We start from the raw sequence: 288358 nt of genomic DNA, 5'->3' as shown, positions 1-288358 counted from the left end.
CCCAGCACATTGGTGGGTCCTGATACCCACTGAGTTAATTGAACCATTTCTAGTTTCCTGCTAAGAGATCGGTCCTCATTACTGAGGTTATCATCAAAATGTAGGTTGCGATCACCAAGTATTATCAACCTATTGAGACGTAGAGCAAGCTGGGAAATATCGTCTGCTACACTCAAAATAAATGTGGCTTCCGGTAAGGGGGGGGGGGGATAAATGAGTTAGCCAGTTACAATGCAATTACCTGATAGTGTTTAGGAGAAAAGCGCTGCCTCACAATCCTCTACATTAACCTCATTATGGGAGCACTTCACAGTTAGTTTGTAAATTATCGCAATACCTCCTCCCCTCTTAAGTGTGCGATTCCGTCTCATCAAACCATAACTGTTCAGGAATGCATCTAAGATATCATGAGACAATGACTCCCTGAGCACGTTTCTGTCAGAAAGAGAGTGTAAGTTGGTTCTTAGTAAGTATAGCACATATTTCATGTTTGTGTTTGGCCAGTGACCAGCAGTTAATGAGTAGGCACTAAGCTCTATGGTCAGAAACTGATGGCGTCATGTAACGGGTTGGGTTTAAACCATAATTTGCTATATTTTAAAAAGGTAGTGTCTACCTTAAACTTATTAGGACAGTCCTCTGGGGCTTCTTGTGTTAGTTGTCTGGGTTCTCGGGCCATATAGCGAATAATGTGAGGTTTAAAATGGGCAGGGGTTCTGGCCCCTGACCCTAGCCGGACATGGACAGGTGCGGACAGGCTTGCCTTCAGCACTACTTCGGCACTCCAGCGGTGCATCTTGAAAGGTAGGGCACGGACTCGGGAACGCCGCCCCCCCCCATACATGGGAGGCGGGGTGCACCACACTCAGTAGTACCGGAGCGCCCCTGGCCTCCCCTGGGGTCCCCGGATAATTTGCGGCCAGTGTGAACCGGAAGCACTTAGTAGTGCTTCCGGTTCATGCACTCAGGCAACATCAGGAAACCGGTCAGGATCCGTTTGGCCTCTCCTGTTTTCCCAAGGTATATAGAGGGTGGGCAATTGGAGAGGAAGGCCTCTCTTCTTGCCACTCCCCATCCTGGATCTCTTTACACAACAGGTCCGGGCCTCCAGTGGAGGCACAAACTATTCTTTTTCCCCGTCCACCATCCCCTAAGGCAGACATTTTGGGTGGTTTATATGTCTGTTCTTTTGCATTTCAGGAAGAGTAATGTGTATTTGATAGAATTACTGTGAGTGTTGAAATAAAGTGTTTTAAAATAATTTTGTGACTTGTCAGGAGTACTGTCTATTTGATACAACTGTCCTGCATGGGGATAGAGGTTGGCCTTATTAATATTTTGAGGGAATTGCACAGTAATACTTCAGCGCAAGTTGGGTATAACACTGAGGGTGGCTGCACTGATTCCTTCCAATGCAAAAGTGGGGTACGCCAAGGCTGCATCCTGGCACCTTTTTTATTTTCCCTTTATATTAACAACCTAGAACAGCACCTCTTACAGTTGGGATCTGACTGTCCACGAGTAGGGTCGCGTCATCTTCCCGTGTTACTCTAAGCAGATGACACGGTCCTCCTCGGACGCACACCAAAGAGTTTACAGATTTTAATTGATGGTTTCGTTTCTTTTATGGGCTCATTAGACCTTTCTGTCAATTTGGGTAAATCCTATGTTTTATGTGCCGGAAAAAAACCCTCCAAGAAATGTACCTTCATGATAGGGAGTCACAAGATGGAGAAGGTTAAATCATTCTCATATCTGGGCTTACTATTTGATGAGTCACTAAAATGTAATGCCCTGATAGAGGATCGTTGCCGTAAGATGAATGTGGCTAATGGGGCAATAGCTGGTTATGGCCGAAGGTTGGGGAGGTGGTGCCCCGAACAGGTAATGATCCTGTATAACTCAATGTGTTGCTCTAAAGTCACTTACGGGGCAGAGGTGTGGGGCTTTGTAAATATTTGCCAACTGCAGCGGGAGGAGAATAAACATCTGCGCTCTGTCCTGAAAGCCGCACACAATCTACCAGCCGCAATAGCACACAGGGAGCTAGGGATCCCCTACCTTGAAGATTCGATAAAAGTTAGGCCAATTTTAGAAAAAAAAATGTATTGAATGTATATTTGCACTTTTATGGTGATTTTTAATCATCGAATAAAGATTACAAATTGATTGAAAAAAAAATTGATTGATACAACTGTCATTAGTTTTGAAATAAAGTGTTTCCTTAAATAATTTTGTGAATTTTCAGGGTTACTGGCTATTTGAAGAAATCGTCGTAGTATCAAACTTAAAGTTTTGTTCTTCTTATGTAATCTGTTTTCGATGCTATATTTTGTCGTATTTTATGTGTTCCCTTGGTCAGGTGGTAAGGTCATGATTGGTGAGCATAGTTTTCGGTCCTTAGCGGGCATAACCATGGTCAAAATGAGGATGCCTCAGGGGGAGACAGATGGTCTCTCATGCAACTCCAGGGGCAGTTACAGCCGATGTGTTGGAAGGGTGCCGGGGTAGGGAGATCTCGCTTTCAGTAGACTGGTTGGCCATCCTGCCCGTGCATGCGCTCAAGGGCGCAAAGACGCCTAACTGCTGCGGCCCCCTATTATGGAGTTGAATCTTTAAGGGCGTAGGGGGGGCCCTGTGGAGGTATCCATCCGGTAAGCTGGACCCCCTGCGCAAGGTCACTCCGGTAATCTTTAAGGGCGTATGGGGGACCCAGTGGAGGTATCCATCCGGTAAGCTGGACCCCCTGCACAAGGTCAGTACAGTTGGAGTTTGGGACCTAGCTTGAACTTGACCTTGACCTAGGGCCGCCAGTCATTGACCTTGCTGTAGGCTCTAACAGGGATAGGCAAAAAGAGAATATCTTAATCGCTTAGTTTATGATAGAAACCTATATGTACTAGAAGCATGTTAGGGTTTGCCAATTGAAAACTTGTACCTATCAATGTATTGGACTTTCTGCGTATATTGTACACAGTGTAAATAAGAATACAATTTTAATTTTTTGTTTATTTATGTAATAAATATGGCTGGGGTTTACTACCCCAAATCCAAAGGAATGTGGTGCTTAACTTGTTTGCCTTGTGTGTAAAAGGGGGTGTTAGCCCCTTGGGAGCCGGGAGGGTGCCCTCCCCCCCGGGCTGCGGGAGTAGAGGAGGGGACGTTAGGCAAGTACCAGGCCATATACACATCGTTCATCAAGAAATAGCCTGCCTCAAAAGAGTTGTGGCACTTCAGCAACCTATCTGACACAAACAGGGTGGGAAACAAAACAATAACCGGGGCTCAGCAACTCCTGAAACGTCAGGAGAGCTTCCTCTTCTGCCAGGCGATACTGGTAAAGTATTAAAAGCTCAAATAAGAACAGTAATTTGACAAAAAAGAAATACATATATTAAAACAGAGGGGAGCCAGGCACCTTCCTGCACAGAAGTGCTACAAGGAAAGGAAATGTACAATGAGACACTCCAGAGAGATTGATAAACCACTCCAAAAGAAGTGGATGCAATGTGCAGAATTTAGTGAGAGTGAACTCCAACAGGAGATCAGGTCCGACACGTCCGTGCATCGGCCATCAAGAAATAGCCTGCCTCAAAAGGGTTGTGGCAGTTCACAGCCTATCTGGCACAAACAGGGCGAGCAACAAAACACTAACCATGGCTCAGCACCCCTCGCACATCAGAAGAGCTTCCTATTCTGCCCGGTGATACTGGTAAATGTAAAAGCTCAAATAAGAACAGAAACTTAAGCGTGACAAAGAAACACATAAAAGTATTAAAACAGAGCAGAGCCAGGAATCTCCTTGCACAGAAGTGCTACAAGGAAATGAAATGTGCGATAAATCACTGCAGACAGAGTGCCTAACCACTACAAATTAGTGGATGCAATGTGCAGAATTTAGTGAGACTCAACTCCTACCGGAGATCAGGTCCATCACATCCGCTCAGCTGCCATCAACAAATAGCCTGCCTCAAAAGGCACGTGGCAGTTCAGCAGCCTATGCGGCTCAATCAGGTGGGGCAAAGAAACACTAACAGGGGCCCAGCAACCCTTCATCCATCAGAAATGCTTCCTCTTCTCCCAAGCGATACTATTAAAATATTAAAAGAAAAAGGAGGAATAGTAACTTAAGCATGACAAAGAAACACATACAAATATTAAAACAGAGGGGAGCCAGGCAACTTCCTCCACAAAAGTGCTACACTGAAACAAAATGTGTGAATAAACACTCCAGACAGTGATAATCCACTCCAAAAGGAGTGAATGCAATGTGCAGAATTTAGTGAGAGTGAACTCCTACCGAAGTTCAGGTCCGTGCATCGGCCATCAAGAAATAGTCTAGCACAAATCAGGTGACTATAAGGCTCACCCTTCAGTTATAAAACAGGTCATTCGCCATTGTAATGGTTACACCAAACAGCCAATTGAATGGATAGAAAATATATACTCCTCTGGACTCCTCCAGCATTTGAGTGACAAAGTCACAAAGCAATAGATTAAAAAGCAGATTTAAAAAAGGCCAGTGAGTAAGATGGACTGGCCCACAGTCCACTCTATGTATATTGTAAACCATCAGGCTTTCAGAGAGGTGCACTATTAGGACAGACCTAAACAAAGACATCCCTTGGGTTGGTACTCCTGCTACACCCAAAGTCAAGTATTTTTACACCTATTTACATTGATTCAATTATTGTCTTATAGCCATTAATTGCAGATGTGTCATGGCAGTCTCTTTGAAAGATGTTGAATCAGAAATTGAATATACATGATTATGTACTCTACCTCTATTGACAATTCATCACTGCAGCCCTACCTCTCATCCCATTTAATTCATGTGGGATAAAGGAACAGGTTTTTTTATTTCCATAAGGAAAATATTTAATTCTGTAATTCATTTGTTGCGGATGAGTTTCCACCATTTTTAAAATAGCAGTAAATTATTAATGTTGTGCGACCTCATTCCTACATAGCATTTCAACTTGGTGTTAGAAAGTGGACGCCTTCAACATGCCCTTTCAAATACTGAATCATGAAACCCAAATTGTGTTTCGGTAACAAGTTACAGAATCGCAATATGGATTTTGCACATCCCAAAAAGCATATTTGCTGTAACAAACAGCAAGATTCTGCAAATCGGGCCATTTGTGACCACAAAAATGCCACGTATTTCTATCCCTAAAAGTGGTCCAATAACATTCATGCTTTTTTCAAAATAATGTTGTCCTGTTGCCAAAGAGTGTGACCATTACAGAGAAGACATTAATGAATGCAGATTTCTAGAGGCTTCAAAAGTGCGCTAGGTAGTTAGAAGCATGAATGTGCTCTCTGATTACTTTCAACACAATATGTGCCAGATCTTCATCAACATCAAGGTCTGCCATAGATGGAGGCACAACAAGTAGCCTGCATTTCTGCACTGACATCTTGCTGGAGCGAGCTTAATCCTATCTGGGTATAACATAAATAACGATACTAGTTTTTCTCTTGCATTGAAAAAGCGGTTGGATCTTCTGATGCATTACCAAATTGGTGAAGTTGAATCTGCTAACCCATTGGAAGGCATGACAACTATGCAAAGAGTGGTACTCACAAATATTGCCACTAACATAACTACTACTCTGGCATGCACATTCAATGATGCAAATGTTTTCTCTGTTCTTACCACAGACTTTGCTTGTAGGTTGTGCTGCCTGTGTACTTTTTAGCCAACACTTACATATTAATGCATTACACCCTCGTAAATTCTTATTGAAGTGATCATCCTGTACTGAGGGAGCTTCTCCAGATCTTCCTCATTGTAGAATTACGCTATAACTCATCTAGTCTAGATTCTTCTTTGGTTTCATTATTTTTTTTTGCTCTTTCATGATTATTCACTGGAATCTTCAGTGTACTATTTTCGTTTTTGTTTCCATTATGGACCATTGTCCTGAGTCATATTACTGTTCCCCTGTTGTCTTTCTTGGGTGATGCTACCACTTTGAAAAACACAAACCTTTTATCATAAGGTCGTCATGGATTTTTGGATTGGATGCTCATGACGTAGACACTGAAAACGTCCATTTTCTGCTTTCTTATCTTTTACTGTTCATCTGATCCCGATAATGCAAATTCAAGAGGGTGCAGAACCGAATGCTGAAGAAGCTATAGATCACCAAAACTTAAAAACTTAACACCAGTGGGATGACCAAGTGGGTCCTCTTCATCTAAGAACTGAGCAGCAAAGCAGAGCTGGTGGCCTGGGCCCTGTTTATTTAGTAACTGCACCCCAAATTTGCACTTGAGAGGCATTTAGGGATGTATCTCAGGATTATTTGTCCCAGTCACCTCCAAAGAAAGACACAATAGTTTGGGCCTTAGGAAGGGGAATAGTGTATCCTTGAGCAGAAATACTGCCAGGAATACCATTGTGGATTTATCTGAGTTTCAAGGGCAGGGACTAATGAATTATTCCTAAGTAATGACTAATACAGATCACAGGATCCAGAGCGCAAACATCCATAAGGCTAAGAAAACGTGATGACACATGCAGCCTGCCAACAGTGGTAGACTTCTTCAGCCAGGAATGTGAAAAGTGGTCTAATGCATTGCATCCACATGCTTTCTAAAGTGTGCATATAGTTCAACTCTTTCCCTTGAAGGTATGAGTAATAAACTTCACTGTCCAGAAAAACCTTATAAATGTTCCTTTTACCCACAAATTCTTTCATCTCAGACAATTCAATATCATGTTTTACAGCAGTTGAGCCCACCCCACATTCCATAAATAATAACATTAAGGAAATAGATTTTTCAGTAGTCACCAGAACCAAAATCTTCTATGTCAGTCTACCATCCACGTAAGTGATCAAACAAGACTAAGCCGCCCACCCCAAAATTATGGATTTCCCTACAATGTAGTAAAGGAGATGTGTTGGCAAGCAATAACATAGAACTGCTATCTTTAGGGAAGAGGCAAATAGATAGCAGACAGGAGTGAGCTACTGAGGTTGCCATGATTCAGCTCTATTGGTAATTTGGTAGGGCTGGTGCCATCCTGCTTTATGACCGGATGACTCTTCAGCAGCCCTTGTTTATTGTTGGAAAAAATATTCACCTTTTTGGCAATAGGTGAGTCTGCTTTTTATTTACAGACCTTCAAAGGTTTGAGGGCCTAATTATAAGTTTGGCGGTGTGGGAGTGGACCATCAACCACCGCCCATTCCCACAATACCAAATCTCACCGCTGGGAACCTGCCAGATTATGAGTCATTTCATGGTCTGGCTGGCAGGTGGCATGAGGGTCCCGCAGCGGTGCAGTACAGAGGCTCATATGTGAGCCTTAGAACCTCACTGCCGTGGGACCACCATTGCACTTTCCTGCATGGTATGGACTGTGTAGTCCATACCGTACAGGAACAAGGGTGCGTGCTTTCACACAGGGGGGGCACAACATGTGCCCCCCTGCATGCATAGGAGCAAGAGGAGGCCCTCTAGGGAGACCTTTGTTTTCCTCACCGGCAGAGGTTGCAACCGCCATGAGACTGCTGGAATTGAGGAAACTCGTGATACGATTGGATTCACCACAGTGGTACCGCCAAGCATATTGCGGCCTCAAGACTCCTGTGCTAACACCAGGGATCGTAAATACTTGGAGGTTGCAGCATTCAAATGGAGGTCTGACCGCCGTACTCACAATACGGTGGTCGAACCCCTGGTATGGCTGTCCCGGCCACCTCCACACCTCCATCTCAAGTTTGGCAGTCCTATGGACCACCAAACTTGTAATTAGGCCTTACGTTTCTGGCAGGAGATACTATACAACTGCTACAGTTTCAAATACCCAACACTATGTTAATGACTGTCAAAATAAGGTCGGATAATACAGCTTGTTAAGACCAATACAGATCTATACACTTGTAACATGTCATAAGTTCAAACCCATCTCGTTATTTCATCATGTCTAAGTCTATAACAAGAGCAGTAAAATCTTCTCTTCAAGAGACGCTAAGAAAAACCCCGAATGAAATACTATTCTCTGTGTAGGTAAAAACCTGTTGTAACTGTTTGCCCCTAAAGAGATGTCATGTATGAAGACTTTCAAGTGGGACTTTCATCAGCATGTGCCAGAGAAGGGGATGTGTTGTGTGTGTGATGCCACTTTGCATTGATTTTTATTAAAAGAGGCTGATTAGCTGCTACATATTAAACTATCTACCTTGCTTTGCCAAAGTCATCGTCCCCTCCAGACTTCAGGCCACCCACTTTCTTTGACCACATCAGAAATAAGCTATAATGTTGTGTACTACCCACAAACACCGAGGTATGTAGTCATACACATTAGTTGGCTAATAAAATACAAAATGTATTTTGGTGGCCGGACTAAGCTCTATGTACATCAGCAGCAGGCCCCACATATACATGCTGAATGATGTAGCACCATTTCACTGTAACTCTATAGCTTTCATTCATAATACTGCTATCCCTTTACCTAATACCTCTGTCACGTTTGTTATCTGTCAAAATGTAAGCAATATCATGTATTTATTATCATACAGCTAAACAAACTATGCCAATGAGGCCTGAGTGATAGTGTTTTATAGTGGTACCTCTGGATTGTATGATGTGTTAGCTGTTTGCTTGAGACATGACTCAGTTCTGAGGGTTTGAGAAATTCCCATAATTAATGTCAGCTTTATTACATAAAATTCCTAAACAATTATAGAAAATTAGGCAGAATACCTTTTTTTTCTCTGTCTAACTGCCTGGCTCTTTTGTCAACCCCCCAGATAAGTTAGAGGCAGGCAATGGACCACAAGAGGCTGAGCATATTCAGAATTTGATTTTCAGAGGAGGTGACTGTGCTATGTAACCCCTTCCCTGCTAGGCCTTTTCCCCTCCTGTGCGAAGGCTTTTTTTGGCGTTTTGGGGTAGTGCGCGCTTAGACCCTTGTAACTTTTTGACCACATAAGGTATCCACGCCAAATTTGCGTCCTTTTTTTCCAACATCATGTGGATTCTAAAGGCGCCCAGGGTTTGTGGATTCCCTTGGAGGGGTCCCAGTAATTAACCAAAATATAGTGATATTTTTGTTTTTTTCAGAAAAATGGGAAAAACGGGCTGCAAATGAAAGCCTCTGGGTTTTTCCCTGAAAATGTTATCAAAAAGGGTTTGTGGGGCTGAAATTTCCATTTTCTCAGCTTTTAGGGAATGACAGTCTTTTGTCAGAGAACCAACATTTTTCACACAGTTTTGGCATTTTTCTGGGACATGGCCTATTTTTGCTATTTTTAGAGTTTTCCATCTCCTTCCAGTTAATGGTAGAAATGAGTTTGAAAGCAATGATGGATCCTGTAAAGCTGTACATTTTCAAAAAGTAGACAAAATTCTGAATTCAGAAAGGGGTCATTTGTCTAAATCCATGAAGGTTTCTTTATAGAAACTAACAGTTAAATATGGAATAATTGAAAATTTGTTGAAAAAAACAGCCTTTTGTCTCAACGTTTTCACCTATAACTTTTTCTAATTTTGACAGCTCTTGGAAAGCAATATACCGCTACATCCGTTAGACCTTCCTGGCTGTGGGGATATATAGGACTTGTAGTTTCACCAAGAACCCAACGAGCCCAGATCCAAAAACTGAGCAGCAACTTGCAATGGTATTTTTTCATTTACTGGGTATAGAGCACTTTGTCTTGGAAAATGTATACATGGAAAAATCTGTAAGAAAGACACCTATGTATTTCTGAATTGGGTACAAATTATAGAGTTCAGAAACAGTATATAATTGCACATTTTCAAAATTGGGAATACTCATACTAGCATGAGAATTATTGGTCATTTTTCAAAAAGATTTTTTTTTTTACACAATGTCTTTCATTGAAAGGGAGAAATGCATGAAAGCTCAATTGGTAATAACAGTCTATTTACAAATCTGAATTACCCCAAGTCTCCCGATAAAAACGATACCTCACTTGTGTGGGTCGGCCTTGTGCCTGCGACAGGAAACGTCGCAAAATGCAACGTGGTCACACCTAAATTTTGCAGTTACAAATTGACCCTTTTTTGGCAAAGTGCCTACCTGTAGTTTTTGCACCCTAGCTCTGCCGGCACCTAGGGAAAACTAGCACACTTATACATTTTTGAAAAGTAGACACCCAGGGGAATTCAGGATGGGGGGACTCGACAGCCTACCACCAGGTTTTGTTACCCAGAATCCCTTGCAAAGCTAAGAATTTGACAAAAAAAACACATTTTCCTCACATTTCTGTGGTGGAAAGTTCTGGAATCTGCGTGGATCAACAAATTTCTGCCAACCCAGCATTCCCCCAGGTCTCCCAAAAAAAATGGTACCTCACTTGCGTGTGTAGGTATAGTGGCTGCAACACGAAACAGCGCAAAACGCAACGTGGTCGCACCTTAATTTCCCAGTGAAATCTTGCGCTCTTTGGACAAAGAGACTACCTTTTGTTTTTTAGCCCTAGCTCTGCCAGCAACTAGGTAAACCTAGCAAACCTATACATTTTTGAAAAGTAGACACCCAGGGAAATTTAGGGTGGGGTGACTCGACTGCCTACCACCAGGTTATGTTACCCAGAATTCCTTGCAAAGATAAGAATTTGACAAAAAAAACAAATTTTCCTCACATTTCTGTGGTGGAAAGTTCTGGAATCTGCGTGGATCAACAAATTTCCAGCCACCCAGCGTTCCCCCAGGTCTCCCGAAAAAAATGGTACCTCACTTGCGTGGGTAGGCATAAAGGCTGCGACACGAAACAGCGCAAAACGCAACGTGGTCGCACCTCAATTTCCCAGTGAAATCTTGCGCTTTTTGGACAAAGAGACTACCTTTTGTTTTTGTGCCCAAGCTCTGTCAGCACCTAGGGAAACCTAGCAAACCTATACATTTTTTAAAAGTAGACACCCAGGGGAATTCAGGATGGGGTGACTCGACTGCCTACCACCAGGTTTTGTTACCCAGAATCCCTTGCAAATCTAACGATTTGTAAAAAAAAAACACATTTTCCTCACATTTCTGTGGTGGAAAGTTCTGGAATCTGCGTGGATCAACAAATTTCCACCCACCCAGCGTTCCCCCAGGTCTCCCGAAAAAAATGGTACCTCACTTGCATGGGTAGGCATAGTGGCTGCGACATGAAACAGCGCAAAACGCAACATGGTCACACCTCAATTTCCCAGTGAAATCTTGCACTTTTTGGACAAAAAGACTACCTTTTGTTTTTGCGCCCTAGCTCTGCCAGCACCTAGGGAAACCTAGCAAACCTATACATTTTTGATAACTAGACACCCAGGAGAATTAAGGATGGGGTGACTCGTCTGCCTACCCCCAGGTTTTGTTACCCAGAATCCCTTGCAAAGCTAAGATTTTTACAAACAAAAAACATTTTCCTCACATTTCTGTGGATGAAAGTTCTGGAATCTGCGTGCATCAACAAATTTCCACCCACTCAGCGTTCCCCTAGGTCTCCCGAAAAAAATGGTACCTCACTTGCGTGGGTAGGCATAGTGGCTGCGACATGAAACAGCGCAAAACGCAACATGGTCGCACCTCAATTTCCCAGTGAAATCTTGCACTTTTTGGACAAAAAGACTACCTTTTGTTTTTGCGCCCTAGCTCTGCAAGCACCTAGGGAAACCTAGCAAACCTATACATTTTTGAAATCTAGACACCCAGGGGAATTAAGGATGGGGTGACTCTTCTGCCTACCCCCATTTTTTGTTACCCAGAATCCCTTGCAAAGCTAAGATTTTGACAAAAAAAACACATTTTCCTCATATTTCTGTGGTGGAAAGTTCTGGAATCTGCGTGGATGAACAAATTTCCACCCACCCAGTGTTCCCCCAGGTCTCCCGAACAAAATGGTACCTCACTTGCGTGGGTAGGCATAGTGGCTGCGACATGAAACAGCGCAAAACGCAACATGGTCGCACCTCAATTTCCCAGTGAAATCTTGCACTTTTGGACAAAAAGACTACCTTTTGTTTTTGCGCCCTAGCTCTGCCAGCACCTAGGGAAACCTAGCAAACCTATACATTTTTTTAAAGTAGACACCCAGGGGAATTTAGGATGGGGTGACTCGTCTGCCTACCCCCAGGTTTTGTTACCCAGAATCCCTTGCAAAGCTAAGATTTTGACAAAAAAAACACATTTTCCTCACATTTCTGTGGTGGAAAGTTCTGGAATCTGCATGGATCAACAAATTTCCACCCTCCCAGCGTTCCCCCAGGTCTCCAAAAAAAATGGTACCTCACTTGCGTGGGTAGGCATAGTGGCTGCGACATGAAACAGCGCAAAACGCAACATGGTCGCACCTCAATTTCCCAGTGAAATCTTGCACTTTTGGACAAAAAGACTACCTTTTGTTTTTGCGCCCTAGCTCTGCCAGCACCTAGGGAAACCTAGCAAACCTATACATTTTTTAAAAGTAGACACCCAGGGGAATTTAGGATGGGGTGACTCGTCTGCCTACCCCCAGGTTTTGTTACCCAGAATCCCTTGCAAATCTAAGATTTTGACAAAAAAAACACATTTTCCTCACATTTCTGTGGTGGAAAGTTCTTGAATCTGCATGGATCAACAAATTTCCACCCTCCCTGCGTTCCCCCAGGTCTCCAAAAAAAAATGGTACCTCACTTGCGTGGGTAGGCATAGTGGCTGCGACATGAAACAGCGCAAAACGCAACATGGTTGCACCTAAATTTCCCAGTGAAATCTTGCACTTTTTGGACAAAAAGACTACCTTTTGTTTTTGCGCCCTAGCTCTGCCAGCACCTAGGTAAACCTAGCAAACCTATACATTTTTGAAAACTAGACACCCAGGGAAATTCAGGATGGGGTGAATCGTCTGCCTACTCCCAGGTTTTGTTACCCAGAATCCCTTGCAAAGCTAAGATATTGACAAATAAAACACATTTTCCTCACATTTCTGTGGTGGAAAGTTCTGGAATCTGCGTGGATCAACAAATTTCCACCCACCCAGCGTTCCCCCAGGTCTCCCGAAAAAAATTGTACCTCACTTGCGTGGGTAGGCAAAGTGGCTGTGACTTGAAACAGCGCAAAAAGCAACATGGTCGCACCTCAATTTCCCAGTGAAATCTTGCACTTTTTGGACAAAAAGACTACCTTTTGTTTTTGCACCCTAGCTCTGCCAGCACCTAGGGAAACCTAGCAAACCTATACATTTTTTAAACCTAGACACCCAGGGGAATTCAGGATGGGGTGACTCGTCTGCCTACCCCCAGGTTTTGTTACCCAGAATCCCTTGCAAAGCTAAGGTTTTGACAAAAAAACACATTTTTCTCACATTTCTGTGGTGGAAAGTTCTGGAATCTGCGTGGATCAACGAATTTCCACCCACCCAGCGTTCCCCCAGGTCTCCCGAAAAAAATGGTACCTCACTTGCGTGGATAGGCATAGTGGCTGCAACAGGAAACGGTTCAAATCGTACTGTGGTGAATTTACAATACCCTATTGCAAAACAACCTTTATTTTTGGGGGGGGGCACCTGAGTTTTTGGCCCGCGGCTCGGTCGCCATCCTTGGAAACTACCAAACCCAAACAGTTCTGAAAACTAGACACCCGGGGGAGTCCAAGGAGGTATGGCATGCGTGGGTCCTCCAATGTTTTCCTACCCAGAACTCCTTGCAAACCTTAAAATTAGGTAAAAATATCACTTGTCCAAACTTTTTTGCGTGGGATCTCCATGCCCGCAAATATGTCCTACCACCCAGCGTTCCCCTTGTTCTCCCGAGTAAAATGATACCTCACTTGTGTGGGTGCCCCAAAGCAGAACAGGCCAAAAATGAATTTTGAAAAAAGTAGTATTTAAGTTTTACAAATTAAGCCCCCCTACCTTAGTCACAGGCCTTTGGCCCACCCACACAAGTGAGGTATCATTTTACTCGGGAGAACAAGGGGAACGCTGGGTGGTAGGACATTTGTGCCGGCAGCGAGATCCCACCCAGAAATGTATGGAAAAGTGGGTTTTTTAACCTAAATTTAGGGTTTGCAGGGATTTCTGGGTAGGAAAACATTGGGGGACCCACGCATGCCATACCTCCCTGGACTCCCCCAGGTGTCTAGTTTTCAGAACTGTTTGGGTTTGGTAGTTTCCAAAGATGCCCCCCAAGCCCCGGGCCAAAAGCTCAGGTGACCCCCTCAAAAAATAAGATTGTTTTGCTAAAGGTAATTTTTTGGTCTCCACAGTACGAATTGGGCCTTTTCCTGTAGCAGCCACTATGCCTACCCACGCAAGTGAGGTACCGTTTTTATCGGGAGACCTGGGGGAACGCTGGGTGGGAGGTAATTTGTGTGATCCCAGTGATGCCACGCTTTCCCACACAAAAAAGTGTGAAAAAACTGATTTTTTTCAGCTAAAATTGAGGTTTGCAAGGGATTCTGGGTAAAGGAACGTTGGAGGATTCATACAAGCCATACCTCCTTGGAAGCCCCCGGGTGTCTACTTTTCAGAAATGTGTGGGTTTGGTAGGTTTCCCTAGATGGCCGTCTAGCACGGGGCCAAAAACTCAGGTAACCCCTCTTGCAAAAGCTGGTGGACTTGACATTGTCACCATTGTCAAATCCACCAGCTTTTGCAAGAGGGGTTACCTGGGTTTTTGGCCCCGTGCTAGACGGACATCTAGGGAAACCTACCAAACCCACACATTTCTGAAAAGTAGACACCCGGGGGCTTCCAAGGAGGTATGGCTTGCGTGGATCCTCCAACGTTCCTTTACCCAGAATCCCTTGCAAACCTCAATTTTAGCAGAAAAAAATCAGTTTTTTCACACTTTTTTGTGTGGGAAAGCGTGGCATCACTGGGCTCACACAAATTACCTCCCACACAGCCTTCCCCCAGGTCTCCTGATAAAAACGGTACCTCACTTGCGTGGGTAGGCATAGTGGCTGCAACAGGAAAAGGTCCAAATTGTACGGCGGTGAATTTAAAATACCCTGAAGCAAAATAACCTTAATTTTTTGGGGGGGGCACCTAAGTTTTTGGCCCGGGGCTCGGTGGTATTCTTTGGAAAGTACCAAAAACGAACAGTTCTGAAAACTAGACACCCGGGGGAGTCCAGGGAGGTATGGCATGCGTGGGTCCCCCAATGTTTTCCTACCCAGAACTCCTTGCAAACCTTAAAATTAGGCAAAAATATCACTTTTCCAAACTTTTTTGCGTGGGATCTCCGTGCCGGCAAAAATGTCCTACCACCCAGCGTTCCCCTTGTTCTCCCGAGTAAATGGATACCTCACTTGTGTGGGTGCCCCAAAGCAGAACAGGCCAAAAATGAATTTTGAAAAAAGTAGTATTTAAGTTTTACAAATTAAGCCCCCCTACCTTAGTCACAGGCCTTTGGCCCACCCACACAAGTGAGGTATCATTTTACTCGGGAGAACAAGGGGAACGCTGGGTGGTAGGACATTTGTGCCGGCAGCGAGATCCCACCCAAAAATGTATGAAAAAGTGGGTTTTTTAACCTAAATTTAGGGTTTGCAGGGATTTTTGGGTAGGAAAACATTGGGGGACCCACGCATGCCATACCTCCCTGGACTCCCCCGGGTGTCTAGTTTTCGGAACTGTTTGGGTTTGGTAGTTTCCAAAGATGCCCGCCAAGCCCGGGCCAAAAGCTCAGGTAACCCCCTCAAAAAATAAGATTGTTTTGCTAAAGGTAATTTTTTGGTCTCCACAGTACGAATTGGGCTTTTCCTGTAGCAGCCACTATGCCTACCCACGCAAGTGAGGTACCATTTTTATCGGGAGACCTGGGGGAACGCTGGGACGGAAGTAATTTGGGTAAGCCCAGTGATGCCACGCTTTCCCACACAAAAAAGGGTGAAAAAACTGATTTTTTTTCAGCTAAAATTGAGGTTTGCAAGGGATTCTGGGTAAAGGAACGTTGGAGGATTCACGCAAGCCATACCTCCTTGGAAGCCCCCGGGTGTCTACTTTTCAGAAATGTGTGGGTTTGGTAGGTTTCCCTAGATGTCCGTCTAGCACGGGGCCAAAAACCCAGGTAACCCCTCTTGCAAAAGCTGGTGGATTTGACAATGGTGACAATGTCAAGTCCACCAGCTTTTGCAAGAGGGATTACCTGGGTTTTTGGCCCCGTGCTAGACGGCCATCTAGGGAAACCTACCAAACCCACACATTTCTGAAAAGTAGACACCCGGGGGCTTTCAAGGAGGTATGGCTTGCGTGGATCCTCCAACGTTCCTTTACCCAGAATCCCTTGCAAACCTCAATTTTAGCAGAAAAAAATCAGTTTTTTCACACTTTTTTGTGTGGGAAAGCGTGGCATCACTGGGCTCACACAAATTACCTCCCACCCAGCGTTTCCCCAGGTCTCCTGATAAAAACGGTACCTCACTTGCGTGGGTAGGCATAGTGGCTGCAACAGGAAAAGGTCCAAATCCTACGGTGGCGAATTTAAAATACCCTGAAGCAAAATAACCTTGATTTTTTGGGGGGGGCACCTGAGTTTTTGGCCCGGGGCTCGGTGGTATTTTTTGAAAAGTACCAAACCCGAACAGTTCTGAAAACTAGACACCCGGGGGAGTCCAGGGAGGTATGGCATGCGTGGGTCCCCCAATGTTTTCCTACCCAGAACTCCTTGCAAACCTTAAAATTAGGTAAAAATATCACTTTTCCAAACTTTTTTGCGTGGGATCTCCGTGCCGGCAAAAATGTCCTACCACCCAGCATTCCCCTTGTTCTCCTGAGTAAAAGGATACCTCACTTGTGTGGATGCCCCAAAGCAGAACAGGCCAAAAATGAATTTTGAAAAAAGTAGTATTTAAGTTTTACAAATTAAGCCCCCCTACCTTAGTCACAGGCCTTTGGCCCACCCACACAAGTGAGGTATCATTTTACTCGGGAGAACAAGGGGAACGCTGGGTGGTAGGAAATATGTGCCGGCAGCGAGATCCCACCCAAAAAAATAAGGAAAAGAGGTTTTTTTAACCAAAATTTAAGGTTTGCAGGGGTTTCTGGGTAGGAAAACATTGGGGGACCCACGCATGCCATACCTCCCTGGACTCCCCCGGGTGTCTAGTTCTCAGAACTGTTTGGGTTTGGCAGTTTCCAAAGATGCCCGCCAAGCCCCGGGCCAAAAACTCATGGGAACCCCCTTGCAAAACCAAATTGTTTTAAATGAATTAAGTTTTCAGTTGGAGAACGTGCGATTCAGGGGACAATATCGCATGAAAATTGTGACAGACAATTTCAAGTTTGCAAGAGATTGTGGACAAAAAACAACAATAGAATTCACCAGAAAGACATGACCATATACTACCATGAATTACCAATAATATCTAAATTTAGAAAGTTATTTATAGCTATAATATACACCATAACTGAGTTACTCAAAAGACAAAGAATCAAGCACGGCTATCTATTCCTCAAAGACACACACATACAGGATGGATTTGGCACGAGGGCGAGTGATGGTTCAGTACATAACATTTTATTAACATGATATTTCAAAAAAATGAAATGCCCTGTTAATAAATAAATGCATAAAAACCGAACCAGTGACTCGCAACTCGTGAGCTGTAAAGCCACGACAAGGCACCAACCGTTTTACAGGCCATTCACGCACCTTTCATACCTGATACAAACCAGATCACTGACACCATCTGGAAGAAAAGCAACACATTACAACAATCATAATAAGGGACAAGGTACACCCTACTGCAGAAAGAGAATTTTTTTTTTACTGCACAGCCATCTAATCCGCAAGCACACACACATACTGGTTGGATTTGGCACGAGGGTGAGTGATGATTTAGTACATACAATTGTATTCGCAAGTAATTTCACAAAAATGAAATACACTGCGTATAATTGAAAGTATGATTAACTGAACACCTGACTCACAGCTTGTGGGCTGTAAAGCCACGTCAAGGCACCAACCTCTTTACAGGCCATTCATACACCTTTCGTACGTGTGACACATTCCAAACATTCACACCGCCAGCCGCGGACCCATCACATTTCAACACTCACACCAGCAAACAGCGCCATTCAAGGGCCCATCACTTTCTCACGCCCACATTTCTGACACTGCAACTACACAAAATGATGGACTGCGTGGAGTGTCACTCAACTAGCAGTATGTGTAGTGACCAACAGAAAGTAACTACTCACACACCGCCAGCCGAGCGCCAGTCCACCCACACCACCATCCAAGCACCAGACCATGCACACCGCCAGCCAAACACCACTCAGCGCACACTGACAGCCAAGCACAACTCCGTGCACAGACAGCCAAGTACCACTCCACACACACCACCAGCCAAGCGCCACTCCACACACACCGCCAGCCAAGCACCACTCCGTGCACAGACAGCTAAGCACCGCTCCACGCATACCATCCAGCCAAGTACAACTCCACACACACCGCCAGCCAAACACCACTCCACACACACCACCAGCCAAACACCACTCCATGCACAGACAGCCAAGTACAACTTCACACACACCGCCAGCCAAGCACCACTCCACACACACCACCAGCCAAACACCACTCCATGCACAGACAGCCAAGTACCACTCCACGAACACCACCAGCCAAGCTCCACTCCACACACACCGCCAGCCAAGCACCACTCCGTGCACAGACAGCCAAGTACCACTCCACGCACACCACCAGCCAAGCACAACTCCACACACAGCGCCAGCCAAGCACCAGCCGGCACACACCACAAACACATTTAGAATTCTGTTTTTTGAAAATAACACTAAACAAATGGAAATACCTACAAATCAGCTAACACAAATTCTTAAAAGAAAAACTTTGCACTAATGCCAATCCTTGAAACAAACTAAAAGTTTTTAACAGAATGCAGACCAGGTAATTCACTTTACAGCTCATTAAAACTCCCAAAACTTCTTTTGCGTGTGGTACGATTTAAAACAAGCTGACAGACACAATGCAGGCTTGGAAGGACAGTCAGGACAGTATATACGAGACTTCTTCCGCACGCCTCTTCGCCAACAGACTCTGCATCTTCGAGTCGGAAAGTCTCTTGCGGTAGTGGAAGGAATAGATTCAGGAAAGTGGCGATCTTTCAATCTAGCCACTTCCTCCACCACTCCAAATCTAGGAACACTTGCCTGCTCCACAAGTACAAGGCTGCCTATTATAGACTCCTGAAACTTAACAAAAGGCATCTTCTTCTCAGGACAAGACTTCTGGTACACAACGAAAGCATTAAAGGATGCCAAGTGGAACAGATGGATAGCCAACTTCTTGTACCAAACGTAAGCCTTTTGAAGAGCAGCATAAGTTTCCAACCTCTGATCTACTCTGTCAACACCACCCATGCACTTATTGTAAGCTAAAATGCACACAGGTTTGCGCACTTCAGCACCCTGACCCCAAACAGGCACAGGTTCTGTACTTTCATCGTGGATAGTAGTCAGCATGTACACATCTCTCTTGTCTGAAAACTTCACAGCTAGAAGCTCCCCACATCGCAATGCCGTAGACTGTCCCCGCACGAGCCTTTTGCAAACAAGTTCCTTTGGGAAACCTTTACGGTTACTGCGCATTGTGCCACAAGCAACAGTGCCCACTTTGGCCAACTCCTTGAACAACCGCACACCAGTGTAGAAATTATCTACATATAAATGATGGCCTTTGTTAAATAATCCTCTACCTAGTTCCCACACAATTTTCTCAGTCACTCCAAAAGTAGAGGGACAACCAGCAGGGTTAATGCTGGACTCCTTACAGGTGTACACCCTGAAATTGTAGACATATCCAGTCTCACTGTCACACAGCATATACAGTTTGATTCCATAGCGTGCCCTCTTACTAGGAATGTATTGCCTAAAAACCAAGCGGCCCTTGAACAACAGCAAAGACTCATCCACTGCAATTTCTTTACCAGGGACAAATATCTCAGAAAAATGATCAACAAAGTGATCAAGGACAGGCCGAATTTTAAACAAACGGTCACAATCAGGGTGATCGCGTGACAACGCTAAACTATTATCAACAAAATGCATCCTCCGAAGAAGAAGCATATACCGATCACGACTTATGACTGCTGGAAATATAGCTGTTGCCATCAAGGGACTAGTGGACCAATATGAAGTCATTGATGGCTTCCTTAGCAAGCCCATCAAAAAAGTTAATCCCAAAAACTTCTTCATCTCTTCAACATTTGTGGGAGTCCAGCGGATTGCTCTAGAATAGGGCTTAAGGCTGGCACTGTTGGCCCTCAAAAATTGTTCTGCATACAAATTGGTTTGCTCAACAATCTCTTGCAAAAACACATCGTCAAAAAAACAACTGAAAAAAATGTATTGGCAGAAAATTCTCAGTATTCACTCTACACCCAGGAACACCAGTGAACTCTGGCAATGCCGGCTGCACCAAGCCAGGGGGAACCCAGAGGCCATCCCTATCAACGGGGGGAGCAGCCACCCCAGCCTGCAGCCCAGAAGCCTCTTGCTGCTGTTCACCAACGGGAAGCCTAACAGCCACAGATACTTCTTGCTGCACAACACCAACAGAAGACATAGCATCCCCAGAGGGCTCTTCCTGCACTACACCAACGGGAAGCCCAGCAGCCTGAGATGCTTCTTGCTGCACTACACCACCGGGAAACCAAGCAGGCCCAGATGCCTCTTGCCGCTCTACACCAATGGGAAGCCTAACAGCCCCAGATGCCTCTTGCGGCACTACACCAGTAGGAAGACGAAAAGCACCGGATGCCTCTTTGCGCACCACAGCAATGTGAAGCCTTTTGGGCGCAGGCTCCAGCCCACATGCCTCTTGCCGACGTAAAAAGAAAGGAAACCTTGCGGCACTAGGCAGCAGCACAGATGCCTCTTGGCCCACTACCGGCACATCAATGTCCTCCTCTACCATAGGCCCTTCATCAGCACTAGAAGAAGATTCATCATCCGATGATGATGATTCCATGCGAAGAGAAAACTCACTGCCTGAATCTTCTGCCGCCACCTGGGAGTCCGAATCGGACTCAGTCTCTGAACCATGGTCAGAGGAAGACTCAAAAAGCAAACCAAGAACCTGCTGAGCAGTAATCTTGCGACTAGCCATTATCCTTACAAAGCAAGAAGACTGCACATACAAGTGAACAACAACCTACACTGTGCAAAGTAAGAAGTAAACAAGGTAAGGCTTTCACAAAAAGATAAATACAATCCAAAACAATTTCACTCTTACCAAATATAGCTACAGTCACCAGCACCTACTCTGTTGAGACACAGCAAAAAGAAATTATATCCCACTAGAAAGAAAAAAAGAAATGACAGATTAGAAAACAAAGTGCACATCAAACACTAATGCTGAAAAAAAAAAACACAGAGCCACACAAACTGCTAGAAGTACAACCTTTTTCAAAAAGACAAACATCAAGGGAAAGTAGTAAAAAATACATTCACTTACCAAGAACAAGCAACTACACAAGCTGCAAACAGACACGCAACCTACAACAATCCAAACAGCAAAAGCCTGGAACAAGACAAAAATAGAGAAGAAAAAAAATTACTACCACATTTCACAAACAATATAACAATTAAAAAAACAACACACAAATTTGCCCCCCAAATTTACATTCGCCCAGATGGGCCATCAAATAGGGCTTAGACCAATTGGGATTAGATGAGGTTTAACATCAAGACACTGGTTAATTTTTTGAATTTTTTTTACTGCCTGACCCCTTTGGCGCCAGTCAGTCTTTTGCTCCTACCAGTACCCCCATCACACACAAGGGCAGTAAGGACATTCATGCACCTTTTGTACGTGTGACACATACAAAACATTCACACCGCCAGCCGCCAGCGCCATTCAAGGGCCCATCACTTTCACACGCCCACATATCTGACACAGCAACTACAGAAAATGATGGACTGCGTAGAGTGTCACTCAACTAGCAGTGTGTGTAGTAACCAACAGAAAGTAACTACTCACACACCGCCAGCCGAGTGCCAGTCCACCCACACCACCATCCAAGCACCAGACCATGCACACCGCCAGTCAAACACCACTCAGCGCACACCGACAGCCAAGTACCACTCCACGCACACCATCCAGCCAAGCACCACTCCACACACACCGCCAGCCAAGCACCACTCCGTGCACAGACAGCCAAGTACCACTCCACGCACACCACCAGCCAAGCGCCACTCCACGCACACCGCCAGCCAAGCACCACTCCGTGCACAGACAGCAAAGTAGCACTCCATGCACACCACCAGCCAAGCGCCACTCCACACACACCGCCAGCCAAGCAGCACTCCGTGCGCAGACAGCAAATGACCACTCCACACACAGCACCAGCCAAGCGCCACTCCACACACACCGCCAGCCAAGCACCACTCCGTACATAGATAGCCAAGTACCCCTCCACGCACACCGCCAGCCAAACACCATTCAGCGCACACCGACAGCCAAGTACCACTCCACACACACCGCCAGCCAAGCACCCTCCACGCACACCTCAAGCCAAGCACCACTCACCACCAGCCAAGCACTGCTCCACGCACACCATCCAGCCAAGTACCACTCCACACACACCGCCAGCCAAACACCACTCCACACACACCACCAGCCAAACACCACTCTGTGCACAGACAACCAAGTACCACTCCACGCACACCACCAGCCAAGCGCCACTCCACACACACCACCAGCCAAGCAGCACTCCGTGCACAGACAGCAAAGTACCACTCCACGAACACCACCAGCCAAGCGCCACTCCACACACACCGCCAGCCAAGCACCACTCCGTGCACAGACAGCAAAGTAGCACTCCACGCACACCACCAGCCAAGCGCCACTCCACAAACACTACCAGCCAAGCACCACTCCGTGCACAGACAGCCAAGTACCACTCCACACACACCACCAGCCAAGCGCCACTCCACACACACCGCAAGCCAAGCACAACTCCGTGCATAGATAGCCAAGTACCCCTCCACGCACACCGCCAGCCAAACACCACTCAGCGCACACCAACAGCCAAGTACCACTCCACACACACCGCCAGCCAAGCACCACTCCACGCACACCGCAAGCCAAGCGCCACTCACCGCCAGCCAAGCACCGCTCCACGCACACCATCCAGCCAAGTACCACTCCACACACACTGCCAGCCACACACCACTCCACACACACCACCAGACAAACACCACTCCGTGCACAAACAACCAAGTACCACTGCACGCACACCATCCAGCCAAGCGCCACTCCACACACCGCCAACCAAACACCACTCCATGCACACTGCAAGCCAAGCGCCACTCCACACACACCGCCAGCCATGCGCCACTCCACACACACCGCCAGCCAAGCACCACTCTGTGCACAGACAGCCAAGTACCACTCCACGCACACCACCAGCCAAGCGCCACTCCACACACTGCCAGCCAAGGCAGTAAGGACAAAAAAAGACCAACCGGCACCAAGGGAGGAGGACAGTAAAAAACAACCAAAATTAAAACCAACATTGGAACAAAACCCAAATCCTAGGGCCTAGTGGGCCAAAAAACAGGAGGCAAAACGTAAAATAAAACGGGCCGATTTGCCCCAAGGGCAGGCAGAAATTCAAAAACATAATTACTTGCCAACACGAAGCGACCCTTGCCCAAGGGGTCGCTTCCTAAAAACTAAATTTAAATTCCCTGGTGCTAGTGGGCATTTTCTGCCCCCCCCTTGGGGCAAAACGGCAAATAAACGGGCCAATTTGCCCCCAGGGTGGACAGAAAAACAAAAACACAATCATGGCCACCTGGAAGCGACCCTTACCCAAGGGGTCGCTTCCCAAAACAAACACATTGCCCCAACAAAAATCCCTGGTGCTAGTGGGAAATTTCTGCCCACCCTGGGGGCAAAACGGCCAAAAAACGGTCCGATTTGCCCCCAGGGGGGGCAGAAAAACAAAAAGTTAATTGGGAGGCCACCTGGAAGTGACCCTTGCCCAAGGGGTCACTTCCTAAAAGCTAAAAACAAAATCCCTGGTGCTAGTGGGCATTTTCTGTCCCCCCTGGGGGCAAAACGGCAAAAATAAACGGGCCGATTTGCCCCCAGGGGGGACAGAAAAACGTAAACAAAAAAAATGGCCGCCATATTGCCAGCAAAAAACAACCCTGGTGCTAGTGGGGAATTTCGGCCGAAAAAATGGGCCGATTTGCCCCCAGGGGGGGCAGAAAAACGAAAACATTATCAGAGCCTGCCTGGAAGCGACCCTTGCCTAAGGGGTCGCTTTCTATAAACTAAAATTACATCCCTGGTGCTAGTGGGGGCATTTCCGCCGCACAATCGCGACGCTGTGCGGGATCTTGAGGCACAAATGCCCTGCAAAGAGACATCAGGGGAGAGGAAAATCTCTTTCCTCTCCCCTGATGCCTCTTCGCTGCCCCAAACCCCCGCCAGCCACGAGAAACCTACCTGCTTGTCCGGCGCTCAGGAAGCAAATGGCTTCCCGAGCGCTGGGAATCCCTGATGATGTCAACGCGCGCTGTGCGCGCTGACGTCATCAGGGATTCCCATGGGGGGGGGGGGCGGGGGTGGCAGCGGAAACTCTTCTGCTGCCGCCCACAGCAAAACAACCAGGATCGGAGACCCTCGGGGGGAGCGCCAGTGCTTCCCCCGAGGGTGGGGCTGATGACGAGCTGGCCTTGTCATCAGCGCACGACCGGTGTGCCCCATGACGAGCCCAGCTCGTCATTAGCCCCGAAGGAGTTAAAAAAAAAAACACGTTTTTTAACAACGCCATCTCTCATTTATGTTGGCAGCAGACGGCAGGCTTGGCAAAGGTACATTCCGAAGGGATCACTGACAGAATATCGGAAACAAAAACATTGTGTAGCAAAAATATTGTGCCAAAATATCGAGGACCAAAATATTGAGAAGGTAAATGCAAACAGGTAAGTATAGATTTACAATTCTTAATGCCACACCTAGGTACCTTGAAGATATATATGTCATCAAGGTAAATATATGTGGAGTTATAGATTGTAAAACTTTACTTACCTATGGATACGTACCTTCATGATATTTTTGCACTTAATATTCGTGATACAATATTTTGTATCTCAATATTTTTGTTTCCGATATCTGGTCTAAACACAACCTGAAAACCCAGCTTGAGGACAGGAGTGCTGCCATGATTGTGGCCCACTGGGCACTCTATCTCATCTGTTATGGGACTGCCCTAAACTCACCCCTTATTGGACACAGTTGCTCGACCATATTGACACTCATTTTAATACACAATACCCCACTTTCCTACTGATATTATTCTGGGACTACGCAATGCCCTCACATGAGTCTCAAAGAGGCAGGAAGATTGGTCTTGCGCTGCGTACAGCTTTGCAAAAGATGTTATCGCAGTGCGCCCTCCTTACGACATGATTGATGCGTCATATTTACTGTATGATGCATCATGTCGCAAGGAGTTACAGATACGTCAGTATTTCTGACGTATCTGTATGGTGCAAAAGTGACGCATTGCTTGAGTGTGTCACAAAAGTGACGCAACTCCAGCAATGTGTCCTTTCACATGGGGCAAGCGTAAGATTTTGACGCATTTGAGTCCTAGAAGTGGCGCAGTAAAATCTGGTAGATGCAGGGGCCACAAACCCTGCATCTTTCTCTCCAATCCTTATATCATATAGCTCTGGGAAGCTCCTTGACCTGAGGCCCACACTCGTGGGACCCAGCCTCCCCTCAGTCCTCTTGCCCCGGCTGCGTTTTTTTCTTTTTGGGACTGCCACATAATGAAACCCCTTCAATAAAACATAAGATGTACCTTCTAAACTGTAGATCCATAGTAAAGCACTCTTTAGAAATCAATCTTCTCATTCAGGACCATGACCCGGACATTATTTTTCTGACTGAAACCTGGCTCACCAATGACTCCGAACCCGATCTGGTTCAGACCATCCCTCCTCGGTACCAGATAACTCGCCTCAACCGTAAAACCGGGAAGGGAGGGAGTCTAGCCATTATTGAACCCTATTTCGAACTGTGAAAGCGTCTCATTTGTTATAGAATTTTCCCCCACTAATACGTTCTCGGGAGTCCTCCTATATCGTCCTCCCAGACCCCTGGGTGACTTTACTTCTAATCTTCCGTCAACATTAGCTTGCCTAGCAACCACGCCAGCTAACTTCACCCTTTTGGGTGATCTTAATATCCATTTTGACGACCCCACCAACTCTACTGCTCATCACTTGCTGGCCAGTCTAGCTGCCCTACAGTTGACCCAGTTAGTAACTAATCCAACTCATTTAAAAGGCCACCTCCTCGATCCTATCTTTAGTAATTGCCCGGAACTGGTTGTCCATACTCCCTCTCCAATCCCATGGTCGGACCACTATTTGATTCCCTTTACTTGGACGGTCTCCAAATCTGTTCCGTCCTCACAAGCTCATTGCCCTAAGCGTAGGAATTGGCACAAATTGCCGTTGGAGGACTGGCGGTCGATTCTGATGAATACCAGACCTCCTGACAATTCAGATCCGACCTTAGCTAATGAGGATTTCAACTGTTGAATCTCCAACTCTTTAGACTTGGTACTCCCCCTAAGGGGTATGGATCCCAAGCGGAGTTCCAAGGCGGCCCCTGGTACACCCCCGCACTACGAGAATTAAAAACTAAGTGCAAAGGACTTGAAAGGAAATGGAGACTAGACTTCTCCCTTGTCAATTAAAACAACTACAGACTTATGCTCAGAGCATACAAAAAGGAGATCAAAACGGCCTAATCGATTTTTTTCGCAGAAAAAATCAATACAGCGGCTTCTAAACCAAAAGAAATCTACAGGATTGCAAAAACCCTGCTGAAGTGCCCAGAACAGCCCCTAGACCCGAGCAATGCACAAGCCTGCTGTAACGATTAAACAGAGTTTTTCTCGAACAAAATTCAAATCATTTATTCTGCCTTCCGGCCCCCTCCCCTCACCGTCCGGTCTCCAACTACCCTGACCTCTGACATCTACCCTGAGGTCACTCTACAAGCCTTCCCGCCGCTCAACCCCATTCTAATAAACTCCATAATATCTCAGGTCAAATCAGGCTCTCCTAATGACCCAGCTCCCCCACGTTCTTTTAATCTGGTCAACGACACCATTCTCCCCACAGTGCTTAACCTATTGAATTCCTCCCTAGGCTCAGGCGTTGTTCCACCACCCTGGAAACGCACGATGGTTGGAGCCCTCTTAAAAAAACCTAATCTCGACCAGTCCGAGTTAAAAAACTATAGGCCCATTTCTCTGCTTCCCTGGATGAGCAAAGTACTGGAAAAATTCGCCAATACCATTCTGGTAGATTTCATCAAATCTAACCATCTACTCGATGCCTCCCAAACCGGCTTTCATCCCAGGCATGGAACAGAAATGGCGCTGCTGGCAGTGACGGAGGAGGCACGAAAGATCTTGGACCACGGAGGATCAGCGGCTATAATCCTCCTGGACCTCAGTGCCGCTTTCAACACTGTCAACCACAGCACACTTCTTTCACGGCTTACTAACATCGGGATCTCGGGCACGGCCATCTCTTGGCTTGAATCGTTTCTCACAGACCGTTCCTTTCAGGTGTTTGAGGGTTCCTCCATCTCCTCAAGCAAATCTCTTCCTTGCGGCGTCCCCCAGGGCTCATCCTTGAGCCCAACATTGTTTAATGTCTATATGGGGCCACTAGCTGAGGTGGTCTGTCCATTCAGTATTAAAATCATCACATACGTGGACGACACCCAGCTGGTGGTCTCCCCCAACCAACTTGACACAAATCCTGACAACCTTAGGACCTGCTTGGAAGAAGTTTCAAACTGGATGACCCAATCATACCTGAAATTGAACGGCGATAAAACCGAGCTAATGTTTTTAGGCAATCCTTCCCCATTGGCTCTCAAATCTCTCTGGCCCCCCTCTTTGGGCGCGCCCCCTTTACCCAAGGAAAAAATCAAGAGCCTTGGTATTTGGCTCGACAAAACCCTCAGCTTCAATGCACAAGCCACCAAACTTTCAGCAACCTGCTTCTGCCTTCTCAGGCTAATTCGGAAGATTCTTCCCTTGCTACCCTCTGAAGCAAGGAAAATAATGGTTCAAGGCCTAATCCTATCTAGATTGGACTTCGGAAACGCCCTGTACCTAGGTGCCCCTCAACTCACTCTTAACATTCTCCAGGTGGTGCAGAATGCTGCGGCCCGGACTCTTCTCCAAATTCCCCGGCGTCGCCCAATAAAGGCCGGTCTGAGGTCCTTACGAGTAGGTTTTCTACTTGAGCTGCAGCTTTCTTAACGCGACTGGCTGCTTTGAGAAATCTTGCCGGGAGGCATTCTAGCACCCAAAAATTGCACCAGGGGATGTAAATTCTCTTTCATGCTCACCACGTTAGCATTCTTGAGCCATGTGTGAGAATTAACTGTGCCACATTCGGGTTGGCGGAGTTTTGCCGGTATTCCGCATTTGAGGGGAACATGGAATGGGCAAAACACTGCGATCTCCGCAGGCAGAGTGGATTTTTTTTGCCCACCCTTAGAAATTATGTCTGGTTGAAGACCATAACTCGGTTCGGTTCAAAAACTTTATTCGATTCAGAAAGAATCATAAAAGTAACACATTTTACAAAACATGATTTACAAATGTTTTTAAAAAAAAAGCAATCTAAAATTACACATTGAGCAGATAAAGACATTAATTAATATATTCACAAATAGTTTAACATGGCGGAACATACAGACAATAGGACCCATACCGATCACTTTAAGTCAACAGGCATTATTTCATAGGGTATTTATACTAGAATGACCATCAAAAAAGCAAAAATGTAGAAAACACGACATCCCACAAGAGCGAACAGGTCTGAGGCCAAATTAACCATATCGTTTCCTAATCAGGAGAGACACTCGTATAAAATTTAACATGGCGCAACACACTCCAGAAGATGACAACGATAACAAATAGTCATAGCCTAGTAGATACATGGTTGCTTCCCCTTCAATATGGGCTTAATAAACCTAGTTCTCGGATCCTTATATAAGGAACAAAAAAGGACAACATGCATACTACTTTGACTAACTTTGTTATTACAAGGACAAGGGGGCAGCCTCTCACACCAACCCCCTTGTTTAGGAAAGGCAAAAAGAAAATGCTGAATATTTAGCCTAAACCTTGTGAGATAAAACCGCCATTGCACATGAGTTGTGAAAGTTAAATAAAACTGGTGGTGTAGTTTAACCATACATCCAGATGGCCTAACCAGGGAGTGTTCATGTGAGGATTTCCAGTAACTTGTTTTGATAACAGTTTTAATGTCTCCCTGGATTTTTTTCAGGGTTATCATAGACATCACCCAAGCCTATTTTATGAAGCATTTCATTAACATATGATATCCAAGGGATCTGCTTCCCATTTTCCTGATTTAAACAGTCCTGAAGAATATCTCTAGGGAGCTGAAGATCCTCAGATAACCATATTTTGCCCCATAATAATAAAGGTGAAAGACGGATGGTATCACTCACATAACTCAATCCTATTTCGTCATGAGCAAATTTATTTGATGCTCCTGATGGAATTGCTAGTACACGCTTTATGAATTTGTTCTCCATGACTTGTATCGAGGCAGGGCTTTCGATCCCCCAGACCCCTGCCCCATAGGTGGCCACAGAGAGACATTTAGATCTGTACAAGGTTTTTAGATGTGTGACAGGTTTTTGACCTAACTTACCACAGAAGCGGAATAGCCCTTCTATGGAGCGACTAGCGCTCTGGACTCGAGTCTTCATTAATGGGGCCCAACTCAATTTATTATTAAAAAGGTTTCCCAAATAGTTAAAATTTTCTACCTTTTCAATGGTAAAATTATTTACCATGAACTATCTAGATTTGGTCCCCTTTGGGCCACAGACCATAGCAAAAGATTTTGTGAAGTTTACCTTAAGGTCCAGGTCCAACATAAAGGTATTAAAAGCATCAAGACAGATCTGCATGCTATTTCCTGTGAGGGTCATAAGTACCGTGTCATCGGCGTAAGAAAGCATAGGTATGCTCTTGCCATTAACCTTCGGGAAGTCACAACAATGGTCCAACAGATATTTTTCTAAGCCATTTGTATACACAAGGAACAAAAAAGGGGCTAATATACAACCTTGTCGTACACCCTCAGTTGAGGGGATAGATTTTGTCTTTTCCCCCCCGGCCCGAACCTTATGGCTACAGTTGTCGCTTCATGCAGTCTACGGAGCAATGTGACCAAAGATTCCTCAAAGCCCATATCACCCATCATTTGCCAGAGCTTGCTTCTACACACAGTGTCGAATGCACTCGAAAGGTCCATGAAGGCAAGGTGGATGGAAGAATTCCTTGCCTTCATGTACTTGCATATAATTAGTGCCAAATTCAGACACTGTTTGACCGTCCCTTTTCCTTTTCTGAACCCGTATTGGGAATTCACAATGAGGCCCACCGAATCTGCCCATGTTTCCAGTCTAGCTAAAATGATCCTACCCAACAGTTTACATGATGCATCAATTAATGATATAGGGCGATAGCATCGGGGGTCAGATCTGTCGCCCTTTTTAAAAATCGGCACCACCACTGCCTCCTTCCATGATGCCGGGATACGGCCAATAACAACTGACCTAAACACATTTAGCAGTAAAGGTGCCCATACCTTGGAATTGTGCCTAAAGAAATCCAAAGGTACTGCATCAGGGCCAGGGGCTTTTAATAATATGCCTTTCCTCAAGGCATCCTCCACCTCTTGCAAGACCATAACCCATAAAGATCTGAAAGCCCTTAACAAAATTAAATCCAGTCCTTGCCAACCATAACTGCACTACTAAGAAAATTGCTTTCACACACACAAGTATAAACAGCCTTAAGCATCAGGAGGTGTAGTATAGCAGATCTCCCTTGTTAAAATTTTAAATATTTTCAAAGAGGTATACACATCTTCACCTGACCAGGTACAACGTGAACAAAACAATACAAAATGGGCAATTGTCTGGATTGATGTTTTATTGCCCTCACAGGGGCCTAGATAATCATAAGAAGAGCAGCCCTTTGAAAAGCTGATTAATTGTACAAAGAGATTCAGTCTAACCTTGTCTATAGCTGCCGATGATGAGCGTTAGTTACCCATGTGAAATATGGTTCAGTTGTAGGTATAGTTTTGATCAAGCAAAGGACACGGACGGCAGTTTACTGTAATTCATTACTTTCCTTTAAAGCAGAAACACAAATGGAGAAAACATTTTTAATCCACTCATTTCTGCTTTAGTTATCCTTTCAGTGTACAAATATAAATTCGGATGGATCAAAGTAGTAAGCTCGGACTTTAAATATATGAGACATGAGAGTGCTCTTACAGAAAATCCCCAATAATCACTCTGTTCAAGATTGGCTCACTCCTGTACCATACAGATATCCACTGTAACAGTGGTCTTAGTGTGACGGTATCCAAAATATACCCAAAACCAATTCCTCATGGATAGCACAGGTTTAGGTACTTTGCAGAACAGCCAGTAAGCGTCTGGCAAAAATGTTTTACTCAACCTGGATGACACTACAATCCTGGAACCCCTAAATGTCACTACCATAACATGTGGCAGACAGACATTTGGCTTTAAAGACTTGGAGAAGGGCTTTAATTGGCTTCCTGCCAACCGTACACCAAATTCCCTGACTCCCCCACCAAGAGCGACCGAGCACTAGTCTTTTTGAAGTGAACAGACCACCCCATGTGTCCCTGTCATCCAACAAAATATCCAGATAGTTAAAAATATGAACGTGTTTAATGCTGATTTTTTTGTTTTTAAAAGCCTTATGTTTAGTGGGTTAAAACCATTGCATATGATGTTGTGTGATTTATAGAGAGACTAAAATCTGCAAAGGTGTCAAGTAACAGTTGCATCCCTATGGCTGTCCTCAACATTAGAACAGGGTTGCCACCATAAAGCAGAACTGGTAACGAACGGGGACCATCATGTTTTCTGTTCAACAAAACTACCTCTAAGTGGTTTATAAAAATGGTGAATAAGAATGGGGTCAGGAAACACCCTTGCCTTTCATTTCCGTTATGGAAAAACATCTTGTACAAGAACCATCTTGCCTAAACCTCACAGATGCAGACATGTCCCTATGAATGTCTCCCAGGAAAACATCAATGCTAGATCTACCCCCATTGACAACATCATTAACCCAAGCTTTGTACGGTTCATCCAATCAAATGCTGAGGTAAGGTCCATAAAACTTAGGATAGGGTGCATATTTTAGCCATGGAGTACTTCTGAGTTATCAGGTGCAGGTTCAGGCACTGGACGATGGTACATAAGCCAGTTCTGAATCCACACTGTAGGTCAAAAATGATGTTGTTCTCCTTGGCCTACATGGATAGCCTTTCCAAGTTCACCTGACCCAATACCTTGATAGTTGTATCACTCAAGGAGATGGGCCTTTAACATCTTGGATCGGCTCTGTTGCCCTTTTTGAAAAAGGGCACAATGTTGGATTGAGCCCATGAACTAGGGTGAGGGATTTATTCCTAAGCAGATCTGACAGAGCTCCATCAGGATCTAGGGCCTTATTTCCAACTAATCTCAAAATAGTGCCTGCAATGTGTTCAGTAGAAAAAGGGAGTTTTGAATTTTACGACTGTTACACCATGGTGGGTTAAATTAAATTATCTCTCCTTGCCTCAAGGGCGGAAATATGTGAAAAATGATCAGACCATTTATCCCCATCTATCACTGAGGTCTAAACTGGCACATTCTCAGCTACCAGATGTTGATTGTTAAGAACCCTTCCAAAGGTGGCACCATCATGAAGGATGCTGGCACTCAGTAACTGATCCCAAGCATCGTCCTTAAGAGACTCTTTTCTTTCCTTAATAGCCTTTTTATAAACACAACTTAAAAGTATCACATCTCTTCTATCCCTTGGAGAACATTTGAGGACCTCCATTAGATCACATCGGGCCTCGGAACATGCCTGATCAAACCAATGTTCTACCCTGGTAACAATATGGCCTCTACTAGTTTCAGAATGAGCACTGCTAGGAAATACAGAAAAAGCAATAATACCAGTGAATTGTGGTCACTCCTATTAAACCATACAACCTTTAAATAGGATAGAGGTGAATAAATGAATATGTAATCCACTAGTGTTTCACAGCCCCTACTAACATACGTCGGATCCACCAAAGAACTTCGTATAACTAGATTGAAAGATTGAACTAAAACATTTTGCGTATTCCCCATGAATGGTGTACTCAAAATAAAGAATTGAGGGTTCCTCCCCCAAGTAGAAAGCTGGCCAGTTGGGTCCGCGAGAGGCTTGCTAGACTTTTGTGGGAGAGCTAATTTAAAAAGAGAGTGTTCTAAATAGTCCAGAGACATTTATTTCCATTCGGCCAATTAGCTCCTGTGGGAGTTAGACTCCTGCGGGAGCAAGTTCTCTGTGTGGCTGCCAGCAACATGAGAAAAATTGTACTGGCAGCTATTAATGGACGCTGGGACTTAGTCCCCGGTTCTGAAGTAAATATAAAGAAATAATATAAGGAGGCAGGCTAAGGATACACTTCTCCCTAGGCCCAAATGCACCAGAAGCACTCTCGCACCATGGGGGGCAACATTTTAAAGAAGCATCTTCAATTTTCCCATGATCGTAAAAGAAAAATGGCAGCGGGTGCTGTGTTTTTCAATTTTAGACTCTGGGGAGGTTGGTCCACATTACATAATGGAAGAGGGGTTCATGGCTCCCTCCTGAACCATTATAGGCCCTACAGAGCTGACCCTCTGGGCCAAACTGCCAAAGAATTTGAAGGGGCTGCATCGGCCCCTCCCTGAGCCATCAAAGGCTCCATGGACCACATCCCCCGGTGCGGATATATTTAATGCGGGGGAAGTGCCACAGTCTGCCCCTCCTGAGCCATTGAATGCCCCAGGGAATCCATCCCCAGGGCTGCTAAATGTTTTAAACAGGAGGAGGCCATGCAGTCCTCTTCCCTTAGCCTTGTAAGGCCCTGAGGACCCAATGCCCCAGAGCCAGCTCACATATTGTTTCCTGGGGAGACGATCCCTGTGACACAGCAGTTTCCCTGCCTGCACTGTCATGGGAAACTTGTGTTCATTCCCATCTGGCTGGAGCATTTTGAATCTCTTGCCATGCGGAAGCAAACTCAAAGTCTGCTCCCAGCAGGGCAGGAGCTTTTAAAATGCTTCCCACAACTGGGGGCTGACTTAACATCTGTGTCCTTGCCCACACTGATGTTTCCAGGGAAACACATCAAGAGATTACTCTTACCTGGAGGGAGCAGCATAAGTAGATGCTCCCTGCGGGCATGTATGGTAGATGTCCTGGGTGGGCACCAGGGCACCCACCTTTAATTATTTTGGGCCCCAGAAAACGGGCTCCCGAGGGATAGAAACAGCTTGGTGAGGGGGCCAGGTGCTCTCCCACCCTTTTTAAAAATACACGGTCTTGTGGGATGTAGTCTCCAGGGTCTTTTTGAGGCTCAGGGATGGGGACCACACTGCTCCTTTCCATTATTTGTATAATGGCTCTTGGGAGGAGTCCTGAGGCCTCCTTCCCTATTCATAAAAAAGACCCTCGGGATAGGGTCTCCAGAGTGCAAAGAGGCTCAGGGAGGGAGCACCTGCCCTCCCTCCCCTCTACAATACATATCGGTCCGCAAGGATGTGATCCCCAGGGTCTAAAGAGGCCCACGGAGGGGGGCCATGCAGCTCCCCTCCACTTTAAAATATATATGGCGCTGTGGGATAAAATATCCATGGCCACAATAGGCTCGGGGAGAGGGGGTCATGTGGCTCCCCTCCCCTTTTAATATTCTATTGCCACCAAGTTACGAATGTCCGAACCCAACGATGTTGAAAGAGTGGACCAAAAGCAATATGAAAGCATTGACTCGTTTGGTTCAGATTCTTGTCAAATGTGCTCAAATCGATCATGACACACTAGAAATAGAAATACAATTGCTCAATCATGAACTGGGCACACTGGAACAACATAAGGAATTAATTTCCATGTATAGTGAGTATATGAGCCAGGGTGTAAAGAAACAGGAAGATATCATTGAAGCTCACAAAGCACACACGTTTAAATATGAGGAGTCTGATTACAAGCTGGAACATGTCTTTACATTTGCCAGAAGATTTCATGCAATGAAAACACAAAGAACAATCATGCCAAACAAGATGATCATTTGGGGGGAACTGTATCAGCTACAGAGTCGAGCTCAGCAGTGGAAAGTAAAACAGATTCTGAAGTTGGAAGGAATCCAAGAGATCAATTGAGTGGATAGCTGAAACTGTGTTTGTTTGAGGAACTGGATTTTTTTATGCAGGGATCACTGCCAGACATTGCAGGACAGAGACTCAAAATTAAAAACATACAAAAGAAGGGGCAAGCATAGAAAACGCCGCAGGAGACATGCCGCGGAAGCAGGCACACAAAAAGAATTGGTCAAAGAAATGAAGGTCAGCAATACTGGAGACATCAGCAGTAATAATACAGTCATCAACTTATCTGATGTGGAATTAAGCCAGCTGAATTACAATTGTTCTCTTTGGACCTATCATACTGCCCTGAAAGCACTTTCAACTATGCTGAAACTAGAGTTGATATTTTCAGATACATCTGTAAGTTGAAATTGACTAAAATCCACTTATTGAGACTTAAGAAAAGATAGACTAGTCAACAGGAACTGAGCACTGATGACAGACCCTGATGACAGACCCTACAAATCGTTGACTTGTATTTAATGCGTGACCTTACAGAATTGCAGGATGAAAGTCTTGGAGATGGGCAAGCTATGACTTCTCAACAAGTCATCAGAGACCTATCTTTGAATGTCTCTAAAACTGCGTAAACTCTGTTTAAGCCATGTTCTGCCTTCATTCTATCTATGCCTTGTTGATATATTTAACAACAAGATAGTGGAGGACATTAAAAATAAAAAAACTCAACTTACCCATAGAAAATATAATGATCATCATGTGAAATACCAAGAATTTACAGAATCATAATCCTATTGTCATACGGAATTTGGACTAAGGACTAAGGTGGTATCATAGTCCTATGGCCATTAAGTGATTATTTACAGGAGGCGTATAAGCAATTGAATGATGGTGACTGTAATGGCAAAAGTAGCCTTGACATTGCCAAATCCATTGATTTACAGTATAGTAGGCAATTAACAGCATGGAGAGACAAAGGGCTACTCAGTTATGGGGAGTGGCAATTCTTTAAGAACAACTTTCCCAAAATGCCTAACCTTTATCTATTACTGAAGGTGCACATGAATAAAACTCAGCCTCCAGAGAGACCTATTATTCCTGCACATGAGAGCACATTTGAGAACACATTACGCTATATCAAATTATATCTCCAGGGCTTTGTTTGGAATTTAGCATCATTTGTTCTAGATACTGGGGACTTTCTTAAACAGATATATGAGATTCCTTGGTATCCAGACTATTTGGTAATGACTCTTGATGTTACATAATTATATACTAGCATTAATCATCCCAATGGCCTACATGCTGTTGAACAATTTCTAATAGGTCAACCGTCGAACAAGTTTGAACACAGCCTCGTGTTGCTTTATTTGACTAAATGATATCTGGAGAATAACTTTGTTCATGTTAATTGAGAGATTTTCCACCAGAGTCGTGGGATGGTGAGGAGCACCTGCTTTGTCCCCAGTTATGCATGTCTTCACATAGGCTGTTGGGAGGTGTAGGTGCTCATCGCCAATCATAACGAACTGTGAAATGAACATGTGGAATCTTGGCAACAGTATGTTGATGATTTATTTGTGATGTTGTGAGGGTCATTGGAGGCAGCAGAATAATTTGTTGATTGCAATAACCATAATTCCATCGATTTGCATTTTGTAGCATATATTAGCAAAACACATGTAGAGCTTCTTGATTTACAACTATTTATTAAGCATAAAAAGAATGAGACATGCTTGCATAGGAAGGCAACTGCTGGAAACTCTACGCTAAATGCAAGTAGTTTCCCCCCTACACATCTTAAGACCAATATCCTTTATGTGTAGATGCTCCATTTGAGGAGAAATTGCAGCTGACCTGAGGATGTAGCAATAGGCCTGGTGGAAGCAATCGCCAGATTTGTGCAAAGAGGATATCAAAAGTCTATAATTGAGAAAGCCATAAAAAAGTAAACCAGAAAAGTAGGGAGAAGCTCCTATTTTATAGACTTCCCAACACTCAATATTCCACCATAAGATTGATCCTCAGGTTTAGTAAGCTGGAGAGGAAACTAAGGGCTGTTGTGAAGAGACTCTGGTTGCTGATCCAGGGAGATTCTGTATTAAGACCTACTCTTCTTAAGTCACCATCTATTACATTCAGAAAGGCTGGCTCCCTCTATGTGGGATGCCTTAGTCAAGAATAGAAGAGGATAGGTAGAAAGAAAGAAATGCCTGCAACAAAGGAATAGTTTTTATAAGTGCTGCTCATGCAGGGTTTGAACATTTGATAAAAACATCAGCGAATATACTACAACTTTTTGTGAGAGACCTCAAAAAGTCAATAGCATATTCAGTGGTGAAACAGAATATGATGTATATATGTTAGAGTGTGACTGCAAATTGAAATATGTAGGCAGCACAAAGTTGCAGGTCATAAAAAGGTTTTTCAGTACTTACGAGCCATTACCAATATGGACCAATCGTACCCAGGCCCTCGCCATTTTTCCCAATGTCATATCAGCAATCCCAACTGTATAAAATATGTTGTCATTGATTCAATTCCTAAATTGATTTGGGCTGGCAACTGAAAGAAATTGCTAAGGTGATAGGAAATCAGGTATATCTTGAATCTAGATTCCACATCACCCAACGGTTTGAATCGAAAAATGATTTTCCCACTTTTTAATGAATTTTTCCTGATAGATTCTGATTTTCATATGAAAGGATTCCTGTCTTAGGTAAACAACTGAGCTGCTTTCTATTCCTTATAGTGTCTGTATAGCTTTTTCAGTAGAGGTGTGTGTGTGGGTTAGGTTTTCAGGCTTATGGTTAGGATCAGTTAAAATCATATTCAATATTATTTTAGCCAATTTTGAATTTTAACCCTTTTTCTGCCATTTGAAGATTTGGGTTTCGATCATGTGGTTGATACACTCTATATACATTCCACTATGTTATTGTGTGGGTTGCAGGTTTACAATCTGTGTCTAGACCATGTGCAATATTTATTTGGGTAAATATGTCCAAAGTATTAAAGATAGGTTTTTTGTCCAGGTTAGCGATATGTGACCGCAATTATGAATATTCAAAGGATTTATCCAGTGATTTATATGGTTCTAATATTGATTGTTGAAATGTATGAATAACCAAGTGCTTTGTTTTATTTTATTTTTTCTTTACCTAAATGTATCAGCACTAGTAAATATTACAATTTCTATATAAGAGCCCGTATTATGGCCGGTTTACGACCATAACACAAACTCTCATAGAGCACAGTGGGAATCCAATCAAATAGTGTTCGGTCACTTCATAATCAGGAGGTCGGAACCGCTGACCTCAGGTCGGTCGGTCCAGAGTCCGAGACGGTGGCAGTCTGAGACAACTCCAACTGACATCATATTCGGCCCCATAGTGTTGAAATTTTGGCATTAGTTGTTTTATTAAAAAAAATGTTTTTATTTGATCACATTGCCTGATTTTCACATACTTTTTTAATGATATTTTTCATCATGTTATGTTTTGCAAAGTATCAGTCTTCAATGTCTCCACATCATGTGCCTTGTTTACGCTCTCTGGAAAGTGGTCAGCAGGGTGTTAATCCTTTCATGGCCGATGTTCAATGGTGTAAACATACTCTTGTAATCAGAGTTCCCACCGTTTAATGCAAGGAGACATCTTGGCTTTTGAATTGCCAAAGATAGTCAATGAATCTTGATGATCAGTTACCAGAGTAAAAGGCTTTCAATACAGGAATATATGGAAATATTCACAAGCCCATACTACAGCCAAACTTTATTTCTTGGGTTGAACGTAAGCATGTTCTGTTTGGGACAAACTTCTACTGGCATATGCCACAATATGCCTTTGAGAATGAGGGTGTCCACTGTTATATGCCAGAATAGTGCCTAACCCAATGGGGCTAGTGTCAACAACAACCTTGGTATGAAGCTTTGGATTGAAATAGGTAATTTAAGTAGAAGTTTCAATTGCTTGTTTGATTTTCTTGAAACTTTTTTCACATCAGTGTGACCATTTGACTAAAACATTTTTGTTTGTTAACTCTTGTAAGGGAGCAATTATGGTCGCCAATATTTATATGTATCTTGAACAGTAACTGGCTGTGCAAAGAAATTAACGATTCATAGAAACATCTTGTGGGGATCAGCATTTCACAGCTCTTGTACTTCACCAGGATCGGGTGTCATACCGCATCAAAAAAGATATAGCCAAATAATTTTACCTTGGTCTTGTGGAACTCATACTTGCCTGCATTCAAACTCAGTGAGTGACATACTTGGGTGAGAGCCTTATCATGCTCCTTTTGTGTAGCTCCAAAAATCAAAATGTCGTTGTTATAGTTGATTGCATTCACAACCAGCAGTATGCCACATCGAATGACATCTTGGGAAAAGTTCTGCAGCTGACGAGACACCAAAATGGAGTCTTTTATATCGAAACAGACTGACGTGTAGAAAAGGTTGTAATATATATATGCAATCTTCTTCGAGTTTCAACTGATGATAACCTTTGTTTAAATCAAGGTGAGTGAATACTGTTGTACCATTTCAGTGTTCTATCATGTCAGCAGTACGTGGACTTGGATGTCGTTCTTATTCAGTTGCCTTCTATTCTCTGCATATATCAACACATACGTGTACAGCTCCTTCAGCGATGTTTTTGGGCACCACAATTATGGGAGAAACCCATGGCGTCAGACCAAATGAACGCTCAATAATGTCTTGTTTAAGTAATGATTCAAGTTCTTTTGTCAACAGCTTCTTGTAAATAAAAAGCAACTCACCTATGTCAGGATGGGTATCGTCCTTAATGTGTAACTTTACTTTCATAGTCTTTAGTTTTACCAAACCATGAAACAATGAAGGAAATTCACTTACTATTTTGCAGTGAGCATTCAGGTTGAAGTTCAGAGATGTCAGTCCCATATCAGGAGTGGTACTGAAACTGAGCAGAAAGGCACTTGCAGCTGTACCTTGAAGCACGCGGGTGGGTGCTTGCACCTTCGTGTTCTTGTGTTTCAAACTCGCTACAAATGAACCATGACTTTTTATGGGCATCGATGCAGCCCAAGTGTAAACATTGGTGTTTGATGGCATAAATCGAGGCAATAGAGACAATTCATGGTATTTATCTTCAGGAATTATGTTTATTGATGCACCACTGTCAAGGATGAATGTATTGAGCAGTCATTTATTTTTAACGTAATTTTAGGACAATGTTTGTATGAGATTGGTGCTTTGGCATGTCGACTTTTCTTTCACTGACATTTTTCCTCACATGCAGCCAGTCTGACAATCTCATGTTTCTCTGAGATTAACAGGTGTTTAGACAAAATATCAAGTTGCAACAATCGATCAACAAGACTATAGGGTTTAAAATATCGTGATATGGAAATATCGATGTCAAGACTAGATATATAAAGAATATCGATTTGAAGGTAAGTAATTTCGATTTTTGAAATATAGAAGTCATTAATATTGTTTGCAAAAATATAGTTGTTTAACATATTGTTTTTTAATTAGTGTTATGTATTTTAGTATTTATTTTAAATATCTGTGATTTGATTTTTTTTGTATAAGTGTTGTTTATGTTTTTTAATATATGTTACATTTGTTGTAGTTATTACATTTATTTTAATTACATTTTGTGTTTTGTAATTCTGTACCGGGTTGAGGGTATATAGGGAAATAGGGAGGGAAGTAATTTATTATAATAAATTAATGATTAATTTGTATTTATTAATATTTATTTAATTGAGTTTTACTTGTGTTAATTGGGCTTTAAATTTTTTGGGGTAGATTTTATGTGTGGGTTGTGGGGTTTAAAGGGGTAAATGGTGGGAAGTAATATTTGGTGGGTTAATTAATAATTAGTTGTTAATTCATATTAATTAATTGATAATTTATTATATTAATTGTGTAATTTTTTAGGCGCGGGTTGTGGGGTTATAGGGGTAGAGGGTGGGCAGTAATTTGTTTTTAATTATTAATTAGTTGTTAATCAATATTAGGCAATTGATTCATAATCAATTATGTGAATTGTCTTTTTTATAGGCTTAATGGGTGGGAAGTAATTTCTATTTAATTAATTTAAGATTAGTTGATAATTAATATTAATTAATTAATTGAAAATTATGTCAATTGTTTTAGCTGGACGCTTTAGGGTTTATAGTGTTAAAGGGTGGGGAGTAGATATATTTTAATTACGTCATGATTAGTTGTTGAATACTATTAGTTATTTAATTGAAAATTAATTTTAGTTCTGTGATTATTTTTTTTAAGTTTAATTTTAGATGTGGGTTGTGGGGATATAGGGGTAACGGGTGGGAAGGTAATTAAGTTTAATGATTATAATGTGGTTTCTAATTAATAACATTTGTTTTATTGATAGTTAATTATGTTAATTGTGCAAATACATATATATGTTTCAGATTTTACATGTGGGTTGTGGGTTGGGTAGGGGTGTGGGATGGGAAGTAAATTAATTGTAAGCAATTAATATTGTTTTTAATTAATATGAATTATTTAGAATTAGGTATGTTAGTTGTGTAACAATTTTTTTGTTAAATGTGATGTGTGTTGTGTGCTTTGTGACGATTTATTGTGAGAATTATATTAACTATAGTTAAATATTATGTTTTTATTTAATGAAAATTTGTTTTTATTGAATATTTATATTAATCATGTCATTGATTTTTTAGGTGCAGGTTGTGAGTTGTGTGGTGTTATAGGGTGGGAACTCACCAAACCAAACTAAATGCTCATAGATCATTTCCAAGTAAAAATATTTATTTGTATGAAAAAAAAATGTATATTTCTATTTATAATAATATTTGTAGGTATTTGAGATATGTATTTAAGTTTGTGATATGTTTTTCTTTTTAATTAATAATAAATATATTATTCAATTTTCAATATATTTAGATATATTTTTCTAGCTTTGTTTTCAAATTAATGTTGTTTTGTTGAAGATATTTTGTTTGCTTTTAATGTTGAACAGACTGAAGTGGGATTAGTAAATTTTACCCCTCCGCCATACAACATTTTCCCTACTATTGTACTGAGTGGAGTAGGAACAGTACATTTTACCTCTACACTTTTTAACACTTTCCCTACTGTTACACTTATTGGAGTGGGAATAGTAAATGTTACACCACCGCAATCCAACACGTTCCCTACTGTTGTACTGACTGGAGTGGGAATGGTAAATGTTACCCCTCTGCTATCCAACACTTTGCCTTCTGTTAAACTCATTGGGGTGGGAATAGTAAATGTTACTCCTTCATAATCCAACACTTTCATTACTGGTAGTAATTGGAGTGGAAATAGTACATTTATCCCTTCCCACTCAAACTTTTGCTACTATTGTATTAACTAACTAAGGAATTTTGATTTGATTTGTTGTACTGGCTGGAATAGGTACAGTAAATATTACTACGCTATTACTACTGTTACATTTATTGGAGAGAGATTAGTAAACATTTTTTATTATTTATGCGTTATTTGACGTCGGAGTAGTAATATTTGTATATATTAATTTGAATAGTTTGCGTAGTTTGGTATAAATTGTAGCGGGGAACGTGTATGTATTACATTTTATATTTTATAATTTATTTTATGCTGTTATAATTTATATTATTATGTTTCTGGTTATTTTGATTCATATATTTTGTGCAAAATAACTTTTGCTACATTTAAAATATTAAGTTGTTTATTTTTTATTTAATTATAACAGTTTGTTTTTTAAAGATTTTATGTTCATGATACATGTATATATGTATTTGTTTTTATAATATTTTTAAATTATAATGTATATTAAAATTATCAGTGTAATAACATTTTTGTAAGTAGATATATGTAAATATATTTAATTATTATATGTGGGTTTAACTTTTTGTAATTAAGTTTATTTGTTAAGATAAATATATTAAATATGTTTACATTTTTCAAAATTAAAGTTACTATTCAATATATTAGTTATATTTTTATATATATATATTTAAAAATCAGTATTTTATACAACTATAATAATGACATCAATATTTGTTTTCAATAGTTTTGTACTTACCATTATACGTGTAGTATGTTGATATTTTTGGCACAATGTTTTGGTATGGGGAAATTTTGAGAGTTAGTGCACCATGTAAGCAACTTTCTTCCTCACTTTCACTGGATACTGAGGCTGACAAACTTTTTGATGATGATTAAAATGACAATCAACAGTGTCAGTTTGCCTCAATTGATGTCATGGCTTGGTCTTGTGGGGTTGGGTCAAAGTTTTCCTCCGAAGTGTTTTGGTGGCCATTTTGTCTTCTTACTGTGATGCACTAGCTCTTTCCTTTGCTATAAAAACCATCAGAAATATTGCTCTTTCCTGCAGACATTACATATCTTTCAAATAGATGGACTTTTACCTTGGTAGAGAAACAAAAATCTACATCTAAAACATGACTGATTCACTTTGCACACCTCTGGCTCCATGTCGGTGGCTTGTCTCCGAGCATGTTCCTTAGCTCTCGCAGCCATCTACACTCACTCCAGACTAAGGGGCTGATTCGGATGCAGTTTGGAAGGCCTCCTGACAGCATTTGCTCCGTTCCAATCTGATCTGCAACAAGCATATCTTAACAAATAAAAAAGGTTTCGGACTGACCTATTATGATGCGAGTTAGGCCTTATGAATATCCTAATCAAAACCCGAGCTGTACAGAGCAGGCTTTTACGTCTCTACAGGCTGCGTTTCTGAACGATCGATTACAATGCTGGATTTGGAAAGCCTTTCCGAATTTTGCCATCAGACTCGAATCCCAGTCGGAGTCAGAATTTGGGGACCCGTAGCTGACCCCCCTGCACCCGGAGCCTTCCCAAATTGGCCTATGGGGGGTACCCATTGTTCCCACCTTACCAGCCGTGCACAGTGTGGCAGGTACCAGGGGCTACCTGCCCTGGGGTGCCCAATTTTCCACAGCCAACCCTTTCTTCAATGGGAGCCTATGCAATTGGTCGAACATAGGCTCCCATTGAAGTCAATGGGAGTCCAACCCACTCGTATCTAGAAGCATCTTCTCAATCCTATAATCTAAAAACTTACTCATATTGAGAACAGGTTAGTCAACCTGAAAACTATTCTTTCAACTCTTCGCAATCATTACTAGTAAATCCAGGGAGGACTAAAGAGGTCAATGCAGTTTGCCATCAGCCACGGTGTAGTGGCCCCGATAAGGGTATACTTGATAAGGGTCCATTAAACTCCATCTCAGGTGTCTCTGTTTGGCCCAAGAGAGGCCCTAGTAATAAGGAAACGGGAAGTGTAGTGCCCTTGATTTTTACCTTTAGTGGTGGCGCTTCACAAGGACATGCTCTACCCTCACAGGGACCATCCAGCAACAATTCAAGTAACAACACAAGCAGGGAAAATCCCACACAATCTGGGAGTGGTCCGCCCCCAAACCTGATAAGAAGAAAGTCCTCCGCTTGTGAGGTCACCCTGGACCCAGTGACAAATGTACATCTACCTTCAGAAGCAACGTCCTACACTGTGGTATTGGCAAACATTTCTACACTGCCAGCTAGTACTAGTGAGCATTGGTCTACCCTATGGAATAAATCTCTCCATTTCCTTAGTGCTAGGGCTGGGATCAATATAAATCTTTTATACTCAGAATAGAAGATAGCACGCAGAATTGGTTGAGTGGGTCAATCTAGGAAGCAACTTAAAGGGGATAGCATTGTCATATCATTTAGGTCCCCGGATTCTGTTCATTTAATCCTGGAAAGGGCTGATAACAGGCCAGTTAGATGGGATGAGACAGCCATTTTACCCCTCGGGCACTTTTACCCTTCCCTTTCAAATGACCTATCGACTAACTCATGGCATATCTCTAGGACAACGGCAAGACCACAGCACTCATCCTCCTAGACCTCTCTGCCGCCTTCGACACCGTCTGCCACCGCACACTACGCGCATGCCTCCACGCCGCTGGGATCAAGACAAGGCTCTGGAATGGACCACCTCCTTCCTCTCCGGCAGAACCCAGAGGGTCTGCCTCCCCATTCTGATCCGAAGCCTCAGAGAACATCTGCGGCGTTCCCCAGGGATCCTCCCTCAGCCCGACACTGTTTAACATTTACATGGCCCCGCTCGCACACGTCGCCCGACAGCATGACCTCAACATAATCTCCTACACCGACGACACTCAACTAATACTCTCCCTCACCAAGGACTCCATCACCGCGAAAGCCAACCTCCACAAAGGAATGAAGACCGTCGCAGAGTGGATGAAGATCAGCCGTCTGAAGCTGAACTTGGACAAGACGAAGGTCCTCATCCTCGGCTCCAACCCTTCAGCCTGGGTCGATTCCTGGTAGCCGATGGCACTGGGGGCAGCCCGACACCCACTGACCATGCATACAAATTGGGAATCATCCCCGACTCAACGCTCTCAATGACCAAGCAAGTCAACACCGTCTCCTCCTCCTGCTTCAACATCCTCCACATGCACCGCAAGATCGACAGATGGATCCCGACAGATACAAGAAAGACAGTCACCCAGGCCCTCATCAGCAGCAGACTCGACTACGGAAACGCCCTCTACACGGGAGCCCCTACCAAGCTCATCAAACGACTACAACGCATCCAAAACGCTTCGGCATGACTGATCCTCGATGTACCACGCCACGGCCACATCACCCCCTACCTGAGAAACCTGCACTGGCTCCCCGTCAACAAGAGGATATCCTTCAAGCTCCTCATCCACGCACTTTCCTTCTACATCCCCAACCACCAGCTATGCTCCGCCGACCTCTCACTCGCCACCATCCTGTGCATCTGAAAAACAACTACCGGCAGGAGATCCTTCTCCCACCTCACCCCCAAGGCATGGAAATCCCTCCCACTGAGCCTACGACAGAGCCAAGACCTGCTGACTTTCAGGAGGATACTCAATACCTGGCTGTTCGACCAGTAGCAGCCCTGCACCCCCCACGCCTTGAGACCCTCACGGGTAGGTAGTGCGCTTTATAAATTACTGATTGATTGATTGACTGCAGATAGATTGGACTCCTTCATCTATGATGCAGGCCTATTTTTTGGAATGACTATGGTTTTGGGACAAGAAGGGGATTGCTGGACATGTTCAGGTATGTGCATTAACCCGTTCAGCGCGGCGCGAATTTTCGCGCTGTGCTGAACGTTCTGAAAAACGGGTGTGGTCATGACGGAACGGTTCCGTCATGAGCACAGCTCAACCGACGCTCATGACGGAACCGCTCCGTCATGAGCACCGAAGGGGTTAATGGGCCAGTTGTGTTTACTTTACATTACATCTACAAAGACGTTGACTCGTTGCAGACACCTTGTGAATGACACGTGTGTTTAGGTTGTTCACATCTTTACTTTTACAGTGGGATACATACACTTTCTCTCCCTATGTGGGTACCTTTTTGTGCCTGGCTACTGGTCCTAGTGCATGTATTTAGCAGTCACATTGGTGTGGCTGCCTACACACTCACATTCTGTTAACTTAGCCAGAAAGTTGTGTGAATTGAGTGATTGAGCTGCTTCTTTTCATCTCATTCTCTACACGTGAATGGCTGTGAGTAGCAAAATTGAATGACTGTTTAACTTTGTGGCTACACAGATCCATGTACTTTGTACATTGACTCCGTGGCCAAATGATTTCACAAACTCAGCTTTCTGCAATTTTGTGACAATGAACTATGAAAATCTGATGTTTGAGTGCCTTTTCTCTATTTGAGAAACTTACACCCCTCCTCACTCCCAGCCCCACCAGGCGACCAGGAAAAGTGTTCCAAGTCCCATCAGGGTCAGTCCTACATACACCTTCCTGTCCATTGCTAACAGGCCAACAGGACATAAGCTCACATCACATGCCAGAATGTCACAGCCAGCAGTCTGGCGGTAGGAGCTGGTGTCTGACTTTGAGACAACTTCTCTCAATGTATTGTGCACCACACCCCAATCTCTTCCATTTTATAGTTGAATGTCCACTCACTGTCAGGTAATCACAGGTCTTGGTGGTCTTGTATGGCTATTTCTGCGGATGGGTGTTTACAATGGCTAGACATCCCATCAAGCCCTGTACTATGCACAGTATTTCCTGCATGCAAATACAGCACCCCTGGAACTATGCTTTCATGTGATTGAGTGGATATGTACTGACGAAGCTGGCTGACACTGGCGCCTGGTGTTTTGAGCACAAGTCACTGTTGGTATTTGTGGAAAAGTCAGACACCAGTGCCCAGTGTCATGTATCCTGCTAGTGAATTCAAATACACTGTGTGTACGCTTAGTTCCTTTTGGTCTGTTTTTGATGGTAGTGAAGGTGTATGTTGGACAGTGCCTGATATGAGTTGTATGCTTTTGAAATACTCCTCCTCCCACAGCCCAGCTAAGTCCGCTGAGACTATGGCTAACTGGCAGTGTGCGTAAGTGTGCTGGCAAGGTTGCTGACACTGGTGCATGGTATTAAACCTGAATCCAAATCACAACAAAGCCTTGTGCCCAAAACACCATGCACCAGTGGGTGTTGTAGTGTTTACCATTTTTCCGACTCACACCAGGCTCTCCTTCCGATTCTTTCCACCCAGAGAAAACTGGCAGAATGCTTTCAAGAGAGTGATTGGGAATGGATTATCAGTTTCAGTTTATAAACTTTATTTCGATTTAAAAATAAATCACAAAAGTCATCTCGAAACATACATAAAAGCTAGGTTAGAATATACATCAATTCCATAGAACCACACACATGATTGTAACAAGGACATTATAAAACATGTTAAGACAATAAATAGTATAAAAGGGGTCTAAAACACTCAATGTATAAAAGCCTGGTATTATAAAGAGCATCAGTTCTAAACAGAAAGATCCATAAAAACTATTTGAGTATGCACAAAACAGGGTGATAGTTTTAATCAATTCCTCCCTTCTTTCCAACGGATCACCCAAACCCAGCCCTGAAACTTAGCTATAGAAATCACAGAGGGACCATCTACTGCTGTTTTAAGTATTCTAAATGCCTCATGTGTAGCCTTGTACCCAGTCGCAAGAAAATCAGTTTCAGCCAACATCGCCTTGGAATTCTATAGGCTGGACAAGCAAAAAATATGTGGGCCACAGAGTCTGGTCTCTCTGGCCAAAACGGACATCTAGGGGTAGATTCCGATTCGGGGAAAAAAACGTCCGTACGATTTGTATCCGGAGCCCTCTCCGTACGAATCGTACCCGTCCGCCCGAGTCGCGAAGCCCGATCCGTATTCCGTGAATCCGTCCGAATCGTCGCGATCCGTACGTATTGCAAGGCTGAAACCGTGAACCGTACGACTCGTACACATGCCATCCGACCCGACGAGTACGATCTGGACCGGGGTATGAGGACGTGATTCGTATGGTCCATGTCAGGTAAGGGCGAGTCGTACAGAAAAGCACACAAACACATACACACTGTACGGTCTGTACCCCCCATGATCGCAGGGGTACGCACGTACCCCTGCGCTCATGGGGTGTACAAGCCATACCCCCATTGTACGATCGGTGTACGAGCCGTACCCCCATTGTACAATCGGTGTACGAGCCGTACCCCCATTGTACGATCGGTGTACGAGCCGTACCCCCATTGTATGATGGGTGTACGAGCCGTACCCCCATTGTACAATGGGGGTACGGCTCGTACACCCATCGTACATGGGGTACGGTTCATACACCCATCGTACAATGGGGGTACAGCTCGTACACCGATCGTACAATGGGGGTACGGCTCGTACACCCCATGATCGCAGGGGTACGGTGCGTACCCCTGCGATCATGGGCGGTACGCACCGTACCCGGGGGGCCGTTCCGTACCTGTTTCGGCGCGAACTCTGCTTTTACGGCTGTTTTCAGCTCCCGTAGAAAAAGGGTTGTACGGTGCGTACCCGACACGTATCGTACTTGCTGGGTCATAAAAACCAGCCGCGAACTGTACAGATGTCGCATACAGCGGGTTCCGAGGGAGAATCGTACGGAGATTAGAGTTGTACGGTATCTTGTACGACTCGTACGGAGTACAGCTCCTGGTACAAATCGTACTTCGTCATACGTACGGGGGACGTTGCAGGGTACGATTCGTATGGGAAAAACGCTCCGACTGGCTATTCGGAGCGGTTTTTCCCAAATCGGAATCGACCCCCTAGTGTTAAACACATCAAAATTGGACCATTTTGAAGTGAAGATCTTCGTCACTAGGGTCCCCATTTGAAATTGGTGGAATAATTTTCTATCACGTGTGGATGTGATTATGTCCCAGTATAATTCTAATAGTGGTTCGTATTTAGTTTCAATAATGTACCAGACAGGGAGGAAGTACCGACTGCCGAAAACCTTTTTTTAACACACCTAGACCACGCTAGCTTGTTGTTTACATCCAGCTCTCTAACTTCCAATACAGCCTGGGTATAGTTGTCAAGCTCTGGAGTCACCCAGATTTGTCTCCAATATGCAATTTGTCTATACCTTGCTATGTCCCTAATGGAATGACATCCCAAATCCAAGAACAGGGGGATCAGTGGAGTGGATTGAGGGAGGCCTATCAGGGATCTTAGAAATGTATTTTGGGCCATCACTAGAGAGTCTAGGTTAAGATGGCCCCACAACACAGCACCATAGAGGATGGAGGCACCTATTTTGGTATTGTATATCTATATTACTGGTGAAATAGGTTTAGTATGGGAACATCTGTGTTCTTTTAACAAAGCACGCGACAATTGGGCGTGTCTTACTGTGAGACAGTCTATTTGGGGCTTCCAGGTCAGCTTCTTATCGATGGTTACCCCCAAATATGAAAAATTGGATGTTTGCTCTAAGACAACTTCCCTCATACTGACCCTACCGACAACCTTGTTTGAGTTCTGGAAGACCATGAACTTGGTTTTGTCAACATTGACAACCAGCTCATGGTCTATACAGAACTCCTCAAACTTTAAGAGGGCACGTTGAAGGCCCTGTCTTGATTTGGATAAGATCAGGGTGTCGTCAGCAAACATCAGTAGAGGGATCTTTGAACCTGCTAAGCTGGGGGCATCAGTGGGATAGTTATCGAAATATTTAAAGACACCATTGATATGTATTGAGAACAGGGTAGGTGCGAGAACGCACCCCTGTCTTACCCCCTTTTCCACCAAAAACGTTTTGGTTGTATTACCTGCCGTGTCCCATCTAACTTGGGCATAATTGTCTGTGTGTAATTTAATAATATAATCGAAAATGTCCAATGGCATACCCAACTTAAAAAAACAAAGCCAGAGCTTGGAACGCGGGACTAGGTCGAAGGCGGACCTTAAGTCCACAAATGCGGCGTAGATAGTGCCTGTAGCGATTTCGGTGTGTACGAACTGGCGTCAGGCACACAGCCGCACTACATCTCCCAGAAACCCCTGGGCTCAGGCGGTCCGGAGATCAGTGGCGGCTGGGCTACATAAGCACCTCCCAGGAAGGGGAGGGTGCTTGTCAATCCTTCCTGTTTCTCGGAACAAGCCTGGTGCAAGAGGGTGTTCCGCCGGGGCTGAACGTCGTGGGAGAGCCGCGGACGCTTGCCTGCCCGCATTGGAGGACGCCGCTGAGGGTCGCGGACGCTTGCCTGCCCGCATCGGAGGACGCCGCTGAGGGTCGCTGACGCTTGCCTGCCCGCATCGGAGGACGTCGTGGGAGAGCCGCGGACGCTTGCCTGCCCGCATTGGAGGATGCCACTGAGGGTCGCGGACGCTTGCCTGCCCGCTGGATTGAGGTAGGGGTATCGCGCAGCTGTGCTAGCGAGACTTTGGTAGCGTGTGTAATACAAACAGTGTATGACCCCCACAGTATATTTTCAAACTAGGGAACAGTAGTGAAGTCAACTACGAGAACCCTCCCGCAGTATTTTCTTTCATTTAACTGAGGCTGAGACTACTAATTCGTAACAGTGCCATATCTGAGGAAGAACTGTGATTCAACAGTTCGTGGGTAAATCGGATCTTAGAGACACGGTCACTTGTGCAGAAATAACGGGACCTCGAGTAAGTGCACTTTGGATTGTTACTGTATCTTGAAACATCGATACCTCACTGTGTGTGGTAAACAAACTCTTCTTTATTTTTCTCAATAGCTGTTCTGGGTACGGAGGCCGTTCATCTGAGACCAGACCTAGAGGGGTGTCCCGACCAGACTTATATTGTTTATCCCCTTCCCTTTTCCCCAGAGTGCGTTCTTTCCTAGTGGTGTGCCTCACTGTGGGGAAGTTGGCGCTTACGGGAACTGGGAGGTCTCTCTTCAAGCAGTGGTCCCTGCAGGCCAGACAAGTTAAGGTTAGTGGCTAGTATGTCTATATGTGGCTACGACCTTTCTGACTAAACCTGACAGTGCCTTTCCCCACGGTAACTATACGCCAAAGAATAAGAATGAACCTTAGGACTTGCTCAACTGTGCTAACACATTGGCGAAACCCTGCTTGTAAGTCAGAGAGGATATGACATTCGTCCATCCAGGCCTGCATTCTTCCTAAAATTACCCTGGCCGATACTTTTTGAATGCAGTCAATCAGGCTTATTGGCCTGTAATTACCTGGTTGGGAGCGATCGCCCTTTTTAAAAATTGGATGAATGACAGCGCCCAACCAGGTGCTGGGAATCACAGCTCCCCTGTCGATAGCATTTATGAGTATTTGAATATCAGTTGACCAAGATTCAAGATTTTGCAAAAAAAGATCAGCTGGAATACAGTCGAGTCCAGGAGCCCTACCCCTGGGGACCTGGAGGAGAGCTGCTTCCACTTCTTTTATTGTAATATGGATTATCAAGATGTGTGACACTTGTGCTTGGTGTCTGATTTTTGCACACATGCCAACAGAGACCTATGGTCCAGACACCAATCCACATTGTCAAACTTTTTGTCAGTACATTGCCACTCACTATCAAGTAGCAGAGTTTCTGGTAGGCTAGTTGGGCTGGGTGGGAATAGTGTGTGTAGGACAAGGCCTGATGTGAGTTGTAGCCATCGCAAATACACCTCCTCCCACCCAGACAAGCTGACTCCTCTGTGCCTATATTTATATCATAGTGCTGTTAAGTGTACTGGCAAGGTGGCTGGTACTGGTGCATGGTGTTGAACTTGAATACAACTCCCATCAGCGACCTGTGCTCCAAACACCGCGAAGCAGTGTCATATATCTTGCTAGTCTACTTCGCCCTCACTGTACAGTGTGACTTAGACCAAGAGGAGTTACCTAGTCTGGATGGGAGGACCCTTTGCAATGTCTACATGGTGTGTAAGGCCCGGTCCCACGTACACCTTCCCACCCAACTCAAGGAGCCCAGCATGTACTATACTTACCTCACTGTGGTGCAAACTGTCCCTCCCAGATACCTTTACACTGGTGGCTGTTGTTTGACTTGCCTGCAAAACCCATCAAGGTATTTCTGCTCCAGACACCATGCAGCAGTGCCTGCCAATGGCAGCACATTTTCCACTGTCAGGTAAGCAGAGTCCCAGGTAAGCTATTTGGCCTAAGTAGGAAGATATGTGTAGGCCAGTGCCTGATGGTAGATGTATTCAAGGCAAACGCTCCTACTCTCAACCAGCACAACCAGCTCATCTGTGGCAATGGCTACCAAACAGTGAAATGAATGGAAGTGTACTAACAAGAAGGCTCACACAGTTGCCTGATGTTTTATGCACACGTCCTTGATGGGAGTTGGTTTCAAGATCAACACCATACAGCAGTGTCAGCTACCTTCCCAGAATACTTCCTCTCACTGCAAGGTAAGCATAGGGCCAGATGAGTTGGCATGGCTGGGTGTGAGGATAAGTATTTGCAATGGCACATCAGACATTGTCCAACACACACCTTCCGAGACAGCATGAAAAGCCTACCTGTAACTCAGCTTCCCTGACAGTGAGTGTGAATGTCCATGCAAATTGACTGACACTGATGACAGGTGCTTAATTGGGCACAACTTCCAGCAGGCCGTTATTATCCAGACACAAGTCCACAGTGTCAGCCATCTTTTCAGTAATTTCCACTCACTATCATTTAAGCATGGTTCATGGTGGTCTGTTTGTGCTGCTTGGGAGGAGGAGTATTTGCCCTGACTCCATCTCTAACCTGTCTCTGTCCTCCACACACCTTCCTACCCATCCTAAATATCTTACCGGTCACTCTACTTTCCTGGCAGTGAGTGTCCATGATTTCTGACACTGGTGACTGGCGTCTGATTTGTCATAAACTCACCAACAGTGCCTTGAGCACAAAACATCATTGCGCATGGCAAATCATCTTGCCAGTACATTCTCAGTGAATGTCAGGGAAGTTAGATTCTATTTGGGCTAGTTGGTCTATGTGTCAGGATGAGTCTTTGCACCGACTTCAACTTCCATCATGCCCTGGGCTAAACACACCTTCCCAGCCAGCACAGGCAGCGACCTGGGGCTATGCTATCCCAGAAGGTGAATGGAAATGTACTATCAAGATGTCTGATGCTGGTGCAAGTTGTTTGGACCACATATCCTTGGTGTGAGTTTGTGAGAAGTATGTACATGGTTATAGTTTAGTGGATTTTCAATTTACTTTCATGTATTTTTGTTATCAATCAGGCATACACATCACATGCTCTTCAAATATAAATGATTTTATATGTTTATACAGTCATTTGTTTAACTTTATCCTATACAGTGATGTCTGTAGGGGTGTAATTAATAACTTTATTTGAATGTGGATTGTGTACTCACCAGACTCTGGTGCTCCGGGTATTCCATAGACACCCTCCAGCAGAAGGATTTCACGCACCTTCTCCTCCCAAGAGGTGAAGTGGACAGGTTGTGCAGGAGGGCCACTGCCAGTCTGCTGGCTTTGTGCAACTTCCCTGGCCATCAGCCTCTTGACCCTCCTTCGCACATCATAGTACCAGCTCCTGATATCATCCATTATGAGCAGGGAAGGGGCTTGAACATTTACCTTGTTAACTTTCCTCTCCCACACCCTATTTCTCTGGGACAGGGGGGTCTGTTGGACTTAGTTCCCAAATAACTGCGGCTCCACTCTGACAATCTCATCTGCAAGCACTTCCAACTCCTTATCTGTAAAACATGGCTGCTTCCTTTTGGCCATGGTGATGGTGAATATGAAGGTGAGGGGGAGTGTGGAGGTGAGTGTGAATATGAATATGTGCGTCTCTGTGTGGTTTTTTATGAAATACAATCCGTGCAAGTTGTGTGAGTGTGTGAGGCAGGGAGGCTGCGAGCACGGAATGTGTGGTGGAGGCTCCTTGGACCTATTAGCAGTTGTGGCAAAGGAGCATGGTCATGGTGTTGGCCCTTTATATAGGTAGATTTGTGGGTGTGGTTTATTTATTTATTTTGGGAGTCAACAATGGTTGTTAAGACTGTGTTTGACTTCCCCCTTGACATTTGATACACAGACCGACACGGTTCCGAAACCGAGTCTCATGCAAAGTCATCTGCTTGTGTGTTAATACGAGTCGGATTCATGACCAGCATGCTATTCTTGAGTGTTTCCAAATGAGTTGGTTACATTGGTGCTCTTTCCGGATGCTTCGTTCGGTATGATAGCATTCCGAACGACTCGGTTGGAGTTTAACATGAGATGCATTGTACTCTGTCACTCGGAGGGCTCGCGGTTGAGTCGTTCTGAAAGCATTGCGGATCCGAATCGGTGGGAATGCTTTCTGAACTACATCGGAATCAAGCCCCATGACTGACATTGCCACCTAGCTATAGTGTCCCTTTAACCTTAGTTTTCTTCAGTTAATTTCTAAGGATTTTTTATGATAAGTTCAAGTATTTTTTCTATACCTACTATAACGTAATGGTAACCTTTATTTTTTTGTGAGTATATATATTTCAAATTTCTATTTATTTTATATTTTGCATTGTATTTTATACAGTTTTTTTCATGCATATGGTTTCCCGTTTTTATATTTTTAATGTGTTTGTGTTGTATTAATTACCATAATTCTATATTTTGATGTTATTCCTCTTTACTTTCATTGTACTATGAGACCAAGTATAGCCAGTACCTCAATTGTTGGCCTGGGTTGCAAACCTTTTTTAGACATTCTTCATTGCATTTATGATTTTTGTCTTAAAATAAAAATCTTCATTGAAAATATTTAATTTTGAGCAAGGCATTACCTCTTGGTTTAGAAATACGTTTAGAAAAGAAGCATAAATGCCATGATTTTTATATCACAGAATTTCTAAAGAATGCCTATGCCTTGAAAGCAGACCTTAATTTGTAAAGCAACATTAAGTGCCGTGCCTAAAGCTCTGCTCACATGCCCACAGCCAGTGCTTTTGAATATCTGAGTGCTGAATCCGTATTGAATCCCCCTCATGCCTCTTTAATCCACTTCCTGAAACACCATGCTGCTCGATCGCTCTCTTGCAGGTTCCTCTGTTTCCTCTATGTGACACTTTTTTGTCTTTCACTTCCTCCTTCTTTCCGCTGTTGTTTTGCCCTTGCTTGGTCCTAGTCAATGACTTATGAGGAAAAATAAAGTCTGTACTCAAAAATAAGTGCAGGTGGGCCCCATCAGCAACTACTGGCTTAAATTGAGCACAGCTTGTTAGTAAGTACTAGCAACAAGGCCCAATCATTACAATATAAGTTTTAAAATGTTTTTCTAAAATGTACAACTGAGAGGATACTCAGACTGTCATTTATTGACTTCACAACTGACGAGTATTTCCTTAAAGTATATTACCTGATTTTGTTTAATGTAATTGTTCGAAGTGTGTATTATAGCCATTTGGTTTACATAATATATAGTTACATTTAATCTTTCATTTGAACTAGTGGCACAAACCATCCCTTCACAGACCATTTTTGCCCTCCTGTGAAACCCTTTCGTAGCCCATGCATTTTTAGGAATCCTAAGTTAATATTGGGCTGTACAATCCACTCTTTGACAATTTTGTTTCATATTTTATTTCTGTGTCACCTTCCCTGAATAGCACTTGAGGCAGGCTTGCTTGATTTGCTGACTAATTGCAATTTAGCTTTGGACATCATAGGCCAGGTAGCAGCAGAGGTGCAAGTGATGGAAGTTGCTAGGGTCAGTGTTAGGAGAGGATGGCATTAGTCATGGAAGTAACATCTTTGGCACCTGCACATCTTTTTTTGAAACACTACGTACTGATTGAGGTTACTTAATGGTGTAATACTGCAATATCCATTTTAATGGCATATCTATGTTATGTTGGTAGCATGGGATATCCTCTGTACAAAGTGCTCTGTTGAGCAGTCTGATGGGACAGGAAACACATTGAAAAGAACACAGGAGTAAATGTATTTCAGTCAAAGCACTGAGAATGTGAAAAGGAAATCAACTGGCCCTTTCAAAGTAGGAAAGAGCAGTGGAGATGTCCATGCATATCCACTTCTGTACCAAAGTCCAGTAATTTTCAGCTATGATGTTATTCGGCATTGCAAGAACTGTTTAGTGATGGGCAATCATTGAATTATTCACTGACTAAAGTCATAGGCGGCCTTTACAGATATACTAAAAAACACATGTTCAAGAAAAACACATTGCACAAGGGCATTTTACATTTCCAGTTCAATACTTCATGTATTGCTGTCCACACCAAATGAAAGATACTTTCAATACACAAAACCAGAGTACATTATGCCTCAATACTGAAAATATATAGGAGTAAAACACAATTTCCGACACATTTGACAGTAATCATCGTACATATTAAAAGTCCCAAAACAATGTTAAAACCTCATCTCAAGCTATCAGTATCATAATTGCTGAATAACATTTATTGAGATTTTAGAAAATATACATTTATATTCTGGAAATATTGGCAAGAAGACGAAATATACAATATGATATTTACATAGAAATAGCAGCAAACATTCAAAATAGCAGAAGTACATTATATTTATTTACATACACTTACATACTGTAACACTGGAGAAGAAATCACTGTGCTTTACCCATTTGCCCAGATCAGAGCATGTCAGGTTATTACATAAACAGAAAAGTCTGCCACTGGCTGAAGATACTCTCTTTTATATTGAATTTTAATTAGTTGTTGGTAATAATTGCTATCATGTGTAAAAGTATTTGATGGTATCGGACCAGTAACCAGATACCCAGGTTAACCATGGCCCTCTTTATCTGCAGAAGCGCGTCTCTTTCTATGCTCCTACACGATCTTTGCGCTCCTTGTCTCTATTCTTGGCCCATGTCCTTCATTTTAGGCGTCAGGGGATAGGGGGTTAGCTCCTTCTCTGTCAAAGCAGCAGCTGCCTGGAATGCTGTTCCTCTGGTCCTGCGTACCATCCAGGATCCAGGTATATTTAAGAAAAAACTGAAGACCAATTTGTTAATTCCTCTGCCTTACCCTATGATTTCGCGCCGGGACACTCAAGAGTAGCCGAGTGCGTAATACATTCATATATTAATAAATAATAATAAGAATACAACGTTCATATAAAGTGTTGACTTTATCTGTGAATAGGCCAGTTATTGGAAATTCATGGACATGCATAGTTTATGCACATGATTCATGATGCGAAAATATGCCAAACCGTGAACCATTACAGCTTGCTTTGTTTCATTCTTTTGGCTGAGTTAACCAATTCAATTCACAAAAATTCTGACATTTACACTATAGCATTCACTAACATGAATTAGAACATTGGAATGTTTGGAGCTCCATTGAAAACAAGGGAATGCTCCAGGCTTCTAATGACCGGTAGATGCCCAGAGCGCTAACATTCTAATGTTGTTGTTCACAGCTGTTGCTGTGAACAAAAGCCTCACACAGCCGGGGGGGTTTCAATTCCCTTGGGCTCTGTGAGGCCTTTGTTTGATTTGTTAGAACATTCAGTCCACTATTGGTGGAATGTTCAAATAGCCTTATAGCCCTCCAGAGCTGGGCTATACTGGCATTAAAGTGCTGCTCCCTTGTTAAAGGCCGACGCTGGAGCAGGCTAGGAGGGGCTATAAGGCTATATTAGAACATTGGAATGTTGAGAGCTCCATTGAAGACAATCCATCAGAAGTTGCCTATATGAACTTGCACCGACCCGCTGCTCTCAACAATTCAATGTCCTTATATACAGCCTCTACCTTTCTCATTCCCCTGCCTCTGAAATATATATTAGGCAGAGGGAAGAGAAAGGCAGAGGCTGTGCAGGAGGACGCACACAGCCTTCACCATTCCCCCCTCTTGTAGTGCAGTGTCACTAGAGCTTCAGAAGAAGGGAGGTTTGAATGCTGCTCAGCTCCTGGTTCTCCCTGACTTGTCTGAACTACAAAAAGCAGCTCAGGCAAGTCGGGGAGAACCAGTAGCTGACTTCAGCCCTCTTTCGCTGTGAATGTTCAACAGCTAACAGCTGTGGCCCTGCATGTGTGACTTTAGAGCCAAGGAGGATTTCAACCCCCTCCATCCTCCTAGAAAGCTACTACAGCTCATTCAGCACTATGCAGCGCGTCAGTCTTAGAGCTGCAATGGGCCTACTGCCTTAAAAACGCAAGAAGAAAATGCAGGTGATGTTCAGAGCAACCACTCAAACTGTAGACTTACAACTTGTCTGACCATGAAAGAAAAAAAAGCATTTTAACTTTTGTTTTATGTTTTTCACTCCAGAGCAGATTGTTGCTCAAAAACATAATTGCTCAGAGTTTCTTTTGAAATAATAAGGCTAGAATGTTTTCCTGATTACCATACTGCGCAAATACTAAAGTACAGAACACGTCTTCTTTTCTTCTAATTAGCTGGCAGCACAACTGACAAAAGGTGGTGGTGAGGGAATATTTTCAGAAGTAAAGTTAAAAGAATATTTTGAGTTGGATGGTACAATTCATTGTTAGGTTGATGAGTTGTATGCAGGTAGCTTGTAAAAGAAACTGTTATTGAAAGTAGGGGTGGGCAAATGTTATATTGGGCAAACTAAGTTTGTATGCATTTAAAATGTTGTAGATAACAGAAGGTTCAAATTTCGTACCACTTGAAAAAGATTTTTTGGGCATTTTTTTTCGCAAGAGAATTCTTCTACTTCGTCACAGATTTTTTTCTTGCCAAACCTTGTTTTACTAATTATATTCTTTCAAAATGTAAACCGGACAACTTTAAAAACATGTTATATTTTTTGAAGATTGCAAAGCTTTGAAAAAATCTCAAGCCCTTTACCTAGTAAAAATATGGTAATTCTAATTACCCTTTAAAATGAACAAAAAACCGTACATGTTAAATAACAATACACAAACTTATACTGTTTGTAAAGCACAGGAAGAAATGTCGCCTCTTCTCTTACAGAACCAAATTGGTTGAGGTGCCAACAACTAACTAATCTTAACATCAGAGTACACATAGCTTGATATCAGTTTGTATTCACATGTGTATTACACATTGATGACTTTACAGTTAGATAATTCTTGCATTCCTAGTCTCAGCGTGTCACCATATCACGGGCCAAATTTAGAGTTTGGTGGGTGGTTTTCTGCATCATGCGTGTGAAGGATATCCCATGCAAGTAAGAGAAGTAAGGCCAGGTGTGGGGGGGGGGGAGAAATTTGACAGACGACGATGAGGGAAAATTAATTATTTAGTTTTCCCTCGTGATCGTCTTTCTAATCCCACCCAACCCGGCCCCACTGCTCTTACCTGCACAGGCTGTGGCTGAATGCAATAGGTTATAATGTGGTTGAGGACAGGATATCGGTCATGAATGTGATGAAGTATTCCATCCAACAAACTAAACCAGGTCCAGTGTCCCAACATGTAACTTAAACATTGTTGCCACACGGTGTAAAGTTTCAAATTCATAGTAATTGTTTAGTGTCACAGTGGGAGGTCACAGTTCCTAAATGGCTGAAATGGGTATCAACAGATGTCTAAGTGGATATGGTGTATCAAAAACACATCACTATATGTATAATGCAAGTAGCAACACTTGTTGCTTCCTTATTTGCTTAAGTATCCATGAGATAGATTAAAAAAAACACATACTTGGCATTTAAAAACACAGCTATACTTTCAAGGCTATAACATTTTAGGCTAATGGACTGATTTTCACAGTTCACAGAACAGAAATGTACAAAATATTTTTATGTAATCATGTTTAAAATGATCCCAATAAACCAGGTTTTTACTCTGCTCAGTCCTCTATCTTGGAAAATGCAGAGGTCCTGAATGTCTCCATGCAGTTCACCAGAATCAGTGCACCAGTTAGTTCTCGCCACTGCCGGGTTATGGGATTTTTCATTTTGTCCAATGCAGAATGCAGGTCTTGTAATACATCTCTGTAACTTTCTCCATAATGAGCTCCCCAGTTGTACAAGAAATCGTATGCAGGCTTCCACATCATCTGGCCAAAAATACATACAGAAAATAATTTAATTAAAAATGTTTACCCCAAAGTATGCCTTTTTTTTTCATTATCTTATGTGAACTGTTCAACATGTAGACACTGTGATGGTGATGATATCCTTTGAGACCACCACACATTAAAGCAGCAAAGGTGAAAGCACATTTCATCTTCAAGTAGAAAACATGGGTAGAAAATAATGTAGAATACATGAATTTGTGGTTGGATGTAATTGCAAACATGATAGGTAAACAAGGGTATTAAAGAAAATAGATAAACAGTAAATGTAAATACTATATTCTCACAATACTGGTTTAAAAATTAATATGTATTTACATGGTGAGAGTGGAGCAAGAGAGAAGTCAATAAGTGAGAAAATGTACTACTTTTAATTTAGAATTCAGGATGACCTGCAAACAGATAGCAAGCTACTGTTGGCATTGCAATGCCTCTTAGGTGGATCATTGACAAGGGTATTTAGATATAGGGAGGATCCTGCTTGGACATTGAGGGAGGACCGTTCCTATTGCAGCAGGATCAAGACTGATTTGCATATGTCCAGACTGAGTTGGCATGCTGTGCAAAATAACTAGGGACTGGGATGCTGCTCTCTGTGATCACCAGTTGCTGAGATTAATTCAGGCATTTAACCCATCACATTTGTGTTTACTTTACTACTTCTGTTAGAAGTGTCATTGATGGTTTGGTATAGTACTGGGCTTAGTCTGATGTGATGAATGCTGTGGGCTCAGGACCAGACTGTGAAACCATAATCACCCCTGGCAAAACCGTTCAAACCATCCCAGCTCCCATCGTCCCTTCACTCTAGCTCCCTTTCTTTCCATCATACTGTCTGTCGGTTTTCTTCTCTTCACTCTCTCTTCCTCCTCTATGATCTCCCTCTACTCTTACTCATTATCTCTCCTAAAGGCCTCACTGTGCCTCCTGCAATTAGTCTGAGAGAGCTAGAGAAATAAAAACAGAAGTACCAACAGTGGCACTTGGCCTACAAATACTGACCCCCAATGGCTCCAGCCCCCCTTCTTTCTGAGACAGCCCTGTGTGTGAAATGGTGAGGGACTTCAGTATCACAAGGTTATGTGGAGTTCTGTTTTTCCTCCATTTTCTGTCCTGGACATAGATGTACTATTTGTTGTTGGTGAGGTTTGTGAGTACCAAGGTGCTTACATGTTTTGCATTTTAGTTGAAGTTTGGATGCTCAAAATGGTTTTCCAGAAATGCATTGAAGTCATTTAGAAACATTTTGATATCAGACGTCATGGAGGCAGGGCAAGGGCAAGAAATTAGTTTGAACCTTAGGTTGTGTATGGAGATTTTTTTTGACGAGACTGAAGGTTTTGTGTATAGTTAAAGAACCTTTTGGTCAATGCAGTACACAAACCCTCAAATTCCAAAAGTGCATTCATGAACCTAATTACAAAAGAAAATCAAAAAGAGAGAAAAAAAAACTGTCAAATAAGGCCATTCTAGAATCAATAACTAGACTACAGATGGTACAATGTCTTGAGTAATCTGACAGGAGAATATTCCTTTTGTTAATCTGACAGGAGAATCTTCCATTTGTAAGCTTGTTATTGGATTATGTGTCTTGTTACAAAAGATACATTAGGCCTATCCACCCAAATATTTCTAGCATAGTTTTAATAGTATTTATTTATATTCACAATGATTTCTAGAAGTACTGGAAAGCTGTGCCACTGTGAATGGCATCAAGTAGCAAGCTCCATGTTCTCAATGAGGAAATGGACAAACTCGGATCACACACTCTCCCTCTTGAGATGTGGAATGACTAACAACTTAATCATATCTCCCTCTCCATTTAATGTCTACATGGAGCTGCATGATGTCACCATAGAGCAACATTCAGAGTGGCCTCAAACTCTACTTATCACAATCTTGAAAAGCCTTCAGGAAATACTAGGAATCTAACAGAGCTTAATTTTACTGAACGTGGCTAGTGCAAAGCTGAAAACCTCATTCTCAACTCTAAACAAAAAAATCGAATCCACACAATCAAAAAATGTATAGAATCACTTTCAAGCCAAAACATGTCACAGACAGAGGTTAGCTTCAACACATTGTTGGGTTTCATCATTGTTCAGAACATGAAAATACTACCACGGTGATTGATGGTGACAAAAACGACATCATTACAACTACTTCAGATTCTCCAGCATACTGAAACTCTTTCAGATTTTTCAGACATAAACTTTCACGTCAAGAGGAAGGCAACACTATCCTTGCTGCCTTCCCAAATCCACTCTAGTGCATCTAAAAATTATTCTCCAAGCAGCAGCCTATCTCATGAAAGGCACAAATTAATCCAAGAACATCAAGCCTACAAAGCCCTCCACAACCAAGGACCAGCATACATAAACCACCAAATGAACTTCCACCAGCCCCCCAGAAATCTATGCTCCACTCACATTGCCCTCGCACAGACACCGCACATCCACTGATGCCACACCGGAGGACGATCTTTCTCCCACCTCGCTGGGACTATAGACCTGGCTCTTTGACTGAGACCCACAGCCAAGCCCCTGGATACCCTCATGGGTGATAATCCACTCTGTATAAGAACAGTTTGATTAATTGATGTTCATTCAAGGTCACCTCTACTGGCTTAACCCCAAAGTCAAAATAAACTTAAAAATTGCCTAAATCAAGTCATGTACATATCTACTTCAGGACTGCCCAGCTATTTGATTAATAAACCTTGACCAGCAGGAGGAGTAGCAAAGGACATATATAGTAAATCTTGGTCCCAACCTGAAATCCCAATATTTATCAAACTGAAAAATGTGATCCTAACAAACACCACAATTCTGGCTCATTCTCCAGGGTAAACTCAGAATCAAACAAACCTGTTATATTTTCCGAAGATTCTAAAAAGACAACTCTTACATTTATTTCAAATGACGTATGTATTTATGTGTGTACATACAAATGTGTATAGGTTTGTGGTATTTCGATAGTGTGAACCTTGTCAAAATGCAAAAGCGTTTGCACAAGGTTAAAATATCCATAAAGCCAATGAATAATAGGAGAGGTAGTCATTTTGTGGATGGGTAATATATTGTCAGGTAAGATTCTTAAAAGAGGTGTGTATTCAACGCTTTCCTAATTGGAGCAGTGTTGCGGAGGTCCAGTCAGACACAGGGGATGCTGTTCCAGGTCCTGGTTGCATAGATGAAAAATGGCAGGTGCCTTTAATTGTTACATTTCTTAGTTTGCAGCCTGTAGGCATCCTATTTGGGGTTGTGCTGAGAACTACCTGAAATGAATAGTTTGTCTGAAAGATAAATGAGTTGCTGGTCATGATTGCTTTGTAAATGATACAGCTCATTCTGAAAATAGTACAGGCTGGTAAGGGGAACCAATGGAGTACCACTGGGACGGGGTGATATGATCATATTTCTTCAACACCTGGATGGGATGTGCTCTGATGTGTAGGATCCCCATGAGGGGTTTCAATGTGGAGCCTATCCAGATGTGAGAGTATGAGGCTTGTACAACAGATCTGAAGTTGCTTTCTGTAAGAAACTGTTTCAGTTTCTTTAAATGAGAGAACAGGTATCAGGTTGTCTTTGGTTTTAGGCAATGTGTCAATCAATGACATTTATAGAGCGCACTACATACCCGTAGGGTCTCAAGGCGCTGGGGGAGGGGGGGTGCCGCTACTGCTCGAACAGCCAGGTCTTCAGCTTCTTCCTGAAGGAGAGATGGTCTTGGGTCAGGCGCAGGTCGGCCGGGAGGGAGTTCCAGGTCTTGGCGGCCAGGTAGGAGAAGGACCTTCCTCCTGTAGTCGCTCTTCGGATGCGGGGGACGGCGGCGAGGGCGTGGTTGGCTGATCGGAGGTGGCGTTTGGGAGCGTAGAAGTTGACTCGGCTGTTGAGGTAGCTTGGGCCTTGGTCGTGTAGGGCTTTGTGTGCGTGGGTGAGGAGGCGGAAGGTGATTCTTTTGTTGACGGGGAGCCAGTGAAGGTCTCTCAGATGTCCGGAGATGTGGCTGGTTCGCGGGATGTCGAGGATGAGTCTGGCTGAGGCGTTCTGGATCCGCTGGAGTCTCTTCTGGAGCTTGGCGGTGGTACCGGCGTAGAGGGCGTTGCCGTAGTCCAGTCGGCTAGTGACGAGGGCCTGGGTGACGGTCTTCCTGGTCTCGGTGGGGATCCACCAGAAGATCTTCCGTAGCATGCGTAGGATGTTGAAGCACGACGAGGAGACGGCGTTGACTTGCCTGGTCATGGAGAGGGAGAGTCCAGGATGAAGCCCAGGTTGCGTGCATGGTCTGTCGGTTTGGGTGCGGTGCCCAGGGCGGGGGGCCACCAGGAGTCGTCCCAGGCGGAGGGTGAAGAGCCCAGGATGAGGACCTCCGTCTTGTCCGAGTTCAGTTTCAGGCGGCTGGTCGTCATCCACTCGGCTACCTCTTTCATCCCTTCGTGCAGGTTGGCTCTGGCGGCGGCGGGGTCGTTGGTCAGGGAGAGGATCAGCTGGGTGTCGTCGGCGTAGGAGATTATGCTGAGGTTGTGTTGGCGTGCGATGGCCGCGAGGGGCCTCATGTAGACGTTGAAGAGGGTGGGGCTCAGTGAGGATCCTTGGGGGACGCCGCAGATGACTTCGGTGGCCTCTGATTTGTACGGTGGTAGGCGGACTCTCTGTGTTCTTCCGTCGAGGAAGGAGATGATCCATTCCAGTGCCTTGTCCTGGATTCCGACGTTGCTGAGGCGCTGTACTAGGGTGCGGTGGCAGACAGTGTCGAATGCCGCGGAGAGGTCTAGGAGGATGAGGGCCACTGTTTCTCCATTGTCCATCAGGGCTCGGATGTCATCGGTGGCGGCTATGAGGGCGGTCTCGGTGCTGTGATTGGCTCGGAAGCCGGACTGTGAGGGGTCGAGGGATCCATTCGTCTCGAGGAAGGCGGCCAGCTGTTTGTTGACGGTCTTCTCGATGACTTTGGCTGAAAACGGTAGGAGCGAGATTGGGCGGTAATTCTTGAGTTCGGTGGGGTCCGCTGTGGGTTTCTTGAGTAGAGCGCTGAGTTCGGCGTGCTTCCAGCTCTCAGGGAAGGTGGCGGTGTCGAAGGATGTGTTGATGATGTCTCGCAGGTGGGGTGCGATGACAGCGTCGGCCTTGTTGAAGACGTGGTGAGGGCAGGGGTCGGTCGGTGATCCGGAGTGGATGGAGTTCATCGTGCGGATGGTGTCTTCGGTGCTGATCGGGGTCCAGGCGTGGAGGGTGGTGGTGGGGGGTGGTTGTTCGGTCTTGGTGTACGTTGGTTGGTTGTTGAAGCTGTTGTGTATGTCCGCAATCTTGTTGTGCCTAATGAAGGCTAGGTTGGTGTCAAGGGTGAACAGTGGTGGCTCGCAGTGGGAGTGCTGCAGGGCGGTGGGGCACAGGGTGGGGAGGTAGTGGAGTCGCACATATGACGTCCACGAGTAAAGTAAGTAAATAAATAAATAAACCTATTTACCTTGCGCCCGCTGCATCGCCAACTCGGCGATGCATCAAGCGCAAAGTAAATAGTTTTATTTACGTACTTTACTCGTGCACGTCGTATGTCCGACTCAACTACCCCTCCACACTGTCCCTCCCCCACCCCACTGCCCCGCAACACTCCCACTGCAAGCCGCCACTGAGGGTGAAGTGATTTGGCATCCAGCGAAAGTTGGGGGTTCAAGCAGTCAAGGTTTATGACACTGAGCCAAATTTCTACTGTTTCCAGGGTAATGTGCAGTCTGGTAATGACTCGCTGCCAGTAAACAAAAGGCAGTCATTTGGCTCAAGGATTGCAGTATAATGCTTCCGAAGGCGATGCCATTTATTTAAGAGAGCCCATGCAGGAAATGAATTAACACTAGGTCTCAAATCCACAGCAAACCGCAGCAATAAATAGGCAATCTGGAATTCCAACTGTCTGTGATTGTCAAAAAAGCAGAACTGGTTTGAGAGAACAATTGTTTTTTTCTCTACACTTTCTGACTCATTTAAGATTGTTTAATCATAAGGGCCTCCAAATATATGGCAATCAGGGTTTAAGTGGGCAAGTTTACTCTGGGTCTCAAACCCGGTGGTAACTAAAAAAGGGTATTTAAACTGGTCCCTATCTGACCTTATATTCATGCCTTTCACTTTACTTGCAAAATCAAAAATGAACAAAGAAGGTCATTGATTAGTCAAGGATTTAGTTCATATTGATAATTCACACATTTTCCTGAATCTTTCTTTCCCAAAGAATGTTAGCTATTTCCAGGATGTTGTATGTCTGTATTTTATCGTGCTGTGCATTTATTTCACTTCTTTATAGCAGGCCATGCTTGATAGTTCTTAAGTGGGGGTTGAAGGCAATACGAGTTTCTCACAGTGCCTGCCAGTGTGTCAAAAAGGTGTTGAGAATACATGGTCATCCAATCCCCGACATACCTGCAGAGGGCACAGAGCAATGGGCATGTAATCCAGTTACAATTGTGATTCTGTGCAAATGTCTGCGAAGAAGGTACACAATTGTTGAAACACTGATGAGGCAAAAGCAAAAGATGTATTTTTCACTGGAAATGCACCATGCACACTCAGTGCTTAATTTGAGTCAGTGGTTCCCAGTGGAGCCCAAAGGCATGTATTTTTCTTTATAAGGTATTGACAGCGAGCAAGAGAGAAAGGGAAAGGACGAAGAGAAATATGGAAATTCGAGCACAAAGGGAGAAAGCAGTGATAGATAAAAATGAGATAAAGTGGGAGAAGAGTGGTAGTGGATTAAAGAGACCTGAGGTTAATTCAACACTACACCAAAGACAATGCTAATTTTCAATTTCCTAAATATTTGCAAAAACTGCACTTTTGTAAAAATCCTGTGATCTTCAGAAAAGGGCCTGCAAAAGTTTGTGTAAAAAATGTCCTTGAGGTTGACCCTCATCTCCAGGTCAACATCGCATCAAAAGGGCCACTCTTCTTTAGGGCTTGAGTATCAACACCATATCTGGCCTTTTTTTTGTCCAGAGCAAACACAAGGAGATGATGGACGGAGCACTGAAACTTTTCAGACACTCACTCTCAGTCATTATTAGATCTGGGTTGAATCCATCATAGTTCTTTAGTTCACCTCACCGTCCCAGTTCAGACGCAGCGATATAAAGATCAGTCTTGACCCTGTTCCACATTGAAACAGTCCAGCCCGAACTGCCAAGCCATCATCGTTCTGAACTGGGGTGGCAAAGTGAGCTAAAGAATGATGATGGATTCAACCCAGATCCAATAGGACTGGGGGTGAGTATCTGAAAAGTTTCAGTGCTCCGTCCATTATCCCCATTGTGTTTGCTTTATTTGCCCTATGTTGGCAGTGTATACCAAGACATGGGTCCCTTGCTCACATGCCACTGGATTCAAGCTAGCCTGGCTGATTAGGAGTGTTACCCCGAAACCGGTCTCAGGATGCTTGTTTCTGGTCCATTAAAGACCTGGCTTGACAATCGAGTTGAACTGATACCATGAGGAACAGGGTCAAGACTGATTTGCATCTGGCTGGGTCTGAACTAGGGGGGAAAAGTGAGTTGAAGAACGATGATGGATTCAACCCAGATCTAATAGTGACTGCGGGTGAGTGTCTGAAAAGCTTCACTGCTCCCTCCATCATCCCATTGTGTTTTCTTTTCCTGTCCAGACCGTTACGTGAATCAAGCAGTACACTGAGGAGATCACTTAGGAGGTGTGCTTTTTGGAAAAGAAAATGCTGACAGGTCCTGCAGTCAATGTTTCTTGCAACGGAAGCATATCGCGATATGGAGTTTGGAAAAAACACAATCATTCGAGTAGTAAACCTTAAGTACCGCGGGGCAGCCATGAGTGCTGTCTGGTAACTATTAACTGCCTTTTATTACTGCGTTTTGTAGAGGCATCATAGCTGCCCTATAATTAGGACTCTTGATGGGAAAATACGTCCTACAAAATCTTGAACACTGAACTCCAACCTATCTCTAACAGACAATTTCAGTCCCGCCAATGTCCAGCACATCTTTGATGGTGGCTTTTTCATATCAAGGCTGTACCATCACCTCCCCTAGCGGATAACACATAAGTATTGTAGGATCAAAATGAAAGACCTTGCTGCGTCATCTTCCTCTGCACTTGTCGACGTTTCATGAATATCCCTTTATCTATCAAACAGCACCTTTGACTTTTGCTACTTTTAAATGTCAGTTGTTTGTGCCGTCTTGAATTACTGTTTTATAAGCCCACAGGTTCAGGTTTTCAAAAGGAATTGAAAAAAATATAAAGATAAGTGATGCTTCATTTTGATCTACATTAATCTAATATAATCTCACTTCCTTCAATATTATCTATGTTGAAGTTTATATGATGTCACTTCCGATCCTCCCCTGTAAATTTGCTCAAATCTTAAAAACACAGGTCTGCAACTCTAAATTTGTGATTTAAAATGAGCATACTTCGGGGTTAGGGTGTCTACATGGAAATCTTGACCCCACGCCTCAACACTTGGGGCCTAATTAGGACTTTGGTGGTACAGCGCTGGGTCTGCCTCAACCCGCACTGCTAAAGCCACGGTCAGACCCCCCGCCAGATTGGGAATTTCCTCGTGTCTGGTGGGCTTTTTTGCGGTTCCCATGGGGGTGCCTTTAAGATTGGGTAACACAATGGGAACACCCAAAACAGTTTGTGCACGGCAAGTCCATGCCATGCACCAACTGGTGTGAATGCACACAGGGGTGCACAGCATGCATCCACAGGGTTGTTATGTAGAAGGAACCGTCACGAAAACGCTGGCGGAAAGGAAACTTCTAATATGCTTGGCAGGACCCTCGTGGTCTTACCAAGCATAATGATGCCTCTACACTGGTGGTTCCCTGGAGGCTGTGGCGGGGTTGTGGCGGTCCGACCCTGACTCATAATAGGGCGGTAGTAGACCACCACTGATGTGCCCCCAAGAGCCTTGTGGTCCATGGATAGCCAGGTCCGCAATCTGCCCCTAGGTGCCTTTACAAATGCCCAACAGAAGCAAATATCACAGCCCCTCTGCTTGAACAATGGCATTCCTAACCTTGACTTTACAGCCTGCTACCATTTCTTGGCCACCACAAAAATACTGCAAAATGTGCCACCCAAAGCTGCAAAATCCTGGGGGGTCTTACAACGCAGCCTTGGTATTCAGCAAGCCAATTTTTAATGTCACCGCTGGAGCAGAGCTTTTGGTATTGCCACTCATTCTTTTACAAATTAAACAATGTCTACAACCCAGCATGATGAGGCTATGTCAGTGGCAGAAATGCCATGAATAAATAACAAATAATATAACTTACAATACCTAATACAATATTTTGCCTCATCTTGCAAGGAGAATTATCACAAAAAAACAGCTAGCAATTTCTTTGATTTGTCATCCGGAAGTTGGGATTTTGGAGAAAGTGAAAACACGGAGCAGTGCTTCACAAATTCTAATGTATTTCTTTTATATTTATTTGGTTTTAGTGCCTTTTTTAAGATCTAGCACCAAACCAAAAGAAATATTTGAAATTACTTGGGTTTCAATGTTTAGAACTAATGTGATTTATCATCATTCCTTTTTGGAGCAAAAGTCTCATTAAGGGACATTTTAGAAGTTTGTATTTACCCAAGTATAGAGATGGAACTCGGGTATAGTGGAAAATCATGTTAAAATAATATCTCGAGACATTTTCAGCCACCTGATCCTTGGACTTGTTAACAGTGTGCACTTGTAGAATTTAGTACAAACTTTTATTTTACCTTTGGGAGAGAACAGAAAAAAGAAAGATGAAAGTTTCATAAATGTCTAGAGTTCCAGGCCTGGTATTAACTGTTTCAAGAAACTTTTTCTATTTGAAAATATATGTGAGGAGTAACTACAGAAGAGATATAAGAATAGCAGTATTGTATTAACTGTTCCAAGAAACAAGCCACAAGAAGCTATGGATCAGTACTGAAATACTTAAAACCCAAAGCATCGACAAACGTCATCCAAGCAGAAATTCAACATATAGCTTTGGAATATTTTTGTTCAATATTTTTGCTAGTGCTACTTGCTGTTTCAGCATGAAAGAATAGACATGTCCATCTTAACACTATGGGCCAGATTTCGATGTTTGGAGGAAAGCCATCCGACAGATTGTCGGAGGCTATCTGACCGACATCAAGGGTTTCCCTCCAACTGCCGGATTACGATGACGGTGGTTGGAGGGAAACCTGCAGGGGATCCTGCTCCTCTTCAGATGGGCTCATAGAGCCTGTCGGAGGAGGAGTGGAATCGCAATCCCATGAATGACGGTGGAGCCAGCCTCAGCTCTGCCGCCGGGATTACAATGTCACTTTCCTAAAGCCTTTCAATGTTGGCCTTTCCGACATGGAAAGGCTGTCAGAAAGAGACTTTGGGAGCCCCCTAGCAGGCCCTCCATCAGCCCTGGCCCTCCGCTATGGTGCCTGGGGGACACCTATAGAGCCTACCTAAACATCCCTGCACCATCATGCCTGCCACACAGTGTAGGGATGTTTGAAAACATCAATTTTTCAATGACAGCTTGTGCTGCAGGCCTTTTCAGCCTACTGCAAAAGCTGCCGTTGTGGACTGGATGTTTTTGACTGCTCTAAGGGGGGTCACTTCCTAGTTCGGTGGTCCACCCGACATCATATTAAGGCCCTATATATATTTATAGAACCAGTGTATTTTGTTTAATGTACACTGTCTATAAACACACAATAAAACTCGGACAAAATGAACTGATAATCAACATTCCTGTAGTGGAAATACTGCAGCAAAGGTGGCAAAAACAGTTCAAAACTCACCTGCAAATTAACTTCACCATTTTTACCGTGGTGTGGGGTCTCGTAGGCTTCAATTTGCTGCCTTGTGAGCCTGGCTACCTTCTCGGCCAACTCCCTCCAGCGCACACCCAGCTGCACAGCTGTAGTCAGGAGTACAGTATCCTGAGTGAGACGCGCCACTAGTCCTTGGCAGTCCATCTTCAGCAGCCCCTGAAACAGATAATGAGCAAAGACTGTAAAAAGGGAAGACACTAAGAGTACGGCAAAAGATAGTGTTAGCAGGAGTTGATGGCTACATTTAGAACACTTGAAGGAAAGATATTTGAGTGTACAATGGAACAGTGGCCGCAAAGTAAATAAAGTCTAGGACAAATTTCTGGAACTCGGTATTTTAATTTAAAGTGCCCTTATAATTTCTAATAATACAGTGGCTTAAGTCCTGTCCTCTTTTTCCCCCCTTTATATGATCGTTGACACCACGGCAGGAAAAATGTAATGCAGAAAGAGGCACTGGTTTGACTTGGTAACTTCAAGAGAAGTGTTTTCGGCGTTTGGAAGGAGGAGCTCACAAAAAGCTGTCAAGGGTCAAAGCAGCATATTTATGTGACTGGATGGATGAAAAAATACACAAGAATCATGCAGTAAAGGGCTTTCTCAATGAGTGGTGTGTGGTGGCTGATGATCAACGCACTCACACAAATCCTCTATCTCAATGCACACATTCCATTGCTACCATCCTTCTATTCTTCAAGCTCTTCTAACAACCCATGAGCAAACACAGCTGTTCTCGCTTTCTATTCACTCAACCCGAGGCTGATACACATATGATTGTTTCCCGTCTGAATGAGTTGTTGGCAGCATGGTCACATTCCTTTGAGGGCTGAAAAGAGCAGATTCCAGTCGCACCTGTTCCAGCACACCTGGACACTGTATTTTGTGAGGTTTTACCAACTACATGCTATTCACCATTAAAGTTAGTGGTACAGATTTTACTCCGTTTTTTTTTTCCTGGGTCACAACAATACAATATGACAATGAAAAACTTAAGTCGTGTAAATGTTAAATAAAAATGAAGAATGTTTTCGAGAAGCAATTCACTTGACTATTCAGCTGATTCTTTGGAGCTCAGCTGTCTTAAGAAATTGATACTGAATGGATACTGAGCAGAGACAGCTTGTACATAGCACTAACCTAGGTCACCACCCAGGAAGAAACGTTAAGTGGGGCTCCAAATCCAAAGAAAAAAATACAATTGACTATAAATGTGGAGGGATTGACTGCATGGTTCTACGACAGTGGACGTTACTGGCAACTTCTTTAGGGCCACCCCTGGTCCAGGCAGAAATCCAGTTCCATTTTTCATGTGAAGGTGAAGATGGCTGTTGTTGGAACTCTAGGAGATGCTATTCAATAACCAGTGTTAGTGGACATAAGCAACAGTAAGCTTGTCAGAAATGTTTAAAGCATGACACATAATATCCTTATTCCAAAAGATGAGACTGGCCAAGTTATAATCTGTTGACTGTGGTTTTGGAAAAGTGACTAGGTCTTTTATAGAACAGTATCTAAGATTCCCATACCCTTATTTAGAGTGTGGCAGATGTGCAATCTGCTGTATTACAAGTGCATTATAACCTATGGGACTTACCATTCGACGGGCGGGATATCGGTCAAGTTTAGAAAGAGCATTTCATTTGCCTTATTCAAAATGAGATCCTTAATCAGCTAGGACACATGGTTTACAATGCCATAGGATGCAGGAGGCTTAAAGAGAGTTGAAGTAGCCTGTTAATGGACCACCACGTAGGGACATGTTTGGTTGCCTAGTTCCTTTCCTTCAGCATGTACAGATGCTGACTCTCAGTCAGAAAACAGACTGCTAAACTTGCCAGTTTGATTCTCTTTCTTGGTATTGCTGGAGAATTCATTTTTTGACATGGTGTTGTACTTGATTAATATGGAGCATGCTGTGTATGCCTGTAAATTTCAAGCATACACTGCATATGCTAACTCTTCGAAAATACCACTTTTGGAAAAAATGACAAAATACAGGCTACCATTTTATATAAACTGTCTAATTTAGTAGCCCTGAGAAAAGGCCCACAAATGTGTATCTAGTGATATTTTAAATTTAATGTAGGAACATTTCACAAGACTATAACTAAGAACTCTGAATTATCGCAAAAGCTTCCGCATGATGCCCTCCTTACAGTCCTTTTGAAGTACTTTCAAACTGGAGAAGATGGACAAAATGATGAAGTTATGGGTATTGCAGACCCATATGCAGAAACTCAACAGCAATAAGTACTATGAAATCCTTCCTCTGCACCGCTCTGAGTGCATGAATCTGTTTAATAATACAGATGCACAGCACAGTTACTATCTTCTTCGTTGCCCTATTAAGCGTTTTTGGCTGCACATGTGGTTAACAACATCTGTAAATTACCTACTTGGAGCCATGGACAGAGCAATAGATGAGGGCACATAAGGGTGGGTAATTAAAAGCGGAGTAAACCCTAATTTAATAGTGATCTGCAATAGACAGCTTCTGATCGGTTGAGGGAGGAGGGCAGAGTATCTCCTGGACATAACTCGAGAATTTGAGAGTCAAACAAGTTATAAAAACATAACATTGGCAAATAGACACTGCTCAAAATTCAAGACTGGGATGTTCTTGAGGTACAATTGACTGGCCTAAGAGTGAAAGAAAGCAAATTAGGTATCATACATACTACAAGAAAAATGATGACACCCACAGTGTCCTGTGCTATTATAGTGCCAGAGGCACTCGCATGTATTGGGACCACATGATGACCTTTGACTACCATTATTTTAATTGACTTTTGGTGTTTTACTTTACCCTAGCCTGAATGTACGACATTATTTTTCCTGCATGTTTACTTTTCCTTGAAGATTTTTTTCGGATAACCTTGTAGTTGTAGAGTGAGTGCTATCGCAGAGAAGAACAGCTTTGCCATGAACAGAGCGTGTGGGATGTGCATTATAAAGCATGAGAGAGAGAGAGGTGTGGGTTGTACTTCTTGGTCTCTGAGTACAGGGTTATAAGCAGTGGTGCTCAAATGTGCATTATGTTGTACATTGGGAGATGAATTGTGTAGTGTTATAGGCAGTGGTGCACAAATGTGCACTGTGTTGTATATAGGGAAGTTTTATGAATTTCTTACTATTGGCTTTGACATGCCCTCATGCAATCTTGAATTCAGACTGTCTAGCTCAAGCTTTGCACACAGGTATGCCCCCAGATTACTCAAGTTGTTTAGGCTATTCACGTTCAAGTTTGTTTTTGGAGATTGTTTTCTGTACTGTTGGAGAATTTCGTAAGCTTCTTTTACATAAGGGACTGGAACATATGGGAGAACAGAAGGATACGTGAACTATTTTGCCTTTGGAATGCTTGCATGGAGAGTGGCCAACTCCAGCAAGTTTCCTTGGCGCAGAGGACGTCCTCCCAGATACCTCTAGTGCTCTGAGATTATAAAACTTGGGTTTGTTGACTTGGAAACCGGGATTTTGAATCTGAATGGGGGCGGACGCATCTACTTCAGCAGAACCCGGCTTGCTAAGTCTCTTAACCCCGACTGTGCTGGGCTAAGATGCAGTGTTTGCAGCTGGTGAGGTGTTTTCTTTGAGTATTGGCATTGTGATGTGTGAGTGTGTCTAGGTACACATTCAAGTGTCCAGTGGTTATAATCATCTGAGGTATTTTCATTGTGAGGTGTGAGTGCATATCTGTGCATATTCAAGTTTTCAGTGGTTATAATCATTTGATGTATTTAGTATATATATATTTTTCTGATTTCTTGCAGTGGACGTCCATATTAGTATCTGCTTGTATTTTATTTCATGTACTTTATTCCATGCATTTAACAGTTGCATTTGCCTGTGTTACTATTGCTTGCACATACATACATACATGTGTGTGTATATATATATATATATATATATATATAGTCTCCATAAAACAAGGTTGCCCATGTAAGAACGCCAAACACATATGGAAGTTTCCACCTTTTATTGGTGTGGGCTGCAGCGAAAGCTTGCTCCCTCCTTCAGTTACAATCAGCACCAAACGCGTTTCGGGCAGCACTCTGCCCTTGATCACTGGCTATGCACAAAAGTCCTGATAGCCAAGAAACATTTAAGTACTCTTAGACCCGCCCCAGTGGGCATAGTGCTGCATTGAATCATGGTCAAAGTTGTTCCATTTATCCTTCGCCACAGTGGGTGCTGTCAAGTCTTTGTATTTCGGCATATTGAAAAAGTCTTTGACTGACAATCTTTGATCCCACATCATTGGACTTCCATGTCCTCGCTGCCACTGAGCCTCCAGGTGCAACAGGTCCACTCATATGCGGAGGGGCGTTCTCGCGACGAGGTGCGTCGCACAAATTCCATCAAACAAGGTTGGCCATGTAAGAACCAATCCCAGGGCGTCAGGGCATATCAGTGACTCTAACAATGGGGCAGTCAAAATATCCAGCTCCCAATCCTTCCCTTATACAATTTATAAGGAGGTGAAGCACTGTACTACGCCTATAATAAAAAAGCAAACCTGTTCTCGCCGACAGTTACACAGAACAACAAGAATTGTGACCCAAAAGAGTGGGTCGCAAACATCCACACACTCGTGTTGGATAGAGCTCTAACTAGAAAAAATGTGAGAGAAACAAGTGACTCCTCACGGAAACACCACCAACGGGGTAACTGGTATGTAATTTCCAGACAAGCCCCTGTCTCATCATCGGTAGTCACTTGCTTCTCAAAGAAAATAAGAAGAAAGGAAAGGTGTGTCCAAGACAAACAACAAAAATTGTGGCACACAGTGGAAAGCAGAAGTCTCTGCTAGTGACAAACACAAACATAAATAAGTGCCTAAAAACACAGCACACAGTTCCCTTAACCAATTTTATTTATAGGGACGTGATTATGCTGTTCATATTAAAAAGGCTGGTAGCTAGTCATGCATACCATTACCTAATGCCAGTGCCGACATGTTTCACTGCTATACCAACTTAAGCAGTTTCATCAGGGCGGCACTCATATGCTGCCACTCCACTTTTGGACACTAGTTCTGTGTACACCAGAGTCAGCCAAGTTAGGCATACCAGCCGCTCCAGTATCATAAAAGGTTACCAGGGTACTCCAATAGTGAGTTTGTCCCTTACACTCAATCTTTAAGTCTTCGTACACCCATCGGGGATTCACTTCTTCTCCGCCGTGTCCCCATTGTTAGAGTCACTGATATGCCCTGACGCCCTGGGATTGGGTCTATTGTTGCATTACAAGTTTTGAGTGGAGGGCGACCCTTTCCTTATTTCCCTCTTGGCTCCTAGTGAGTGTTTGGCCATGTAAGAACGCCAAACACATATGGAAGTTTTCACCTTTATTTGGTGTGGGCTGCAGCAAAAGTGTGCTCCCTCCTTCAGTTAAAATCAGAGCCAAACGCGTTTTGGGCAGCACTCTGCCCTTGATCACTGGCTATGCAAAAAAAGTCCCAACAGCCAAGAAACATTTAAGTACTCTTAGACCCACCCCAGTGGGCGTAGTGCTGCATTGCATCATGGTCAAAGCAGTTCCATTTATTCTTCACCACAGTGGGTGCTGTCAAGTCTTTGTATTTCGCCCGAGGCCCACCAACCGACCCCACCAACACCGAAACAGCTGACCACGACTTCAGACACTGGATCGATGACTACGCCAACACTCTCACCCCGATTAAGATAACCTCTAACAGACGCTCCGACAAAAGGGCCATCTGGTTCACCCCCGACCTCCAGGCATCCAAGCAGACTTGCTGAAGACTTGAGAAGAAGTGGCGCCACAAACAGACACCCAAAAACCATGCAGCCCTCAAGAACGCCAGCCACAGGCACCACCAACTTATTCGAACTGCCAAAAGGACCTCCTTCAAGGATTGCATCAAAAACAAAGTGCACAACAGCAAAGAGCTCTTCAACATCGTGGAGGAATTCGCCCCCAGCTCCGACATCCCACCGTCGCCAGACCTCTGTGACTCCCTAGCTACCTTCTTTCACTGCAAGATCGCAGACATCCACGACAGCTTCAACATCCAGACCCCCCCCCCCGACAGCCGCTGACACCTCACACTCACCGCCCCCCCCAGCCACACTGGCCTCCTGCTCTCCTGGAACCATGTCAACGACGACAATACCATCAAAATCATGAAAACCATCCACTCCGGCTCACCATCCGACCCCTGCCCTCACCACATCTTCAACAAAGCGAGCTCCATCATCGCACCAAACTCCGGAAGATCATCAACAGCTCCTTCAAAACCGCCACCTTCCTGGAAAGCTGGAAACGCGCTGAGATCAATGCCCTACTCAAAAAAGCCAAGACGGACTCAAAGGACCTGAAGAACTTCCGGCCCATCTCCCTGCTACCATTCCCGTCGAAAGTCATCAAGAAGATTGTCAACAGGCAACTGACCCGTTTCCTTGAGGACAACAAAACCCTGGACTCATATCAATCCAGATTCCACAGCAACCACAGCACCTAAATCGCCCTCATTGCCACCGAAATACATCAGGACTCTGCTGAACAGCAGCGAAACCGCAGCTCTCTTCCTCCTTGACCTCTCGGCTGCCTTCAACACCATCTGCCACCACACACCATGCACACGCCTCCATGACGCAGGGATCCGCAACAAGGCCCTGGACTGGATCATCTCCTTCCTCACTGGCAGAACCCAGAGAGTCCGCCTCCCTCCATTCCGATCCGAAGCCACCAAGATCACCTGCGGCGTACCCCAAGGAACATCCCGCAGATCAAACCTTTTTAATGTCTACATGGCACCGCTCGCCAACATCGTCCGATCGCACAACCTCAACATGAACTCTCACGCCGACGACACCCAGCTGATCCTCTCCCTCACCAAATCAAACTCTACAAAGGAATGAAGGACATCGCCGAATGGATGAAGAACATTCGCCTGAAGCTGAACTCTGACAAGACTGAGGTCCTCATCCTTGGCTCCACCCCCTCTGCCTGGGATGACTCCTGGTGGCCGGCCACGCTGGGAGAAGCACCCACTCCCACCGACCATGCACGCAACCTGGGTTCGTCCTGGACTCATCACTATCAATGACCCAGCAAGTCAACGCCGTCTCCTCCTCCTGCTTCAACACCCTCCGCATGCTTCACAAGATTTACAGATGGATCCCCATCGGAACCCGAAAGACAGTCACCCAGGCCCTCGTCAGCATCAGGCTGCACTACGGCAATGCCTGCTACGCGGGAATCACAACCAAAATTCCAGAAAAGACTACAATGCATACAGAAAGCCTCTGCACGCCTCGTCCTCGACATCGCCCGCAGAGCCACATCACTGCCCACCTGAGAGACCTGCACTGGCTCCCGGCAACAAAAGGATCACCTTCAAGCTCCTTACCCATGACCAGAAAGCTCTCCAGAACGTCGGACCAACATACCTCAACAAATGACTCACCTGCTGCATCCTGAACGGCCAGCTTTGCTCTGCCAACCTTGCCCTTACCACCATCCCACGCATCAACCAAACGACCACCGGCGGCAGATCATTCTCCCACCTCGCAGCCAAGACATGGAACACCCTCCCCATTCACTTGCGACATACCCGACCTGCTGACCTTCAGAAGACTCCTCAAAGACCTGGCTGTTCGAGCAGTAGCAGCACCCCCGCCTTAGCGCCTTGAGACCCTCACGGGTGAGTAGTGCGTTCTGCAAATGTTTGATTAATTGATTGATTGCTCAATGTCTTTAAGTATCAAGTGCTCGAGTTCCAACGAGAACAGACCCACTCTGTTTGTCTCGCTGCCTGTTATTTCATGAGTAATTAAATTTTTTAGCTTTTATTATCATAACAAGTTATATAAACATTTGCAAGGAAAAGAAATTTTACAAATAAAATTAGCACACTGTGAAGCCTTCGTGCTATTCATAATTGTTTTAAATATTTTCGACATTTTAAAAAATTTTGACATTTTCAGAACACTTAATTATAGCGCTGCTCATGTTGTACGTGACAAGTGCCATTGAGGTTCACACGGTATAGTTACCCGGGTGTTGCAAAGTTTCAACATTAATTGTGCCAATTGTAATGCCAAGTTTCTTTTGGAAAAGTGTCATATGGCTTAAGTTGTTAGTAAACAATAACGCAACAGTAACTCAGTTTTTAATCAGTGCCTATATCAGATAAGTAATGCAAACCTTTCAATTTAAATACCATTTTGGGCAAGTGCCCAAATAAAAACCATTATTCAAATAACACATGAAATATGCCAGCAATACAAGGGGTTCTTCCACATTATGCTTGGATACTAGCTCAAAATGGAATTTTGTTAGTATTGCAGCACAATTACTTCTCTCTGCTACGAGTTTTTAATGTATTAGCTATTGCATAATTATAGGCATGAATGAAATTCTTCATCATGGTTGAGCCCATGGGGCGTCTTACTATCGAGTAGAAGGATATACCTTGTCTCAAGTTCACGTAGCGCCCGAACTCTATCACCCCCTCTTTTGTTTGGTGCAATAGCATCAATTACAAAATAGGTGATTTGCATGGAATCCTTCTGGTGTGTAATTTCATAATGTCAGGCTACCAGATATGATCTATCTGCATTCGTTATAGCCTGCATGTGTTGCAGGATCCTTGTACGCACTTGGAGCGTAGTGCTCCCTCCCTGCATATTGCAGGTGCATGTTAAAACATACACTGCAAATTTAGTCTTGCAACTATATGCACCTCCAATCTTCATCTCCCTTCTACAGAAGGGGGTAGAGTATGTTGTTGGGTTTCTGCCTATACTACACGCTCTGCATTTGCTGCACCTTTTGAAAAAAGGAGGAGGTCTTAGCCAGCCAAGGTCACTGTTGTTCTCTGGGCTTGATTCAACAACCGCATCTCTCTCTCTTTCACTGATTCAATGGTTGTTTCACTATAGACTCTGTCCTGAGACCTTTTGCTCATTCCTAGTTGGCATTTAGTTAACTCCTTGCAGTTCCTCTTGGCTCATAGCATTTCACCGTAAGGGATACTTTGCTTTGTGTGGGTGGGGTGAAAACTAGAAGCGTGCAGAGTTGTGTTCCCTGCTGTTGACCTTCTAAACAGTCTGGTTTCCAGTATACCTGCCTCTACAAATACCTTAATATCAGGAATGCTACTTCGTGTGTACTCAATCCGTGTATGAATTTCAGGTTTAAATTGTTACAGTTTAGACTATTAATAAACATTTCTGCGGATTCAATGGTCCCGTTCCAGATTACAAATAAATCGTCTATAAACCTGGTCCACAGTATGATATTATTTTCCCAAACATGTACAAATTCTTTTCGGAGCACTTTCTCCTCCCACCAGCCTACGTGCAAACACGCATAGCTGGGGGCAAAACAAGTGCCCATTGCAGTTCCTCTCTTCTGTTGGTACAAAGTTCCGTCAAATAGAAAGAAATTATCCTCCAAGCATCTCTTGGCCATGCTTAGCAACATCTGTGTATGCCTACATATGCTCACTAGTCTGTCGCTCGGGTAGAATTCAATGGCTCGCAAACCATCTTGCATAGAGGGTAGCAATGTCTAGTGCATTTAGAACATAATCCTGCTCCATTGGTATATCATATATCATCTTAAGGAAGTCACTGCTGTCTCTCACTTATGATGGAAGTTTCACAACATAGGGTTTAAGAAAAGAATCTATGTATTTTGAACAATTCTCCATCATGCTTCTATTGGCCGAGATCATTGGACGACCAGGTAGGCAGGATACGTTTTAATGCACTTTTGGGATCAGGTATAACACAGGAGTTCTTGGATTGTCACCCCGCAAAAATGTATATTCATCATGAGGGAGTAAATTATCTCCCAAACCATTGATCCAAGTCCATATTGAAGTCCACATGCGATTTCATCATAGTTTCCTGCCTGCATTTTCTATTACAATCTTTCTGATTAAGTTGATTGAGGGCTTCCTGCAGGTACATTTTCATGGGCCGAGCACCATGTAACCACCTTTGTCTGGATTACGTACTACCACTTGCTTATTCTTTCTCAGCTTGTCCTCTAGATCATGATACTTTCATTCTCTGGCAGAGCATTTCATTCCTTTCAAGTTAGTTTCCTTGTGGATTGCCTTCAGACCATCAACAATTAGTTCATGAAAAGTATCAATATTATCCTTGATAGTGGTTGGAGTTGCTCTTGATCGTGGTTTAAATGATGTAACTAATATACCCTCTGCTTGCAGGTTTTGTTCAGTAATGATGTCCTCTACGGATAACGTCACAACCTGAGTTTCATTCTCTAGTTCAAGTTCCATCATAGTTTGAAGGACTAATAAGTTGGCGATAGTGGTACCGGTGGTGGTGCCGCTGGTGGTGGCTAATTGTGAAGATAATTGTTCTCTGGTGTTTTCTAGTAAATTCTTGGAGACATGTATTTTTTAAAATTGTAGTTTTCTTATGTACTTGAATGTGTCAATTTGTGCTTGTGGGTAATTTAGAACGTGTTCTGGACAAAACATTAAGCCTAGCAATAAGAGGTCTTAATCTGCTTTGGTTAGCATCAATTCTGTAAGATTAATGATCGATTTTTCATGATCTTCACTGCTGTCATTTATTTGAGTTTCTATGTTCATTCTGAATTGTAACATCTGTTCTTGTTTTGTTTTCTGGTCTCTTTTGCGTCATCTTCTCCAACGTTTCCTCCTCTGGTGGGCTTTGGATTCCTTGGATTTCGGGGTCTTAGTGTTGCTCTGCGGTCTAGGCGTAAAAAATCCAACTCGTCGGAGATGGTGATTTTCCTTTTTGCCACTGCAGAGATTCCTTGTCCTGTTCCTCCGCTTACATCCTCGATACTTGTTTCGATTTCTGAACTCAATTCAGTTTCAGAGTCACTCACCATACTTGGCCCACTGGTTTTAATTTCCTGCCGTTACCTCTGTTGTCTGATTCGTTCAAAATGCTTCACAAATGTAAAAATTTGACCTGACTCGTAGTCGATCTTATCGCATGTGAACTTTGTTACTTTCCTTCATTTGATTATATCTTCCTGTTTTTTGAGTCCCCCAGAGTGACCAGCGCTGGGTGGCGCCAACGTGTTTGTTTTTCACGCCAGGAGGCGCTTGCTTAAGTGTGTGCTTGTGCTCACGCAGCGTGGGACGCACGTGCACATATCCAGGCATGCCCGGACCGCAATGGCAGGCGGCCCATCTGCACCCGCCAGAGGCCGGAAGAGGCTGGGCTGGGCTGCCTTATTTACGCCCCTGCATCTGACAGCAATATGGGTAAGCTCAAACAACCCTGTACCCAGGATCTAAGGAAAGCAAAGGAAAAAGTCCAGAGAAACTGATCTTTTATTATTTCATACTTGACCTCTGCTGTTGGGGTGTAAACCCAAGAGATTCAAAACACAGAGGAACAGTTGGAAAGAAGAACTGAGACTCAGGGACAGTGTATTTCCCTCACTAGACCAACACCCACACAGTTTGTACCCCCAGACAACCCCGTAGTTAGCTGTGGTATACAGGAAGTTAAACACGAGGGTCTTTGTTGTTTGTGATTGATGTGTGGGGAAGAGGAAGGAGGCTTGATGGCTCCCTCGCAGAAGAAATTGTTCATCCCCCTCCCACCGCCAAACAACAAAATGAAAAAGAGAGCCACTAAATCTATCACAGCAAAAACTGGTACCGTTGCAGGCCCTGATAAAGCTGTGGAACATAGTCTGGATCCTCTCATTTGTTCCTCTATAAAACAAGCTTTGGAGGACATAAGGAACACTTTTTTGGATCAAGCTCTTCTTTCTGCTTTTAAAGATATCTCTGACCTTGGTAAATCATTGATAAATGGGGTAATGGGGAAATGGGGAAGTTAGAGCGCCTAGAGAGCCAAATCCTGTATACAAATAGCAACAATAGGCTGAACAAGAGTTGTGACACAGGGGCCTCACCATTTCAGAAAGCCACTAAAAAGGGATGGGCGGTCCCTCACAGGCTAGCCAGAGTATAGTAGCTGGAGCATCTTCTACTCGGAATATGGGGGGCAGTGTTGTAGGTAAGCAATGTGATTTTATCCCAGTTGTACACAAACATCCCAGGGACCTGGGTAAGTTATCTGAGAATAGGAGGGACTACACAAGACAAACTAGTTGTAGACTCAACTTGCCCCCAGAGGCCACACCCCTAGTTGCAGTGCTCACAGGAGTACCGCCACTTAAAGAGAATGGAGTGGAATCAACTGAGGATCTCTTATGCAAGACTAGGTTTTGGTGTAAACAACAATCAAATAATGGGGTGCAGACTTCATCCCATATAATAATGGCTAGACGAGTTGGATGGGTAGGCCAGAGGGCTAAAGAAGTGGAAGGTGACTGTATTGTCAGCAATTTTAATCAAGCAGGTATAGCGGGAAAGTTTTTTCAGGGAGGCTTTAATGCGAGTCCAGGGGGGATAAGGGCACTACCATTGGGCTTCTTCTATCCGCCTTTAGGGGGTAGTCCATTTCCCGTACAAGTTTGTGGAGGAATTCCTCATTAATGAAAATGAAGGAAGGTGAACCACTACGGTTAAACCCCAGGGTGGTTCAGGTCCCTGGGGAGGAGGTTATGGAGAGCGGTTTAATGTGTTCTAATAGGTTTCTTCCACTAAGTCAATTAGATGTAAATGATGGACTGAAGTCCCCCTAATTAGTGAGCAGGGAAGGGCGAGAAGGGACACACGGCCGATGGAGGATGTGAATCCGACCTGTAAGATTTTAAGTTGGAATATAGCAGGCCTTAGAACGAAAAGCACAGATCATAGATGGCTCGATTTTCTTAAAATCCATGACATAGTGGGTTTACAAGAGACGTGAGTTAGAGAAGATAATTTCTGGCTGGATAGATACAAGTCATACTTTGAGCCAGCACCGCCCTCATCCTCGACATCGCCCGCACAGCCACATCACTGCCCACCTGAGAGACCTGCACTGGCTCCCGGCAACAAAAGGATCACCTTCAAGCTCCTTACCCATGGCCAGAAAGCACTCCAGAACGTCGGACCAACATACCTCAACAAATGACTCACCTGCTACACCCTGAACGGCCAGCTTCGCTCTGCCAACCTTGCCCTTACCACCATCCCACACATCCACCAAACGACCACCGGCGGCAGATCATTCTCCCACCTCGCAGCCAAGACATGGAACACCCTCCCCATTCACTTGCGACATACCCGACCTGCTGACCTTCAGAAGACTCCTCAAGACCTGGCTGTTCGAGCAGTAGCAGCACCCCCGCCTTAGCGCCTTGAGACCCTCAAAGGTGAGTAGTGCGCTCTGCAAAAGTTTGATTGATTGATTGATTGCTCAATGTCTTTAAGTATCAAGTGCTCGAGTTCCAACGAGAACAGACCCACTCTGTTTATCTCGCTGCCTGTTATTTCATGAGTAATTACATTTTTTAGCTTTTATTATCATAACAAGTTATATAAACATTTGCAAGGAAAATAAATTTTACAACTAAAATTAGCACACTGTGAAGCCTTCGTGCTATTCATAATTGTTTTAAATATTTTAGACATTTTAAAAAATGTTGACATTTTCAGAACACTTAATTATAGCGCTGCTCATGTTGTACGTGACAAGTGCCATTGAGGTTCACACGGTATAGTTACCCTAGTGTTGCAAAGTTTCAACATTAATTGTGCCAATTGTAATGCCAAGTTTCTTTTGGAAAAGTGTCATATGGCTGAAGTTGTTCCTAAACAATAACGCAACAGTAACTCCGTTTTTAATCAGTGCCTATATCAGATAAGTAATGCAAACCTTTCAATTTAAATACCATTTTGGGCAAGTGTCCAAATAAAAACCATTATTCAAATAAAACATGAAATATGCCAGCAATACAAGGGGTTCTTCCACATTATGCTTGGATACTAGCTCAAAATGGAATTTTGTTAGTATTGCAGCACAATTACTTCTCTCTGCTACGAGTTTTTAATGTATTAGCTATTGCATAATTATAGGCATGAATGAAATTCTTCATCATGGTTGAGCCCATGGGGCGTCTTACTATCGAGTAGAAGGATATACCTTGTCTCAAGTTCACGTAGCGCCCTAACTCTATCAACCCCTCTTTTGTTTGGTGCAATAGCATCAATTACAAAAAAGGTGATTTGCATGGAATCCTTCTGGTGTGTAATTTCATAATGTCAGGCTACCAGATATGATCTATCTGCATTCGTTATAGCCTGCATGTGTTGCAGGATCCCTGTACGCACTTGGAGCGTAGTGCTCCCTCCCTGCATATTGCAGGTGCATGTTAAAACATACACTGCAAATTTAGTCTTGCAACTATATGCACCTCCAATCTTCATCTCCATTCTACAGAAGGGGGTAGAGTATGTTGTTGGGTTTCTGCCTATACTACACGCTCTGCATTTGCTGCACCTTTTGAAAAAAGGAGGAGGTCTTAGCCAGCCAAGGTCACTGTTGTTCTCTGGGCTTGATCCAACAACCGCATCTCTCTCTCTTTCACTGATTCAATGGTTGTTTCACTATAGACTCTATCCTGAGACCTTTTACTCATTCCTAGTTGGCATTTAGTTAACTCCTTACAGTTCCTCTTGGCTCATAGCATTTCACCTTAAGGGATACTTTGCATTGTGTGGGTGGGGTGAAAACTAGAAGCGTGCAGAGTTGTGTTCCCTGCTGTTGACCTTCTAAACAGTCTGATTTCCAGTTTACCTGCCTCTATAAATACCTTAATATCAGGAATGCTACTTGGTGTGTACTCAATCCGTGTATGAATTTCAGGTTTAAATTGTTACAGTTTAGACTATTAATAAACATTTCTGCGGATTCAATGGTCCCGTTCCAGATTACAAATAAATCGTCTATAAACCTGGTCCACAGTATGATATTATTTTCCCAAACATGTACAAATTCTTTTCGGAGCACTTCCTCCTCCCACCAGCCTACGTGTAAACACGCATAGCTGGGGGCAAAACAAGTGCCCATCGCAGTTCCTCTCTTCTGTTGGTACAAAGTTCCATCAAATAGAAAAAAATTATCCTCCAAGCATCTCTTGGCCATGCTAAGCAACATCTGTGTATGCCTACATATGCTCACTGGTCTGTCGCTCAGGTAGAATTCCATGGCTCGCAAACCATCTTGCATAGAGGGTAGCAATGTCTAGTGCATTTAGAACATAATCCTGCTCCATTGGTATATCATATATCATCTTAAGGAAGTCACTGCTGTCTCTCACTTATGATGGAAGTTTCACAACATAGGGTTTAAGAAAAGAATCTATGTATTTTGAACAATTCTCCATCATGCTTCTATTGGCCGAGATCATTGGACAACCAGGTAGGCAGGATACGTTTTAATGCACTTTTGGGATCAGGTATAACACAGGAGTTCTTGGATTGTCACCCCGCAAAAATGTATATTCATCATGAGAGAGTAAATTATCTCCCAAACCATTGATCCAAGTCCATATTGAAGTCCACATGCGATTTCATCATAGTTTCCTGCCTGCATTTTCAATTACAATCTTTCTGATTAAGTTGATTGAGGGCTTCCTGCAAGTACATTTTCATGGGCCGAGCACCATGTAACCACCTTTGTCTGGATTACGTACTACCACTTGCTTATTCTTTCTCAGCTTGTCCTCTAGATCATGATACTTTCGTTCTCTGGCAGAGCATTTCATTCCTTTCAAGTTAGTTTCCTTGTGGATTGCCTTCAGACCATCAACAATTAGTTCATGAAAAGTATCAATATTATCCTTGATAGTGGTTGGAGTTGCTCTTGATCGTGGTTTAAATGATGTAACTAATATACCCTCTGCTTGCAGGTTTTGTTCAGTAATGATGTCCTCTACGGATAACGTCACAACCTGAGTTTCATTCTCTAGTTCAAGTTCCATCATAGTTTGAAGGACTAATAAGTTGGCGATAGTGGTACCGGTGGTGGTGCCGCTGGTGATGGCTAATTGTGAAGATAATTGTTCTCTGGTGTTTTCTAGTAAATTCTTGGAGACATGTATTTTTTATAATTGTAGTTTTCTTATGTACTTGAATGTGTCAATTTGTGCTTGTGGGTAATTTAGAACGTGTTCTGGACAAAACATTCAGCCCAGCAATAAGAGGTCTTAATCTGCTTTGGTTAGCATCAATTCTGTAAGATTAATGATCGATTTTTCATGATCTTCACTGCTGTCGTTTATTTGAGTTTCTATGTTCATTCTGAATTGTAACATCTGTTCTTGTTTTGTTTTCTGGTCTCTTTTGCGTCATCTTCTCCGACGTTTCCTCCTCTGGTGGGCTTTGGATTCCTTGGATTTCGGGGTCTTAGTGTTGCTATGCGGTCTAGGCGTAAAAAATCCAACTTGTCGGAGATGGTGATTTTCCTTTTTGCCACTGCAGAGATTCCTTGTCCTGTTCCTCCGCTTACATCCTCGATACTTGTTTCGATTTCTGAACTAAATTCAGTTTCAGAGTCACTCACCATACTTGGTCCACTGGTTTTAATTTCCTGCCGTTACCTCTGTTGTCTGATTCGTTCAAAATGCTTCACAAATGTAAAAATTTGACCTGACTCGTAGTCGATCTTATCGCATGTGAACTTTGTTACTTTCCTTCATTTGATTATATCTTCCTGTTTTTTGAGTCCCCCAGAGTGACCAGCGCTGGGAGGCGCCAACGTGTTTGTTTTTCGCACCAGGAGGCGCTTGCTTAAGTGTGTGCTTGTGCTCACGCAGCGCGGGACGCACGTGCACATATCCAGGCATGCCCGGACCGCAATGGCAGGCGGCCCATCTGCACCCGCCAGAGGCCGGAAGAGGCTGGGCTGGGCTGCCTTATTTACGTCCCTGCATCTGACAGCAATATGGGTAAGCTCAAACAACCCTGTACCCACGATCTAAGGAAAGCAAAACAAAAAGTCCAGAGAAACTGATCTTTTATTATTTCATACTTGACCTCTGCTGTTGGGGTGTAAACCCAAGAGATTCAAAACACAGAGGAACAGTTGGAAAGAAGAACTGAGACTCAGGGACAGTGTATTTCCCTCACTAGACCAACACCCACACAGTTTGTACCCCCACACAACCCCGTAGTTAGCTGTGGTATACAGGAAGTTACACACGAGGGTCTTTGTTGTTTGTGATTGATGTCTTGGGAAGAGGAAGGAGGCTTGATGGCTCCCTCGCAGAAGAAATTGTCCATCCCCCTTCCACCGCCAAACAACAAAATGAAAAAGAGCCACTAAATCTATCACAGCAACAACTGGTACCGTTGCAGGCCCTGATAAAGCTGTGGAACATAGTCTGGATCCTCTCATTTGTTCCTCTATAAAACAAGCTTTGGAGGACATAAGGAACACTTTTTTGGAACAAGCTCTTCTTTCTGCTTTTAAAGATATCTCTGACCTTGGTAAATCATTGATAAATGGGGTAATGGGGAAGTTAGAGCGCCTAGAGAGCCAAATCCTGTATACAAATAGCAACAATAGGCTGAACAAGAGTTGTGACACAGGGGCCCCACCATTTCAGAAGGCCACTAAAAGGGATGGGCGGTCCCTCACAGGCTAGCCAGAGTATAGTAGCTGGAGCATCTTCTACTCAGAATATGGGGGGCAGTGTTGTAGGTAAGCAATGTGATTTTATCCCAGTTGTACACAAACATCCCAGGGACCTGGGTAAGTTATCTGAGAATAGGAGGGACTACACAAGACAAAGTAGTTGTAGACTCAACTTGCCCCCAGAGGCCACCCAATTTCAATGTTCATTTATGTATGATGGATTGTCATGTGGTGTACTATCTTGGTCCAGAGAATTCCTCAAATTGTCATTTTGAGCATACTTTGCAAGGAGAAGGCCTGGAGGATCTTCTGGTCAAAGCTGATCTATGCCAGCCCAATAAAAATCACTGTGGAGGGGAGGATCCCTACTTTTAAGGCAAGAGGGCAGGATTCTATAATTGATTATATATTCATATTCCCAGTATTGCTTTCTCAAGTGACTTATTACAGTGCCCAATGGTCCTACTCTAGTGATCAGAATCCTGTTATACTTGAGTTAAGTGGGGAATGTGGTCTTAAAGGGAATCAGGGACAACCCCCCCCTCCCGCATATGTGTAAAGACAACAGATCAGTAACGTAGGCTAAAGTGGTCTAAAGTAATTCCAGAGCCTTGCCTCCAGGACCGAATGCATAATGCTGAAAAGAGTTTTAACATTTGTCTAAACCCTGCACATGAGGGGGCATAAGTTCTACTGGCTTATGAGAAGATTTGTGCACAGGTGGCATGTGGCCCAACGTTGCCCAATAGAAGTTATACTGAATTGGGAGAGAAATGGTTTGATAAGGATTGCCCGGAAGCCCACCAAAAGCTTATTTATGCCTTGAAGCAGGTGCCAAGAGAAGGCCTTTGTATAACTCAACTGAGGCTGTCCTATAAATGTGTGATCAATCGCAGGAAAAACAAAATTAAAGATGAAGCTTGGAATGACATGCTATTCGTTGAGGTTCTGAGGGACAGTGCTAGATTTTGGGCTATAGTTAACAAACCTTTCTTTACAGGACTTAATAATATGGCTTTACATTGTAATATCATGGAGGATCAGTGGTATTCTCATTTTAACTCTATTTATGGGGTATCCCATACCGGAAGGGGCTCACAAGTTATTCTTGATCGGGTTCGGTGTAATACTCCATTGATTTTTACAGAAAATGAAGTGGGGAAGGCTATCATCCAATTGACCAGTAATAAGGCCCCCGGCCCAGACTGTGTTCCGGCTGATCTGGATAAACAATATCCGCAACTGTGGGCTAAAATTAAAACTAAACTCCTGAATGTGGCTTGTAAGTATGGTTTTCCGCCTTCCTGGTCTCTCTCTACCATCATTCCAGTTTTTAAAAAGTGGCTGAGAGGTGACTCAGGTGGTTATAGACCCATTTCTCTGATGGACTCAGTGTCAAAGTTTTAGGGAGAGTAATTTTAAGTATACTTTCGAATTGGTTAGTTGATACCGAAATTTGTCAATTTGATTTTAGAGAAGGCAGAAGCACTTTAGATCAATGTTTAAACTTGCACCTTTTGGCTGAGAAATATACACTGGCAAAAAAAGGTATGTTACAGCTGGCATTTAAGGATCTATCCTCGGCCTTTGATTATAATAAACAGATCAAAGCTAGGGGCAATACTGATAGGGATGGACCGTTGCCACGTTTATTTTTTTGCAGATCTTCATAGAGATCTTTATGCATGGGTCAGGGTCAGTCAAGACGGCAAATGCACTAAGCACTTTAAAATAGATAGAGGGGTTCGTCAGGGCTGTTTTCTAGCTCCCTTGCCTTTTACCCTCTATATAACTCATCTAATTACCTTGCTTAGTACTGCCAGTCTAGACATCCCATGTGCAGGAGACAGGGTTATCCCTGCACTCTTATACGCTGACTGTGCGGTTCTACTGGCCCGCACAGCAGTTGGTCTGCAGAGGCTCCTGGATTCTTTTGGGTCCTTTATGCAATCTTTGGACCTTGTTTTCAATAAACTAAATTGCACATGATGATAATGGGGCAGAAGCCAAAAAGGCATGAATAATTTTATTGTGAAGGGGTTGAGCTGTCAAGGGTTTCCTCCATCTATCAGGGAGTTTTATTCGAAGAGAGGGGCTCGTGGGCTCCCCAGTTAAAGGCTAAAAAACATCCCGTGTCAAGGTCCATAGCTGCCATCCAAGGTTATGCATCCAGACTTGGATCGAAGCCCCTCGAAGCCTTCCTCAATATTTATAGTTCTAAAAGTATTGCTATAGCAAGGTACAGGTCTGCGATTGGGGGATATAAATATGCAGCAGGGTTGCAGATTGTTGAACATAAATTTATGAGATACCTTTTGGCAGTTCCCCAATCTACCCCTACCTATTATGGGCGGAAAATCCGTTCCACTCGCGGATTTTCGGCAAATTCGCAATCCGCGAGATTCGCGAATTTCCCACAAAATCCGCGAGCAGAACGGATTGGGTCAAAAGTTGAAGATGACTTTTGTAACTATTTTAGAATGGCGCCAGCAAGCTGCCAGAGCCATTCTAAAATAGTTACAAAAGTCAGCTTCAACAGGAAGCACTAATAGATAAAGTAAAGCAGGTGCTCGAGTTGAAGCTCAAATACAGTTACACAATCATTAATCACCCCAAACTTGGGGTGATTAATGATTGTGTAACTTAATTTGACCTTCAACTCGAGCACTTGCTTTACTTTATCTATTAGTGCTTTCTGTTGAAGCGGACTTTGTAGCTATTTTAGAATGGCGCTGGCAGCTTGCCGGCGCCATTCTAAGTGGGGCTGAGGGCAGAAGGGCACAAAGTGGGACAGAGGGCAGAAGGGGACAAAAAACGAGTGGGGCAGAGGATAGAAGAGCACAGAAACGAGTGGGGCAGAGGGCAGAAGGGGACAAAAACGAGTGGGGCAGAGGGCAGAAGAGCACAACAACGAGTGGGACAGAGGGCAGAAACGAGTGGGGCAGAGGCAGAAGACCACAAAAACGAGTTGAGCAGAGGGCAGAAGAGCACAAAAACGAGTGGGACAGAGGGCAGAAACGAGTGGGGCAGAGGGCAGAATACCACAAAAATTAGTTGGGCAGAGGGCAGAAGAGCACAAAAACGAGTGGGACAGAAGGCAGAAACCAGTGGGGCAGAGGGCAGAAGACCACAAAAACGAGTTGGGCAGAGGGCAGAAGAGCACAAAAACGAGTGGGACAGAGGGCAGAAACGAGTGGGGCAGAGGGCAGAAGACCACAAAAACGAGTTGGGCAGAGGGCAAAAGAGCACAAAAACGAATGGGACAGAGGGCAGAAACGAGTGGGGCAGAGGGCAGAAGAGCACAAAAATGAGTGGGACAGAGGGCAGAAACGAGTGGGGCAGAGGGCAGAAGACCACAAAAACGAGTTGGGCAGAGGGCAGAAGAGCACAAAAACGAGTGGGACAGAGGGCAGAAACGAGTGGGGCAGAGGGCAGAAGACCACAAAAACGAGTTGGGTAGAGGGCAGAAGAGCACAAAAACGAGTGGGGCAGAGGGCAAAAGGGCACAAACACGAGTGGGGCAGAGGGCAGAAAGGCACAAAAACGAGTGGTACAGAGGGCAGAAGGGCATAAAAAACGAGAGGGTGGCAGTGATGAACCAGAGGGCGCATCACGGTCTCGCCCAAAAAAAAAACCCCGCGAACACGCAAAGCGCCCCACGAACATGCCAAAACGCCCCGCGAACACGCAAAGCACCCCGCGAACACGCAAAAATACAAAAATCCGCGAATTTTGCGAATCGCGAATTCGCCCATGCTTATACATCAATGGTTGGGCAGTGGCTTTGTGGATGACTTGACTGGTCTGGGTCCTGTGGTATGCTGGTTAACGATTTGGATTAACCCAAAATTGGCACTGAATAGACAAATCGCCAGGGACTGTCTTGCTTTGGATAAACTAAGTAAAATCCAATGGTTACAATATGTTAAGTCAATGCTAGACAAACTGGGAAGACCTGAAGTTTTTACCATTCCAGAAAAGATAGTGAAAGAGGACCTGGCATGGGTTAAAGCACAATTTTTAAATGTGTCATCTGTAGAGAGAAAGGCGTTGGAAATTATGAAACCTACGGTGAAAGCGTATTTTCTGTTAAAAACTGTTCCACAGATCGAACCATATTTGATAATTGTTACAAAACCTTTTCACTGCTTTCTCTTAACTAGATTTCAACTCAATCTCATTCACTGCTTTTTTTCAGATGTTCAGGGTTAGCGAAGGGTACATGATTTAGGTCCCTGCACATGTGACAGCTTTTCAAAACAGGATACCATGCACTTTACAATGTTTTGTGATCTTTTAGCTCCATGCGGAGAAAGTTTTTAAGTCCTATTTTAAAGGGGAGTGGTTTAATGCAAGTCTGACCAGCCGTACCATACTTGCAGATGTTAAATACCCCATGGAGATTTTTAATGTTGCGAACCTTCTGTAGCGGCTGTTAGACATAGGAAAAAAGGTGCTAGATATTTGCGATTTTGGTTCTATTTTATATATTGATATAATTGCCATTCTATGTAATGTTTTTATATTTGTGAATAAGTCACAGAAGAAATGGATTTATTGATGTATTTGTTGCTCGACCTATGAATTATGAGCGTTTTGCCTTACCAGTACTTTTTTAGGTTTTTCAGTAAATGGCATATTTTATGCATCCAAAAATTTATTTAGATAAGTTTAATTGTATTGTTTGTATGAATATTGTTGTTTTTTGTGTACTTTTATGGATTTTATTAGCTGAATAAAGTGGTATTGACTGACTGACTGAGTCATGGTTGCATCTCCATTTTGAATTTGGAGATTACCTCACTCTCAGGCCTTGTCGCCAGAGTAGAATTCAGTATTTCAATTTCCTGGAGAATCTTCGTTCTGTCCTTGTCCACATATTTTATCAGAATGAGGACTAATATATATACATATATACATTCGAATTTTGTTCATTTGACATCTGGGAAAGCCTTTTTGTTAGAGTGTGTTACGTGAATAAAACCCCATGCCTTATTCTGAAAATAGTCTTTTGATGGCTCTTTTTATAAAGTGATATCCCATTCCTGGTATTTTTATTGCGTCACCATGTTTGTGCCTCCGTGTGGGAGGGCGGTATTTTCTATTATTTGGAAGGGCAAAGCAATACAGCTAGCTATCATTTTGTCTCTTTTTACCGCAACTGCCCTTTCAGATGATTTGTAGAATACATTTAGTGTCCTTTTCCTTATTACCTAAAATCCATTATGCCATTTGGAATTATACGTACGTTTTTGCATCACATGCCCTGAATGTACATACATTAAAGCAGAATCAATTTTATTTAAACAAACAACGTCTTTAAGTAAGAAGTCTGATGACTGGGAAGGGCCTACCACAAGGTTTCTATAAAATGATTCAATAGAGGGCATTCATTAGAGCATTCAAAGATGTCACTACCCACTGCAGGGAACCAACGTTTATGATAGACCAAGAGCAATGGTGTACTGAATTAGACTTGACTTATTGCCTACTCTGGTAAATGCTCGGACCTAACAGTTCACACAGTTTACACGAGATAATGCCAGAAATCCAGTGTGGAGGTTGTTAGCAGCTGCTTGGGGACCATAAGGGTAGAACAAGTGAAAGGGGCGGTTAGTTTTATGTGGATAATTCAACAAGCATGTAAACCGTCTTTTAGTAACGTAAGAAGTGGCAGCAAATTCCCTTTGTGCTGTTGTAGGAGATTTCTAGATATGATTAATGAGAGATAAAAGAGATCATTTAAGATGGAGAAGCAGACAATGCAAATAGAAATACAGAGACAGAATGTTGGAGAAAGGTACAAGGGGGGGACTTCTACCCATCCTGCCTGATAAGCGAGAAACAGTGATGGAGATTGGTACGGTTAATTTACTGGAGTATTCCACATATCACCCTCAGACAAAACCAGTTTAACCAGGCTGGTAGATTATAATAATTACGTCAGCCAGCCTAAAATTTTTCATGGATTAGGAATTAGCTATAATGCAGAAGCACTTCAAACATGCTGAACATTATCGTAGACACACTGTAAAGTGCTTCTGCAATTTCAAGGAATATTAAAAAAGTAAGAAATACAGTTAACACCTTCCATGCATCACAGTGGGCGTATGCGTTGGACGGCTGGGGCTGTCTGATTTCCGCACCCGTAAAATCCGCCGGCACAGCGAGGAAATTTGCGCTGCAGCGAACCAGTTAAAGAACACATTTCATAGCGGAGGTATTATGAGAAAGTAAATTTAAATTCTTATCTAGGTCTAAACCTGGTTCATTGACCTGAGTCCATGCCCAAGTGACAAGATACATTTAATAGTTACTGTCAATACTGTCAATACTTATGAAACTGACATCATCTAATGTTTCTCAAAGCAAATACCTTACCTGCTCATGGCAATCAATAAGGGCTCAGTTAGTTTAACAAGAGGAAACAGGTATGGTGTGGATAAGAAGCACAATCTTCTATCATAAGAAATAGCATAGTTGGCCAGGAGCTGGTTCATTGTCTATGGCAAGAAATGCCATGAGAGCATGTTTGGCATTTTATGATCGAGTTTATGTGTACCATTCAAAAGGTGCTTAGTAGTAAACTTATAATGTTCATCTCATGCTAACTGATGTAAATATCATGCTGGACAGGAATTCACCAGATATATCCCCTTCAACCTTTTATTTTCATAGTTTTGAGCATGGTATTCACCTACCCATGAATGAACATAAATATAAACAACATAAATCCTTTGGGGAGAAACAATTACCTTTAATGCAGATTGAGGACACTGGCAACAAACTGCAGCAGCCTTGCAAGCTTATATAGATAGGAACAGAGTTACATCACCTACATAAGCATGAAAATGCTGTTCGATCGAAAAATCCCTGGTTAACCGATGAAGCGATAAAAGTTTTTCATATATCTTAAAGATTAATTTCCTGCCAAATCTTTTCTATGTAAGCAGGCATTACACCCCCTATCCCAGGTGTAGCATCACTCAAGATAAATCAAAAGATGCAACACCAAATATAAAGGGAATAATCAGCCGTCCTGTTAAATGGTAATATGCACTGACTATCCAAGTAGGTTATCTGCTAAATAAAATTAAGCCTGGGGAATTCTTGGGGTTTGATGTTACATGACTAATGCTATGGAGCCTAAAACACTACTGGAATGGACACTTCGAGATGGTCAGAGATGAGCTTTAAACTTCGAGGTCCTCCACAATCAATTTTAGAGGAAGTGCTACACCTGGACTAGGATCCATCAGTGAAATTACCTTCACCACATCATGAAGCATTTTCTTTCAGAGTTAGTATTTCCTACATAAACAACATTTCCCAAAAACTCTAAGCCTGGCCCTCAATTTCCTGGGCAAAATCCAAAGAGCTATAAAACAGCCACAAAGAGAGTGTCCTTTGGGGATAGTAATCTGGCATCTAGTAATATGACGGGATGACTACCCCTGATACAACAGATTGAAAAGCATTTGAGTATTGAATAAACAGGGTCATAATATGTACATCTCAACCACTCTCACCACACACTTGACATTGGTTTTAGTAAACTCGATTCAAACCTATGTCATTAGCTGATTACTAGCACCGTAGCGTGTGGGTGTATTTTAACCTCTACTGCAAGGGTTTTTTAACCTGTCTTATTTTAACATTGTTTATTGCAAATTGAAATTGTTGTGACCCTGCCTGTCGACGCGCTGACTCCCTGGTCCACCGCAGCAAATTCATGCTGTTTGTGTGGAGGGAGGAATAGCGCTAGCACTTCCTGATTGTCCCTCGGTGGGCGGCCATCTTTTGAGGGTGACGGTCTAGTCTCCCCTCCCTCCCTGACTACTTAGGGCTGGGCACCACCGCGCTCGCGTCAGCTGATTACTAGCACCGTAGCGTGTGGGTGTATTTTAACCTCTACTGCAAGGGTTTTTTAACCTGTCTTATTTTAACATTGTTTATTGCAAATTGAAATTGTTGTGACCCTGCCTGTCGACGTGCTGACTCCCTGGTCCACCGCAGAAAATTCATGCTGTTTGTGTGGAGGGAGGAATAGCGCTAGCACTTCCTGGTTGTCCCTCGGCGTGCGGCCATCTTTTGAGGGTGACGGTCTAGTCTCCCCTCCCTCCCTGACTACTTAGGGCTGGGCACCGCCGCGCTCGGGTCAGCTGATTACTAGCACCGTAGCGTGTGGGTGTATTTTAACCTCTACTGCAAGGGTTTTTTAACCTGTCTTATTTTTACATTGTTTATTGCAAATTGAAATTGTTGTGACCCTGCCTGTCGACGCGCTGACTCCCCGGTCCACCGCAGCAAATTCATGCTGTTTGTGTGGAGGGAGGAATAGCGCTAGCACTTCCTGGTTGTCCCTCGGCGGGCGGCCATCTTTTGAGGGTGACGGGTAGTCTCCCCTCACCTCCTAATCTATATCTCTTCGGCTCGTTCGCGCCACAGACGCGCCGAAGAGGCGCCAAAGAGAAGCCAGTCTGCGCCAGTCCGCGTCCAGACGTTTCCAGGTTACAGCTATAGGCTAGTTTGGATACCATGGTAGGAAATCACCTTACTTATAGTTCCTTTTGTTTTCGCTCGTTATGTCCCCTTACCAACCCTCTGTGCCTTCACTCGATTCTCCCTATTAATACAAGGTCCCACTGTAAATCATGTGCTTGAAGTACGTCCCCCTCACACATCGAGAATCCCCAATCCTCACACAAATGGAGAATGTTTCTCCTTAATTGTCGCTCCTTACCTAAACACCACACTGAACTCTCCATGTTGATAGAAGAGCTCAGTCCCGAGGTTCTCTTCTTGACAGAAACCTGGCTTCAGTTAGAAAGTGATCCGACTACTGTGTGGGCGATTCCCCAGGGCTATACTCTCAAACGATTAGATCGCCAGTCAGGTAGAGGTGGTGGTCTGGCTATTGTTTATAGAGACACATATAAATGCCGCATCACCTCTTCCACCATACCAGTTTGTGAGATCTTACATTTTACCTTAGAATTCTCTCCTACCACCACTTTTTCTGGCATGTTAGCCTATCGACCTCCTGGTGCCCTTAGCAACTTTGTCTCTAACTTGACAGATATTGTCGCCAATGCCTTGTTTACCTCGGCAAATTTCACTTTGCTGGGCGATTTTAACATACATCTGGACGACCCTTGTGACACACCAGCCAACAACCTCCGATCTAATCTCCAGGCCATTGATCTACGCCAAAAGGGCTTTCTTGCAACACATAACAAGGGACACCTATTGGACCACATCTATAGTAATCTAGACAATTTAAAGGTTGAGACCCCTATCCTAGTACCTTGGACTGATCATTTTTTAATACTTTTTTCTTGGTCCATAAGCCCCCTCCCCACCCCTCACAATCTCAATAAACATAAGGGAAGGAAATGGTCCTCACTCTCGCTCCCTGACTGGGAAAGGGCCCTCACTAAACACCAACCCCAGAGGTCCACTAATCCCATCACCGCCACGACTAATTTCGATAACTGGATCTGTTGTACTCTCGATCAAGTCCTCCCCATGATTCCCTTGAAATCAATAATAAGATCCAAAGTCGCTCCATGGTACACGCCTGACCTTAGAACTATGAAGCAAACCTGCCGCAAATTGGAGAGAGCTTGGAGGCAGGACCGCTCACAACAGAGGAAGGTTGAATATAGAGCTGCCATAAAGCTCTATAAAAACGAAAGCAAAGTTACACAATCTCACTTCTACAAGTCAAAAATGAATCTGGCCGCTAACGCCCCTAACGAAATTTTTAAAATAGCGAAGTCTTTAATCTCTCCCTCCTCCGAGCGTCCATCACCAGACGGCGCACAAACCCGCTGTAACGATCTTGCCACTTTCTTTTCCAAGAAAATCCAGGCCCTTTACTCTTCATTTACCATTGGTAATGATGTCACAGAACCCATCTCCCCTACTGTTGTCAACCATCCCTGTCTGCTCAACAAATTTCCACTCCTCGACCTCTCCACATTAGATAGGTTGATCCCTAAGATCACCTCGGGATCCCCTAACGATCAAGCACCCCCTCAGACTCTTATTAGGGTCATGGACGTCATCCGTCCGGTCATTCTGGATGTCCTTAATGCTTCCATCACCTCCAATTCCGTTCCACCTCCTTGGAAGTGTGCGATGGTCAGAGCTTTATTGAAAAAGCCTATACTGGACCAGAACAACTTGGCCAACTATCGCCCCATCTCCTTACTTCCTTGGATGAGTAAACTGGTTGAGAGGCACGTTAATAACATCTTAGTGGACTATTTAGAATCCAACTGTCTGCTTCGTGCATCTCAGACAGGGTTCCGTCCTCAGCACGGAACTGAAACTGCTCTTTTGGCTGTGACGGAAGAAGCCAGAGCTGTGCTGGACCAGGGAGGAAAGGCCGCCATCATACTACTTGACCTCAGCGCCGCATTCGACACGGTCAACCATGCCATACTATTACAACGACTGAGTGGTTTGGGCATGTCGGGTGCTGCCCTGGAGTGGCTCACCTCCTTCCTGGATGATAGATTCTTCCAGGTGTTTGAGGGCGAGACAGTTTCCCATAAGCATCCACTTAGTTGTGGGGTGCCTCAGGGCTCCTCCCTGAGCCCCACCCTTTTTAATGCCTACATGGAAACTCTAGAAAGGATAGTCCATCCCTTTGGTGTGCGTATTGTCACCTACGCAGACGACACCTAACTGGTGGTCTCTCTTGACCACTCCGAGGGGTCGTCTTCCACCTTAGGTCCCTGTCTAGAGGCTGTTGCCAGATGGATGCAATCTTCCTGTCTTAAACTCAACGGGGAGAAAACAGATATTATGCTGTTGGGCAACCCTCCTCCATCTGCCCTAGCATCCATCTGGCCCCCATGTCTTGGCTTGCCCCCCCTCTCAAATCTCAGATTAAGAGCCTTGGAATTTGAATAGACAAGGCGCTTGATTTCTCAGCCCAAGCTATCAAAACTGCCTCCACTTGCATTGGGCTGATGAAAATGCTCCGCAAGGTACTCCCTCTGCTCCCATTCCAGGCTAGGAGAATCATGGTCCAGGCCCTGATTCTCTCTCGCCTGGATTATGGGAATGCCCTTTATATAGGAGCCCCGGTAGCAGTTATCCACAGGCTTCAAGTTACACAAAACTGTGTCGCCCGGCTACTATATAACATCCCCCACTGGCAGTCAGCCAAGAAAGCTCTGAAAGAGCTTCACTGGCTCCCAGTGGCGGCCAGAGTACAGTTTAAGGCCACGTGCATAGTGCACAAATCATTCCATCGCACTGGCCCGGTAATTCTGCACCCTGTGGTTATGCCTTACGCACCGTCCAGAGCCTTGCGCTCTAGTTCTCTTCAGCTTGTAACCACAACCAAAATTAACAAGGCCCGCTGGGGCAGTCGCTCCTTTTCTCATACCGCGGCCAAACTTTGGAATTCCCTCCCCCTCTCCCTTCGAGAGAACAATAATCGTATGTCCTTCAGAAAGGTTTTAAAAACGCACTTGTACGCAAAACCGTGTTGATCTACCCTGCGCCCGCCACATACAATCAGTCTAAAGCGCTGCGAGGCCTCCGGGTAGTTACGCGCTATATAAGTGCAATTTTTCATTTCATTTCATTTCAGGAGGAAATCTTAAGGAATAGAAAAAATAGGTCCTATTGCTGAGCAGTCAAAACAAGCTAACAGATCTGGTTGTGCCCAACTACCATATAAGCTATCAAATATGTGATACAGAGAGAAGGAGCAAGGAAGATCTAAACTTTGAAATGGCATTGCTTGAAGTCAATGAGATAAAAAGCACTAGATGCACGGCGGACTTTCTGCAACAGCCACAATAGGCTGCTGCATACATATTAAGAAATATACATATGCGACTATGACAAACCAGAGTTAAAGGTGTCAGGACAATGGCATTTATTTGGTTGGATTTACGATAATCTGACTTTTGTGGGCAAGCAGATTAAGAACTCACTGTTGTAACCAAAGATCAACATCCAAGACATTCTTGCTAGTCAAAAAGGTGAAATTGGATTACCAGCCTAGATCTAACTGGAGAGGATTGAACTATATTCAGGTTACCTATATTCTTATATATAACAGGTAACTCATTTAATAACATACAAAGTTATTGTACAAGGGCATGTTCAACTCTAACTTAATGGGAGGCTCAGAAGATATGTGCAGCAAGGATAATCTGTGCTTGCCGATCCCCTCCTGTTAAAGAAGCATCAAACTGTAAGGACATTCTCCACAGGCAGTATGCACATCACTCCCTCTGCAGTGTGCTGACCAAACAACCTATCTACCTCCAAACAGGAATTGCAGAAAAATCCTCCTGCTTACATACTGTTTTATGAAGAGGTTCTAAGCATCTCACCAAGACCCAGAACCAACCATAAAATAAGCAGCAGTTACGTACAATTTTAGGTCTTACATACCCAAGACCCACCCTGAGCCACAATGTAGGATTTCTTACGTCTCTCTGACATTGTAGCTGAAAACAAATAATCACCATTTGTGACTGCCACTGCTTAGTGCCATAGTTGTCAGGATCTTTTTGTTTCTTCATTCCCCTGCTCTGTCCAAGATCATTACCTTCTTTCAAAAGTCATTGTTTTTTGCTAGGGTAAAATCACATTTGTCATTCACAGAATTAAAAATAGCAGACCTTTATTCTTGTAAATCAGACTTCCCACATGGACCCCTTCTAATATTGTGGAAATTCTTTATTCACAAATCTTTAGATGAGGTAGGATCAGTAGATGTTCATAGGGTTATGTGCACAAATGTTGGTAAAGTACCTCAAAATGTGTAGGATTGTGGGTATTCATCAATGATTTGTTGGTACGTTCCAACCCTGAAATCATGCTGGGTAACTTGTTGCAACATCAGTAGTAATCACAAAGGATATATGTAATAATAATAAATTTAATATTTTTGAGGACCAATAGGTTTTTTCATGAGAGAAAATATTTCCTCAGATTAACCAATAAAATCAAAGTATATATGCACATTACATTACATTTGCACTTGTGGACTTTTCATCTGAAGATTTGTTCATGAATTTCAGTTCTCCTGTAAATCTGCAACTGTGACAGGTTTATGTGACCACGCCAGGGTTAGGTCTCTCTAGAACTCTATAAAAGTATGAGAACGGCTGCAAATGTATTAATTTGTCTTCTGAAACAAATTTCAGACTTTTCTCTCACAGTATTTTGAGCAGACGCACTGTAAAAGTTTGTCACCCAAGAGTTATGTTAGCCAGTGCCTACCAATATTCTATTTAAGCTGCTGCAGAATGCCAACTCAAGAATGGGTTTCTAGTGGTTCTACCTCCTTGCTCTTTGTATGCTTTCCTAACCTCAAAGAAACATCAAATGCACTATGAAAATTTATTTTATTACTATCAAACATGACTGGATGGAGAAACAAGAATCCAGGTGTCTATCAGCTACAGAGACTCACTCTCTTATAACGCATAAGGGATCACTAACATACTATCGACACTACTAATATAACAAAATTATTGACACACCAATATTGACCAGAAAAATATCAACATCTTACATTTATTTAAAAAAAAATAGACCAATATAGAAATAAATATTTGCCATTAAAAATACGGACACGTCTAATCTCGAAAACAAAAATATCTTAAATAATATCGTTATTAAATAAACATTCAAAACAACATAAATATCTAAATCGAAAATATAGAACACATTATTATTGTAAACATACTAATTTTGACACTTTAAAAATAATAGACATTACACAACACATACCATTAAGAATATAAACAATAGTACAAACACACACAATATAATTAAACTACAAATAAGTTCAATATTAAAATAAAATAACACTACAAAATATTTAACATAACTCACAGCATCAAATAAATCATTTTTACAAACAAATTAAATACAAAATATTTAATTCATTTACCACATTATAATTTACAAATTAAATACTAGCATATTGCTAAACATACAAATAATATAAAAAGAAAATTAAATTATCATTAATTAGCATTTACGAAATAAGGAAAAAACTGCCAAAACAATTTAAACGCATTCTTAACCAATGAGAAACACCTGCTAACCAAATAAACCAATAAAAATGAAAGAACAATTAAATGAACACTACATTAAAAAGTTTTAAAAAATCAACATAAATTTGTATTACACCAGCAAAGACCAGACGAAGCAAAATTTACTGGAGTTCTTCTACAACATCACACTGCCACATCCAAAAGTTCTAATTCAACTTTACAAAGTGAGTAAAATATAACAATTATTTGATCATGTAACAAAATAAAACTAAACTAATCTTACACCAACCAAACAAATAACCTAATGTTATTATAAATTATATATTCTCTACAGAATATCCAAACTACACTCAACTAACTACAAACAATATCCAAGAAGCTCCTCCCAAAAAAGTAAGTATTAATTAAAAAGATATTAATCCAGCAACTAAAACTCCCAACCCAAAAACCTCACTAACTACCCACACCCCAAAATACAAAAAACAGTGTTAAACAAATCAATAAAAAATATACTTTTCTTCAACAGAAAGAAATGCACGCACTGCATCCAAAGCCCAACAAAAAACATCAGAAAATCCAGAAGTTTCAAAAAAATCAAACATGTAAGTATAGTTAAATGTTGTACTGTTTGTAATACAATAAGAACATGTATAATATCTGTAACATGTTCTAAATACATTTCTCATAACAGTTCAAATATCAAAACAACTAAAGGTGCAAAATTCATAATATCTCAAAATGGAAGTATTTTACTATTATATGCGGGATGTGTCTACACCCAAGTGAAACAAACAGGTGACAAGATTAATTGGAAATGCACCAAATATTCCACTGCATGTTATTGGAGGGCAACAGCAAAGGAAATGACTGTAATAAATGTCAAAGAGCATAACCATCCCCTAATATATCAGAGATAGAAGTAAGAGATGTTTTAGAAACTCTTAAAGAGGCTAGTACTAGCCCTCAGAAACCTACAACAGAAATACTAAAGGACACCTTATCACAAGTTCCCGAACATGTAACTGGACAATTACCTTCCATCTCAACTTTAAAAAGATTAATTGCTAGAACTAAGAAATCTACTACTGACCCCCCACATGCCCCCAAATCATTCAGGGAAGTTCAAGTACCACTGAAACTTACTTTCTCATAACGAAGAACAATTCTTTCTCTATGATTGCAAATCTAATGAAAAAAGGATTTTGATATTTGCAACTCCCACAAACCTACAAAATGTTCAAACTTGCGAAACATGTATGATGGATGGTATATTTAAAATATGTCCCAAACCATTTTTACAATTATACCCAATCCATGGACAGTATCACAATAGCAACATCCCATTCATCTATGCACTATTACCAAACAAACAAATAGCCACCAATGTAGAACTGTTAACAAAAATAAAGCAAGAAACCAATAACTACTACCCACAAAAAATTACCATAGACTTGAACAGTCAATGATACAAGCCATCCTGAAAAATTACCCTCACACAGCAATACAAGGTTGCTATTACCCCTTTAATCGAAGTATATAGAGACTCCTTCAAAAATCTACCCTAAGTGTAGAATATGCAACAAACAGCAACTTTGCATTAAGGGTGGGCGGAGCTCACAGAGTTGCACTATGCGGAATTCTGCGGATTTGCATAAGAACTCCGTGGAATTTTGCAGAGTTCTGTGAGCGGCGGAGTTCCAATCGCCATGCAAGCTTGTGTGAAGCAAATCAATTGATCCCCTACTTCAGAGGTCCAGGTTGGGTTCCTCCTGTTCCCCCTAGGGCATTGCACTCTATTGGGTGTGTGTCCACATTAGCACTACAGTAGCACAATTAGGGTAGGCGAGATGTTATACATTCTATGCCATGCTGCAAGCATACATTTACACCTGGTTTAAGTGGGTGTGGCAAGGAGGCCCATCAGTTACCCCAGGAGACAAGCAGGAGCTGCAGAATTGGGAGTGGAACTAACCTTGGGCATATGCAGGGTGTCAACTGATGAAGAAGAGTCCCCAGTGTCCCGGAGTAGTCGAGGATAGGGAAGCTGGAGCCCTCGCGCTGCTCGAGTTGGAAACTGTTGTGGGGAGATTGGATCAGGAAGGTGGTGGGGCCCACCCTGCAACGGGGAAGGAGTTGAACCTCTCGCCTGTTATCATATTAGGTCCCTTAGTTTCCCAAAGTGCTCCGCAAAAGCTGCCTTGATTTGAAACTAAATTCAAGCCTATGCATGACGCCTTCACATAGCGTCGCATGCCTGAATTACAACATTTGAACGACATGGACAGGGGAAGATCGTCAACGATATTGGAGGCCGTTTTTTCCTTCATTGCAGCATATATATTTGGCAAAATTGCTTTGTGTGAGTGGATCACAGAAGAAGAGTACTTTTTGGGGGGCTGAGCAAGCGCACTGGCAAACTCTGCTCCGCTGGCGGTAAGCAAAGTTTTTTTGCCGATCTACGTGCTCCCAAATGTTGCGCAGAGTGGCAGAAATCCGGGAACTCCGCGGGCAGAGTTCACTGCACACCATTACTTTGTATATGAAAGGAAAAATAACGAATTGCACTAGTCTACGTCTCAATAACAGAAGTTGCTGAACAGTACTATTTATTAATTGAAAGGCCCTATTACCAAACCAATGAACATAAACTACGGGGCCGATTATGATGGCGGGCGGACATGAGTCCACCCACCATCGTAGTGAGGATTAGGACTGCCCACCAGTCATGCGCCAGTCCCGCAAATTACGATGAGACCACCTCCATGGCAGTCGCATCTTGCACTTTAACATTACGGCAAGTGCTGCTAGTTGCAGCACCCGCCGCAATGTGGAGAATCGGCGTTCGATGGGAGAGGGCTTGCCACCGAACGGCTGGCAGTGTCGGGCTTTCCGCCATCGTTGTCAGCCCCTATGTTCCCAATTAGACTATTTCGAAGATACCTGGGTTGGAAGACTACATAGATCTAGATCATAGAAGACAACCAAAATTCACCTTTCCGTGGTAGAATGTATACAACTGTACCCTAAACAAGGAAGCAAAAACTAGCAATGCTGTGGAAGGATAGCATAATGCCTACCAAGCCACAATGGGTAGAATCTAGACAAACCTACATACATTACTACAATCAATCGAAAAAGACCAAAGCTACCAACAACTAAGACTGGAGCAATCTGCAATACAACTATGTCCAAAATTAACAAAACAAACTAAAACAATGTATGAGCATTTACAATTCAAAGTAAGACTATACCAAAACACTAAAGGACTAGAATATTTAGAAACCATAGCAAAACACCAATTTCTAAAGTAAAATCAAAACATTAAAAACATTAAAAACAATTAAGATATAAAATATAAAAATGGCAAATGATATATCCTTATGAAAAAATATTTTACATAATAAAAATATACGGATGCATCGGAGCGCGATTCACTTGGGAAGTCCTCTCGATCCGAGTCCTACGGAGGGCTTTCCTAGCAGGATCGGAATCGGCCCCTAAACATAAATAATTTACTATTCTTACATTAACTAAGGGATGGTGTTGGGAACTAAACATATATAATTTACTATCCTCATTCCAAACTACATTAACTCAGGGAAGGTGCTGGAAACTAAACATTTATAATTTACTATTCACACTCCAAACCACATTAACTCAGGGAAGGTGCTGGACAATAAACATATATAATTTACTATTCCCACTACAAACTATATTAATTCAGGGAAGGTGCTAGATACTAAACATACATAATTTACTATTACCACTACAAACTACATTAACATTAAACTAATAATTTATAAAAACATAAAATTAACTATATTTCCAAATGTTATCAAAATTTTAAAACAATTATACAAATAAACACACATTCAAACTTTTTCCAAAATTTGAATATCAAATTTAAAAATGTAATTAGAAATAACAAACATCTCAACATTTTAAAAACAAAAATCTCACAATCATTAAACCCTAAAAACACAATATTTTGGTTTATCAACACAAAACGAACACCCAACTTGGAGAGCCATGTACGTGAGTACTTCCTTTATTCTGTCAGGCAGCCTGATCACAACCTCCATAAGCACAGAAAATTTGCATGCCATGCTTTCTCTGACGCGTTTCGGGAGTCAGCACTTAAATACTGTGTATTTAAGAGTTGCGGCATGCTGTTTGCCCCCAGATCGGAATTGGCCCCTTTGTGGTAAGCTATGCAATCGTCAAATCTTCAAGGAGCATAGCATGGTCTAGGAAAGCCAGTGAGGATGATACAGCCACACTCAAAACATGATATAGTGCCAGTGCTTGTAATGTCATCTTGAGCTCAGTGAGGGGTTTGATCTTTCTATGTAGCTGCATTTGGTGCATTGCACATCTTTATATGGCCTTGATGTGTGGGTCTTGTTGTATGAAGGAATCAAGGGTGATGCCGAAGAATTTAACTGTGGTTACTATTTGTCAAAGTTTTAGGAAGCCATCCAGCTTTGAATGTTTTGAAGCATTATTTGACTATACTGATGCTGTCTGATGATGTAACCCTTGATTGAGATTATATCTGGGTGTCATTAGAGTGATGAAAAACAACACTAAAGTCTTTTAACATCTCATATTTCGGGTTGAGATGTTGGCTGAACAGTACAGGTACAAGGGTAGACCCTTGAGGTAATCCATCGCATGTGGGCATAATGTCAATGAATGATATGCTTATCTTGACATACAGTGATTTATTAGACAAATCTGGTATAGGCCTTTTTAGTATCATTTCACCAATACCAAACCTTGATTCCTGTGTGTGGGAGAGTATGGTGTGGTTCATCTTGCCATAGGTTAAGGAAAGGTCAAGATGACAGCCTGTCCAGTGATCAATAATATTAAAGGTATCATCCTGTAAATGGATCAGTAGGGCTTCAGTGTTATGACCCTACCTGAAACTGGACAGGTAATCTCCCAGGAGCTGGTTCTATAAATGGATAACTAATTTGTAACACAACCTTCTATCAATTTACAAGGAGTTTAGGATCTCTATTGGGATTGTTTAATACGGAATGGATGTGACTGATTTTGTGTGCATTTCTGAGAGTATGAAGCTAGCATAGTAGAAGGACTTCTAAACATTTTTTAGTAGGTAATATGGGCATAAGATCAGCAGCCATGTTTTAGTGCTTGACATGATTTCCAAAAGACTGCACATCTTTCATCCCCAAACTAGACTGATAATTGTATATGCTGAGTAATCATAGCAGCTGGTGTCCTTGATTGTCATGGTGGATTGATGAGAGATTTGATTTTGTAGGAACTGAAGAAAGTTCCTTGGACAAGCTTAGCCTGGTCTAGTTATGCAGAGACTTGTTCAGAGTTGGCAAAGTAAAATCTTCATTTGTTTGCTTTTCTCTTCGATTTTCAGTGCACTAGTATTGTAGGAGCCATTTCCCTATTTGTGTCCAGCTGCACATACAGACTTTATTTTGGCATTTTGATGTGGGGAAAACCAAGTGGCAGACTTTTGTAAAGGCAGGAGCAAACGTGATGATGATGGCGGACATTGTGTTTTATGAAGCAACTAGCACAACATGGACCAATTGAGGGATATGGACAGTTAACTGCATTAGCATTTCCTCTCCCCTGTGGTTAAGCTGTTTGTCTCTTACTGTTGACAACATTTGTTTTGGTTGTGTTGGTTGTTTGGGTAATGGGAAGCTGATGTTTAGGGTTATCCTCCAGAGGCTGGACCAGAGAAACAAATTGGCTGTTATTATGAGCAATGCATGGCAATACAGATGACCAGGCCTAGAATCGACACTCTGTAAGCTGTGAGAATGTTAAAGCACTTTTGAGATTATTTTGTTGTAATAGTCTCATCAATTGCAAGTGCGTGATTTGAAACTGCCCCAAAGCAGATTAAGACTCCAGAGGAATATATTTTATGATATAGTGATTAGCTCTATGTGTATGTACATATTTGCGAGTGCTCTGCAATGAACATATTGTCACCAGAAGAGCAGTAAAGAACACTCACCTGGAGTTGAGACTTGTTGTTACAAATGCATATAATCACTGGAAGGAGGAATTAGCTTGTATTGTCATGGATGGTATTTAGACAGAATATTGTGTTTAAAATATTGTGTTATATAAATAGTGTGTTTTTAATATCTTCATTTAAAAATATTGTGATATGTGATATCGAGGTCAAGAATATCAAACTTAGGTGTTGGATTAAATATTGATGTTAAAAATATCAATGTTGAAAATGTTGTTAAAAATATTGCTTTGTCAATGTAAATATAGTTTAATTGGTTTATTTTTATTTGTATAGTAATTTATTTTATATATTGTTTTTACTGTTTCATATTTTTTATTATGTTTTAAGAAACGGGATGTTGGGTTTATTGGGGATAAGGGTGGGGAGTGTTTTACAATTTGTTTAAAAAAAATAAAAATGTTTTAAAAAAATGTGTAAAATTCCTTTTCAGAACGGGATGTTGGGTTTATAGGGGACATGGGTGGGGAGTTTTTTAAAATATTTATTTAAACATTTGAAAACATTTAAACATATATATATATATATATATATATATATATATATATATATATATATATATATATATTCACTTGACAAAATGGAAAGGAGCAAGGGAGACAAGAGGGATATTTCATCACTTCTTGCTATGATGGAAAACGACATTTACTGAGGTATTGCGGCAACACGAGCCATGCAACAATTGATTCTCATTTTGTACACCATGAGAGAAAGAACTTTGCCAACATGGGTACTTACGGGAATAGTGCATTTTGGGACAATGAGTATTTTACTAACTGCAAATGAATGTTTATGATTAAGGCTATCGCAGCTGAAACGCGTCAGACCAGTAATTGTGTGTTGCCGCCCAAATGTATAATAAATGGCCGCTTTTTCATCCTACCGGTGCTTCGGCTATTTCTGTTCATAGTGCTGGTTGCAATTCAGCGGGATGCTTCGTTCCCGTGGTTTGCTGAGGCTGCCCTTCAGGGCCATGGGCTCCCGTTCAGGGAGGTACTTTGTTGGTAGTAATGTCGGGAGACTGGCCCGCTCTTAAATCCAGGATCTTCCGAACATTCACTTGACAAAATGGAAAGGAGCAAGGGAGACAAGAGGGATATTTCATCACTTCTTGCTATGATGGAAAACGACATTTACTGAGGTATTGCGGCAACACGAGCAATGCAACAATTGATTCTCATTTTGTGCACCATGAGAGAAAGCACTTTGCAAACACACTATTCCGGTAAGTACCCAGGTTGGCAAAGTGCTTTAGGTGATTGTTTGAGAGCCGGTCTTGTACCTCCCTGAGAGAGGTGTTGAGTCTCTGGATGTCAGCAATGGAGGAGGTTTCCAGATAGAGTTGTGTGTCGTCCGCATATAGGTGGAAGGGGATGTTGGATTTCCTGAGTAGAGTGGTAAGGGGTTCGATGTAGATGTTGAAAAGCTGAGGGTAGAGCACAGATCCTTGTGGAACACCCCTATTGACGGGTTGGAGGTCGGCCTCAAAGTTTATGATTTTTATTCTTTGTGAGCGGTTGTGGAGAAAGGAAGAGAACCAGTAGAGGACTGACTTTTCAAGACCAGCATTTCTTGAAGAGTCTTGATAAGCAGTTTGTGATTGCTGGAACGAATGCAGCCGATAGGTCTAAGAGGATGAGAAGGTAGCATTGGTCTGAGTCCAGTGATTTCTGAAGATCGTCTATGACATTAAGGATTGCGGTTTCAGTGCTGCAGCCCTTTCTGAAGCAAGGTTGGTGGGGGTCTAGGAGATTGATGTTGTCCAGGTGTTGGGTTAGCTGAGGAAGTACACATCTTTCCAGGATTTTGGACAGAAGGGGTAAGTTTGATATCGGTCTAAAGTTGTTTAGATCTTCAGTGTCTAGACCAGGCTTTTTCAGCAGTGGTGTGACTTGGCCAACTTTGAGGCAATCCGGAACGACTCCTGAGCAAAATGAGCTGTTAATGATCTTGCACCATAGCGAAGCTAGGACGAGTTTCAGGTCCTTGGTCACTTGGGGGGGTAGTAGATCCAGGGTGTGGGAGGAGGGTTAAGCATTAGAGATTAGGTTGATTATCTCTTCTTCCTGAATGGGGTAAAGGAGGACCATTGTTTTGGGGGGTTTAAGGAGGCGCAGTTGTTTGATTCAGACGTCTGGATCGCGGCAGACGGGATGCAATTTGAGCCAAATGCGAGGTCGATCTTAGAAATGTTGTCATTGAAAAAGTTGGCGAATTTTTCACAACGATCAATGGATGCCGGGGTTGAGGATGTCACTGGCTTAGAGGACCCTTCCACACAATTTCAGCACAGATCCAATACACACATGTTCCTGCTTAGGGTGTGCCAAATTGCATACTTTTTCCCTCCAGACATCTTGTAAAATGTCAGGGAAATTCTAAGTAAATAATGCAAAATTCACTCTGGGGTATTTCAAGCAAAGACTGAAATCAAAGTTTCTCATTGGATTCAAAAGCCACTCAGGAAACTGGCACAGGGACAAGTTTATGACATAAATGCTTCTTTCAAAGCATATTGTGCTTGAACCCAGTAGACATTTTCTGCTGAAACCAATATTCCAGGTCACAAAATGTGCATATTTACACACTGGCATAATCTTGACATTTCCTATGATTTATGGAAATACATTGTACAAAATACTTAAATAATGCAAGTATAACAGAAAATTCTAGATTGGCATAATCACAAACGCATATACACATATACACCTTTTCGATCCTTCTACAAATTGTATAATGGTTCCCAGGAAAGACTACTTAGACACCTTCCATTTGTGTTGATCTGAATTACTGCTACTGTTTCAGCTTTGTAAGCAGGTGTTTGTCTTAAATGAATGTTCCAACACAAAGTGAAGATTGATCACCCAACCCAAACCAAGGGGAAGTAGCATTCAAATTAAAGTCATAGACTGCTATTATTCATTGGACCCTGACAACAAGCTTATTCAAACAGGAAATTGATGTACAGTCAAGCACTGCAATGGTGAAAGAAGATGGTGTGTTCCTCTAACCATCATCAGTACTCAGCGTAGGTCCATTAGCTGGGCAATGACTATGGAAATTTGGAACAACCAAATATTCACCAACACCTGATTAAGAACAATTGCATTAAAACTTTATCCTGGAGGATATGTCTAACAGAAGATACCGCACCTTTAGAATATCACTCAGGTGGTAGACTGAACCCAGGGAATTTTCCAGCTATGCTTCCTTGCACCTATAGGTGGGACTGTTTAGCTCCATGCTGACATCATACTTCCCCAGAAATGATGGAGAAGACCCGTATATAGGGATTGCCCTTGCACTCAAATGGACATTACTTCAATCGCCGCTCGTAGTTTTGCCTTGCTTTGCCTATTTTCATTGAGAGACTTGTGTTTGAGCAGCTCGTTTGCCTACCTGCTACCCCAGGGTCCAAGACCTATTTGGAACTGTGTGAGAGGCCGCTCGACAACAGGGGCTGGGACTGCGAGACCCAGGCTGCAGCGCAGGACCATCAGAGCGCACCTGGACTCTCTTCCCGCCCCTGCTCCGCATCGATTGGCTGCTCGCGAGTAAGTGGCCTGTGATTGGCTGCCTGCCTTTTAACTGCTCGCGTAGCTTTGCCTTGCTTTGCCTATTTTCATTGAGAGACTTGTGTTTGAGCAGCTCGTTTGCCTACCTGCTACCCCAGGGTCCAAGACCTATTTGGAACTGTGTGAGAGGCCGCTCGACAACAGGGGCTGGGACTGCGAGACCCAGGCTGCAGCGCAGGACCATCAGAGCGCACCTGGAGTCTCTTCCCGCCCCTGCTCCGCATCGATTGGCTGCTCGCGAGTAAGTGGCCTGTGATTGGCTGCCTGCCCTTTAACTGCTCGCGGCCCCCGCTCCGCGGGTGCCGCTCGTAGCTTTGCCTATTTTCATTGAGAGACTTGTGTTTGAGCAGCTCGTTTGCCTACCTGCTACCCCAGGGTCCAAGACCTATTTGGAACTGTGTGAGAGGCCGCTCGACAACAGGGGCTGGGACTGCGAGACCCAGGCTGCAGCGCAGGACCATCAGAGCGCACCTGGACTCTCTTCCCGCCCCTGCTCCGCATCGATTGGCTGCTCGCGAGTAAGTGGCCTGTGATTGGCTGCCTGCCTTTTAACTGCTCGCGGCCCCCGCTCCGCGGGAGCCGCTCGTAGCTTTGCCTTGCTTTGCCTATTTTCATTGAGAGACTTGTGTTTGAGCAGCTCGTTTGCCTACCTGCTACCCCAGGGTCCAAGACCTATTTGGAACTGTGTGAGAGGCCGCTCGACAACAGGGGCTGGGACTGCGAGACCCAGGCTGCAGCGCAGGACCATCAGAGCGCACCTGGAGTCTCTTCCCGCCCCTGCTCCGCATCGATTGGCTGCTCGCGAGTAATTGGCCTGTGATTGGCTGCCTGCCTTTTAACTGCTCGCGGCCCCCGCTCCGCGGGAGCCGCTCGTAGCTTTGCCTTGCTTTGCCTATTTTCATTGAGAGACTTGTGTTTGAGCAGCTCGTTTGCCTACCTGCTACCCCAGGGTCCAAGACCTATTTGGAACTGTGTGAGAGGCCGCTCGACAACAGGGGCTGGGACTGCGAGACCCAGGCTGCAGCGCAGGACCATCAGAGCGCACCTGGAGTCTCTTCCCGCCCCTTGCTCCTCCTATAAATATATTCAGCTGACGCTTAGCGGGACGCGTGCGGGACGCCGGGCTAAGCCCGGGCAAAGGGCGGGCCGTCTGTGGCCGTCCGTGGACGACCGAGGACGGGACGGGCCCCCCCTCTTTTACTTCCTTTTTCTAGGATCCTGGTCTTCACTTCGCTTTTATTTAGCGAAATATTTGTAGTTGCATGTGTTCTCATTCATCTCCCGTGAGTTTTCTGGGGATGACCAAGAACCATCTACAACAGTAAATTCCTCAACGATATCTGCGACGCTACAAGAGATTTACAATTCTTAACGACGATTTGCAAATAAATGGGTTTTAGGAAATTGAGATCTCGGACAGTATACATGAAAAGAATGGGTACTGAAAATGCAGTACGAAATTCCACTGATAAAGCTATAAAACAAGGTCGTTTAACCCATACACCAGCAATTAGTGCTTATTTCTCTGCACTCCAGCCCAAGGAGAATCAAGATCTACAATCGCTAAGTAAAGAAATAAAATTTAGTGTAACAGATTCCGTTGGGGACATAGAAACTACTCCAACGAAACTTAGTCTACAACTCAAAGAGGAATGTCTGGAATTAGACCTAAGCAACAAATTATCAAGTACCCCGAAAGATCTTCTTTTCTCAGTTCATGAAACGACCAATCTGGAAATTGTAACACCTATAAAAAGCAGAGGGAGTGTAATGTTACTCGACGATACAAATATCAGCAAACAAAATATAGCGATAGAGAAAACAGATCCAGGAACAAATAACAGTATTCAGTTAAAAACCTCTTCACCTATCGCTTTGCTAGAACTTTCCATGGACCCCTTCAATCTCAAAAATAACAATAATACTGCTGATATGGCTCCTCCAGTGTCTAAAGCCCTATTCTCTCTACAAGAGATATTGGAATCAGTTCTCTCATTTCTCGGAAACATTCGTGAAAACTCCGACCAAACTTTGGACGTCCAAATAGGCATCTTAAAGCATTTGGTAGAAGAAAAAAAGAAAAAAGATTCTTACGAAGCAGACAAAATCAATATGTTACTTAAAACCAATCTTGAGCAACATGACATATTAAAAGTCCATAAAAAAACTCAAGAGAAAAGAATGCGCGACTTTGGAACTCAAACTGTAGATATCCAAACACAAGAAAACCATAAAGTCGATAATCCTAATGATTCAGTGATCTATTCTTTGAAAAAATTATTTAAAGAAAAACATCAACAAAAAACAAAATACTTTTCAATATTTACAAAAACTAATGGAACGAACAAGCTCACTAATATAAACTCATCTGAAACTCAGGAAACAAGAATAAATACCAGTAACATATTGAGCGAAGGAAATGGAGAAACGCTAACCACTAAGAAGCAGGAAAATAACATAGTAGTTGGGAAAAGAAGGAGGAGAAAACCGGAAAGAAGGATCCAAAAACGGAAAAACCGTAAATTAAAATTTCAAAAATCTGTTATTTTACGTAATTCTGATGAAGTACAACGCGACGCCACAACAGAGTCCCAAAACGTTGAAAAAAGTGCAACCAGTAAAAATCCTGAAAATATGGCGTCTTACTTGGATCCGACAGTAAAAGAGTATGTTCCTACCAGACATTTTATGCAATCAAATCAAAGCAATAACAATTTCTTAGAAGAAAATAATAGTTACTATAAAAAGGGGGAAGGGCCTCCCTCTAAAACTCTTCAAATTGAGGAACTCTTTCCTACTGATTCGGCCCCACTCAATAGAGGAAGGATTATAAATTTATTACGTCACATAAGGTCTTTACATACAATGACTAGCAATGAAATTGATCTTGTGACCTTCCCCAAAAAAGAGAATAATAAACTGTCAACGGTAACTTTTTGGTCAACAGTTCTTCCAGGCATAATACTCAATGAGAAAGAGATACTCCACAAACATGGATATGATGTAATGGAAATTGCAGAATAAAAGGCTTATAACACCTCCAATGGGTATAATGCCCAATTATGGGCTATCTCCAACTCACAAGTTAATAAATACCAGCGAAATAATGGCATGACTGAAGATCGAGACACCGTAAATCCAGGAACCCACTCTATAGGGCATGAAAATCAAAAAATTCTGGTGAATAAAGGTCATAGGGCAGTTTGGTACAAACCTGTTAAGGAATCTGAAGAGAACACTACTATTGAGTCTTGGGCTTGGGTCTCTGAGACTCTGAATAGCAACAAAAACCTTAACATCAAACAACATTCTGTTTAGCACGGGATTAAGAATTATATCTTGGAACATCGCAGGCAGAACTAAAAACAAACTGTCCATGGTCATGAGAAATCCGCCAGATATACTGCTTTTACAAGAAACATGGGAAACTGTATCTTTCACTTTTAAAGGGTACTATGTATATGAAAATCTAGCAATATCCACCAAACGAGGACATGCCAAAGGTGGCCTGGCCATTTTGTTGCGGGAGGATTATCTGTGGGCACAGGAAATAATAGATACGAAATCTGAAAATTTGCAGTGCATTCAAATCTTCGTAAAAAAACATAGCACTGCTTCAACACAGGCAATTTTACTTTTTAATGTCTATGCTCCCCCTGGGAAAAAATATGATATTATATTCCTAGATATAATGGAAAAGATTATGCATATAATGGAAAATTATTCCTATTCATCTTTTATAATTGCAGGCGATTTTAATAGTAAAATCTCTAACTCCGAAATCAACAGGTGGGCAAAACTATTTATAGAAGAAGGTCAGGAAACTATAACCCCACAATTCCCTGAGGGTATACTAACCGACAAAAGAGGCAAACTGTTATTATCAGCGATAACTAATCTAAATGGACTAATACTGAATGGCACTGTTGAGGGGGATATCCCAGCAAAGTACACAAGACGAGGTTACGGGACTCTATCCATCATAGATTACATCATAAGCAGCATGGATCTGCTGGATACTGCTTCGTATCTGTTTAACCACTTCTGCCAAGAGAGTGATCATGCACTTATGCAACTAACAACAGATTGGATACCTAAATCTCCCCAACCCAGCCACACTATATATCATGAAAGTACTGTCATGATAAAAAGCGAACAGAGACGCATCTTCTGGAATTCCTCGACCCTGGATAAAATCATGACAAAGATCGATCATACTAAGCTTCTAGCGAAAAGATTCTCTAAAAATCCAATAGAAAACTTTGAATCTATAATTAAGGATTTCAAAAACCTCATACTAAGTATGGTATCATTGGGTGCAAAAGGTAATGATAAAAAGAAGGGAGGAAAAAATGTATGCACCTCTAAGAATTCTGAAGTAAAGAAAAAATTAAATAAACTTATACGCGCCCAATATATGAATTTTTCGCCTACTATAAAGAAGGAAATAAACAGATTGAAAAACCAACTGAGGCGCGAGAATCAAAAGGAAAAAAGAGCTTTAGAAGATCGAAATTGGGTCGATATTCAGATTGCTGCAAGTAAATACAATCAACGTAAATATTGGTCCTTAATCGCAAAAATAACTGGAACAAAGAAGAAATTACAATCCATCCCGGTCCCTCCGAACGACTGGGAACTATATCTCTCAGATCTCTACAAAGCAAATTCAATAAAACTAAATGTAAGTGGTAAGGTCATGAATGAAGAAAAAGATAAGAGTTCTTTATTACAAACTACAGCCATCTCGGTTGAACTCAACATACGCAAAGCGAGAACTACAGGAGCCTCTGGCCCGGATCAGATTCCAATTAAGGCGTTACAAGTCGCACCGAAGGAATGGAGCAAGTTGTTATGCCCTCTTTTTAATTACATCTTCGAGAGCGGTCATGTACCAAAATCTTGGCAGGGGAGCATTATCATCCCAATCCATAAGAAGGGAAGTAGAATCCAAGCCGGAAACTACCGACAAATCGCACTCATGGATGCTGTTGGAAAAGTGTTTGCAGCAGAGGTACTAGACCTCCTGAAAGAATGGGCCTTTTCGTTGGGTCTGATACCCATGTGTCAAGCAGGCTTTAGGCCTAAGCATTCGGTAACAGATAATATCGCAGTTATCCAGGTGATCTTTGACAAATACATTACTCGAAAAGCCCAGGTGGTTTATGCTGCATTCATCGACTATTCAACGGCATTCGATCGGGTAGATCGACCAACTTTATGGGAAAAATTAAGGAGGCTTGGAATCCAAGAACAACTGCTACAAGTAATAATAAGCCTACATACCAATACTTGGTGTCAAGTCCAGATGGGGGGAGAAAAAGGACTTACAAAAAGAATCAAAACAGAGAACGGATTGAAACAAGGGTGCCTTTTAGCCCCGCTCCTATTCTCCCTCTACTTAAGTGACTTGCCTCACCAACTGCAATTTGGCTCTAGTCTACCTCCGAAGATAGCCCAGCAAAGCATAATCTCACTACTCTATGCTGACGACATAGTATTACTAGATCTTACCCCTTTTGGACTGCAAGCATCATTGGACATTTTGTACAAATACTCAAAGGAAAATTATCTAGTACCGAATATACAGAAAACTAAAGTGATAGCCTTTTCGGGAAGAAAACAAAGTGCCAAGTATATCTGGAAGATTGGTGGAGATAAAATAGAAGAGGTAGATAATTATCCCTATCTCGGAAGGATCCTCTCCAAAAACTTGACAAACTCAATACAGGTATCAAACTTACAAAGAAAAACTGATATACACGTCTCGGCTCTCTTGAGACTTTACAGTGCAACAGGGAATAGACATTTCTCTGCACTGTTAAGTACATACAGAGTAAAAATACCACCTGTACTATCTTATGCGACGGAGTATATCCCCATAAAGCAATGGGTTTTCATGGATCGAAAAGAAGGGAAAGTTCTAAGAAGGATCATGAAAGTTTCTGATGCTGTACCTGTTCAGGCACTGAGATTAGAACTATCAATCACAAGCTCTTCTGCCATAGCTATCGCCAATGTAATCAGGTGGGCCTACAACCTGTTACATGCGAAGGAGAACACTCTAAGGTCAGTGTTGCAAAAAGAGTCTTTTGGGGTAGAGTCTAAAAAACAAATCTTTTTGGAAAATTTGTCCGTAGCATTTCAATTGGCACAAATTAACACAGAAATGCTGCTTACTTGGTCGCCGACATAACTAAAATTGTTCTTAAAATATTTTACCCCTAAACTGAGTTATGAATTGGACTGCTTACACTGCAACAAATTAGCCACCTACAAGCCGTTTGTGGACGCCCTTGAATACAAGCAAAGTCGGCCTTATATTGGGTTTACCTTGACACACGGCGTAAGGAGAGCGATTAGTATGTTCCGATTGGGCATTCTACCAGTATTGGCATATACCTCAAGATGGCTTCCAGGAGGATCTCCATCATGCTCATTGTGTGCAGGGGGTGATCAGACTATAGAGCATTTACTACTTGTGTGTCCTAATCATAAAATAATCTTAGCTCGTACAAGATACCTTGATCCTATATTCCGCTCCTGTAGAATCACAAAGGGGAGAGAACTTTTAGTTTTGTGTAGTCAACCTTTGAATGAATTTGTTTGCTACAATTTGTACACATTTTTAAAACCATTTTTATCCTTGTATTAATACAATTGCATTTTTATACATGTATAATGTGAATAACTTTTTTGTGGTCCTCTGTCGAGTACCAATACAAATAAACTTTTTGACTTGACTGACTTACTTCAATCGCTCCACTTCCCACTTTAAATCTTCAGGGATGTTGCACTCAAAGTCCAAACTAAAGCACACAACTTGTGATGGAGAACTCGACCTCACTCGCTACTCTAGTTTCAAAGAAAAGGCGTGAGTGTCTCAATCCTTTGTCCTTTGATGTCATCAACTAATGAACAGATACCTCACCTGGTCCTGGCGTGCTCTAGTTCATGAATCCGCCCAACAGCAAATTGAGACCTTGAAGAAAGCCATGCTGCCAAATCATTAGTGGATTCCGGTGTCACTTGAATAAGACTTTGATCTCCATGGAACTGCATGGGCATCCATTTGGTCATCATTGGCTGGTACTCCCCTGTTGATAGTTTGCCTGTGGGACATAATACTAGGCTCCTACGCACTTCTGTGCAGATTTCCACACTGGTCCACCAATGCTGTTGTCAGGCTCTACCTGCACCAACAGACGACCCAATATCAACAACAATGTCATAATCCGTATCAATCTCAGCTCTGCTTGACCAATGTCGAGCTATGAGATAACAAAAGTGGAATTGTTTTTTTTTGCATCCTGGCTCTAACCCAGTGCTTCTACAGCTGTGCAACTATCAACAGAGACTTCATTCTCTTTTTAACTCAGATTCTGATCCTGTGCCAGAAAAAGGACACCCCAGGATACTGGCAATGATGGTGATGGGGTGGCTTGCTTTCCCCTCATATTAGTGCTTGGCTTACAAAATTAAAGTGGGATTGACACTTCCCCTGAGACAGAGCTTGACTCGCCATTTACACCACCAATGGAGGAAAGTGCCCCAAACACAGTGCTAGCTAGTAGGGCAGCTCTGGTACTAGATTTGCAGCTGCCCTCCATTGATACTATGATTGATGTTCTGATGAAGGTTCTACAACCTCAGTCCACATCATCAAAGCCCTCCCAATCAATGATTCATTCACGGATGCCTTGATGGCTACGTGACCATGTCTTGTCTGACTGTCAGCAAGAAGCCAGAAGACAAGCCTGCACCTGGCGATGCAGAGTTCCACATCAAGCACTGTACTCCAGAGATTCTCACTGTACAGACTTTAATCAGTAGAGTGAACCCAAACTCATCTCCAACCAATACATCGGACAGAGAAGCCAAGAGGACAGATGCTTTTGACAATTCTTCTGTCAGTTTAGCGCTGCTGTCCATAAATGCAGTCTGTCTAGTGAGCATCTGTTTACATGCCTTACACACAACTTGGCTGGAGAGATATTGTCATCCATCCTGGGGAATCTTAGGGCCCCCATGAGTCGATCAATGATGGATATAACGCAGAGAAATAAATCATCCGATGGTGTCCTTGGACCATGTGTATTTTCATATATTCATCGATCAGTTGCACAGGTGTCACCTGTGGTTTAAGGTTGGTCGTGAACAGTTTAGATTTACTGTGCTGCCCTTCTGCCTCACAGTGGTGGATGTGGTGGTCTCTGCCCACCTTCAGATGCTAGAAGTTCCTGGATGACTGGCTGCTGAAAGCAGGGTTCTCCACAGTTAGTGATAGAACGTCTCTGGACGACGACAGAACTCCTAACAATGTTGAGTTTCACCATAAACCAGCCAAAATCTCATAGCTTCCTTAAGATAGACTTCTATGCATTGTGGCAATCTTGAATACAGCTATTTGTTGTGCCCTGAAGATGTTCCTGCAAACCATCAAGGAAAGTCTGGTGGAGGCTCTCACAGACACCACCACCACCACCCAATGGTATTGCAACAGGCAGGGTGGATTGGGGTCATGGGGCCTGTGTCAAGAGGCTCTGAAGGGAGCTGGAATATTGACACCTAGTGGAGTCCCTGAATGTCAGGGCAGAGAAAGTGAGCAGATATCATCTCCCGGATCATGAGTAGTAAAGGTACACTGAGCTATTGAAGGGTGTATAGGATCAGTAGAGGAAGTCATGGCTAGATCTATGCACCACATCAAAACATTCAGTGTCACTAGATTTGCAAGCACAAGTCTTCACAATAAAGCTTTCTAGGAGAAGCATTCCAGGTGGAATGGAAAAAGAGACTTCTGTACGGCTTCAGAACTCTACCTCTCCTGCCTGGAGTGCTGAAGATCAAGAGTGTCTGGGCCCAAGTAATCTTAATTGCTACAGATGTGGCCAAGAGGGAGCAGTTCCCAGAATTCCTGAGTATACGCACTTGCACTTCGATCAGATTACCATTACGAGGGATTCTCCTGTCTCAGCCACAAGGCAGGGTCCTTCATCTGAACCTCTGCAACTTACACCTCTATATATGGAGATAGAGCAGGGGTAATTGCCTGTGTTTGACTTACAATCTGAAGTGGTGGAAGTCATCCTCACTGCCAGGCAATAGTCCACAAAATCCATCCATGCTCAGTGCTCCAACAAGTTAGTAACCAGGTGTGGTATACAGGGCACTGACTCTTTACAAGCATAGCTGTCACAGATGCTCTTATTTGCTCTGTCTTTATCCTAGAAAGACCTTGCAGTGAGCACTGTAAAAGGTTATTTGTCAGCCCTTTTGGCATTAGGTTTCCTGGAACAACTTGCTTTGTTTAAGTCACCAGTTGGGATACACATCATTAAATGTTTGAAACAAATGTTTCATCCCAAACTGTATGTGATGCCACAGTAACTTCAACATGGTTTTGACATTTCTTATATGGGCTTCCTTTGAATTTATGCATAGTTGCTCACTGTCTCTCTTAACCCTGCAAATTATCTTCCTTATTTCGATTACATCAGCCTGTCATGTTAGTGCACTGCAGGCAGTTTCAGTTGAAACACTACACCACACTTTTTCCAGACAAATTGGTGCCGGGGACTTGGACAGCTTTCTTACCTAGGCTTGTAACTCCCTTCAATCTTGGACTGTTGATCACTCTACCAGTTACCTTTGCTCTTCCTTACACCTCGAAATAGAAGGAGAGAACATCACTTGTTCCCTAAAAGGGCTTTGAGTTTTTATATTGATCGTACCAAGACTAAACACGGGGATGATCAGCACTTTGTGAGATTTCCTCAGGCGAGAAAGAGAAAGTTGTGAAGAGGAGGTCCTGTCAAAGTAGATAGTACTATGCCTCACTCTCCGCTATGCATTGGCCAAGAAACCAGCTTGAGTGTCTGAGAGCAATTCCATCAGAGACAAAGTCACTACAGTGCCCTGGTATGAGGGGTGTCTGTTCTTGATAGTTGCCAGGCCGTGATGGGAGTATCACTGCATCAATTCATGAAATACTTCTACCTTGACAGTCAGGCCCACCGAGAAGATAACCTTGACTGTTAGTCCTGCAGGACTTTATGATTGGAGTCCATTTCACTACTCCTCCCCCTTTGGGAGATACTGCTATGGCATTTATTCTAAATGTAAGGAACTGGCAATTAGAGGTATCCATCAGAAGAAAAAGCCACTTTCCTTCAGTAACGCTCATTCTGGAGGATAATATAACCACAGATTCCTAACTGGCCTCTCACCTTCACGTTCTGTGGAATGGTCTCTATTTGACATCGAAGAAGGTCTCAAATTCAGAACACTATCACCAACAATTGTTTTACGCTCTGCATTTGAGACTGCAGAAAGGAAAAAAGAAATGGATGTCAGCAGGCATTGCCGACTTATATTCAGTTCTGCTTTGTCACTTCTGGGGTGGTAGAGAGTCAGTGTGATCCTGCAAAACCACCTACCGGGTTGCAGGAGCAATGTAGAAAATTATCTGGATCTGAACTGGGTCATTGGGGATATTCCAAAGGTGAGGATTCTGCAATAATCTAGAGTATCCACCAGAGTGTTACCAAAGGCAAATAACTTGATTGTGTATCCCTTTAAAACAAAAGCTAGCACATTTTATAATAACATCTGCTTTCAAGAAAAGTAAAACACATAGTAAGGAAAAAATAATGCTGTCAGCTGCGTCAACATTCAGAATATAAAGATTCTAAAGAATATTCAACATATATGGAATGACATCCCAGTCAGAACTGTTATTTCTATAGTGAAAACAATTGATAAAACCTTCATTGTGCACTACATTTTCACAAAACTATTGTTTATTCACCATGGCGAAATGCCTCAGGATAATCTGAAGGGAAACGGACCAAATAAATGTTTTACTTATATGGGCATATAGTTTTGGAAATGCAGACTCCCATATAAGACAATATAAGAAGGTGATTACAGCCCAGGGGAGGGCTCCTAATTGCTAATTCGAAAATGATGAAGGTGGAAATCAAGCGCAGTGGGTTTCCGCCTACATTTGGACTAGATTTCAGATTTTTGGCGCATTCACAAAATAATCTAAAAAGTTGTACTGAAAATTAAAGAAATGCATTGATTTTCAGTAGGTTTATATTTCTCAAAATTAATGAGGAAATGAATAAATAATGAGGAAATGTGCATTTTCACTTCTAACATTTTATCTAAATCTAAATTCTGTGTCTAAGAAGAATCTTTCCACTTATTTCCACATTAAATATAGGGAATATAATTTAATTTTCCTACCCTGGCCTTACCTAATCCTGCCATTAACATGATTATTTTTACATATATTTCGATGCTTTCAGAATACCACAAAATAAAGAGTGTGCGGGTGCTACATCTCCTACAAAGCGTCCTTTCCCACCACTAAACTTAAACCTTCAATAATACATGAACCAAGCAGACTTTCCCCCTTAGAAGCTTATTACGATGTCATGCGGATGATACCGTTGCCGATATGGGTCTGGCCAACCTCTAGTCGGCGATCCCGACCACCAAATTACGATGTGACCGCACATGCTGTGGTTTCCCTATGGGAGCATGTACTACAGCTGTAAACCGACCTTAGCACATGCTCCAATAGGAAAATGGGAGGTTGTGCTGATCGTGCTGCCACACAATGCAGGCATCAAGCCTGGGCCCCCAACAGGAAGCTGCATACAGAAGGGGGCCCTGCCAGGGGACCCCAAACTCACTTTCCGACAGGCTTTCCATGTCAGAAAGCCCGGCATAGAAAAACGTGCCAGAAACCGAGCATTTTAATACAGACGGAGTAAATCGTTGTTCTTATGTATTCCGGGCCGGTTTCGGACTGGCCAACGGGCTCTTTGAGCCCGTCAGAAACCTGCCAGGTTGATCAGCCCGTTTCACTTCCAAACGCCTAAATTGTAACTTGGCGGTCGGAAGTGAAACCGACTATCTCAGTCGAAAAGCCTTCAACCTAACGTTGGATGTTTTCTGACAGAGATGAGAATTGGCCCCTTAATGTTTATTTTGTGATTTCTGATTTCATCAAACAGGATGTGAAATTTCAAAGCACAAATTGCTGTTTTGTGGACATAAGATTTGATTAGGTGTACTGTACCGAAACCTTTATATGAATTTGGTTGAATATGTTTTTACATGGTCTGTCTGTTCGTGAGAAAAGAGAGACAAGTAAACACAATATTGCCAATCTACATTGTTGATCAATATCCAACAAAAGTAAAATATTAATGAAGAATTACTTTACATTGTGTGCTTGTGATTAGGTATTATGTGATTAAGTTTTATTTACTTGGTTGGCACAGACTTTTCACTTTGACATAAACCCAAGATCCACTTAAAAAATGTTCATAAAGGATCTGGTATAGAATCTTAATCTTCTATACAACAGTCTATTCCCCATGTGCTGAAGTTTTGTGATGTTTAGCGGACAGTGTTGATCAATTAGTAGCACTTACCACAATCAGTTCATAATGAAATTTCCTCTTTTTAGTGTCAGAATGGCAATCTTCCTTTAGCTTCTTCACCACATAGGCCACTTTTTCAGACTCCTTTCCTGTGTCTATATCATTGAAATCATCTAGATTCAAGCGCTTATACCCAAGTACATCAGCCAAAGCTCTCCAGTCATAAATTTTATCTGACACAGTAGAAAGTACAGATGAATAGATGTAAGTCAAATTCTTGAACGGTAATGTTATTTGTTCTAAAAGCATTCTGGTTGTTAGCTGAATGTCTGAAAAGTCAATAACTTGGTCTTTTGATATCACCTTCACATTCTTACAGTGCACAAGGCCAACCTTTCCTCTTAGCACCCCCACGTACCATTCTTTCACTTTATTCTGACCAATGGCTCTCACTTTGTCTTCACCAAGGAGTGCTATTGTATCCCCTTTGAAATATTCAAGTAAGTAGTCAATCTTACTTTGACGCAAGACTGTTTTTAGAGTTACTGCACACTTATTCATATTTAGGATCTTATCCTGAAATTTAGGATAAGTAATTGTTGTCAGCAAAGGTAGTGGAGCTGACTTTATCTCTTTACGTTTCTGTAGACACATTCGCTTTGTTGGTGTGTCTTGTAACTTTGGAGCAGGGTCGGGTGTTGTAATACTGAATTCTGTCAGTAGGCCTTTTACAGGTTCTTTAATTTGAACCAAAAAGTTAAATGAATGCATTTCTCCATTGCCAGTTGAAGAAAATGGAAATTGCTTGCGGATCTCTGTGCCGGCTTTCAATTGGGCTGCTTGGATCAGTTTGGATTGCTCATGAGACTTCACTGAAAATTCTGAATCTGCTGAAATGAAGGAAATGTTTAAATCCTGTAATTTATCAACTGTAATCAGATGTTTTCCCCACAACTGGAACACAACTGGAGGCAAGTTCTTTCTCCCTTTTTTAATGTCACTTACTGTAAGATTTCCAGGTGTGTAATTGTGTCCAAATATTGAACAGACAGCAGTGAATGCAGGATGAATATGCTTGGGTCCATAAATACCCACAGTCAGTGTTTTACTGATGTAATCCCAAACCGAGGTAGCAGGCGCTTGAATTGCCTTAACCTTTGCAACAACAACAACATAGGTCACACGTCTGAGATTTGTCAGTTTCACTTGTACTGTGTCATTATAAATGTAACAATTATCAACCTCGTCAAATGGTCCATCTTTGTTGTAGCTGTACAAGCACACAATTTCTGTCATGACTTGACTGAGTGGATCTTTCTTTACTTGACTTGCAATTTTCATATCCAGTAAAATTGCTTCTGTGTGATTGAGGTTTGTTAAGGTAATTTCTAACAAAGGGCTTGCAGTGTTTTGAAGGTCATTGTTCAGTGACGATGGTGGATTAAGAAGAGCCTTCAAGCCAACCTCTTGGAATGTCCCGGGTGCTACATGACCCTCTGGAACATGAACAATGATATCAGAGTTCGGCAGCTGCAGAGATCCTCCTTGATGGTCTATCCTGCACACTATAGATGTATCCATAGCCTGGGTTTGTGCCCATCCTGGACTGTGGCTCATTACATCCAAATCAAGACAAGACCTTGTTAACTGTCTATGACTTAACCATGCCATTTTATAGGCCTCCCGGTCATTCTGAAGCCATTCCAGATCTGTAGCAGAAAACTGTCCTGATTCTAAATTACTCTGAGGTTCAGGATCTTTGCAATCCAAAATATTAAGGACATCAGACACACTTTTGGATCTTGCAGCTTTCTTTGCTGATGTATTCTTAAGAAGGTAATCAATATCCAGTTCATCACCAGATGATGCCACAGAATCCCGGGCATCAGCATCTCTAAACAGCAGGTAGGGATCTTCTTTTAAAATAGACACATGTTTATTTGCATTTTCAGCAGAGGTTTTTTTAGTAATGTCATCAAGGAAAGGATTAGATTCTGAAAGTTCATTTCGAAAAGGGTTTGTTGACTTGAAATTGTTCTGGTACTGATGGTTGAAAACATTTGGCCAATCAATCAGAAGATCAACTTCCTGCCCTCGGACATCTGTAACATATATAAATGTGTTAATACTTTGGCAATGTACATTGATAATCACTTTTGAAACAAGCTTCAACATGAGTCATTTTCAGGAGAATGCCATCCCTAATCTGCTTTATTTTAAAACATTACAAATAATCCAGTTGTGCTCTAGTAGTACATTTAATTTTAAAACTTACATTTCAATTTGTACATTTTTGTGTTCTTTAAAGAACTGAAAACTAAACAGGCCTCAGCAGCATCTATGTTTTTCCTGTTCAGGCAACACAAGTTGGTGAGCTGTAGTTGTTTTTAGTCAATGCAAAAGTTGCAACTTATCTGGTGTGAACGCGGGTTGAACGGGAATACAGACAGCAGTAGCTCTAGAGACATTTACTGCTTTCTTCAGCCAACCAACTTCACCTTTACCATCACATACAATGCTGAGGCTCTGCATGGAACATACTTTGACGGACTATGTAAAGAGTAATCATTTAAATACACCCTCAATGATTTTGGAAGGTAGACATGACATATACAAAAGAATGCTAAAAGTTAAAACAAGGATCAGGTTAACTGCCGAATAAGGAGAGCTAAAACAGAAGCTGTTCTCTGCTTTATCAAAGAGGGTTTTTTAGTTTTACTTTGTAGACAATACAATACTTCATCTCCACATTTACTGTTAGTATATCTGCATCACTGTATTTTCCTTATTTAACCTTCATCTATGACTGGCCCCATTTACCTCTGTGCATTTTTGCAAGTACTAGTTACTTTTAGTGTGGTTATATATTTTGTGTTCCTTGTTTCGAATGATCCTATATTTATCATCTTTTATTTGACCAATTCATCCCATCTTTTTGGTGAAGTATGGCATCTGAAGCAGATCTTATCCTAGGTTCTTTAGAAATGTGAAAACTTAATACATTTCTAATATTTTTTCCCATTCTTCTGAATATACATCTTGTGTTTTGGTCAGTTAAAAGGTAAATCAACTACTTGAGTAATGTTAGAACCAATCTCCTTTTCCACTTACAAGTGCATCTGAAATGTGAACTCCCTGGCAACAGGATACTCTAGAAGTTCATTTTAAGACTACTGTCCATGAAGTGATCATATGTGTGTCACAGAGGTTGATAAACATTCACAGATATCTTACACGTGTCAACAATCCAGTTTTTATGTTCATGAAAAACCAATGTAAATAATGATTCACACTTAGCCCTTTTTTTAGCCTTTTTTTAGAATATTTGATTGCACTGGGAATGAGGATCAGCAAGAATTTTACAATTTAAAAAGGAAAGTTACATTTGGATTGGTTAATACGCTGACGAGACATTTGCTGAATGTGTGCAGGAAAATAATATACTTTATTAACTCATGTTATCACCTTGCACTCTTGGTTCACAAGATAATTTGTGGTCAGGTTTGTTATTAAGTTCACATGAGGGGTCCCAACTTCATGAACCACAGTATGTGGGAGAGGTGTGGCACAGCGGCCACGGTGCCTGACTCCAGACCACGGGTTCACAGTTTGATCCCTGGTGCCATCGGCAGGTTAGCCCAGCACCATGTGCCTCTGGGCAATAGCTCACTTAGGGCCAGATGTAGGTCTCCCAATACCGGTCGGTAACGGCCGAAATTACCGAATTTCGGCCGTTACCAACCGGTATTGGGCTTTTTAGATGTGGGTGGCATTTTTTTTTAGGATTCGGTATTTTACCGAATCGTAATTTAAGGATTTGGTAAAATACCGAATTCTAAACATGCCGATTCGGTAAATTACCGAATCCAGGATGTAGGGAGCACTCAAGTTGGTGCATTCTTCAGTTAAGGATTCGTTATTTACCACCAACTACAAGTTGGTGGTAAATAATGAAAACCTTTGAAAAAGCATTTTTTTTGCTTTTCCAACAGTGCGATGTGGCATACATACATGCCCTTAGGGCATGTATGTGTGCCACATGTGCACCCATACACAATTGAGGGGTGCAACAGGGTGTCAAAGTGACACCCTGCCACCCTTCAATGTTTTCCCCCTTTTACCGAATCGGTATTTACCGATTCGGTAATTGCCATTCATTCCTATGGGCCTCCAGGCCCATAGGAATGAATGGCAATTACCGAATAGGTAAATACTGATTCGGTAATTACCGAAACTTACCGATTCAGTAATTTTTAACGAAAAATTACCTACATCCCATTTACCTATTCTTAAATACCGAATCGGTATGATTCGGTATTTAAGAATAGGTAAATTGAGATTGCCTACATCTGGCCCTTAATCTTCCCGACAGCCCCCAGCCCCTTGACACCCTCGGGTTATTGTGCGCTTTACAAATAATGGATTTCATTTCATGTGTCAGATGGGAAACAGTCTTTGCAATACAATTTTTACTTCACAGTGCCTTTACCACACATTTGCTACCCCGCATTTGTTTAGCACGTAAAGGCCTTCCCCACACATGCCTTTAACATGCAGTAAATATATTTAAACTTACCTTAGTAATGCATGGTAATGGCATGCAAGGTAAAAGCATATGCATGCTAAACAAATGTGGGGAAACAAATGTGTTTTAAAGGCATTCTATGTTTTTACCAGTCTTGTACCGTTATACAACTGTGTGAGACACCACAGGGCAGGTGGAATGCCAGGCATCATCAAACGTGATGGAATCAAATTAAATATTAATAACATATTTCCTATCAATTTACAATTCATTAATCGCACATTTTTGTCAAACTTATTGACAACAAATTGATCAATGATCAAATCCTCATTACTTTGAACGTTCAGGAGTTAGTCCAATCAGCATGAAATATGATTGCCAAAAATCAATGTCTGTGCATAGATGTTAGAATAGGATCTACTTACCTAATGTTGACACCTACACATTTGACAAATAATAGTTTTCCTATATTGAAATTAATTTTAAAACATTACGGGTGAAACACTATCAAATTACTTTTTGGAAGGTGTTATTTAAGTACAGTTATTAAGATAACTGTCAAGGTTTTTTGATTTAGGAAAATTGATATATGTGGAACAGAAGCTATGCCTACGAAGAAACGTCTGAATCCGGTAAAGTGACATAATTTCTCAGAGTAAATTGAAGTCTTTTAAGGAAATTTCAAACAATTTAAGGAGTAGTTCATGTGTTCTGGGGCTACAGAGCACTCCCATTGCAACATATGAGAGTATATTTGTTCTTATAGGGAATGCTTCTGCAAATAATAATGTGACGAGAAAGTGCATTTACATTTGCAAACTGTCTTTTTTCTCAAGAAGGAATATATTTTCCCTCTGTTTAGAAACCCATTCCCCTGTTACACCTTAAATGTCTTGTCATATTCCTACTCATTACACTACCTTAAAGATGCATTTTACAAGCACATTTGATGGAGCAAAACTACCTTCAGAATTCAGCGGAGTACCTACATACAGTCTGAATTGTGAAGTCATTAACATTTTATGGTGGACTCCCCAAGGAGCGACACAAATCTACACCTGAACGTAGATTTGTCAAAATGCAAATTTCACAATAGCTTTAATCATGCCCACTTCTAAGGTAAAAAAACCACAAAAGTCTTGATTCTGCAGCTTATGTATGATATTTCGGACCTGCAAATCTTTCCCCCAGTGCACGTGCGCAATAAGTTTTAAGAATTGTACCTTAGGTATTTAGCACGTTCTAAACTAGGCATTTTATTGTGCTCTGTACGATATATTAACTGATTTAAACCACATATATTTTCGTGTTTCCATGGCAGTTTGATGCAGTTTGTTTCAACTTGAATTCAATTTGCTGTTTTAAATATGAAATTATACTATAAATAATATTTAAAATTGTATATGCGTTTCATGTATCACTTCCCTGAATCTAAAAATGATGTCTTTATGCTAATGATACTGACAATATAAAAAAATTAACAATTTGGAAGCGATATGTGATGACTTGAAGCACAGGTTACTGCTAGTATACAATTTCAACATCTCATTTTAAAATAACTTCATAACAGGTTTTAGGCTACAAATGATATACCTTGCCAATATGATTTGTTGTTATTTACTGAAATTGGGAAAACAATTTAGGTTGTATGAAATAAGGTTTATTTTATACATGTGGATGTTGTAAAGAAATGTACAAATAATTTTTCATATAACTTATCCAAAAGTTTTTCAACTAAAGGTAACTAAGGGCAATGCTTTTTGGGGGATTTAGAATGAAAAACGTAATGAATGTAAGAATAATTTACCCTTTCCTGCTGATGACAAAAAACGTGATGGTTTTATTTCGTCTCCCACCGTAATCTCATTTTATTGAAAACTGGAATTTGCGCATTAAAACATTACTTTTTCATGCGCAGATTTAGCAAAGTAATGCTACACTTTCCACTATTTGCCACTCAGACCGAAGGAAAAAGTGTAATAGCCACACTCCAAATCTGACATGCAAAACTCGGACTGGAGTGGTTAAAAACAGCTACTGGTAATTGCTAGGTGTGGTACTACCACCCAACAACTGGGGATCTCTTATTGAAGACCAGAGCGTCATTAGGATACGAAAGTCAGAGCAGGAGACACTAATATTACAAAGGAAGCTCGTCATCTAGGGAACATGCACACAGGCTGTGCAAGATAATGTTTAATGCAAACAACCAATTTACTTACATTGTAAGGCATGATTCTTTAGATTACAGGAGTGGGCAAAAGAGGCAAAAGACAACGTTTAAAAGTTATTTTGCCCCGATGCCCATGATTAGTTTATTATGTTTCTTATTGCTCATTTCACTATGTAATGTATTTTGATTATCATTCTTATGATTTCCCTTCCTTTCCCTTCCCCCTATTGTTTTTCCTCATAACCCTTTTATTATATTTTGAATTCCTACCTTGCTATACAATTAATAAACGTATTTTGAACTCAAAAAGTTATTTTGCCAGGGCAAAAGTTCCTAGTAAGGCCATATGCTATAATACTTTCTGGAAATTTTAACAAGTAGTAGCATGACTTAATGTCTGTCTTTAAAGTGGTAATGTATAGCAATGAAATGTTTTATAATAAGATAGTATTGTAAGCCAAACGGTTATAAAGTTTGGAAAGGGCGGCTGAGCCTATAGCAGAAGGCCTACCTCTCTTGAGGTTCAATGGGCTTGTGCTGCAAAACAAAACACACCCCTGACTCGCATTGATGGTTGCAATGAAATCAGTAAATTAAAGCTTGTATAAGGAATTCATATTTAAGAGTAATACACACCAATTGTTTAAAGACCGATGTCTTTCCAGTTTGAAGCCTTGTGTTGAGATTTAGGGCCAGATTTATATTTCAGTGGGTAGGTTACTCGTTCACAATGATGATGTATATCCCGTCCTCCGAAATATAATTCAGGCAATCAATGTTTCCTAATTTGAGGCCAGTGAACATAATTGACTTCTGAAGCATGACTGAAAAGGCCGTGTCAGAATTTCATATGTTCACCTTCAAAATACTATGGATGTCTACAAAAATGCTTGATTCATTCAGACATCTAACTCTCAGGACCATGGAATATTTAAGAACAAGAGACTTCATGGAATAATATCTGGCCATGTTTTGGCATCGCCTACAGAACCAGTTTAAAAATGCCAAGATCTCCCAGGAAGCAGTTAACGCAGGAGTGAGTAGCAGCAGACGCTGAGGCTTGAGGACAGCAAGTTTCCAGGCCTCTGAATCAGGAGTCCTTGTAACGTCTTATGCACAGACCTTCAGGGGAGCTGACTTAAGATTATGTCTCTAAAATCCCCAAAATTCCATCCAATCAATGGAGGGCCTTTTTAGGCTGGCGGCTAATGAAACTAACAGATCCTGGAGCTCACAATTTTACAGTCCCGGTATTTCTTTTATTCAAACATCTATGCTGCACTCTGGTAGTTATGCACTGTGGTATAAAAGAAGCAACAAGCTTTAAAATGCATAGTAAAATCCTGGACTGAATAAGGTATTCATGCATGGCCCCGATAAACCTCACAGGTCAGATATAACTTTTTTGGGGCCTATTCATACAGGTAAGTTTGGCTGTAAACGTATGTTTATGACCAAATTAAGCTCACTTATGCCTGCCAGGAATTCACAAAGTACAAGATCTTTTATGGGTGCAGAGACCCCATGAATCCCACTCTATGGGTGGGATTCAGGGCGTTCCTGGACATGCCTTAGACCTTTGTGAATATCTAACACAAGAATCCATCTAGGCATTTACAAACTCCTCACATTCACCATTCCAGTCTCCAAAAGGGTTGCATTTTACTCCAGCCCGGTGTCGGAGTAAACTCATTTCCGGTCAGGGTGTAAATGGACCACCCCACACATTTGAAGGAGATATAGTGGAAGTAGTACTGCATGCGGACAAATATTTACCCCACAGAAAAAAGTGCATACAGTTCCCGCTGAACAGAGTTCCCTGCCACTGAAAACTCGGAATGATATCTCAATTTAAAATCATTTGATTTTAAATGGAACCTTATTTATTTATTTATTTATGGTCTTGTATCGCGCATGAATCAGCCCCGAAGGGGTATCTCCGCGCGTAGCTTGCATAAATTGGGCAGACTGTAGTAAGTGAGGTGACAATGAGAGTGGCCATGTTAATCGTATGAGAACAGGTGAGTTTTTAATTTCTTCCTAAAGGAAAGAAGATTGGAGGTTAGCCTCAACTGAGGTGGAAGAGAGTTCCACAACAAGGGGCCTTTATAGGAGGGGGCACGCCCCCCCTGTCTTGCTTTAGAGACTTTAGGAACATGCAGCCGCATGGTGTTGCTGGAGCGCAGAGCCCGTCCAGGAGAATATGGAAGAAAAATTTCTTTTAGATATTTGGGGCCGGATCCATATATGCATTTGTGCATAATGCAGCACATTTTGAAATTTATACGCTGTTGCACTGGAAGCCAATGGAGATGGGAAAGAAGAGGGCGGGAAGGGGTGCGGGGGGGAGCATTCAGGATGAGTCTTGCCGCAGTATTCTGCACCACCTGCAGTCTGCGTAGTTGTTCCTGGTTGGCGGAAGTGAGTAGACTATTACAATAGTCCACTCGTCCAAGGATTAGTGCCTGTACCAGCGTTTTCCTATAGATGTTGGGTAGGAAGGGGAAGATACGCCGTAGAAGACCTATTGTGCGGAAACATGTTCCTGTAACCTGACTGACGTGATCTTTCATGATCAGGGCTTGATCTAGGCGTACTCCCAAATTTTTGATGGTGAGTTTGGGCGCTGGGACAGGTCCTAGCTCAAGTGGCCACCAATCTGGTGACCAGAGCAGAGTGGCACCTCCGAACAACATGACCTCTGTTTTGGACACGTTGCACTGGAGGAAGTTCTGCGCCATCCATCCAGCCACTGCTCTCATGCCATCTTGGAAAGATTTCATGACAGCAGGAGTGATGGTCCGAAAGGGAAACAGCAGCTGAGTGTCGTCAGCGTAGGAGATTGGAGAGAACCCGTAAGATCTTATAATCTCTGCCAAAGGGGCCACATATACGTTAAATAACGTGGGGCTCAAGCATGAGCCCTGTGGCACACCCTTGGTAAGCTTCCTGCAGACAGATTTATGGGAGCCTAGTTTGACCCCTTGTTGTCTGTCTCCAAGAAAGCTTTCAAGCCATGCAAGGGCGGTCCCTTTTACTCCCACTGCCTTCAGACGGTCGAGAAGAATTTCATGCGACACCGTGTCGAAGGCAGCGGACAAATCCAATAGCACCAGAATCACTGAGCTCCCCCTATCAAGTGACATCCTGATGTTATCTGTCACTGAGAGGAGAGCTGATTCGGTGCTATGATTGGGCCTGAAACCAGATTGCGAGTGGTCCAGGCTGCCCGCTGCCTCGATGTATCTGGACAGGTGTGCATTAACATGTTTCTCCTTCCAGTTGATTAACACGGCTGCTGTAACTCCAAGTCAAAATATTTTCTTCCTCGGTTCTACAAATAAAACGTTAAAAAATGCTTATGGGAAATCTGAGACACCTACATCTCGATTTTGCAGAATTTGAGGATAGTAAAACCTGATGCAAGTTTCTTAAATCTCTGCATATGGATGTGGCTCGCACTTTCAGCCACACATGGCTTTGCTTTACAGTCTTGTATACTTCCCTGTCTGTGATGAAAACAACTGGAACTAAGCTATTACTTTTAGATCACGTTGACCAAAATCATAGGTCTTCCGAGTTTGCGCACCAAAATCATTCTTATTTTACTCAATAACATGTATTGAGGTGGTGCTTGTGCTGTCAGTGATTATGAAGGTGTTTGTGGTCATTGTGAATGTGTATTTTTGATGCCTGTGCACATTTGTGTATAAATGTATGTGGTGAGTATTAGTATTCATGCGTCATTTCTCACCGTCAACGAAGCCCATTTTTTAGGAATTTCATTCATGAATCAAGGGTTATGTCCTATTGTAAAATACATTGCATATGTACACTAGTTGTACTTCCCCAAAAATTAAAAGTAATCAGTATACAAGGCTTCCAGCTGTCAGAGATGGAGACTGGAAGGGATTGTGTATGTTACGGACACAGACCCGTCCACCTCAGTAGATGGTCTGGGAGGAATACCACCTGTAAAATATATATATTGAGGAAGTTGACCTTAAAATATGCACTCAGTAGTGTTTTCCTCAGACCTGCATGAGCTTCAACTGTGTGTACCCCTTTTTGTGTTAAAGATCGCATTCATGTGTTGACTCGGAATTAAAGTTGTGCAACTTTTTGATTCATTCCCTTAAATGTGTAGCCCATGCATGTGACTGCTTTCAGACAGCTGTTATCGTTCGTTTTCTGAATAGCAGGTAGGTCTTTCTGGAGGATGTTCAAGAAAAATACTGAGAATAGAAAAATGAAGAGTAGGAGAAGAGATTTATTATTTTGCTTAAAGTGGCTATTTCACCACACGCAGGTGTGGGAAAGCTCGAAGATTGGCCTGCATGTGCAAGTCTTCCATTGTCTCCCAATTGTCAGCAAATGTGTACAAGGCAAAAATTGTTTTTAAGTCAGTTTTGGAGAAACAAAAACAGAGAAATATAGCTGTTTCTCTAATACTAAATGAGGCATTATTGTGCAGCATATTTCCAGGAAAGAGGCAATGTTTTTTCATTTTTTTACAACTTTAACAGTTGTGAGTATAGAACGGTGGAAGTGGATGGCGTATTAACTGATATTTTTAAGACCCATCTTGTGAACCCACATTGTGAGGGCATTCTCCTTACCTATGATGGCCAGTGCATCATGTTAACAACACAGCCATCTTGAAAGAGGGCATTCCCCTTACAATCCAATGGGCTTGGTTTGTTTTCACACTTTAAATCAGTGCATCTCAAACTTTTTCAAACCATGACCCACTGTTTAGTAGGCAAACGTTTGTGACCTACCTAGATTTTATAGACATGAGGCTCGTACATTTTTTATGTAACTAAAACATTATGTGGTAGTGCACTGTCATTTATAGGCAGCACATTTTCAAGTGGAATGGCCACGAAATTTGCATAGACATACAGTTTTACTAGTTAGACTGGATTATTTTTTTACGCCCTTTTTTCTATTAGAAGGTGCTTCTGTACAACTGTACCCGAGAATCTCTTCAGATCATGCCCCTATTGTTTTAGAATTATGCGTACTTAGTAGGAAGACCCAACCAAGCTCTTTTACGTTCAATCGTAAACATTGCTTAAATGATGAATTTAAAGATTATATGAGGTGATGGACGAGGGATTTCTTTTTAAATAACTGACAGTCGGCTCATACTACTGTTTTATGGGACACATTTAAGGCTGGTTTTAGGGGTGAAGTCCTTTAATTTTGGTATATACCAGCAAAGGAAACTTAAATCTGATTTACTTCACTATTATGATGTTTTGAGAGAGGCGGAGGAGGGTCCCTTAACCATAGGTATTACATCGCACAAGAATAATATTTCCGAATTAGAAGATACTGTAGCTAAGCATAGAGCTAATATTCTGGGTTTTTGGAATATGGAGAATGCAAGAAAAGATTTAATATTCAAACAGCAAAACCATGAATATGGGGAAATCATTGGTAAAGAACTAGCATTACGGCTACGTATGAGAGAGTCAGCTCAATCTATTCAGACTCTGAAGGATCAGAGTGGTATTGAGTGTCAAAATCTACAACAGATATTGTCTATTTTTCCCAATTCTACACTGATTTATATACCCAGCAGGGAGGGTTAAAGGGAAATGAGAGTCCTTTGTGGCAGGAAGGACTTTCATATCTTGATACCGTCGAAGCAGAGCAACTTGATTCTCCAATCACCATGGAAGAATTAGAAAGTGCAGTCAAGAGCCTAGCTGTAAGCAAAGCTGCAGGGCCTGATAAAATTCCAGTGGAAGTATATAAACTTTTTTTTCAATATATAAAGGATGAGATGTTGAACGTCTTTCGTGCGGCACAGGGGGGAAATCCGCCTAAATTGTGGTCTTCTGTAAAAAAGGTAAAGAACCAGATTTGGTGGGCTCATATCGCCCGATCTCGCTATTAAATTGTGATAGCAAGATATACTCCAAGATTTTGGCCAATCGGCTATCCAAAGTTATTAGTTCATTGGTATCTCCAAATCAACATTGTTTTATATCATCACGAGGAACCGTTTCTCATGTCAATAAAGTGATAACATTATTTGATATTGCATCTCTCAAAAAGAGAGATTCGGGTTTAATTTTATCAGATGCAGAGAAGGCGTTTGGTTGTGTGGAATGGGAGTACCTTTTGCAATTGCTGTATCGAATAGGGTTTGGTTCTGGATTTTTGACTGCATTAAAGGCCCTTTATAAAACGCCAACAGCCAAAATATCCGCTATGGGTTTGGTATCTGACGTTGTAAGTATTACTTGTGGCACGAGGCAAGGTTGTCCCTACTCCCCCCCTTCTGTTTGCCCTTTATATAAATCCTTTTGTTGAACAATTAGGTAATAACCCATGTGTCAAACCTTTTTCTGTGTTGGATTATCAATTCTCTGTTTTTGCTTATGCAGATGATATTGCTGTAACCTCTTCAGATCCCTCCTTAGCACTGACAGAGATCAAGTGATTATCGATAGCTTTGGGCCAAATATCTGGCTACAAATTGAATTTGGCTAAAACACAAATTCCGACAGCGACCACAATCCATTATGCTTGGAAATCCGCTGGGTAAGGGGGATTGACATTAGAGGGAAACCAGAGTTGATCACAAAAGAGGTTTTCCCTACAAATGGCAATAGGAAATTAAAATGGAATGTGGTCAAATGCGATGAGGAAAAGCTCAAGAATATCAAGGAGTTGGCTTTAGAAGAAACCTGCAGACTTAATGCCTTGGCACCAGCATCTTTTAATCACGCTGAATGTAGCCTGCTGGCTTCCTATAAAAATCTAATAATTAAATTGGGAGCCCATTTCTGTAAGAAGCCTCGGGCGAAATCACGTGCTAACTGTGATCCCTCAAAGAGTAACCCCTGGTATACAATAAATTGTAGAAACAAAAGGAAAGCAATTACCCAAGCAATAAAAAGTAAGGACCCTGTGGCTGTCCGGCTGGCCAGAAAGGAATATTCTAATAGTTTAACAACAGCAAAGAAAGATTGGGAGGAAGAGCACTGGCAGCAGCTGAAGGTTGCAGCCCGCGGGAAAAACTCTGCTATTTTTTGGAAATTAATTAATGCATTTGACAGAAGGGGGGCAGCACCTATTTTAAATCCTATAACCTAACAGCAATGGTATTCCCACTTTTTAAAATTATATTGTGAGGACAATCGGGAAAGCTCGATACAATCACCAGCTACCGACACTCAAAGTAAATCTTGTGAGCAGTCAGTTTTTAACGTACACTTATTTTCCCAGCGTGAAGTCCAAGACGCCATTTCTAATTTATTACCAGGGAAGGCTCCCGGGCCGTATGGCCTTCCGGGGGATTTGTTAATGTATGACTCCAAAATATGGGCAGAGTTTATAGCATGTCTGATTAATCTGATCCAGCACGGTTACCCAGTTCCAGAATCCTGGAACGGCGCAGAGGTCATAACCATATGTAAAAAGGGCGAAAGAGATGACCCTGCCAACTACAGACCGATAAGTCTGATAGATACTATCCAAAAGGTGGTTGGCAGGGTCATCGTAAATCGCACCGAAGCATGGCTTGTGGACAAGGACATTCTGTCCCACTTCCAGGCTGGGTTTAGACGAAATGTTGGTGCAATAGACCAGGTCTTCCGATTCTGTGCAGTCTGTTGGAAGTCAGTGTTAATTGTCAAGGGCAGCTTATACCTAGCTTTCATAGACTTGAAGACAGCATTCGATGTCATCCCACGCGCCAAACTCTGGACAGTCCTATCTGACATGGGTTTCCCAAGCTATTTACTGCAGTTCATTATTAAACTCCATGAGGGGAACTATGCCAGGATTCGCTGGGGAAGCCAGGGCCAACTGACAGAGAAGATACCGGTCAATAGAGGAGTGAGACAGGGATGCGTGATGGCTCCCACCCTGTTCTCCCTCTTTATAAAATGGGTGGTGGACCATTTGAGGGAGGACCCTGCCGATGCCCCTGTCCTCGCAGGAGAGAAAACACCTACCCTTCTGATGTCCAAATCCCCCATGGGTCTGCAAAAACTGCTTGATCGTTTTTGTATTTTTTGTAAAGACCGTGGGTTGTCGGTGAATACCACCAAAACAAAGCTGATGGTGTTGTCCGCCAATAAAAAACATAGGAAGGTTAACCTCTTGTTGAATGGCACTCCCCTTGAGGTGGTGGAAGAATTTGATTATCTTGGAGTAAGACTCAGTAATAATTTGAGTTGGACTTCCCATATCGTTAAAATGGTTTTAAACCTTAAAAGGGTATCCGGTGCGATAACTAAGAATCAGCGGCTTTCTACCAGCAGACCCATAGCTCCCACTTTGGCAGTTTATGAGGCGAAAGCGTTAGCAGCGGCAGTATACGGTTCTGAACTTTGGGGTGCAGAGAACACTAAAGCACTGGCAGTGGCTGAAAATAAGTTTATAAGAGATATAGTTTCGCTGCATTTATCGACCCCTCTGAAACCTTTATTTTTAGACCTGGGTAAAAGAGAGATCTCTGATTTAATCCAAATTCGCCCTTTGCTATATTGGGTTCGGCTTAGAAGGACCCCTGAACTTTTTAATTATGCATTAGTATTGGATGAGCTAATTAATTTGAATGTAGCTAACAAAATAAAATGGCTCAACAATTTAAAGAAGTTGGTGATATCTATAGGTCTAGGGGACTGTTGGATTTCCCAAACTCCCCCGCCAAAACGAACTGTTAAAAAATTGTACTGGGATTGGGTGATGGCAAAGGAATTAAGGAATCCAAATTGGGGCCCCTTGACTAATACATTCCTCGACCACAAGCCCCTCAGAAAGTTAGAGCCATTTTTGGACTTCATCCAGTCCCCACGCGACAGATCTTTGTTTTTAAAACTAAGATATGGCATCTTATCCCTTAACTCATTTAAGGAAGGGTGGAAGGGATAGAGAGGAACCGATCTAAAATGCCCAGGCTGCTCCTGCCCGAAGGAATCGCTGGGTCATTTTTTGTTTGCATGTGTTGCATACAAACAGACGAGAGCAAAATGGCTGAAACCTGTTTGTAGGGAGCTTGGGGTTAGGGACCACAGATCAGCAATGCGTGTTTTTTTGACTCATGCCTCTTCAATGTTTATTGTTTGTGGGGTAGCCAAATATGTGGCGAATGCTTGGTTCACCAGGTCGAAATTGCTATCCAATGTTTGATTACTTCTCAAGTAAGAACCGTTCATTATGTATTTTAAATGTTTTCGGATTTGTAACATTTGTAACACTGCATTTGTATGTCGTATGTTGAATACTTGCACTTTTATGAAATATTTTTTTCGAATAAAGTATTACAACAAAACACAAATTTGGTGTTCAGACAGTATTATCTGGCCAGATGCCAGAGTAGTCAGAGAGGTGACATATTTGGGTATAAAAATAAGGGCATAGATGCATGAGGTTATTGAAGTAAATTGGAATTCTTTACTGCATAACATCAGGGAATCATTAGATAGATGGGGACGTCTGCACTTTACGCTAAATGGACGGAGTAACATCATTAAAATGAATATTTTACCTAAAGTTGTATACTTATTTCGCTCAATTCCTTTGGAAGTGACTGTGACTCAGCTACAACACCTCCAATCAATGTGTGGCAAGTTTTTTTGGGCCCCTGGGAAACCGAGACGCGCAATGCGGTTTATGACCTTACCGGTAATTAGAGAGGGTCTAGATATACCTGACTTTACTCTGTATTTTTATACTTGTTTTTTGTTAAGGATGCTGATTTTATTAATCGGTGAGGGCGCTAGGAATATAGCTGAGGTTCCGACAATCTTTGAGATAATCTTGGGTACTATTGGTAGACAGTGTCTGTTTAGAGAAATCGACGGGAGTTATTATAAACGTACTCGGTTCAAGGCATTAGAAAGTGCTTTTAAAGTATGGAAAAGAATTTAAAAATTTGAGTTACTGGAGAAAATATCATATCATACACCGTTGAATGCGGTAAAGGTCTTACCTCTTATTTTTTGTGATATACTGTAAATAGTTGGAGAAAGAAAGGAGTCAAAAAATTGGGAGATTTATTTTCTACTGGGGGTGTGCTTAAGTCATTTGAAGAACTGGCTAAACACTGATTTGCCTAGATCTCAGTTTTTAAAAAAAATTCGAATTAGGGATTTTTTGCTAAAAAAAAGTGGCTCTAGTTCCTAAATCTCTTATTGAGATGGTTAGGCGTCAGGAAAAGATTGGGGTGGTTTATTAATCACTCTTGTCATATAAAGTTGATTATCTGGAGTACAATGAGAAATGGTCAACAACTTTGGGTGAGCAAAATATATCCATCGAGAAGACATTAGTTAATGCCAGAGAAGTGTTCATGTCGGCCAATTTGAAGGCACAGGTCTTTAAAACAACATTTGACTTGTATAACACCCCCGCCCGGATGGCTAAATGGGGTGGGGGGGGTTGATGGAAGATGTTTTCGATGTGGGGGTAAGAATGCAGATAGTTTGCATGTTTTCTTCAGCTGTAGGAAGCGATCTAAATTCATATCAGATGTAGAGAATTATTATCTACATTTATGGGCCCAATGAGAATTACCCCAACAATTATGTTATTAGGGATGGAGTTTATTGATACTCATGAGAATTTAATGTATAGTAATCGACATTTGATATTTATTGCTATGTCTGTTGCACGCTTATGCATTGCGTCTGAATGGCTACAAAGAGAACCTCCAGCATTTGAGTTTTGGCGGGCTAAAATGTATAATTTGTATAAATTAGAATGGAGTTTATTTGCAGTTAAGGGGGTTAAAAAACGGCAAATTGGTATAAGTATTTGGGGGATATTTTGTGATTTTTTTGACTCCTGAAGTGGAAATGACTGGAACTATACAGTTGTTTTTCTCTATTGTATTTTTTTTATATGTAATCTTGTTACTGTGGAGCAATAATATAAATAAAAATAAAAAAGACATATAGTTTTCATGATAATGTATGGATATTGGTTTTCTATGAATATTTATTATGTGTGCTTCACCAAGTAAAGTGTATTGATTTGTTTTGATCCAATTAAAATATTTCTTTCCATCCCAGTCTGAATTATAAAAGTGTGCTTCATCTTTGCTTCAATAACTGCTGAATGTGTCCAGTTCGGTTGCAAGTATTTACATTTTGTGGTGCAATAAGAAAACAGATGACATTTTACATCGTTTCGCTTCACACACAATGCACCCCAGCAAGATTGTCGCTTAATTTACTTTGCTTTTCTTTCCATGGCTGCAAAGTAATAAGAATTCGTAAACACCAGCCCCCGTTAAAAAATAAGCAGGAATGTCTCCAAAGATCTAGCCTGGTATCTGACCTCTCTTTTTAAAGTGATGCCAAAGGGGATGATAGACGGAGCGTTTAAGCAAATCAAACACTCACCCCAAGTCAACTGATCTGGGTTTAATCCATCATCATTCTTTAGCTCACTCCACCAGCCCAGTTCAGACATGGCCATATTTTATTTATTTATTTATTTATTTATTTATTGAACTTGTATGGCCAAACAGCTACCCTGAGGGTTTCCCGGCGCCTTGGATTCGTGTACCATCATGAGGAGAATAAGCCTATGCAACATTATTGGTTAAAAAGCCAAGCCTTGATGCCTTTCCGAAATTTTCTGTAGCTTGGTTCTAGACGTAAATGAAGCGGGAGCGAGTTCCATAGCGTAGGTGCTATGTAGGCGAATGAGCGGCCGCCCATTCGCGCGCGTTTGAATCTAGGGACAATGAATCTCGACTGATTTAGAGAGCGCAGGTTACGGGAGGGGGTACATTTCCGCACCAGCTTACATAGGTATTCTGTGGCTTCCCCCGTATTTATGCTGAACATAAAACACAGTGCTTTAAATTTACATCGACTTCCCATCCTAAACCAGTGTAGATTGTGTAGATGATCAGAGATATGTGCTAGCTTAGGGAGGCGTAAAAGAACTCTGGCTGCCGCATTTTGAACGTCCTGTAACCGCCGTATTATCTCTTTGTTAGTCCCCAGATAAGGAATATTTCCGTAGTCTAATCTAGAACCAATGAGGGCCTGGATCACTGTTTTTTTGAGCCCCTTCAGGGAGCTGCCAAATAATTTTCCTCAGCCATTTTAGAATGGCAAAGCAAACAGATGGCGTTTTGACTGCTTGTGGTCGCATCAACAGTTTTTCGTCAATTACAACACCCAAGTTTCGAGCAGATTGAACTGGAGACGGGATAGGACCCATTTCCATAGGCCAATGCGCCGGTCCCCACAGCACTTTTCGTTCTCCAAAGATGAGCAACTCGGTTTTCTCACCATTCAATTTTAGTTTATTGGCAAGCATCCATTCTGCCATTCATTGCAACCCACTAAGTAGGGGCGATGTTTCAGATTTGTCTGATGCCGATAGGGAGAAAATCTGCTGCGTATCATCCGCATAAGAAAATATTGTGAGACCAGCTTCCTCTGCTATTTTTGCTAATGGGTTTATGTAAATATCAAAAAGCAACGGGCTCAATATTGAGTCCTGAGGCACTCCATAAGGGTAAGTCATAACATATGCAATCAGTCTGACCCTGTGCCTCATTGGAACAGTCCAGCGCCGAACTGCCAAGCCATGTCTTCCCTGGGTCGGAAACAAGCATCCTGGGACCAGTTTTGGGTTCATAACCCTCATCAGCCAGGCTATCTTGAATCCAGTGGCAAAGTGAGTGAGGGACCCATGTCTGGGCATTACCTTCCAACTTAGGGCGAACATCCCCTTTGGTTTTGTTCACCCTAAGTTGGCAGGGTATGCCCAGACGTGGGTCTCTTGCTCACTTTGCCACTGGATTCAAGCTAGCCTTGCTGATGGTGGCTGATTAGCCAGAAACTGGTCCCAGGATGCTTGTTTCCAGTCCAGGGAAGACATGGCTTGGCAGTTTGTGCTGGATTGTTCCAATGAGGCACAGGGTCAGACTCATTTACATATGGCTGTGTCTGAACTGGGAGGGCGGAATGAGCTAAAGAATGATAATGGATTAACCCAGATCATTTGTCTGGGGGTGAGTGCTTGCATTGTTCAACACTCCATCCATCATCTCCTTTGGTTTTGCTCTGTTAGCTCTAAGTTGGCAGGGTATCCCCATAGGTGGGTCTCTTGCTCACTTTGCCACTGGATTCAAGCTAGCCTGGCTGATGACGGCTGATTAGGCAGAAACCGGTCCCAGGATGTTAGTTTCCGGACCAGGGAAGACATGGCTTGGCAGTTCGGGCTGGACTGTTACCATGAGGCACAGGGTCAGACTGATTTGCATATGGCCATGTCTGAACTGGGATGGCAGAGTGAGCTAAAGAATGATGATGGATTAAACTCAGATCGTTTGACTGGGGGTGAGTGCTTGCATTGTTCAACACTGCGTCCATCATACCCTTTAGTTTTGCTCTCTTTTTGATGTGCAGCCAATGAAATAAGATAATACAGAATGTAAAAGTATCTTTATTTATTGCTTGGACTTTGGCGTTGCACCAAGAATTGGTCCTCAGTTTATGCAACACTGCTTTAGATGATGTGATCCATGACAATAAATGACATTGCATCGCCCCATCATAATGTTTAAACGGAGCGGCAATCATCAACGGAGTGAATCACCAGTCAATCTAACCCCACTGAGACAGCCACATGTAAAGCTGGTTCACAAGGTTTTAAGTGAGACACTGGCAGCAAGTTGCAATAATAAAGAAGCTGAGCCAGCAGAAAATGTTATAATACATAAACAGAACTACATGGTTGCATATGATTAGTTCACTGTCCATGCAATGCAACTGAACTATTTAAAATGAGGAATGATTCAAACGCTGACCGTGCATATTTTTGTAGATATTGTATAGAACAGCAACACAGAAAAGTAGCAGAGTCTCATTGTCAAACTTGTTTTCAAAGTTATTTTTTGGTAATTACATTAACTGCGACAAACAACTAAAGCGGTCTCCAACCAGGCCTAAAAGTCCTATAAGTCAAACACAACCAAATAGTACTTAAACAAGTGACAAATGTACACTATGAAAAACAGACTGCTCTGACCTCTCTGGAAATAGAGGTATTTGTAAGAATGCCTCTCAGTGTTAGACAATGCAAAGTCCCTTCCTAAGGCGTTTTTCGTTGAGTTCACATTGTAAAACCCTGTCCTAATATATTTTCCCATGCCTTTGCCATGCACATCCTTGTCCCCCCATACTGAATGCTAAGATTGCCTCAATAAAATATGAGCAATGGAACTACTTCATAGGTGTGCTAATACAACAACTGACAAAATTGAAAGTCCTGTAAACAAGAGCAGCAAGAAAGCGGCAAAGCTCAATCTTGGCACTAGCTTCCTTACTGTCACAAACAGCTCATCAAGGCTCGCATTTAGGTCGGTAAAGTTCCAATTGGTAAAATTAGAACCTTTTTCGACAGTAAAACTTCAGTTTTGTACTCTCAAAACTCAAACAGCAATTCAGTAAGATGTTATCGAATCTGTTTGGGTTTAGGAAGAGACACCAAATCGGTATTTAGAAGGGACCTGTTAAGGGCCCGTGACACTAATATTTTACCACAAAGGAGGCGGTAAGCCATTCGCAAAATGGGTAAGCCATTTGCGAACTGGTAGAATCCCTAAGGGGCCCGTTCCACTTTGTGAATGTTCACAAAAACGTTTTTATTAGCAGCCAGTGGCACAAAGCAGAAACATTTTGTGTAATTTGTTATTTTTTATTTAACACATCCCATTTTCTTTTACAGAAAATGGGCCGCAGCAGGCAACCATGCCTGTGAATGTAGCCAATAGAAGTGGGTCACAATTTGCAATGTACCCCATGTATGTTAATGAGGTAGGTCGAATTATGACCCGCTATGATTCGGTATTGTGTAAGCAAACCTATTATACATAGGTTGCTTCACAAAATACCACTGGATTCAGTAGAAGCCAGTGTACCGATTGCAACCACTTTCACAGAATCCATGCTGGTACATTCTATTTAAGAAGTTGCAAATTGTGAATCATTATATGCCGCAAATTATGATTTCTTAAATGAAGCCTTTCTACATGAGGCCCTGAAAGCCTTCCGTTAGCAATTGACCATCAGGCTACAGAGACAGAGCAAGCTGCATTTACTCAGTGAGGTGCTATTGGTTAGAAGTTAGAGATCCATTAAAGATGTTATTAAGCTTAATATATCAATTTCCAGCTAGTAGTTTTTACTTTTTTGAAATCAAACATGTACAATCATTCATACACAACTGTAAGAAGCTGGCTCTGTAAATACTATACCAAAGAATGGTATAGTGTGCACAAAATCCAGTGGATTCCCAAAGGCTTACAGAGGTTTAAGTAGATAATACCGTACTCTCTATTTGTGGTAGTGTGGGCAAGCAGTAAGGCTTTAACAGAGGGTAGTGTTAAGCATTTATTGTACACACTCAGGCAAGAAATTATTTCACACACTCAAAGATTGAACTCAGACCAATTGCTTTCTATAAAAAAACATCATTTGTTGTATTTTATTTTTACAACCAAGCTAGACTTGGTGTAGGTAAGTAAAATAATACTTTACTCATATAATACAGATGAATGCAGTTAAATGCAGTTACAGGTAGGTAAAATGTTCAGAAACAGTTGAAATTGCTTTTCAGTTACTATGCAATTACTTTGTGATTACTTTTTAAGTAAATTTTTCTACTCATTGTGATATGCCTAGATATCACACTGGGACATTTCCTATATAAAAGGTAAGCGAGTCAGTTTATGTAAACAGACAGTTTCTTGAGTTTTCATACAATCTCCAACTCCACACTTCAAAGTTTTTCCTTAGAAAATCAGTCAATGCAATCCATGGGGAGGAAATTAAATTATTCGTTTACAGGTAAGCTCCCGATTGTGGAAGTTGAGTTTCTGGGGTTAGAACCAGGGTTCCCCCAGGGTCAAGGATGCACTCAAAGAACACCCACAGTTGCACTAGGGCGGCCGGGTGCCAAGTGCTGAGGCCCAATGTTATCCAATTGGGGCTAGGGGGCCTCCAGTTGGTGGCTGCGCCCAGGGACGCCACTTGGATGTGGGAGCAAAGCTCCTGGGGTTTAGCTCAGGACAAAGGGTGATTCAAGATAGCAGACAAGTAGCACCCACAGTGGCACTGGTGCAGAGTGCTCTATAGATGTATGGAGCCCTGTTGGTGTCAATGGGGAAGCTTTGGTCAGAATCAACATTGCTGGCTCGGGCACAGAAATCTTCTAGAGGCGACCACCGGTTGGGTAGGTAAGCTAGGATGCTGAGGGATGTTGGGGCACTGTCGGTTGGGCCATCCAAGGCCGTGGGACGTTGGGTACAGGGGTGTTGTTTGGCATCGGGTTTTTCTTACCGGCTTCAGTCGAGGGCATCCTCTGGAAAGAGGCTGCAGGCGTCGTCGGGAGACTTGAGACAGACCAGGGATCACCAGATCCTAGGTCAGGATTGCCAGGGAGACCTCCTCATGGTGTTTAGCCACTCAGACTCGGGCCGTGGGCATTGGGTGCAGAGTGGTGCAGACTTGCAGATTTGGCCAGAATCTGTTGGGTGACAAAAATCGGTGCCCACAGGAGACAACGTTTTTTTAGTGAAGGTAGGGCAGGTCCTCCAGGTTCAGGGGGTCTGCTGGCAGCAGAACACACAGGATTAAACTGGAGCAGGTCGAGGTCAGGAAAGGACGGTAGGGCTAGGGCTAAGTTAGTGTGTGTCCTCCTCTTCTTCCTCCAGCAAGGCTCTTTGGTCCTTCTTCTTGTCTGAGGAGACAAGGTTCAGGGTTGCCCTAAATACTAAATTTAAGGGCATTTTAGATAGGTACAAGTTTGAACCAATGGGTCCCTTCCTTGGGGTGGGTAAACCCCCTATTATGCCGCCCTCCAGTGGGAGGGGGGCATAAGCCTCACTCTGGTTGGCTGGGTCCCCCCTCCCAGGCTATGAAAAGCACAACTCATGGGGGGGGCTGAGAGTTATGCTTTGCCTCGCCTCCCCCATATGAGGGGTGTGGTTAGCAAAGGTGGGCAGACCTCTCCTATCTTGGTTTTCCCGCTGATTCTCGCGCCCAAAGTTGGGGTCAGAACCGGTGGGGGTAAGTTGCTGGGAGCAGCGAATGGCTGGCTCACAAAGGCAGGAAGCTTTTGAAGCTTCCCCTTCATGGAGCCTGCCCATCCTGGGAGAGGAGTCTTGGCACCTCTGCCCAGGATGTGCTTTGTTTCCGGATCCCGAGAGCAGGAGGATCTCGATCCAGGGGTCCAGAAACATGTCTGGGGGTGGCAGCTGGCGAGCAGCCAGTCAGTCAGGACACTAGAGTCAGGACTTTTTTCAAGGGGGATCTCTAAGATGCTCTCTGGGTGCATTTTGCAATAAATCCCACATTGGCATCAGTGTGGGTTTAATGTGCAGAGAAGTTTGATATCAAACTTCCCAGTTTTCAGTTAAGCCATTATGGTGCTGTGGAGTTCATAATGACAAACTCCCAGACAATATACTCTTTATGGCTTTACTGCACTTCCAATGTCTAAGAATGGACGTAGGCATTGTAGGAGTACAGGGCTCATGCACTTGTTCCCTCACCAGTGGCATAGTGCACCCAGCTAGAGGGATGGCTGACATAAGCCATAGGCAGAGGGTTGTAGGCATTGCATACAGGGATGTGTGCCATGTCGACTCTTCATTTTGTTCTGCACCAAAACACAGTCTGCAATGGCAGTTTGTGTGTGTCAGGGTACAGGGCCTCTAAGGGTGGCCCAATATGTGCTGCAGCCCTTAGAGGCCTTCCTTGGTCACAGTCTCCTTGGACCCCATGGTACCTTTTACAAGGGACTTACATGTGGCCAGAGAGTTGCCAATTGGTTATGCAACACTACAGATTTAGGGAAAGAACATAGGCCCGGGGAACCTGGTTGACAGGAACCCAGGACACACTTAGTTAAAAAAGCAACAGCATCAGGCAAAAAGTGGGGGGCAACCATGCAAAAAGGGGAGCTTGCCTACAACTAAATACAGAACATAATAAATTACCAGTGTACATCACAAATACCAGACCTCTCTAACCCCTCCTGAATGGCCTCTCTGTTATAAACAATGTAAATCACCTTACTGTTGTGTTTGTCATAGAGGTCAACATGCAAAACCTCTTCGTACTGTATGCATTTGTGAGCATTCATAATCTTAATGCCCATTGTATTGTATTTGTCACAGTGTCTGCACTAACAATGTCTTTATCAGTTATGAGCAATCGAACTTCTTCACATTTCATAAGTGGAATAATACAATTGCTGACCAAACTCATACCTATAAAGAAGATCAACATAGGCCGTAAACAACAGTGTCTCTCTCAATACTGCTTTTACAGCTCTTTTACGTGGGTTTTAGTAGAAATCGAAGTTGTTTGTCTGTCTGCAGCCAAACCTGACAAGATATTCTTGAAATTTAAATAACATGGTGTAAATTGTTTGCCCTACATACAAGAATATTCTTCAGAGATGCATGCAAAAACAACTTCAGCATTTAAATCATGTTAGTGTAAAAGAGTGAGGACATATCCATTAAATCCACATTTCAGGCTGTCCTAAACTTGAGGTGAATATGTTCGAATGTGCATGATACAGCAGTTGAACTGCTGCTTAACATTTATGTGTAGTTGCAAAAGTGATAGCAGTGAGACACCTGGCCACGATCACAGGAACAATAATCAGAAGTGAGTGCAATTCAAAGCAAACCAACTAGTACCCACTAGTGGCATGCTTAATCATTGGGTTGACACACCTGACACCTAACATGTCAGGGTGGGCTCAAACACCAAAAGGAGGGAGACCTTCTAGGTTTGGGGATCTGTGATTACTATGTTTAAATTACCTCTAATTCCTAATTGACTTTATTTGTTCTTGCAGGAATTATGGCAGGGTTAAAAACAGAACAAGATGTAAAACAAGAGTGAAACAATGATCCTTTACATAAAAAATCACTCATAGTCTACATGTTTCAGCCAACCCTGCCCAACTGGGTAATGCGGCTTTCATCAGGACCAAAATAAGCAAATCCCTCGTGTGAACACAAGGGCAGTATCCGGTTTTATATTCTTACGGCATTGTTCAGTGATATGTAAGCACAGTAACTTACAATTCCTCTTGGGTACAGTGGCCCATGATCTGTAAAAGCTAAAAAAGCATGAAGAACATCCAAATCACCTTATTCTAGGTAATGAGTACGGACACATACATTTCACCATTAATCTTCGAGAATACCCATTTGTGGATAGACTCCTTTCATGCAGAAAACAAAGAGAAGAAAAGAAGGCATGGGGACATCAACTGTCGAAGACCTGGATGTCATGCATATCAAAAGGCTTTTTGGAATGCAGTTTTTTCTAAAGTAGATCTTCTAAAATTATGGTTTATATGAGGATACCGTTTTACCCTCACCAAAGAGTATATTCATGCAACAGTGAAGTAAAACCAATTTGTCACAAGTTATGGAAATACCTTAGGTAGGGGCTCGACTATGGCCCCATAGGGAGCAATAGAGGCGGGTGGACCCTGTAGAAACACACTGTCAGTATGGTCACAAAAAGTATAAATTAAGCAGATGTGCCCTCCACTCAAAAAAGGTAAAAATAGCGTCCACCCACCCACACACACAGGAGTAGTTATTCACTTCATCAAAGGTGCGGTCCCTATGGTCTCATCTATTGCAATCTCTACGTCCTGAATGTTGACATAAGACAGCGAGGGTATTTTTAAGCGCCCGACCAGCATTTGCCGATATCGGGTCCATTTTGGTCAATTATAGACCGATTTCTCTCTTGCCTGCCCTTATGAAAATTCTGGAGAAGCACATACACACGGTGCTCTCCAATTTTCTGGAATCACATGAGCTCCTGCATGCCTCCCAATCGGGCTTCCGCCCTAATCTCAGCACAGAGACAGCACTCCTGGAGGTGTCGGAAGACATTAAAGGAGTTCTGGACTCGGGTGGCAAGGCCATGCTGGTCATGTTGGACCGGTCGGCGGCTTTTGACACCGTCCCCCATGATGGCCTTCTCTCTAGACTCCATGAGATAGGCCTCAGGGGGACGGTGCTTAGCTGGTTTTCATAATTTCTAGCTGACCGCCGACAAACGGTCTGGGCCTCCCCGGACTCTGCTGTGATGCCGCCACTGGGTGTTGGGGTCCCCCAGGGCTCTATTTTGAGCCCGACCCTCTTCAACATCTTTATGACCCCTTTGGCGGCACTGGCGGAGTCTTTTGGGGCCCGGATCGTGTCCTATGCCGACGACACGCAGCTCCTCTTCTCCTGTGAGAGGGGAGGAGATTTTAATGGAGAGAGCATTCGGGATTGCCTTGGGGCTGTCTTCAGATGGTTTCATTTGAGTGGCCTCAAGTGCAATTCTGAGAAGCCTGAGGTTCTCTTCTTTGGGTGTACGGCGGACCCTGACTGGCATGGCTGGTGGCCTATCAACATGTTTCCACCTTCCTCTCCATCCTCAGTTGCCAAGAATCTGGGGGTCAAGATGGACAAGGGCCTGACGATGAGAGCCCAGATTCTGGGGGTGACGGGCACCTGTTTTGGTCTCCTCAAGGTACTGAGGAAGTTTCTACCCCTTCTGTCGGAAGAACATCGTAAACTGACTGTGCAGGCTCTGATCGGGTCCAGGCTGGACTATGCCAATGTCCTTTACCTGGGCCTGCCGGAGTATCTGCTACAGCGCCTCCAGGTGACGCAGAACGCTGCGGCAAGAGCCATTTATGGCTTAAATAGGCGAGCCAGTGTGGCGGGTCTCTTGCAGGCCTTACATTGGCTGCCTATCCGCAAGCGCATCAACTTCAAGACGCTGACTCTGGCCTATAAGGCCCTTCATTCTGGGGGCGCAAAGTACCTTCAATGGAGACTGTCCTTTTACCATCCGGCCCGTGCTCTCAGATCGGAGTCACAGTTCCTGGCTGTGGTGCCACGCGTGGAAAGAGCTCGTATCGGAGGTCGTTCCTTTGGCCTGCGGGCACCACAGCTGTGGAACTCTCTGCCGCTGACACTCCGGGGCGCTAGCAGCCTACTTGCTTTTAGGAAGAGTCTAAAGACCTGGCTGTTTACTCTATAGGCCTTTTTCCCTCTTTATCGCTGTATTCCCTCCTCTGTTTTATTGCCGTGTTATGTTATTTTGTCGTAGGTCTCGCTGCTAAAGCGCCGGGATACTCTTTTTGAGCCGCCGCGCGCTATATAAAAAGAAATATAACATAACATAACATTTTGGAACCCTTCTTGCAATTCACTGACTTCTTTCATAGACCTATTGTACAACAAACATCAACCAACTTGAAAGATACTAGAGTTCTTTTACAATTTCTGAGAGATAAATTTTAACTCATCCTGCAATCTACTCATTGGATTAAACATGGAGAGCCTTTATACTAGCTTGCCCAAGGATGTCAATTTGGAGACCACTTAAGAGATCCTTTAAAAAGGTGATTGGCAATACAACCCATCACCACATTTTGCATTAGAAGGCGGTAGGCTGGCCTTGACTGAGAATTTCTTTGAGTTCAAGGGCTCCCTCTATCTCAAATCCATGATACTTTTGCAAACAACCTGGAGCCTTCACCTGGTCATGGTTTTACATTCGGACGCAGTCCCTTTTCGAAGCTTGTAATCCTCCAGTAAACCAAGGCAGCTGGCTGTATTCAAAGAGGGTTCCACAAGGTTGGATACCTTGTCAGCACGGTCCTGCTGAATCAGATTTGCTACTGAAGAGAAGCTCACAACAGGAACATCCTGTTTCTTTAGCCCAGTGGCAACATGCCATGGGCAGATTGGCTTGGCAGGTTTGTCCCAGTCCCAAGTCTTGAAATCCAAAAATTTTCAAAGTCCCTGTTTTTCAGGGATGTTAGGAGAAGCCCAGTTAGACAAAGCGAAAGATCACAGTAGCTCAGGAACAGCACTTGGGGGTCAAGTCTCATTCTCGCAGAGGCCAACATCAAGGTCCAGGTCAGGTCCACTTGGTACTTGTCAGCTTGACTCCTCAGTAAATGGTCCCCTACAGCTTGTGGAGACCATGTAGCTTACACAGGAGGCCAGCCAACTGGCCCTTGGAGTCCACTTTGTTATCCTGGCTACACATGTGAGCAGGTCCAGCCCTTCAGGTCTACTCACAAGTTTAATACAGCACGAATAGTCCTTCTTCTGTTCTTCCACAGGCCCAGTAAATGTTCTGAGGAAACTGCTAGAGAATTCCACATTTATGCCTCGCGCTAGCTAGTGGTTATAGCACTCTTAGCCACTCCTTAACAAATAGTGTTTATCTTTTTCAGCAGTTCCTTTTTGCCCTACTACAAATAATCCCACAGTGCCTCTGACTCACTAAATTCAAAATGGGGAAATCATTCTCCCTTTATACATAGCCTGTGTGCCCACCCAGAGTTTGAAAGCTTTTATTCAGTTAAATAGATCAACCATATATGCAAGTACAATCATGAGTCAATCTAAAATAATGATAAAATGTAAAACTACGGGTTTAATAAAATATGTGTACATAGGAGTTCATAGACATATAAAAATCCTGATGCAGAAAGTGCAAGTGCATAATCCCTGTATAGACCCTGGCGATTTACGTAAAAATCTATGGTCCTAATACAAAAAGTGCAAGTGCAGAAGGTTACATGTAATATCCTAAAATCATGCAGTCAGGTGTCAATGATCATCGATTTCCTAATACTAATAGATTTCAAAAGAAATGTAGCTAAATAAAAACACAATCATGAGTCCTCTAATCTAAGGAGCAACTTCATAGCGTCTTTAGTAGATCTTATATTGTAATATAAGAAGAAGGGTTTTAAGTAGAATTTCCTAAAATGAGAATACAATTTACAAAATAATAACATGTGGCAGCAGCTTTTTCGATAAACTCCATCACATGGGCATGGTTGAGTAGAACACGGTTTCATAACTGGAAAATTGACAAGATGATATATGGTACCCAATCTTGGGCGTGTTAACACAAATCGATGAGATGCTCTTGTCACGACGGACAGGTAACTTTGAAACCCCTGTTTAAAAACCAGTTGCAGATAAAAGATAAAAGCTGTTTGGTTCTTAATAACACGGGAACGGGCCTCTATTTTATGGGCTAATAGAATTGATTTTATCTCCCTTCTGGCAACAAAATCTGCACACCCAAGATCCAGCCGGATATCACAATTGAATAAAAATGTAAACCAATAAGAGATATAATTAAGCCAAGGAATTCTTAAATAGTTCTCCATTTTGAGGCAGTCCCATATTATAGATTGGGTAAACATTGTCTCCTCTTTCGACCATATAGATTTCCAAAGTAGAAGAGGGCGCAATGAAGTCAAATCAGAAATATATGTAATGCCCACTTCACGATAAATAAGTTCCGTAGAGGCCGATAGTGGGATACACAACAAGCGTTTTAAAAATGAATTTTCAGTTTGTTGTAATGAATTACTTTGGCCATGTCCCCAAACACCTGCGCCATAAAGTGCAGCAGTAACACATCGTATCTCGTAAATTGTCAGCATATCTTTGATAAGTCGGTTGCCCAGTTTAGTAGCAAATCTAAAAATACCATTATAATTTCTCAACATCTTGGAGCAAGCATTATCCTGTTCCTGTGCCCATGACCTGTTCCCTGCAAATGTAATACCCAAATAACCAAATGTTTTAACTGTTTGGACCTTAGAGCCTTCTATATAGCAAGATGTAGATGTTATTGGGTTCCTGCCGCAAGCCATAACAAAAGTTTTAGATTTAATAATTAAGAGCTTTCTTTTGGTGATAAAAGCAGTAAAATTATCGATAAGAAGCTGTAACCCAATGGGGGTGCGTGAAAGTAAAACCGCATCATCGACGTACAAAAGGATTGGGATAGGATTCCCATACACCCGCGGTGCATCCGACTGACAATTTCAGGGCTGCGTCTACATCATTAATAAACAATGAAAAAAGTTGTGGAGCTAAAACACAGCCCTGTTGGATGCCTCTTTAAAAAGGGGGTATATTCGCCTGAGTAACCGTACCGCACCTTGCTTGACAGCTCCCCATATAATCTTGCCAGAAAATAAAGTATCTCTTTGGGTGCACCCATTTCTAGTAATAGGGGCCATAAAATAGAATGGTCTACCAAATCAAAAGCGCTTCTGAGGTCGTCAAAGCATAAATATAAATTACCCTCCTTTGCTAGGGTAAATTTGCCAATCAAGAGATCCAAGTTGACACAATGCTCTAGTGTGCCAACTCCTTTTCTAAATCCGTATTGTACTTTTCTGTGACCCAAGCTTCTAATCTCGATAGCAGGACCCTACTCATGATCTTTATAGAAGAATCCAGTATGGAAATTGGACGGTAGTTACGGACGTCAGTTTTTACTCCTTTCTGGTAGATTGGTTTTATAATTGACTGGCCCCATGATAAAGGGAATTGGGTCTCAACTGCAGCATTAAAAACTCTGGTTAAAAACGGGGACCATAGAACCATTTCATTTTTATAAAGGTCTATCGGGAGCCCGCCGGGTCCCGGTGCCTTGCCCCCCTTACTACTGAATATGCCCTCAGTGACCTCCTCTATACTGATTGACAGGGGTATTATTGGCCAGTCAGTGGGAGGTTGGGTAGGCAGAATGGGTGGGTCATCTCTATCAGTTGGATTAAAAATGTTTGAAAAATGTTCTACCCAGCAATTGCAGTTAATAAAGGAGTTGAGTTCTGGTATATGATCGTCCTTCAAGAAGGAGCTATTGACCGTATCCCAGAACAATTTGCTATTTATAGTGTATGCTGCTTGGCTTAGATATTCCCAGGCTATTTCTTGGAGCTCTACTTTTCTGGCTTTAAGGGCTGAAGCATATTCTGCACGTAAAACCTTAATTGTATCTGGGTATCTTGGATTACACCCCAGGGCTTGTTTAAGAAGACTTAGAGCCGCGGTACAGTTACCGTCAAACCAGCCTACCTTAGGTTTTTTATTTCCACAAACAGATTTAGTCAATAGGCTCTTCACGATATTATTGATCTTAGTAAAATTGACAAGCGTCAGTTGTGGGTCAACCTCATGCACTAAACAAACTTGGATTTCATTTTGACATTGCATAATGACATCATACTGGATTTTGGAAGGATCCAAACCAGCCCATTTTGATCCATACACCATTCGATCTAGTGGGGGCAATACACGGGCTATGGGAGACATCGGTCAAATCTTTAAAACCCCAACACAATAAATAAAGAGAAATACTGTTATGATCACTAGTTGGTTGATCCATTATCCAGGGTAATGAAAACAAATGTACACTATTACATGAAATTAAGATGTGATCAATATTGGACATTGCATTTCTTCCTGTGAATGTAGGATGTTTCACATTATGTTTATCAGTAGCACAGTGCAATAATTCTAGATCCAGCTTAACGATAACACTATTTAAGGCCGTACCATATTCACAATGGGGAAAGTGCATTTAACAGTCATCATCAGATTCACCCCTCCTGTGCCCGCAAACTTTAGTCAAGGATAGTGGGCATGCTTGAACATTAAAATCACCAACCCAAAGAATAATAATTGATTTTCTAATGGTACTAATCAGCTTATCGAGTTCCCTTTCCAGGGTATTGACAACTGACCCGCAGGAAGAGTTGAACACATTATTATAGAAATTGATCAGAATAACATCTTTACCCACGGGGGATGCCAACCACATAATCTGGGAATGGGTGCCAACAATAGTACAACATTTAATCTTACATGTATTAAAATTAGTGGAAATCAAGATCAAAAGACCACCCTTTGCTCTACCCGAAGGGGAAACCTGGGCTGGGAGCTAATGGGAGGTGAAACCCTCTACATAGATTGGTTCAATACTCCACGTCTCCTGTAGGCATATGATGTCATGTTGGGCTAATATAAAGTCAAATCATGATGGAGTACCTATTTTGCTTTTAAAACCAGAAATATTACAGGTGGTGACTTGATACCCATTACACGTATTAACCTCAAAGGCTTCCCGAAGGGGTACTTCATGGCCCACCACTTCATTAGTGAAAATTGGTTCTACTAGGATGCATTCTGAGTCACTATGGGTGGTTGGTGTTTGTAATACATTTGTAGGTAGCAATCCACCCTGCTCTATCACATGTAGGTCGACCTTTCCAGATAAATTATCTTTGTTCTTGGTTCCCGTTATAAAGTTTGTTGGTACATGCCTTTCCCGTTCTGCCTGACTGGACTGTATGGATCCCTCACGTCAATGGTTAGTGTCAAGATTACTCAAGGCCTGATATCTATTGGCAACTAGGATGGCAAAATTAAGTAAGGTAGGGAACGGGCTAGCAGAGGTCCATTTCTAGGCCGACTACCATTTCCATGCATCGCCATTAAATGTCTGTAGAAGTACCCTAGAGGGAGAAGGGTAGTATTAAATTCCCGGGGAGAAGGTGGTGGTGCGTTGTTAAGAGTATTGTTTGCCCCCTTTGGGGACCGGAAATTAATAATAATACAATCACCATCAAAACATTTTTTAAGGGGCCCGATCCAGCCCACTCTACGTGTTGTCAAAATATGACTTACCCCTTCCATTGGGTAGCCACAATTATTGGTCAACCAAAACACTACTTTATTCATAAGTGAACCATGTTCTTCTGCCTGACCTAGTTGAAGTTTAGGTACATTAACCAATATTGCGACATAGGCACTACATTCGGGGGGTAGGTTTACAGACGTGAACATTTTTCTATCCTCAAAAGCTGAAGTTGTAGACCATTCGACTTTGCGGGGTCAGATGTAATAAAATTACCTGACTATGGGGTCGATTAGGATCGCGGACGGACTTCAGTCCGTCCGCGACCCCTGAGGAGGAGGGAACGTCCGCATGGGCTGCGGCGTTCCCTCCGATCAAATTAGGATGTGACCGCCAGGGTGGCGGTCACATCCTCTATCTCTAACATTGCGGCGGGTGCAGCTTCAAGCTGCACCCACCGCAATGTAAAAAATCCATGCACAGCATTTGCGTGCACAAAGCGGCAGGCACCGCGCGGTGCCTGCTGCATTGTGCACGCAAATGCAGGGGGGTACCATAGGTACCCCCCATGTGCACCCCCCACCCCACCTTCACCCAGGGGGCCCGCAACGGGCCCCCGAAGTGAAGGTCCGTATGCTTTTCCAAAGCATATATTTTCAGACATCCTAATATGCCTGGCGGTGTCTGATAGACACCGCCAGACATGTTAGTGCTTTTCCGCCGCGGTCGCCTTCCGACCGCGGCGGAAAAGCGGCGGACAGATAATCAGACCCACCAGCCATCCTAATTTGGCGGTGGGTCTTTGGAGTCTCCGCCGCGGTTTTTCCGCATCCTCCAGGCCGGCGGACACTTCCGCCGGCCCGGAGGATGCGGAAAAACCGCCATCCTAATCGGCCCCTTAATCTCTACTCTTTCCTTCTTGGGTGGGACAGGCCAATAATTATTAGAAGACTTTCCTGTTATCAGATTTGCATCTTTTTCCCCATATCCCGCCTCTATGATAGGGTTCCCTTCCTTAAGGTTATTGCTGGGTTCACTATCCAGGGCGGTAATCAAGTTAGTGGGGCCTACAACATCATCTTTCTGCTGGGTCCTAATCGTCTCATTTTGGAGTTTATCGTTGACTTTAGCCAGCGATCCACTAATCTTATGGATTTCTCTGGCTAAATTGTCAAGCTTGTCATAAAGCGGCCTTAGGAGCTCTATCACTTTATCAGAAATGTCCTCTAAAGTTAGGCCATGCTGTGGGGGGTCTGATCTAATCAAATTAACAGCAGGGAGACCTGGTTTCCCTAGATGAGTATTTGTGTTATCTTTTTTGTCTTAGGGTTAGGATTAGAGTTCCCTTGTTCTAGGATATTCTGTCTACATCCCCTGGTCTTTTTCAGAGGCGGGGGGCTTCCAGGGATAGTCAAGGTGGGGGTCGAAGATAATCGAGTACCATCCCCATTAATAACTTCAGCATTATTGGCGTCGGAGCCTGTCTCCTCAACTAGCAATGAGTGATTGATCGATTTATCAAATATAATCTCGCTAGAAGGGCTGGTAGGGGCCCTAGCCTTGTTCCCCTGTTCTCCCCCCATATAGATAAAACCCATGGACAGACGCCTCTCGGTCCGGTCTAAGAGAGAACGTTAACTGCTTTAACCAAATATGTGTCAATTGTGGTACAAGATTTATCAACATATGGCTTGACGAGCTTCCTCCTTGCCATGGCATTACAAACAAATGAAACTAACAGAAATAAAAATAAAAATAAACATAAGGAGGTAGATAATTAGCCCTAAAAGAGCACTGACTGGGGCATAAATAACGGCTGCCCAGAAATAATGTAAAGGCTACTAATGGGGGAGGCTAATGCAGGACAGCTAATGTGAATCCCATAGTATCCTTGGACCTAGAGTCCTTTCTAGCCAAAAATGTGCCCCCCGACCGGGTCTCCTGCTGTGGAGCGTCACCGCTGAAAATAAAGTGCAATGTAGGAAACAGACTTACTAAGCTAAGGCTTAGTGTTTTTGGATGTCCAAATCAGGAGGAAGGAGAATCGGCTTGAAACAACCACATTCTACAAGCCCACTGCGAAAAATAATTTGTTGCACTTCACCAGCTACCACCCGAGAGCCCTACGGGAAAATCTCCCGTATGGGCAGTACTTAAGGATACGTCGCAACTGCAGTAACCTCACTGATTTCAAATCACAAGCCAATGCTTTGTCCATCAAACTACAAAACAGAGGATATCCGCAGAGGATAATCAATAAGAGTCATAAGAGGGCTCGCAACCAGCAGAGGGACATTCTGTTGGATGACAATCCCCCTAAAGAGAAGGAGGAAATTCCTCTTACCTGCGTAACTACTTTTAATTCGCTGTCTAACGCAGTGAGTAAAAGTATCAAGAAGAACTGGAGGATCATAACCAGCAATAAAACAAATTGGAAGAAACCTCTACTGTCCTACAAGAGAGCAACCAGCCTGAAAGACTCGCTGGTCCACACAAGACCCAGAACCGCAAGGACCACTGATCCCACACCAAGCGTTCGCAATGCATGGGGTCTTCCACCGGTTAAAGGCCATTTTTCATGTGGTATCTGCAACGTGTGCCACCTGACTTCCAACACCAAGTATCTGGACTTGACAGATGGCACCCGTTGGGAACAACGCAGCCATACAAATTGTAACACCACCAACGTGGTGTATCTCATAACGTGCAGATGTGGCCTCCAATACGTGGGAATGACAACGCGGCGTACAAAAATCAGAATCTGTGAACATAGAAGTAATATACGGTGTAAAAAGATGACCACAAAACTCACCGTACACTTTCTACAGGCTGGACATACCCCTAATGACTTACAGTGGACCATTCTAGAACATCAAGAATATGGGTCCGAGGCGTCGCTTTTTGAACGTGAGCAACGTTGGGTGTATCGCCTTGGAACAAATAGGGTTGGTCTCAATGATGATATCCCATGGGGCAGTGTCCTGCGAAGATAGAGGAGTACACTATGTCCATGGTTAATCATGTCCTTATTCCCTATTCATATAACAGTTAACGTCTATACTGGGACACACTCGGCATGTTTGTCATCTCTGAAAAGTGAACTTAGGTTGGGAGTGTGTTGAGCGTTCGACTAGGGGAGCGTAGTTATTATTATTATCATTAATCTCTTTATTTACATGAAGAAGCAGGAAGTGTAATTAGCGTTCTGATACTCTGTTTCCTTGATGTAGCAAGTATCACACATTATATTTGAAATGACACTTTTATAGTGATGAAAACAGATTAACTGTGGGCTCTAGGATAATACCACTAATTACAGCACATTGTGGTTATAGATGTCGATACCGGGGCTCGAACCCGTGATGCTTGGCATTGGTAACCCTTTTGAAGTACTGTATCCCTTTAAGAGTCCAACCACGGACGACACCACGTGACTGTAACCATCACACGTGGTGTACTCTGAGCCACTCAGGGCGTCCCATATACACAGGCCTGCCTTCCCCTCGGAACTATCGTTTCCGGGAGGGTTGGACCAGAAAGCAGGTCACGGGCGGGGAGCCGCGAGTGCAGAAGTAAGTTACAGCCGACCGGTAAAAAAATCCCCCGAGGCTTCGGCTCTTCCGCGCTATCGTTTTTGTTGATGGTGGGGATACTGACACATGCCTCCTCCCTTTATTCCTTCTCACTATAGAAAGTCACCGCGTGAAGTACACCCGCGCCACCCTCACCGAAGGGGCATGTTAATGTCCCGCTTTTTGTGAGTAATTCAGAGTACCAATGAAATATAGCATTCTCATTACTTTTCTGCGATGCAGAGGTTCAAAGCCCTTGAGTTACGTATTGTATACATGACTTTTAAAAGCGGAATATTTAATCCTTCACTCGACTATGATTATTAATATAGGACAAATCAGCCATGTGTATAAGGCAAGTCTGGCTTAAATTAAAAGCAGGATATACATGCGATTTGCCCCGCAATTTACCGGCAGAATTGGCCGGACATGTTGTGATCTGTTCCATAATTTTGAAACAATTTGCACCCATTCACACAAATGAAAATACACTGCACTGTCATATATGGACAGGCTGTGTTTCCTGTGTGACACAATAAGTCAGCTCCATTAAGGCAGCTTCTTCTTATGTATTGGACAAAAATTTGAGATCTAATTATGTGCCACTGTTTGTCTTTGTCTTTGTCTTTGTCTTTCTCTTCACAGGTTGCTATGATTGTTTCTGCAAATGGCATGAGATGACATGGTTAACTGATGTGTGATGCTTTTTTCACACATTTTTATATTTAATTTGTTTTTCACATTTAGAGCCTCTTGGGAGGGTACGCCTTAGCGCGCGCACACCACCAGAGGACTAATTATTAGGTCCTGAAGAATGCTGAGCAAAAAGCAATAAAAAAAACAGCAGAAACATGTCGACCAATTTTTAGGACTCGGGTTCCCTAACTCAGAACCTTGTTTAGTCCACTCACAATTTTTAACCAATGCGGGTTGACCATCATTAAAAATGTTTGACCTGGTTACAACCTACACATTTTTTAAACTGCACTAACACCACACGTTTAGTCACTTTTTGATTTGGGCACTGTTCCACTCACCACATCCTGCTCCGCTGTAGTCAGGCGTTGTAGCACGCTAGGGTGATACTCGGTCACCCTAGCGGGGACCCGATGATGAAGCATGTCACCAACTAGTGGTGAGTGAGGGTCCTTCTAAATGAATAGAGCTCCTCCACTGCAGACTGCTAGCTCTAGAGGGTGAGCAGCGTACCAGACGGTATACTAACGGAACAGACAGTACCATTTTTTCTAAGATGAAGACAGAGCACACTAAGGGGGGTTAATTTATCTAACCATCACCACACATTAAGGGAACAGTGGTTGTTGTTGTTTTTTTAGGTTCTTGTGCCAAGTCACTCCTCTGTTGTTTTGTATGAATTAGCCCGGGGTCTAGGAGTGCCTACTCATACCCTCTCTCTCTTGTTGCTGATATATTTAGTGTTTTAAGCGTCCCACTAGGGATAAAGTGCGAGAAAGATAGGCCTTAAATAAAAGTGGCATGTGCTGGACAGTACAAATATGTCACCAAATAATTTGTAATCCCACAATATCAAACACACAATATTAAAAGGTAAAATAATTAAAACCAGTAAAATTGGCATGTAAAAAGGATAATCAGTCCAAAAGTATTAGCAGCAAAGATGTCGTTAACGTGCAAATTGCAAATGAGGGTAATAGTCACCAGGGGCTGGGCGGGTCGAATAAAATATTCGGGGTCTCGGATCACTGATGGTTCACGGTGGGGGCAAAACAGTCAGGCTCGATGCCTTTCCCTAGTCCCAAGTTCCGATCGGGGTCCTAGTTGTTAGAGGGGGGCCATGCCCTGCCTCTTCCTGGCGATGACGGGCTAGGACAGGCCCGCCCTTCGCCCGGGCGCTGTGCGCACGTCCCGCATTGTGTTGGGACGCCTGGATTTTTAATGGCGCGGCCGGTACCGCATGACAGCTGCGGCACTGGGGGCTGCTGGGAGAAGAAGTTTACCCGGCAAAGTCAGGAATCCCATGGAGCCGTTCCCCTCACGGCGTTGCCCTGGAGCGCCCAGCCGATTTCCTCATGGCAACCGGTGACTAGAGCGCGGACAGCAAGAAGGGTAAGGATGAGCCGTTCCCTCACAGCGTTTCGTGGAGCCTGCGCTGCGGTAGGGCGCCTGGATTTTGAATGGCGCGGCCGGTACCGCGTCACAGCTGAGGCACCAGTGGCTGCTAAGGGAAGTAGGTTGCCTGGCAAAGTCAGGAATCCGATAGAGCCGTTCCCCTCACGGCGTTGCCCTAGAGCGCCCAGCCATTTTCCTCACGGCAACCCGCGAATAGAGAGCGGACAGCAAGAAGGGTAAGGATGAGCCGTTCCCCTGACGGCATTTCGTGGAACCAACCCAGAGATTTGGCCAGGGTAATGAGCAGTCCCACTCCTCCTTGGATACGCCAAGCCAGTCCAGACAGAACCCACTTGGTTTGGTGACTAATAAAGTGGCCTGTGCATGTGTCATTTGACATATGCTTGTGACAGAGAACACCCTTTTAAAGTAGGTTAAGTTTTTGGGCACAGCCCTACTGGTCTTCCTGCCAGAGGAACAAAACATCTCCCCGCTCCCAGCCCATTGTCTCTGCTATGGGAGCAGTTTTGATGCATTATCAAGGCTATTCACCTGGTGGATGACAGTCGGAGGATAATGCAAATTAGCCTCCAGGAGCTTTAAACAGGGAAACAGCAACTTTCTAAAAGTCCCATTTCCTCGTATTTATTAAACTCTAATCACTTTTGATTTGGTTTTTCAATAAATATTACAACAGTCTTTGAATTATTTTTCTAGCTAGTCCCTATGATGAAATAACAGAAGAAAAAAAATATTGCTTCCAACTGTTTCTCTATAGGCCAGCCAGCCTCCCTTCAGTGAAAATAGCTTTTGGGAGCACGTCACTTTAAGGATGTGTTAGCTTTAAATTTCTACAGGTTCTACTTTCATCTGTGTTTTATTTATTTATTACATGCACCCTGTCTTGTGGGCTGTAAAGCATACAAAGGGGTTACTTAATAATATTTAAAACAGAGGTTTTCTCCTTTCAAGAGAGTGGATTTTCACGGATAGGGTTGCACTTGTGAAACTGAAGCAGCTAGTCTACTGTGGTAAACCTGGAGTCAATAGTGGATGGCACAGTAATGCTGTAGTTCATAGGTGATATTCAACTTCCCATGTCATGAGTGTACATTAGGCACCATAATTTATGGCTCTATAGGAAGGCCAAATATGCCAATTCCAACATGTTTTAGGACTCAAAGTACATACTGCGGGGTCTAGTTAGCATTGTTGTGGTGCACAGAATAAAGAACCAGCAGCATCAGTCCTCCAAAAAATGGGTGTGACCACACAAAAGGAGGCACTTTACTACAGTAATAATTACATAATGCACATAACCATCAAAATACAGTCATATGTAAAATCTAAGTAGTAAAACCCCCTATGTTCCAAATAGTAATTTCAGGCAGAATGTGAATCCAATGGATCAGATTAGGACTACCCATCATTCACATAAAACAGCTGTTGTAACTGGGTAGTCCTAATGGAGAAAAATATTGTTAATGGAAGACACCAACCATGTGTACCTGCATACAAATGTACGCTAAGCTATGTGGTCTACTTTCTGCTCACTTAGCTGTACATCTTGTTAAAGTGGTAGCAAGTGCTCTCTCTGTAACCAAGTTATGGAAAATAATAATTATGTTGCAGCTACATATAATCATTTAATGAGTAAGATAGTGGAGGTCTTCTAATCGGACAGGTTGATGCTGTTCACGAAGAGCTAAACTCACTGTAATTTGTAATAGCTTGGGTATGAATTCCAGAGCTACTGTTTTTCAAGAAGGACCAAGAGAAATCATGGGTATGACTTCAAATTATAGGGGCTATTATAGATCTTTTTATTCTCTATTGTAAATGAGCTTAAATGTGTTTTGAGTATAGGCAACAAAAGTGTCCAAAGCTGCAAAGACATTCCTACTGATGTTTTTATGATCAATGCAACATTGAGAATTTTGCAGCAATAGTAAAAATCTAAAATAAGTAGTGATCATTGACATATTATACAGGAATAAATGTCATGTCTTAAAGGTGGAATATCTTGTCTATCCAAATCCAGTGCCTTTGGGCATAGTATATTAAAATGCATTTAGAGATTAGCCATTAAGGCATCAATTAGGAGTTCAGCTGAGCGAAATTTCCACATGGAATCATGGTCAAGGCAATGTTTCCACACCAGAATTCACCAGTTGCAAGAATAATTTACTCGATTTTACTAGCCGGATAATAGGACTGGTGAAATGGCTTTGGGAATGGGAAGCACTGCAGCATAGTACGGTTTTCTGGACCCAGCCTTAGGGCAGGGCCACATGTAATGCTCCCCCTGTCAGACTACAGTTTCCTCTGCCATACTCTGCCTACCCCTGCAGCCCACAATTCACCCCACAGAAAATCCATTAACATCAGAATTCCACCTTGTAAAACCAAGTACACATAGGTATTCCCTATTCAATTGGGATAAACTCATAATTGCTCAGCATTGGTGGGTGTTATTGAATGGTACCAGTTTTTATGTGTGTGAATTTCCCACCACACTAGTAACATGAATTTCGAAGTCCAGGACTAAATAGTTATACAGCTCAATATAATGAGATGTCCCAGCCAATTTGTATTTGGCATAGTTTCTCTACAGAAGGCAAGATCCACTTTTTGCTCTTCTGATCCCTGTATTCAGACATAAGATGTAGATTCATATAACCTATTGTAAGAAACTTTAGGGCTAGTTCATGTTTGCAGGAGCTCCCCCTCTGTAAGATTTCAAGTATTGTTACAGTGCCATATTGAGTAGCAAATATTATTTGGAGGGCATGGATACGCAATAGAAGACTACCAATTAGGGCTAGGTAATTGGAGGGCTTCTTAAATGTAATGAGGCTTTCCATGGGATATTTTGTTTTGATGCATGTTTTAACGTGTATGTGTATAGCATGGTATAAATATAATGAGAATCCTCACGAAATTCTTTTGGAAATGTTTTTGTATTTATACCAACAAGTACCATGTTATTGTATTTTTTTATTTATTGGAATGAATACCAAATATATTGAAACTAAACAGAATTAAATGAATTACTTAATTTGGAATTATATAGGTGTTTATTCCTGTGTGTAAAAAAATCCAAAAGGCCTTGATGTACAGAGAATAGTAAGTATGCAAATGCTCTTTTACCTTATGGTCAAAGACATGCAAATGATGGACAGAATGAGGAACAAACCAAACATTCACCCCCAGCCAAGAGTTCTGGGTTAAATCCATCATTTGTTATCTCACTATGCCACTCCAGTTTAGATATATGCAAATCAGTCTTGACTCTGCTCCTCATGGGAACAGTCCAGCCTGAACTGCCAAGCCAGGTCTTCCCTGGACCAGAAACAAGGCTCCTGGAACTGGTTTTGGGGTATCACCCCTCATCAGTCAGGCTAGCTTGAATCCAGTGGCACATTGAGCCCAGGACCCACATCTGGGCATACCCGGCACACTTAGTTTGAGAAAGAAAAAGACACACAAATGATCGCAGGAATGCGGAAAAAAATCAAACATTCACCCCCAGTCAAGCAATCTGGGTTAAATCCATTGTTCTTTGGTTCACTACACCACTCCAGCTTAGACCCAGCCATATGCAAATAAGTTTTGACCCTGCTCCTCATGGGAGCAGTCCAGCCCGAACCTTCAAGCCAGGTCCTCCCTGAACCAGAAACAAGCACCCTGGGACTGGTTTAGGAGCATCACCCTTCATCAACCGGGTTAGCTTGAATACAGTGGCACAGTGAGCCTGAGACCCACATCTGGGCATACCTTGTGCACTTAGGGCGAGAAAGTAAAAACACACAAACGATGGACAGACAAGACAGCCCAGTAACTGCTCATGTCAAATACTAATGAATTGATTTTTTTAGGGGGTAACCAGGTATTGGTACTCCTCCTGGCCAGTAAGACTTAAAATAAAAAGAGCAGTAAAAGGCATTTCAGCGTAATCAAATGCAAGTCTTGTAATATTGATTTACTTTTGTTTAAGTATTTATATAGATTTACATTTCAAATTCTACCGTTTTACTGTGTATTTAGATGTAATTTCATAAGGAATTATGGCTTGTCGGATTTTTAATGCAAAGATGTTTGTGTACTGTATATGTAGATTGTAGGTTGATGGGGTTTTTACCCCAAAATAAAATGAATGAATAAAAAGTCTTCCTCCAAATTTCGGGAATTTAGTTGTAGGGAGTTGAGCTTTACCGCCATTCCCTCTGACCAGTATTAAATCAATGTTGCCTACAGAAAATGGTCAAGTGAGAGATCTGAAAAGTAGGAATGCAGGAGTGTGACAAGACGTTCTAGCACTTCCAGTAATGTAGAAACCTGGTACCACCTCCTACATATTTTTTGTTTCATTCCTTAGACTCTGAAATAAAGCAGTACTTGAACTAATACATGTGCCCACTTCACACTTAAACATATTTAATTAAACATCTGTATGTATTGCATACATACTGAACAGCAAAGGCCCCTCCAAAAAGTAAAGGTTTGTGCGTTCTCACCAACAATCTATAATTCTGGACAAACCGTGTGGGCAAACCCCAACTTTGCAGATGTCAATCGCTGGAATGAGACCCCATAAGTAACCAAGTCAAGCAGCAAGTGCCCATGAACCTCTCCAGGCAACACTGTGCCAGACAAAATATGTTGCTCACACTTGGCAAAATACGCACACAAACTCTAGGTCTTAGTCACAAAAAAGGATGTCTATCTCAGTGTTTTGTAGAAGTAGTCCTATGAATACTTTTGTAAATACAGGTTTCACATAAGCAACCAAAAGGCGTCTCATTTTACCAGTGATGAAAGACACAAGTAAGTGTCAACGCTGCTGCTTACTATTTCTTTTCTTTTTTCTTTGTGCAGAGAATTTTTTTCCCCGTAGATACAACTCTTTGTTTGCACTCACCCCAATTTTGGGGTAAGTCCTCATCATTCCCTCTTTAGAAACATCTTTAATTTTGTCCATGTCTGGGGTAAATCTCTGACTGCTTGCTGGGTATTCATAGATTGAGAACATTTTCTGTATGTTGATGTGGACGAACTTTGCAGGTGAATCCCTCCCCTCTTCCCCCCCCCCCCCCGATATCACATTCCTGCCCCCAGGGAATCTGCACTCGATAAAATATTTTTAAGCCTGTAAAACTGAGTTTTACGAATCAGTATGTGGCTTTATACTTCCAGGCCTCATTATGAGTGCATTGGTGTTGGGTGCGATAATCTAACCAAATGTTTTCCAAATTGACATTTGCTATACATTTTGCTTATTCCTGCTTTTGGGGAATAACATGCTGATTTTGGTGCTTGCTGCTTGTCCCAGTAATCAGCAGCCCCTTTTTCCACCATAAATTACACAAGGTTTGACGTGCAGAAATTTCCCACGGGATAAGGATTTCATCGCACCTCGTTATGACTGGTTGTATTAAAATCAGCAAAACGAATAAATCCAATGTGCAGTAACGTGACTGCACATAATTGAAATTTAATGGGCAACCCATAACCAGGGCCATAAAAACGTAATTTGCATCTGTACATTTAACATAAACTTGCACTTTGCTTAGTCAATTGTGCCCAGACAGTGTCCATCAGTGGTAGTGGTAGAGAATCTCCGGAAGTGAAGAACAAGGAGTCTGATAAGCTAAACTTTACTGTAAAATTGATAGTGTCGTTTAGATTTGCAGCATATTTAAAGAAATTATTTTGGTGTGGTTGATTTCCTACAAAAAACAAAAATCTATAGATGTAAGATAGTTACACTCTAATTTCATTTGAGTGCACCACCCAAATGGCAGGTCATCTAGTCATTTCCTGATCCACAATTTAGTCCTCGTTTCTTACAACTGAATCATTTCTAGCAGAGATTCTTAATTGAGACACATCAGAATCTGGGCATAGATACTCCTGTTATTCATCAAAGGTTCACCTAATTTTCCTACAATCAACTTTGATGAATCATTAGGGTATTACCACACAGAGAGACAGAGAAACGTGCCAATATTTTAGTGGTGACATGTTAGAACAACTACAGACAAGTCAGAAGTTACTTAGGGTGAGTGTCTAGCCTTTATGCATGGCCAGGACTGTTCAGGTGAGTAAGCACTGAACACCAATGCGACTGCCCTTCTGCTGACTTTCTCTTGTATTTGACCCTCAAGAAGATTCTGACTGCAGTAATTCCCCATTGCAACTAAGGTGCTACTTAAGAGTGGCCGTTTATTCTGTTTCCTGCACAAAACATGTTGCACAGGGATCGGATTCAGGAGTTTCATGGTAAGTGCCTCTACCGTGCGATTTTCCCCTGAGTGAATGTAGGCATATCAAACCTGCCAAAATGTGCTGGAAGAAAAAGGCTTACCAGTACTTATGGATTTTGGTGTACAAAGTCACCAAATTCCACATGATATGAGGATACAAGGATACAACTTGTAAAAGACTATGGGGCAGATTTATGAAGGCCTTGCGCCGCCGGTGCGTCATTCTTAACATGGGAAAAAGTGACGCACCGGCGGCGCAAGGCCTTCATAAATCTGCCCCTATAATTATATTATCCCGATCCCCGGGGTATCAGATTTTAAAAGATGCTTAAGTATCTCGTACCTGTAATAAAGCAGCCTTTTACCGACCATGAACATATTTACATCCCATATTTACCCATTATAAAAATCAGATTTTTTTACATCTAATAGTAGTTGGCACAAGTTTGATTTCTCTAAACACCCTGACATTGCAAACAGCAACAGGGGACTAAGGCCTTCATTACAAGTGGCCTAGTTTTATCTGCACTAACGCCTGCACACAATAAAAAGAAAAAAACAATATAAAGGTTACGGAAATTATTGCCTGCAAACATTACCACCTTTTTGAGTTTTGCCTCTAAAATGCGGCATAACAAGCACATTTTAGTGCTTACCACACAAACATCTACATAGTAGGTTTCACCTGCCGAAATGTATTGAGTGGGTGCATCCAGTAGGGTTTGGGTGTGATAAAGACAACAAAATCCATAATTTCAATATGTGAAATAACAAGAGTTACCACATACATAGGTCACTGGCCCACTCTTATTGAGGACATAAGATGTTATCAGTTTGAATGCTTTTGTGTTTATTATTCATGGAATGGTACAGCCAATGAAAAGCCTTTTATTTCCTATTGCTTTGGCTATCAAGCATCACTTGCCCGAACCAGAACTGGCTTAAGTCACTTCCATTTCAAGATTAGAGTATATATCATTTATTGTTATCTCTGGCTCTAACAAGAAAAACTCTAGCGTTTATTTCAGGTTCTGGATCTCATAACCCACTGCTATGACACAGCAACTGTAGATAACAAAACTTGTTACTACTCTGCCACTGTGTAGCAGTTGAAGGCAGGCAGGGCCGCAACTGGCCGTAGTGGGCACCGGGCAATCCCCCAGTGCGCCGCACGGGTGGGGGGCCGGCGTGGGGCCCCTGAGGGCCGTTTTTGTTACAGGGCCGTTTTTGCAGCATAGCATAGCTGCAAAATTGGCCCTGTAACAAAATCAGCCGAAAACCGGCCCTGGCAAAGAGCTCGGTGGCACCTCAGTGTGATACTCAGGAAGCAGGCAAACTGAAAAGGCACTGAGCCCATAGCCGCAGACTTTCATTGGTATCTGCGAACATGGAAAGGCAGAAACACTGTATATGTGAGGTGACTTGGAGTGGGGTGGGAAGCGCTGAGGGAATCGATACAAGGCAGAAAAATACATAATTTTAAAGGACTGGGCAGCAGCTGGCATGCTGTAGATGAAAATTGAAAACATATGATTCAAATGCAGAAGAGATGTCAAAACATTTACAACTTTGCATTAAACTACTCGAGTGCAGTAATGCAGTGGTGATTACAGTCACTCTTGAAATTCTTGCAGAAATCAGTGGCCAGCACTGATTTTATATAATTTCGTTACTATGAGCCAGAAACCGGTCCTCGGTAGCTTGTTTCCGGTCCAGGGAAGGAATGGCTTGGCAGTTCGGGCTGGACTGTTCCCATGAGGCACAGAGTCAGACTGATTTGCATATGGCCATGTCTGAACTGGGGTGGCAGAGTGGGCTAAAGAACGGTGATGGATTAAACCCAGATCAGTTGACTGGGGGTGAGTGCTTGTATTTTCAACGCTCCGGTAATCATTTCCTTTGGTTTTTCTTTGTTCGCCATAAGTTGGCAGGGTATGCTCAGACGTGAGTCCCTTGCTCACTTTGCCACTGGATTCAAGCAAGCCGGGCTGAAGAAGGCTGAAATGCCAGAAACCGGTCCTCGGTAGCTTGTTTCCGGTCCAGGGAAGGCATGGCTTGGCAGTTCGGGCTGGACTGTTCCCATGAGGCACAGAGTCAGACTGATTTGCATATGGCCATGTCTGAACTGGGGTGGCAGAGTGGGCTAAAGAACGGTGATGGATTAAACCCAGATCAGTTGACTGGGGGTGAGTGCTTGTATTGTCAACGCTCGGTCCATCATTTCCTTTGTTTTTTCTTTGTTCGCCATAAGTTGGCAGGGTATGCTCAGACGTGAGTCTCTTGCTCACTTTGCCACTGGATTCAAGCAAGCCGGGCTGAAGAAGGCTGAAATGCCAGAAACCGGTCCTCGCTAGCTTGTTTCCGGTCCAGGGAAGGCATGGCTTGGCAGTTCGGGCTGGACTGTTCCCATGAGGCACAGAGTCAGACTGATTTGCATATGGCCATGTCTGAACTGGGGTGGCAGAGTGGGCTAAAGAACGGTGATGGATTAAACCCAGATCAGTTGACTGGGGGTGAGTGCTTGTATTGTCAACGCTCCGTCCATCATTTCTTTTGGTTTTGCTATGTCTGGCTCTAACAAGAAAAACTCTAGCGTTTATTTCAGGTTCTGGATCTCATAACCCACTGCTATGACACAGCAACTGTAGATAACAAAACTTGTTACTACTCTGCCACTGTGTAGCAGTTGAAGGTAGGCAGGGCCGGACTGGCCCTAGTGGGCACCGGGCAATCCCCCGGTGCGCCGCAGGGTGGGGGGCTGGTGTGGGGCCTCTGAGGGCCGTTTTTGTTACAGGGCCGTTTTTGCAGCATAGCTGCAAAATTGGCCCTGTAACAAAATCAGCCGAAAACCGGCCCTGGCAAAGAGCTCGGTGGCACCTCAGTGTGATACTCAGGAAGCAGGCAAACTGAAAAGGCACTGAGCCCAAAGCCGCAGACTTTCATTGGTATCTGCGAAAAATGGAAAGGCAGAAACACTGTATATGTGAGGTGACTTGGAGTGGGGTGGGAAGCGCCGAGGGAATCGATACAAGGCAGAAAAATACATAATTTTAAAGGACTGGGCAGCAGCTGGCATGCTGCAGATGAAAATTGAAAACATATGATTCAAATGCAGAAGAGATGTCAAAACATTTACAACTTTGCATTAAACTACTCGAGTGCAGTAATGCAGTGGTGATTACAGTCACTCTTGAAATTCTTGCAGAAATCAGTGGCCAGCACTGATTTTATATCATTTCGTTACTATGAGTTTGGAGCCAGCAACACCACTTCCAATTTTAAAGCATGGCCTCCACATTACAGTGACGAGTGATAGACAGCAAGAAATATGTCTTTGATTGTTGAACAGTTCTGAGTGTTCACAGGCATTGTACAACAGCAGCACATGTTAAATGAGACAGACTTATAACAGAAGACACTTTCCCTCGCAAATCGGGAGAAGTGGCTGGCTAATAGCCATTGCTCAGTAATCCAGCCCCACTTGGTGCGAGGGCGATAAGTGTGAGACAGATCGAGAAGGACATGCCTTCTTGTTAACACATCTCATCATTATATATCGCCCTCCGAGGCAGCTTCAGATCTCACCTGCACGATTCACTCGGTGCCCCCCATGCCATTTTCCGGCAGCAAGATTTGAGAGCATGTTACTGAGAGCCTCTGCACACGCACTCTGCTCAGTAGTAGTATGCCTGTACATGTCACGCCACAGGGACATCCACCAGTCAGGTGGAACCACATAGAGGGGCTTTGAGTTATCACTTGCTCCCCTAGCTGGTTGCCAATCAGTCGCAGTCTCTCTCTCTCGCTCTCCAGCACCACTTTCTGTAGAGTTTTTTTTCTTATGTTCACAGGTGAGCATGGTCAGCAGAAGCCGGTAAACTCCGCTCCACGGGTGGTTGACAAAGTTTTACCAAACTCCGTGCTCGGAGCCTAGTACGGAGTGGTAACAATTGTGGGAACTCCGCTGGAAGAGCCGAGTCCACCCCTATCATAGACAATTCGAGCTTCACTCTCATGGTCTATTTGATGTCACTCATAACCCCCAGGAGAAGAATATCACGGGGACCCATTAACAGATGTATTTTTAGCATTCCTTATCCTCCTCTAAGAACGCATGACAAGTAGAATTACCTTTGCACGGTCAATTGATCTTAGGTGTCCTTTACAATTACATGTTTAAACAAGCATTTGCAATGCAATAGGTCTCGCAGTTGTTAGAGTTTGAGCCATTGGCATTGTAAATGGCACTGCCTTTTATTTATGTGTTGGTTTTTAAAACGTAAATAAAAGGCATTGTCAATTACAATGGCAATAGGTTAAACTCTCGCAAATGCGAGACCTATTGCATTGCAAATGCTTGTTTATCTTGAAAGAGCAGCACAGTACTCCTAATTACAGCAAAGGTACCACAGAACTAGCGATGATATTAGACCGAATATGTGTATGTGCCTAAGGAGCAGTGAACCCCCCACTTAAGCAGCTAAAGTGTCGAGGACTGGCCCTCGGCCCCCTTGGCAGGAGATTTGGGTACCACTAAAACATTAGCTAGTTGCTTATGGGCATTTTCTGTCTGCAGCTCTGCAGACAAAAAGCTCATAAATAACACTGTTAGGGGATGCCATGACAGAGAGGCTTGGGAGGTGGGCTGGCATGTACAGGGAAGGAAACATACATTACAATGTTTTTTAAATTACTAAAGAACAACGGGAAAACACAGAGGGGGTGAACAAATACAAACAAGCACTGGCAAAGCCTTGCCTTTGGTACCTCTGGGCTTTGGGGACGGTTCTTAGCCAATGCTGTACAGAATTGCTGGTGCTGTGCAGCATGGATACAGCAAATACACTGTAAACAAGCGCAAAGGAAGTCACAAGTAAATGGTCTGATCCAGGGGCGGGACAGACACAAGATGGGCAAGACGAATAAGAAGCTAAAAATTGAAAGTGGCAAGAAAACGAACCTATGGTAAGCAACAGGCAGGCTCCAAGTCCACAATAAGGCTCACAACAGACAGCGAGTGAACCAACAATCAGGTGTGACCTAACAACAGACATAGCAGGCGCTCTCTAGTAGGCTCGACTTAAGAAAATGCTTCAAGACAAGTCTGTGATGTAATTGTATGAAGTTCTAATAGTAGCTGGCCCAGGCTCCACATGATCATGTGCCACCATTGACAGATGGTTACGATCCGTTGTACAGTGGTAAAATGAGTTTGGATCACAGCTGATTACATTTTTGCCACGAGATTTCTGTTCCAAAGTAAATGCTTAGTGGTGGGACATTAATACAGTCTATTGCCTCTGTTTTGATGACAGGGTGTTTCTGGACTGGCATTGCCTGAGGCCCTCAGTTTGAATGACAGTACTTTATTTATTTATTTAATGCGATTTTATATAGCGCGAACATTACCCGAAGGTGTCAGAACGCTTTACAAAATGAACCAGTTTCGATACATAAGGATTTAGGATTACATGAGTTACATAAAAGATACAAACAGAACACCCTGTGTCTGACACACACGGACCGGCCTTTGTAGTTAGACACATTTATGTTTGTAACACACAGATTCCAGGGACTGCACACTCCAGGGTGGATTTCCATATTTCACATCAATGTCAACGTGTGCAGCGGACGGATTCACTTTCCCCGACCCTAAGAGAGAAACCTCAGCTGCTCTCTAGGAAAACCGAATCAAGGATTTGAAAGGGTTAAAGATGAAGATAACGGTTTTATACTGCAGGAAGAAGAGCTCCTCTTGCAAATGGAAACATGAACAAAAGTAAAATGCAATGAAATATCGATGCTGTGAAGAAATCTTTACAGGTTACTAAAAATAAAGGGAACTAGTACACAAAAATGCCTGCTTTAGACACAATCAAAATTTACACAAAAGCAGGTTGGCAAAACATTACACCATTTCATTAAAAAACACACACATACGTCTTGTTTTACCTTACTTTAAACCCTTAGCAGACAGTTAACAATTTACTCTAGGTTTCGGGTTCTATAACAACAACTGCACAGGTTCAAAGTAGAGATTGCTGACCAGTAAAACAAGAGAGCAACACCTTCGGGTAAAGTTTGCACTATACAAAATCGCATTACATAAATAAAAATAAAAACGATCGCTATTGTAAAACAAGGTAAAACCCATACCAGATATGCGACCTCAGGGCGAGAGAGAGGGATGAGCGGAATCAGGAATAGACGTACGCGTGCACTGCCGAAACCTGCCGTGGGGCGGGGCTTCCGTTTTCTGCTGGAAGCCCGCGCCCATGGAGTGCCCAGCCAGAGGAGCAGTGGTGACGCGGGGCTCCCATGCCCGAGGGAGAGCCCCACATTTTCGGAGCCTGGACCAGAAAGAGCCCGGTGAGTGGTGGGGGGAGGGGTGCATGTTTGTGTGTGTGCGCGTCTGCATGTGTCTGTCTGTGTGTGTGTGTGTGTGTGTGTATGTGCGCGTGTGTGTGTGCGCGTGTGTGTGTCTGTGTGTGTGTGTGTGTCTGCGTGTGTGTCTGCGTGTGTGTCTGCGTGTGTGTCTGCGTGTGTCTGCATGTGTGTGCGCGCGTGTGTCTGCATGTGTCTGCGTGTGTGTCTGTGTACGTGTGTCTGTGTGTAACTGTCTGTGTGTGCGCGTCCATATCCATTGTGTGTGTGTGTGTGTGTGTGAACAGCCTGCCGGAATCGGAGCGCGTGTTCACGCGCGCCACCTGATCCGATTCCGGCAGGCTGCGTGCGCGTGCCAGTCTCTTGTCCTCTCCTCTTTAGTCCTTGAAAGCAGAACCGATCACTATAGGCTCGCTTTGCGACAGCAGGGCTTCGCCCTGCAATCGGAGGCGCGAGACCTAAAAAAGACTAAGAAAAACACAATACTGTTCATCCGAACTTACACATACTTTTAATTAATAAACAGTTAAACAGCCTCAATTGGGAGAGGATGTAGTGAAGGGCTAAAGCGTCCAGCTCAAAGCTGGGGAACCGGGTTCGAGTCCCGGCAGTGACGCTCAACGTCCTGAAATTCTGGGCAAATCACTTAATCTCCCTGTGCCTAATAAAACAAAATGACTGTGTCAGTCTGTAACGCAACCGGTGCTCATGTTAAGCGCTCTGATACCTTTGGTTCAAGTTGGCGCTATGTAAAACTATTTAAAAAATACAATGACAAATAATGTGGCATTTAAAGTTAAGGTACATGTGTTTTCTTTTTCCTGTTTCATGCATCCATCATGTGTTGTTTTTGATAAATCTTCTGCATATAGTCCATGCGTTCTGGCGATAACAGTCGTGTTCCCATCACAGAAGCTACTGCCCAAATTATTATTTAAATCCCAGTTGCCTGGTGTGACTTAGGTCACGTATCCAGCTTATTCTTGTTAAGTTGTTATGTTTCAACACACCTGTATTCACAGCAAATGACTTCGTGCCTGACTGCTTATTCTCAAGCCATTAACCGCGTGCCTGCCCCGATATTATTGTAAAGCAATTCGAAATGTCACGTCTCCTTCTAAAATTGGTAGCAGTCATTTCTGCAATGATCTCAACACGTTCAGAGATGTTGAGCAACAACCGGCATAAACGTTTTTAAAGTTAAACAGTATTGCGAGTACCTTTTGTTAGAAGAATTGCGTCCAAAAGACCACCGTGGCCCACCCACTCGCCCTTTACCTTCATTTTTAGAGGCTCATCAGCTCTAAGCCATGTGATGTTGAGGTCAGACAAATAGGTAATTTATTAACATGTACTAAGAGCACTTCTATACAATTCGCTTAATGTATCCACCTATTGACTTACTCGTTTCTGTCGGTCTTCTGTCGTCCCAGTCAATCAATGTCCCTTCTGACCGACTCCGTGATATCGTGCCTGTCTGGAAGGACAGTGTCCTGCTAGCCGTCATTATGACTCCTAGAAAAACAGGATAGGCATCAAATCATCTCAGTGTTTATGCTTCGTCCAAAATATGTACAGATAAAAAGTCCCATTTGTGATGCTCAGATTGCAGTACGCCTATTATGTCAAAAAATAGCGGCTGTGGTTTGTCACAAGTATGTACAGCCATTTACAGGGAGTCATGAACAAGGAGGATTTGGGTTTTATAAATAGTAAGGACTGCAATTAGTGGAATTAATGTAGAAACTGAAAGACAACAGGAAACATCCATTTTTCTTTGGGTGGTTAAAGGCATATGTTGTGTATTGACTATTACATTGTTCCAATGCAAAACAATGACTACTGAAAAATAAATAAAGCACAAGCTAAGATCAGGGCAAGCTACAGGCACATAAAACATACCGATTACCACTGATACCAGAAGAATACCAGCCACCGAGGACGTAAAGTTCCCTTCCTTAAATCATTCCCTACAGGCAAATGCTTTCATTTTAGTACTTCTTTATATGTACTGCATATTCCAATAATACGAACTATGCAAAAAAGTGCCACGAATTAACAATTTACGCACAGTATCCAACTATTCACAAAGCATACGTGCTTCGTAAACCCCAGCTCAAAGCTAAAATTAGACAGCAGCCTACAGCCACACGTGGGGGTTCCTTTATTTGCCTTGAGGTATAAATAAACTACAATCTCGACCCTCCAAGATCAATATGTCCTCATTCAAATTTTGTTGACCCACTGTCCAGACATTTACATTTTAATATTAACTAAAACAGGTGTAGTTGCACCAGCATTCCAATTTGTATAAGACCTGAATTGCCATATCTCATTCACGGGTGTAGCAATCTATCAGTGATTTCACTGGTGCAATGGCACTAGGACCTAGAGGCTGGAGGGGACCACTGACCCAGGTGATGCTGCGATTCAGCTCTGCCAAGTACCACGCATCTCGGGTTAGTATAACGCGTTTGTTATTGTTTGCCGCATCACAGCGAGGACCCGAGATCGTCACACAATCAGAGGTAGCAGCAAGTTCTCTGTGCCTCACAGTATCACCTCATTAACTAAGTTTACACTTTACAGTGGTGTGCCCATATATCTCTGTTGAGCCTGCACCCCAGGTCCATCAGAGGTTTTCTATTTTGGTGAAATACAGGTGGAGGAACGCCTCACTTCGGGCAGCAGCGTGTCTCTTGTGTTTGCTTCTTTGTGTTCGATTAGCTAAGATGAAATACCCAGTGGCACACTGCGCAGCCTACCAAGGTACCCCGACAAAGAAGTTGGTGCCTGAAGAACTAATGGAACTGGAACTGTAGCGCCACCACACTTACCCCAGTCCTTGCACTGTCACAAAAAGAGCTACTTGGCCATTTATAGGCGCCTTATACTGCACGTTGCATGCATCTGTTTCTGAATCACAGTCGCTGTTGTGACCTGCATAGAAAAAATGCTAGAGAGTCATAGGTTAGAGCCTGACTGGCCCTTGTAGTAGTCCACAAGTACTTTGATTTTGCCAGCTGCTTCCGAGGCCAGTCACACCGTTGTAATTAGTTTGAAAGTCGGCTCCTTTGATCCCGTCGGGAGCGTTAAGAGGATGGGCCTACAATATCGCTCGCTTTAACATACTTTGCTAATTAAATATTTGACATTTCTAAGAATGGCATACATTTCAATTATTTCATGCACAAGTTAAATGGTATTTTCTAAAAATAAAACAGTGCAAAATACATTGACATTTGACAGTAAATCACCTTACTTTTTGAAAGATGGAACAGTATATGCATCACTCTAGCGTGAACGTCTGCAATATATGTTGTAAGAAGAATGAGGCTTTAGTGTGTTTTGTGAGAACACTATTTACTCCTTCAGATAATTTCTGACACTCTAAGGCAAATTCCTAGACAGAGTTCTGCCTGAGAGCTTAGGTCTAACTCTCCAAAGCAATGGCATGTAGGTAATGACACATTATAAGGTCGGCAGAGGCAGGCCCGGCCTATGTAGGTGTGAGCAGCTCATCAAGTCTTGGTATTTAATTGGCATTTTTGCACTTCTAGTCTTGCATTTAAAATGAGTACAATACAACTACGAGAAGCTGTATCAAGGTAAAACTCCAGGCTTGAAGAGGCATTCACGCATGATGCAGAATAACCGTGTGTTCAAAGTCAGAACACACACAAAATAGAGATATCTTGAGCCATTAAGTAAATGTGTTTCCTTCAGGTGGGGCGCTGGTGAAGAAACACTTGCCTTGCAGGAAGTGGACTGCATTCAGTACTGCCTTCTTGAGATCCTGCCCCCTTGACTAGAAGACGCATGGAGCAATGTAATGATTACAGACAGATTAACCTTGAGGACAACTTGTTTATCAATCAATCAATCAGGGAGTTTAAAGTGCGCTACCCACCTGTGAGGGTCTCAAGGCATGAGGGGCCAGGGGGGAGTGGTATAGCTCCGATACAGCCGAAAAGCCAGGTCTTGAAGCTCTTCCTGAAGTTGTGCAGAGTAGGGGAGCATCTGATGCTGACTGGGATTTCGTTCCAGGCTTTGGCTGTGATGTAGGAGAAGGCTCTTCCACCCGCTCTGCGGATGCACAGGGTTTCTGCTAGGGCAAGGTCGGCGGAGCGGAGGTTCCTTTTGGGTTCGTGGAAGGACACTCTTTCGTTGAGGTAGTTGGGTCCAGTGTTGTGGAGGGATTTGTAGGCGTGGGTGAGTAGCTTGAAGGTTACTCTCTTCTCGACGGGGAGCCAGTGGAGGTCTTGCAGCTGTTGGGTGATGTGCTCATGTCATGGGATGCTGAGGACAAGTCTGACCATGGTGTTCTGGATGGTCTGGAGTTTGCGTAGCAGGGATTTGTTGATTCCAGCATGGAGGGGGTTTCCGTAATCCAGTCTGCTTAGTTAGGAGTGCTTGGGTGACGGTCTTTCTGGCTCCAGGGGGAATCCACTTGAAGGTCTTGTTGAGGATGCAGAGGGTGTTGAAGTAGGTGGAGGCAACGGCGTTGATCTGCCGGGTCATGTTGAGGGAGGAGTCAAGTATGATGCCGAGGTTCCGGGCGTGGTCCGTGGGGGTAGGGGGGTTTCCAAGGGCGGTGGGCCACCAGGAGTTGTCCCAAGCTGAGGGGGTGGGTCTAAGGACGAGGACTTCTGTCTTCTCCAAGATGAGTTTCAGACAGCTGCTGCTCATCCAAGCTGCAATGTCTTTCCTTCCTTCTTGGAAGCTGAGTCTGGTGGTTTCGATGGTCCTTCGTGAAGAAGAGGATGGGTGTCGTTGGCGTAGGTTACTATGCGGAGTCCATGGTGTCTGACAAAGGTGGTGAGGGGGGCCAGGTAGATGTTGAAGAGCGTGGGACAGAGCGATGATCCTTAGAGTACTCCTCAGTTGATCTCTGTGCGTACGGAGAGGAAAGGCGCAAGTCTGATCCTTTGGGTTCTTCCAGCGAGGACGGAGAAGAGCCAGTCAAGGGTGGTTCCCAGTATACCGGCATTTTGGAGTCTGGCTGCGAGAGTGAGGTGGGAGACGGTGTTGAAGCTGCCACGTGACTTACCGTCATATTTGGCACTGACAATCACTTCTGGTTATTTACCAAAAAATGTGCTGCATATTCGGACTATGTTGACCCTTATGTGTTTAAGCGTGTGTTGGTATGGTTTAAACACTCCAGGCAGGCCACGTACACAGTTGCCTAGCTTGTCCATGTTGTGTAAAACAGCATCAGTCAACCCTGCCTATTTATTTAACAGAATTTTACATGCAGGAAATTTTAAAACACTTATTTAAACAGTAAAAATAAAAGTATAAGCCTCACTATGCACAATGTAGTTATCTAGGCAAGGCATTTTTAGTTCAATGTATCACACACATCATGGGGCCACTTGGCACAGAGTAGTGAAAGCAAGAACGGGTTGCCCTGACCACAGGAACGATTCAGGTACAGTCTTGAGAAAGTAAGCCTCGAATGCAGTTGGTTCCATCTTGTCTGCCCTTGTAATAACCATTAGGGTAACCACCTACCAACATGTCAGTATGGACACTGCTTCTAGTCCGAGAAGTGTGGTGTAGTCCTCACCTCTCCAGCCTATAGCATCCAAAATGGAACCCAAAGACATTAACCCACTGGACACCCACAATTCACTCTGCAGTTGTAATCCTGTTTTCCTTCTACTGTATTAATTAGACAAATACAACTGAAAATAATGATTTGTGTGTGAAAAGTTCAGGACTCGAGACAGTTTATATTATGACCAAAGGTGATGTGATGTGGTTGCCTTAATAACCATCAACCCTCCCCCTTTCCTATGGTTTCCATAGTACCTAGTGACTGACTAACAGTAAAGTATGCCTTAAAATGTAATTACTTCACTTACTGCTAGTAGGAAATCTCAAATTGCCACATGTTATGTGTGAGTAGCTCAGTCTGGCACGTTTTTTCTTTGTATTCTGCGACTTGCAGCTTTATTTTTTTAACCATGAATTCAAGATAATAAATGCCAGAATGCAAAGAAAAAAAAATGGACACTTTTTTAAAAGTTGGACGATTCTGCAAATGTTGGGGGGGGGAGCAACAGTGTACGCATGCAGGAGAATCTCAGGTGTCTCTATGTTAACAAAGCCTTTCATTTTAGTAGCTGGCACACTGCTTAATGGAAAGTCTCTTTACATGGTACTAGAGACCACAAGTGAATTGACAATTATTTACTAAAATAGGTATTGGCCTTTACACAAAGCCTACAGCGGTAAACAGCCATTACAATGCGGCAGTTTTCCAGCATGTTAATACATGGCATGCGTTATTCCACACGCAACTTGACAACGCGTAGCCATTACTACCCATGCCATTACATCACATGCGCTTTTATAATGCATGCAATGTAATGGCGATCCACATTGTTGTGAGGAAACAAAGGCTGTTCTGTTTCGTCACAACGACGTGCACCGTGCAGACGACGAGGTGAAGCAGGAACTAGGAGAGCGGAACCATGAGGAGAGAGAGGTAAGGAAGATTGGGCCAGGGGTGGGGTTACTTTTTTAGGGTTTAGGGTAGTGTTAGAGTAGTGTTGTGGTGTTTGCGTAGTGTAGGGTAGTGTTTTAGGATTTAGGGTAGTGTTGGGAGGCCATGCAGGGTAGTGTTTGACTGTAGGGACCGGACTGTGGGAAGGGGTAGGGTCGTGCTGGGGGTAGTGGTTTAGTGTTTAGGGTATTGTTGTGGTGTTTGTGTAGGGTAGGGTAGTGTTTTATGATTTAGGGTAGTGTCAGGAGGTCGTACAGGGTAGTGTTTGAGTGTAGGGACTAGACTGGGAGGAAGGGGGAGGGTCGTGCTTGGGGTAGTGCATTAGGGTTTAGGGTAGTATTGTGGTGTTTGTGTAGTGTAGGGTAGGGTAGTGTTTTAGGGTAGTGTCGGGGGGGTCGTGCAGGATAGTGTTAGGACTGGGGGTCAAGGGAGTGTCGTGCAGGGATACTAAATTAAGGTTTAGGGTAGGGCAGGGTGGTGTCACTTACCTTTCATACTTTTACCATGACCATACCTTTACCATCATTGCCTTTGCATTGTAATGGCATGCGTGGTAAAGGAATATGTGTGGTAAAAGTATGTGATGTGATGGCATGTCATTTTAATGACAACGCATAGTAATACCTGTGTTGTAATGGCGCACGTTGTATTACTATGCGATGTAATGAGTCATATTCCCTACATCACTACTATAGTAAAAAAGCTCATTGGCAGTGTAAAGAATACAACTATACTAGGTCACTACTATGTGCATTACAGGTTTTTTCACCAGTGGGTCGACCACCGGGGGATGTATCCCGTGTATTACAGGTGTATTCACCTGTGTGTTGACCACCGGGGGATGTATCACATAAAGTGCCCAGGCGCACAACAGGCATGTGCATCCATTTTCTGCGCCCCCAGGGCACATTGCTATTACAGAAGAGCTGACAACACTTTTAGAGTCCCTTCTAGATTAAACTTTGCCTATCGAGAACATTTCTTTATTCTTTAACCTCACCCCTAAATAGTCAAAGTGGTGGACTATCTCTATTGGGGACCCCTTGACAGTCATACTACCTCTGTACCCTTCGTGAGGATTAATCATCATGATTTTAGATTTTGACGAGTTTCATTCTAGGCCCATTCCCCCACAAAAGGTAACAAAGGCATTTACTTCAGTTTGGAGGCCCATGGGGGTTCGGGAGATCAGCAGGGTGTCGTCAGCAAACATCAATATGGGAGTTGGTATTCCCACCACTAGCGGGGCATCGTGTTTGCAGTCAATCAATCTCTTCACTGTGCCATTGATGAATAGACTAAACAGTGTTGGCGCAAGGACACACCCCTGTCTGACTCCCTTAAAGATCTCTATCTTATCAGTCATATCCCCCAAGGAGTTCCATCTGGCCCTCGCGTATGTGTTAGTGTAAAAGAGCCTAAGTATTCTTAGAAGATCTAGGGGAATGCCATACCCAGCTAGTACCTCCCAGAGTGTGTCTCTCGGGACCAGGTCAAACGCCACTCTTCAATCAATAAAACGTAAGAATAATCTGATAGGGAAAATAATTGTCTTTACCGGTCATAACCCACTGGACACCCACAAGAGGATACATATAGCAATCTAATAAATGTTGTAACAGGCTGTTAGATGCTGAAACATTCATTTAGACTGGATACTACAAAGAGATGTTATCTAGAATCCCACACCCTCTTAGGTACATTAGATAACATTAGCAGGCAAAATGTCTAACGGGAATCACTCACTGGAGAATTAGTCAGTTCAAAAGATCATGACTCTCTGCCTATCTAGTTCATCCAAACACCTGACTTCTTTCCATGTAGAGAAAAATTCGACAAGGAAAATAATGTAGGGCAGGTGTTTCACCTGGACATGATACCGACCCACAAAGTTGAATACAAACTTGGACCATAGCCTGTTACAGGGTTTCAGATTTTATAAAGGCATAATTCTGGGCCTATAATCCTTCTCACTGTTACTGCATTCATACCACTTCCTTAAATAGCAATCAATAACTTTGTCCAAAGCAGGCCTCTAACACATCTCACATTATGGACTTAGTAAGAGTGACACCTAAGTGTCCTATATAGACAATCTCTATGATATGTTTTCCTGATATGGTGTGGGGAAACTGACTCGTCAGTTATAAACATGACACAACATTTCTATGATCAAGTGTTTGACCACATTCTAGAAGGGTCATAAATGCGCAGCTAATTGGTTTCTCAGTGACCACAAACTGACAATATATATGAGCATGTCTACCAATGGTGCATTATTTTGCATGGTATAAAGGCACTCTAGCAAATAAAAATGATAGCAATACTGGCAATCAAACATATTATTGAATGTCATTAAACACTCTTCTACGTCACTGAGAAGATCAGGATTAGTTTTAGAATCAGCCTTATCGTTCTAGCTGTTCGGATGAAAACGTCCCCAGCATGGGGATGGACATGCATCCCTGCCCTGAGTGCTACAGCTGCAACGATAGCTGGATCCTTAGTACTGATTTGTCATTATTGCTGAACACGGATCATGCTTTCCTTCTTTTTCGGCAAATGTTGCCATAAAAGTTTACATAAATATAATTGACTTAAAAAAAAACTTTCAAAATTATAAAACTAATACAATAAAAAAAGCTATTGTAAGGACATTTTGAACACTGCTTGATGAGTAGACAATGCTTATCTTAGAGTTACATAAAACACGCTACCCCAACATGCCTCACACTTCTGAATTCTAGTACAAAATGAGCACCTCATTAGGGAGGGCGATTAGGTTTGAAGGTATAACTGGGGCGTTTGTCTAGGTCACACTGCTATAAGCAGCGGTGGGCACTGCAATACAGTATTCAGGACCCTACACTGCCCTGCCTAATTTCCCTTACTCCCATTAAGAAGCGAGACAGAAACACAATCGGCGGTGATGTATTTGATCAGAGGATTCTATTCCCGAGCCCCATGCTCTGACAGAGCGGTAGTATCCACTTCTTCCTATGATTATAATAGTGCTTGCAAAATCAATGTGATGAATACTTTCCTTGTCTGAGGGCAATAAGGCAGGACAGGTCTAGGTTAGTATCATGTTGCCCCCATTTAGCAATAAATGGGCGCAACAGTAGGGTCCCAAATCCAAATTTAACGCACAAAGTTTTTGCCAAAGTTCGAGGGAATCCATGTATTCCTCCAGAAGGTAAGAATCTTTGAATTCCAGGAAAGCTACTGTCAAGGTACCTGAACTCCTGTTCCTACTCAATTCTCTATCCCTGTAACTCCAATAAATCCCCTTGTGCTGCCTAGGGCACACCTGATATGGTTCTGGGATTAGTCCTCAAATGTTTGAATCCCAAATTTGCCAAGTAAGTCTTAATGTGCACCAACAAGAGAATTGTAGAAACTGCAGGCTGCCTGAGCAGCTCCTCCAAACCCACCCGATATGGTTCAAGGTCCGCTGAAGCCCATAGCTGTCAACGGATCATGCATGTGCACCATGACCTAGGCCTGTCTCATGGTAATGCAGTCCGTTTAGACCGGGTGTTACTTTCATGTGCATGCTGGGCATGTGTGTACTTGCGTATGATGTAAAAACATTTATGTCTTTGGGTTCCATTTTAGATGCTATAGGCTGGAGAGGTGAGGACTACAACCCCCAGACAGTTGTAGAGATATGTAATGCTGACATTCCTGAGGTGGGACAAACACACACTGAAGGGAAAATTAGGAGAGCATCCTCTGTATGTATCACAAGGCTCTCTGATTCCAGGAAGATTTACGGGTCAGTGAGGCCCCAACATATTGTCTGGGTGATGGTGACATTGATAAGGCTGGCACTAGCTGGGAATCTAATAGTGTGGAAGGCTTAGTTCTTTGAAACTTCATTGAGCATACTTCAGTGGAGGCTGGCAGGCAGGTGTGAACCTTGCCTACTCTCTTGGCTTGTGTTCATTCAGAATTGAAGCCCTTCCGGCTGAGGCAGACTATCCCTTTACGAAAGGGTAGGGCAGCAGAGAGAACACCCCAAAATGAATTTCAAAGGCAAGACATTATATGCCTGGATTTGGACTATAAAAGATGGGAGCTTGTACCCCATATTTTATTTTGTTGAATCGCACTATCTCATAAAAGGATGGGAAGATCACAAAGACTTCATGTTGCTGGAACCAGGACTTGTGACCAAGGTCTGCCAGTCTCCCATCTGGGTGAAGGGCCATCACCCAGGAGCAAAGAACATGTCTTGTTCCTTCAGCACCAGCATGCTGTCTGTCAGTAGCCTCTTTGAGGAGGAGGAACCTACCAGCCTGCCAAGAACAGTGGATGATGTGAGGACCAGGAGAGAGCCTGGAGGGAGTGTGGCCCAGCTGAATTCCTAGCAAGTGGATCCCAGTGAGCAGAGTATGAGGCACTCAGTCCTGTCAGGACCAGTGGTTAGAGATAGTCATTCTTCCTCTTCAGGGCTGTCGTGAAGTGGCAGGCTATTGCCCATTTGCAATGATCTTGTTAGGACTGTTGCCCATTTACATGACCCCCATGTACCAAGAGGAGGGCCACTTGAGTCTTTGGGGCTGTCACCCATGCATTTGAGACTGTGGTCATTATAGGTCTGTGAACCCACTATGCTAAGACAGGGTCATCACCCTGATCGGGGGGAGAGGAGGAAGAGGAAGAGGAAGAGGAAGAGGAAGAAGGAAGAGGAGGAGGAGGAGGAGGAGGAAGAAGGAGAAGAAACAGAAGAAGAAGAAACGAAGAAGAAGAAACGAAGAAGAAGAAAGAAAGAGGAGACGAAGAAGAAGAAACGAAGAAGAAGAAGGAGGGGAGACGAAGACGAAGAAACGAAGAAGAAGAAGGAGAGGAGACAAAGATGAAGACGAAGACAAAGAAGAAACAAAGATGAAGAAGGAGAGGAGACGAAGATGAAGAAGGAGGAGAGGAGACGAAGACGAAGAAGGAGGAGAGGAGACGAAGACGAAGACAAAGACAAAGAAGGAGGAGAGGAGACAAAGACGAAGAAGGAGGAGAGGAGACAAAGACGAAGAAGGGGAGAGGAGACGAAGAAGACAAAGAAGAAGAAGGAGGAGAGAAGACGAAGACGAAGAAGAAGAAGAAGAAGAAGAAGTAGGAGGAGAGGAGACGAAGACAAAGAAGATGTAGAAGGAGGGGAAAAAGCAAGATTATATTTTTAAAGTTGGCTGAATCAACTTTAGTTTTGGACAGAAGGGGGATGGGAGCACAGGGCTTCACCTCCCAGCACAGTTCACCCCTTTGCATCCTGGTAAATGCAGTTCAATTTAAATGCTTACTTGAAATTTTGCAGTGTGTTTCACCAAAGTTGGTGCAGGCTAGTGCTGCTAATCTCTAAACACATGTGTTTCTGGATTTTATCCTTTGCAGAGTGTTTCACCAAAGTGGTTCTGCTGTCTAATGGACATTAGGATTGTCTTTAAGTGTCATTGCAAATTCGGTCCTTCCTTCTCATCCTTCAAAAGGAAGCCACATGTGTGATTAATGCTAAAGAAATGCCAGTTTCTCTTGCCCTCTGTATGAAGGGCAAACCCAGGCTTGTTAGAGATGTGACAGGTAATATGTCTGTGCGTTATATCTCCTACATTCTTATTCTTCCAGAAGGCTTAATTTCCTAACATGGTCCTACGGTCTGGGGACACTTTAATCTGCTGGATGGTCTTTACAGGTATTAAATTGATCCAGAAATCAAATTAATGGCTGGCTCAGGAAAATACTACAAACCCCAAAGTAAATGAAGAAACCCAAATATGTTCAAATCAATATTTGTGATCTTTTTTAAATATTTAGGAATTAACTATAACCATTTTCTATGTTGAGGCTATGCAAAGTTAATATTTTGGTGCTGACTTCTGGTTCTGGTTCTGCGTATAGAATGTGTGTATGAAAGGGGATTATTATTTGGGGTGGGCGATTGTATAACAAGAAATACTGGAACTAATGTGTTAAGAGAGTTAATCACGAAAGTCACTAAATTAGTTTGAGCTCATCATCCAATAGCTATGGCACATAGAAAAACAAGCTTAACTTAGGGCACTGCATAAAGTATTTATAAAGTATTACAACATTTATGAGAATTGCATTGACCATGTTGGAACAGTAAAGAATATTATTTTAGCATTCCTTTGCCATTGCATGTAGGTCAAAGTGTTGCAAAACAATGTGTATATTATAAAGAACAGGGGTCCTTAGAGAAAGAAACTATGGAAAGAGATAAATATAGACCAAATGGAACTATATTTTTGGGGGGAATGTCCAGCCGGACAATTTATTACCCTGATACAAGAATAATCATACAACAACAATAACCAGACAATCTGTAACATAAACATATTCAAGAAAAAGTGTAAATCAATTTATGCATGTAATGCATAAATTGATTTACACTTTTTCTTGCATATGTGTATGTTACAGATTGTCTGGTTTATGATTTACCCTAATCAGATGTCCTGCTATTGCCTGCTATTTCCTTCATGTTGTATGTTTTCTTAGTGTGTTAGTCGGACACCGGCTGGTGTACCGCTTCTATCACACTCAGTGTTTTATTGTTGTATGATTATTCTTGTATCAGGGTAATAAATTGTCCGGCTGGACATTCCCCCCAAAAATATAGTTCCATTTGGTCTATATTTATCTCTTTCCATAGTTTCTTTCTCTAAGGACCCCTGTTCTTTATAATATAGTACCTACCCATGGTCCTTAGCCTATTGCGCCTTGGGTTCCCTTGTCTTGGTCAAGCAAAACAATGTGTAAGCCATCTTGGAATGGTAAAGAATACTAATATATGGCATTACCATATATAAGTGTTCGCATATCCTTTAACGCACCGAGGTAGCCATCTTTGAATGGTAAACTAACCATTCTTAGATAGTGACATACAAGCAGTGCCCACATGCAATGCAGCACAGTGCATTTGGCAGCAGGTGTCGCAGAAGCAGTGCGAGGGGACTTGTTGAGTGAGCCCTTGCAAAAGAAAAAAAAAAGAATCTATAAGAAGTTTGAGAAAGCCAATAATATGTTTTTTAAAAGAGCACATGGGCCCATTCGGTTTGGCACTTAAGGGAACTACTTTGATGGTGGATGTGCTGCACAAGCAAAATGCCACAACTCAAGTAAAGAATAAACGAGAATGAGTGCCAATGCCTCTAATTTGAAAATCAGACTCTTATTTGGTCCAAACATTCGGTCAAGACAATATGTTTGCGTAGCAGGGTGGCAGGAACAGAGGCTAAGAAAGACTGGTGGTCCATTCCCGACAGTAACTCTTCTGTTTCATCGCCTCAGGACCCCTGGGTAACAGAGTCCGATGCATGGTGGAGTCAGGTACAAGCCCCCACGGAAGACTGTGCCTTTAAGAAAGCCGAGGCGGACGACGAAGGCACTTCCCCATATGACGCACTCTTCAGTCAAACCAGCGGATTCGAAGAAGGATACCGGAGGCGGGAACAAAAGACAGGAAGAGAACAGGAAGGTGTGTCTCGACACCTGGAGAGAGCGCAGAGGTCGGAGAGAGACTGCCGAAGCGGAAGAACCGAACAAGGACGTCACGGAGGAGCAGAGACCGAGAGTAGCTGTGCCTGGAGGCCAACGTTCTCAAGCACCGCCCAGCCACACCCACGGAGGAGTGTGGCTCACTCAGGTGCGTGACCGGGTATCGGGTTGGCTGGGTCGGCGTTAGAACGCCGTGTAAATACTGTAGAAACCATCCGTTCTTCCTGTCCCTTCTCCTTCCATACCCCTCCTGCCCCTGTCCACACCCCTCACCCTTTTTCCCACACTATCCGTGCACAGCCTGAGATAGAGCACTAAAAGTCACCGGTGTCCGCACTTCCCGAGGGGTTCCCCCCCAGTGCACACGTCTCACCAAGCAGAGCGCTAACAGCCATTCTTTGTCTCCCGCATGTGGCGTTGGGATCCGGCCCGAGACCGAAGTCTAGAAGTCCCCGAGGAGGAAGGAAGGCGACGGACAAGCCCCCGCAGATTCCGCGCACTAGCAGACACGTTGGATCCTGCAACTTTGGCACGAGAAAGACAATCTCAGAGAAAGAAAAAGACATTTATTAAAATAAAACCACATCTACCCAGTTCTGTTGTCCTAGTCCCTCCTTCTGAACCGCCACAACTGGTGTCAGAAGTGGGATCAGAGCCGTCCATCCCGCCTGCAGAGATGGATCAACTGATAAACCACATTATTAAAGGGCAAGAAAAACTTGAATGGGCGGTTGAACGCCAGATGACGTCGGCAAAAGCCGACAGGGAATCGTTCAAGGCAGCAATGACTGCCCAGATGGAGGGACTCCAAAGAGCATTGAAGGAACCTGGTAGTGTCCCCCTGACTGATAGAAGACCCCCACTCCCACATCCCTCGGGGGTATCACTACAGAAGTATAGCCCCGGAGAGGACCCCGATGCCTTTATGACCAACTTCGAGAGGGCCGCCAGGGCATGTGGCTGGCCAGAAGAAAAATGGCCTTTCTTCCTAGCCCCCCTATTGTCAGGGGAAGCACAGGCAGCGTACCAAGTAGCCATTTACAGCGGAACAACGCCTTATGCCCAAATAAAGACTATAATCCTGGACCATCTAGGGCTGGACTCAGAGGCCTACCGAGTCCGGTTCCGCAAGGAAAAGGGCATACCTGGCGAGAACCCTAAGACTTTGTATTTCCGTTTGAAACATGCAGCAGATAAGTGGATACAGCCTGAGGGAAAGACTAAGGAAGAGATTATGGAATGCATATATTTAGAACAGTTTATGGAGGCACTACCTTACGGTACTCAGAGGTGGTTAAAACAACATGCAGGCCTGACACCAGTCCAGGCGATTGAAATGGCCTCGACCTACAATAGGGCCCAACCAAAGACTCACCCCTGGGAAACCGAAAAAACAAAAGCCCTGATAACAAATAAGACTGAGAAAAGAGGAAAACCCGGTCAAGAGCCCTTTAAACCAAAACCACCACGAATAGAGACTCCGGTTATACGGGGACCACAGTGTTTCGACTGTGGAGAGTGGGGCCACCTAGCTCGGATGTGCCCGAAAAGAAAGCCCACTGAAGAACCAATGGAAGTGGGTTACACCCCTCAAGCCTTCATGTACACAGCGGAAATGGGCCCCTCTTTTTACGTAAGAGTCCTGGTTAACCAGAAGTGGGTGAGGGCGTTATTGGACTCCGGGTGTCGTCAATCAGTCATCCAGAAGGCACTGGTGTTGGCCCACCAATATCTGACAGGGTCGCAGGTGTTTATACGGTGTGTACATGGGGACGTGAAGCCCTATGCATCGGCCGAGCTGGTAATACAACCAACGGGTAGGGAACCCTGCAAGGTGAGGGTGGGAGCTATAGAGACGCTACCCGAAGACCTGATTCTTGGGGTCGACAACCCCGATTTCGTAGCGATGTTTTCAAAACAGGCCCAGACCCCAACCTCTGAGACACTCTTGACGTCTGAACCATGGGTCCTTGACCGCAATTTCAGGTTCGCCCAGGCAAACGACTCCACCTTGTATAACGCTTGGGAAGCAGCACACGCAGGTCAGGGTGATCCTAATACCCCCTATCCCAGGTTCACTATAGAGAAAGATCTACTGTACAGAGAGGGTAAGGAAGGGGACCCGAAACAACTGGTAGTGCCGAAAGAGTTCAGAGAGCAGGTCCTCTACTATGCCCTCACACACTTAACGGCTGGCCATGCCGGGGCAGAAAAAACGCTACAACATATTTTGAGGTGGTTTTTCTGGCCTGGCCTGTATAAGGAAGCAGCCTCTTTTTGTAGGTCCTGTGAGGTGTGTCAGAGGAAAAACATACAGAGACCCCCAGCTGTTCCCCTTCAGCCAATGCCGATAGTAGGACAACCTTTTGAAAGGGTTGGCATGGACCTTATAGGCCCCCTCCCCCGCTCTTCCAAAGGGAATACCTATGCACTGGTCATAGTGGATTATGTGACGCGCTTCCCTGAAGCCTTCGCATTAAAATCACCCACCACCAAGAACGTAGCTGAAAAGTTCTTGGAATTGTTCTCCAGAGTCGGATTTCCTAAAAAGATCATAACGGACCAAAGGACTCCCTTTGTGTCCAAGTTGATGAAGGAGGTCACCAAGTCGTTGAACATCCAGCAGATTAGGACCTCTGCGTATCACCCGCAGACCGACGGTTTGGTGGAACGTTACAACCGTTCCCTCAAAACCACCTTGAGGAAAATGTTGTCCCTCGAAAACCAAGATTGGGACCGTCTACTTCCATTGGCTTTGTACGTCTTGCGAGCTCAGGTGAAGAGTTCCACCGGATTCTCTGCCTTCGAGCTGCTTTATGGCAGACAGCCCAGATCCCTGCTTGAAATTACTCAGGATGCCTGGGAAAGAGAAGAAGAGAGAGAAACAAGGTCGCTTCTTGAATATACGCAGGCATTGCGTAGCAAGTTAAGAGACCTGGCCTATTCCAACCTTGTACGAAGCCAGACACGACAGAAAACAAGCTACGATAAAGGAAAGAAATGGAGGGCCCTAGACGTAGGCGACTGGGCATTGGTTTTACTACCAACTACCGCTCACAAGTTCCAGCGAGAATGGAAGGGTCCCTATCAGGTAACTGAGGTACTGGGTTCCACAACATATAGGCTTCAAATATCCCCTGCCAGAAAGCAATGTTACCACATAAACATGCTAAAGAAGCGGATAGGTCCTAAACCCAGAAACGCCCAGTTTAGTCTGCCGACTCATGCGAAGACCACAACCCTAGAAGAACTACCTATCAGTGAGGAGATCACTGTCAGTATGAAAAAGGAGTTGAAGGAGACATTACAACCTTTCGCTGATATGTTCTCGGACCAACCAGGGAGCACCTCCTTGATAGAACATAGAATAGACACTGAACCAGGAAAGACGGTAAAGTTACGACCTTAACGGATACCCGCACCAAGAAGGGAGGCAGTAAGGAAAGAGGTACAGGACATGTTGAGTCTGGGGGTGATCAGGCCGTCACGGAGTAGCTGGTCCTCCCCGATCGTAATGGTACCTAAGCCTGATGGCTCCAGAAGATTCTGTATGGATTTTAGAGCTCTCAACGCGATTTCCACCTTCGATGCCTACCCCATACCAAGGGTAGATGAGTTGATTGAGCGCATCGGGGAATCCCGATTCATAACAACGTTAGATCTGACTAAGGGCTATTGGCAGGTGCCATTACGAGAAGAGGACAGACTCAAAACTGCTTTTTCAACTGACGAAGGACTCTTTGAGTTTAACGTGTTACCGTTTGGGTTGCACGGGGCGCCTGCTACCTTTCAGAGGTTAATGCACAAAGTCCTTCTCCCTTTTCGAGGGTTCTGTTCGGTGTATCTGGATGACATTGTGATATTCAGTGACACCTGGCGGAACCATTTGAAACATCTGAAAACCATACCAGTGGCCCTAAGAGAAGCTGGCCTGCACATAAACTCCAAAAAGTCCAGGGCAGCCTACACGAAGGTCAAATACCTAGGGTATAGTTGGGTGAGGGGGCTATAGCACCCCAAGAGGAGAAAGTGAGAGCTATACGAGAGACACCGCTTCCCACCAGCAAGAAAGAACTCAGGGCCTTTCTGGGCCTGATCGGTTATTACCGCAGGTTCATTGCTAATTTCGCAGAAGTAGCAGCCCCTTTGACCAATCTCCTTCAGAAGGGGGTGAACCCGAAACTCATACAGACTCCCCCTGAGGAAGCCAAAGTTGCGTTCCAAAAACTAAAAACGGCCCTTACCACAAGCCCCATCTTAATAGCCCCAGATTTTGACAAACCGTTTTCTGTGGCTACAGATGCCTCCGATACGGGGATCGGGCGGTCCTATCTCAAATAGGGAAAGATGGACTTGAGCACCCCCTACTGTATGTCAGCAGGAAACTCCATCCCAGAGAAATGAAATACCCAACCATCGAACGTGAATGTTTAGCAATTCGTTGGGCCATTGAGAAACTAAAATACTACCTCGAGGGTAAACATTTCACCCTTTATACCGATCATGCCTCACTTCAGTGGATGTACAAGCAGAAGTCTCATAACCAGAGGGTTCTTAGGTGGTTCCTTTTCTTGCAGCCCTACTCATTCACCATCCATCATAGAAAAGGCAGAGATCATGGCAATGCTGACTTTCTTTCCAGACTCAGTCCTCTCCCCGAACGGGAGAATCCAAGGGGGGAGGAGTGTAGCGGGGTGGCAGGAACAGAGGCTAAGAAAGACTGGTGGTCCATTGCCGACAGTAACTCTTCTGTTTCATCGCCTCAGGACCCCTGGGTAACAGAGTCCGACGCGTGGTGGAGTCAGGTACAAGCGCCCACGGAAGACTGTGCCTTTAAGAAAGCCGAGGCGGACGACGAAGGCACTTCCCCATATGACGCACTCTTCAGTCAAACCGGCGGATTCTAAGAAGGATACCAGCCCTCGAGTGACGTGTTCTCAGGAGGCGGAAACAAAAGACAGGAAGAGAACAGGAAGGTGTGTCTCGACACCTGGAGCGAGCGCGGAGGTCGGAGAGAGACTGCCGAAGTGGAAGAACCGAACAAGGACGTCACAGAGGAGCAGAGACCGAGAGTAGCTGTGCCTGGAGGCCAACGTTCTCAAGCACCGCCCAGCCACACCCACGGAGGAGTGTGGCTCACTCAGGTGCGTGACCGGGTATCGGGTTGGCTGGGTCGGCGTTAGAACGCCATGTAAATACTGTAGAAACCATCCGTTCTTCCCGTCCCTTCTCCTTCCATACCCCTCCTGCCCCTGTCCACACCCCTCATCCTTTTTCCCACACTATCCGTGCACAGCCTGAGATAGAGCACTAAAAGTCACTGGTGTCCGCACTTCCCGAGGGGTTCCCCCCCAGTGCACACGTCTCACCAAGCAGAGCGCTAACAGCCATTCTTTGTCTCCCGCATATGGCATTGGGATCCGGCCCGAGACCGAAGTCTAGAAGTCCCCGAGGAGGAAGGAAGACGACGGACAAGCCCCCGCAGAGTCCGCGCACTAGCGGACACGTTGGATCCTGCAACTTTGGCACGAGAAAGACAATCTCAGAGAAAGAAAAAGACATTTATTAAAATAAAACCACATCTACCCAGTTCTGTTGTCCTAGTCCCTCCTTCTGAACCGCCACAGTTTGTTAGTTTTAATTTCACTTTTTTATTTCTTTTGATTTTCGATTAACCACTTCTATTTGCATGAATAGTTTCTCAAACGTGTTGTACAAATTTTTAAAACCTGGTGTACACAACAAATATAATATGCATTTTATCAAAAAACCTTACTTATTTACAAAACATTGCATCCTAATAAACATTCAGTCTACATTCATCCATCTATCAAACCAGTTCAAACAACAAAAACAATACATGAATAAGTCGATAAATGCTGGAATCTCAATATTCCCAACAAAAAAGCCAATATTTGTTTCACAGCAAAATTAAATGTGAGCAATTTTTCTACGTCAATTGCTAATCTTTCATTTTTTGGCTTATAACAAAAAAGGAGTCTACGCGTTTCGAACTTCCGCCATTTCGGAGTTCTCATCAGGACCATATCTGTAATGGAAGAACAAAGGTTGCTTTAGGATATTGGGTTAACTGCCACTGTGCTGCCTGTGCCCAATACTACAAGTTTCCTCACCTACCTCGCACTCGTCAGAGAAAAAAAACTGGAATTGCTCTTGGAACCTCAGTCTATAAAAAATATATGAAACCACAATCAGGACCTGAGTCGTTCTTGATCACATTTAACCAGCATTCAAACGCATGCAATGTTGACAGTAACTTACTTGGGAGTTTTCAATCACCCGTTTGGAGCTGCCTGGCTCACCACTTTCTAGATATCAAGGGAGCAAATAACGTGCTTGGATTATTACTACAATCTCGTTTTCCCCGGTTATACGTTTTGGTTTTAGCATGTGAGATTCCCAGAGCACCGCTTACCTGAATAGGCGAGTCAGGCACGTTGTATACACTTTCGGCGCTTTTTCCGGTTTTGCGTTCTGTTAAACAAATCGTGCACGGTACATTAGAAATGTTTGTCCCATTATAAATTCCTTGGAATTCATGCATGGCAGAACGTGCATCATGCTACAATGTCTCTTACTTTCAAAACACGGGCTGCAGAGTGTCTTAGTCCGACGCTATCCGAATGCTAGCCTGCTTGCATTCACTTCCTGGTCCGCATAGGATCATGGGAAGTGTAGAGGCATGGAATATTGTGATATTTGTGGCTTAGGGAACCTCTTCTTTTTTGTAAAAAAGTTATTGTTTCCGGTGTTAAAAAATTTTTGGGTTACAACTTGACTGAAGAAATGTTTTGTTGTTTTTATTAATTACATTTATCTTGTCCAAGTCAAGCACGAGGGAATTTGTGGGCGACTAATCACGCAGAACATGTTTGAATTGATGCTCATGGCTGGATTAGGAGATGTCTGGATTTGTCTCTTTCTCTGTGGTTTTGTATACTTTTTCAGGACCTAACCGGTTATTGTTGCAACTGGTCCGATGTTAATGTGGATAAGGCATGCCATTTTGTTTGGTGGAATACTATATTTGAGGCATGCTGCTGTCCGTTTGGGGCTCAATGTAATTACAGTTTAAAGTTTAAAAATTTCGGACAGTTCATTCAAACCTAAAAAGGCTGTATTGAACTGCACTGTGAGCATCGCCTCTCTTTTTACCAATTTTGCATCTAGATCACCACCTCTTGCATCATTCTCGACCTTTGAAATAACTGTCCATGTCATCTCGGTCTCTTGGTGATTTTTTTCTTTCCAATGGTCGACCAAAGGGGCGTTATCAACATTATTTTTGATTCTTGATTTATGTTGTTGTATCCTCACCCGTACCTCTTGGTTCGTTTTGCCAATGTATAGGAGATTACATGGGCATAGGATGCCATCAACCACATAACGGGTTTTACAATTGGAGAACGCTTCATGTTTCCAGTTAATTTGATTATACGTGAAGATTTTTCCTTCCTGTGTTGAATCACAACATGAACAATTGCCACATTTGTGGTGACCTTGAATTGGGGGCAGACGTAACATGGGACACAGGTCCGGATTTTTTGCTTGCGGTAACGCTGCTCCCACCAAGTTTTTGGAGATGCTATAGTTTTTTTTAAATGCAAAAAGTGGTTCATTCTGGAAAGATGCCAGTTCCGTTTGACCAATTTTTTCAACATATTAGAATTGGGACAAAAAGTGGATACAAATACCATTCTTTCCATTTCCTTTTTTGATCTTTTTTCTAGCAGACATTCTCTAGGTGTCCACCATGCTCTTTTTAATGATTTCTTGAGCAGTTTCTTTGGGTATCCCCGTTGTTTTAGATTGGAAGTGAGAATTTCTGCATGTCGTAAATATTCCTCTTTCTCCGTACAATTACGACGAATACGAAGGTACTGCCCATAGGGCAAGTTGTCCTTGAGGCTGTGTGGGTGGTTACTTCCAAAGTGCAACGCTTTATTTCGGTCAGTTGGTTTCTTATAAAGAGTTGTCGCTAAACCACCACTGGAGGGATAAACCTCCACGTCCAAAAAGGGCATTTTGTCTCTTGAGTGGTCCAAGCTAAACTTGATTGACGGCATTCTGTTGTTTATCCATTCATGAAAATTTCTTAGATTCTCTTCTGACCCAATCCACACAAAGAAGATGTCGTCTATAAAACGATACCAATGTGTTATCCATTGTGCAAAGGGATTGTTGTTATAGACAAATCTTTCTTCATATTTGGCCATAAAAAGGATGGCCAGTTCTGGAGCAAAAGGGCAACCCATGGCCACGCCTCCTATTTGAAAGAAAAATTCCCCATTAAAATTGAAGTAATTTTTCTTGAGGGCGAATTCTGCCAATTTTTTTATAAATGAAGTTGGCACCTTGTGTGGTCTCTCCTGCTCGTCAAGATATGTCTCGAGGGTATTGATTCCTTCATATTTGCGTGTAAAGGGACGTAATGTCCATGGTAACCATTAGATGAGCATTTTTGTCAAACTCGATAGTGGAAAGTTTATTTAAAAAATCGGTTGTGTCCTGTATGAAAGATCTAACCTGGTGGAGAAAAGGCTTTAGAAAAAAATCCACAAATTTGGAAATCGGTTCTAATAAAGATCCGCAACCTGAAACTATAGGACGGCCAGGGGGTGAAGTTGCATCCTTATGTATCTTGGGCAATACGTATAATAGAGGTATTCTCGGATGTTTGTTTTTAAGAAATTCCCACTCTTTTTTTCCTAGGAACCCCTGTTCGAAACTTGCATCAAGGAGAGCAAACAATTCATTTTTTAAGTCAGATGTTGGATCTTTTTTAATTTTCCGATAACATGTCACATCATCCAATTGTCTCCTAACCTCTTGTATGTATAATTCTTTGTCCCAGACGACTATTGACCCACCTTTATCGGCCTGCTTTATGATGACCGAAGTATCTGCTTTTAAATTGGTCAAGGCCAAAAGAAAAAAAAAAAAAGAATCTATAAGAAGTTTGAGAAAGCCAATAATATATTTTTTAAAAGAGCAGATGGGCCCATTCGGTTTGGCACTTAAGGGAACTACTTTGATGGTGGATGTGCTGCACAAGCAAAATGCCACAACTCAAGTAAAAACAGCTAATTGAGGAGGTGTGCTAACCCATTGTTCCGTGCAGTCCACTGTGATGGGTGTAAGCAAAATGTGTGTGACCATTCAACAGATCAATAGAAGAAGAGGAGCGTTGGGGGTTGACAAGAGAGAGTTAGCACGAGAGAGTTAACCATTTCTGGCAAGCAGAACCTGCTGAAATGGCAATCATCGTTGTTGTATTGCTCTTTTAGTGTCAAATATGCATGCAGAATTAAAAAACGTTCAAATACTTATTTTTATTTAAAATGTACAGCTGCTGCAAATTATGAACAGAGTCAAGTTACACTAAATAAACTGACAAATATGCCTCTTGGTAAAAGAACTGGAACGTTTACCTTTCAGTTCCATGGCATAAATCCATATGCAGTTGGCATTCTTCCTAAATGTCACTAGCTTTTCAAGGTATCACAATGATCAGAAAACTCAAACAAATTAGTGATACAGAATCCGCTGATTTTTGATTATGGATCAGCAATGGCAGTCATATTTTTTATTTTTGCGAGACATTTCGATCCGTTTCGAAAGACCTGGACACATCAAAAGCTCAATCTGAATAGAATTTAAAGAATAGACGTGACCATGGGGGCCAGTGAAACATTAGGATACCAGAGCCATGTTGCATCACATGCGGCTTTCTCATGGATCACTCGCACCATGTTGGTAAGTAATTATTCATGTGTTAGTGAATTAGACATAAAGATTGTGTTTAATTTCTTTCTACATGCCATTATATAAAAATCAGCACAGTCGAAAGACAAATGAGTAACTTAAATGCCTATTCAGAGTCACCCTCCTGCGTATACTCACAGTCCACAACAATCGGGAAATATTATTTTTACCACGTCTAATTGGTTAGACAGGTATTAGAACAATTTTGTAATGTACATATGCTCCACTTGTTATAAAGAAATATGCACTCGGTTCTTTAGTCTACGCAGGATGAGAATTTGGTGCGATATATGCACACCTTCGATTTGTGATACCGAGGGTTGTGGTAATTAGCTGGTGCACATTTTCGTCACCATTTCGTGTTTATAAGCTGATAATATGCAAAATGCATGTGTTCAAGAACTTTAGACAGCGCAGTGTAACTATGACTCCGATTACACGGATCGAACAGGCATTACTGGAGCCTTATAGCCCACTCTCAAAGACTATACTGATTGTTAAAGGCTCTGAACCCACGCAAAATTAGAAAAATATGAATGCTGGAACTGAAAGATCACTTAAGGCCAGGTCCCTCAGTAAGCAATTTGTTCTTCCCAGACTTGCCACAGGTGAGGCCTACAACAAGGATGAGGGCCTTTAACAGCCAGTATAACCTGAGGCAGAATGGCTATAAGGCAATTAGAACAGTTCACCCACCAAGGGTAGCAGCTCCGTCTCCTCCGTCTCTCAGCTTATACATATTTAAAGGTTTCTGAAAAAAAGAATAGCATCTCTACCTCTTAGGTGACATTGAATATAAAGCACAGGTCAGCAGCAATGTTGCACTGGCCTTTAGGGCAAACAGGCAGTGCGCGATGGGCTTGTCTGACAGGTAAGTGTGAGGGTCAGATTCTTGGCTGTTTGTGGCCTTGTTTTAAGACTGCTGGCTGCTTTCACTGTTGATGTCCTTAACATTAAAGCAGACTATGCTTGTAACAAGCTCAAATCCATGCAGTCTTCGAGCGTGTCAGGACAAGTTCAAAACGTCCCCGATGGGCAAACATGGGTCACTGTTTTTGCTGATTCATTAATGGTAACTAAAGTTTTTTTGGCGCCCTTTTTCTGCCCCAGTCTGACCGTAGTCAGCAGAGCTTTTTCAGCGACTTTTTTTTTGCAGTAAAGGGGGCTCAATGGGTTAATGCTTACTGCTGATAATTTCTGCAACAAGCTGTTTGTGATTTTGAATCACAGAAAGGCCAATTCAGCATTGTTCTTGCTTCCTTCTGAGTTTGATTAATTAAACAAAATTACATGGGGTACTATTACACCTGTTGACTATGAAGCTTAGAATGACTGAAGTGTGGTATTAAGCACACTATAAATATAGAACATTATAATGCAGTCTAGACCGTCCGAGGGCTTAGATGGATCATCCGTAAAGCTATGGTGTTCTTACAGACTGTATAAATATAACAGACATATCGAGTCAGTTTTTCAGGTTCACACGCAAAATTAGAAAAATATGAATGCTGGAACTGAAAGATCACTTAAGGCCAGGTCCCTCAGTAAGCAATTTGTTCTTCCCAGACTTCACACTGTTTGATGGATATCGAAATTCAACATATTCAGCATTAACTTGGGTTTGCTACAAAGGCATCTGAATCTCTCTTCTTTCTTAGTGTCTTTTCTGACATCGAACCCTGTGCTGTAAAACAGTGATTGTTTGAATTATTGCATGCTGTTCCTTGTTAGTTACGTTTATGCTTTTGCAATTTGTTTCAATGAATACGTATTTTTGTTAATGCTAGGAGGTAAACACTCAAAAAAAGGTTGCTTCAAACTGGACCAGCTCCGACTTTTACTTAGGACTACAAACGTCAGTTGGCTAACCTCCTTTATGGCTATGGACACATAACAAGCTACAAGAGGCCATTTCTCTTAAGTGCTCAGTAGCACCTGGTTCATAACTGGATCGTGCTCGTGGCCTCTGCTGTAGAGAGACCTTGAGGTACTGGGAGCCTTAAAAGTGACCAAGAGGAGTTGCTCTAGACTTCTGGGCTTCAGAAAGACCTTGTAGCAAAATTGGGGGGGGTTTGAAACAACTTAGTCGGCTATACCTTGAGATTAGCCCCCCACTTGACTTTGAGCTCTATAAAAAATATTATGGGGCTGATTTATGCATTGGCAGTATAGATACTGTGTTGCAATGTCCCGATTCAGAAGCTGGCAGACCACAGGTTTAATCATGGGAGTGACTTCTGCAGGGCCGTTGGTGAAAGACCTGTGATTCTGCTCACCTGATTAAAATTGGTGGAATTAGAGGTCTGATTTCTCTGCCCGTCACCACCAGGAAAACCATGGTGAGGAGTGCATTTACTTTTTACGAGATTCCAGGGTTTTCTTTGGAAAAAAAAAAAAGAAAGCTCTTTGGTGTATGGCTATGACGGTTATGACAGTGGTTCCTGCCAATGTTTATAAAGGACCACCAGATTGGCGGTCATTCATAAATCTGGCAGGTGATACCTCCACCAGGGGTACAAAGCAATTTACTTAGTTGCCCTAGCGGGACAACAAGTTATCCACCAGGGTATAAATCAGGCTCTAAGTTTGAAGGTAGAAATCTTGACCACGAGAGGGTGTGAAAAGTATGCGCCCGAAACAAGGAATTCAATGCCCATAAAATTTTGATTTCTCCAACTCAGAGCTTTTCCCAACAAAGTCAACTTCTACAATGGGACCTCCTCATGTGGCTATCAGACTTTGAGAGGGCTTCAGCAGATACAGCCTGCAAACTTGCCCGACTGGAGGATTTTGAATTTCATTTGGGAGACTAAGTCAGAAGGCAAAATCTGTGACCAGCAAACATCTGCTTTGAGTATCAGACCTATGATCCATCGCCATTGACATGAAATCATGCCTATGGTCCGGTCAACTGCAAAACAACAGTGACTAGTGATTGGTGCTTTACATCTTCTTGGTTATTTTAATCTTAAATCTTTAAAAATTCTTATCTTCGGTTCCCTTTATTGGATTTGTTCGTCTTGATGTCATTTTGCTGACTAATTTGTTCTCTATTTTTCTAACGTTGTTGTGGAATTTTTATAATGCTGTGTTTTTAATTTTTAGCTGTTTTGTTGCTGTTAAATACTTTGCACAGTTTACTAAGTTAAGGCAATCAGCTCTGTGCCATAGCCACCGGGGGGTTGATCTCAGGTTCAAATTATCGGGCAAAATGTAATTTGACTGCAGTTATTTTGGCAGTTTAGCGTTACTCCGAGATTATGCTGTTTTGCTTAATGCAGAGTAAATTCGAGCACAAAACCCTACCCGCAAAGGCCCAGAACAAAGGTCAAGTGACTGCTGGCTCTTGCTGTTCCTGTTCTGTTGAATTTAATGCTATTGTCTTAGTGCAAAGTGCATCCTGGGGTTAATTTTGGAGACAAGGACGTAATTTGTATTAATAGAAAATGCAGTCTCACTTTCTTCATGTAATTCTGGGTAATATCACATAATTGTGCCGTAATTTTGCGTAAATAATCTACAGCAAATTACATGAGTAACGCCCACCCCTAGTTTTACCTTGAAACATTCCTAGACTTATTCCTTGTGGTGAATTCACAGGCAACACAATCAATAACACACTTTCCGATTGTGAATATTTGCAGCAACAGCCACGAATCTTGACATAGTCAAAGATGTAAGACAATTTTTGTTACTTCCAATGACTTGGAGATAGAAGTAGAATTTGATTTCAAACAGAATGACTTTTTTCCTTACTTTTGTTTCAGTATGTTGTGTTTATATTGTCAAATGTTTCTGAGAGGCTCTGCAGGAGGAGAGCCCGGACATGATTTTGGCTATAAGAGCAGGGAAGAGAAGTAGTGCGCTTATCACCACGTCACTGTCTGAAGCTGGATGAAAGTCGCTAAGCAGACTTTTAGTTTTTAGATGGGTATTCTGTTTGGTTCAAACCACCATTTCCACTGTTATTTAAATGCTGAAAAAGCCTGAGATGGGCTTCAAGAAAGTCAGGATACTGGCATCTGCATTTGGATTTGTAATGATTTAGCAGACTTTTGAAAGATTGAGGTTACTTGGATATCTCCAATGGTTGGATACAACTTCATGAAGTTTGTAATTAGAAGAAGACATTCATCTCAGCTAATTGTCATATACTTTTAATAAAGATGCCAAGCAGAATATAGTAATTTTAAAAAGAGGACCAAAAGTTTTAAACGTGTTTTTGAAATCAAGTCAACTTTTAGGATATCAGTTAACAGTGATACTTCTATGAAAATTATGTGTTGGAGCGGAACAGAAATTCTGATAATAATACAGATCCAATTGCTTTATTTGGTAAAGGACGTTATAGGAACTCTGTGAAAATATTTTTTAGAAATATGGCAAGAAACAAATATTGTGTCAAAAATATAGTGCTGTCAAAATATCATGCAACAGAAAATAGAAGGTAAAAATATCATTATTTTAAACCTTTTATATAGTTTGTTAAATATAATTGTATATAATACTGTTTTTTATTTATTTCATTGAGTTTTGTGCAATAAATTAATATTTTAATGTTAAGTATTTTGAAATAACTTACTGGTCTTTTTGTATATTGTTATTTTTGTAGGGGAGTATGTTTTTTAAATATTTATTGTTTGATTATAAAATATTTTAATATGCTAATTTGAAAATTATGTAAAAAATGGTTAGGTATTTAACATATAATTTTAAAATTGCGTTACCGTTTTATTTTTCTTAGATTTTATAATGTTATTTTTTTTAAATAATGTGTATTGTGATATGCTTCTGTCACTATTTAATTTGATGCTTATGTTTGAGATGTACAATAAAACCTTGCTATTTTTCCACCCTCTTTATTCCTCTCATTCTCCTTTTGTTGTGCTGACACGACTGCGTGACAAGGAAATTACAGCATGGAAAGATATATTATTTAGACATACATCCACGGAAAAAGATCAGGGAACCCTGGTTAATTCCCAGGTCGTAGGTGGAGAACAGTTTTTTTATATGGAGTGCTCAACAGGACAACCAACACTCCAAATCAGCTCACCAACATTGTCTGTTTTTCTAGCAGAATTTAAATCATAGGACTGGCAAGTACCATCCACGCCTAGCTAACAACTGACAAGCAGGTCCAGTTCTTTGTGGCTTATCTTAGGTCATTGACATCAGGTCTAGTCCCTTCCATTCTTCCTCAAGTCCCGTAGTGTCCTTTGTTGGGTGCATGGAGATAATGCCTAGTACAAGCCAGTTGGTGGATAAGTACATGGGAGCACCCTAACCAATAGGGTATATAATCCCAGGGCCAACACCAGGCACTTTGGGCAGTTTCAAGATGGCAAAAATCTTTAGCGACCCTGAACTTGTGCTCCGGGTGCTGGGGTGTGCATGTGGGGATTATAGTATCGTAATCTTAGTGGCCTCCTCTCTCACATCTAACACTAAATTACAGTTTGAAACAGCGACTGTACCCACAATAAACCCAAAGAAAGACATTTGGTAGGTAAAGTCATGGTTAATCAGCAACCAAACAGTGGATACATATGGACTGTGTTGCCATCCGGATTTATTCCTTACAAGGGGCCTCTGTGTTATATTTAACCCCCAGATCTCTCAAGCAGGGCGTGACACTCCTTTAGGATTTGACACTGTAATATCAAAATGGATGCTCACATCTACCATCCTGCATAGTGTGAGGTTCTGAGGAATCATCTCTGTCTATCATTTGCTCCTGGTAGGCATTTCACACCTCGATCACATGTTAATTACTGGCTGGGAGAAGATAGAATGCCAATGTAAATTAGATTGCAGGAACTTCAGACAAGTAAAAGGTAACACTCAAAACTTTTTTTAAATTTAATTTTCATGACATATCCAACTTTTCCAATGAATTGGATTTGTAATCCTGTAAAAAAAAAGATATTTCAATATTTCTTTAGCCAGTACCTTTCCCGGGAAAGGTTTACTACACAGAATAGCTACGCCTGTGAAAATAGCTTTTGAGTGCCTTTTCAATGTAAGGACATGCGAACATAACATTTCTACATGTCCTACTTTTTCATACCATGTATTCTGCCATAAGGACTGTAAGGTATATATATATATATATATATATATATATATATATATATATTCACTGAAAAAACCATAGGTTTTACACACGTTATAGTTAGGAAGTAGCATTTACAAAACCTATGAAATTCACTGAAAAAACCATAGGTTTGACACCAGTTATAGTTAGCTGTAATTTTACTGATATAAAACCAATGAAATTCCACGTTATAGTTAGTTGGACTCACTATAACTTGCGCGTGTAATGCACTGCTGATGACGTCACATTGTCTGTAAATAAAAATAGCCTTTCTAAACTTTCGTGCACGACCCGGTGTGCGCACTCTCGGCAACAGTTCTCAATAAAATGGATAGCGCATTTCCAGGCTTTCGTGCGCGACCGACTGCGCGCACCCGCCTATATATTTCGTGAAAACTTTGCAATTGCAACTTATTAAATTTCTTCATAGACCCATCAAAGAACTTATACTACGTCAAAGACACTAAACCTAGGCTTCTTTTTTATTATTATGAAAATTTTCATTAAATGGAGCCGAATGTCTTTTTAAACTTTCGTGCGTGACCGAATGTACACACCTTGGTATTTTTAATTTTTTTTTTTAAAGGTTTTATACTTTAGCAGTTGTATGCTTGAATGGAGCTCAGAAGATATATTAAATCCGGATGTGTTTGGATTTACTCCTTTTCACGTTTGGAAACTTCGCTGAATTAGACCGCTACTTCCAAATGGCGTACGTGACCAGATACTATCACCGCGTACACGTCCTGAGACGCGCATGTGAAGTCATGTGACTTGAAAACAACACTTCCAATTGGTTCTTAGTAGTTTCTATTCTGCAATTTACACGGAGCACTCCACCCACTTCTCTCACTATCTTTTCTACTCTCAAAAGAGAACAACGTCCTACATTTTTCGGAAGACTTTGATGAAATGGCTACCGTATCTCATTCATCTTCCGAATCTGAACAAAATGATCGACTACCTTTAAGAAGAAAAAAGGAAGCTTTCATCTGGCAATTTTTCACTTATCCTGAAGTTCAAAAGAAAGTGAATACGCCAAAAGTTACCTGCACGATATGTGACTCGTTTCTCTCAAGAGGAAATCCAACAAAAAAATATTCCTTTTCCATACATACCATGGTGCGGCATGTCAAACAAGTGCACCCTGTGCAATTTGCAGAGGCATCGACAAAAGCCCTGGCCACGCTATTACCATTAGAGGTGGCCAGCACATTTTCTGATCGACGACCTGTGTCTCCATCGAGTGCAGAGATGGACTTGAGATATTTAACTATATATGGTCTATAACCTATGGTTTTTTCAGTGAATTTTCAAGGTTTTGTAAATGCTAATTCCTAACTATATATGGTCTATAACCTATGGTTTTTTCAGTGAATTTGCTCCGCCGCCCACCCCGCCCAAAATAACGACAAACCCTATGCAAATATTATAAATATACACAACACACCAACAAAGTAACAGGGTAAAACGTTTCATTAAATAACTATTTACATGGCAGCCTGCTGCAACATCGATCCAAATGCATGACACTGTTCCTGTCAAGGTAGCATAGCTGGCAGCCTAGGGGTGGAGGACCTTTGTGCAAATACCCCAGGGAGGACTCTGGATATGCTTGGTCCCTGAGATTCTTCGATGTCACTGCCTTCCACAAATGGCATAAGTCCTGGATGTTCGGTGCCATACTTGAGGGTTTGACCTAAAGACACGTCCTGCGGTGCCCTGGTCCAACCATCACATATACCTCCGCCAGGAGACGGCGTGGGGTGCACTGGAAGAGAGAGGCAGCGCAAACGAGCCTCCCCCACCTCCCCAGGTGGAGGTTTCTCAGCTACACCCCAGCGCTTCACTGATCTCCTTGTCCTCAGTCAAGCATCAATAGTAAGATTTTCATAGGTGAGTGTAGGTTCATAGTTTGCCATCCACAGACTAAAAGCCTGGAGTGGGATTGAAAAAACCATAACTAGGTAAGAAGGAACGCAGAGGCTGTAGGAAGGACTCTGCATATGCTTGGTCCCTGAGATGCTTCGATGTCCCTGCCTTCCACAAATGGCATAAGTCCTGGATGTTGTGTGCCATAGTTGAGGGTTTGACCTAAAGACACGTCCTGCGGTGCCCTGGTCCAACCATCACATATACCTGCGCCAGGAGACGGCGTGGGGTGCACTGGAAGGGAGAGGCGGCGCGAACGAGCCTCCCCCACCTCCCAAGGTGGAGGTTTCTCAGCTGCACCCCAGCACTTCACTCGACATAGGCGGCCGGCTCCCGGGGTCCGGCGGAACTTTTAGCCTTTTGGTGACTCTTCCATTCTGGACCTTGTCCCACAATCCGTTTGACCTGAAGACACGTCCTGCGGTGCCCTGGTCCAACCATCACATATACCTGCGCCAGGAGACTGCGTGGGGTGCACTGGAAGGGAGAGGCGGCGCGAACGAGCCTCCCCCACCTCCCCAGGTGGAGGTTTCTCAGCTGCACCCCAGCGCTTCACTCGACAAGATGAGTTGCGCCCGCTCCTGCGGCACATTGCCTCGCTCGGCCAGCTGAATTACGCCTGCTCTTGCTATTACAGCGTCTCACCCGCCATCCGGCTGAATTGCACCCACTCTTGCGGTACAGCGACAGGCGGCTGCCACGGAGCTCAGGAAATGGCGGTCGGCTCCACAGACTTGGGCCTGGCCTGCAAGGATGGCTCTGGACAACCCTGGAACTCGGACGCTTGACTGCTACGGCATGGGCCCCATTCCCAAAAGCGTCCCATCAGCCTTGAAGATTCTACAAGAGTCACCGGGGCCCCCGACTCCCGCAGAGTTCCGGTGGGGAGCTTCTGCCATGATTGCTCGCAGAATGGCCACGACGTAGCCACGGGGTGCTATCATGCTGACGCCAGCTTCAGTCTGAAACTTCCAGAAACACTGTAGACTACCAATTCAATCAGTTCCGGTGGAGCCCCAACGACGTATCGCGTTGTTGCATAATGCGTCATATGACACGCCGCGTTTGCGCACCCGGAAGTGCTCCGGTGCGCGAGGCGCGAGGCGCGAAGCGCAGCTTCCTGGAAGCAATCCGGGGCGCGGAGCGCGTAACGTAAGCATAACAGGTCATGTGACTTGTTAATAAAACTTTTCATTGGTTTAGAAATACTTTTTGTCCCAAATGATGAAAACCCCTCCTTGTTTCCTCTTGGCTCCTGCCCCCTCCCCAAGTCTTGCTCGGCCAGCTGAGTTTCGCCCACTCTTGCGGCCTACGACATGGATACACCGGGGCGTTATGGATCAGTATGAGCAAATATACACTTGGGGATTCACAAGCAACAACAAGCCTTTGTATTTGGGGCTCTAAATCAACAACAGTGACAGAGAACAGAACCGAACTAAGCACTCAGATGATGTTACGTTTAAACGTAACATCATCTCCCCAGAGGTACATCACCTTTCACACACATGCACTCTGATCTCCTTGGCCTCAGTCAAGCATCAATAGTATGATTTTCATAGGTGAGTCTAGGTTCATGGATTTCCATCCACAGACTAAAAGCCTAGAGTGGGAGTGAAAAAACCATAACTAAGTAAGAAGGAAGGCAGAAACAGAATCTTCCTCTGCAACATCCGGCTCTGCATCGCTACTTACTTATAAATGCAGAAAAAACTCAATTAACACAAGGGCTCTTTTCAGAGCCACCTTATATCAAAGCACTCAAACTTCTGATTTATGTCCATTTTCACACTCTTATAAATAGGCGTGCGCGCACCCCGCAACTTTTTTCAAAAAACAAAATATATATTTTCGCATTTAAGGACCTTACTGCACACCCTGAGAAAACCTACGCAGCAAAACAATCTCTACCTTCTCCCCTTTCCATGTTCCAACGCTTTGAAATGAACAATATATTTACTCGCAGTGACAAAATGGCGGTCAACACTTCCTGATTTCCTTCAAATCGAACGTTAACAGACGTCACGCAGCAAAAAAAATTCCGCTCGCGCGCAGCCGCTTGAGTGCGCGCACCCGTGCGCGCGTATAGATATATAATTGACTTTTTTTTTAGATTTTCTCAGCAACTACTGAACGGATTTACACCATTCCAAAAAAAGCGTAATCTGCGAGCCGGACTCTACAGTTTTGCCAAATTTCTTATAAATCCATTCAGCCGTTCGACCTGTAGCCGTGTCTAAACGTCCTATGGAAAATAACATGGACCCACTTGTGGGACACCCCCGCGCCGCACGGCCACCAGCTGCTGCGTGTGCCCCCTCTCCTCGCTCTCTGCCTCGCTGCCGGCCTCGCTGCCGGCTGACCCTGCTGTCGTCCGTTTTACCCTGTTTTGCTCTAAACTTGTGCTTGTATTTTTTTTCATAGTGTTTTGCCCGTTTTACCCTGTTTTGCTCTAAACTTGTGCTTGTATTTCTATTCCTAGTGTTTTGCCCGTGTTAGCTTGTTTTGGTCGACATTTGTGCTTGTTTGGCAATAGTTTTGCCCGTGTTAGCGTCCTCCGTGTGTTCCCGCCCTCCTCGCCGGCCCCCGTCTTCCCTCCCCGCTTCCCGCCACCACCGCAGACCCCGCCCCTTTTTTCTTCTGTTCCCTCCCCGCTCCCGCCTCCCAGCTGCTCCGCCCACCCGCGCACTTGGCCTTATATGGCGACCGTGCGACACAGGTAAGTGTGACCCACTTGTGGGACACCCCCGCGCCGCACGGCCACCAGCTGCTGCGTGTGCCCCCTCTCCTCGCTCTCTGCCTCGCTGCCTGCCTCGCTGCCGGCTGACCCTGCTGTCGTCCGTTTTACCCTGTTTTGCTCTAAACTTGTGCTTGTATTTTTTTTCATAGTGTTTTGCCCGTTTTACCCTGTTTTGCTCTAAACTTGTGCTTGTATTTCTATTCCTAGTGTTTTGCCCGTGTTAGCTTGTTTTGGTCCACATTTGTGCTTGTTTGGCAATAGTTTTGCCCGTGTTAGCGTCCTCCGTGTGTTCCCGCCCTCCTCGCCGGCCCCCGTCTTCCCTCCCCGCTTCCCGCCACCACCGCAGACCCCGCCCCTTTTTTCTTCTGTTCCCTCCCCGCTCCCGCCTCCCAGCTGCTCCGCCCACCCGCGCACTTCGCCTTATATGGCGACCGTGCGAACGCGCAGCGGCCACGCGCAGCGGGTGCGCCGATTGTGCGCCGAAGGCGCTCCAAAGGTAAGCCCGTCTGCGCCCGTCCGCGACCGGACCGCGACCAGCGCCAGGACCCCTGGCCCACGAGGACCCCGACCGACCCGCCTGACGTACTCCGCCGCCTCCCTCATCGCACTCAACACTGGCCGACTCCCAGATTGCCACCAAGCCACCCCACGACGCACCCACGGACCTTTCTGCTGCCACGCCTGCAAGTTCACCTGCATCCGGACCTGCCTCGCACCAGCACCCGCCAAGTCGAACACCAGCAGCACCCACCTCAAGTGCATCCTGCTCAACACCCGCTCCGTCCACAGACACGCCATCGAACTCTGGAACCTCCTAGACGCCACAGCCCCTGACGTTGCCTTCCTCACGGAGACCTGGATGAACGCCTCTTCAGCTCCCGACATCGCCATCGCCATCCCAGAGGGCTACAAGATCGTCCGGAGGGACCGCAACACCAACCAGATGGGAGGAGGCATCGCCATCATCCACAGGAACACCATCCGTCTCACGACCAGCACCGACAACACCCTGACCAACGCCGAACACCTGCATTTCCAGATCCACACCAACCCAACCACCACCCTTAGAGGCACCCTGATCTACCGACCTCCGGGACCACGCACACAATTCAGCGAGGACATCGCCGACTTCGTCAGCCCGCATGCCCTCCCCTCCGCCGACTACATCCTCCTGGGGGACCTCAACTTCCATCTGGAGAACAACAACGACCGCAACACCAGCACCCTGCTCGACAACCTCGCCAATCTGGGACTCAAGCAGCTGGTGTCCACCCCCACCCACCTCGCCGGACACACACTCGACGCCGTCTTCTCATCCAGCAAAGACGTCACCTTCAGCCACGCCACAGAACTCCACTGGACGGACCACAGCTGCGTCCACTTCACCTTCAGGAGAACGACGACTCACCACCACCAGCAACAGGCCGCCCGCAGAAGCTGGAACAAGATCACAGCAGACCAGCTCGCCACCTCCCTGAGCCAGCACCCTCCTGCCAGCTCAGCGAACCCCAGCCAGGCCGCCGACAACCTCACGAAGTGGATCAGCATCTGCGCGGACGAGCTCGCCCCGCTGAGAACCCCGCCCAGCAGACCCGGCAGCAAGAAAGCCCCATGGTTCACCGACGAACTCAAGAGCTCCAAGAAGAACTGCCGAGCCCTCGAGAAAGTCTGGAGAAGGGAACCTACACCGGACAACAGGACCACCCTCAAACTGGCCACTCGGAAGCACCACCAGCTGATCCGCGCCGCCAAGAAAACTGCATTCAAGGACCGGCTGGACAACAACGCGCACAACAGCAAGGAACTCTTCAACATCGTGAAAGAGCTATCCAACCCCAGCGCAGGAACCAACGACATCACCCCATCGCAAGACCTCTGCGACTCCCTCGCTTCTTACTTCCACAACAAGATCGCGGACATACACAACAGCTTCAACAAACAACCAACGCACACCATGACCGAACAACCTCCCCCCACCACCACCCTCCACGCCTGGACCCCGATCAGCACCGAAGACACCATCCGCACGATGAACTCTATCCACTCCGGATCACCGACCGACCCCTGCCCTCACCACGTCTTCAACAAGGCCGACGCTGTCATCGCACCCCACCTGCGGGACATCATCAACACCTCCTTCGACACCGCCACCTTCCCGGAGAGCTGGAAGCACGCCGAACTCAGCGCTCTACTCAAGAAACCAACAGCGGACCCCACCGAACTCAAGAACTACCGCCCCATCTCGCTCCTCCCGTTCCCAGCCAAAGTCATCGAGAAGACCGTCAACAAGCAGCTGGCCGCCTTCCTCGAGACGAATGGATCCCTCGACCCCTCACAGTCCGGCTTCCGAGCCAATCACAGCACCGAGACCGCCCTCATCGCCGCCACCGATGACATCCGAGCCCTGATGGACAACGGAGAAACAGCGGCCCTCATCCTCCTAGACCTCTCCGCTGCATTCGACACGGTCTGCCACCGCACCCTAGTACAGCGCCTCAGCAACGTCGGAATCCAGGACAAGGCGCTGGAATGGATCATCTCCTTCCTCGACGGAAGAACACAGAGAGTCCGCCTACCACCGTACAAGTCAGAGGCCTTCGAAGTCATCTGCGGCGTCCCTCAAGGATCCTCTCTGAGCCCCACCCTCTTCAACGTCTACATGAGCCCCCTCGCGGCCATCGCACGCCAACACAACCTCAGCATAATCTCCTACGCCGACGACACCCAGCTGATCCTCTCCCTGACCAACGACCCCGACACCGCCAGAGCCAACCTACACGAAGGGATGAAAGAGGTAGCCGAGTGGATGACGACCAGCCGCCTGAAACTGAACTCGGACAAGACGGAGGTCCTCATCCTGGGCTCTTCACCCTCCGCCTGGGACGACTCCTGGTGGCCTCCCGCCCTGGGCACCGCACCCAAACCGACAGACCATGCACGCAACCTGGGCTTCATCCTGGACTCCTCCCTCTCCATGACCAGGCAAGTCAACGCCGTCTCCTCAGCGTGCTTCAACATCCTACGAATGCTACGGAAGATCTTCTGGTGGATCCCCACCGAGACCAGGAAGACCGTCACCCAGGCCCTCGTCACTAGCCGACTGGACTACGGCAACGCCCTCTACGCCGGTACCACCGCCAAGCTTCAGAAGAGACTCCAGCGGATCCAGAACGCCTCAGCCAGACTCATCCTCGACATCCCACGACACAGCCACATCTCCGGACATCTGAGAGACCTTCACTGGCTCCCCGTCAACAAAAGAATCACCTTCCGCCTCCTCACCCACGCACACAAAGCCCTACATGACCAAGGCCCGGGCTACCTCAACAGCCGGATCAACTTCTACGCTCCCAAACGCCACCTCCGCTCAGCCAACCACGCCCTCGCCGCCGTCCCCCGCATCCGAAGAGCAACCACAGGAGGAAGGTCCTTCTCCTACCTGGCCGCCAAGACCTGGAACTCCCTCCCGACCGACCTGCGCCTGACCCAAGACCACCTCTCCTTCAGGAAGAAGCTGAAGACCTGGCTGTTCGAGCAGTAGCGGCACCCCCCCCCTCCCCTAAGCGCCTTGAGACCCTATGGGTATGTAGCGCGCTCTATAAGTGTCAGTGATTGATTGATTGATTGATTGATTGATGGAGAAAACACGTTTTGGGACCCCCCTTTTATCTCAGCCCCCACTTCACCAATCCCCCCCAAACTTTCAGGGAAGGAGCGCAGCGGACCGAGCCATCTTCTTTGAGAAATTCGCAAAGATTCATCCACCAGGGCCAAAGTTAATCCAAATAGAATGTTGAGGATTTCCTATGGAAACTAGGTCCTAACTATAACTACCTACTGGCGACCGCCAGTAGGTATATATATATATATATATATATATATATATATATATATATATATATTACCTACTGGCGGTCGCCAGTAGGTATATATAGTTAGGATTTTTTCTCTATGGGTTTTTTGAAAATTCTATGTCTAATAACTTTGGCGTTTGTGGACGGAATTGGCTGAAATTTTCAGGAAAATGGCACATTTTGTTTCTGAGCAGCCCTTGAAAATTTGGGGGGGGTTCGTCCAGTGGGGGCCGAGAAAAAAGGGGGGTCCCAAAACGTGTTTTTAACATTGAGTTTTCCATAGGGCGGTTGGCCTCACTTTTAGCCCGAACGGCTGAATGGATTTGCACGAAACTTGGCAAAATTGTAGGGACTGGTAGCCCGATGTGCCTTTTGTAGGTCTCAATATATGTGCTCCAGTGGATTTTGAGAAATTAACGTTTAAAAAAAGATATATATCTGTAACAGCGGACCGGTTAGCGCTCTGGTTCGCGGACTTTTCGCGCAACGGAGCTTTGTGAAGCGAAGCTGATTGGTTCTCCGGCGTCTGTCAACATTCCAAACAGTCCGTAGCGGCCGCCATCTTGTCTCTCGGTAGGATCGAGAGACAAGAGGAGGTCAAAACAAAGGGGGAAATAACTGTAAGGGGGCATAGTAGATCCTCGCTGACCCCCTAGGTTTGATGTGGAGGTTTTAAAAGGGCCCCGCGGGGCAAAAAAAAATAATAAAAATAATAATTGAACGGCTGAATGGATTTGCACGAAACTTGGCAAAATATTAGGGACTGGTAGCCCGATGTGCCTTTGCTAGGTCTCAATATATGTGCTCCAGTGGATTTTGAGAAATTAACGTTCAAAAAAAGATATATATCTGTAACAGCGCTCCGCTTCGCGTAACGGAGGTTTGCGAAGCTGATTGGTCATTCTGTCACTGGGCTATAGTTGGGCTACATCTGGCTGATATTTGGGCTACATTTGTTTTTTTGTGTGTCTGGCGGCCATCTTTGGGCTACATTGGGCTACATTGGGCTTCATTGGGCTACATTCGGCTAATTAGCAAATAGCTCATCGCAAACTAGGAATGGTAAAGAATCGCTATTTATTCCTTAAAGTTCGCTATTTAGGAAATGCAAATAACTTTGATGATACATATGGCGGTTCATCTCTAACAAGATAAGAAGCATAGGGATAGATTTATGATGACTGGCGCATCACCAGGGATGTGTTAGTCATTCTGTGCCGCTGTTCCGTCACCTATGGTGTGCTGCATTTACAATGCGGCGCATCATGGGGCAAAAACAGCACAGATGCGTGATGTATCTGTGCCGTAAAGGTGGCGCATTGCTGGAGTTGTATCGCAAGTGTGATGAAGCTCCAGCAAGGGTCGGGGGTGCCCCTGTCGCAGGGTTTCTGTTCTCACACAGAACTGTGGACAGAGGATTGGAACCTCGGCGAATTAGGGTGTCCCAAAACTCACGTTAGTAATCAAAAACTATTTAGCAAGCTAGGTACAGTGTCACATTGGATATAACAAACTCTCAATGTTTAGACAATCCAGAATATGAACTTATAGTACCTCAGGATACGTGGAACTCATGAACAGTCGGTCGTTATATATTTCTTAGAAACCAGAACATGGAGTTAAGAAGAACACATGTGTATTTGAAATGTTTATTTACTAATGCCGTCTTCTCAGGCGTAGTACCTTAGATAATAAAAGTACACATATTATCAGTAGCAAAATTACCAGCATAGTTACTAGTACATAAAAAGTGAATGGTGATAGTATGTTAACATGCTGTAAATGAATAACAGTTAGCAACACTTATAAGCAGCCGCGGGGGGAGTTACGGTGAGGCAGGGAGGCGGGGAGGGGGAGAAGCAGGGTGGAGAATACAAGTACACATATTATCAGTAGCAAAATTACCAGCATAGTTACTAGTACATAAAAAGCGAATGGTGACAGTATGTTAACATGCTGTAAATGAATAAGAGTTAGCAACACTTATAAGCAGCCGCGGGCCGTGGAGGGAGTTACGGTGGGGCAGGGAGGCGGGGAGGGGGAGGGGCAAGGTAGAGAGGGCTCCACCCTGCTTCTCCCCCTCCCCGCCTCCCTGCCCCATCGTAACTCCCTCCACGGCCCGCGGCTGCTTATATCTCACCCTCCCTAATACACATATTATATTATTTGCTAAGAAGGTCTCTTTGTGTTGGTTTAGGGCGTGTCCATACTTTAGTGTCTTAGATTTGAAGGAATCACATCAGCATACACCAGCTCTCTCTTCATGTGAACCGCATCAACTGTTGTGTATGTGTGTTCGGCAAAGCAATATAAAACCCGCCTCATGCCCAGAATTGGCAGAAGTTGCACTTATGTTATGAGTATGAAGTCGTGGAGATCAGACCTCATAACAATTCTGTATCGTGTTGTTCTTGAAACTTTAGCACTCGCTGTACAGATATAGTTTAACAAGTAAAGCAGATAGTAGACCAATAACATATTATTCTCATGTAAACCACGATGAACTACTAGGTGGAAAGCTAAAGCAACAACTAAGTGTCGTGTGCAGAAGTTGCAAAAAAGGAAAAATGGCGTTTAAACCGGTAATGAGCCCATGCTAACTTAACACGGTGTAAAGATATCCAGGACCTAGATGACACCTCCTCATGATCCGGAAACGAACTGAATAAGATAATAGAAGTGCCATCTCATGAGAGCAGATTGCAAGTTTATATGTGGACGGTCCGCAAGGTAAAGCATTAAAAACTAGGAAAATTCAATGCTAAAGAAAAATAAAACAGCCAAGTACTTTATCGAGTCTTAAGCCAATAGGCAAGGTAAATAATAAAAACTTGACAAATAAGTCAATGAATTGTCAATGAAATGCTAGCACTCAGCATATCAAACATGAAAAAGGTCTATGACATAACTGTGTATGCAAAATAAGCTGCAACAGCCTCCAATAGGAAGTCACCGTCTTCATCCGAAAACAGTTCAGCCATCCAATTTAAAAGCGGAAAAGAACATACGTGCTCTCCCAGCACCGGATCCTCTATCACCATCAGAGGACAGCTCGGTGGGTTTTCAAGAAAGCTGTGTTCCAAGAAAGACTGTGCTGCCGCCAGTAAATTCCAGGGACCAAGTAGTCCATGCATCAATGCCACAGCCATAATCCTTTCGCCAGGACAAATCAACTCGTGAGTAATGATAGGAGTCATCAGCTGATTAAAGTCGACGTCAGGAGAAACCGGTCCGCAGAGACACAAATCAATGGCCCAATCGAAATCACAGGTCAGGCAGTGAAATACAGGCTGGACACAGGTGCAGTAGGAGAACCGAAAAGATAATCCATATGCCGTGCTTAATATCGCCAACGGCATTGTGCCATAATATTCTAGCATGCGATTGCGGAACAGTGTCAGCAGCTGCAGGGTCGGAGGTTGCATAGGAGGGACATCCATATTTAAAAATGTAAAAAAGCACAAGAGCGTCCGCTGGTAATGCAAGTAAAAATGCAATCCACGAACCAGAGTGGAGAAAATGGAATGAAAGGGAGCAGGGATGACTCCAAAGATTTTCTCAAATGAAGTCACGAGACCACTGGTAACAACTTTAAAAAAGTGTGCCAGGGATTTTGTGGAGGATGCGTTAAAGATAGTCGGAAACATGTTGCTGAAATTGAAAGGCAAACCTGTGTACGGGTGTTCGCTATGTGAAGTACGAAAGTTTCACGGGCCGAACTCAAGGCCACCTCTCTCTGAAACAAAAGAGCTCTTATTCTTGTCATGCCGTTGAAACGTGTCCCAAGGTTGGTATTTGTGGCCAGATTGAAAACTCCCTATGTTCATGTGTGGGAGGAAATAGAACATTTCTGCAGCAAATAACCCGTTCACTTACTGTTACGATAAAAGGAATACTTTTAATTAACTCAGAACAATCTTCATTATTGAGCATCAAATAACTACCATTTTCCAACAACTTGAACGTGGGGATGATAGCAGGAACTGGCGTGCCTTGCAACACGCAAGCCATATTTGGTCGGTGTTTGTTGCATGAATCGTGTAACTGTATGTGCCTACACATTAGTGAATGATCTGGCGTCTCAGTGCATTCCTCTCCATTCAGATAAACTTCTTGATCATCTTTGAAACATCTGTATGTGTATGGAAGCGACCAGACCTCATGAACAAAAGCACTACCTAAAGGTTCATAAAGACCTATTGGTATATATTTCATACAATTTGAAAACTTATATAAAGCAAAAGGCAGCGTTATTAAACCGTGGATAAGGCATGTTGCCAAAAAACCCGCAATCCTCTGCTGATGATGTCACTGAGCATGTCATGAATGATGTAATATGTGACATCATCAGTAGTGGATTATGGGTAATAGTATCTCTAGTTTACTCCCCTATAGCTGTCTTTCTTTTAACATAAGTGTGTGTTTCCTTCCCTTATACTTACTGTTTTTGGTTCGCTTCCAGTTCGCGTACCAGCGAGCGAACTAGGAAGCGAACTAAGAGAAATAGAGGTTGGCACAGTTCCAAATATTGTACCAATTTTTTAATAACGGGGAGGTAGTTCTGAAAAGAACTTTTTTTTTTATTTTTCTGAACATTTTTTTACTGTTTTTGAATTTTTCGGAACAGTTTTATATTTTTTTGGGGTTTTCTTGGAGGGGGCAATGAAAACGATTCATTGTAAAGGGCTCAACAGGAGCAACAAAACAAAAAAAAGAAGTATTTATTATTTTGGGCGTTTCGGACAAACTTGCATATGATAGTCAATAGCTCTGTTGATCAGAGTGATGCTTCTTTCTCCGTAGGAAATGAATCCATCGCAAAATACGCAGGTGTGTTTTACTTCACCAAATCTCATTTGTATATTTGGCACCATCTCCCTGCCCTCTGGTCCCGTTACTTCCGGTACAACAGATCTTCTGGCCATAATAGGGAGATTATCTAGGTCGTTCCGAAACTGTGCAGCACTGTAGTTGTTAGGATGCCACCTAGTCATATGGCGATGCATTGTGTAGTTTCCGAAACTGTATTTTTTGTCGGTCCCTCTGGACAGTCTATCTTGACATATAAGGCAAGTTACGTATCTTGCATTTACTTTTTTCTGACCTTTGGGAATTTTAAAAAATTGCCAAATGAAGTTTTCTTTCCGGTGAGACGTCTTGGGCTGCTCAGGCAAAAACTGCCTCTCTTCGTGCTCGTCCTCCTGTTCCTCTTCTTCTTCTTCTTGTTGAATTACAACTTGAGCAGGTGGTCCACTCTTCCTTGGATGTGGTGGAGGTGGTGGGGAAGCACCAGCTGAAGCTACTAAAGAAGCCATTGCTCAGTGATCACAAAGGGTCTTTCTCTCACAATGATGAAAGTCAGAGTGAGGAAAGAAGGAGGGATTTTCATCATTTGGGAAAAACAAGAGTTCTCAACCAATCAAAAGTGTTCATTTTAGATTATATGACCTAGTCTTACATCATTAGGAAACCAAAAGTGAAATGAACCAATGAAAAGTGTTATTACCAAGTCACATGACTTGCTGTGTTTACGTTAAGCGCTTTGCAGGGCCTCCCGGTTTGCTTCCAGAAACCTGCGCTTTGGCACTCGCTTCGCGTACCAGTTCGCTAACGTAGCACGTCATATGACGTATCAAGCGACAACGTGGAACGTCATGCGGACGGGAGGCGTCACGATGTTGTTTTCTAACGCGGCACTTGCGGTAAAGAAACGTTTACCGGCTCGCGGTCTATTTCGCGGCATCAAGGTCAGCTAACGGGAAGCTTCCCGATTCGCGAAGCGGGAACGAAGAAAAAAAAATATTTTAAAAAAAAATTATTCATAAACATATAAAATATATTTTTGGATTTAAAGAAGAATACATTTTACAGCTACAGATATTAGCTGTTAAAAAACCAATGAAATTCACAGAAAAAACCATAGGTTATAGACCATATATAGTTAGGAATTAGCATTTACAAAACCTTGAAAATTCACTGAAAAAACCATAGGTTATAGACCATATATAGTTAGGAAATAGCATTTAGAAAACCTTATTTTACTCACACAAAACCATTGAAATTCCATATATAGTTAGTTGCACTAACTATATATCGCGCACCTGCAATCCACTGCTGATGATGTCACATATTACATCATTCATGACATGGTCAGTGACATCACTGATGACATCACTGATGACATCTCAAATGACATCACTGATGACATCACTGATGACAACATCCAGTGACTGTATGCTTCTGTAAAGTTAAAATATGTCTTACATATTGAAGAATGAGTGGATGTATAAGTGTCTGGATGAAGGATTTAGTAGGTGCATGACTGACTGTATAAGTGAGTGATTAAATGTGTCTCACTGAGTGCATGGGTTAGTGACTAAACTGTTTTAAATTGTGCATCATTGTGTCTGTTGTTTTGTAATCTGATGCATGTGTTGATCATTAGCTATATGACTAACTATATGGGTTATTGATTAGTTGCCCAAGTATTTGTATGGGAGACTGAGTGTGTGTGTGGGTGTCTGGGAGGTGTATGACTCTGTGCATAGATGTGTGAGCAGTTGATTCACTAGATGTATGGGTTCAAAAGTGCATGTGGAAACATCTGTATGGGCGGTTGACTGTGTGCATGAGTGTATTGGTGAGTGAATGGATATCTCAGTGCTACATGTCAAAGTAAGTACATATGTAAAACACAGTACATGTGATAGTTGACATATATAAATAACTGTGCATAAGAGCCAGTGAATGTGTGAGTGGCTGTATGGATTATTGTGAACTTGTATCAGGGATTGTATAACAGAGTAAATATGTGTTATTATATGTTCCAATAAGTAAGGTGTGTATAACTATATAGTTGAGGAAATCGAGGTGTGATTGATTCTTTGCAAGACTGACTAGGTGTGTGAGTAACTCCATGGATGAGTGACAGTCTGTGAGTGTCTGTTTACACTGAGTGTATCTAAGGTTATATTAGAGTCTGAAGAGGTTCATTGTATCATCACATGAATGATGTCATCAGTGATGTGATCAGTAATGTCAAATGAGATGTCATCAGTGATGTCATCAGTGATGTCATTTGAGATGTCATCAGTGATGTCATCAGTGATGTCACTGACCATGTCATGAATGATGTAATATGTGACATCATCAGCAGTGGATTGCAGGTGCGCGATATATAGTTAGTGCAACTAACTATATATGGAATTTCAATGGTTTTGTGTGAGTAAAATAAGGTTTTCTAAATGCTATTTCCTAACTATATATGGTCTATAACCTATGGTTTTTTCAGTGAATATATATATATATATATATATATATATATATATATATGTGACTTATAATTAGTAACTAGGAAGATTGTGACCAGTCAAATGAGTTTATTTTGAAAGGGTTAGAGCCATGTTTTACATTGTTATTCAAGTGGATGGCACAATATGTGCTGCAGTCCATTAGTAACATTTAACTTAAACCCTGGGAACACTTTGTACCATACACTAGGGAGGTATATGTAAGTTAAACATGCCAATTAGGTATATATCAATTTAATCATTTTCAGAGGAGGAGAACACGATCTTTACCACTGGTTAGCATGGGTTCACAGAGCTAGAAAGCCTGCATAAATACAGGGCTCACCAAAATGCAAATTCCCAGCAAAAAGTTTCTAGTGTATATTTATTTTAATTGATCTTTTTTTAAGTTATACATCTTTGAAAGTTAGTGTGGTGTATAATTGTCAGAATTGGGTATACTTACCTATTTGAATGCAATATTGTGGTATTCTATATGTTTTTTGTCAATATTTCTGACTTCACATAAAAAAAAATCTAAAGTCAATATTTATGACCTGGATCTTTTTGGGTGATATTTATGTCACCATTTGTTTGTGGGTGATTTTGTATTGTGCAGGTAGTTTATAAAGTCTTATACATTGGTTTATAAAGGGAATACCTCAGCTAATCTCTTTGATATAATACCAGTCTCTTGCATATTACCAACATTTTTATTGGTGGATTCCCAGCATAGGTGTCAGACTTTGGATATCTGCTTTTTCCGCTATGGTGGCTCATTTGACTAGTTCCAATTAATGTTGAGGGAAATTCATTTTGTATTCTCTTGCAAGTCTCTTGGTTGAATTAACAACTGACCTTCTGGCTGTCTGAATGGTAATGTGTCTTGTGGAGCAAGGGGATTAGTTTGTTAAGAGCTAGCAGCATTTTTGTTTTCATGACTGCAAGGATTCATATAGGAAACAGCACTGGAGTATCTAAAATAGCGAGCAGAGCTTCTTTAATAGAGCCTGTGTAAACATTTCTCAGTTTCATAGGCTTAAAATCTTTATAGTGGATTTTCTTTTGAACTCAGGGTCACGAAATACCCACTTCAAGAGTAATGAAATGTTTTGAATTGGATGATGGCATGCGCATTGTTTTGTAGATATAAAGAAACCTCTTGAATGTTTTCTGCAAGGAGAATAGGAAGAACATATATTGTTTGAGTTAAGCAAACAAAAAAAGGTATTGTGTTAGAAATATACTGGAGAAGAAGTAAACCCTAGTGAATACTGGGTTTGCCAAACAGTACACTAGTTTTGAAGTGAGGGAAGCCAGTCTTGCACTGAACTGGAAGATGTGTAAGGTAAACATGCGCAGATGCTCATAGAAATAGCCAAAGTGAAAATAGAGGCATTCGAAAGACGTGAAGATCCTAACTTTTGATATGGCACAGTGACAGTTTGTATGAAGTTGGAAATGAGATAACCACCAGATAGTTTTTTTGGGGGGGGGAGAAATATGGTATGATCAAAGTTGGCCAGAGTTGTGGGAAAATGTGTTCAAGTAGGTTCAGGTTAAAAACAGAAGTCAGTGAAATACTATAGACTAAAGTTGACAAGGGAAATGGAGTATGGAATCACATAGCAGCGGTTGTCCCCTATTTGTTAATATGACGAATCTAAGAAGAAGGGGAGAAGGGGATATACAGTGATTGTAACTAGTTCAATACAATGTTCATGAGCAACCGTAGCCTAAATATTCAATAGAAACCACATATGGAACTCATTTGCGTAACTAAAAACAGCACTTGAAAAATAAAGTATTCAATCTGAAAAACCGGTTTTACATGTATCTACTATGGGAGCTCTCAGTTACACTACTGCAAAAGCAATATTCTTTTGCAGACCATCAGGTTAAAATATTGGAAACAAACAAAAAAAACTAAATACACTCCCACATATAGACACACTAACACATGGCATTCTAAATAAGATATGGTAGACTAGTGACAGCAGATATAGTGAATGCTATCCATCCCAGGCACTTTGATACCCTGACGGCAGTGGCAGGAACAGAAAGGATGACATGCACTAGGAGCCCTGTTGACTTGCAGTGGCTTCCACTAACTGCCCATACACAAGTTTGCTGATGGATCCCTGTAAGAAAAAGGGTCAAATGTATTATGTCATCGAGGGTCAAAGGGAGCATGTTTGACTCCAGATACCACAAGCATTTGGGTGAATTGATGTTTTTGACTTCAGTCGAGGAATGTTGGTGATCTAGTGCATGTGTCTACTTTCAGGTGGTTCAAACTCTCAATCTCTTCTGTTGAGGCCCTTGAAGAGATGGAACTGCTGCTGATGATGATAGTTCAGCAAGCAGACGATTGTTGTGAAGTTAATAGCAGACGCAATCTGCAAAATGACTAGAACTCTTGGGCATACAGGTTCTGGCATGCACAAAATGAAGAAGGGACAAGAAACTGCCAATGGTCCATCATAGGTTTAGCATGATAATATCAGAAGAACTGTCCCATCCCAGTGATACAGGTTAACTATATACAACCAAATGAACAATATCACAATGCTGAGGTCTTTGTGGTTTAAACACAAGCGGAGAGGGAGCTCACTGTGTCTCATCCCAGCACAGTACACCCCATTGCATTCTGGTAAATGCAGTACGCTTACTTCAAAGTTGCTTTAGTCTCGTGAAAAATAATGCAGCAGCAAATTATGGATGGAATGCTAAATAAATGTGCATTCTGGGTCACAAAACTGTCCTTGATGCTTTGTTTTGAGTTTGTGTATTCCTTCCAGATAGTGACACAATGGGGGTTTAGGTTTGGGCAAGATGGAACATACTGTAAGGATCATTGGGAGGATCTGCAACCAGTCCCGCTGGTACTTCAAAGGATTCTGACCCCCCGCCACACACACACACATGAATCTGACACCAGGCCAGCCTGACTTTTGTCACCCCCAGACACTTTGAAGCTTTGACAGGGGAAGAATTCTCCAGAACCAGATGTGGGGGTAGGCAGGACATCCCCCCACACAAAGGCTGGCACCACCTATAAATATTGACCCTCCAGAGCCATTCATCAAAACTATCCTGGACCTGTGAAAGTCCCAGAAGAAGGTCTTCCCTGCTGCCAGAGGACAGCCTTCCTGCTGAAGGACTGTCTTGCTCTCTGAGAAGAATAACTGGCCCTGATTACCTTTATCCCAGGCTACACAGAGTGACTCCAAGGGCCAGTTGGCTGATCTCTTGTGTGTGCTAAAGGTACAAAACAAGCTCCAGAGGCCTCCCTGCAGCCGCCCAGCTGAAATGCTGAACTGGACCCACCTGGACCTGCTGGAGTCCTGCTGGCATCTGCTGGAGTAAGCACGTGTCCCAAAGAGGTGTCCCCCAGTTCTGAACCTTTGACTGGCATCAGAGATAACTCCTCCTTGCCTAACTGCAGGTTCCAGCAAATCCGGTGAAAAGCCCCACAAAGCCTCACCAAATTGCTCAAGCTGCATCGTAACTGTCACCAAAGGCAGCAAATGCCTTGCTGCACAGCTGCAAGCTTGATCCGAACTGATGCATAGCAACGTAAAACTTTGCCACACAGTTGCAAGCTTCATTGGAAATGATTGGGAGCTGCACAAAGCTTTGCAAAGAAACACCACACAGACCCGCACCAAGGACATAAGGGGACATAAGGGGACAACTCCCAGTGGCCAAACCTGTTCCTGTGCCTGGCCTGCAGTCCACTACAGTTGGCGGTATTTTCATTTTGTTTTATTATTTTTTGGTATTAGAAGAAGCAGCACAAACTGCCAAAGAAAATCCTAGCCTAAACATAAAAAATTATGAAAGGTAACTTAGCTAGATAGAGGAACAACTTCCAGTGATGTGCATTGGCTGTGAGATATCAGAAAAAAAAACTATTTGGGGGTCAGTGAGCAGGTATGAAAGTCCTAAGTAACAGTGAATAGGATAAACAATTGTATTATATTTAAAGGGTCGGTGTGTTTACCAAGACTTATTTTTAGGTGTGATGCAAATGATGTATGCGCTATTCAGGGCAAACATATTGGGTTTGATTTATTCTTTAGGGAGTTTTGGTTCAGCCTCCTTGAAACACTAGCTTCTTATGAATGTAAATGTTCATCCAGTGGCTAGAAACATTAGCAAGCACAGCTCTCCACTGAAACATTTCTCTCACAATTGTTCTATTGCCTGGTTGAGGGTGTACTTTCTCCTCCATTATTATGCATGACCAAATTCTCCAGTGGAATGCTTAAGATACTTTTTAGCAGTCTACAAGCTGCCCAGTGGGGGCGGGGGGGGGGGGGGGGGGGAGGTTTGACTCCAACTAAAACATTTACAAAATATATGGTGTGGAAACAAAGTGTTGTTTAATTACAACTGCCACCGTTTTTTAGATGCTTTGTCAGTTTTTACTTCCCAGTGCTGCTGTACCACTCGCCAAGTCATTCTAAAAATAGGAGTCATCTTGGAATTGCTTTTTATATATTGTATTATTGTTTTACTGTTCCAAGATGAAATCTAAGTTGATAGCGTAGCAACGTAATTTAGGCTCCATTTTACACGTCACAAATACATGCACTTAGCACTACATACGCAGTGTGTCCCAACGTTATTAATGTAAGTGTTGCACTTGAACTCAGTACTGAAGTGCATTCACTGCTAGAGATACATATACACTGCGTGCCTTAACCTTATTAAAATGAAATGTAGTATTTCGAGATTGGACAAGATGATCCTTACACTATTAACATGTATTAGATCAGAAACTAGAAAGATGTATGTAAACATATGTATTAATGTTTTTAGATTTGAATTTATAATGTAGTTTGCATTCACATTTATACTCGTATTCCTAGTTACATTGCTCTTACTTAAACTGCAACATGAATCTAATGTTGAATTTATGTGCTAACATCTTTCATTTATTCGTAGTTATATGTGTTCACATCACACAAATTAAATATTCACAATTGAATAATACATTTAAGCTTGACATGAGGAAGCCTGTATTTCTTTCTCAATAAAATATTGCTTTTCTATTTCTGCTTGCATGTCTTTTTTCTTGCAGGTGCGTTCACATAGTTTGTTAGTTTCAGAATAGATGTAACACCGTATAATTGATAGCGCGCCTGATAAGAGCGTCCTTGTCAAACAACATAGAGAGCCAGGGTTAACGGACAATCGCTACTCAGTAATGTATCGAGGAGTTGCAGGTGTCCGAGGTCGATATCATTCACAGGACTAGTCTGGGAGAACTTGCTAATGTTGCAGTTCACACCATAAGAATTGAAAGGGCAATGGAGCCCCTGATGATGTGAGCAAGGGGTGTTACTCAGAAGATTCAGCCGGTATTAACTGGTCTTTTCATATGTTGATGCTGGCCTATTTCCCTTTGGACTTCGAGAGTTAAAGACATTCATGTTTTCGCTTTGACTCTATGCTGTGTGGCTTAAGCGAACACTTATTTTCTTATCCCAACAAGACTCTTGACAGAGGTTCTGAAATGCTGGCAGCTTTCTGCATATTATTACCCTTTTTTCTGCATTTTCACAACTTTTTGAGAACTTTTTAGACGTAATCACCCTTGGTAGTTTAGATCCGAAATTAGTTGACTTTAGACATTACTCATGTTTAGGAGAGAGGATCGGAGACTCTTCTCTGAGCATTAGACTCGGCTGTTAATTCTTTGTATTTCTGTAACTGAACTCCTTGAATGTCTCATGCTGATGTGCCTGAACTTCTTTAGGGGATTTGGCTATCCTGTTGTTATCCTGTAGCTCTACAGCATGGTACTGAGATTCATATACATTAATCTGACTGTTAACTAATACAACTTTTTGTGTGTTCAAATATTTTTATTGCTATTTAAAAGAGATAACAACTTGATATTATAATGCAATTAGACATAGCATTAGATAATAATAACAAAGAGAGTGCAGATCAAAAACAGATTACATAGCGGCAATTAGTGAGCTGGGGTAGAAAGAGTAATAACATGTAATAAACCTTCTTAACTTTATTATTTGATTCCTGGACCTCGTTGTGTAGCCAAATGTGTTACACTGTTAAATAGATTTGTTTGACTAATGCTAACTGCCTTCACCTCAGAGTCCACAAATTGGTGAGAGGTTGGCCCACCGCTGGATGAACACTAAGGTTGCAAGGACCTAAAAGTTGTGCCTACTTCCCCAAAATGGTTAAAGCTGGTTTTGCCTCAAATCTTAGCAGGTAAAGCGCAGGCATCTAAAAAGCCAGGGCTGGAAAAGGTTACACTTTTGGCATGCAGCCCTATGGCAGCTATATCCCATTTTCATAAATCATATATATATATATATATATATACTGATTTCCCTACTTATAATGTATTTTAAAGTAACAATAATCGCTCCTAATCAGACCAGTACACCAGTGCTTTTCATTCACGAATCTACAAAATGTCAGATGTCACATTTTCTTTCATAATAACTTAAAGTGGATAAACTCCATGACTGATTGTTTCCCTTAAGTGCTATTACTTACACCACAGCTGGACATATGACAAGTACCACAATGTGTTATTCAACGTAGATTTCCCCATTGTGATCTTCCAAAGTTCAGGAGCCAACTATATGAATATACATGCAAAAACACCCTTTAGGTCTTCACTAACCCCTAAAACCTTTGCAGCACATGTACTGTTCGGCAATGTGTCCTTGCACTGCTTAGAAAGGTGATGTGCACGGGAGCGTAGGACAGGTTCCCGAGGCGCGCGGTCGAAATCCGTGAGATTACCTGAAATGGCCGAAAGCCACACAAACACATCCTGCTGCAGCAGTTACCCAACAGGAAGCAAATACTATCAGAATAATGCGTATATTCTACCTTTTAGATAACATTGTATTTACTTTAAAGCAAGAAGCCGAATCGTATTTAAAAATATCACAACAATACAAAAATATTTCAAACAAACTTACGATTGTGAAACAGGTTTAGTCACGAAGCAAACACGTTAGGGCATCTCTGTAACTCGCATCCTGGCTCTGAGCTGCTCCTGCCTTCTTGAAGCAATAGGAAGTTGACTGCACAGTCAAGCAGAGCGAGTTTATCTTTGGCACACCTTTCTGCCCGTGGCGTGCCGAAACACACCTTTCTGCAATGATACTTGGGATTTCTAGTCCGACAACAACTAAAATACCTGTGCAAGAGAAATAGGGAACTACATTTCCCATGGTCCTCTGCAGCTTGTACAAGTTTTCACTTGAAACTAAGAGGAGACTGCAGTTTCGGCTAAACAACCTGTCTGTAAAGGGAAATTACTCCTGTTCTCAAGTGTTTCCTTTCATAATAGCCCTGTTAAAATAAACGGCGATCGCTGTAAATGCAGGCTGCTTCCCAGACAGCACTGTTCAATCTCGCCATTAGGCACACAATTGGCAAAGGCTCTGGAAACTTGAACAACAGGTCATTCCGGTTTCATGGATGTTAATACTATGGAATGCACGACGTGGTTAAACACAGCGTAATCCATCCGTAGAGAAAGATAAGCGCACATGTAAATGTAGAAACACTGCAACAACCAATAAACCTACTTTAAAACTGACGTATCTCTGATTTATTTAAATAAACAACAGTAGATAGCATACATACATTAATGTACCAGTATTTAAAAGTACATTGGCTAAATGAATGTGTGTTTTTGCCACTCTGAGATTCAAGGACTCTTATTTTTGTCCTCACAGTCCTTATTTGTGGAAGAGGGACTCCCTCAGGCGACAGACAATCCCTTTGTCCCAATCTATTAAAAATACATGATTAACTCGTGTAGAATATCTTCCTCATCCGCGCTTTCTTCTAGATTTCTATACTGTTCATAGAGAAGCTTTGGCTGGCTTCACCATTGCTGGTTTATGCCAAGAAATATGGCGTATAAGAATAATCAAGGTCACCCCGTGGGAGGGAATGGAAGACAAGGAAGCCATAGATTCCAAGGGAACTTATTTAACAGTATGAAATCGATACGTTATATCCATATGCCTTCCTTATCCCAGTCCTTGCCTATTAACAATGTACCAATCTGTGTCCATAATGTATGCTAGCTAATACGATTGATTAAGGCAGGAGCTTCTGATTCTTTCAAAGCCAAATGATAATTATTAAGCTAGCTCGCTCTTAAAATGGCCTCTGTAGTGCATGTTAATGGAGTGATTTCATTCCCATGTTCTTGGTTGCTAAATCTTGCTCTTAGGTCTTCCCAAAGATTGGCATTTACAATAGAAACCAATAAACCACACAGGACACAATACATTTGCGATCGTTTTAATTGATTTCACGTGTTTTTTTATTGCTAAGTGCAAACCACAAGACCTTCCCACTAAATTAACTATTTTTAATGATCACTAGCCGGGATATTATTATGTGGCTGTAAAGGTTGTGACCCAGGTAGACACAATAAAACGGTCTCTCAGTTCCACTCCTTGCCACTAGATTCATGAAGCTGCCATTAGTCTAGTACGCATTTTCCTTACCACCCCACTAACTTAGAGGCCCAGGATTCCTAAAGGCGTGCACAAGTATTAGTGCAACTCAAAGGAGTGAAACCGGCAACAAACAACTTTCCCTCGCAAAGCCTCTACTGAAAGGTGCCTCTTGCGCAGCCCCAAACCAGATGTGTGCCAATCCTCTGTGAATGTACTGAAAGGGTCATGTCTCATGAAGAACAGCACAAAACCATACGTTTTGGTGCAAATACAGACCTACAAAGTAACGTGATCTGGCTTAATACCAAATCCTAACACCAAGTGAAAACAAGCACAAACAAGTGATCAGAATGTATATCATCTGATTTACCTATTGTAATGTGTGCTCAACATAAAAACACACCTTACATGCCTGTTTCTTGTGTGGATATCTATGTATAGGAATGTGTGCTGAATGGCATACTGTAGGGTAGTGGAATATTATTTAGTGAGACTGGTTAGGCTTCACTATGCAATACTCCCACAATACCCCAAAATAGGTTCCTTGAATTCACACTAATAAATCTCTAGTTCAGTCCTGGTAGAGTGGCACAGAGCAGTCAGGCTTTATGAGAGGAACATGTGTTTCGCATTTCAGAGTACCAATTTGAATGATAAGTAATTGACAAGACTTGAAAAAAAGATGACACCATGTTCTAAAAAGAAAGCATATTTTTATATAAATGTAGACACCAAAACAAACACAATCGGATGAGTATAGTCAGAGTTATGCATTTTAAGACGAAAAAAAATCAGCGCTGTTCACTACTGCAAAACTTTAATGTTGAGGTTAATAGAGAAACACACTAGTGACAATCGGTCACTTGCAGGTTGCGTTCAGCGGACACTACGGGGGGGGGGCTAAGGTGATGTGGGTACCAGGACCGGGCCACAACAGCCAGTTGAATTTTACCTGGCTCATTGGACCCAGGTGCACATTTGTCCTGGCTGTCCCTGGTGCTGATCCAGGAGCCCCTGGTTTCCTGGATTTACCACTTAGACAGTGCTGGTGAGGAAACAGATGCAAAAACTCAACAACGGGGCCACCAATGTGGCGAGCTGAAGATGCTGTGTGGTTCACCTCGAGGAAAAGCATCGACCAAAGGTAGTGGGAGCCGGACTGGCCACCAACAAACCTTGGCAGCGAGAATCTCAGCTATGAGTTACCTCAACATCCGGGATAAAACAGTAGCCACTTGAAACTGGCTGGAGGCCAGGACTGTAATGCACTAGACTATTTACTTTTGAGCATTCCCTCGACAGGCCAGATGGCCAGTGGTTCTTTAGTTCTGGGAGCATGCTTTTACCTGTGGGCTGCAGGGAACTAGTGCTTGCAGTCCAAGGAAGTTCTGGAGTTGCCTTTGGCACTCAGAGGGGTTCCTCTATCTTTTGGAACAGGCCACTGTTCAAGGACGAGTCGCAGTCGTGCAGTTGAGGGTGGTTATGACAGGTACAGGGTATCGTGCCTTTGCTTTGTACAAGTCATGGAGTCGTAGACTCAGGTCTCTTCTTTGTCCTTTGTTGTGAATCGAATCAGATCTGAGGTTCTGGAACAAGGGGTGCCCTTTAAATCCTAGATATAGGGGTGTTAGGAGTGTGGGTGCAAGTAGCCAATGTACTACTACCCCCAGTAGCTAATCTGTCCCTGAGGTGACCACATCGGAGGGGGGTGCTATGTTTTCAACCCAGAACCCTCTATCTGCCACTTTAAAATGGCAGACACATTTCCTTAGCTGTACAGACCAGGTAGCCCACCCTAGGAGTGTGGCTAGCCTTCTGGGTGTGTACACCCTTTGACTGTCTAATTTGCCCACCTGCTGGGGATTAAATGTGCCTGCGGGCAGGGGGGCTGGTGTTTCCTCCTTTGGGAGGCAGCCTGGTTGCATATCAGAGGCAGTGTAAGCTTTGAAGCTCACCTCCTTGATTTGCTACTTCACTAGCCATCCTGCAAGGGAGGGCGGTGTTGTGTCTTTCCCTGGCAGGCTCATGATTCTGACTCCTGGAAGTGCTCAGACCTCCTGCCAGGTGGTCATTTGCTTGTCTTGGCGGCAGCAGCTGCAGGCTATCAGCCATGCACCAAAAAGGCTGGACCTACCAAGTGGGCAACCTCTAAGGTATCCACCTGAGTGCATGTCCCATCAAATTTGACATGTAAATCATGTCAGGTTTGAGGAGACAAGCCGTTTGATACCAAACATGACATATGTTAGGGGATGCATAATGGAGCTGGCAACCTCGGGTGCCCAGGTTCCAGCCCGTGCTATCCTATGGCCCCCTGATTACTTATAGTAGCCCTTAATGTAAACAGGCCCCTGTAGGGACATATAAGCCTGCACATTTATGTCTGCACCTTTAATATAATGCTCCCTGCCTCCTGGAGTCAGGAGGTCTAACTTAGGGGTGACTAGCTTATATCACAGATAGTGCTCTGACCACCTTGCCACTTCTGGTGAGGGCAAAGTCGAGTTTGAGAACTTTGCACTATTCATGCAATCTGAAATGGCCTGACTGCTGACAGGTGTTTTCTTGGGTCACTCAGGGAGGCACAATCAGTTCTTCAGGCGCTGGAAACCCCTTTAACTCCCATGCATGGGATACCACCTGTACACTTACCAGGGTCTTATAAGGAAGCTAATGCGGTTGCCAATTGGGGTTGCCAATTCATATGTATTAGATTTAGGGAGAGAGCAATGGCACTGGGGCCTTGTTAGCAGGCCCCAGTGCACGTTCAGAGATGAAAACCAGAAACTAATAGTCCAAATGAGGCAAACACTGTGGATAAACCTGCAAAAAGCCTGGTTTTTTTACACGTATCTTGAGTACAATTCCTGTGCTAGAGGTGGATTTAAGCAGGTGCACTCTACCCTCATCATTATAACAGCCATATTTGAACAGGCCATGTCCTTAAAACAGAGCCATGTATCTTATTATAGTTTTTAAAATTATGATCCTACATCATCTCATCTTTCATGCTATGTGGTCCGAGGCTTTAAACAATGAAAAAAAAATGTAATTCTCACTGATTTCGTTGTGGGCGGTATGGTTAGGTGCTTGTGAATGGGTTTCCATTTACATTTGGGGTATGATTATGTTATCATTGCAGTGAATTTTTGTTGGTGTTATGTGGAAGAATCTCCTGAATAGGCAGACGTTTCCTTTGTTGTTCCTCATGCTTTTATTCTGCCATACTGTGTGCTCGTAAACCATTTTGTCAAAGCTCTTTGTCTGTGTGTACACGCAAAATGGTTGATTATTGTCCTTTATTTACAGCCGTGGCCGGCATGGCTCACGGGTGGGAGGGGCGGGTGGGGTCCCTGCAGAGTGGGGGGCAGGCAAGGGGTTATGAAGGTAAGGGTGGTCACGTGGGGGTTTCAATAATAAAAATGAAAAACATTAAAATCTACCTTTCTGCTCGCCCGGGTCCACTCCTGCATCTTCTCTGCTAGGTCTGTTTCTGCTTGCCTGCCTGAGGCAGGAACAGGAAGCAGGCAGCTCTCTCCCCTCCCCTAAGTAAATCACAATGCTCCAGTGGAGTGTTGTGAATGGTTGGGACTCCACCCAGCCAGGGGCTGTAGGGTATTGCATGTTCTCCATGTAGGATGCAATGTACAGACTGCATGGAGAAGTGCAGAGTGTGCATGACTGATTTGGGCAGCCCGAGAGGCCATCCAAACCAGTCATGCATACTCAGGAGTGGACAAACCACTCCAGCCCTGCCAGGGCAGCTCCGCCCACCTACCCACCAGCAAAGTGGAAATAAACATAAAATGCTAATAAACAAAAGTTATTACCATTTTATGTTTTGGCTTTCTCGCACTCCGAGAAAGCAGTGGGCCGACGCTCCTCCGCCCTATTTGAGGAGCCGCCCCTTTTTATTTATTGACTAATGTTCAAAACCTTCTACCCAGGGTATTGGATGTGTTGGATGCTTTTGCAGCCCAGTTATATTTTTCAGGAACTTACAGACATTTTAGTATATGTTTCCTGCTATTGTGCTTGGGACATTTTGGTAGTGTGTAGGCCATGAATATTATTTTTTATTTGAAGCAATTTCTGCAGTCTCCCTGATGCTTTCTTAGGGGCCCAAAGACAGCAGGCTGACTAGACCTCCGATATTATTACTGTTTTTTCCATTTATACCATAAAGGTCCTGCAGATTGTTCTTGTGTGCGGTAGGGGGTATTTTGTGTGCAGGCCACAGATGTTCCACAATTTTGGATCATTTTCCGAGTAGCTCTACTGCTTTTCTGGGGATCCAAGGACCCTGATATGACCCCAGATAATATTCTTCATTGCACTGTTTTCTTTTATTTAAATGTTCTGATATTGGTTTTTTTTCTCTCTCTTGTTCTCTGGAGATACCCTAAGCCCCGGCTTCCCTTCCATCCAGATGTTATTGTTGATTTGATTGTCTACATCTATTGGTTTTGGGCCCTTGTGGTAGTCTTTGCTCAAGGAAATTATTTTTAGTTTCAAGAACTTGGAGCCATCTTCATCAATGATGATCCCAGGGGCCCCAATGGTATTGCTTGCCCCCAATTATTATTAGTGTTGTTCTATTGTTTTAAACATGTATTCCATTGTTACCTGGTGAGTGTGGGTCTTGAGTTAAATGCAGGTAACAAATGTGACATATCCATCTCCCTGCTCCTCGCACGGGATCCTAGGGGGCCTGGCGAGTCCTCTTTTAGCATTGATGATTTTACAGATTTTTGATTGCAACTTTCTAGTACTGTATTGGGAGCATTGTGACAGTAAGTTATTGTTTTTAATATTAATGGAGTTTTTTAAATTCTCCCTGATGCTCCTGTAGGAGTCCAAGCAGTTTTAGTTGACCCCAGGATAATATGACAGATTTTTCCCAAAATGTACTGCTATTGCTCTGGTATGTTGGTGGGAGGGGGGTGTCTTAAGGTGTGTGCTGGCCAGGATCTTATTTTACCGAACTGTGGTCATTTTTTCACTAACCCGATTGCTTTCATGAGGCCCTGGAGGGCTCCGTTGTCCTCCAAATATTACTGCTGATTTAATGACAATTTGTCAAACTTTTCTGCGGCTGTGTTTGGGCTTGGCTTCAATCTGTGGATCAAGCATAATATTTTAATTGAAAGTAATATTTGCAGGTTTCTCTATGCTCTCCTAAGGGTCACAAAGGGACATACTGGTCTCCAAATCGTACCACTTATATTTCTCATAATTTGGATAATTGTATGTCTCATAAGAGATGCATCCCCTGTGGCGGTGCTTTTCGAGCATCCTCAATTTTGTCAATATGCACACATTTAGATCTGGTACTTCATTTAATCTTTCCTATGTAACTATTACGAGGATACTCTCTTTCTCCATCTCTCTCTCTCTCTCTCTCTCGCTCGCTCTCTCTCTCTCTCTCTCTCTCTCTCTCTCTCTCTCTCTCTCTCTCTCTCTCTCTTATTTCTCCTTGCTTGCAATTAGTTGAGACAAATCTCATCGAAAGTCCAGTTCTCCCCTCATCAGCTGTTTCTTGTTCCCTGCCTGTTCAGAGTGAGACAGAATCTTCCCAGCAAACAGAACAGGAGCAAAAACCCAAAACATATGTGTAGTAGAAGAGCAAGGTATAGAGCATGCTTCATTTTCAATTTTATTGTGTTTATTTAGCATATCCTTCGTCTAGAAAAAGAATACGTAGTTTCTCAGCTTGTCTATAAGCCCAGTTTCAAGGGTTGGTAACACAAACTGGAGTGGCCCGCTGAGGGGAGACATAGCACAAGGAAGCTCACAGGATACACATTTGGAAGCAGTCACAGTAATTGAGACGAATACCTAATTTTTGTTGCGAAAGGAGCACAGAGGAAATTCAAATCCCCACTATTGGTGGTTTTGCAGTATCCCCATCTCCATCTGTCTTTTTGAAGTAAAAAGAAACACCAGCAACATCCCCTACCCGAATCCCATTTCACCCTGGGACCACTAAATCTGGCTTCACAAACACATTCTGAATTTGACACTATGAAGACCAATTTTTTTCAATTACTTTCATTATAAAAAAGAATCAGAAATAGATTGCAGGCGACACAATTTGGCAAACTGAAACATACATTGGACGGTCCGGCAGATAGGAAGAGCAACAAATAAAGCAACCTACTGTTAGAGCTACATAATGCAGAGTGCCCAAAGGAGAATATATTAATAAAGATGGTGATGCACCTGTTCAACTCTCTCCATACCTTAGAACACCAAGCCCTGCCACTAGCCGGCCATAAGCATTAGTAATCTATGGCCAACATAAGAAAAAGTATATGCCAATGAGTGCCACAAAACTCTCCAAACACCACCGTTTTTCATAAGTCATTTCAGGTGGTATCATCACAAAAAGTATTATGCACTATTACAACACTCTTCAGCAAGGAACACCATACCACTGAAACCATAAACTGGTCCATTTGAACAATGTTTGAAAGAGAGGCGTTCCTGGAATTTGTAGTGACCTTCATTTAAACTGGATGTTCCAAGCTGGACCTAATTTAAACTATTACTTTGTTACTGCTATAAAGGCAAATGCTAGGATTTATTGCTGAACCACAGTAGGCGAGGGTTGTGCACACAGCCCATGTCACAACAGGTATGTGGGTAGATGTCAAAACTACGGGTCACATTTACGACATTGGTTGGGCAGAGCAGCGCAGCAAGTCACCTTGCTGCACTGCCCTGTATCACATGGAAAGGGCAGGAATGTGCCGAGTTTATCCAATAGGGCCCATTCCTGTCCTTTCCCCTTGCATTATTGCCGTTTTGGCAGCTTAGCTCCAACGCAGGCTGCCTTGCACCATGGTGCAAGGGTTCCTGTGTTGTAGGCAGGATTGTTTTGTGCAGGAAGGGACACCTTCCTGCATGAAAAAACAATCCGAAGAAGCTTTTTCCACTTTCTATGGGTGCAGCAGAATGCAGCACCCCTAGAAAAAGGAAGAAATTAGTAGAAATCAAGATATTTATCCTTGCTACACCTCACCTGGGGAGGCTTATCGTTTTGGCGCATTCCTAGGTTTACCAGGGTTGGTAAATCCGGGAATGTATCACAAACCATGGGAGTTGCATGGGAACATCCACACAATGCCCATGGAATGCCTCCCTTAGGAAGAGTGATGCAACACAGCCATTTGCACTACGTTGCATTACTCCATATTTTTGAAGTCATTCAAAGCCATGCAAAGTGGCTTTGTGTGGCTTCAAAAATATGTATTTAGGTTTGCGTCACTTTTGTGTCACTTGTGGTGCAAGAGGGACGTAAACTGGGTCATAAATGTAGCCTTACATATTTATTACTCTTTATTTAGTCACTTTCAAATAGATTAAGTAGTGGTTGTGCATGACCACTCATGCTTTTTAAGGCATTCACCAGCAAGCAAGGGTTGCAATGGTTGCCATGGAGAAGAAAATTCTGATGCCAACATCCAGGAAGCATTTGATGCCAACGTTCATGTATAGGTTTGTAAGAAATTGGGCTTTTATTTGCAAATGGTGTGAGTCCTTCACGATTAATAAGTCTGCATTTGGCTTTTTACTGGGAACCATGTGCATTCATTTTAGAACTTGACTCTAGCAACGTAGTGAGTCAGAGAAATCCAAAGCTTACTAAGTGGAGGTAGTGTTGGCTACTAACAACACCTGGCTTGTACGCAACAAAAACACTCATTAAATCATTGTCCAGTCAGTGCCTTTTTAAAAAAAAAGGAAAATTAGTTTTATTACAACACACTACTAAATACTAATCACTAATCTACAATTATGTACATTGGTAGATGGAAATATCAATAGTGATACCCTCATATGACATCATAACCCTAGTGGGTCATGAACCCTATAATCACAATGTAACCGTCACACATATACCAGATGCAGCGTCACAATATAAGGGAGTGTCATTATCAATAAGGTAGGTCTACTGTTTTTGTCAGGGTGTCACCACATTAGCAAAAGCAGCCATGTGTCACAATTCAACATTGTGGCACCATTAAAATCAAAAGGGACAATAACCGTGTTGAAATGCATTCATTAGAATGGTAAACATTTAAATGCTCATTACCAACATTATCAATAAAGCATTTTCAATTTAAAACATGTGTGAGAATCTTCCTTTTACTATTTTCAGACTGTTACTGAGGTCATAACATCAGCCAAAAGGGGTCCCTGCACTCCAGAGCCCAGGACCAAAAGCTCTAGTCCTGGGAATGATTACAATCAATGCAAACGTCTCCCAGGGTCATAATTTAAGGCCCCAGGAGATTTAGGGTTGTATATAAAAACATTTCAAGGTGACTGCTACACACCATGCTGCCCCCCACAACACCTGGGAACAATTTGTTGGGTACTGCTCCTCCTTGGCTCACCACAAATAGATTTAGGAAACATTTTGCCCCTTGGTGCGTCATTATGGTGCACTTCTACATCTTGATCCTTGAATATTTGCTAAGCTGCATGCCACTCTTACTTCATGACCTCACGCGTTGGTACTTCCCTTTGTTTTGGAGTGCCCTCTTCTATACCAAGACATGGGCATGGGGACTAGAAAAGGCTCCACATCACTCCAAGGGCTCAGTCCTCTTCGGGAGCAGGATGAAGGAGAACATCGGTGTTCCCTTTTTGTCCTGGGGTAGTCTGAACATGAATACTAGCCTTGGGCCCAGGGGATGGGTCCCCTGGGCCCAAAAACCCACTGGCGAGAGGGCATAATGCAGCCCCCTCCCCTTTAAAAGAAACAATTGGATTTTTGGTGATCCCCATCGTCTTGCCCCTCCCCAGGGAAATGTCCAAAGGTGGCCTTAAAGCACCACATGCTTTGTTCTCTACTCAGCCCCCAAAAGGGACTAAGGTTTAAAAGGTGTTATCTCAGGCACCAATCCTTCTATAGCCGGTCCCAAGCCCAGCGACGAAAGGAGGAGGGTTATGGGTGGAGTGAGCTACCCCACAATGTAAAAAAATCCTAGCTACAGAAACATTGACCAAAAGACATCAAGGTCTTGGTAGAGTGGAATCTCCTTCTTGGAGAGCTTTGACTCCTTGAGGTGAAAGCCAGAAATCCCTGGAATCCACAAAGCCAATCCACTGGCTTTCGATCAAGGCCATAACCATCTGGATATGGAATGTAAGGACCATGTACAAGACACACAAGACAGCCTAAGTGGCAGCGGAGATAAAAACATTCAACCTTACCCTGCTGGTCATCCTCTAGACTGGATGAACCCAATATTAACAGAAAAGACTGGCTCCAGGAGGTATGCTGCTGCATTCTGGACACAAGGAAAAGAACAACCCACACACTCATGGAGTAACACTGATGCTAACACCAGCATCCAACAGATCTCTGATTGGATGGGAAGCCCACTGTCGCAGAATCATCACAGTGACCTTCCGCAGAGGATCAACGTGAATGTTATCCAGTGCTATTCACCTACAAATGACAGCAAAGAAGAGGGAAAATATTAGTTTTACCATAGACATCAGTCCATCCTGGTGAAATGCTTTGAAAGAGACATCACCATCTGATGGGAACTCAACGCCAAGGCTGAAAGCAACAACACTGGGTATGAAGAAGTCATGGGCAACAATATTCTTGGTGACATGAACAACAATGGTGAACGTTTTGCAGATCTCAATGCCCTGATCAGTCTGGTGATAGGTGGTAGTGTCTTCCCACACAAAAGAATAGACAAGGCAATGTGGAGGTCACCAGACAATTCAACAGAGAATCAGATTTTCCATGTCTGCATTGCCAAGAAGTTATGACGGTCCCTGCCGATGTGAGAGTGATAAGAGGAGTGGAAATGGCATCAGACCATCACCTTCTCATGGTCAGACTAAAGCTAAAGCTGAAGATAGCATGGCTGGAACCGACAAACCAATGCCAGTGATATAATACCACCCTCTTAAAAGATTCACAGAAACGGAGTGAATACTAAGTCACCCTCAGTAACAAGTTTCAAGTCCTTCAAGTATTAGAGGATGACAGAGAACCAGTAGAAAGTCAGTGGGAAATAATCAAAGGAACAGTGAAGTGACATCAACCTGCCAGAAGATACTGGGTGCTAAGAAACACCAGCATAAAGAATGGATCTCTACCAAGATTCTCCACAAAATCCAATAGAGAAAGGAAAATAAAGCTGCTGTCAACACCAGCTGAACAACTACAGAAAAAGTGAAAGGTCAAGGCAAAAACACTGAAAGCAACAAGGAAGGAAAGAGAAGCTTAAGACCAGAAAAGTGAAGATCCATTGATGATCTTGCAATTGAAACCCAGGAAGCAGCAAGCCATGGAAGCTTGAAAGAACTTTATGACATAAGGAAAATCTCCAGCAGATAAGCAAGTCAGGAAGACCTTTTAAAGACAAATCTGAAAAGACAATCATGGGTAATGAAGGCCAACAACTAAAACGGGTGACGCACTTTCAATAACTTCTGAAATAGCCTGTGATGCAATCTCCACCAGATATGCAGCCAGCTGACAAGGATTTTCCAGTCGACAGCAGCAGACCAACCAAGGAAGAAATACGGCAAGCCATGAAACCTGCAGAGGCACTGAAGGCAGACTTTGAAACATCAGTAGACATGCACTACCCCATGTTTGGAAGGATCTGGAGAGAGGAAAAGGTGCCATCAGACTGGAAATAGGGATATCTCATCAAGATCGCCAAGAAAGTTGACCTGAGTAACTGTGCAAACTACAGAGCGATAACTCTTCTATCAACCCTAAGCAAAGTGTTTAACAGAGTCATCCCGAACAGAATAAAGGAACAAGTGAATGCTCAGTTGCGAGACCAGCAAGCAGACTTTCACATAGATAGATCCTTCACAGACCAGACTGCAGCACTGCACACCACCATTGAGTAGTCAATGGAATGGAACTCCCACATCCATGTTAACTTCATCGACTATGAGAAGGCATCTGATAGTGTACACATAAAGATACTTTGGAAACTCCTCCGCCACTACAGTGTGCCAGATAAACTTGTAAGAGTCATCAGGAACTCTTATGAGGGAATGACATGCAAGATAGTCTATGGAGGATAACTCATAGTAGCGTTATAAGTAAGTACCTGAGTCAGTTAGAGTGTTTTGCTCTTGCCTTTTTTCTTCCTGTGGGCCATAGACTGGATCATCAAGACATCCACAGCAAGGAGAAAAGATGGTATCCAATGGACAGCTTGGACACAGATCGATGACCTGCATTTTGCAAATGACCTGGCCACACTCTCATCCATCTACATATACACAAGAAGACCTCCAAAGAGGCAGCTACATCAGCGAAACTAGGCCTCAACAGTCCATGGGGGGAAACCAAGATTCTGAAGGCTAACACTGCAAGCACAACTAAAATCACTCTTGCAGGCAAGCACTGGGAGCGGTTGAGGCCTTCACCTTCATGGGCAGTGTCAGAGACAAGCAGGGCAATACAGACGGTGATGTAAAGGCAAGAATCGACAAAGCAAGGGCTGCCTTCATTCACCTACAGAAGATATGTAGCTCCAAGAATCTAACCCTGCAAACCAAGACCATGCTTTTTAACGCCAACATAAAATCAGTCCTTATGTATGGAGCAGAAACTTGAAGGACAATACTGACTGTCACCAACAAAATGCAGACCTTCATCAAGACTTGTCTGAAGAAAATCCTGCAAACCCACTGGCCAAACACCATCAGCAATAATGACCTATGACAGCAGACTTTCAAACTCCCTGCTCATGAAGAAATCCTGAAAAGACGCTGTGGCTGGATAGGTCACACATTCCGCAAGTCTGCATCGAATACCACCATGCAAGCCCTGACCTGGAACCCTCAAGGGAAAAGGAAAAGAGGAAGGCTAATAAACACCTGGAGCTGAGGCCTCGAGGCTGACTGCAAGAAGATGGGTTACACCTAGAGTCAGATTGAAAGAGAATCCCAGGAATGCAGAGTCCTGATTGATGGCCTAGATCCCTGGAGAGGTAGTAGCCATAAGTAAAACAAGTAAGTATCTCAGGCCCCTCAAAGGACCAATATAGTAGAGCTAGTTGTTGTTTTGCTCCTGGGGTGAGCTTTAGCCACCAGGAGCATCTCCTTCAAGTCTCCTGATCTCACATGGGATGCTTTCCATGGGAAGCTGAATTTACTTCCTCCCTGCACCGGACCTTTCTTCTACCTTGCTCCAGATTCTCTTCTCCCCTGGTGGGGGTTCCTGTGCAGCCACTCTACAACCAAGTAAAAAAAAACTCATCCTGCTGCACCCTCCTAAATCACAGGGACTGCCAGCTTCTAGAAGGCCACCTGTGGGTCGGCACAGCCCTGGACCAGTCCACGGAAGTGTCCAGGGGAGCAATACACGGTCCCCCAGCAGGTCTATTCCCCCAACTGTTAATCAGGACAAAAGGGGGCCAGTAGCCCTGAAGATACAGAACCGAGGGGCAGATGTATCAAAATACCTATTTGCGATTCTCAAATAGCAATTGTTTGAGAATCGCTATTTGAGAATTGCAAAATGGTATGTATATAAAAAATCACAACTTTTTAGCGATTTCTTAAAATTCCTTAATTGCGATTAGCAAATTGCTAATCGCAATTAAGGAATAATTTCCCATTCATTTCTATGGGCCAGGAGGCCCATAGGATGAATGTGAAGTTATTCTCAATTTGGGATTCGCAATTTGAGATCGCAAATTGAGAATAATTTCAAGGGTGCAAGAAATTGACATGTGTGCGCATATGGCGCACATACATGCCCTAAGGGCATGTATGTGCACCATATGGCACCTTCACAAATGCCAAAAACTGCATTTGTGAAAGAAATCGCAAATTACCACCAACTTGAAGTTGGTGGTAATGTGCGATTTCTTAAGGAGAAATCGCAATAATTGAATTCTTGATGCATAGCATTTAAGGAATCGCAATGTGCGACTCCTTAAATGCTTACGCAAAATTAAAGAATCCAAAATTTTGCGATTCCTTAATTTCCTTCATACATACCGTTTAGCGAATTTCTTGTCGCAAACGCTGCTTTTTTGCGAATCGCAGCGTTTGCGACAAAAAATTGCTTTGATACATCTGCCCCCTAGTTCTGGGGGTCAGCTCGGGTCAAAGTCCTTTTGTCTATCCTTGCAGGGCATCAGGTTGCTTCTACCAGCTGGACATTGTTTTGCCATCATCCTGTCCTCACAACTGTCTCTCCCTTGTTCAGTGGCTTTTAAGTGGGAGTGGAACATTCAAGAAGCCAGACACCACTGGCCAGTCCTAGGATGCTACATCATCACTCTACACTGTCCCAGCCCTCCTAAACAGCATTCTGGAACAAACCAATGTGGATAATTCAAGTAGTCTGTAAAAAGTGCTGCTTTGAGAGCCTCAGTTTTGCCTCTGAATGACCCAGCTCCCTGAACCATTGCCACAAAAACTTCAAAAGGGAGGACCTACTGTGTTGGATCCATACGGTTGCCCCTCCTCCTTTACTCCTGGACTGTCTCACCCCAGGTGCATCATGACAAGCTAATTCTAAGATGAAGATGTCCTCCCCATATCTTCCTGTTCCAGGAAGTGTGTCAAGCACTGTTTATTGATCTATTGTGTGGGTAGGCCTTTGTTCCCGTTGCTGGGGAGAAGAGTAATTTATTTGGGCCAGTAGTGGAGACAAAGGCCTAGGATCGGACCCAGGGAAGTCTGATAAACCTAAAAGTGTCTTAATAATTGTATGTGTCAAGGACTGTAAATTCAAACTCAGGGTGCATGTTTAACCCCAGATTGGTTCCTATTTGTACTGTGTAGGTCTAAGTAGCTTACAAAATGTACTTTAGGGCAGATGCCACCTATATTGTGTAAGCATCAAGACTTTCAGTAAGCACCACATACCTACACTATGAATGCCAACTCACATTATAATGCCTACACCAGGCTATTAACAGTCCCTGAAGAGCACCTTCTGCAACAGGCTACCTGTTAGCAGGTACTGGGCTGGGGAAGACGTAGTCTCACACATGCGTCCCATACACGTTTTTACATGTATCCAGCACGGAGCCTCTCAAATGAGCGGCAGAGCAGTGGCCTTATCATGAAAGGTAGACACTGGTGGTTAGCAAGCTCAGTCCAATTACCGTGAATTTACTATGAGTGAGAATCAGGCAGTAAGACTCAAAGTAAAGGTAAAAAGGTAAAAAATGGTTAGTCAAAAGCAAAAAATCCAGAGGTACTAGAAAGGTGAAATACATTTGCTACCAGCTTCAAACCAAAAGTCTCTGGCTTGTGTTCGTTGCAACTGCCATTGCCATTGCCATTGCCAGGAATATTTTTAGCTCAATGTGTTGGAAATTGGGTTACAGCTTGAGGGGGGTGAAACCATACTCAAGCAGCAACCACAATTCTCGTCAGGGTGAAACACAAACAAACTCCAAAATAACCTGTGCTGAACCCTCTTGTAGCTTGCAAAAAATGCAGCCAAGCTTAACCTAGAGGCAATGTGTGAAGTATTGTACAGTACCTCAAACAGTAATAATAAAAAAGTGAAAACTCAACACAAGAAAAATACCACACCAATTTAGAAAAATAGAGTAAAATCCAAAAATATATTTGACACTAAAACAACAAAATCCAAACAGTAGAACTAAAGGTATACAATTTAAAAGATTTAAGTTAATTATAGTGTCTAAATGCACTAAGTGGCACTCACGGTTATCTGGTCGTGCAAGTCTGGGTGAAAGTGAAAAGTTCAGGCTGACCACGATGAGGCACGGGCAAGATACAGGGACCAGGTTAGTCCTGCGGGAAGAGTTACCTTCTAAAGACCAGTGTGAAGAGTTCAGTTGTGTGTGAGGGGGCCGTGAGGTTCAGGGGGAGTATCACGGATGGTTGTCGCTGTAGGGCAAATAGAAGGACAAGCATTGCAGTCCGTTGTCGAGATTTTGCCAGGTGTTGCAGATGGTCATTGCTGCATATTTGCAATGACGGCCACTCAAAGATGATGATACTGTAGCACAAAGTGCATATCTTGTGTTCCTGGTTGTCGATGGCTGTCAATGTAGCGCGAAGGGTTGTGTTCACTAAAGCTTCACATTGGCAGTCACCACAGACAGCATGATCTTGGTGCGAACAGGCCCGTTTGCAGTAGCAAAGAGCCAAAAGCGTTAGGATTTCTCTTTTTTTTTTTTTAGAGGGAGCTCACACCAATCCTGCCAGGACTGAAGGGCACCTCTTGGGATCAGGAAATCACTCCATAAGAGGCCAGCAGGGCTCAGGTAGAGCAAGCCAATGCAGCAGGGCAGCTGGGCAGATGCAGGGAGGGTATCTGGATCTTGCTATGTCCCTGTAGCTCAGAACAGAAGGTCATTCAGCTGACCTTTGGAGTCACTTCAGCCTGGGTTGAAAGGTCAGGTCCAGTCTTCCTTCTCAGAGAGCAGGGCAGCAGGCAAGGTGGAGGAGCGTTGCCCCGTTTCCCACTGCTCTCCGCTCAGTTGAAAGAGGTAAAATAAAACGATAATAATGTAGTATTATTATCATTTTATTTTTCCTTCTGCAGTGGCTCAGTTGGGGTAGAGCTGGTCTCTGTGACGTCAGAGTACTGCAGGAGAAGGAGTGTTGAATGCACTCTGTAAGTGCGCATGATGCTTTGGCCGGCTCTCTCGGGCTGGCCAAAGTGTCATGCACACTTTTCATGTTCTCAACCCAGACAGCATTACAGCCTCAACCACAGCGTTCAGACCAATCGCAACGCTGCAGTGCAGCATTGTGAATGGCTGTGGGGAGCCTAGAAGCCAGGGTGCTTCCTGCTACCGGACTCAAGGAAGATAAAGAGTACTGGTTAGAGACAGCAGCCGGTGCAATTCCAGGTGTGTTTTAAAAACAAATCTTTTTTGTTACCCCCCCCTCCATGCCTCACCACTCCGATCCGGTAGCAGCCGCTACTGTAGCAGGGCAGCAGAGTAGGAGTTGTTCTTTCAGCAGAGCAGCACAGCAGATCTTCTGCAGTATCCCCAGGTCGAGAAGTGTACTGAAGAGTTGGGTCTGAGGGTCCACTATTTATCCTTGGTGCCAGATTTGAAGTAGGAGAAGTTTTTAGAGGGTTCCACCCCTAGAGATGCTTGGAATTTCCTGCCTCCCTGCCCTGGTCCCAGCTTTTCTGGGTGCACAAAAGACTAATGTCAAACCCCTTGTGAGTGTGCTGGGGCTGAGGCTTTGTGATGTGCAAAGTGTGGTATCTATCAAGTCAGAGATGCCCCATCCTGCCAACACCTACTCACCCTTTGTTCACTGTCTGGGTTTAATACACAAAGACCAACTGCCAAGTCATGTGACCGAGGATACTGGCTGCTGGTAACAAATGTTTAGGACAAGAAAATGCCAACTTTCTAAAAAGGGGCATTTTCAGAATTGTGACTTAAAATTCAACTTTACCATTAAAGTGGGTCTTTAATTACAATTCTTTTGACACCATACTCAATCAAGTCTCAATTAAAAGTTATCACTTATTAAATGCAATAAGGTAACCCAATGTTATCCTATGGGAGAGACAGGCCTTGCAGTAGTTAAAAACAAATTTAAGAGCTTGTCACTACCAAGACATGTAAAAGTTAAAGGTACATGTCCAGCTTTTTAAATACCCTGCCCTACTGGCTGTTTAAGGCCTACCGTAGGGGTGACTTATACGGATTAATAAGGAAGGTCTAGACTTGGCATAAGGTTATTTGGCAAGGTCAAATGCCAGTTTAAAGCTTTACATAAAGGCTGCAATGGCAGGCCTGAGGCATGGTTTAAGAGCTCCTTAAGCAGGTGTCACAATCAGTGCTGAAGGCTCACTAGTAGAACTTAATTTAAAGGTCCATGGCACATGTAGTACCACTTTACTAAGGACATACAAGGAAATACAATTTGCTAATTGGGTTAAAGCCATTGTTCCCATATTGTAGAGAAAGAGCACAAGCATTTTCTCACTGGTCAGCAGTGATAAAGTGTGTAGCCCTAAGGCCAGCAAAAATGAAGTATGCAAAAACAGAAGTCTTGAAGGATAAACGTTGGGGTAAAACCACACCAAGGATGTCATGTCCAACACTGTGTCACATTCTCTTGGGTACCTTGTTATGTGCATTGCATCAACCTGATTAAGTAAGATTTTCTCTTAAAGAAAAAGCAGCTCATAAAATATTGACCCTCTGTCATTCTGCATGTTTTACTAATTTGTTTAAAACCAAAAAGCTGCTGAGGGCCCTTCACTGAGGACAATATTGTTCCAGTAGATGCTATTTTAAGTGAGGTTCCAATACATTAGAACACTACCTTCGACACACTTCTGCACCTGTTTGAGCTGAACAAGTAATTTGAGGATTATCCCCCAGATGCATCAAGCCCTGATTCTGCGAATTCTAATTTGCAAAAAATACCGAATCGAAAATTAGAAATCGCAGAATGGGATGCATCAATAAAAGCAATCCAAACATGCGATTCGCAGTCGGCCGCAATGGCCGAATGCGAATTTCGCTAAATCCTTCAAAAATCACAGAATCGCCTGTTTTCCATGTTGAAATTGCAATTTCGCAATTACCGTAATTGCAAATTGCGATCTCGCAAATTGCGAGATCGCAAAAAGGGGAAGTCGCATTTCGAGCACATTGATGACATCACAACCAGGAAGTAGGCAGTTCCATCACTCATTCTGAACACAGAGCTTGAGAGAGGAAGAGGCACAGCACTGAGCACTATCAGACACACCCTGCAGCCCCACAACAGGACACACATCCATCTCCAGAATGTCCCAGGATGCAGCAAGAAGCAGTGCAAGTGGCAGAAAAAGAAAAATTTAATTTTCAGAACAGGAGCTGGAGTTCCTCATTGAGGGAGTCAGCAGGGACCATGGTAGGCTTTTTGGAAAACAATCCAGGAAGGTGCCTGAAGCAGACAAGAGGCGCATTTGGCAGCGCATCAGGGCGAAGGTAAACTCTGTAGGAGTGACCCAGCGCTCAATTGATGAGCTGAAGAAGAGGTGGTACGACCTCAGAGGCCGTGCCAAAGAGCCCATAGCAGAGAGGCTGGGGGAGCAACATGCCACGGGTGGAGGAGACCCCATAGTTACGGCCAACACACCACTTGAAGACCTGGTTGAGGACACCATCAACCCTGCAGCCTGCATGGGGGTCACTCGGCTGGACACATCCCGACCCACCCAACAATCCCAAGGTAAGAGCCATGCAACTGCGACCCCGTCCCCTAACAATTGCCCATGCCCCCAGAGCTAGCCATTTGATATCCCCAGTAATGCAGCCCATGCACATCAGAAACGCCATATTGCATTGTGGGACCTGTAGTGTGATAATAGTTCCCTGATAGCCACACACAGCCAGACCTGTCAAGTGAAACATGTCCCTAAAGCCAGTCAGGGAATGCAAGCCTGCATGCATGTTGCAACATCCCATGTGCAAGATTCATCTCATTAATCATGCACACATTTACATCACAGGTGCTGCAGAACAACAGAGCACAGACAGCGAGGCACTCCCAATTGAGGAGAACCCAGAGGACACCGAGGGAGAGAGCCACCCTGCCCCACGACCTGGACCCTCACACACACCTGCACCAGTACCACCACCTGCCCATGTGGACAGGGCCACCCCTGCACCCACAGGAGGAGAGCAACCACCCCATGCGTCACACATGGCAGTGGAACAGGCCACACCACCACCCAGGAGGCAGACACGGCGCACAGCCACTGATGAGGCAGCAGTGCAACGTAGCAACACGAGGTGACTGGGGGCAACATGCCCAAGATCCAGGGCTTGGCATCGAACGCCGGATGCTAGCAGTCCATCAAAAGCAGGCACGGCACATGGCAGCCATGCAGCTGCAGCTTTACAAGACTGAGCACAATGTGAGCCAGCTCACCGAAAGCGTGCAGGTGTTAAAGGCCACAGTGAGGGAGAACAGCCAAATCATGGTGTCCCAGCAGGACATCACCCGCCGCCGCCACCGCCAGCTGCTGACCCGGCTGTCAGCATATACCAGGTCTAACCACCTGATCGGGAATGCTACATCCCAACTATCACGCCGGTCCCTGGCAATGCAGATCCAAATGGTACAATGCTGCCAGGATGTTGCTAGGGCGTTGGAACAGGTCACAACCGCTGTCCAAAACCAGCAGGTGTGTGGCCATGCCCATGCAAGGGGGTGGTGATGATGCCAGTGAGGGCACTTCCAGTCTGAGCAGCCTGTCCCTGCTGGTGGTACAAGAACGACGCCGCAGTACCAGGCCCAGTGCAGCATCACGGCTCGATACTGGGGAGGTGGATGTGGAGAGGTGACAGGGCACGTCCGGCCGGAGGCGCCAGTGATTGACTGACCATTAGCACCAGTGCCATGCTGAAGTAACAAGCACGCCTGCTTCGCAATCATGGGGCTGTATGATGTAATACAGTTTTCATGTTTTCTGAACACAAAAAGTAAATGAAAAATCCTGTTTACATAATTATAAGAATTTATTTTAAAGGCAAATCCTACTCATGTCATTATTTCATTTGGCATGCATGAGTGCAGTGTTGTGTGAGGGGTACGGGTGCACTAGAAATAATACAGTGTGATGTTGTTGCATCGCCTGTGTCCATCAGCAGGATTCTCCCGGCATGCATGAAGCACATGTGCAGGTGGGCGGTTGTCCCCCTCCGACTCACTGCCAGAGATCTCCACAGGTATCCTCCGCTTGATAGCAATATTGTAGAGTATGGCACACACGGCCACAATGCGGCAGCAGACCTCAGGCTGGTATTTGAGGGCCCCACCAGTCTTATGTAGGATGCGGAATCGGCTCTTTAACATCCCAAATGTCCGTTCAATGACATTCCTGGTGTGAATGTGCGCAGCATTGTAACGCCGTTCCTGTGGTGAGGCAGGGTTGAGGTATGGGGTGAGGAGGTACTCACGGAGGCCATGGGCGCTGTCACCTGAAGGGAAGGAGCAGAGGGTCAGTGCCTGTCATGCGCAGCTACATGGGCTTGACATACTGTATGTGGGCATGTGTACTTACCTAGGAGGTGTCCTTCGCCAAAGTCACCCCTGGCCAAGCGGGTGTGTATGCCGCTTGGCCTGAATATGAAGGAATCATGCGTGCTCCCCGGGTATTGGGCCACTATGTCGGTGATGATTGTCTTTGCATTGCAGACCATCTGGATGTTGAGTGAGTGGAAGGACTTGCGGTTCCGGTACATGTATTCTGTCTCAGCGGGTGGGCAGATGTGGATGTGGGTACAGTCAATGCATCCAATTACATGGGGGAATTGCACAATGTTATAGAAGTGAAGCTTTGTTTGATTTAAGTCCTGTTGGGTGGTTGGGAAGGTTATGTAATGGTGTATCCTGGTCAGCATGGCATCCAGGAAACTCCGTAGGCAGCGTGACAGTGTGCTCTGGGAGATCCCCCCTGCAACTGCAACTATCCCCTGGAAGCTTCCGGAGGCCAGGAGGTGCAGGCAGCACAGGACCTGGACATGGGTGGGCACTGCATTGGTCCTCCTTGTTGGGTGCTGCATCAGGGGGTCAAGGTCTCGAATGAGCTTGGTTATCATTGCCCCATTCAGCCTGTATTTCGAGTATATCTCCTCTTCAGTCTGGCCCAGGAGTGTTATCCGCAGCTGGAAGATGCGCTACTGGATGTGCTGGATTTGTAAATGTAAATGTGCTGGATTTGTAAAGCGCACGGCTGCCCGTGAGCGTCCCGGCGCTTGCTTAGGGAACCCGTCCTGGTATTCCCCTGTGAGAAACCCCGGCAGGGTGTCCACACAAGGTGAAAGCCAGGCATCCAGCCGCGAGGGGCCGTAGTGGAGATTAAGCAAGCTATTGCCCAGAGTCGCAGAGTGTGACCCCGTGAGTTGAGTAGGCACCAGAGCGAGAATTGTCGAGTCCGTGGAATTTTTGAGCCGAGACCCACCGAGGCGGGGAATCGAACCCTGGTCCACGGTCGATCTCAGCTTCCGGGTCTGCCGCCTCTAACCACTGAGCCACGCTTCTCCACTTGGTGGCGTTGGTTCCGGGCTGCAGCCTGGAGCCTCAGCCGCCTTGCCACGATGTATAGACCTGGCATTGTGAATGTCCTCATGCTCCTACTGTGTCTCCTTAAGTGTGTTTGTTTTGCCCCGCCCATTTTTCTTGTTTGAATTTTTTTTTTTCCCTATTGAACTTCATGGTTACCACCTGGTTTGACTTCTACTTAAATTATGACTCGCATTTAGCGATTTTGTTTTTTTTCGCAATTTGCGATGTTTGATGAATTTAATTTGCGATTTATTTGCGAATACGCAAATTAATTCGCAGAATAAGTGAAAGATCTCTGTTACAGATTCGCTAAGGGGGTTCCACATTGATTCTGCAAATTTATTTTTGCGAATTTGCAATTTACTGTTCTTGTGCTTGATGAATAGCGCGAGCCGTAATTGCGATCGCAATTGCTGTTTCGCAGCTATTACAAGAAGCAATTTCGGTTGATGAATATATGCATATGTGATGTGCATGAAGGATACGGCACATGTCAAAGCAATGTCAATGGGGGCTATTAGAAAGCATTATGCAAATGCTGGCTTCCTTTGAGGTGTTGACACAGGTAGTCAGCAGGGAAACATGTACCATAAGCCAAGCCATGTCATTGTTGATCTTTCTGCAGACCAGGGTAAAGTAAAATCAGCATGCCAATAAAACTAGGATATTGTAGCTTCTTTTTTATCAGTAGCTAAAACCCTCAGCTGGTGACATGTGCCAAGACATAATATCCTCCAAATACTAACACCTTTGCCACTGGACATAATATTGGTACAAGCATGTACTAGCCATGTCAGCACAGGATGTCTCTAAGTATAGTAGTTGGATTATTAAAAGCCTATGTTAACATGAAGAGAAAGACTGGAAAGTATAGGCCTAAGATGCACTTGAATGTTCTCATCCCTTACCATGTTAGAGCACACAGTCTCCAGCAACATCACTGTGACATCACAAAAGCAACCCACAACTGTGGATCGAGATAGCAACAAAATCATCTTTTCACGTCCATCCTCATGGGCAAAATTCACTCCCATACTACCTTTTAGATGTCCTCTGTTTTTGTTTGGCACTTAGTTGTTCCAGGACTCCTATCAAGCTTTCACTTGGAGGGATGTAGTAATTGAAGTCCAAGCCGTAGGGTTATAACTTCTTTATTGAAGTATATAAGAAGTTAAGGTGTCCCCAGCTTGTCGTGTCAAGATCCCAGCGTACTCTCCCAACATTCTAAGTCAGCCTTCACAGGGAGAACGGGGTATACCAAGACGGGGGAAAGGATAGGGGTGAGGATGGGAGGGGAAAACCAAGGGAAGAAGTTACAACACACCATCCTCCCTAGGGAGAAGGAAACAGTAGAGGGAAGGGTGGAAAGGAAAAGGGGAAGCGAGGTGGGGCAAAAAGATTACCAAAGGAAGGGAAGGAGGTGGGAGCAAACTAGTTAATAACATTTTGTCCCCAAGAGGGAAGAAAGTAAACACAAAGAGGTCTTGCGCAGTAGACCCATATGACTGGCAAAAGATACAGATATAATTGCACCTATATACTTGTTGATGAAACAAGGAACCTGCTGTATGACCACTATGGACAACTCTCAACTCATTCTGTACTGTCTGTGCCAGTGCGGAGAGGTTCTTTGTCTAAAGCTCTCCCTCCTCTGCCCTAAATACTGCCTACTGTTCCCTTCCTCAGATCTGCCTGCACCTATTTTTTTGTCTCTAACTGTGACAGGTACTACCTGGTCTTGATTCCACATTTTACCATCTTCCATGACTACACTATTTCTCTTCACTTCTCTTATTTTACCAGGGGCATAGAATCTGTCTCCTCCTTTCCCTAGTTTATCAGGTTTCTTGATGTACACACTCTGACCTTCCCTGAGGTCTCTCTCCTTAGCACCCCATTTCTTGTCGTACCATTCTTTGTATTTATTTTGTTTGTTTTCGATCTTTTTTCTTGTTTCCTCCTGATCGATTTCCACTTCTATATTCTTGCCCATCCAGTTGGGAGATAACTTTGAACCCGCCTTTCTTCTTCTCAACAGCTCAAATGGTGAGTGCCCTGTCGTAGCATTTGGAGTCGTATGATACGCCCATAACATGTCCATGATAGCGTCGTCCACATTTTTTCCTGACTTACTGGCCAAATGTATGCATTCTTTTAACATGCGGTTGGCTCTTTCCACCTTCCCATTTGCCTTTGGGCAATATAAGGGTGTACGGACATGGGTAATCGAGCAGTTCTTTAGAAACTCTTTCATCTCTTCCGAGACTAGTTGAACGCCGTTGTCCGTTATCATCATTGTAGGAATGCCTTCTCTCGAAAACACCTCTTTTAAGAAGTGAATTAAGGATTTTGTGTTGATTTTGTGTACTACTTTGTGAGTTATCCAGTTGGAGTAATAATCAATTAACACCAACAAATACCAATCCTGGGGACCTTTTCCGTGAATGGGACCAGCAATGTCGAAACCGAGCTTGTCCCAGGGTACCATCGGGACTTCCACAGGGATCAGGGGAGCGTGTTTTATCACTTTCGATTTGTCGCTTAATTTGCAAGCATAACAATCACGTACTTTGTCCTCCATTTCATGATCCATAGCTGGGAACCAATAATCTGCACGTAACCGTGGTTTACTTAGACTGCGGCCCAAGTGACCCTCATGGGCCAGCTGAATCACATGATTCCTCATCCCCTCCGGGGGAACCAGTTTTCCCGACTTTAGGATGAATTTCCCCTCCACTGAAAGGTCATCCCTGACGTTCCAAAATGGTTGAATTTCCGTTTCAAGCTCCTTACATTTGTTCGGCCAACCAGACACAATATATGTTTTCACACTCTTCAAAATTTCATCCTGTTCCATATGTGTTTCCCAGTTATCTTTCGCCACCGCAGACAAACTCACTTCCAAAATTGTATCTTCAACCTTCTCCTCCTCAGCTTCTCCGCAGATGGGAGCCCTTGATAGGAAATCCGCAACTTTGTTTTGTTGTCCTGGTATGTATACCGCTCTGAAATTGTAGCCTTGTAGGCCTAACACCCATTTAGCTATGCATGGGGTCATGTTCTCCATGTTTTTCTTAGTAAACAAAGGCACCAAAGGCTTGTGGTCTGTATGCACTTCGAATTGAACACCCCACACATAATATTTGAAATGCTTGATGGCCCAGTAGAAGCCTAAAGCCTCTTTTTCCACGGTTGAATAGTTTGCTTCAGGACCAGTGAGCGTTCTGGATGCAAAGGCTACCACCTTTAACTCTTTCTCCGACCTCTGTGCTAAAGTGGCTCCAATACCTTTGTTGCTGGCATCAGTTGAAATTATAATGTCACTTTCCGGATTGAATTTCCCTATAAAAGGTGCCTGTATGATCGCTTCTTTTATTTTTTTGAAAGCTATCTCTTGATCTTTTTCCCAGCTGAAAATGCTATCTTTTTTTACCAACTCCCTCAAAGGATGTGACATTGTAGCAAAATCCTTGATGAATTTCACCATGTATTCCGCCAAACCTAGAAATGACACAACATCTTCTTTGTTGGTGGGAGTAGGAGCATCTCTCACCGCCTTTACAAGATCACACTTCGGTTTGATGCCCTCTTCTGAGATGGTGTGACCCAGATAGCCACAGAACTCACACCTAATTTACATTTGCTCACTCTTGTGGTGAAACCGACTCCCTTCAGTCTCTCCAACACTCCTTTGATGTTGTCATTGTGCTCCTTTTCATCTGCACCATAAATCAGGATATCATCCTGAAAGTACATCGTTTTAGTGCAGTCTTTGAGAATGTGCTGCATTACACGTTGGAAAGGTTGCAGCTGCGGATGCCAAGACAAAAGGCATCCGCAGAAATTTAAAATTTCCAAACGGGGTTGTGAAGGCCGTCAGAGATTGAGACTCCGGATGCAGCTTTATCTGATAATAGGCCGAGGACAGGTCCAAGACACTAAAATATTTTGCCCCCTGTATGGTGCTCAACATCTCGCCAATCCTCGGGAGAGGATATCTGTCCACTAGGATGTTGGCATTTAAGTCTCGCAGGTCCACACAGAGCCTTATATTCTTTCCTCCATCCTTGGTCGTGATGACGACTGGAGCCAACCATGCTGAGCTTTCAATTTCCATGATGACACCTTGGCTGACGAGCTTTTCCAACTCCTTTTCCAAAGGTTCCCTCATGCGAATTGGAATTGATCTGGTTTTATGTACTACAGGTACAGCCCCTTCTTTAAGAGTGATTTTATGCATGTAGTTCTTTAGCACTCCCAGGTTTTCATTAAACACCTACTTAAACTCTGAGATTAGGTTTTCTGCAATATTAGGAGGTTCCACTAGAAGTCCCTGCTCTTTGTTGTTGGGGTCTAGCTTAATCCCTAACTCCTTCTGATGTTTCCACCCCAGGAGGCTAGAACCCCTCGTGGAAACATAGACTTTTCCTACAGTATGCCTGTCCTTTAAAGAGATCCTCATCCTTGCCATACCCTCTAATGGGATACGTTCCCCATAGTACCCCACTGGACTTATGTCAGCTTTCTCAAGGACAACCATGTATTTTGCAAATTTCTCATCAAATATACTTTTGTCAATCAAAGTAAAAGGGGAGCACGAATCGGCATAAACTTCGAACTTCACCCCGTCAAGAGTGATATCACACTTTGGGTAGTTGTTATTATCATTGTCCATGTCATCGTCAACTTGAAAAATATAAGTTTTCTCACCTCCATCAACATTGTCAACATTTTCTATGGCATGTACTTTTTGATTAATATTTTTACACACTTTTGAAAAATGCCCTCTCCTATTTCATTTTCTACACAAAACATCCCTTGCTGGGCACTTCCAATTATTCGCCAAATGATTAGGACTACCACATTTGTAGCAAAATAAACCTACAGCATTACTGCATTGATTTCCCTTCACTTTTTCTCCCACCTTACATATTGTCTCCCCCTCAGATGTAACCTTGCTCTCATTTTTTTCTCTATTAACACCTTCATGAATTTTCATTACCTTCATGCACAACGCTGTATGCTCCAACCCCTTTGCTATGGTTAGAGCTTCCTCTAGACCAGGATTCCTAGTAAGCAGTTCCTTTTGGATCCTAGGATCATTTGTACATCTCACAATTTGATCTCTAATCATGGAATCCGTCAAAGACCCAAATTCACAAGTGGCTGATAAACCCCTCAGGACTGCCACATAATTTGTAACTTTCTCATCCCTCTTTTGCACCCTCTTATAAAATTTGCGCCTTTCCAGTACTACATTAAGTTTAACTTTAAAATGTTCCTCCAATTTCCTCAGCGTATACTCATACACATTAGTCCCTTCAACTTCTTCTTGTTCATCATCCACCAGTCTGCCTGTAATATCTTCAATTATTATCACCTGTGATAATAGAAAAGATGCTACATGACTGCTTGGATGGCCAAGCAATATTTACAGTAGATCATTAATGTATTGACATAACAAAATGGTACAGTTGCCAGATCTGCGCAGTTTGACATTAAAGTATATGCCATGTCCTGCATCTGTGCATCCTCCAATTATATTTGAAGTGCAGTTTGGACACTTTGGTCAGCATGCCTCCTAAAAATTTGAAAAGGCTTACCATTATCAGAACAACATGAATTTCATCCCTCAACATCATAAGGCTTCACCAGAAATATTAAAGCAGGAGTCTTCAACCTTTTTTTTTAATAAGAGCTACTTATATTGAGTAAAAATCTTCCTGAGCTACCAATAATATTAGTGTTGTAATTGTGACCACATCAAACAAGATTAAATTAGAGGCCGCTATATGCAAGATTACCAGCAGTGATCACCCAAATGCATCATGGGTACTACATAACAGCCATTGCTGTGATGACCTTGAGACCCAGGAAATAATATTAGTAATAAGTTTCTCCAATGCAGCATGAGATATCACTTAAATGTCAGATTTAAATATATTTTGGAATCACCATTACTTTGTAGTTTATTAGTTCTGAAATTTCACCCATTTTTGTCTTACATACACAGTTTTCAATTGTGGCATACATATTAATTCAGCCAAGCAAAAGCTACTTTAGATAGCTTAAGAGCTACCAGTAGTTCATGAGGTACTCTTTGGAGAAGCCTGATAGAGGAAGTGGAGGAGGCTTCTTCATGCATCAGCATGAATAATTCTTCAGAAGTAAGTGCACTGTACAAAATGGCTGGTATATGCATTAACATTTCAATTCATTTGGAGAGGAAAGCAAGAAGGAGTTGCGCGTATTTCCAAGTTTAAATCTATGGGTTTGGGTGGTAAGAATGCTCAAAATATTGGCCCTAGCTTGCACTCCTTGTTTATCTGCAACATGATAAGATGAGCATTTTTCAAGACAAGGAAGAAAGGAAATGCTCCGTTTTTGCCACTTTTGATTGAATTTTCTGGTATGCAGACCATGTGGCATGGTAGTATCTAACAGCGGACCTCATTCAGAGTCTTGCCCTTTTGCTTACTTTAATGCTGGAAAGTTCATTAAGAAGCACAGTTTAAAAGGGATTCGTTTGTGTTTGATTTCACCCAAGCTTATTCAGAAAGGAGTCACTGGAGAACAGATGCAGACACCAGTCAGTGGGCTTTCTGATTACACTTCAAGAGCAATTGGGGGAAATGTTTCTGAAAGGTTCCTATTTAATATCCATCATGACGTGGCATTGTCCATGGTACATGGTTGCTTACCTCTTCAACTTTTCTTATATCAGAAAAGATGTTCTAGAACCCCTTTTTAGGTCGAGCCTAGCTTGGAGATGACCTTTTGGAATCGGTCTGCACTTTTTTGGCCACGCACGCTTGTTGACATTTCTCTACTCTCACTTCCCTGCCAGACTCACCCTCACCCTTCCTTGTTTGTGTAGGAAGCGGGCCCAGTTGCCTCACTGGAAGACAGAGGCTCTTTACTAATTCCCCTTGCAGGTTCCCTAGCTGTGATGCTGACGAGTTGTTGGAATTAGCTTTTTTTTGTTCACAAAAAGTATTACTTGTGCTAAAAAAATAGAAACTAGAAAAGTGCACAGGCTATTTTTGATGTTGGTAAAACCATAAATTGTACATCAGTGTTGCAGGTCCAAAGCCATCCTCCCCTGAAACGCTGCCTGTCCAAATATATCAAAATGCTGCCTCTCCCCCCAGGTGCGGAACTCGAGGGGCCTCGGAGCACCATGAGACATTCTTTCCCATCCTTTCTCGGTACCTTTGGTGTATGATGAGGTCAGGAGGGTGGGAGCTCATGCAGTGGACAGCCTGATGTGCAAACACTGAACAGTGGTCTGTTGTGAGGGCACAGCACCAATGCAATGACCCGGGGGCAACGTTTACAGCCATGTTTGTCTCATTCATCACGTCATTGCAAGCTGCAGTGGGGTGCGCTTAGGCTCCCTTTCAGCGCCTAGAACCCACTGTGCCTCCTATACTCTGATTCTCGTGGATGCAGTGCTCTGTGAAGATCCGGAGATACACGCCTTACTCCTGCCTCCCGCTGATAGGGAGCCTCACTTTTTCCCCATATCAACTTTTAGTTCTCGTCAAGTCTGTGGAGTGCGTTGCGAGCCATTCGCACCTACGATTTTCAGCTACTTTATGGTGCCACCTCGGTGCTTAGCCTTTTATCTTACCCTTTGAAGGCGTGACACCTTAATGACATGGGCTGCGTGCAAAGGGCGTTTAAAGGAGTAGCTAGCACCGGCTGTGTGAAATGACCAACCTGAGCATCCTGTCTGAGGAGAAAGGCGATACGTTTCATAGGAAAATGATCTAATTGAACAATGAGAAGTGGTACTTGCAGCCTCCAAGAAACCGACCCCACCCCTTCCACCTCAAAATGTTGGTTGTTAAAGTCATATTCTCGCCTGGCTGTCTGAAATATGTGAAAATTACCAAAACGTACTAAAAGTAAAACTTGATAACTTTATAGCCTGTGTTAGATAGTGCTTGCTACCTCTATCCTGCCATTTTATAGTGCTGCTATAACCCAACTCAGGAAACCACTTAATTGACCTGGGAATGATGAAAGGCTGAGACAGCCCCGCCCCCTTTGAATCTGGCAAGCAGCGAGTAATTAGATCACGGATTGGACAAAATAAGTCCCAGTCATCTGCGTGACCAGGTGTAGTTCCCACCTCTTGGTGATGCCTGGGTTTTCAAACCTAACGTTGTAACTGGACAGGGTATTCAGGGACGGTTCCGGTACTGGGCACAGCCTTATCTTCTGTGTGAGGGCATTTATGCTGCTGCTTGGAAAGCAGGAAGTGCCTAATCCTCGAGTACCTCTACCCTAAATAACCCATGCCCAAATCTAACTCTCCACCCTCGAAGAGGTGGCAGCCTGTGACTACAGGACCAGCATAGCACAAATCACTGTGCTTGCCTCACACAGCCAATAAATGCAACTATCTAATAGGGAGTCGTATCTTCTCTGCTCTCTCTTTTCAGGAAACCTGTCATGGGCAAGCGCAGTGTGAGGCTTAAAGAAGTGCATTCTCTAAAGCTGTAAATACTTTGCCTTAAAGTGACAGTGTCCACACTAATATCAGGGCCACAGGAATCATGCGGTTCAGCGACCATGGCAATTTATGCATAATTATGGTTAATGAGCACATTTCTAAACTAAAAATGTGTTTCTCCTCAAAGGGATCAAAAGTTTAAAAAAAATTGCAACTTGAGTTCCTGCGCCCCGAAGGTGTTTTGCAAAGGTTGACTAGTAATCTTTCAGTTGCAAATTGTTACATTTGGGTGTTACATTGGTACTATTTAAGTTGAACTCTTTTCTCAAACACTGTTACCAGGTGTACCAATGGCAAAATAATGAAGTAATAGAATCACAAAATGTGCCTCATGAATTGCCCTTTCTTGCCCAATAATTTAGCCCTCCTCTGCCGCATAATTCCAGTGGCCCTGACTGTGGTGTGCTCACACAGCAGCACATGCTGTGAAGCCCCAAGCACTATGTTTTAAAGTTGTGGCAGAGAGCACATTACGTGTGCAACCCTGTTCCATGTGATCTTAATCAGCAATTTCCACAGCCAGTGGGGGGGGGGGAAGGAGCAGATTGGTTGCAACCGATTGTGATCTGTACAGTGCCGGTTCTAACAACGGTGCACGTGCCAGGATGGGGATGGGCAAGGAGCTCGCTGCTCCTTGCTCCAGAGCTAACCATCTCTTCAGAACTCGGTCCTCTGGGGCAGGCTGAGTGGACAGATTTAGCCCTGGGGTGAGACTGTTGAAGTAGTTACTCCCCTGCCCACTCCCTTCCCACAGACACGTCTGAATGTGACAGCCCACTCCCCTGCAGGTCAGGAATCCGCCTATGAGGGCGATCGTTAAACTCATAGAAATGCCATCCTGGTAACCGTGTCCACAGACACCTAATGGACCACTGGTCCCAGAGGTGAGGAAAACTGTTCTTCTGATCGGCATCATTTGTACTGGGACTCCATTGCTTTTACATTGCCATCTCATGTCAAACACTTCCACAAGACCCACCTGGTCATTTCCTGAGGAAATTCTAACTGACACGACAAAAACCATCTTGCAGCCTGCATTTCTGCCCAGGAACTGTCACACACCCAACCCCCCCTGTTCTTTGCAGTTCAATTAAAAGCCACAGGACACTCACACCCTGAGTAAATATTTTATTTTCCATCTCCTGCTCCCAGCCTGGTAAACATCCTTGACACCGTGATCAGGTTATCTGGACAATGGTCTGACTGCTGGACCTTCATCACTGTGATTAAACAATGACTTGAAAGACCGGGCTTTGATCAAGGCAATTGAACAATGCCCTGAAAAGACTAAGCCTTGATCAAAGCAGAGTGAACAATGATTTGTGTACCAAGCCTTGACCAGGTCACCATCTATAAATGCCGTCTGGATCTGGTTATCAACTACAAACACTGCCTTGATTAAACAATGAACTAACAGCCAACAGACTGGGATGAAAAAGTATAAAAGGCTTGTAAGCTACAGAGTGAAGTAGCAGCCTCCTCTGTCTTGTCTCTGACTAGCTTGGGACTCTGTTCCATAGCCCGGACTATTGAATACATTTGGGTTCCTCCTGCAGACAAAGGCTCCTGTGTTTCCTTTTACTACGTATGAAGGGTATGGAAGATTTGGGCAGTTTCCCCACCGCCGGGACCCAGTAAGTGGGTTATTCTGGTTCTTCAAATGGCGCCTGAACAGGGACTCCACGAGCACGAAGGTCAGGCCTGGTGGATGTGAGGGGGTGCATGAAGAGACTCCGACAGAGGTACCCTACCTGAGGGATTCTTGCAATCCGGTAAGCCGAACGACTCGCCTGCTGTTCCTCCCCACCCGGTCTGGGCCACTTGACTGCATTCTCGCTGGAGTCCCCTAGCAAATAATTTCTGTAGCAGAACACAGCCCTACGTCTGCAGAAGAGAACTACCCCTGTAAGGTAAGGGTGGACTGATCACCCACCAAGTCTGTATGATTCTGTTATTGACTTTCGTAAAAGCCAAGCTGTTATTGACTTTTGCAAAAGCCAAGTAAGCAAGGTGAGTTTTTAGAACTCGCTGGTGTCTGTTATCCGTTTTTAAGCATGCCAGTCAATAGTAAGTTCAAGAAATTATGTTGTTGTATGTGTACGCAGGACTCCCAGCTGGAGGCGGCTTGTCTGCTTCCTCCAGAAGGGACCCCTGGCCATACGATGTATGTTAAACATGGCCCTTCTGCCATAATGTTTTCCTCATTCTGGGTGAAATATACAAAACAAAGTAATGCAGAATTACAGCGGCCACTTTATGGCTCCTTTAATTCCCAAGTTCTCGCACACTTAGAGGAACAATTAATGAAAAGAAAAATGCGCCCGTCTATGTTTGAATCTGTCTGATTTTGGAGGAAAGAGATAGAGCAGAGAGCTAGAAAGCAGAAGGCTCAAGAAAGAAAACAGGAACGTATGTGAATGGCCGACCATGCCAGAGAAAATGTACTTATTCACATGACAAAATCAGTAGAAATAGCTGATAGGGAACATGGGGCCCGGGTACAAAAATGTTATCCAGCTCGTGAGAAGAAAGGAAAGGGCCATATGGAAGAGGGAGAAGAAGGTGATTCCTTGCTTGATTCCATGCTAGAGAACCCACCTGCATATGCCCCAATGTACCCTTCCCTGACGCCTCACACTCCGCATGTCCCACCGCCACCGCCCACTCCTGCCCCCATTGCCCCTCTTACTGCTCTCCCTGTCACACCATCCCTCCCGATTTCTCCTATGACACAGACCATGCCCGCTAACCCTGTCCTCGCTGCGGGAATGACAACTAGTCTACATTCGCTCAACCCCTGCGGCTTTACCCCTACACGCCCTTTTTCTGCTTCCCCGCTACAGTTAAGCAGGATTTATATAAATTGTTGAATTCCCCCCGACTTGCCTCCTTGCGCTCTGCAGTCAGCTTTTCGTCCCTTCGAGAAAATGAACTACAGAGGCAACAGTGTGAATGTTGGATAAATAACGGGAATATTTAAGCCTTTAAAGAAATATGGTCCACCTTTTCCGAGTGGACGATTATGGAGCAGACCACCTGGGCTGAATACATGTGTACCTTCGTCATGCAAAGATTTGAGAATGCGCTTATGCAGATACCCACTGGATTAATGGACCTTAGATCGCAAATAAAAAGAGGCGATGTTCAGGGAGAGGGGATGTTTGGCACTATGTCTGTTTTAATGGCTTATCGTGATATGACCGCTTTTCCCAACACCCCTCTAGAAACAGCTATGCCAATGAGAGAGGCGGCCCCTGTCTTTGTTAACGCACTTATCGATGCCCAAAATAGTGGCCGAGGGGCTGTTGAGGCGCACCCGCGCAGGCTTTGGGTTCATGTTCCTTGGAAAAGGTCAGAAGTAATGCAGTTAAAAGGACAATTACCAAATACTCGGATGAATCCGGCTGCCTTTTACAGAGAATTAGGTCAGATTATATCTGCAGGTACTCTCATTCTTGAGGATATAGATTCACTTTTTGGTACAGTTGTCCCCACTGAAATTTGGGAAAAAATTCGACATACTGACCATGAAGCGGCGTTTGTAAATGGGCTTACCTAGAGGCTATGAAAGAAGCAAGGGTAGGGGGACTAAACCAGAAGCTGCCATCCTGACTTTGCCCGGTAAAATAATGACGTTTATGAAAACACTTTTATCGGAAACTGTCATTAACTAGGATGAAATAAACGCCTGTAGGCAGCGAAAAGATGAGAATGTGGCTGACTTCTTTACCCGTTTTGAGACAGAATACAAGGGACATAGTGGTTTGGCCCACAGTTTCTGGCCCAGTGTTTGTCGATAAGTTTGTCAGCAACTTGCTTCCTGAGATCTCCGCCAGGCTCAAGAAAGTTGAAAGTACGTGGTCTGCCCAAACTATGACTGGTATCTTGGCTCTGGCACAATATCACGAGAATAGGGAGAATGAGGATAGAGACAAGGAAAGTAAGAAGGTTAGGGATCTTAAGACTAATGCACTTCTGCAGCAGGCTTACCCTCCCCGAGGTGCCGATGCCCGCGGGAATTTCAGACCTCAAACCCAACCCCCTCCGAGGGCTCGCCAGTCTACCTCTTCCGGCCCTCAAAGTACGGGAGCCCTCCAATCAGATCAGTGTGCTTATTGTAAGGGGTACGGCCATTGGATAGATGAGTGTCCTGTGTTAGCTGAAAACATCCGAACAGAGAAGACTCGGCCTCGCGCTCCCAGGGAGGGGAAGCCGACTAGGGACCATGGCCAGCCCCGTCCACAGGTTAAAGAACGTAGGCCCAGGGATGACGCTCCCATCCGGCAGCGCCCGGCCAATAGGTGTGATGGCTACGAAGCAACACGCACTTATTACAATGATGATTATGATGAAGTTGATGAGACAAGGTCCTACCAAGCATAGGACAGCCAGGAAAGGGGTATTACCAGAGTGCAAATTCCAGTGGATCAAAGGGGCCCGTATGTTCAAATGTCAGTTGTGGGGAACGATCAAAATTTTCTTTTGGATGCTGGGGCCACCAGGTCTTCTGTTGCACGTCTGTCAGTCCCGGAGGCACACCTTTCTGGCAATATGAATGTCTCCGTGGGTTTTGCAGGAACACCTGTGATGAGCCCTGTCTCTGAACCCCTTCCTCTGGGTATTGGCTCTGCACATGTTGACGCTCCCTTGGTCCTTGCTACAGGTTGCAGTGAAAACCTGTTAGGCATGGATTTACTGAAAGCTCTGTATGTGACCATATCATGTAGTCCCCAAGGTGTATCCCTAACTATTTCTCCCACCGCAGCTTCCTATATGTATCTGTCTGGTCCCCTCCCACCAGAATTGCAGTTTTTACCTTCCTCCCTCTGGGCATCATCAGACACTGATGTAGGGTGTCTCAACATATCCCCTCATGTGGTACGCATCCAGCCAGGTACACTTCTCCCCCACCTCCGACAGTATCGACTGTCCGCGAAAGGAGAAATGGCCCTTTTAACAATAATATCTGAATTAATGGACAGGGGTGTAGTGGAGGAGACACGTGGCACTATCTGTAACAGTCCCATTATTCCTGTTCTTAAAAAGACCAATGGAGATGCTCTCTCCCCTAAAATATACAGATTTGTAAATGACCTTAGAACCCATAACAAAATAACAATCTCCCAATATCCTGTTGTCCCCGACATTACAGCCCTCTTAACGATGGTTCCTTCTGATGCAACGCACTTCTCTGTAATAGACCTGAAGAATGAATTTTTCAGCATTCCTATACATGCTGACAGCAGACAATTTTTTGGTTTCTCCCTTGGTGGGCGGAGCTTTAGATTCTGCCGCGCCCCTCAAGGTTTCACCGAGAGCCCCAGTATCTATAGTCAAGCCCTAAAAAGTCAACTTAATTCCTTGGAACTCCCTGATAATTCCACACTATTACAATATGTAGATGACCTCCTCATTGCTGCAAATTCTGCCCCCGCATGTAAAGAAGCTACTCTCTGTTTGTTACGCCACCTTGCCCTCCATAATCACAAAGTCTCTTTGAAAAAGCTTCAGTTTTGTCAAGAGAAGGTGACCTATTTAGGTCATCTCCTCTCGAAGGAGGGAAGGCAGCTCACCGCTGATCGGTTAGCCATTATCAATGTTATGATGGCCCCACGAACACAGAAGCAGGTGCGAGCCTTCATAGACCTAACATACAGAAGATTTCCAATTTTTCGGCCATGGTCAAACCTCTCCTTGCCCTCACCACCAAAGACATATCAGCCAGTTCCTTTCCATGGACTATAGAGCATGCACAGGCCTTCCAAGATTTAAAAAAGGCTCTGTGTACTGCTCCAGTCCTCTGTACTCCTGATTATAACAAACATTTTTTTCTTTTTGTACATGAGACAGATGGCTGTGCATGGGCTGTCTTGACCCAAATGTTCGGAGGTCACCATCGACCATGTGCCTATTTTTTAGCCACCTTAGATCCTGTTGCAAGGGCTCTCCCAGGATGCCTACGGGCGACTGCTGTGGTCGCCCTCATGGTCTGTCAGAGTGCTGGGATCGTCATGAACTCCCCCCTGACTCTGATGGTCCGCCATTCTGTAGATACCCTCCTTAATAACACCAAGACACAGTACCTCACTAGTTCACGACTTACAAGATATGAACTGACACTCTTTGCCAGCCACATTAACATCAAGAGATGCACTGTACTAAACCCCGCCACATTACTCCCACTGGATACTCAGGATGCACGCTTAGACCCACAAGACTGCATATTATGGACCGAGGAAGAGACGAAGGGACGGGTTGACTTACAGGATACCCCAATAGCAGAACCAGAAGGTACACTGTATGTAGACGGATCATGTCTCAGAGGGCCAGATGGTAACACCTCAGCTGCCTACGCTCTCGCGACATTAGGGCGAGTAGTAGAAACAACTCAGATTCCGCAGTGCTCTCCTCAAGCAGCAGAATTAGTGGCCCTTACTAGAGCCTGTGAGTTAAGCAAAGCGATGACGGTAAATATTTATACTGACACAATATTCCTTCGGGGTGGCCCACAACTTCGGGAGGTTGTGAAAAGAAAGGAATTTCCTTACTTCCCTTGGGACCAAACTTCAACATGGCCCCCTAATTCACCGACTGTTAGACTCCCTGACACTCCCCAGAAAGGTGGCCATTATAAAATGTAAAGCCCTTAAGAAAGTGGCAGATGATGTTGGGAAAGGCAATGCCCTGGCTGACCAGACGGCCAGACAAACAGCTCTTAGAAAAAGGGAAGGAATGTATGTAGGAGGCCCCGCTAGGTGGGTGGCAGATGAGGGCCTGGTTGAAAACACAGTACAGAGTGTGATTGATATTCAGTCCCATACTACTAATATGTCTGTACAGCAGTGGGTATAAAAGCGGATTATCTGTACAGGTTAACTAATACCTTACAGAAACAGTCCCGACGTTTGTCCCATTCAGCGATGCCAGACTGCATTCTACATCTACAGAAGCAGAGAGTGACAGCATACTGAAAGGAAGGGTGGAACCCTCCCTTAACTCTGCTCAACACCAAGAACAATTGTTTTGTGCCACCGAGGGAAGGCTTTCCCTTGACTTCGCCAAGTACCTACAGGCTGTAAGGCTATGAACTTCCCAGGCTGAGAGTGGTGGTGGTGTGTCAGACTGTGGTAAGCCATAAGGGTCCTGGTCACCTGCGGCCAGTGAAGCAACCACCAATCACAGACAGCCACTAGAGGACCCTGGCTTAGCACAATGGCCGCCATCCAAAACACCCGAATCCAGAAACAAGATGTCAGCCTTTGACATAGTAAATGCTTCATGGTCACCGTGGTGACGCTGTTTGTCTCCCTTATCCTGTCTATCCTTGGTTGGCTGTTACTAATATACCATCCTGTTACCTCACCAACTCCTACCCCAACTCCTGCAGAACACCAGTATTACACATTACCAGCCCACGATTTACCTCGCCGTGCACAATTCTTCAACAACACCGTCATCCAAATGTTGCATCATCACCAGCTGATCATGAGCACTTCCAACTGCTGGGTGTGTGGACTGATGCCGCATTCCATGATACACCCTGTCTCATTCTTTCCCTACCCCTTTTCCATCTCTGGGTCTTGTCTTGCATGGTGGATGTTGATGCAGGAGGCCTACACTGTCAATGGTACTGCCAATTCTGCCCTTGGAACATTTCGGGATGACTTCTGGCGGAACAGATCCGGCCATGCCAATGCTCCTTTTTGCCCGACCAGCTCATCCACAACGTTACTACCACCAGATGAACTCGGTGAGATGGTAGTATTCAAACTCAACTAATCGACAAACATTTTCCAGATTCCGCACAAGAAGGATACTGCCTGATGAACAAGACACTGTGAATGTCATAAATGTGCAAGGCCGGGTCTGCATTCATGGCCTAGGGACTAAGAAAGTAGGTACCTGTTCGTGTAATACAAAAAGCCACAGGACACTCACACCCTGAGTAAATAATTTATTTTCCATCTCCTGCTCTCAGCCTGGTAAACATCCTTGACACCATGATCAGGTTATCTGGACAATGGTCTGACTGCTGGACCTTCATCACGGTGATTAAACAATGACTTGAAAGACCGGGCTTTGATCAAGGCAATTGAACAATGCCCTGAAAAGACTAACCCTTGATCAAAGCTGAGTGAACAATGATTTGTGTACCAAGCCTTGACCAGGTCACCATCTACAAACGTCGTCTGGATCTGGTTATCAACTACAAACACCGCCCTGATTAAACAATGAACTAACAGCCAACAGACTGGGATGAAAAAGTATAAAAGGATTGTAGCTATAGAGTGACGTAGCAGCCTCCTATATCTTGTCTCTGACTAGCTTGGGACTCTGTTTCATAGCCCGGGCTATTGAATAAATCTGGGTTCTTCCTGCAGACGAAGGCTCCTGTGTCTCCTTTTACTACGTATGAAGGGTATGGAAGCTTTGGGCGGTTTCCCCGCCGCCGGGACCCAGTAAGTGGGTTATTCTGGTTCTTCAGAGGGCAGTGCTTTGGAGAGAGAGGGAAAACAAGCATTGGCATAGCCAATAGGTCTTGCTTTTGGGATCTTATAAGTATTTAGTTATGCAGCACAATATCCTTGGTGCAGCAACATCAACTGTTGCATGGCTAAACAATTATAAGGTCCCAAAGCCGAGACCTATTGGCTATGTCAATGCTTGTTCTGTCAGGAAGAGATGCTTGTTAGAGGAATACTGTGACCACCTGTTTTAGTACTGCCCTACTTTGTAGAAGGTATTGGGCCTAGGAAGGGGTATGGCTCTTGTCCCTAAATGCAGATGTCATCTTATTCAAGAGGATTGTGGTTTTCACTCTGATCTGTTCCCCATGGCAAACGTTTTGGATCATTGTGAGTTGCTTGAAAGATGCTAAATAGTGAGCCATGAAACTCCTAGTATTCAAAGGTGTTGAATTATCCCTGCAAGTGATTAATGCAGTAGAACGTTCTTCGGTGGCGTATTATATGTGCAAATACATTAAATAAGGGCAGGGTGAAAGTGAATTCTGATCAACGATAGAGTTTTTGAACGACATGAACTAATGTGTTTATTGCTTTACTTTGCTTTGATTTTTAATGATTTGAAATTCTAACATAAGTTTCTAGCAACTCAGAATACAATGTATGTAAAACTGGTGTAGAACTTGGAGTGTGTGCAGTTTTTACCTGGTCGAATGTCGTGCCACTTGGAATGTTGACTAACATGTATTCTGCCTTTTTAATGAATAAAGGTTTATGAAATTGAAAATATATATAATTAAAAAGAGTAGAAGTGTGTGAACATTTCCACTTTGTGTATGAAATCGTGGACTAGAGGGCACAGCTTCCATTGAAGACACACGCATTTTCAAAATAAAGTCATTTTGGCCTGGAATAAAAGAAAATAAACAACTAATTCAATCGTCTGCCAGAGACCCCGCATGAACAGTAGCCTCTGTAAAGGATGGCACAATTTACTGATATAACTAGATGCAAATTTGGCACATATTCACATGTTCAGCTGCCATCATTTAAGGTTATAAGGATGGACTTCTTTTGTTTCTTCTATGAAAAATGGGAGGCATACTTTGCTAGAACAGAACCAGGTGATTTAAAAAATAAAAATGACTATTTGCACAAGCTGTATCGTGAAATCATTCATGTAGCCTGAGGGGGTAAGCTAAAATTCATTCTTTCAAATATTATAATGATCATGATGTATGCGGCATTTCTCTGAGAGGAAAGTGATCAATCACAACTGTATGCTAGTGTAGGCTCTATTTTGCCTACTTAATCTGTCATGTGTATGGTTCTAAGGCTTATCTAAACTGGTAGGAACGCCTATCGCGGAGATATTTGTGCTCCTCCATTGGTTGAGCCCCCCGATGTTACCTTATCGCCCTAGGCTGGCGTTCCTGAAATTTCGTATACTGTCCTTTGATTTGCCTGTCCTCCCCGCTGTCCCCCCCACCCTGCTTTGTCCTACTGATTATGATTTCATATTCCTGATTAGTGGGTTTCCCCTCCTCCTTCTGGGCTGACTCCGTTTATTATGCATTCGCCTTTCTTGTTGTTTGTTGTTTCTTTTTGGTGTGTATAAAAAAGAAAAATGCCTTATCTTGTTTTATACTTTGGGCGACATTTTGTATCCGATTTGTGCCAGACCTCCGGAGTGGCCGCAAGTGTTTTTCCCACATTGTGCCTTGATTTTAGCGGCCAGCCCGCGAGGTTGTAGGCCCGTCTCTGTAACCCTGATTTTGTTGCTCAATAAAAGTTTTTAACCCAAAAAAAAAATAAAAAAATAAAAAAATAAACTGGTAAAGTATTCTTGCAACACACCCACACACACACACACACACTAACACAATGAAAACATCAAAAGACTCTACACTGGTTAAGAAAAATAGACAATAATTATGTCAATGAATTAACACCAAAGCAACAAAAATTCAATAAGTAGAAGTCGAGATATGAATTTTTAAAGGGTAAAAAGAGTTCTAGCACTTAAGCAATAAAGTGCCAATGAGGTTATCTGGTTGTGCTGGAACGAGGAAAAGTCAACATTTTAAGCCAACAGGGTTGGACCGCAGGCCGAGCACAAGAGCCACGCAGGCTCGGTGAACAGAGTACTCTGATCCTGGTCGCTATAGCAAGATGCAGGGTGCAGAGGAGTGATGTGTCGATGTCGAGCCTGCAGTCGAAGTGATGCATCAATTTTCTTCATTCAGTGGTGGCAATGCATCGCTTCTGAAGATGAAACAACAAGATGCATTGGTTCTGAAATGCTATGTGCCGGTTTCTCCATGCAATTGAGGGGATGCATTGATCTTCCAACACACTGCAGGTGCAGCGATGTGCAGTTCTGATGGGTCAGGTTCTCAAGGCAATGCATTTGGTCCAAGAGCGATGAACTGACTCTGCTCCTGTTGCAGGCTTGATGCACCCGTTCTGCTACATATGGAGTGAAGTTGTGTCGATTTCTCTGGTGTAAGTGTCAGGGTCCAGGTCCAGTGAACCAGGCACAGAAACAGGTGTAGAGACTTTGATATCCCTGATACTCAAGCAACAGGAGGCAAGCCAATAAGCCCTTGGAGATCACTTCAGTTGCAAGGCAGAGACCAGTTATCTCTCTGCAGGGTCAGAGAGCAGCAGGGAGCAGGGCAGAACAGCAGAAAAGCATGCCTTCAAGGTCAGCAGTCCGACCGTTGCTGCCACGGAAAGGCATGCGGAAATCTCTTACGGGGCCCATTGTGGGCCCCCATGGTATGGGGGGGTGGAGGTGGTGCCCATGGGGGGTACCTATGGTTACCCCCCTGCATTGTCATGGACATGGTGGCAGGCAGACCAGTTCTCTCTCAGCAGGGTCAGAGAGCAGCGGGGAGCAGGGCAGAACAGCAGAAAAGCATGCCTTCCAGGTCAGCAGTCCGACCGTTGCCGCCACGGAAAGGCAGGCGGAAATCTCTTATGGGGCCCGTTGCGGGCCCCCAGGGTATAGGGGGTGGGCAGTGCCTGTCACCTTGTGCATGACAATGCACGCAGTGCATTCCCAGCACACAATGCTGGGAATGGAGGATACCACCGCCACGGTTGCGGTGGCATCCTAATCATCGCTGCGGGGCCGCCGCACCACTGCCAGCCAGTCCCAGCACCGCTAGGGTGGCGAGCGGATGTAAGTAAGGGGCCCCTATGTCTCCTTGATTGTTGGTTGCCAAATTCTGGGGCCCATTAGGATGGCGGGCGGACTTATATCCACCGCCACCCTAGCGGTGCTGGGACAGGGCCGCCAGTGGTGCGGCGTTCCCGCACCGGCGATTACAAAGCCACCCATGGTGGTGGCATCCTCCAGTCCCAGCATTGTGGTGGGCGGTGCTCACAGCACCACCCACCACAATGCTGGGAATGTACTGCGTGCATTGTCATGCACAAGGTGACAGGCACTGCAAGCTGCCTGCCACCATGTCCATGACAATGCAGGGGGTACACCCATGTGCACCCCCCAATACCATGGGGGCCCGCAACGGGCACCCGTAAGAGATTTCTGCTTGCCTTTCCGTAAGGCATGTTTCCGCACCCATGCTAATATGGATGGTGGGGTCTAGCAGACACCACCGCCATATTAAACCATTTTTTGCCTGGTCGACTTGTTGACCGGGCGGAATAGTGGCGGACGGTCTTCCCGTCCACTGCGGTACCCCCGCCATACTAATAAGGCAGGAGGAAATGGGTGGCTGGCAGGGAAGGAAGTAGGGCGGATAGCTACGGCCATGCGGGCGGTGGCTATCCGCCCGCATGGCGGTGGCTATCCGCAGTCACAGTGCATAACAAAAATAGTTTCAAAAGAGAAGATCTACCTAAGGAAACCACAAAGAAAACATTTATTTGCTACACATACTATTGTTCAGGTGCCAGATATACTACCCAGAATTAGGAACAAAGTGGTAAATTCAAGGACACAGGAACACATCTCAAAAGTAAAACCAGTACCCTTGAAATGAAATTATCAGAGGATGAGCTCAAAACCGGTCCTTTGGTAACATAAATGGGAAGTACATCCATATGCAAGTTCATGAAAAAGAAATTATAGTGCATTTGGGAAAACAGATTTAGGGTACACCACAATAAAGCTTTGACTCTCTCTAAGGGAATTGTAGGTGAGCGCCAAAACTTCTTCATAAAGGGACATACGTAACAGGTCCTTTGAAATTAAGGGCCTGATTTATTTTGTGGAGGGCAAATTTAGAATTGACCAGTACGTCGGTGGCCATTTCTAAAGCATTGGCAGGAACAGCCGTTATTGTGGTTACTGTCAATTCTCTTTACAGTTTGGTGCACAGCTCCATCGACATAGTAAAGCAGTAGCAGTGCACCTAACTGTTGTCTTTTTTTTTCTTCAAAAAAATCCCAAAGCAGGATTTTCAATTTTAAAATAATAAAGACAAGGCCTCCCTTTACCATAGGAGTCCTCTCCCATGGCAAGGAGATCATTTAGAAGTTTTCACTGCCCCTTACCAACAGGGTTTTCCTGGCGGTGACAGGCAATAAAAACTGACCTCTAATTCCGTCCATCCAAATTAGGTGGGTGGAATTTGAGGTCTGGCTGTGATGGCCCTTACTCTGTAAGGTCATCAGAGAGGTTTAATCATGACAGAGATGGACTAGTCTCTGTAGTGATTAGACCTAAGGTCTTCCCAAATATATATTTGGCGGGCAGACCATTATCGCGTTTATATAGCTACTCTGTCACTGTTGTGACTGAGTATCTATATTGCCAAGATATAAATCGGCCCCTCAATTCCAAAGAGGATTATTGGTGTGCATAATTGCATACTTTTTCACAAGATTAAGTAAAAGTTATACAAAATATACAAATTGTGTGAAATGAGGTTTGGCGGTAATTTGCATTAAATTTTCATTCAAACCCATATATCATTAAAAAAAGTAATGCAAGATATCAACAGGAGACTTGATCTAGTAGAAAATATCTCTCAGCTAGATATTTTCTGCTTAAACCAATCTGCCCAAGGAAGCTACAGTGCAATATTTTACAATATAAAATGTCACCAATTTTGTAAATTTTGCAAGCAAAAATTCAATTTGCAGAGGCCTAACAAGACTTCAAGCTACGCAGATCAGTGCTAGACCTGTTCTGCAGAATAGGAGCCAACAATATGTAGGCTCCTAGGGCTCTGGATACAGATGTACAAAGATAATTTGTGTGAGAGCGCTATGAGAACGAGTTAGGTGCCTTGAAGTTACAAACAATAACAAGCATTTGCACAGCTAATGTCTCAGGCTGTATTATAGGCGATCGTGTTTCTTCACTGATTGTCAAGTTTCAGTGTGTGGTGGTGTGGGTGCATAAGTGTGGGAATGTGATAATGAGTCGCTACTGGGATTGGTGAGTGACTGCATAGAGGGCTGAATGAATAAGCGACTGAGTGCAAGTATAGACTGTGAGTGCTTAGGTGAATGAAGGAGTGTATTGATAGATTACTGGTTGAAATAGTGAGTGCCTGAATGGAATAATGCCTGAGTACATGGTTACACTAATCTTACAGGCAGAGGTTTAAGAGAGAATATGAAGAATTGCCAACATTTTGCCAGTACAAGTGTTACACTAAGGGTGGGTACTATTGTTTGAAGCATGCCTAAAATGTGTCAAGAATTATCAACATTATGCGTGTGCAAGCATTACACAGGAGTAGGTGCCCTATCATATGTCAAGAATTACCATTATGAGAAATATTGTTCCGGAGTGCCTGGGACTCACATATATCAATGGGGTCTTTCACCTCTGGCACCTCTGTATTGCAGACCCTCAAACTAGGGACCAGGAAGTGAGAGAGAGTAGAGAAATCCTGAAGCGCTCTCAGATATGCACTCATGTAACAATCTGTGTTGAAGAGGTGTTCTTATGTTAAAATAGAAAAGCAATGTAAAGCATATTTAGTTACAAACATAATATACATATTAACAATATTTTAAGTGCAATTACAAATTAGACATCTTTTCTCAATTACCAGGGTACAAATCAGGTATCATAAAGAAATATTAGTTGCCAACTAACCATATAAAACTAGTCAGTTTCTGGTATGTGCAATATACTATATAACTATTTGTGAAAAATCTGAAACTCAGCAAAACCTTATATCAGCCTGCTCCAACACATATGGCTTGTCAAAATGATAACGATACGTTTAGTGGCTTCGTCAAGATATTCACAGTTCAAAATGAAAAGACAACTAGCTTCGTCAGTACATTTTACAATAATAGGAGTTTAACTCCCTGGCCATAACATACCTCTATAGTTTGTCTCTGCCTGGAGAGACTAAATTAGTATTTGGGCCATCTGCTCATGTAAGTCCTGTAACCTGTTAGTGTTTTTCTTTGTAGTGGCTATGGAGTGCTGGTGTTTGACACATGCAATCACTCCAGTATAAATCTCCAAGACAAGACAATAGTCTATGTTTTAATCCTAATATATGAAATTATATGCATTACCACTAGCTAAATCCCGTGATTTATCTTTTGCCCATAGTCTGTCCCTGATTTCAAATGATGTCAGGATTCCATGCAAATACAACTCGCACTTCTTTGTATGTTTTTAGATTATCTGTCTTTTTATAGAATCCTACAGGTTTTGCCCTGGTTCCTACCCTATTTTGCTCACTTTACATGAGTTTCCAGGGGTTTTGTGTGACTTGACATTAAGCCATTTAGTGCTGCGGTCATGTACATTTTCAGTACAGAACACTTTTGGGCATGGAAGTTGATCTACGCGGCATTGCATTGAGCCATATAGCATCTCTGGAACCCTCACAATAAAGCATATGAATCTTGGCCACTGTGTTTATGCTGATGATCCTACACCATCCTCATTCTTCCTCAACAGTGACTTTGTTACCTGCTCTTTCTTATATTCTCTAGGCTGCACATTGGTGGGACATCTAGTACCAAAGGCTGGTACTAGATGTCCCACCAAAGAGATCACAAAGGACACAGCACCATCAGTCCTTTAATAGAGGTACCTATGAAGTCATCAGAAAGGGTACAATAGCTTAGACTGTTACTAGAGGCCCATCTGAAATCAGCACAGAGGGTGCATTGATGCCGGTCCCTCTGCAGTAAGCATGGGTAAAACTTGCATACTTTGCTTTGCATAAATTACGCGAAATGCCCCCAAAAAAAGAAATTACATGTTATTGCACGAATGCCAGTCTTAATCCATGCAGCTGAACACAACCCATCAATCAGAACACTGTGAAACCGAAACGGTTGTGGGCTGGAGCAGCACAAAATCAGAGTGGAAAGAGCATACAGCTTAGATAAAGAAAAACATTCAATCATGTGATAGGGGATGACACAAAGTCCACACTAAGTATATATTATGTATTGGAAAGAATCAGGCTGCCTACAGACAGCTAAAGCTATCAATTACTAAGACCTAATGAACGCCAAAAGGATTTAGCTGAACTCTCCAAACCCCATAGCCAATCTTAGGTAGGTGCATAATTGTTGCTGCTACAATTTTGTGCGAGTTAAATATTAGTCAACAACATTTTCTTGGATCTTTTAGGTGGGAGGTGGAACAAGCCTTACTCTTTTTTTAATTAAGTGAAGCTTTAAACTCAATATACCGTGACATTTATTAGTGCAGCTTCAAAGAACTGGAAGACAAACAAACACACTTGAAAGGGGTACACATATTTTTTGTCAAAAGGAGAGTAAAATGCCATTCAGATTCTCCCTTGAATATCTGAAATGTGAGGTCCTTTTGTTTATTATTATTATTAATATGTATCCACTACGTAAGTGTTACCGTAATTCCTCCTACATTTCTACAGGTACAGTAGCATAACATACTAATAATTATGATATCTACGTCCTCAGTGGAGGCCAATAAGCATTTCACCAACTGCTCGCAGCAATTGATTAATGGGCTACTTTTAATACTTCTAAGCACATTTGTTTTGTGAATAGTGTCATCCTGGTCTATAAGTTAATTTGGCAGTGCTAGAAGGGATGGTCGGACAGGTCAGTGTGTGTGGCTTTGTGGGCCCGTATTATGGCCAGGTGAACCGGGTTTTACTCTTGATCTCCCAGATATTACCACAAACATTGCCAGCAGCAATCATAAATGCACGCAGTCTCCCATACTTTGCAAACAGCTATACCACATGTCCTTACCAGTTCACAACTGCCCTTACCTGTGAATGTTGCCCACCATCTTTAGCTTTCTCAATCTCTACCGAGTCCCACTTTTAGTTTGGTGTTTGGGCATATTTTCTGTCCCAGTTCAACCCTGTCTGTGAAGGTAGATACAACTGCGTGACCTAACCACTGCTAGCCAGTTAGTGTACTTGGCTACTGCCCATCCCATTGTAAAGGGAGAATAGCAATGGAGGCTGATTATCCAGACTAGAAGAGAGATCTGTGTTTTTCTAGGTTACAAATGTTTGCAAAAACATTTGAACAGAATTCAGGCCACATTAACCTTTAATAATTCACATCTCGATTTTACAAATAGAGTGTCTACGTAGTCCCCCCAGGTTATCCACAGCATATGTGAACTATAATATACACCTATAGCTCTGACTTCGCTAATTACCTTCCTGTCCATCAGACTATTGCATTCAGGTCCTTGTGTGGATTACCCACTAAGCATTCTCAAGATTCTTGAGCTCTGTATCTAAAACTATGGCTATTCAGGTCTATGTGCATCCTCATGATGCCTGAGCTCTGTGGCTACATCCATGGCAAAATCTGCTACATTTCTGCCATGGTCTGAAAAGCCACAACTCTAAACTGTAATTCCATTGGGGCCTTCACCATATAGGGTCTAAAATTCCCAATGGAACCGGTAACTCTGTATTATGAAATGATGAAGTTCACGGAGTTACCGCATTCCACTTATGTGTCTCAAGTGGATTTCGACTGGCGAAATCAGACAAATGTTCTTGGAAGATCTGCAGGGGAGCATGAGGAATTACCAGTGGAATTGGACCTGGAATTACCATTTCGCCAGGAATTCTTAATTAGTCAGGTCATTCTCAAAGCTCAGTCCTCGGGTACAGTTGAATCAGCATTTCTGGAGTTACCTGTGGTATTGATACGTATAGGGCTTCAGAATTAATGCCCCCATATCCAGGGCAGGACTGACCATTCTGCAACTCTGCCATTTGCTGGATGTTTGCATTTTAGTGGACTGATTTGGATGCACCGCCATGATCCAATCATGCCCCCATAGTACCAACCTTGTTGCGTTTCCTCAAGTACAGGGCTGGTTTAAACAGTTTTGCCATTTTGGTTTCTAGTCTGCCCCTTCCTACATACTGGAGCCTCATAAGGAAACTATGGTTGTCATTAGCAGGTTGCTTGGTGAAATTGTATCATTTTGTCTTGCAATATTTACCAAAATCTCATTAAAATGTCACCACATTACACCTTTGTGGCCAAATGTACTTTGCTGGTATATTGCATCATTCTTTTTATACAGTACTGCATCTCACGTTAAAAGGCTTGGTGAGATATCAGACAGGTTGTCAGGAAGCAAAGGAAGGGATGAGTGGTTCCATAGGTAACACTTAGCAAGGTGACAGAACAAGGTAAATACAGGGCTACTCAAAGTATAACTCTGGAACTACAGAGGATAGTTGATGGCTGTAAGCAGGTCAAGGAAAGAGACATTAGACAGACCTGAACGAGGTTTGAACAAATTAAAGGACGTTCTGTATATAACAAGAGGTCTCTTATTAGTTTAGTAAAGCCCTTTACAGGCCTCCAGAAATCTACTTGCCCACCTGCTATTGCCAGTCAGAATTTATCTGGACAAGCTATTGTTAGGGCCCACTGGCCTGCTCTAGCGAACTGACAAAGAGCAGGTATTCTGTTCACTCAGAAAGTGAAGGAGGAATACAGATACAATTAAATATTGTATTTATCTTGTGACATTTGCTCTAACTTCAAAGACAGAGATTCAATGTCAGCTTATGTCTTCTTACACTTTGCTGCTTATTTTATCTTGGAGGTTGCTATTTACTTTTCTTTCTCTGACTACAAAGTTAGATAACTTTGTAAAGTGAACTGTCTGACAATCGTCCTGTACAATCAGGGTGAAATGAAATGCTTTGGAATGTCAGGGTTTTATTCTAAAACATTTAAATAGCTTTTAAATGAACTGTACAGTCATTTCAAAATATATTTAAGTAGTTATGAAATCACATTTTTTAAATTTCTGTGTGATAAAAAATGCAATTTTATTAGGATGAAAACATATTGCTACACTTTACTTGGTGATGTGCACACTATTTATACTGAACCCCGATTTCCACAGAATATTCTTTATACGTGAATAGTTTTGTTAGTAAAACTGCATGTTAGTGGTAAAGTTTGTGGCCATTTCCAATTGAAAATATGCTGTTGGTAAATGACAGTGCAATACCACATCATTCTTTCATAATATATTTATTAAAAGGGCATTTTTAAACATGAACTGAGAAACATTCTTGCCCACACCCTGATGACAATAAAATAGGTGAACTAAGAGGCAAGTCAGGGGTCATTTGCTCCCTTATTGTACATGTGCCAAACGTTTAATCTAGTACATCAAACAAAAGAGTCTTTTGTACTGTAGAAATGCTGAAGTTGCATATTTGAATGTGGTCTCATATGTGATAATGAAGAAAAAGGTGGCTCTGTAAAAAACATATTTGCCTAGAATCACACAATTTGAGATCAGTTGACAGGCCAAGTATATTACAGTTAGGTCAAGTAGATTATTCAAGTCACTAGAACTGCAGGTCTGGTAACATGTATATGATTTTCTGAGGCCTGCTTTAGGATTGACACCTGCAGAGTGTTTTACAACAGTCATACAGCAAAGTCATAGTGTTAGTGTGCTGCTAGAGAGACTGTTGTACTCAGGGTGGGACTGACCACAACAATGAAACAGGAGAAACTCCAAAGGATCTGGAGGAAACAACAGAAGTTGTTCCCTTCCCTGGTCAGAATGGAGACCAACCCATAGGACAGGCTGTAAAAGGATGTGGACGTAACAGACAGTGGACTTATTTTTGGAATGGGACAAAAAACAGAGTTGAAAGATTAACCATAATACAAGACAGACAAGACATCAAGGAGACAGGGAGAAAATGTAGCCAAGGGATTATGAACAGTGCTTCAGAAATCTAAAACAGGAATACTGGGATAAAGAGCAGGCTGTATCCAACAGGGAACCTGGAATTAGGATTCCTAAAAATGGATTCTAGAATGTACCCAATAGGTAGTGGGACATGTAATGCCCTGCTTGTACATGGACTAACACAGGAAATCGCAACTGAGTCAGATGAGTAAATCAGAACAATGCAGTAAAGGGAACCACTGCCAACTCAGCAAATACATGGTCATAAAGCCCAACAGGGAAAACACAGAATTCAGGATAGAAAGACAGAAAGGATAGGTAGAAAGAAAGGAGAGACTGTGAAACAAGGAACATACATAAAGCACAATGCAGCACAGGGCAGAGAGAGAAGCAGAGGACTGCAAAAATCAGTAACATGATATAGGGCTAATCTCAGGATTTGAAAGGTTCTGCAGTGCAAGCAACTGGTGAAAAAGGAAGGAGCTCCCAGTAATGGCAAATGGAGCATTCATTCTGAATGCAGAAGTTAGTCTTAAACCTCTCTGCAGCCGGACAGTGTGACAGGAGCTCAAACGAGGTGTGAACTGCTATGGCACAATGCAGGTGAGAGCAGGTAACGTCCTTCCTTCAGCTCTCTGCCTGAAGGGGTGCACTGATGTTCTAGGAAGCAATGAGTTGGCATAACGAAACACAAAGGTAAAATATGGATTGGATCTTGTTTCAGAAAATGACAGGAATTCATCCAACGGAGCATAAGAACATGCTGGAAATAGAAAGACAGAGATTAGATTCACCAAAGGCTCCTCTCTAGCTTCCAGGCTCGGGTAAGGCATAAAAGTACCATAATGCAATAGGAGTTTTTAAGAAAACCCTGAAATGGTATTTGAAGTGTATCTGACTCCCAAGGGGATTTGTTAAATCTGTGAGTGAACATTGAAGTGCAACACTTCACTGTGAGAAGTTGGCCTGGCATATGCTGTCCACTAGTTATAGTGGGCACCTTGCACCAGTCCAAACAGCCATTTAGAGGTGGTAGGTTAAGGACAACCTTTATTGAAAGCTATCCTAGTGGTAGCTATGGAGAGCAGCCTTCAGGCTAAGTCTTAAAGGAATGTAAAGCAGTTGTTTTACCAGTCTATAATCTCTTGAATGACCAAATGAAAGGAGAACCAATCCAGGGATATATATAAAATATATGTATTTATTCTAAACACACCCTACTAGTCTATTTTTATTAGGCTAGAGGTAAAGGCACATAAGTTACACTTAATAGCACACAGTAAATTAGCGCAATATACGTTGAGCCCTAGCGGGGGACGCATGCAGTGTGAGAACACAGCCGCGATTCACGGTTAACTTCTATGGGGAAAGACATGGTTGGAAATTCAAAGATAAAGGACACTTGGAAGAGGACTTTGACCAAAGCCCTTTAGACTTAAGGGGTTCTAGGGCCAATATCCAAGGGAGCACCGGAGTACTTGAGTTACCTCACCCAGGTAAGCTGGGTGCATTGGTGTCTTTTGGTGTCGGGAATCGTCGTTGATTTCAATGGTGATCTGCTGCATAGTGCTGCTGCCGTAGAAGTGGAAAGTGTCCGGGGTGATCCAAGCTTGGATCAAAGATGAGAAGAACCTGAAAGCAGTGGGGACAGAGTCTGGGTCACTGCCAGTGACCAGGGGCACAATAGTCGAATGCCCACCGATGCCAGGTGATTTCAGGTGAAGGAGGGGAAGCTTGACTCTTCAGCCAAGAGCACCAGGAGGTGTCTACGACAACCAGGAGCTGAAATCAAGCTGTCCCACAAAGGATGTCGAGTGCTGCGGTGTCGGTGCCCAGATTGAACCCAACAAGCCTTGGCAACAGAAACACACGCAGAAAGTAAAGAAATGCTTCGGTGTGGACCAGCAAAGTCCGAGGGACTCACCACATGGTGGGGAATCAGGGCACAGCCGGAGAAACCAGGGAAGCCCAAGGAAAATCAGAGTTGCTTTCCTAGGGACTCTTCAGTTGATGGACCAGGGATCGCGAAGGAGCCTCAAGTGGAAATGCAAGAAGCAGGTTCAAGGAACACTCGTGGAGTGTAGGCCCACAATCTTCAGTGCAAAAGGTGCTTGGGACTTGTTATGTTATGTTATGTTAAGGGAATTTTGTATAGCGCACTGTCACCGGAGGTATCATGGCGCTGAAAGGGTGCTGAGGAAACAGAGGGATTTTAGCGGGGTTGTGGGAAAAGCCAGGTTTTTAGTGATTTGCGAAATTGAATCAGAGTACCGGAAGTCCTAACTGAGAGGGGGAGAGAATTCCAAAGTTTGGGGCCGAGAAAGGCAAATCTTCGACCCCCCGATCTACAGAGTTTGAAGGGAGGGACCACCAAAAGATGTAAGTGAAGTGATCTAAGGTTACGTGAGGGACAGTAGGGGCAGATCAGGGATTTCAGAAAGGCGGGACAGGAACCAGAGAGAGATTTGAAAATAAGACAGCCAACCTTGAAGGCAGCCCTTAGGCTAACCGGGAGCCAGTGTAGCTTGATAAGGAGGGGTTTGGCGAACTGCCACTTCGGAATCCCGAGGGCCAGTCTCGCCGCCTGGTTTTGGATGACTTGCAACCTATTGATGGAGCATTTGGGCAAGCCGTAATAGATGGAATTTGAAAAATCCAGGCGGGAGAGAACAAGGGCCATGATGACTTGAAGCAAGGCATCGGGAGTAAGAAGGTAGGCCACATTCCTGATCCTGCGCAGTTGGAACATGCAGGAGGAAACCACTGTCCCCACCTGCGGCCCCAGAGAGAGTCCAGCGTCAATAGTGACCCCGAGGCTTTTCACCGAGGTTAACGGGGAGGGAGGAGAGCCAAGCTCTGTCGGCCAGAAATATGGACCCCAGTGGACGGCGCTCTTACCGGGCAGGAGGAGCTCCGTCTTACCGGGGTTCAATTTCAGCTGGTTCTGACACATCCACTGAAAGATATGGGACATGACTGCCTGAAAAGTAGGAATAGAAGAAGGAGAGTTTAGAGAGAAAATGAGTTGTAGGTCGTCCGCGTAATTGAAGACGCGGACGTCCCACTGCCTCAGAGAAGAGAGAAGAGGGCGAAGATAGAGATTGAAAAGAAGAGGGGATAGAGAGGAGCCCTGAGGGACCCCACAAGGCAGATGTTCCCTAGGGGCCCTAAATGTACCTAGGCTACAAATAACCCAAAGCACAACTTCAAAAGAAGTCCAGAATTCAATGCACTTGCAAATGTTCCGGTTCCACGTCACTCACGAGGGCTGCGAGTCTCAGCTTTGCTGGGGACTCGGGTCGGCCTCTAAGAAATTTGGAAATCCTCTTCCTGGGCTGCAGGTATTTCAGAGTTTGGCGGGAGCTTCAGAGATGCAGACTGGCAATTGCTTAGCTGGTGCCTGCCAAGCAGGGGAGTCACTCCTTGACCCCAAGGGAGATTCATCCGTTCTCTAATCTTGAGTAGAGCATCGAAGTTCCAGGATTCCATTTTAGAGTTTTGTCCAGGTTTAATCTAAAGTCCTGTTGCCAGGGGTTCCTTACTTATACCTAAGAAAGGGGTTGTACATACTCTGGGGACCCACCTATGGGAGGGTTTGGAAAGAGGGGTGGCTACACCCATTTCCTTTGTCCAGTTTCACGCCAGAGCAGGGGCTGGTAGCCCCTGCAACCGGTTTGAACTGGACTATGCACAGGCACACCAAATGTGCCCCCAGTGCAGACTTCAAAGCACTCTTAGGGGGTCATTAGGATGGCGGGCGGACTTAGTCCTCCCGCCATCCTATCGGTTATTTGGACCACCCACCATGAGGGCGGGAGTCCCATGGGGGGTATTAGGATGCGCCCGCCACTGTGGCGGGCGCATCCTGTATTTTTAGCATTGTGGCGGGCGGTGCTCTCAGCACCGCCCGCACCAATGCTAAAAATGCAGGTATACATTTTCAAAAACAAAGCGGCAGGCATCGCCCAGTGCCTGCCGCTTTGTTTATGCAAATGCAGGGGGTACCACAGGTACCCCCCCATGTGCACCCCCCTCTCCTTCACTCTGGGGTCCCGCAGGGGGCCCCCAAAGTGAAGACCGCATGCCTTTCTGTGGCGGCATCGCCGCCACGGAAAGGTATCTAAGAAAGCCCATGCTAATATGGCTGGCGGTGTCTATTAGACACCACCACCATATTAGATCTTTTCCGGCCCATTCGCAAAGCGACCGGGGCGGAAAAGCGGTGGACGGTCTTTCCGTCCGCCCCGGTTCCCCCACCATACTAATATGGCGGGGGGTCATTTAGGTGTGGATGGTGGGCGGATTGCCCCCGCCAGGCTGGCGGTGGCTATCGCAAACCTGGCGGGGGCAATCCCCCCGCCATCCTAATGGGCCCCTTATAGTGCACCTACCCAGCACCAATACACTAAAGCCTGTGTGGGAGGTGGTTACACCTATCTGTGACAGAAAACCTATTGTCCAGGTCTCCCCTGTCGGAGTTTCGTCCAGCACCAAGAGTCCAGACTTGTGTCTGTGGCTGCAGGATCCATTTTGTGATGCCAGGGCTCTTTAAACCTGGTACCGGGTGTACGGGTGTGTACATGTCTCTCCTTCTAGAAGGGTGGAATTCTACATGGGGGGTAGGAGTTCAAAGTGTTTGACACCAAACACAACATGTTTTCGTGCAGCCATCCCAAAGTTAGCATTTACTGCGAGGTGTTAATGCACTTAAGAGTATATGGTCTGGCTGCATCACAGAACAGTCCCAGAAAATAGGTTCCGAAGGCTGCAGAGGGGTCCTGCTCATAGATGGGCATCTTCTCACACAAAACCAAGTACACTGCCTTCAGAATTGATAAGGCCTGCCATAGGGGTGACTGATAGGTTTCTATGTGCAGAGATTTAAGGTAGATATAGGTAACCTATATCTTAGTAAGGGGTGCATGCACCACCTTACCCAGGCTGCAGAAGCAGACCTCTGGTTCCATTTTGGAAGGCTTCCCAGGGGTGGCATAATACATGCTTCAGCCCCTGGTAGGCTTCTAGGGTACCTATGCCCTGAGTACCTGGAAAGGATGGAATGCAGAGTCGACCTTGCCGAATAGACCTTGTCAGCGTTTGGACATGTAAACTTCAGATCACTGCGTATTTAAGTAGTAAGTGTTTAACTCACTGAGCCATCCTGCCGGCATGGATTCAGCTCTTTTTGGCAGGTTCAATATTAGGTCCAAAATAAACATTTTGAGCAAGGGTATTTTCCGATACTCTCCTTTCAATTGGCATATTACATTTCCCTAAGGACACTCTAATTTACCATATACTAGGAACTCACAAGGGTACCCAAGTAACCAATCTTGAGTGTACCTAATGTACTTGCAATTAATTTAGAGAGGAGGCAGCTAGTCGGGGGTCCTGGATAGCAGGTCCCCAGCCAGTCTAAAGTTGAAAAACAGTGAAACACTAGCAAAAAGTGGGGGTAACCATAGTAAGCAGATCCTACTCTCCTACATTCATAATGAAAACAGGCTCACAAATGGGCTTCAAGTAGTGCCACCCTGATGGCAAGAGAGAAGAATCCTGACAAGGAGACTGGTTCGAAGAGAATTTGTCTTCTAACAAGACATATTTTGCTTGAAAGAATTTTTAACCTGAAATGCTTGCTAGCATACAAAATTGACAGAAGATAAAACAGCTCAAAATCTATCAACAATTGACTTTTTCAAGATATAAAGATCTATGCCTAAGCACAAAATGCACTGACCGTCTTCTAACTATACACTAACGGCCATATTGATCAAAGTTTTGTATCCCCCCTGCACCATGCAAGGTATAGGAAGGGCAACGCAAAATCTAGATAAGATTTACTAAGCCTCGGAAGGCCACCTTGCATGGCACTGCATCGTTTGGTAAATCTGGAATAATGCAAGGCAGGGCAAGACACTGCCTTGCATTACTCTGCCCCAGGCAGGCGTTCCATGGATGGAGAGGGAGTGTTCCCTTGCATCCACCTATTGATTCACTAGCATTTCCAGCTTTACCAATACTGGTAGACCTGGGAATGTGTCAGAATACTACAAGAAATATCTTTATTTCACCTTCTTTTACCTCTTTCTGCATTCTGCAGCACATGTAGAAAGAGGAAAAAGCCTCAAAGGATTGTTTTTGTGTAGGAAGGAGACCTTTCCTGCGCAAAAAACACAATCCTTCTTGTAACACAGGTACCCTTGTACCATGATGCAAGGGTGCTGCGTTGGCGCTAGGTAGTAGTCTGTGCTTCAGCACAGGCAGAAAGCAGGAATGTGACATAACTTGATAGATGTGGTGCATTCATCCCCTCTCCCTTTCACGCAACGCAGCAAGGTGTCTTTCTGCGTTGCGTGAAAAAAGTATAAATATGGGTCTAGAAATCATCTTACATTAACTACAACTTCATAATCTTGTTTGAGGAAATTTTACAAAACAATCCATTTAAAATAGCTTCCGTATTCTGTTGGCAAACGCCATGAAGGGTAACGTTTCATTGCATTGTGACATGCAGTGCTCAACATGCTTAATTGATTCATTAAAAATAGATTTACATTTCCAGGCAACACACTAGTAATTCCAACAAAGATTATCCTCCTGACCTGTCTGAGCATTTGTTAATATCTTCCTCAAATTGCAACTGGACTCATTTCCTCTGGAAACATCTCCCTGGAATGAAGTTTGTTCACAGGCCATGACAAATCATCCTGTGTTTAGCAGCCTGTAAGCATACGTGACCATCCTGTACTATGGAAGTAAACTGATTAAAACAAAATGTGTATTTGCATGATGTTTGACTATGTTCAGAATGGACTCGTGCTATTTTTAATTATTGCTCAAAGTCTTGCACTAAGCCATACTTTGATCTGCTTCTAATCATGCCATCTACTTTCCTATCTGATCAATGTCATTAAACTTCATTAATTTAATTGATCGTTTCGAATGAACTCACCAAATTTGGCCTTCTTTTCAACGATTCAAAATAGCTTACTTCCTGCCTGAATTCTTCTTATGTGATGCATTTCAGTCCAATGGAGGCCCTGGAACAGTATGTTAAAATAGTGCTTTATATTGAACATCTTAATCTTTACCTCAAACACTGTTTCAGTGTAACCAATAAGTGAAAGCGTAATGGATAGACGTAGATATTTGCAAACTATATAACGTCCTTTAAAACACACATCACAATTTAAATTACAGTGTCCTTAGGGAAATGTAATATGCCAATTGAAAGGAGAGTATCGGAAAATACCCTTGCTCAAAATGTTTATTTTGGACCTAATATTGAACCTGCCAAAAAGAGCTGAATCCATGCCGGCAGGATGGCTCAGTGAGTTAAACACTTACTACTTAAATACGCAGTGATCTGAAGTTTACATGTCCAAACGCTGACAAGGTCTATTCGGCAAGGTCGACTCTGCATTCCATCCTTTCAAGGTCAACAGTTTAGGGTATACTCCTTTAATCGAAGGACAATCCAGGATGGCTTCCAGCTAATATAACTTGGTGATACCCTACTCAGATATATTGCACACATATGTTTTAAGTTGTTTGACAGCAATGTTTTTAACTCACTATTTCACTAGTTTCATCATATTCTGTGATAATGTTTTGCTATTTGCTCTGTGTCTAGATGTTGCTAACTGAGCAAAAGAGTACAATATATGCACTAACTAGCAGATTTTTCAAGGAAATGTATGGGCTAAAGACAGGAAAAATAAATGTGCAGACCCCATTTTTGGCCGAGTAGCACAAAAAGCGTTATCATGATATGGCTCCCAAGGCAGGGGCCACCTTAGGCATGTGCAAGCTGTTCACCTGCACAGGTCCGCCAAACCAATATATATCCTTAATATAATAATCCTCTGAGGATGGATACATATTTGAGTGGGGGGCCCTGGCAGGGATTTGGCGGCCTCCGGCTCTGTTCCACTTCCAAACACCCTGACCTCCCCCTCTTCACTGGCCTCCGCGCCTGCGTTCCTCCGGGGCCCCCTACATAGGCTCCCTGCCCAGGGCCGCCATGAGCCTAGAGCCGCCCCTGCCCCGGGCATTGTTATGTACAGGGCACACTGCACTTGTCTGAGGCAACGTAACCTACCATTCAAAGAGGAACTTAGACCCCCCCCCCCCACCCGGCCTTCCAATCAGGGCAGTCAGTGACTGCACCCGCCTGCAGAGTCATGACCAGAGGATCCATGGGGCTCCCTTTCAAAGACTGCCTTCTGGGGTGCACTGACTCTATGCTTCCAGACAGTACCTTTGCCTCTGAACCTCTATCTATAATATGAAGTGTGTAAAATACCAATAGAGGCTGGCCCAAGTAATTCCTAGTGGCTGAGATTAATTCAAGGATTTACTGATCACTTTTGTATACTTCAATGAGACACCCTAGATATGTCCAGACTTGGTCCTGTGCACACT

The 288358-nt window shown here is 43.5% G+C and overlaps 1 protein-coding gene across 1 annotated transcript; it reads right to left on the bottom strand.

The window, feature by feature from the left end:
* Window positions 1-57029: 57029 nt before the first annotated feature.
* On the bottom strand, window positions 57030-229385 carry MACC1 (MET transcriptional regulator MACC1). Its single transcript, XM_078663673.1, has 5 exons — window positions 229249-229385; window positions 177955-178065; window positions 125093-127143; window positions 71429-71617; window positions 57030-60602 (listed from the first exon to the last, which is right to left on the bottom strand). Exons 2-5 carry the CDS (start codon window positions 178055-178057, stop codon window positions 60393-60395), a joined length of 2553 nt encoding a protein of 850 aa, XP_078519799.1. The 5' UTR covers window positions 178058-178065; window positions 229249-229385; the 3' UTR covers window positions 57030-60392.
* Window positions 229386-288358: the final 58973 nt, after the last annotated feature.

This window comes from Lissotriton helveticus, chromosome 10 (genome assembly GCF_964261635.1).
Source record: "Lissotriton helveticus chromosome 10, aLisHel1.1, whole genome shotgun sequence".
NCBI classification, from domain to species: Eukaryota; Metazoa; Chordata; class Amphibia; order Caudata; family Salamandridae; genus Lissotriton; species Lissotriton helveticus.
The sequence above is the reverse complement of the archived record's forward strand: the minus strand, read 5'-3'. Positions and strand labels throughout refer to the sequence as shown.

What these genes read in the sequence shown, in the direction of transcription:
- MACC1 (XM_078663673.1), bottom strand. Translation starts at nt 178,057, where the DNA reads ATGACGGCTAGCAGGACACTGTCCTTCCAGACAGGCACGATATCACGG. An exon ending in CAGAAGACCGACAGAAACGA is followed by an intron (nt 127,144 to 177,954) that starts GTAAGTCAATAG and finishes TATATGTTACAG; the next exon opens with ATGTCCGAGGGCAGGAAGTT. An exon ending in ATGGTGAAGTTAATTTGCAG is followed by an intron (nt 60,603 to 71,428) that starts GTGAGTTTTGAA and finishes ATTTTTGGCCAG; the next exon opens with ATGATGTGGAAGCCTGCATA.